General features: G+C 41.3%; 1 protein-coding gene across 1 annotated transcript; it reads right to left on the bottom strand.

Moving 5' to 3' along the window:
- Positions 1–2640: 2640 nt before the first annotated feature.
- Positions 2641–213686, bottom strand: LOC138593144 (protocadherin-15-like). Its single transcript, XM_069664016.1, has 40 exons — positions 213376–213686; positions 180533–180686; positions 165825–165839; positions 165242–165307; positions 156271–156431; positions 155009–155164; positions 151116–151235; positions 149527–149637; positions 144791–144961; positions 135202–135310; positions 132715–132827; positions 129602–129808; positions 126745–126879; positions 123099–123248; positions 122894–122985; positions 121272–121373; positions 112394–112526; positions 110982–111061; positions 108142–108235; positions 100149–100277; positions 89265–89384; positions 88966–89151; positions 86708–86944; positions 84522–84638; positions 81539–81679; positions 78963–79075; positions 59531–59640; positions 57135–57275; positions 54014–54141; positions 44736–44966; positions 44342–44430; positions 40018–40194; positions 39397–39615; positions 36814–36822; positions 34310–34420; positions 16148–16169; positions 14479–14517; positions 14223–14296; positions 9028–9157; positions 2641–3611 (listed from the first exon to the last, which is right to left on the bottom strand). The coding sequence occupies exons 2-40, from the start codon at positions 180663–180665 to the stop codon at positions 2838–2840; spliced, it is 5445 nt and encodes a 1814-aa protein (XP_069520117.1). The 5' UTR covers positions 180666–180686; positions 213376–213686; the 3' UTR covers positions 2641–2837.
- Between the last annotated feature and the right edge of the window lie 12543 nt (positions 213687–226229).

Genomic DNA, 226229 nt, shown 5'->3' with positions numbered 1-226229 from the left:
TCAGTGGAAAAAACAAGCACTTTTAGTGGACGTGCTTTGATTGGGCGCAATTGCCCCAGTCCGTATCGCGGCTACGGTGGAGGCTACCTACTGGACCGACTCCAAAAGTTTTTGTTCCTATGAGTCATTTAGACGCCCAAAATTGTAAAAAAAAAAAAATAGGGCCCAGGTTTAAAAATACCGAACTTCTCCTTTAAGGGTAAATTATTCGTACATTCCCATTTAGGCACAGTTTAAAGGCAAAATTATGCAGTCATCAAATTAAATGTGCGAGTTTAAAACCTGGTAATCCTGCAGCCTAACGGTGTGGCTTCTGTCACACCTCAGATAAAACAAATCACTGTAATGTGGCGAACAATTAAAAAGATCCCCCACCTGTATCAGGGTGAACTTTGTCGAGGGAGAAGGATCCGGGTGCTCCGTTAATTGGATCTCTGAGGGGATGCAGCAGGATGAGGTGAAAAAGTTCCCTCAGCAACAGTGTAAAAAAAAAGAAGAATTTTAAGAAGAAATCTGTGGAAACTTTTCTGAATCTCACAGCCTGTAATCGAGTTACCGCTTTAATCCGCCTCCTCGCTTTCATCTGCATCTTTCTTTCATGACTAATGTGCATTTTAAAGTGTCGCCTTAAAAGCACGCCCGGTCTGTTTCTCTTTGGTTTGCACTCAGCATTGATAAGAGGAGCCACTGCTGCACAAACTGCTATGAAAGGAAGGTGTCAAAAACAGCCTACTGCACATGTTGGCCTGCTCTTTTAAATCATGTTTTCATCTACATCATGTGAATACGTGAGAGTGTAATTTACCTGTGGAAGAGAAGGCCCCAGGATGCATTATGGGATAGAGCAGAGTGGAGCCAGTGTGATCCTCTGGGATGTTTTCAGCTTCCAGGAATTGTGTACAGGTCCTTGCAACATGAGGTGATGGTCGTGGCTGAATGGCACAACAATGGGCCTCAGGATCTCGTCACGGTATCTCTGTGCATTCAAAATGCCATCAATAAAATGCACCTGTGTTCGTTGTCCATAACATACGCCTGCCCATACCATAACCCCACCGCCACCATGGGCCACTCGATTCACAACGTTGACATCAGCAAACTGCTCACCCACACGACGCCACACACGCTGTCTGCCATCTGCCCTGCACAGAGAAAACAGGGATTCATCTGTGAAGAGAACACCTCTCCTAAGTGCCAGACGCCGTCGAATGTGAACATTTGCCCACTCAAGTCGGTTACAACGACAAACTGCAGTCAGGTCGAGACCCCAATGAGGACGACGGGCATGCAGATGAGCTTCCCTGAGACGGTTTCTGACAGTTTGTGCAGAAATTCTTTGGTTATGCAAACCGACTGTTGCAGCAGCTGTCTGGGTGGCTGGTCTCAGACGATCTTGGAGGTGAAAATGCTGGATGTGGAGGTCCTGAGCTGGTGTGGTTACACGTGGTCTGCGGTTGTGAGCCCGGTTGGATGTACTGCCAAATTCTCTGAAACGGCTTATGGTAAAGAAATGAACATTCAATACACGGACAACAGCTCTGATGGAAATTCCTGCAGTCAGCATGCCAATTGCACGCTCCCTCAAAACTTGCGACATCTGTGGCATTGTGCTGTGTGATAAAACTGCACGTTTTAGAGTGGCCTTTTAATGTGGCCAGCCTAAGGCACACCTGTGCAATAATCATGCTGTCTAATCAGCATCTTGATATGCCACACCTGTGAGATTAGTAGCGCGCAGACCGGAAGGGCCTTTGTGTGTCCACAGGGGGCGCCAAACTCGACACAAACTGAACGTTCCTCACAGCAGCTTTAATTATTGTTGCAGATCAAGTTCACCCTTTTATTACAGCTGTGATCCCTGACAGCAGTGGCCTCTTTCAGCACAATGTTACGCTCGTCAACAACCCAGAATATGTTCTGGGATGGTTTGAGGAAGATTACGAAACGTTAAAGGCGTTGACTCCACCCACGTCTAAATCTGAAGACCTGGAAACAGGAGGGAAACAGCTAGGTTGTACTAGGTTGTAGCTTATTTGTGGCCTTCACAGGTACTGGTGGGGAGATTTTTGTTACCTTATGTCAAGGCCTGGCTTGTACTGTTTTTTGGTCTTTATGCTAAGCTAAGCTAAGCTAAGCTCACCAACTGCTGGCTCCAGCTAAAATGGTTTCAATTTTGAACGCTGAAAAACGATATAAATTAAAGCAGTTAGGCAAATGTTTTCAATCTTCAAATCAGAACCACAAAGAATCCGACTGTCTAAAAACACACACACCAGAACTTTAGAGAGTCAGACCTTGTTAGTTGTAGAAAGAGAAGACATCAACACCACGTTATCCAAACTCCACTTTTTAATGGATGAAAGAGTCTTTTATTTGGATAAAGTTTGCCAAGCAGCTTGACAAGGATAAAAAGGCAAGTTTGAACGATACAAGACTTCATGTGTCAAAGCAAAGTGTCAGGATGAGTCGCACCAGTGGCCGTGACACCGTAACGTAACATCCAGAGACACCAGTCGCTTAAAGGGCCGTTAAACGCTTTTTCTCTTATCAAAATAGAAATATAAGTCTTTTAATCCTAGGTCCAGTTTTCTGAGGGTGTTCTGAGATCAGTCGGGTTTAAGGGATGCTCTGGATCTTTAGCTTTCTCTCTGAATTAAAATGAAGATGTGTGAACTAATTATGAAATTCTTCTTGAAAACCAGAATGTGCTAATTAGCCGTTTAGCTAATCTGTTGATTACATTTCTTTAATTGGTTTGGAGCATCCCTGTTAGTTCCACAACTAATGACCAGAAGAGATTGTGGCGGTAAGAAGAAGCACAGTGGGCTGACGATCAGTCAGAGTTTAGTCATGGGAATGTGAAGGCTGTTCCACGGGCCCATCCACAACTCCTCCTCATCCGACTGCGTTCTGTCGCTCGGACACTCCAGCGGCTCCCGCATGACGAGCCCATTGTCGTCGTCGTCTTCGTCGATGCTGCTGTCGACCCTCGACTCTCTCTCTCCTTCTTTCAACACCTCTCTCTCCGCTGAGCTCTGCGGCCGCTCCGTGCCGCCCTGCGCCGCTTTCAGCAGGTTCGATTTGGACGCTAAACTTTCCGTGTTGCTGGTGCTGGAGGACCCCAAAGAAACGCTTGATTGTCGAGTGTTAAACGTGTTCAGCGTTTTATTGTTGTCAGTTTTGGAGAAAGAGCAAGCGGCCGTCGCAGACGGGGCCGTCCCCGCGCTCTGAAAGGTATGCAGCGTTTTGCACCCGCCATCCGCTGCCAGTCTGGGGCTGTTCAGCGGCACTCTTTCCTCCAGCGTGGCGGCCATTTTTTCCAGTTTTTTAAAGTGCTTGGCCAGCCGCGAGCTGAAGACGGGGGAGGTGAGTTTGAAGTTGTTGTTCATGTTGGTGTGCGCGTGCGTAGGGCCTGTGGCGTTGACCGAGCGCCGGGTGCGGATGATGGAGCCGTTCTGGGCCACGTAGATGCTGCCGTTGACGTTGGCGTGGCTGTTGTGCGTGCAGGATAGGCGGCTGCGTTGCGTCTCCGGCAGGCTGTCCTCACCGGTGGAGCTGGTCTCGTATTCCCGATCCACGACCAGCTTGATCCGACGTTTTTTATTACCCTGCTGGAAAAAACACAAAAATACGATATTAAAACTCTAACATTGAGTCTGGAGATTCGTTGGTGTTCTTTCAATCACTTTACCCCATAAGGCTAAACCGTAACTGTCATTGTCTTCAATCCTTTCCTCTTAAACGACTCATATATGTATTATAAAACAGACTGACTTTAGCCCCTGTCTTCCTGAAAGCGTTGTTTCTCTGTAACCCTTTTCCGTCTCAAAGCATCAGCATGCTAAAGCACATATTCTCACATGGTGTGGGAGCTTTGGTGGAAGTGTTTCTTTACTGCACTAAAACAGAAAGCACATTTTGCCGGAGGAAATGCCAAACGTTGGAGACCGTGTGGATTTCGAGAGGCCGATCGCTGGCATGTATTTTGGGAGTGCCCAGTAAAAAGGCCTTTGTGGACAGGTTTAAACAGGGTGCTAGAAAGCACATTTAACACTGGTCTGCCCCATAGACTGTGTGAAAGATGGACGACATGACAGCTCCCCAAAAGTGAAGCCAAAACATCTCTATCGCCCCCTGCTGACTGGCTGCAGTATAGGTCATAAAGCCCGCCTCCTCCATGTTAACAGATGGGACATGAGTCAAACTATAAAATCAAAATACACATCAAATACATTTTTCTCAGACATGGTTTCTGTCATTGTAGTTAGTTCTTATCATGAGTATCATGTGTCAAGTGTTTGCTCTTTTAATTAGTTATTTGATGCTGTAAAAAGGATGATTGACAGCTCTGTTGACAAATACGGCTCCTGCAGCCGATCTGTTCCTGATTAGCAGAGAAGAGGAGGAACGGAGAGAGGAGACGTAACTAAAACAATCACTACCGTCATTGAAGTTTACATACCTGTGAACGTCTTACAGCCTGATTTTGTGGAGGTATTGAATGAACAACTCTGTAATATTGTGGGTTTCTTTTTGGCTTTGGAAAGCCTGATTGATTGTGTTTTTGCCTTTTTTCTTTCTCCCAACTCTCCCCTTGATAAATCACTTATTGCCTCTATGTGCACACTGAAAAATGTGTGGATGGCAGGGGAACTAAAACTGCTTTGTATTGATGCACTGTTATATATATACTGTCACCCCATAATAAAGAAAGCACAAACAACAAAAGCATCAGTGAGCTGAAGTAAGGTGAGAACTTTGTCCACTAGAGGGCAGCAGAGACTGAAACCGACTCTTTGACTGACACTGCAAACACACAGCAAAGACAGGTCACAGCAGCAGAGTTTACGCCTGATCTTTTGTTGGGTAGGAGACATAAAAAGCAGATTTTTGTTCATGTATTAGTTGACCCAATATGTACAGTTAAACGTCTTTGTTAAATCAGAGCAAACGCTGCTGTTCACACACACTGTGAGGACGGACTGACGTGCTTTTACACACTAAAACCCTCCGCTGTTTCTGTTTAACCTCCAGAGCAGAGAAGACGCATTCGTCCACTATTACAGAGATAACGTCCTTCTGTGCCGGAACAGCTGACCGATGTATAGAGAATGATAGACACAGGGCAGGAAATGACTTGTGAAAAGGCTTGAGTGCACGGTTTGCGCTGCAGAGAGAGGTCAGTGTGTGACCTCTCTCTGAGAAAACAGCATCAGGAGAAAGAGGTATTAAAGACACAAGCCAGAAAGAGACACATGCCTGTAACAGTAAATCACAGCAAACAAGGAAGAAGAGAAACCAGGCAGATTCCACACCAATCCAGGCATTTCACCTTCCTCTTACTTTGCGGCAAAGAATTTAATCTTGGCGTTGCTGCGGCCTCAATCATGGGACTCATTCTCTTCTTCTTCATCCTCCTCAGTGTCCTCCACGATGGGCGACAAGTCGTCAGACATGCCAGAGCCGACGTCTGATTGCATGTGGTTTGAGGCTCGTCTCCCTGACGAAGAACCATCCTCCTCCTCCTCCTCTTCTTCCGATTCCTCCTCCTCACTCTCTTCTTCTATGGTTTCATGTGAAGAGCGGGAGTGTCTAGAAGTCTGCGGCCTGGAATATCTTACACTTTCAGAGTCTCTGCTGCTCTTTCTATGCGTGGCTTTGCTGTTCGCGGAGCGCCTCCTTGTGCTTCCTCTCTTTAAGTTGGCACTACTTTTTCTTCTTCTACTACTAACACTGTTACTGCTCTTAGAACTGCTACTTACGCTACCCTTTGAGCGCTTTCTGCTCGAGTCTTCACTCTGAGACTCCTCATCTTCGCTGCCTCTGTCTGTGTCGGGAGTTCCCTCGTCCTCCTCCGTTCCCGTCTCACTTTTTTCTGTATCAGATTTGTCGCGCTCGGGTGTAACAGACGAGGCGGGGCTGCTCGCGTCAGACGGCGACTCTTTGCTGCCACTTCCTGTTTCTGAATCGCTGTCATGACTCCCCTTCTCTCTCCTCCACCACACCCCCGGGGAGCCATTCTCCTCTCCTAACTGCCTCTCCCATCTCCCCCTCTCCTCAGACACCGCTGCAGAAACGCTCATATCTCCCACCGAGCTGTACATCTTCCTGCCTCCTCCTCGGCCCCAGCTCCGCTCGCTGCTCCACTCCTCATCTCCCACCCTGGAGGGTCCCTGGAGCCTTCTGGCGAGGGAGATAAGGCCGAGGGCCTCGTTCGGCTTTTGTTTCGCCGGCGGTGGTTTGCTGGCTTCCACGGACGTTTGGAAATAAGTCCCATCGATGACCAAGCTGCTGTCCAGGCTGGAAAAGCGTCCATTGGAGGACCAGCCTGGGAGCAGGACGCCTTCTCCTCCGCCGTTTCTCATCCCATTGTTCGTCACGCCTCCTCTGTTGTTTCTTCCAGATGTTTCTCCTCTCTCTGCATCTCTTCCACCTCCACCTTTGTTCTCTCTTTTCTGTGCCTCCCCTCTCTCAAATCCCCATCCCATTTCTCCCACCTTTCTGTCTCTCCCTCCTTCCCCCTCCTCCATCGGACGGACTCTTGCTTTGTTCCAGGGCGGGTGGAGGGCAGGAGGTTGTCCAGATGTTTTACTCCCCGAGGAGAGCAGTGTGCTCATTTTCATCATGGCCTTCAACTTGGAGGCCGCGCTCGAGCTCGTAGACTTAGCGTCCATGTTTGCCCCCTCCTCTAATGGTTGTTTCCTGTCGCCCTCGGTCTGTTGGATCTTTCTTGAGGGTCCATGAGGAGGAGGAGGACGAGGCTGGAGTTTGGCCGGGTGTGGGGCTAATTCACCTCCTGGAAACTTTCTCCTCACCTGTTAGCATGATATCGGTCCAAGATCAAACAGGAACATTAGGAAAGACAAGAAAACGTTTTATTTGTATGACTTACTTTACTTTTATTAAAGATCCTCGACGGTAGGACTAGTTTTGATTATTTTTCTCTGCTCATTGTTTTGCACCGAAACACCGAGACAAATTCCTTTCATGTAAAAATTTACTACTACTGCGATTGAACCTGATTCTGATTCTGATTCAAAAGGTAAAATTGGGGGAAGTAAGCTAGTTGAAGGCTGGAAACAATCCGATCTTAATCAGTCCCTCCAGGAAGTTGCAAGGTTGCGTTCCATGCAAATGGAATTGCAACTTTTTCTCGACCATGCAATTTTGTCCAATTGCTGCAACTTTTTCTGGACCATGCTATCTTGGCCAATTGCTGCAACTGTTTTCCCGACCATGCAATCTTGGCCAATTGCAGCAACTTTTTCTGGACCATGCTATCTTGGCCAATTGCTGCAACTGTTTTCCCGACCATGCAATCTTGGCCAATTGCAGCAACTTTTTCTGGACCATGTTATCTTGGCCAATTGCCGCAACTGTTTTCTTGACCATGCAATCTTGGCCAATTGCAGCAACTTTTTCTGGACCATGCAATCTTGGCCAATTGCAGCAACTTTTTCTGGACCATGCTATCTTGGCCAATTGCTGCAAGTTTTTCTCGACCATGCAATTTTGTCCAATTGCTGCAAGTTTTTCTCAACCATGCAATCTCGGCCCATTGCCGCAACTTTATCTCGACCATGCAATCTTGGCCCATTGCTTTTTCTCGAGCATGCAATCTTGGCCAATTGCTGCAACTTTTTCTCGACCATACAATCTTGGCCAATGCTCACATTGCATTTGATGCCCATTGACTTAAATGTCATTAATTTTATTTACATTTAATTTGGAGTCCAGACACGGAGATGGATTTGAATTGATGTCAGAGGACCAACAGCTCTCTCAGCCAATAGATGGATTTATCTGAGCGTTTGTTCCAGTCACTGACGGTGGATGTGCAAAGTGTTTCTTACATCACACACGTCTCAAAACATTGCAACTTGCTTTGCAACTTTTTAAAAAGCTGCAGTGAAATCAGACTTTTTCGGCTGCAACAACCAGAGAAAAACCTGCGAAATCCTGGAGGGACTGATTAATACAGTGTAGAAGGCTGTGATGGAGGTGCGATGCTGTGTCAGTCACTGGTGAAACAATGAACTACAATAAAGGAAGTCACAACACTCCCCTGCTGTCTATAATACTGTTAGACAGGATTTTATAACTCTGTAAAGTAATGGCAACAATTACTTTATGTTTTTGCATAAATGCAGCGACGCCTGCGAGCTAGTTCAGGCAGGCACCTCGAGCTGCACTGACTTCACACTTGACATGCATCGCTCTCCGCAATCACCTGTCAAACACTTCCTCCCTATGTGGCGTCTATGTAAGCTGCAGGATTTCCAGTCTCTCCCTTTTGCTCTGTCATTGCACCAGTACTGCGCTCATACCTACAGCCCCACCATCCACCTGCAGTCTCCGGCTTGCTGCAATAAACCATGACAAACATGAGTTGTCTGACTGAACTCATGTTTAACTGGGAGGACTAGGCGAAGCTGCGGACCCCTACTTCGTCGCTGAGCTTGTCTCATCCAAATAAATAAGAGCTGTAGTTTCCATGAAAGCAGCTTTACACTGGTTTATATACAGATTAAACAAATGAGGTGTGAAATGTTCATTTGTGAGCTGTGGAAGTGTTGGTGGGTGGATTTTGTTACCGTTGGAATGAACCCAGTTAGCCGTTTCCTCCTTTTTTCATTCATTATGCTAAGCTAAGCTGCTGGCTGCAGTTTCATATACAGTGAATTGTGCAGCCACGAGAGTGGTATTGATTACCTAAACAAAGTAAGAAAACTGAGGACGTATTTCCCCAAATCTGCTCCTTTGAAAAGATGGTGCGTTCAAGTCCATCAGTGTGAGAAAATAGTGGATTTGGTGTAAATTGGGCAGCGTGTCTAATAAAACTTAAGATCACTAAAAGTTTTTAACTTTCACAAAATCTCTATTTCATACCACAAAACTGCACAAACATCATCGCTATTAGATCAACAACTTCTCCTCTTTACCCATAATGCCTGTTGGCACTTTCCCCCGTGTTGGTGAATATCTGAATATTTCAGCTCTAATTCTACATGAGCTTTCAGTGTTTACCTCTCCGTCAGACTCCTGCGGGCTGTAGTAATAGCTGCCGTCGTCATCGACAACAACTTCTCCATATTCATCGTAGAGGCCGGAGGGCGAGATCAGCTTCCTGCGACTGCCGTACTGAGGAAGGTCATACCTGGACAGAGAGAGAGAGACAGGGCGAGGGGGAAAAAAGCAGATAAGAATCAACCAGAAAAAGCGGAAAGTGCACATTTTCTGCTTGAATTTTAAAGGTTATTTTTCTCAAAGATAAAGGAATAAATGGAGGCTGCACAAACACAACTGTTGCACTCTGCTAATGCTAATCCACATTAACTTATAGTAAGCAACACAGAGCAAGACAGTGCTTTCCTCCCAAGATAAGCAGTGTCTAATGACTCGTCTAAGCAAAGCTGCCTTAATCACAAAAGACTCATTTTGTTGCCAGGAGACACTTTGTGAGCAGAAAACACTGCAATCGATTTCCCTCCCTTTTGTCTCTCTTTGTTGCCTGTTGCTGGGAGCGCTGCCTGCCTCCACCGGCCAAAAACACACTGTGCTGTGTATCACCACTTGGGCTCCGTGCCCTGCAGCAAGCAACTCAGAGAGCCAGCGGGTCAAAAAAACACGCTTTCCTGCAAACAATATGTCCCTGTGTGATTAAAGTAACAAATCTGCTGGAAGTCCTCCGGCTGCGTTCTGTAATCACTCCGCTTACAGTCACACAACCGGGGGGACAAGTCGCCCTCCTATTACGTTAAGTAGCCGAGTAATAAACAAATGGAAGGGGCGAGAAGGGCGGCTTAAGTGAGAGACGAAGAGGGAGGAAGGAGGAAAGGAGAGGAGAGGAGGAAGCAGAAGTGTGGGATGGCAGGGTCAGTCATAAATGTCACAGTTATAATCCTCAGAGCTCGGCCTCTGCAACTTAATGTAATGAGTCTTAACCTTCCTCTAAAACCTGCTTACGGGATTTCACAGTCATTAACCCGCTCACTCACACTGAAGTGCACACACAACCACATTACTTAAAGGCTACAGTAACCCTTATTTACATTTTGTGCTTTCTAAGTCATCTTTCTTCCCCTTTTTTTCCCCAGTCACTCCTTTCTTTCTCACTCCTCCCTCTCTGCATGTCTCCACTAGGGGGCAGCGATAAACTAAGGATCAGCTCATGTAGTTCAAAATATGCCACACCTGGCATTACAGTTAAGTTCTGTGTGTGTACGGACCACAATGTAGTGAATTGTTACACTGGCTTGAGTTTCCAAATGATTGTTTAATGTTTAAAACAACCAAAAACCTACAAAGGACTATAAGTACTGTTATATTTAATATCCTCTGATGCTCTGATTAGCATCAGGATTATTGTCTTGTTCTGTCTCTTTAACGTTATGCTAGTGCTACATTACATTTCCGAAAAAAAAACTCTGCATGTTTAGCTTGTTTGAAGTCATGTCCGTTTTTTAAGAGTGGGGAAACATTAAAGTTACAGTTTGACATTTTGGGGAATCGACTTACTTGCTTAATTGGAAGACACCGCTCTCATTACTGCCTCTTATATGAAGCTGGAGCCAAGAGGCTGTTAGCTTTTCTTGGACAGGAAATAATCACGTGACCCCTAGTCAAACTAAATTTGTAATTTCCTGTCAAACATTAAAAAATGTGGTAAAAACAGTTTTATGTCCAAAGAAAGGCTCAAATTTGTTCGTTCCTCCTTAATGTTGTACAGGACCTACAAGCTAGCAGCTAGCTAGCAGCTACTGGTCATCAGTAGGTTTGTCTTCTCACACTAGGCGCTATTGGCTGATGGAAACCACAATCAATATCTGCAACAAGGATTTAAGGATTAAAAAAAAGGTTTAAAAGTGAGCTTTAGAGGTGCTGCTGGGCACACTTTGTTACTCTAGGACTGGTCTAAGCTAGCCGTTTTCCTCCGTTTCCAGTTGTATGCTGAGTTAAGCTAACTGGCTGTAGCTTTGTACTTACAGTAAAGATGCTATGATGGCTAGCAGGGTGCTATTTCGTTGGGCGTATTTACACGTTTCCTTCAGGAAGGTAGGGAAAGAGTTGTCGTAACTTTTAGCTAGCTGCTAGCTTGTAGGTCCTGTACAACATTGAGGAGGAGCGAACACATTTGAGCATTTCTTTCGACATAAAATTATGTTTTCACCACAGGAAATTACGAATTTTAATTTGTCATTTAATAATATAACAAGTGATTGGTCATATTTACATGTTTCCTTCAGGAAAGTAGGGAAAGACTTGTCGTAGATATTGATTGCCGTTTGCAGCAGCCAATCGCGCCTAGTATGACAACACATTGATGACCAGTAGCTGCGAGCTAGCTGCTAGCTCATAGGTCCGTATGACATCTGGGAGGCCATTTTTTGACATAAAATTCTGTTTTCACCACAGGAAATTACACATTTTCATTTAAGAATATAGTGTACAGATGACAACCATGATGATAGCTTAAAATCAATTCTGATTTCATGGGAACTTTAACATAACAACATGAGAGTGGTATTGATCTTCTCGGCTAACGCTCTGCAATGAAGATGATCATTTTCATAATGTTGGACCATCCCTTTAATATTGTTTTCCCATTTGTAATGAACGCTGTAATAACCTTGCCTCCTGCCTTAAACACGCTGAACATGCAGAATTCTAATCTTCTCTTTCTGTTCCCACCTTTGTCCTGCTTCTGTTTACAACAACATAAAAACTGCGCCTTCATCGTGCCCATTATGCCAGATCTCACTCTTCTTGTCCTACATTTTTCACGTGGGTGCCCTAACTCAGCACCTATCATCTCCGTGACAGTCACACTGCTCATCTCCCACGCCAAAACCCAATTTTGGAAAAGCAAGATTTAATCCCTCACTCCTCTGTTGCGTTTTCACTCTTGACTAGAGGGCAACGCGAATTTGGCTTGTTTTGCAGTTTTTGTTTCCCCCCTCCCCCGACAGCATCAAAACATCAGACCTGTGCAACAAATGGATGAAGTTATTTTCTGCATCTGTATAAATCCAATCAGAACGGCGCCAAAGGCAGATGGCTACTTTCCCAACATGCGGGGAAAATCCCATTTTGATTCCATCTTGTGAAGACGGATGAAAGGAAAGGTCAAAAGGTTACGATCCAGCTTTCCAAATGGATTACAATAGCTTCAGAAGCAAACGTCAGCTGTTGTCTGTGTGTACAAAAGATCTCCCCGAACTCTGAAACTCTGAGTGTTTCCTAAGAGGCGGCTTTAACATTTGTAAGCATCGTCTTTCAGAGAAATCCTCCATCTTTCATTTACATCTGCGACAAATAAAGTGATTACATCTGAGCCCCGACGGGTCACAGAGTCTGGCTTCCTGCTCCCGCGTACGTTCGAGTCAGACATGAATTTGTGGATGTTGCTCTAAGCCAACAGCATCTGGCCCATTGTCTGCTGCCACGGCTGGCTGCCTGATTAGCTGCTACAGTATTGCAATGCTAGGCAGGGAGAATTAGCTGTGTGTGTGTGTGCGTGTGTGTGTGTGTGTGTGTGTGTTTGTGTGTGTGTGTGTGAAAGACAGAATGAGCGAGAGAGCGGGTGTATGAGCGAGTGAATGAATGTGTTTTGCCACGAGAGAATTTATGTGTGTGTGTCTGCTACTGTGTATTTACGTGCGTGTGTGGGTGGGCGTATAAAATCAAGTTCCCGGGAGTCTGCAGCTAAAATTATAAAAATTACACAATGCATCACAGATGGCAGGCTGGATGCGGAGGAAAACGTACACATGCACACACACCAAAACACACACACAGGCTTGGGAGAGATGCAATAAGTCTTCAGAGGTCTCGCTCATGAGCGCTTTGATGTCATGTGTCTGTATGTGTGTTCAATATATCGCCGGTCCTTCACAGTGTTTCTTGCTTTCCTGACATCAGGCACCCGAGAGATGACACACACATGTACAGTACTTACACACACACACACTTTGAAAAAAATCCCTGCAAGATCTATTCAACAACATGAGAGGGGAGGTTTGTATGATGCAGGTCACCGGTGTCGCACAGAAGCATCACGCTGTGAGGGACGTGGTCAGATGGGTCATAAAGCAGCTGTAACTCGAGGCTCAGTAGGATGGAGTGAGCTCCAGTGTAGGAGGAAGTGCGTTTCATGAATGACGTGTTGAACCAGGTCGGTCACTGCTAGAGGTCAAAGGTCAAACACAGAACATAGTGTTCACGGCATGTATTCATTCATGATAGGGAACTCACCTGTCGAGCTATGAAATGGGTTGCACTTTACATCAAAGCTCAATAATAACACATTGAAGTTTGATAATAAAGAGACATTCATAACCAGGTAATCGCCTGGTATTAGGAACCGGGGACATGTGGGTAACATTAGGATGAAATTTAGAGGGAAAAAAGGGGCCGAAAACAGACGGTGATTACAGGGAAATGTATTTAAAAATAGCAACAAGGCAACACTTTTGTTTTATAAAGTTATAATAATGGTTAAATTATGGTAACCTGCTGATAATCATGAGGAAATAACAGTGGAAATTTGTATTATAAAATAGTTAGAATAAAATTAATGGGTTAATAATCTGATAAATAAGGTGCTATTGGTAGGTAAATATGTTATACACAAAATTGTTCCCATCCATCCTTCCTTCCTTCATTCCTTCCCTCCCTCCCTCCTTCCTTCATTCAATCCATCATCCATCCATCATTCCATCCATCCTTCCTTCCTTCCATCCTCCCTCCCTCCCTCCCTCCTTCCGTCCATCCTTCCATCCATCCATCCATCCATCCATCAATCCATCCTTCCTTCCATCCATTCTTACTTTTTTCCTTCCTTCCATCCATCCTTACTTTCTTCCTCCCTTCCATCCATCCATCCATCCTTCCTTCCGTCCGTCGGTCCGTCCATCCTTCCTCCCTTACTTCCTTCCATCCATCCTTACTTTCTTCCTTCCTTCCATCCATCCATGCATCCTCCCTTCCTTCCATCCATCCATCCATCAGCTGTTCTTCACAGTTAAACTTCATTTTAAAAGTTAACTCAAGGTTGGAAAGTTTCAAGTATGGGAGTAAAAGTGCTTCAGATAAACCATCCAAACAAACAGCAGGCCTAACTGTAGGGATTACAGACAAATATGCACACGAAGTACTCTCTGTATATAAAAAGCAATATGTGGGATGTGCAGGAACTTGTCCAACCATAGAGACACACATACCCGTGATCATAGTTGTAATAATCCTGTGTGTAGTAGTCCTGGCCGGGGTCGATGCCAGACTCCATTGATAACTCCTGTGAGATTTAAAGACCAGTATTAGCAGCTTCCCACACACAGAAACAAACACAAGAACACCCAAACAAATATATACGTACAAATCACACATATAGTCATTTAGAACAGATTTAAAACACTGCACCCACAGCCCAACAGAAACAGGGAGTAAAGATGTATTCAGAGAAGAGAGACAGAGTACCTCAGGCCTGAGCAGGGAAGGTCGGAGAAGTTGTTGAGTCTGCCAGAGGGAAAGAAAAGCGGCGAGTGACAAGACAGATGGAGGAAGTTACTGCAGGAGCTCTGCAACTACATGTTACATCAAAACGACGATCCTCATCGTTGGGATGCAGATCAACTATAGTTTTTGGATTGGGTTTCATCAATCCAATTTGATACAGGAGGTTTTACTCTTCTTTTTTCCAACTTTTATTCATCTCAAAGTGAAATATGTTATGCCTTTAAAAATGCATATATGCTGTTAAAATGATTTTCTTGCATTCAATGGACTGTTGAGGTCTTAAATGTTTATGGAAATGGGAGACTGTTACGGAAGCATTTTATTTACTCCTTTTTTCCGTGATTAAGAGTCATTTCTGGTCGGTTTTTTTTAGATCTCGACTTATTTATCCCGTTATCATGAGACGCTGCACCACCCTAACGTGAGCTAACGATAACTCGTATTCCCAGAGTTGCTGAAGCACAAAACAAACACCGGACTGCACAGTGCATATACGTCGCATATGCTGTATAAAAACTGTCTTTGCTATGACTGAATCTTCCTCTGCAGCACGCGTGCGATACAGTTTTGCATCTGCGAGTGAGACAGAGACGCTTGTTGTTATGAAGTGGGTTTGTGTGCTTGATCGGTAAATTGATGGTGCATCGTATTCTACTTGGTAGTTGTAGTCTATCGTGCGATCAAAAACCGTGTCCCAGCTGCGGTGAGTCTATACATACAACACCAATTCCCACAATTTCTGGGGAACAATCCCATAATTCCTATACAGCTGCCTCTACAGGATCCGGGCTAGGCTAGCTTGTAGCTAAATTGACACACACGAGGGAGATTTACTTCCCCCGCTGTGCATGAAGAGTCTGTGTGTCACCTGCTGGTAAACTGTGAACACGCGTGCGGTGCTTTTGCCATCACAGATGATGTCAGCGGGATGATCGAGGCAACAGCGTGTATTCCCCTTATCAGCGGCACCTCATCCCCGGCACGTTAGCGCTGTGGCTATATAAATGGACTGTTCACGGAGCAGACGTGCCACGGATGCCTACACCTGCAGCGCACACACACGGGGTGAGGTATGTGTGTGTGCCGACAGAAAGTAGGAGACAGTAAGCTTTCGTTAAAAAAATTACTTATTCCAGGGCCAGTGAATTTGCAACTTTACGAATCTTTAAATCGTGCAACAATTTTGTGGCCTGTGCTACAAAACTGTGAACCTCTGTAGCAGCAGTGCTACTTGCAAAAGAAAGTAAATGAACAGCCCTGAAACATGGAAGTACCAGCCTGTTGTTTCGTGTTCTAGATCGCCGGAAGATTATCCAGTTATCACGAGAATAACAGCTTTGTTATCTCGCGATAACGAGAAAAATAAGTTGAGATCTCGAACTGGAAAACGGAGCAAATAAAATGCTATGGATCCATGTCCACTAAGGGCTTCCGTAGACAGTCAATTATGTAGATGTACAACAAACAGCAAAAGGAACTGATTTCATGCTCCTCCGTCTTGATTACGTCAAACAGAAAAGAATTGAAAGAGCAGAAGAAAATTAAGGACAGCACTAAACATCAGAGGAAACGAAGAAGACGTGAATAACACTCATGCGAGTACATGCCGTGCACACAGACAGACTCCTACCTCATGTTGTCCGTATCCACGCCTGAAAGATCAAAGACAGAATCAGTGAGTTCACTAACTAACTCTGCATAGAGAACCTGACGTTACACATAATCCTCCTGATGTCAGTAACGAGCGTCAGCACTTTGCTGTGTGTTTTTTCTGACTGCAGAGGAAACGGGATGTTTAAATCAAGACCCAGATGGAAGTGGCCGCTGGAAATATATTTAATTTGGCAGAATTTAACCCAGTTTCTAAAGAAGAAAGCAGGACGATGAGATGTGTGTGTATGAGAGAGTGTGTCGTTTTTATAGAAGACAAATGGAGGGCTGTACAAAGTGTAACATCCCTGCTCATGCAGTATTAACACCTTATTTACAACCCAAATGAGCTTAATATATTATTAAAAAACAGTAGATTGGATGAATATTAGCCTAAACAACAACACTATTCTTCAATTACTGTGCAGTTTGTGAATGGTTTAAGAGGTGGGATGTTTTATTCATGAGAGCAGCACCATGACAGATACACACAACACATGCGTGTAGGATGTAAACATCTTTGCATGGACACACACTGTTGAGCATAAGTACTATGATGGTACACGCTGTTACAAACATATTAGGAACAGGTGACACTTTAAGTTTAGCAGCTTTAAGTAATCACAAGGACTCTGAGCAGCGTGGTGAGTGGTTGACCAGCTGGTGAACAAAAAGTAATCAAGCTGTTACTCATCAAGACCCTCCCTGCTGACTCGAGTCAAAGCGTCTGTGCTGTCTGTGCAGGGGTCTAATAATCATCCACCTCCATTTAAACTGTTCCTGGTTAAACTTGTTTAACTTTAGAGACAGACATTGTGGTGTCAGGTACATGAAAAATATTTTATAAATTAAGGGCCTGTTTCCACTGACAGCGTCCTAATCCTCAATTTCAGAGCGCTTGTCACCAGCGCTTACTGTTGCTAAGTTACTAAATTTGTCTGGCGGCTCTTCCGCTTCCCTTGGTAGTGACGACTAAGTCTGTTTTAAAGCACTCTGTGTGTTTAATATTTGCTTTTATTCACGGAAGCTTTACAAAGTAAACATAAAAACAATGTAAAGTTGTCCTGGCGTTAGCAGCAGCGATACACCTTTAAAAAATTAAAGCTTCACCTCCGCCGTTGTTGTTGACAAAATTGATATCGAATTCCCCGCACCCTCGAATTTTGATTGGTCTGTGAGGTAGGGATGGGGACGAATAATCGAGTACTTGATGTTGACGTCGAGCAACGTTACACGACTCGCACACCTGCGCATGCGTTGTTTTGGGCTAAAGTAGTTTAACTCAGTTACATGCACCCTGTCAGCCGTGACCAGGAAAAGTGATGTCTGGAAGTACTAAAAGACGACGATAACGTGCTGAGCAAGATATGTGGTGTTAAACTTATATCATAGAAATACTAGTTGGATGCTTAACCACATGCGCTTAAAGCACAAGGAGAAGGCAGCAGAGACACAACATGCAGTTTAGCATCACATCATTTGCTAGCCCTTTTAGCACCTGTCGTTGTGATGATACCAGAGCGTAGAAGATTAGCCTGCTAATAACAGACATGGTGACTGGAGATATGCTCCCATTAAGTGTTGTGGAAGGAGAAGGCTTCTGTGAGCTGATGGCGTTTGTCGACCCGAAGTACAGGCATATAGCCTAACGGGAGGTCCGTGTCCGACGTGTTTTTAACGGTAAAAAACATATAATTTGTGAGTACTCGTTCACTCATGAGGTTATTAGATTAATCGAATATTGAGATTACTGGACATGCCCATCCCTACTGTGAGGGAGACTTGACATTGAGAGTGCTGTGAGGGCGTTTTTTGGGAAGTAGAAAATAGGCACTGCCAGCGCAAAAAACGCTGTTAGTGGACACTGGCCCTGAAAGGCTGCAGACAGGTCAAAGGGAGATAATTATCCCTTTGAAGGATGGATGCAATGATACATTTTAAACATATGTGCTTGGAGATCTACTGTATATTTTTTCTTGCTCTTAATCCTAATAGAACATCACGGTCGGGTTTCACAGGCAGCCATGTGGTCATTTAAATCGTTGCATAACCTCCAAAACTGTGTTCCTTCTCTAACCCCACAGCAGTCACAAGCTAATTTAGACAACCTTTTAACACTTCCTGTGAAGCATGAGCCCTCACCCGGTCTGGCAGATTTTCCCTAAGACCAAGATCGATGCTACTCCGTGTCTTTAGAGTACAGAGCTTGAGCCAGGAAGCAGCTAGCTTTGTAGCATTAAGACTGGAATCAGGGAGAAACGTTTAGCTTTGTCTGAAGGCCGCAAAAAAACATGAAGCAACTCTTACCTTTTGGAATTAGCATTTTATACATTTATATTTTTTTAATACAAATGTAGACTTCAGGTTTTTGGGCAACCAGAGGCAAGCAGCTTTATTCTATGTTATGCTAATTAACTGCTGCCTCAGATTTGCTGCGCAGTTGCATCAAATAAATCCAACTCTCATCAAGTGTTTTTCTCAATATGCAAAACAATATTGCTTTTAGAAATGTCTGACACTTTTAATACACTTTGGATAAAAAACAATACACACTGTTTCTTTTCATCGCACACAAGATTGAGCCCGCCCAGCAGGAGAGTCGATGAGTGTATGAACAAATAAGCTCGATGTGATGTTTACAGGACTGTGAAATGAAGACTTACTGTTCTGAGAAAACAAACTGCAAACATACCGAGTGAGATACAGAGAGAAACAAGAACCGGGAGAGGCAGCGAGATGGAGTAAGACATGAAGAAATGTCAAAAACATGAAGGGGGAAAAAACAATTCTGGGGTTTTACAAGGAGGTATGCCAAAGGGAAAAACACGAAGAAAAACATCCTCTCCGTCCATGCGTCGGTTGCAGGATGTACAGTCGTGTAAAACTACGGTAATGAGCACGCCAAACGAAGATGTATCACACGACATAAATGGTGACTTTTAGAGGACACGTCACATTCAAATGAGCTTAAACGTGTGTGTCTAAAGCACATACAGACACGCGCTTCGAGGAGAAATGGGGGCCTTTCATTCAGCAGATTATCAGGATAAATAGAAGGATTAAAGGAAGGACTGGTGGATGCATAGAAGGACATGTAGGTGGGCGAATAGAAGGCAATGAATGGAGGGATAAAGGTCAATCTGCAGGTTACAATGAAACGCAAGCACCGTGTTTGTGTGTAAGTGTGTGTACACCCTTCAGATGATACCTGCCAGGAGTGTGTGCCCAGCTTTGTGCGTTTAATCTGTGTTTGTGTGTGAAGATAAGTCTATCTCTGCGTCCTTGTTGCTCTGACAGACACATTAGGAGGTCTTCTGGAGACAAAAACACACACAGTAGGATATCTGATCGCACAGAAATACACACATCTGACATGATTGAGCTGCGCTCTTTGTGTCCTCTCTACCTTGTTCGGCGGTGTGTATGAGAAACAGGAAGACGGGAGGGGAGAAATATTATTAGCCCTTAAAGGACACGCTCAGAATATAACAGACTCGTCTTGTCTCTTTTCCATTTTCTTTCAACATTTTCCTTCTACTGTAGCTCCCTCGCGCTTTGCACTCATTTGTAACTTCCTTTTTCTCCGACTTGTTTCGCTCTCTGGGCCTATTTCAGCCTGTTCCAACTCCAAAATCCTCTCTCTTTCATATTTTTTTTGGAGCGTTCTCTCATGGAGGCTGCATGACATGTAGGAAATAACTTCAAAAACAAGCACGGCTCCTCACATTTCCAGAATAAACCCGGTTTTGGAGGGAGGTAAAGCACCAGTGAGAGGGGGCTTCTTTGTGTTGTAAATGTAGTGAGGGAGCAGGACCAGTGCAAACAAATAGCTGAATATATTAGGCTTTAAGCTGCTTCATGTTTATACAGCTCCACTGTTAAAATCATTTGGCATTTTTAGGGTTTAAATTTCTTCCCTTAACCTACCCTGACAAGTTAGGGTATCATCATCCATCCCTTATCTATACTGCTTATCCTGTTCATGTTCCCGATGGGGCTGGAGCCTATCCCAGCTGTCATTGGGCGAGAGACGGGGGAAACCCAGGACCGATCGCCCGTCTATCACAGGGCTGACACATAGAGACAAACAACCATTCACAACCACATTCACACCTACGGGCAATTCTAGAGTAATCAACTAACTTAACAAGCATGTCTTTGGACTTTGGGAGGAAGCCGGAGTACCTGGAGGGAACCCACGCAACCCCTGCGTTCGAACCAATGAAGCGTTGATAAAGATGGACGATGCGTCTCCATCTGCTCTCATTGTACGAAAGTGATGCCAAAATAGCCCCCGTGATAGGCGCTGCCATCTTGCGATGGTGACGCCATTTGGAGCCAGAGACTGTGCAGTAGAGATCGGCGGGTGGAGCCGCTGTAGCCACTTCCGCTAGCCAAAACACACACTTAACTTACCGAAAAAACAGCAAAGAAACCATGTTTGAGAAACATTTATTTGGCGTGTATTTTGATTTTATTGTTTGACTCATGTCCCATCTGTTAACATGGAGGAGGCGGGCTTTATGACCTATACTGCAGCCAGTCAGCAGGGGGCAATAGAGAGGTTTTGACTTCAATTTTAGGGAGCTGTCATGTTGTCCATCTTTTTATATCTCTATGGTCCGAACCCTGAGGGGATCATGGACATGTGTCCCAAATCCATGACAATCCATCCAATTGAAATCCAGACATTTGACCAGAAACTCAACTTCATAGTGGCCCTAAATCGTTTAGATTCATTGTCTGGGAGCTGGGACTTCTTGCCCATCTATCATGTTGACATTTTTCACTGGATAAGTTTAGACTTTGACCTTCAGTTGGCTCTATCAAAAATGTAAGAGATCAAAGTAATTAGAATTCATCTTTTGGTACAGATGGATATCCAGGGGTACATATTTATGAACATTTGAAACAACATGAGAGACCTGTTTTTTTTTCCCCACAGGTCAATGCTCCAGTGATATCTGTACAAAATTCCAATCCATCTTATGGTTGAAGATATACCAAAATCTGGACCAAAGTGCACAGGCCAACATATCCATCCATCCATCCATCCATCCATCCATCCATCCATCATCTCTACAGCTTATCCTGTTCAAGGTCGCGGGGGGCTGAAGCCTATCCAAGCTATCACTCTGTAAAAGGCGGGGTACATCCTGGACTTATCGCCAGTCAATCACAGGGCTAAGCCAACATATCAACATTTCCATCCCAGCCCTGCTGCTAGTGTGGCTAACAAGCTAACAGTTTTGCCATATGACTTTCATAAATCAAATGAAGTCAGTTGTCTGATAATAAACCACAAATTCTCATGACTATTAAAAACAGAAGGCCAAATCTGGTTTGTAAACTGTGACAGGTGGTTTTGAACCATTCACCTTTGCTTTGTCTTTCCAAAAAGTCAAGGTAGACGTTATTTGCAAACCTTGTATATACAAAAAAACAGGAAGAAATGCTGGCAAAAATCCCCAAAATATGAGGAAAGCTGTACAGGAGATGACACAGATGTTGGTAGACACCTGTTCAAATACTAATCACTGTTTGCTTTAGCATATTATGATTTTCTCTGCCACATCCAATGGCTAATTTTCTGCTTCAACACCCACATTTGCTATGATAATCTTCACTGTAGCGAGGATCAAACCTCTGACTTATAATTAGACGACCAACGCTCTCTCGCTAAGTCTTGTAGCTGTGATTCTCTATTCAGTTTCAATTACGCACAGCCTCGCTTTGCTGAACGTTTTAAACAACACAAGATGTCAAGAGTTGTCTGTTCCCTGTACGAAAGCAAACAAAAACTGAAAGAGGCAATAAAGACACAGAGCGGGTATGAGTGTGTGCAATGACATGCAGCGCACTGAGGTTGAAAGCTAATCTTAACATAAAACATTTCCAACCCAGTCAGCTGAAACAGCAGCTCTGCCTGCAACCTGTTTAATGCAGCTGTGCGTGTGTGTGTGGAAGTGTGCATGTTCGCAGTACTGTTTCTGCCAAAACCCTGGTGTATAAGTGTATTGATGGAGCCTTTTACAAGTTCACAGCTTAACAACGAGGTTTGTAGCTTGATAATGGATTTGGGTATGTAATTAGCATATTGCTGAACAATACACCAAATTGAAACAGCAGCCATTTTGCTCTGATTTAATGTTAAAACAACATATTTCATAACTTTGGTACTGTTCAACATAAGCTAATGTTAGCATTCAACCACTTCTTAGCTAACATTACATATTAATATGTCACATAGGATAAGAGAAGTACATTTCTGGCGTAATACAGCAAGCTAACCTCAATGTCTAGTGTGAAACAGCTTACTAACTCCAATGTCTAGCATCATACAGCTAGCTAACTCCAATGTCTAGCGTGAAACAGCTTGCTAACTCCAATGTCTAGCATAATACAGCTAGCTAACTCCAATGTCTAGCGTGGAACAGCTTGCTAACTCCAATGTCTAGCGTAATACAGCTAGCTAACTCCAATGTCTAGCATCACACAGCTAGCTAACTGAAATGTCTAGCTAGAAACAGCTTGCTAACTCCAATGTCTAGCATCATACAGCTAGCTAACTCCAATATCTAGCATGACACAGCTTGCTAACTCCAATATCTAGCTTAATACAGCTAGCTAACTCCAATGTCTAGCATCATACAGCTAGCTAACTCCAATATCTAGCATGACACAGCTTGCTAACTCCAATGTCTAGCGTAATACAGCTAGCTAACTCCAATGTCTAGCATCATACAGCTAGCTAACTCCAATGTTACTTATATACAGTTAGCTCTTATCGCTAACTGTCATCTTAGCTAGGTAAAAGTAATGTTAGGAATAAATTAGTTGATGGCCAACATTGGCTATTTTGACTAAGCTGTTTGTAGCTAATAGGTTATCAAATCTGTGTTTTTCCTTGAAATATGACCATGTGTTTCTTTTATGTTTCTAAACATGTTACTATCTATTGTATTTTCAGTTTCTGATCATTTGAGAAATTAATAAATGATGACATGTTTGCCAAATTCCCTTTTTGCAAACCTGGAGCACAGCAGTACAACATTGTAATGACATTTTAACTTTCTACGATGAGTGTGACGTCAGAGCAAAATAGCCACTGTTTGAATAAGGTGAATCACAAAGGCTGTATATGTGTCATAACTGGCTAATTTTACATAACATAACACCTCGACACATTCCACTTGAGAAAAGATCCATCAAGGTACGAGTATGTTTAGTATCTAACAGAACCTCATAAAATATCATCCATTGATCACTCGGATTTCACCATCGGGGTTGATCTTATTTTGCCATACATCATGATTCAGTCAGATTATATATGGTTATCAGTGACGTGCTGGTCTTGCGAAACAGACGTGCTTGTGTCACTTCATGATGACAGTATGCGTATGGAGAAAACTGTGACGGCAGTTAAATCTGCTGCTGACAGAGAGTTGTCCACAGGCCTTGGTTCCACATGACAACTGAAACAACCTTTGACGTTTACAACTATATTTCAGGGCTTCAAAGGCTGCCACTTCTTTCATAGCTGGTTAACTCTGCACGGCCATGTCATTACTTTTGCTGTATAACAGCCAAGCTATTTCATCACAGAAAAGGGAAGGACATAAGGTTTAGAAGTTGTTACAGACGATATTTCTGGTAAGAATCAATTCGTAACTCTCAAGCAGTGGAAAATCTGACTTTGTTGAGCAAAGTCAAGGGATTTTCATGTCTCTTTGTGTCAAATTTGTGGGGAAAGTATATCAAAGAGAAAGAGGCAAAACTCGACATCCATAAAAGTTTCTAACATGATTTGCAGGAGCCTCTGTGTGCAAGTGTGATAAGATTCGGCCTGGGAAATTAACATCAAAATATGTTCCTACTGAGTCTTTTCTGACTTCTAAATGATGGTGAAAAATGTGTTTGTTCTGGGATTAACGACCCCCCCTTTTAGGGAAAACACCTTCAAATGTATAAATCCAGCAAGTAGTTTCACTTTGACATGATTTTGCTGTGCGACCTTCATATCACGCAGCATCTCATATCTGAGGCGAGTGAAATGTATTTCCTCATTAGTATGCCACAAATGTAGGAGGCTGTGTACATGACTCCCTCTGGATACTTTTCATCAAGAGAAAACAACAGCAGCGATTCCATCATTGTCAGTCGGTGGATGCTCCACTTTGCATATGTGCCCATAGCGCTGCTGTTTCAAATCTGCTCCTTCCCGAGGTCTCTCTGGGGGGGGAGAGTGCAGCTATGATGCAGGACAAATGAACATGATTTGGGGTTTCTATCTTTGGTACTGTGCTAATACTAATGTTAATGGCACACAAGACTCTAGGATAAATCACAACACTAGGTATGAGAACAGTTACACTACCAAGTTCCTACCGAGTAATCTGATTGGACAAGAGGCATTCCATGAGTGCTAGGACGACTTTTCACTGTGTGTATCACTCCGCCTCAGCCAGGTGTTCTGAATACTCTAAATTAACATTCCGGCAGACACACCTGATCAGGCTGGTTGCTTGATAAATAAACAGATAAATATACATTATACAAAGAAGCTGCTCTGTAGTAACACGAACAAAGTCGCAGAATGCAGAGAGGAGAATGTTTGGGTTGCTTGGCAACAGTCCAGTTTTAGTTAAGTTGTGTAACTTGTTGAGTAGGTGGAGCAAAAAATAATCTGTTGTTGATTGTTACTTTTTACTTTACTTTTATAAAAGCAATATCATCACGGCTACGACTGAACCACAGCGGTTATATTCAGCACAACACCCACTCACTCACGTGTGATGTCGCTTAAGTAAATCTGAGGGGCAATTTCTATATAGTTTCTGTTCTAGCACTAGAACAACAGATTCGGGGTGGAAAACTTGAGATACTAAGATCTAAAATGATGATGATTTTTGTAGTGATTTCAAATATTTATCAAATAATAATAGCACCACATATTTTATTGAGAAAAAGCTCTTTTTGTATTTTTCAGAACAAATAGAACAATCTAGAAAACGTTATAAAGATTTAGCACATGTTTCATTTTAGACTTACTGTGGCTATGCACCTAGCTACATTTTCACATTTATCTCCTTGAAAAAAAAACAACATTCACATGACCTTGTTGAACATTCAAATGTAAATTTGGGAACATTGCAAATGTACAGACAACGTGGGTCCAGAGAAAAAAAAAAAATACAATTAAGTAAAGACATGAATAAAAATGATGAAAACAGAAAAAAGTGTGCAAACCTTCCAGAGCTAAGAATGAACTAGGGACAATAAAATATGAATTACCAACTCAATCTAAAGTCTTCAACAGAACGCTGAACAGACACAAAAAGATAGTGGCCACTTAAAGAATGTTTCACTGTCACAATCACGGTTTGTAATCTCACCTTAAACCAAAGGGTTTAAGGTGAGGGTTACCTACAAGTATATAAGTATAAAAGTATATAAGTAGATATAAGTTTAAGTTAGTATAAAAGTCAGGTTGCAAAATATGCATTAGTTTAAAGTCTAATTAATAACTGAAAGATGTTTGGGTCTGTAATTCTGTGAGTGTACAGAGAAAAACATCAGATTCATTGATGTTAAGCAGTGTCACAGCACATTCAGCTACATACCAGTGATTAATGATGAATTGAAGAGCAAAAGCAAAACGTGCTCGTATCCCTGCTTGTCGCAGAGAAATTCTACAGCAAAGATGTCCATGCTAAGAAAAAAGACAAGAATCCATGTCCAGCAAAGTTCAATCCAAGTTGGCAGGTTTCACATTTCTTCTCGCTCCGTTCCATCTCCCTTCTCACACCCAGTTTAGACATCCAGAGAATTTGTGTTAAATCCACCCAAAGAGTGTAATTAGCTTCTCACAACAGCATGTGAGCCCATCAACAATCATGTGTCTTTGATTGATTATAATTCGCTGTTACAAAAACACGAGAGTTACAATTACATGGCGTGTTAGAAAAACATAAATTATAGTAGCCAAAATGTTAACAGGGAGACATTTTGCAACCTCTAATCATTTGATTTCACTGCTCCCATCTGCAGCTTTTTCAGCCAATTTTCCCCAGTGTTAATTAAAAACACAAGTCCGATATAAGCTGTTTGTGGGGATACTAGTAATGGCAGATAATGAGTTAGCCCTCCAAACGATTACTTCAGCATTGAAGCAGGCTTTTGAATTCCTTCAAGATTCACTGACAGAAAGTAATCTCAACAGATCTAAAAGTCTGGTTGCATCACGAACAAAATGAGAAACTCTGTGGATATTTGTTTTTATAATCTCAGCCGTGAGTACAGATTGTGTGCACTAGAGGGAGCAATGTCGTGTGATCCCGATTAATATCATGTGATCCCACGGTGAAGGACATGTAAACAAAGCAGAGGCCAACTAAAAACCTGCTGTAGCAATGCTTTGCATTAAGAAAGAGCAAAAGTTGAAAGTCTGGTTGAGTAAATGTTTCAGGAGACGCAACTTGAGTTGTCTGATCCGTCACGGAAACTTGAGGTGAGATTGTACCTTGTTTTCTCTCCACAGTAGTACTGTATGCTAGCTAACGTTAGCCTCTGGCCTAAAATTGTAACCATTTTCCTTCTCTCATTCGTTGGCTATTGAGGACCTGTGTGGAAAATTCTGACGTTATCATCCAGATTTAAATCTTTAAGGTCAAACATGTTGGAAAATATTGGGATGACCCCAAACTTTAGGAGGTCTGACATTGGATCTATAAACTCCCCCCATTACAAGATAATCTGGGCAGGACAGCGCTACCAACCAAGGACCCAAACCCAGATTGATGGGCCGTCCAAATCAGGTACAAATTGGTCTGATCCTTCTGTAGTCTAAGACCAGCCTTAAACCAATCATTTATTCCTCCTCGTTCTTCAACAATCTTTCCCTCTTCTTGTAACAGTGAAAAAGAAATAGGGTACAATACAGTTACAGAGATTTGAAGCCCTTTTCAGCTATTACAAGTCTGAATTTAATAGGGCTATGCAAGATGTGGCTTTTCTTGCAGTTTCACTTTCTCCCCTTCTCTTTTTCTGTTCCCAAAAACTACCGTCATTTCAGGCGAGAAACATTTCTTGTCTTAGTCATACTTTATATTAGGCCTCCGTCTTTTTCTGTCTTTTCTTATGTAGAAAACACAAAGTCGTGTTGCAAGAGCACAGCCGTACCACGGTAAAAATCACCAAATCATCAGAGCATCCCACTGAGCTATTTTGAGCATCAGTCCCTTGACAGCTTCACAGCAACCACGCAACAATGTCAAGAAATTTCCCTCTGTGTGCTCTCCATTTCATAAAGGCAAAGGCTAGAGCATTGTCGACTGGGAGGGGAATCGTTTCTCAAGCTCTTCCACGATGGAGTTCATTTTTGGGTTGGGCTGGATATGTTGGGGTGGGGGGTCTCCTCCTCCTCCTTCTTCTCCTCCCCCTTCTCCTCCCCCTTCTCCTCCCCCTTCTCCTCCTCCCTCCCCTGCTCCTCCACCATCTCCTGTTGCTGCTAATGCATCCAAGGAGTCAAGAGAATCTAGAGAATCCATCGAGGCATGGCTCTTCATTACCTTCTTGAGCGGGATCTGTTTCTGATCGATCTGGCTGAACATGTTGGCCACCGACTTCTCAATGTCCGCAATGTTTTGGATGTTTTTTAAGATCCCCTTTAGCTCCCTTCTAGGAGGTTCAGGCTCCACAGGGAGGGGTGGTGGAGGTGGCCGGAGGGACACAGGCCTCAGGGCTGGTGCCTCCGAGAGCGACGGAAGGACGAAGGTGGAAGGACGAAGGAGTGAGGGAGACAAAGGGGGAGGGAGAGGTGGAGGCGGAGGAGGGGGAGGCATTGGCAGAGGAGGTGGGGGGGGGGGGGGTCCGCCGTTCTGTGTGGTTGGATTGAGGAGGAGGGGAGGAGGAAGGCTGGTCGCGTGGACAAGGAGATGGAGGATGGGGAGGAGCAGGGGAGGAAGGTTGCCATGGACGAGGGGACGGAGGGCAGAGAGGAGCAGGCGAGGATTGGTGGCATGGTGGAGGAGTTATAGGAGGGGGAGGAGCAGGGGAGGAAGGATGGCGTGGTGGAGGAGTGGAAGGAGGTGGAGGAGCAGATGTGGGAGGTGGAGGTGGTGGTGGGGATGGCGGAGGTGGTGGTGGAGGAGGGGTTGATGGTGGATCAGGGATGACCTCTAGATGAACCTGAAGTCTCTCATCCACGCTCTGATTTCCTGTTAAATTTACCCCGAAACGCCGCAGCACAGGCGGAGTGGGCTTGTGGCTGGGTGGAGGGGTTCCTCCATCACTTTGAGTGACAATGATACTCGGGGGACCCTCTTTTATATGAACAGTTGGGTTAGACTTGTGATACAGAGGAGATTCAGGGAAAACAGAAAGTAGGATATCAGGCGACAGAGATCCTCTCGAGTCTCGGTTCTGCCTTTGCCTCATTTCCTGTAGCGCCTGTTGCTCGAACTGTCTGGCTTGTTCTTTGACCGTCAGCTTCGGTTCCAGACTCGGGCTTCCAAGTAAGTCTGAATCCAACCCTCGGTCAAATCCTGAATCCAGACCAGCATCTTTACTATCTTTGAATTCAGCCTTAAGAAGCTCCAGCTCCCACTGCACGGGATCCATAACCACTTGGCGTCTCAAAGCGTCGTACATCTCCCTTCGATGTAGTCTCGATGGGAGAGTCCAGCTGTGTCCACCCCCAGATCCCCAACCGCTGTCACTGCCGCTGTATCCGCCAAACCCCACGTCTCCCGCAGGGGAGCTGAGTCTCAACCAGGCATCTCGAAGACCTTTTCTGGAAGGGGAGAAATTCCCAAGAAGATCTCTTCTTCTTTGGCTCCGTCCAAGAGTGTCAGGGCTACTCAAAGTACCGTCCTCGTGGTAGATTGGGTTTTTGATAGTCAGGGGGTTTTCATCAGAGAGAAACGTGATGCTGGACTCAGACTTGGGCAGGTTGTGGAGGACGCCTCCATTAGCAATGCACTGTCGATGGGCAGCGATTGCCCGTGTGGCAAAATCTGAGATCAGGCGCTGGCGGTCGCTTTCATCCATACTGCCACCCCTCGCAGCACGTCCGTGGTTTGCCCGACTGGTACATGGATGTAGGAAAAAATGAGACAGAAATATGGAATGAAGGGAGAAATAATGAAGAATACAGATGCAATATGAGGGAGAGGAGGGTATAGTGAAGCGCAAAGATGTGATCCAACTAAATGTAATGGACGAGGGAGATAAGGGCTGGATGAAATTTTAATGAAAGAGCTGTGATGCATAGAATGGTTAAGTAGAATGTTTCACAAGGTGGATCGACAAAAGAAAGAAAAATGAAGAATGGGATAAAAGGCAGGAAAAACGATTGTCTGTTGGAGCTGTAGTTTGGTAAATGAAATGCAAAGAGACTTAACATTGGGGGATGAATGAGGAAAGGAGTGAGAGGAAATGGCCAGATTTTAAAAGAGTATTTTATTGATGTGCTGTTTTTACCAGAAGGGAAGGAGAGGGAGCACTAAAACAAGTCTTGAAACACAAAGGAAAAGATTGCAAACAGATTTTATGTACGCTAAAATTGATGCACAACAAAGGCGCTACTGAATCGCAACTCTAAACATGCCAGATCTGTTGGGACACGGGTGCGATGGAGTTCTGAAAGTATGCAAATTTCCTTCCAACAAAGGACTGATTATATCCTCATCACTGGTTGAAGAAGCTTTAATCAGAGAAATCTCCAGTGCAGTTTGTAACTTTGTTTGAAACTCTGCATACTCTTTTAGAACTCCATGGCACTTGGCCGCAAACTTCTATGCCGGGGAAACAAATGCAACGAGACCTGACATCTAATCAATGCAGAAGCATAACCAACCTTCAGCAGCACACCGATTCTCTCTGATCTACCAAACTTACCCCGGACATCAAACAAGACAAACCACTAACAAGCACGGACACAAAGACAAAACTAAAGCAGCAACACTGTTACAGCCTTGTGTCAAACCCGCCACAGATGTGAGGCATTTTTCAACATCCTACTCACTTTGGTCTGTCAGTCATGGGTAAAGGTGGACGGAGGGGAACAAGAGAAGACGTACAGATGAATGCATCAGTCACCATGAGAACAGGAAAAGAAAAGTGATGAAATGACAACAAGAATGATATTAAAATGGTCAAAGTTGTGAGAGGAGAGAGCCAGCGTAGGTTCATACGGTACAACATAATACACAATCAGAGTATACGTTAGGGAACACTGGTATGTAATCTGTTATTATGATTTAAAGCCCTACAATTTTACGGCACATTGCTGAAATGGCTGACACCCTAAACAAGGGAAACAATCTACTGTTGTCCACACGGTGTAAAAACCTTCCACATTATATAATCCCAACATTTATTAGTAACCTTTTAGTTAAATGCACCGAACCTTCAAGTCAGAACTGGACGCAATACTTCTCTGGTCGCAATTATGATTCACGATTAAGAAAACTGTCTTTAATTTGTCTGACAAACAGCATCTGTTGAAGCAAAATGTAGGAACTATTTCACCTTTTTGGAGTTTTTGATGAAATTATAATAGTTTAGCTCAGCAGGGAGAGCTTAGAGATGTAATCCTAATACAATACATGCCAATTTCTTAGTATCATCTTGAATAGTTTGGATTCAATTTGTCTTTAATTTCACATGCTGAAGGTTTTACGCTGTTTTCTAATGTGTCACATTTAATCAAGAAAAGCTTCAAATAACCAAAACCCTTCGGTGGAAAACTACAAACATTTTTCAGTGAAAAAGTCTGAACAGAGGCGCCGGTTAAATCCCATATACAGAGGCTGTAGTCCTCAATGTGGCGACCCCGGTTTCAACCGCCACCCTGCGCCCTTTCCTGCATGTCATCCTCACTCCCTCCGACACTATTCACTGTCCTCTCTCTAAATAAAAGCATGTAAGGTAAGCAGGTATAGGTCAAAACAACAACAAAAACAAAACAAAGAATAACTGTGAAAAGAAAAAGATATTGCCTTTATTTATAGGACAGCTGAAGAGGCACAAGATATATTGGAAGAAGAGAGCGGGGAATGACACGCAGCAAAGGGCGGAAGGAGTCGAACCTGCGGCCGCTGCATCGAAGGCTATAGCCTGTGTATGTGGGGCGCCTGCTCTACGACTGAGCTAAACCAGCGACTTAGGTGCGTACATAAATAGGAAGGCATGTTACGTAAATCTATTGCACCTCATGACGTGACACAAGTGATTGCAATAACATGTATTCCTAACTAACACAACTTTTAACTTAACTTTAAAAAAAATACCCCATTAAATGTGCTGCTAATAATACGTTAGGAACATTAAACTTCTGCTTGGTAATTGAAAACAGACATTAAAACCAGAGTCTGTCTAGAGAGCAGCCAAATGTAATTAAAAAGGGGGAAAAAAAGCCTTGAAAATCAGTCTAGTGAGCAGTGTGATAATGGACCTTAATTATGAATGAGCAAACTTTTACACTTTACCAGGTTTTATACTCTTTTGGGATTATTTAGTCCCGACAAGATTGCAGTGATACAAAGGACGCACACTCACGCTCACACAGAAGTCTTACACGAGAAATCCCAAACTGCTTACCTTGTGCGCACTCAAATACACGCACATTCCCCCGCACACACACGAAAAGACCTTCCCCACTACAATTAAACATGCTCTGCAGCTTATCAATAGAATTAATTATAGCCCAAGGTGGTCTTTATAAATTACGAGCTGCATTTATTTCAATTATCTCATATCCAAGTTCATTTCCGCGCACATTTTTCAGAGGATCGTTTGGACTGCTTAGTCTCTCACACACGCACACGCACACACACACCTACACACCCATTTGGAAATCCCTTATTGTCATTTGGAGATAGTTTCCACCATCTTGCATATGAATTGCTCTCGTGTTAATGGGAGTGGGGAGGCATATCAAGGACAGACAGGAAACCAGTGATGCATGTAATGCTGATAAGAGTTCCTCTCAACTTCTTGTTACCGCTCCAGCAAGGAATTACAAATGAACTATACGTGTAATGCCTACAGCGTGTGTGTGTGCGTGTGTGTGAGGTTGTTAAAACTTTCAGATAAAAGTTAACACAGTGTTTCTAAGTACAGTCACTATTAGACTCTTGTTTAACCAAACTAACAACTAACAAATTGGAAAAAAGATCAATTAAACAAAGTGTAAAAGAGGATGCAAAGAAACAGAATCTACAATAAGTGGTGAAAGAAAATACGCCTAAATTACACAGTAATCAAGTAACTTTCTGAGGCAGCAGAAAATGTCCTTGAGCCCTGATGGGGGTTGAGATGCAGGGCAGAATGAATAAAAAGTCATTTCTGCATAATCATCAAAAAGATTATTTATACTGCCTCAATCTACCGGCCATGGTTCACGGCCTTATGATTAGCAACACTTGAGTTTCAAAACAAAGCAATTAGTTGCTAAGGGGACAAATAGGGGTGAGCCAGAGCGGGGGAGGGGGGGAGGGGTCTGTGTGGGATGGGGTTGTTTGGGCGGGATGGATGGGGGATCTTTCAAAATTGCAATTTAATACTGTAGCGGTCTGTCCATCCATCCATCCATCCATCCATCCATTTATCCATCCATCCGTCCATCCATCTGTCCATCCATCCGTCCATCCATCTGTCCATCCATCTGTCCATCCATCCATCCATCCATCTATCATCCCTCTATTAATCCATCTTGCCATCTTTTCATCCATCTTTTCATTCACCTATCTATCTATCTAGCTTTCCATTCATTCATTATTCATCCATGATCCATCCATCCATCCATTTATCCATCCATTTATCCATCCATCCATCCATCCATTTATCCATTTTCCATCCATCCATCCATCCATGCATCCATTTATCCATTTTCCATCCATTCATCCATTTATCCATCCATCATCCCTCTATTAATCCATCTTGCCATCTTTTCATCCATCTTTTCATCCACCTATCTATCTATCTATCTATCTAGCTTTCCATTCATCCATTATCCATCCATCCATCTTTTCATCTATCCACCTATCTATCATCCATCCATCTTTCCATGCATCCATCCATCCATCTAGCTTTCCATCCATCTATCTATCTATCCATCTGTCTATCCATCCTTACCTCTATCTATCTATCTATCTCTCTTACTCTATCTATCTATCTATCTATCTATCTATCTATCTATCTATCTATCCATCCATCTATCTATCTATCTATCTATCTATCTTTCCATCCATCCATCAGACCAAAAAGCTAAACAAAAAGACTCTGATTCTGCGATCGTCTGTAAAAGCTAATCAGGAACAAAACATATTTGGAAGATATGTGAAGGACTTTTTGAACGGCGTTATTGCAGCAACCAGTTGATGAAAATGAGTAAACTTGAGAGGCTGCACTTAAAGTGAATATTGTTCTGTGGGCAGATCTCTGACCTTCACTTTATCTTGTCTACAGTGCGGACATTAGTATGCATTACAACATGGAAAATGACAAAGAAAGAGCCGAACGTCACTGAACTTTGTGAAGATAAAATTGCAGGGTTTATCTTTAGCTGCTAATGCATGCAAAAATCAGAGCTTTGTTTGGTGTCAGTTTGATGTGGAGCTCTCGGGCTCTGTTTGATTAATCCAAGATTGTGTCGTCTCTTCAGAATGTCAGTTTTCTCTAGAATAAGAAATGTCTTTAGACTACAGAACGAGCTTTGAAGCTACGTTCACGATCGTTTGAGGCTATTTTGAGAGACATCTCAACTAAATCCTTACAAGGGCTCTCAGCTCAGGAGCAATTTGAAAGTTCAACGAAGTTACTCAAGTGAGATGAATCAACAAGTTTAATTCCAGTGAGCGGGCACGTTTGAGTTGCTGTCACTGATCTATCAAGAAAAGAAGTCTTGAAATCCGTCAATCAGACTTCAAAACACAGTAACTTAAACATAATTTACTTTCATAAACAGTCCAAGATGATCTCTGATGTAATGCTGAGGGACGACCTGCATGTGTGGATACTATAAAGCTCTCAAAGCAGGAAGAAGGTAACCTGACAAAGGCTGAAGTTTAACAGCCACAGCATTGTGAGCCTCTGCTCTGGCTCACGAGTGCAAACACCGCTTTCACACTTCACTTACATGGCGTTGTCACCCAGCTCCTCGTACAGGTTGTTGGCAGTGCCTCCCCCAGGTTTACCCGTTGGCAGCGCCATCTGGATGCGGGCAGTTTTGGCACACTCGGCCTGGCGTCTGGACACAGCAGAGACGACACACAGTTAGTCATCCAAAGAGAGTACATTCAGAGGAACATGTAAAACGTAAAATACTCAATCTAAACCATATGTTAAGTTTCTTTTTAACCTTTGTGATACTATAGTCTGTCTGTGTGGCAAGTCTGTCAACATTATGTTATATTCATGCTTCTCAGATGATGGAGCCTTCCAACTTTGATGATCCTCTGATCTTTTCTCTACCACCACAATCAGGTCGACAGTTTCTTTGTGTGAAATGACTCATCATTGGACGGATTAACGCTAATTGCTGTGGACAAACTTGAATGCCCTCACGATGAATTGTAATCACTTCCCCAGGTTAACTTTATTTCCACAATACCAGCAATTCCACTTCAGTTTCTGTGGTACTTTGTGTTGATTTCTAAAGTAAGGTTAGCATGCTAACGCGCTAATCTAAGACAGGGAACATGGTAAACATTATACCTGCTAATATAATATAATATGTATAATATAATATTTTTATTCCCTGAAAAATGAGTTAAAGCTCCTGTGAGGAGTTTTTCACTGGTTATGAAACAGACTGAAATTAATTCTGATGACTCAATATGAGCTACAAAAGTAATCCAGACCATCAGCGACAAGATTGATTATTTCTATATAGTTATTTTTAATGCCTAAAACTGCTGGCGGGGGGCAGGTGTCAGACAAAGCGATTAACTGCACGCTGCCTTTGTTTACATTTTCCAGGGCAAAAGTTTAAAGTGAGGGATACAAATGACTGTTAAAGAAAGCAGGAGGAGATTTGTTAAAAATCACCACTTAAGCATGTACAGGACAAAATAAGCAAAAAGATAAGAGGTACGGCTTTGTCCACAGGGGGCGCCAAAACGTACAAACCGAAGGTTCCTCACAGGAGCTTTAATCTGCCTCTCTACATGACTTAAAGAACATTAATACACACTGTATATGTGGAACAGTGTCTATCAGATTGTCCTTCATTTTCCAAGATCCTGTTGAAACAGTTGCATTAATTTCATTCATAGTTAAAAAAAGACTTGAGAGAGGTCCTGAAGTGTGACCAAAACCTGGACACAACAAATGTCTCCTTTCTATTCATGTCCTGTATGTTAAACTGTGGCATGTTACAAGGTAATGTACAGGTTATATAAGTTGAGAGGAGTCAAAGTCTGCAAATTGACTCTATAAAAATTTGTGTATTATTCTGATTAGCTGCTGGTTATTCATGCCCAAATAAGGCTCTAGCAGGAAAAATTAATGAGTCAGTTGAACTGAGTGAGTGTGCTTTCCATTACTCATAATTCTCCTTTTACAAATTCTTTCCATCCATTATCTATACCGCTTAACCTGTTAAGGGTCGCAGGGGGTTGGAGCCAATCCCAGCTGTCATTGGGTGAGGTGGGGTACACCCTGGACTGATCGCCAGTCCATCACAAGGCTGACACATTTACCCCTTTCCCATCTAAAATTATGTCACAGGTTTTTCAGACCTGGGAAGACTTATAGATGCTGATTGTCTCTTCCCATTGCCAGTGGAGTATACTCCTGTTGGTCTCTTTTCTGCTGCGTCACCGTCTGACGTCACAAACGCGCCCGAAACAGGGTTAGCAAACAGTGAAGATGTTACGGTGGTTAGGTCTTTATTGTATCTATTACTCATTCAGTCTGTTTGAAATCTGGAACGATGTTCGATCGCTGCTCGGGCGGAGACGGGCGGAATTTGTAGCTGAGATAACAAAGAGTCGCAGAAGGTACGAACGGAGCATAGCATCGCGCCGGAGAGGGGTAGGAGATTAGCGCGTCGACACAGGTTTTGTGTTCCCATCAATGCCGATCGGAACTTTGACCCGGGTCTGAAAGCTGATTATAGCCTTTCCCACTAAGCAAAAAAGCTGAGTGTTAGCGGGTTTTTTGACCAGTAAGAAAACGGCTATAGAGACAGATAACCTTTCACGCTCACACCCGCACCCACGGGCAATTTTTAGAGTCACTAATGAACACCTTGTCTTTGGACAGTGGGAGGAAGCCGGAGTACCTGGAGGGAACCCACACACACATGCAAACTCCAGGAACCTTCTAGCTGTGAGGCGACAGTGCTAACCATTTACAAATTAAAAGTTTAATCTAAGTTAGTTCTTTTTCTCAGAGTCGCTCTCACTTTAAGTAAGAAACTGAAACACAGACAAGCGGACAGACTCTAATAAAAACATCAGTCTCGGACATTTACTGATTCCATTTTCTTCAGGATACGTTTGATCTGACTCACTGCCCTTCCTGACCTCATCTGCTTTATTAAACAGTGAAAGTCAACAGATTAATCAGAATGAAAGCTTTAAAGACAGACACAACATTAATATTTCAGCATGGGAATAAAAAAAACACAGTACTCACTCTTTGAATCTGGTGTGGACAGACACAGCAGATGAGAGAGGGAAAGAGAGAGAGAGAGATTAGTGAATATTTGAAGCATAAATCACGCAGTACCTCTTACTTTGCAGGTTTACTTTTGTAATTTGCAAGCTGGTTGATCAATTGGTCTTCATTACAGTTAGTTAGCAACAGAAGCTAGTGATGATTATGCTGTTGATTACTGCTTTGTTTTTCTGTCTTTAAATCGCCTCTCCGCTCCTGTCCTTTGTTTGTTATTAGTCTCTGTTTCTCAGCGGGATGAGTAGCTCTCTCCAAAATCACTGATCCAGTGTGTGTGTGTGTGTGTGCTTGCGTTTAGAAGACGGATGAAATTAATGGCCTTTCACGGTGGTTAGCTAAACAAACTATTAGAATTGGCTCTGGGGGACAGGCTGCCATGCTGAATCACCTGGGGAATTGACTGGCCCAGGTGATAAAATGATAAATAGCGCTAAAGGACGTCCTGTGGGAAAGACTGCCGGCTCGGTCTATTTTTTCAGGCTGTCGGGATTCTCTTCTAAGAAATTCATGAGTTCTCCACACGGCTTGTTATCTTTTTTTAGCCTATTTAAAGTTTTTTTTACACCGGCATGTTTGGAAGGACTTCGGCAGCGGCAAATTGATGTTGAAGTAGATGGTTTCACTTGGAGCACAATTATGTTAGCGGCTGGAATGACGAGCGCAGAAATCACATGAGAAGTACATTACAGAGAAGATTACGCACTTTAAAAGATAGGAGTTAGTGATGGGCTTTTATGTCGGAACGCAATAGATGTAAGAGCAGCCAATGACGTCTGCACAAAAATCTACAACCCTGTGCAGCGATGGGGGCTGATTCAGAGCGAGTCCGTCTCTTAATTCTTTCTCAACTCCCTGTTCTGTTTGTGGCATTAAGCTGAAAGCCACCTTGAGGACCTTACAAAAACTTAACACGACAATTTTCAGTTGAAAGACGTTTAAAAGACGACTACAGAAACTGTTGACGTTCACAAATGGTTCAAAAGTGAGTCATCGCACATTCACACACATATTAACGCCAATTGTCAAGTCACACCTTTTATATTTAGCAGCTAAAATGATCTATAAGTGAGCAGTGCATCACAGTGACCAACAAAGCAATTCCTGCAAACACGAGTGGAGTTGGATTCGGTCTTACAGGAGCTGCATTATGTCTAGTGCTCATTACTGACGGCCAGGGAGGTCTACGTTAGTATCCAGGGGTCATTCTGCCTTTGTAGAAAATACGAAGTAACCGTATTAGGTTCTAGATATTCAGACCTGTTTTCAACCAAATATTCAAGTTGAAATCCCGGTTGGTGCTCTTTGCAGCTATGACTAGCAAGGCAGAAAGACCTTACTGTGTGACATCACGCGATATATTTATGTAGAACAGTGAAAACCAAAGAGTGGGGGTCATTTACAATAAATAAATAAATAAATAAAAAGTAGTAGTTGTCTTCATTTTGACAATTTGCTATTTGCGACGCTTTTGCTGCTTTACAAACAGTTAGATGTACGTGATGGATTATTCATCTGCACTGAATTACCGTAGGCTCACTTTCACATGGAATTTTTGCTATGAAACATAAAATTCATTGGGACGACATTATTTTAGTCTCAAGTGTTGAACAGAGTTGCGTGATGAGAGGTTTCACTCGGCCCCCGAAATAATTTTCAGTTTCAAAGTGGGCCGCAGCTACGCTTGTGTTTGGGAATGGCTGATGTATAATTCAAACAAGAGCTTGAACTGAAAAAGTATCTGCTGCATGAAAAGCAAAAGTAGCATCTGTAATGTAATGTGTAATTTTAGAGTGAACATGAGCAGAATTAGAAAGGTCTGTGAAACATGTAAAGAGCTGGAGAGAAATCAGAGGATCTGCATATTTTGTTCGGAGATGAGTGTCATATGCTTATGCGTTGATTTGGTTATTACAATTAGGGCAGACAACAGGTATTTGAAATTAGGTGCTTTTAAGAAGAATGTCCTTCTTTTGTTTAAGTTACATTTGTTGCACTGTGGTCACACTGTGTGCTATGCTGTTATAATTGGATGTTCTGTTATTGCTCTATAGCATGTAGGCTTGGTCTTGAGTCAGGTTTATAAATACTTAAATAAAGTTCATTTTGGGGGGAGTATTTTCAGCTGTGATTATTACACCTTTGTTGTATTGGTTAGTTTTTATAACAAGAGAAAGAAAGGGTTAGTAGAATTGACTTAAAATAATCTACAATCCTCATGGTTATAATACTGTTTTAAGGGAACATGCTACCAAATGCAAAGTTGTGGCTAAATGTTTTCCAGTTTTTGGACAAAAATGGAGTCGATGGCACAAGAGAATAACCTATATAAGCATTGGCAGCACAGGCAATGACTGTAAGTCGTTCAATTCACTGTTGTTTTTGTTGGTAAAAAGAAGGTTTAGAATATCACCAGTCATTTTCTTTAAACATGAACCCACCAGAGTAAGCTCCTACATCTTCATTTAACCCATCTCTTCCTGATTTAAGTGCCAATTTAATTCAAAAATAACAAAAAAAAACCCACTACACATAACTCGTACTTACTGTCTGTAGGTGATAATAACAATCAGTATGGCAGGGACGCAGCAGATAATAATGATAACAGCCAGAGCCAGCAGCGCCCCCTCGGTGTAGCCCACAGACTGCATGGCTTTCTTCACGCTGGTCACCACCTCTGGGGTTCGGATCTCCAGGATGCGTCCACCAGGAGGGAGGAAGGGCTGGAACTCCTTATTGATGTCCAGGAGTTTACCATCAAGAAACCTCGGGAACAGAAACACAGCGGTAACTGAGACTATATCGAGTGTATTCGGCCATAAACGCTACAAATTAACTTCAATTACTTAGTAACTGAATGTGTTTAAAGTAGTTGTCTGTTTGTTTGCACCCTTAAAAAAGCTCCCAGTCAAAGTGAGGACTGAGCATACTTTGTAAGAACTTCACTTCCTGTTTGCTTAATCTGACAGAAAGTCCAAGATGACTTCACCAAAGTACTTAAAAACTTGTGTGAATGGCAGCACTCCAAAAAGCTAACTTCGGCTGATAAATACAGAAATTAATTAATTTCAAAGTAACTCCACTTTGGTCCCTGTCCTCTCTCTGTGATAGAAAGCTTCTGGAGAGCTGCCATGTTGCTTTTCATGGATTTGTTGGCAGAGTTCTCACTTGTGGAGCTCCTGCCTGGATACAGCTCTGTTTGTCAGCGGGTCGATGGCATAAATCATGAGGTCCGACTTGGTGTAATCTTCCTGCTCCATTCCTTCACCGTGGCGATTGGGCCCGATGGTTTCCACGACAACCTTTGCGCCTGGTATCTGCTCCTGGACGTAGCGTTCCAAAATGCTGAGGAGGAAAAATAACACATTTGGGCTCATGAAACAGGCAAAGAAAGAGACACACATTTCTTTCCCTTAAGTTCGTCACAATTGACGACCAGTTCACCTTAAAGGTTCATGTGGCCTCGATTGCTCGGCCATGTCGACTTGCCCTGTACAACATCAGGAAGATCAGACCCTACCTTTCAGAGCATGCAACACAACTGCTGCTACAGGCTCTCGTGATATCACGCATTGATTACTGCAACTCCCTACTTGCAGGCCTTCCTGCATTCTCATTTAAACCTCTGCAGATGATCCAGAACGCAGCAGCGCGACTGGTCTTCAATCAACCCAAAACAGCACATGTCACTCCACTGTTCATATTCCTCAACTGGCTCCCAGTCGCCGCATCAAATTCAACACCCTGTTGCTTGCTTACAAAACAGCAACAAAAACAGCTCCTGCCAACCTGAACTTCCTCATCAAGGTCTAGACTCCGTCCCGCCCAGTACGCTCTGCCAATGAAAGGCGCCTGGTGCTCCCATCACAACAGGGCACTAAGTCTCTAACTAGACTCTTCTCCTCAGTCGTCCCCAGGTGGTGGAATGAGCTACCAAACTCCATTTGGTCCACAGAGTCCCTTTCACCTTTAAGAAGAAGCTAAAGACCCAGCTCTTTCATGACGACCTCCACACTTAATGATATTGATGCTATTGATGCAAAAGAGGTCCAAGGAAGGAAAACCAGTGAACTGGCGACAGGTTCATGGATCATTGGCTCATTGGCATAGGTTGGCCCGTGTGGTCCGATCCAACAGAAGAACTACTGTGGCTCAAATTGCTGAAAAAAGTTGATGCAGGTTCTGATAAAAAAAGGTGTCCGAACACACAGCGCATGGCAGTTTGTTGCGTATGGTGCTACGTAGGCGCAGACCGGTTAGGGTGCCCATGCTGACCACAGTCCACCGCTGAAAGCGCCTAAAATGGGCATGTGAGCATCAGAACTGGACCACGGCGCAATGGAAGAAGGCGACCTGGTCTGATGAGACCCATTTTCTTTGACATCATATGGATGGCCGGGTGCGTGTGCGCTGCTTACCCGGGAAAGACATGGCACCAGGATGCACTATGGTAAGGAGGCAAGCCAGCAGAGGCAGTGTGATGCTTTGGGCAATGTTCTGCTGGGAAACCTTGGGTCCTGCCATTCATGTGGATGTTACTTTGACATGTACCACCTACCTAAACATTGTTGCAGACTGAGTACACCTCTTCATGGAAACAGTATTCCCTAACGGCAGTGGCCTCTTTCAGCAGGAATGGTTTGAGGAACACGACAACAAGTTCAAGGCACCGACTTGGCCTCCAAATTCCCCAGATCTCAATCCAATCGAGCCTCTGTGGGATGTGCTGGACAAACAAGTCTGATCCATGGAGGCCCCTCCTCGCAACTTACAGGACTTAAAGGATCTGCTGCTAACGTCTTGGTAGCAGATACCTCAGCACACCTTCAGAGGTGTAGTGGAGTCCATGCCACAATGGGTCAGGGCTGTTTTGGTGGCAAAAGGGGGTCCTACACATTATTAGGCAGGTGGTCATTATGTTTTGGGTGATCAGTGTAAAATCCCTTACTGTACAGTATTGATTTCTTCCCCCCCAGAAACACCACTGCAGGAAAGCTTCCGCTGAGATGTGTGCATATTTCTGTGTGTATATTTGTGTTTATGTGTAAGAGAGAATAAAGCGAGTAAGGCAGACAGCAAAGATGGTACGTGCTTTAAAACATCATTATGAAGTTGTGTGTGAAGCAGGGCTGAGCTGCGACTCACTGGTGATATCATATCATACATAATAGATAACAGAGTTTATGTTTGGTATAAACATTGTCCCTTTCTTTAAATAAGTAAAAACATATTTGGCAGACTGTGGCGGGGAGATAATGTTACATTCAGGGACATTTCCGCGAACATGCTGAGCCGCAGTGGAGCAAAGTCGGAGTATCTGACATTTAAAGCTTTCACTGTGGTGTTGATTATGTCATGTTTTTTAAGGCCTGGGCACAAAATGTTTGAGGTGTAGCAAAAGAAATGTTAAAAGGCTAACTTGGCTTCAAAAGGCAGGAGCCAGCTGGTAGCATAGGGTACTATAACAGGTAGCATTTCTGCGGTAATTCATCTTAAAAGGCTCGTCCTCATACGCACAAACAAGGATGTGAATGTCTAAGTGCATCTGTAATCACAACTTGTCTGTTTTTATGATGTTAGTATTCTGTATTCTCTGTAAGTGCGGTCTAGCCGTGGTGGTCTGTCCCCGTCACAGTCCCAGTGCGAGTTCTAGTTCAGCAAAGCACTCGGAGCCTCCTTCTTTCTGGGACACTTTATTATGATTAAAACACTATTTTTAAACACCACACTGTTTTTTTTTTTGCTCTTTAGCAGCTCTTGTTGATTTCCCCATGGTAGCAATTACAGCTTCTGTCTCTCCTATGAAGCTAAATCAATATGGAGAAAGCAGTGGAACTCAATGATATAAAAAGGCATCAAATAAAGGTTAAAACTTTCTTTCAGAGCTGCATGACTTTTTAACGAATAAACAACAACCCTTATACAAAACTACCCACAATTAGTGACTTTTCAGACTTGTTTTTAAAGTATAAAATTACATATGAGGTATAATTGTATAAAAAGATGATTGGCAAGTGTTTGTCTATCAATTTCTAACTATAGGTTTTCAGTAAGCGAGGGGACAGGGTTCAACGGATGCTATACATGTTGAAGTGAAACTCCTTGCTGCACAGACGCAAGGGAAATACAAAAATAAAGATGTGGAAGGCGGAGTAGATGAACCCTGTTAGAGAGTAATCGCCCATTTGGGATACATAAAGAAACAAAAGTAAAGCGGAAACGCCCACAACGAGGCAACACTGCAGCTGCAATCTGATTGGTTGGGGCTTTTTGTCAGGGGGGTCGTAGCACAAAAATATCTAAATCTGAAAGCAGGAGCATCACAGAGGAAGTGTGAGTGTGGGGGGAATCTGGTCATGCAAGAATACAGTATCTGAACGCAAGCATAGCGTTTCAGCACAAGCAGAAATAAAATCAAAGTGCAAGCAGGAGCTGTTTCAGTGTAAGAGCAGGGTTTTAGGGGAAAGCATGACGAAATAAAAGCCAGAGGAGCGCCTGTTCATCTGTTTGTGGTAAGTGTCACTTTCAATGTAAACAATTAAGTGACGTAGAGGCTGCACTTGGGCTTACTTCAGCGGTATGAAAAGAAACCACTCTTATCGTGATTTACTTGCAATTATTGGGTCTCACCTTTGCCGAAATAACAACATCATGATGCAGATTTGTAAAAGGTAAAAATAAAGCTTTTTCAGGTCTGTCCTCAAGAGGAGAAGAAAACAACTTTTAAAATGCTCGTTTGTTGAACGTAGGTCGGATCGATCATTTCTGATGCATTCGAGGAAGTCGGGAAATCTGAACGCTGAGCGGCTTTTGCAACACAGCATCAAGGGAATTTATCTCAAGTTGATTTTTTGAGCTAGAGCAGATTGTTAGCTGAACTGACTGCAGATGTCTGTTTATAGAGATTAATAAGAAGCTAAATAGTCGTCAGATGACTGCGAGCTTCTGCTCTCCACACAGACTGTTTTTCCTGCATACACTCAACTTACAACAAATGGAAACCAGAACACTTCCAATACTAAAATCTGGTCTAGAATCTGTAAATAGTGATTAAGCAAGGCTCTAAAACTGAAAGATAGGTATAAAAAACATCGATTATCTACATCTCTTATCCTGTTCAGGGTCGCGGGAGCCCTATCCCAGCTGTTAGTGGGCGAGAGGCGGTGTGCACCCAAGAGTGATCGCCAGTCAGTCACAGGGCTGACACAGAGACAGACACTCACATACACACCTAATTTACAGTCACAAATTAACTTAACAAGAATGTCTTCGGACTGTGGGAGGAAAGTGGGGAGACCGCACGCATGCACAGGGAGAACATGCAGACTCCACACAGAAAGGCCCCTTACGTCCAAAGCAGGACTCAAACTAAGACCCTTCTAGCTGTGAGGCGACAGCGCTAACCACTGCACTGTTTGAGAGATGTTCCTTAACATTTGTATATTTTGATTCTCATCCCTCAGGGTAAAAAAGATAAGATAATGTTTGTTACCTGAGAAGCTTGTCTTTGTTCTTCTCCACATAAGTAGGCGGGACGTTTGATACGACCACCTGCATGTCCAGCTGGTTCACCACTGACACCTGCACAACAGAGAGAAATAGATATAAGACTCAGTGCTGCATTTAAACACAGTTGGAAACTGCACTTTCAGCTGTGAATTATTTCACTGACACCTTATCAGACTGCACACCACTGAAGAAAAAGATACCATCCACAATCCTGCTGTGCTTCAAGCTTGTGATCATCTGAATTTATGTCCACATTTTTATACTCCTCATAACACGCTGGTTGAGTAAAATCATGGAGAATCTAGAATATAAGATAAAACCTCCTCATAGGAAGATTATAAACCTGTCACTAATGTCAGAATTTAAAATACACGCACCACTATCTCCGCTTTGCTGCTGTGTCCTTGACCGTAGTTGTCCGTAGCAACCACCTCAAACTTAAAATACGACCTCCTCATGTTGCGGTACATGATCGCCGTCTTCACCAAGCCGCTGTACGGCTCGATGACGAAGCCGTCTTTGCTCTCTTTGGTGTCTTTACCGGCGGGAGGGGGGATGATGAGCCGGTATATCATGGAGCTGTAGTTCCCCGTGTCTCTGTCCAGGGCCTGTGAAATGAGGAAGAGATTACAACACAGTTTCATTACTACAATCATTATCATTATTATGACTGCAGTATAATCGCTGTTATAATTAAACTCTACCATCATAATCATCCATGCAAACCGCACAGTGATCGAGTCATTGTTGCGATTATCTTAATCAATTCTTTGCTGTGTGATTATCATGATACGATCAATTAATCCCACGTGTGTGAGCAGCCAATCAATACGCAGCACGGCCATGTTTAGTGATTATTATGTTGCTGTTTGTCTTGTATTTCTCACTCACTAAAAAGGCCACAAATAAAGCTGTTTTATGGATTCTTGTGCACACGTTAGATGTCACACTCTGACTCACCAGTAGGGGGTAAAGTGCTGTATTGTATCTGTTCTGTCCGTCTGGCTAACCACCAAATCTCTCCCTCGTTCACACGTTCATGCAAACCTCACACTCACATCCAGACACACTCTCAGACAGACATTGATTTTTTTACCTTGTCTGTTTAAAGAAGGGCCGAGAGTATAGACTACAGATTCAGCTCTGAGGCAGCCGCAACATCAAAGGTACAAGAAAAAAATCTTCTTATGGCGAGGGAATAAGGAAATAGAAGCAAGGACGAAAAGAAGAAAGGAAGGTATGACAGAGGCATACGTATAGGAAGATGAGGACTGAGGGAAGAAAGGATGTAAAGATCTGTTCTGTGTCGCAGAGGAAGACACTTTAAGGCAATACACTCACACCTGCAGTACTATCAACCACCTGTAGGACTGCAAAGGGACAGGTTTGTCAAAGAAAACACATTCTAAGCTAGGAAAGTGACAAAATTAAGTTTTTAACTTGTTATGAAACTGAATACAATATTACCTCTAAACCTCTATTTAACTGAAAAAGAGTAAGGGCCCGTGTCCACTGGCAGTGCCCACAACCTCAATTTCACAGCTCTTCTCAACGGCGCTTACGTTACGAAAGCGGTATCACAGCACTTCCGCTTCCCTTGGTACTGACCGTTAACTCTGTTTAAATTGCTCTGTGTGCTTAATATTTGCTTTTATTCAAAGAAAGAAAACATGAAAACAATAGAAAGGAATCGTGGCGTTAGCAGCAGATCTACACCTGGAATTTGTGACCTCAAAAAGGTCTGGGTGCATGAGAAAAATGTCAGCCAACCCCAAGGATTAGTTTCTTCTCTGCCATTGTTGTTGACAAACAAATGCTCATCGTTCACATCTCTTACCTGCGCAGTTCGGGATCATCCCTTATCAAAAACTTAAACGCAGTCTCCTTACTGAATCAATACAGTCGGATCGGTCAGAGAGGGAGAAGTGCCGTTGACGAGCGTGGCGGTGTTCCAAAAGTTGAAACTATTTTCAGCTGAGAGCGCTGTGAGCGTTTTTTGCGCTGAGGACTGGTTTTGTAAAGAAAATAGGTGCTGCCAGCGCAACAAACGCTGTTAGTGGACACAGGCCTTTAAGCTTTCAGTTTTTAAGGCCCTAAATTGTGAGAACACCCTCCCCTGGATCTCAGGACGGCAAACTCCATTGGAATTTTTAAACCTCGCCATATCATTTATAATATCTTATTCTTTGTTTTTTCTATTTAACGAACTAACTTCTCTATTGCCCTCTCCTTTATTAATATTATTAGATTATTGTTTTAATTGTTATTATATGTTTTTCTCTATCTGATCTTGTATTGTCAAGCAGAGAATAGTACGCACACAAACACAGGGCAGGATCAGCAAAGAGATAAAAAGCAGAGAACTGAAAATCATTTATGGGCGACTGAGGCTCAGTGGTAGAGTCCGCTGTCTCTCAATCGGAAGGTTGGGGATTCGATGCCTGACTGCTCACATGTCGAGGTGTCCTTGGGCGACACACTGAACCCAAAATTGCTCCCGAAGGGACAGCCATGAATGTGCATCGGTCCTGCTTAGAGATTTGCACATAGGCCTTTGCCATCAGTGTGTGAATGCGACATGTAGTGTAAAAGCAGCTAGAAAAGCCTTACGTAAGTACAGCCCATTTACCATAGAGCACAAGCGAAACACGAGTCTACCTTGGCAGGACATGGATCTTAAATATGTCCCACTGAGACAGGATGCGTCTATTCTATTCAAGAGATACGTTGCAGGATGCCAGGTGTACACTCCATTACTGTGAAACAAGTGGCTTATATAATGACATTCATGTTGATGCATATATTACCTAACAGCTGCGTTTTAAAAACAAATAGTTCCCAATAGAAGTTTCTTCTTTCTTTCACCTCCTTCAAAAACAAACAAGCCAGATTGAGATCTGACGACAGCATGCGTACCGGTTTTGTCCACAGGGGCACCAAAATCAAAAACACTGAAAGTTGCTAACAGCTGCGTAGACACAGACAGAACATAGACGCTGTGATTTTTTAAATTTGAGTTTACAGCTGTGGAAAAAGTACTGAACTGTTTGAAAGACATTCTGTTGTTTGGTTAATTGGGAACACGATAACTATAGCTCTAAACTTCCTGTAATTTCCTGCAAGTATACAACAGTACAAGTTGTTCGCTAACAGTCTGGGCCCGTAGTCACAAACATTCTCAGAATACTCTCAGAGAGATCCTAACTTTGCTTAAAAACTTCCAGCGAGGAGTCCGAGCCAAGGGGTGATTAAGGAACACTCTCAGAGCAACTCTGAGCGAGGAAGGGACAGAAACTTTTATCTTAGTGAGGAGGCGTGGTTGACCCCGTTGCTAGGTATGACACATTCTTTCAGAAGCTGTGATTGGCTGATGCAAAAAAAGCTCTTTCAGTGATGATGGGGAGAAGGACAGTGAAATCTATCGGCCTACTCATAGTATTTACTCAGACATTGTGTAATTATGAACACTATTTTATGTACTGAACATCTCTGTTGAATAAACTGTAAGCCACACTTTAATATAGCTTATAAGAAGCTGCGTTTGCTGCATTTAACAAGAAGAACCAGAAAACCCAACTGGATGGAGGGACAGTGTTTACTTTTACCTCAAGTAGTTGATGAATAAAAAAACATTTTAGGACATAAATTCAGCCCCGGTTTTACAGCTCAAACCAAGAGGCAGGCATGGGGAAATGTAACGCAGCAGGTAAATGCATCTTTCCCTCTGGTTGTGCGCACTAGTGAAGAGTGCGAAAAGCAGTGGTAGGCTCTGTGTTAAAGTCTAACGTGAGAGGGGAGACTGCAGCACCCAAACGAGAATCTGCAAGCACAGGTGAGATAGTTTACCTCTTACTTGTAACTGCTGTCAAAGTTAACTTAGATGCAGAATTAAAATATGCCCGTGCAATAATATGGATGTGCGTTCCATACCCAAGCCCGCTACACCCATGCCTATTCCCTTTAATTGTGATCACTCTGCTGATTGACGGCTGCGACAGACCCAAGTCATCACTGCTGCACATTTTTCCAGTTGCCATTAAATATTTTAATGTTCACTTTCATTTCTGGCAATATTGCGTTGTTGTGTTGCACATCTAATGAGATCTACCACAAACATGATCCCTGCACGATCCACTCTGTAGGCTATTGTTTAATTAGTGTTATTCAGTGTTCTGAGAACGTTTCTCCTATCTCTTCGTCTTTCCGCCACTGATTTGTTTAATAGACACCAGTTTAGTCGATGCTAAACAACAAGCTAACTTGAGCTAGCGGGCTAGCAGAGAGGCTAACAGCATCTTATGTTCTTAGAAAACGTCACGATTCTAAGAATTTTCTTAGAATTTCTTCACTAGGAGCAACTCTTTGTACTAGGAAGCTTTCTGAATACGGGCCCTGTACTTTATTCCTACACAGTATGTAATCAGGACAAAGCTTTTGGCTGTAACTTTCCTCCTTTTTCTGACAGCTGGAGGAGGAGTGTGGACATTTAAAAGCCCGCCTGTATCACTGTAATTGTAGTGTAGAAATAATGTATCCTCTAACGTGAGTGTATTGACAGAGCACTTTAACAAAGTTGTCACGGGCTGTAAACATTTAAGTGCCTTCGAAACTCTTCCCGTTCATTATTCGCCCATTTTAACAGGAAGTGAACAACGTGGACGCCAAAATAAAAGCACCCACTCCTGGGCCTCCCTGCACACCTGAGTCTCATTTAACATTTTGTTCAGGAGAACAGAGTCACTCTGTGAGTAAAGTTCATTTTCAAGCTGGTGACAACAATGTGTGAACAAATGTAGCTTCCTGATTCATGTCAGTGGAGCTGCTGTGATGTGCCGGAGCAGCACTTTAGCAAAATATCTGAAAAGGGGAAAGGATAGATTTAACATACTGGCAGGGCTCTGTGGTCGTCATAGTGGACTATAAAGTATTTGTTGCTGTGATAACTTTCCACACTTGCATGATGCTTTTACTGCTATAGTGCTTTTTCACCAAGTAAATCTTCAAACTCATGAATATATTATTAAAACAGGGCTTCTAGGATTGTATTCTTTCTTCTCACCGCGCCTCCAGCAGCAACACACAGGTCGCAGGTACAGGACTCCGGCCTGTAAAAGGGAACGCTATGGCAGGAGTTTAGCTCCCTCTGCCACAGCTTCATTAAAGAAACAACACTCGGTAACTGAAGGGAGGGAAAGTGCTGTTGTGTGTATATGTGTCATGTATTTTGTACATGGTACCTATGCAATCTATTACCCCTTTTCCACCAGCGCGAATCTGGTTCTAGTTCTAGTGCTCGTGCTGGTTCGGAGCTGGTTCAACTTGCGAACCAACTTGGCACTATTTTGTTTTTTCACTTGCTAGAGTACCGTGGGAGAGCCACGTCATGACGTCACTCTACGTGACCACTTTCCCCAGCAGAGCTTGGGCCCTTTCCCTCACAATAACCATGATGGCGGACTACATGGTATGCTTGCTGGTGTTTGCTCCTGGCTTTTCATAATCACATGAGATCCCGAAGAGAACTCATGCGACTCTACCTACAATTCTTTGCTGCCAATTGTGCTTTACATGGATGCCGACTTTTTATCAGAAGAAAGGTAATGATGCACCCATTTTTATCCTTAATAAATCGGATCGTAAGATGTTGTTAGCCTCTCTGCTAGCCTGCTAGCTCAAGTTAGCTTGTGGTTTAGCATTGACTAAACTGGTGTCTATTAAACAAATCAGTCATTTTTTACTACTTTTTCTTTCCTTATAGATATATATTTAGACATTTATATATATATATATATATAGATTTATAGATAGATCCAAGAGGCACTGTACAGACTGTGGCAACAAATTTCCTGGAAAGGACAATAAAAAAATCTAATCTTGGTTCAACTCATAGACTGTAAAAAAAGATTGACGACATAACAGCTCCCTAAAAGTGAAGTCAAAACATCTCTATCGCCCCCTGCTGACTGGCTGCAGTATAGGTCATAAAGCCCGCCTCCTCCATGTTAACAGATGGGACATGAGTCAAACTATAAAATCAAAACACACGTCAAATAAATGTTTCTCAAACATGGTTTCTGTCTTTATAGTTAGTTCTTATCATGCTGATTTACATCCATGTGTTCATTTTTCCGACAAGTTTTTTTTTAATTAGTTATTTGATGCTGTAAAAAGGATGATTGACAGCTCAGTTGACAAATATGGCTCCTGAGGGTTTTCGCTCTTTTTCAGTCAGTTAAAGCTCCTGTGAGGAGTTTTTCACTGGTTATGAAATAAACTGAAATTTATTCTGATGACTCTATATGAGCCACAGAAGGAAACCAGACCATCAGCGACAAGACTGATTATTTCTATATAGTTATTTTTAATGCCTGACACTGCTGGCGGGGGGCAGATGTCAGACGAAGCGATTAACTAAAGACCGAAAGCAGGATGGGATTTGTTGTTAAAAACCACCACTTAAGTACGTACAGGACAAAATCAGCAAAGAGATAAGAAGTACAGCTTTGTCCACAGGGGGCGCCAAATCAACACAAACTAAAAGTTCCTCACAGGAGCTTTAAATGTGTGTTTTGGTTAGAGGAAGGGGCGGGACGTTAATACCGCAGCTCCACCAGACGATCTCAGGGATATTTTGGCTTCACTTTCGTACAATGAGAAGACGCGTTGTCCATCTTTATATACAGTCAGTGGTATAAAAAAACACTTAAAGAGAAGGTAATTTAAAGGGCACATTCCATACCCCTCCACATTTTGTATTTGGTAACAAGTAGGTTGACCAACCGAGCACCTGCGATCTATTCGATATGTGTTTTATGGCATCCCCTGAGGGACAAAATCAGACAGCGTTACACTCGAGTTTATACAGTTCATACAACATTTCCAAACTTCCTCTCCATGTTGCCTCTCAGACTCTCTTTCATATGAATGTTTGCAAATGCGCCGCCAGCATCCTCGTCCATCTCTCCAGTCTCCCCCACACGTCTCCGCTCCAGCCATTCATCCTCCCCATGAATCATGCATGTCCTCCCTGCCTTCTTCTGTCCGCTCGGTTTGTCTCTCAGCAGGATGCCAGTTATCTTTATCTAACCATCAATCCTCTCTTTTCCTTCCAAGCTCCAGATCTATCTCCTCTCCCCGCGGTGATCGAGCCGACTAGCGGGCTATTAGTTCTTCCTGTCAGGCTGCTCAAGTATTCAAAGAGGTCAGGCGAGTGTGGAGGGGGTTATTGTAAAGCGGCTCCGGCGTAAAGTAGTCCTAAAACTGAAAATCTGTTTGGAAAACTCAGTTGTTGGAAAATTTAAAACACCAATTTTATGAGTCATAAAAACACATTTTTTAGTGCGTCTTTGTTGCACACTCTCCCTTATCCTCTCATCTTTCCTGCCTGTATGATCTAATGAAGCAGGCAGATCCAAGAATGATCTTAAAACCTGTAATCAAATATTAAAGCACGTACTTGTCTGCCAGAGACCCTGCCCGAGTCTCTCGTGGCATCCCGGCTCATTAAAACATATTGCTACCTCTCTGATAGGGGCTGAAAGAGAAAGACTCTGTGACCCATTTCAGGTCTTTAAATGCGTTTTAATAATACCGAGTCGTTTGTTTACAGTGATATGAAACTCTCCAGAGTTTGGTTAAACGGAAGAGAAACAAAGAGAGGTATCAATTAACGGAGAAAGAGGTCGACGTCGAGGGAGATGCAGGGAATAATCTAACTATTTAAGCTATTTACTTACCAGACTGAATCAAAATAAAACACACGAACACATCAGTCTCAGTAAAACTACACTTCACAAGCTTTCCAAATACTGCGAGGCAGACGGCACAGCCAGCTCCGACAGAACAGATGGGTATGTAAATGTAGAATATGTACAGCTCTGATGCTCGGCGTCTGAGCTGTGAAGTCATCGTTCCCCGCATGGAAATATCCAACTCAACAGAGCCGCTAATGGGGAGCTGCGCTGCTAACTTTCCCTCTGAAGTGAGGTTGGACAGTATGCAGGAGCGGGGCAGCAGCAGGTGAAGCAGACAGCGACTGAAGAACTTTGGAGTGGAGCGGGCACGCAGCCAAAGAGGGACCATGATTAAAATTAGTTGTTGGATGTACAAGAGGGACATTACGACAGAGTGCAGTAGATTTAGTCTTAGTCTTCAGTCTACCTGGGTGTAACGTTAGTGAACCATGAACAGGACAGAAGAAGAGAGTTCGGGTGACCTTTCACACGGCCGTTAGAGCACTGTCTTCAAAGCCACCAGACTCCATTAACAAAAACAGTCATTTTACCTCGCACAACACGGGACATTTTTTTGGTCTACTGACGCTTCGTTACACGCCGCGACACACGTTAGTTGGGAAGCGAACTAACCATTTAAAACACCACACAATAACACAAACAAACTAACCGATGGAGGCAGCGGTAGAGCATCAGCACCTCCCGTGTACTGCAAGATAATATGACTGTTTTTGTCAATGGAGTCTGGCGGCTATGAAGAGAGCTGTTTCTGGTAAAACAAAGGATGTTACTCTTTGACAAAAGGTGCCTCTCTATCTCTTTTTGATGCCAAAAAATGTAAACATATGTTTCATTTGCATAGGGTGCATGTGTAAGGTAACCATGGCAACGTGTTTATTATAAAAATCAGCTGGGTGGGAAAGTAACTAACTTTAAGTACGTTTTAAATGAGCTACTTTTTACTTTTACGAGAGTAATTTTTTCCACAAGTACTTTTACTTATTTATTTCACTGTAAATGTGCCAGTGTTGCTGCTGCCCCTCAGCCTGATGTAAAGTTGACCATTAAAACAACAAATAAAACGCACACATTTAAAAAACAGGCAAAACATGAAGAGCCAAACAGGGTAAAAAAGCTTGGGACAGTTCTTCAGAGTATTTACTTGAGTAGAATATTTCAGTACTTTTCACACCTCTGCATTTTAGTCATTTTTACCTTAAGTCGATGAAAACTCAAAACATTTGAGTCCAGTTTTAGTCAATAAAAAGTCATCACATTTTAGTCATTAGTTTTAGTCCAAACGTTTTCTCTCTGGAGAAAATATGACCCCCCTCCAGTCTCCCTCTTCTCGTTTTTACCTCTTTGCATCAGGTAAAATGAAGACTTTACATTTTAGCAGATCATTAATACAGTAAAAGAGACGATGAAGGCACAACATCTAAAGATTCCTTTTCATCATCGCTTTGCATTTAAACAGTCTGACTGAAGCAGACAGCTGATGATCGCTCCTTTTTGAGCGGAAGAGGCGTCAAATGATGCGTAAAACACCCCTTTTTGTGTGAGTGCGCACAGAGCCTGAAGCAGAGAGCCTGGGTGACACAGAGCAAGTGCACAATCACCTTCTTGATACCCGTTATCTCCAACTGGGATACCGAGTTACAGGAATAGATTGCTTGTATTTTGACAGACAGATTTTACATGTCGTCAGAGTTTTTATAATCAACAATCTATTTTTAGCTTGTCAACGTCTCGTCTACGTCATGGAAAAAAGATTGCTGACAAACATTTATCGTTATCATTTTCCTTAACCAAATGAACACTGAGATAGTGGTGACTTGATTTGGGCAAGTAGGCTTTATGTACCCCTCTGTAGTTTGATTATATGTGTGTGTGTGTGTGTGTGTGTGTGTGCATGTCTGTACCTGTACTTGCAACACAGAAGTGAAAGTTTTCGCATCTTCTGCCACTCCTCCGATGTAAAGCGGTCTGGTGAAAACTGGCGGGTGGTCGTTCTCGTCCTGGATGTCAATCACCACCTTGGCAGTATTCGCTGGGACACACACAAAAACAGACAGTTAAACATAACAGAAGAAATGGGACAATAACACGACACATGCGAGGAGCTAGAAAAGAAAACATTAAGGTGTAAGAAATGAATTAACAATTGATGTAATGATGTACAGGAAGGGATGATCACCACCTCATCACTGCATGTGCCTGCTGACCTGTGTCTCATCGTGTCATCAGCTTTCAGTCTACCTATGCGGTAAAGCCAGCAAGTTATCGCTCGTGCTTTAGTAATTGTTTCCTCATGTTTCGCCTGCTGCTAACCTGATTTCCCCAAGTCAACCTCTGCCACCAGCCTGCTGTCTTCAGCTCTCCAACCACCGGTTCCTCCACGCCGCCTGCTTAGCTCTCATTCCCCCCTCAGGCTTCATCTCAGACTAACCAGTCTGTAACGTGTGCATCATTAAATCCTCTTCAACAGATTCACTTGAGTCTACGTTCTGCAATCTGGGTCTAAGAGAAAACAGCAATTCCTCCAACACAAGGAGAGTTAAAGACCCTGAGACCTGAAAGCTGATTAGTGCACATACAATCTGGGAACACATCGGCTACAGCCTGGCGACGATACAGCCGCTGGGAGCAACGGTGAACATGTTGGGCATGTCCGGTTCAGCCACTATTAAGTGATAAGGACTTCCAGCCAAGACTTCTTCTCCGTGCACTGCATTGTTTACAGTCCAGTAAGCAACTTGAGAAGCGACCGTGTGTTCAGATCAAAAGTGAAGCGACATTCGTCCCTCTAGATATGTCAACAAAATAAACCGAGTCATTTCTCGGTTCATTACATCCCCCGGAGGAGCGCGACTAGTAAGTTACACAGAGGTTCACTCTGGCTTACCAAAGCAGTATGAGCTCGAAACGAAACAGATTTTCTTATAATTTACTTTAATCAACGAGTCTTGCTTTTGCCGAAATTACATCATGATGCCGATTTGTAATTTGTCAGGTCTGTCCTCAAGAGGAGAAAAAAACTACTTCTTAAAATGCTCGTTTGTTGAACGGAGGTCGGATCGATCATGATGCATTCGAGGAAGTTGGGAAATCTGAACGCTGAGCGGCTTTCGTGACACTGCGTCAAAGGAATTTGTCTCAAGTTGAATATTTGATCTAGAGCAGATTGTTAGCTGTTAGCATGCAGAGTCTGTTTATAGAGATTAATAAGAAGCTAAATCATCGTCACATGGTGCTGATGGGAGCCGGGATGTCATTACGGCGGATTACGTTCCGCCTGCTTTTGCTCTCCTCACCGGCTGTTTTTCCTGCATACGCCGCAGCCTGCTGATACGTGATTGGTTAATATTACTCAGACTACAAGCGTAGAACAAACGAGACCAGAACACTTGCCACGTCGAAAAAACCACGTCCCGTGTAAATAGAGGTTACCACAGCGTTAACTAGCACCGGGACAAGGTGCCGCTGATAACGGGAATGCACTCACTTATAAGCCACCTCGCCTAACGGAGCCTCAATCGTCCCGCCGAACTTATCAGTGACGACAGCAGCTCCGTTGCTTCCTCCTTTCCAAGTCAGAAGTCTTAATAATTTATATGCCAAGATTGAACACCAAGGTGTTTGAGTTACAAACTTACTGCACAGAAAAACATCAACAAAAAGCGCATTTCAACCCAGCTTCACATTCAGTATCAGACGCAGCGCCGTGCCAGCGAGCCTCTGTCATTCAAATTCAGTGATTGCAACTTGGAGCGGCTCACATTCAGTCTTATCTGGCTGAAAACAGAGAGTTGTGAATCACACCCACATAAAAACTGCAACACAATACGTCAACCAGAGTGTGTGAAAAGGGTGAGTCATGTGTCAGAAAGAAAGAACAAATCCCAGGATTGTGAACTACTTAAGTTTTACTCCGAGAGAGACACATTAAAAAACGTTGGCACGTATGAAGAAAAACAAACCTTCAAACATTAATCTGCTTATCTGCAAGAGTCAACGAGACAGAAACGTCTATTTACCATTCCAACCTTCGCTCCAGTCAGAAAACCGGATTAACACATTGTTACAATCCTATTGATTTGTCGCCTGATTAAAATGCGAACCGAAGGAAGAATTGAAGGAGATTTGCTAATGACTACAAATGATTTGTAGTTTTAATCTCGACGGAACGCTTAAACTCAAACAGTGGGATGAAATGAGAGCAGCATGTGGTAAACACTATAATTAAAGAAGAAAGGAGCGGCGGCGGAGAGCTGAGCATCAATTAGGAAGAATGCGGATATGTTTTTAGAGAAGAAGAAGAAGAGGCAGGAAGAGTTGGAGATTAATTAGAGCCATTTTAGTTGTAATTTCAATTTAAGCCGTGAAAACTTGCTTTTTGTTGCCTTTTTGTTGGCTGCAGGGCGGGAAAATCCCTTTTAGGATGGATTAAATGGAGGGTAGAAATGACAGAAAATTAAGGCTGAAGTGTGAAAGCAGCAGGTTCAGCGCATCTGCACTGATTACTGTGTACAAATGTTTAGGACACGGCTTTACAGATACAATCTTCCAAGCTGCACAGCAGCTCGATTTGTCCGCTTTGATCACCACCAACATGTCTGATATGTCTGATTTGAATTCCGGACAGTTGCTTAAAAGCATTTCTGCAGGACCTCTGACAGCCAACGAGACAAACATCTTGTAGGAGGAGGAAAGGCAAGCAGCTCGACAGAGCAACAGACAACAAGCTGGTGTAGCCTACAGGTTTGATAGACAGCTGGAAAAAAAATAAAAAAGCTGCGCGAAAGGCAACAACAGCAGCTGAGGCCCGGGAGAACATGTCTTCCAAGAAATACAAGACAAGGAGAGAAGTTGGAGAGAAGTTGTAGAAGAAAAGTGGAGAGAAAGTGTGAGTGACTGAGAGAGAGAGCGAGCTATCTTAACTGAACCACGTAGTGTTTATGTGCCTGGTTGTAATTAGAGAGAAAAATCGGTGGTGATGCAAGCCACTGCAAAGGAGCAGGGTTCAAAACCACGCGCACTTACTCTTAGAGGCAGCTCGGAGGTTCCAGGACACCACCCGCATGGAGTCGGCTTCTACCTTCAGGACGTAGCTGGAGTTGGCCTCGTAGTCCAGCGGCTTGGCGGTGTAAATCAGTCCGCTTGTTTCATTCAGTTCGAACATACCTGGCGAGAGAGTAAGATGTTGTATGAAGCAGCTGGAGATTGAATGAGCAGTTTTATGTAGTAAAAAGCAGTGACAAGCCTTTATGTGTTTAAAGCAATGACATAGATGGAGGACGTGTCTCCATCTGCTCTCATTGTATGCAATTGATGCCAAAATAGCCCCCATGATGGGCGCTGCCATCTTGCGATGGTGACGTCATTTGGAGCCAGAGCTGCGCAGTAGAGATCGGCGGGTGGTGCCGCTGTAGCCACTTCTGCTAACCAAAACACACACATAACTTAATGAAAAAAACAGCAAAGAGTTTTTAACAGCAGAACAGCCTCTTTGTGTTGGTCTGAAGCAGACGTTCACAGATATGTAAACTTCAATGACTGTAGTGATTTGTTTTAATAACGTCTCTCGTCGTTCCTCCTCCACTCTGCTAATCAGGAACAGATCGGCTGCAGGAGCCGTATTTGTCAACAGAGCTGTCAATCATCCTTTTTACAGCATCAAATAACTAATTAAAAATAAACTTGTCAGAAAAATGAACACTTGGATGTAAATCAGCATGATAAGAAGTAACTATAATGACAGAAACGATGTTTAAGAAACATTTATTTAACATGTATTTTGATTTTATAGTTTGACTCATGTCCCATCTGTTAACATGGAGGAGGCGGGCTTTATGACCTATACTGCAGCCAGTCAGCAGGGGGCGATAGAGATGTTTTGGCTTCACTTTTAGGGAGCTGTTATGTCGTCCATCTTTTTATACAGTCTATGGTTTAAAGACTTTTCTGACAAGTTTAGTTTTATTTAGTTATTTGATGCTGTCAAAAGGATGATTGACAGCTCTGTCGACCAATCCGGCTCCTGCAGCCGATCTGTTATGCATTAGCAGAGTAGAGGAAGAAGGACGAGAGGAGACGTAACTGAAACAATCACTACAGTCAGTGAAGTTTACATATCTGTGAACGTCTGCTTCAGACCAACACAAGAAGCTTTGCTGCTGACACGAGGGATCTTGTTTCGGTAAGCTTGATGTGTGTTTTGGTTTGTGGAAAGGGCGGGACGTCCATACCGCAGCTCCACCAGCCGATCTCTACCGCGCCTGCTCCGGGGGTGTTTTGGCTTCCCTTTTTGCACAATGAAAGGAGGTGGATGAAATAAAGCAAATGAACCTAATCAACCTGGCCTCATTTACACTCCCCCTTCAGGGTATTTCATACTGAATAAAGCCCAGATGCTACTTATACTCATTATACAGTATTATCCACATCTCATTTAAATTTGAAATGCGTCTGGCCTCGTTGTCCCAGGCTAAGTGCAAGTCAAAGTTACCAAACTAACAGTTACTTTTATACAACCGACCTATATGTTTAATGCAATTGTAAGAAAGATGGCAGATTTCAGTGTAACCTTAACAGCCACTAACAAAGCTCATAGACCCTGTTCGTGACCACTTCTACTGTCCTTAATGGAAAACCAAGAGGGACTTAAGTTCCCATGAGTCTTTGAGCGATGCATCCAATTACAGCTTTTCAGCATCTAACTAGAACCCGTCGTTCCCGAGCCGTCGCGTCATCCTGCATTCATCCCATTCAACTATGTGTTGATTTGCAGTGGACTCCAACCGTGCCAGCAAAAAGCACTCACACACTTGTCAGTGACTCATCTGACCATAACCTTTTTCAACACCTTTGCAGAGTTGGGTTGGCTTTTTTGCACCACATTCACATTGCATTAATGCACAAGAATCTTGTTCATCAAATATGAGCTGTGGACCGAAGTCTTCCTCCATCTTTGTTTGTCTTTCCTATTGATCGCACAAAGAAACCCTCTCTCCGAGTCACTAGAATCTTTTCACCGTGCCACCTTGTACAAGCAGCATTTCACACATGCCCCAGAGCATAATTGGATGTCAACTGCTTTATTGTACCATGCAGTGCACCTGTGTGAAAGCTAGCAGCATCTGCGTTCTTAATTATTCCTCATTTCCCTGTAATTTGACGCTCCATTTGTAAGTTAGCGACTCAAAACCCTTCAATTTGAGGAGGTGATTCTTCTGAAAAGTGTGTGCTTTGGTTGCACCTCGCATGTTCTTTGCCTCCCCGTAACAGGTGGAAATGCTCTGCTAACAAGCTAATAACCCCTTTCATAAGTTAACGATATAAGCTACTTCACTGGCTGTAACACCCAGTGGCAGTAAAGCCAGCCAACTCCCAACAACAAGCTCCAATTTGGCGTGGAAAAAGCTCTGGAGCAAACTCACCTCCCTCGTTGCCCTCGATGATGGAGTACACCATGGTTTGATTGACGGCGGCTGCCATGATGGCTCCCACCGGGGTTCCGACAGCAGCCTCCTCGCTCACTGGTGGAAACCTGGGAACGGATCAGTCAGTCAGATAAGAAGATTAAAAAATATGTATATGTAGACCGTGTGCCCACATTCTCTCCGGGGTCGACTGCAATTTGGCAGCTTAAATACAGCTGAGAGATATATCTGTCAAACATGTCCAATGTTTTTCACTCCGTCGAGGTGATGGCTTTCGGTACCTTGACTTGAATCCAAAAGATAAAGTATATGTAGGAAGTTTTTACACTTGGTAGAGTTGTGTATCAGTTATTAATACACACCAGTAGGAGTAAATACACCATATATGACCACAGAGCTTCAGGAAGTGCTGCAAGCTAAGCTGCTAGCTTATTTCTAAAAGCTTAACTTGTTTTGTTCTGTGTTTAGCATTCACAAAGATTATACTGGGAGTTTTGTTATTCTCAGAGGTCCACATTATTTTAAAACACACCTACCGGTTAATAAAAAACGATTAGGAATAAAGCAAGTGTATGTTGTAAGTCAGTGTCTCCCTGACACTACTTGGTAGCAACTGAGCTAATGCTAACTGGAGTGCACTAGCTAGTTTAAATCTTCCGTAGGGTGAAAGGATAAAGGCTAAAGTGACGTGAAACACAGCTTTCGGTACCTTGACTTGAATCCGAAAGATAAAGTATATGTAGGAAGTTTTTACACTTGGTAGAGTTGTGTATCAGTTATTAATACACACCAGTAGGAGTAAATACACCATACATGACCACAAAGCTTCAGGAAGTGCTGCAAGCTAAGCTGTAGCTAGCTTATTTCTAAAAGCTTAGCTTGTTTCGTTTTGTGTTTAGCATTCACAAAGTTTTTACTGGGAGTTTTGTTATCCTCAGAGGTCCACATTATTTTAAAACACACCTACCGGTTAATAAAAACGATTAGGAATTAAGCAGTGTATGTTGTAAGTCAGTGTCTCCCTGACACTACTTGGTAGCAACTGAGCTAATGCTAACTGGAGCGCACTAGCTAGTTTAAATCTTCTGTAGGGTGAAACGATAAAGGCTAAAGTGATGTGAAACACAGCACGTCCATGAAGAGTTAAAGCTTTGTATTAAACTGACACGATTCTGAGCCCTAGTGTACATTGTGTTCAGATAAAACTTGTTCTGATGCACTACATTTGGAACAGGGTGTCCCTATTAGCGGCCTGAGCCACGCAGGCAGTGAAAACAAACCCGAGCCTCGTCTTGTTTTCGCCCACCTGCCTCTCTTTGCATGTGGTGGGCAGTTTTCCCTGCTTACTACCCTCACAGATTTTCTGAGGATCTGGCAACTCTCACGTTTCCAGCAGATTTCGCTCCATTAAATAAACCCAGTCCCGTCATTAGGCCAACCGTCACAGCTGGCTAAACATTATGACATGGGCTACCAACTGGCTAAGCTATCAAGTAATCACAACGTGATGAATGGGGCTGCGCGGGAAGAGAGAGATAGCGTGTGTGAGTGTGTGTGGGTAGATGTTAACTCCCAGTTCAGTCAATTGCTCCTCCAACCACCTGCTCTACTCAAACACTCCTCCAAGCAAATATGTAATAAAGTTGGAGTTTATGGAACGAATATAGAATTAAATGGAAAAACAAATGTATTGTCTGTGGCAACGAAACCTCGGGACTTGCAGCAGCTGAAGTAAATCCTCTTTATGGAAAAATATAAGCCTTTTTCACAGCAGACGTTTTTACTTGTCATAGTGGGGAAAGCACAGGTGTTACTAATAACATTAACGAGGCCTCTAAGTGTTCCAGTAAGCCATGACAGAGCGAGAATGAGCCGCATGCACAATAGCAGGGCCCTGAAACTGAAGCAGAAATACACCGAGCAGACAATACATTATGACCACTGACAGGCCGAGTGATAAACATTGATTATCTCGCTACAGTGGCACCTGTCAGTGGGTGGGATATGTTAGGCAGCAAGTGAGCATTTTGTCCTGGGCAAGCGTAAGGATGTGAGCGACCAAAACTGCAGCTCTTGTGGGGTGTTCCCGGTCTGCAGTGGTCAGGACCAAAAGTGGTGCAAGGGAGGAAAACCAGTGGACCATGGTTCAGTAATGGTTTGAGGAACACATAAACGAGTTCAAGGTGTTGACTTGGCCTCCAAATTCCCCAGATCTCAGTCCAATCGAGCATCTGTGGGATGTGCTGGACGAACAAGTCCGATCAAGTGGATGCCCCACCTCGCAACTTACAGGACTTAAAGGATCTGCTGCTAACGTCTTGGTGCCAGATGCCTCAGCACATCTTCAGAGGTCTAGTGGAGTTCATGCCTCGACGGATCATGGCTGTTTTGGTACACAATATTAGGCAGGTAGTTAGAACGTCATTCATTTCATTGTTTTTAATGTGTCTTTTTATTGTCAGAAAGGGCTGTGGAAGTCCTACCTTATCTATCAAGACATTTTCACTGGCGATAGCTGACATGTTCAGGTTATATTCCACCCTTATTAGATAGCTAACAGTAAGTAAGAAATGAGGGAAAGAAAAAATGGTTCCATGGTGGATAGATGGAGAGATGAAGGCATCAGGTAGGTCCAAGCACGTCTCAGGACAGCAACATCAGGACGGGGGTGTTGTTTGCGATCATTTTTTTCATTCTCTCATTGTTTATATCACTGCTAAAATTTCTCCCACTTACTCTCACACCATTTACGCTCATCTGCATTTCTTCTTCTGCGTCAATATTCTGTCTTTTCTCCGTCTACCCCTTTACACACTCCTCCTCCCCTGCCCCCTCCAGCCCAACATCCCAGCAGACATCCGCTACAATGCTTATCCACTCCTCCATCCCTCCCTCTCTACAATAGCTATCTGACTGGAGTGAAGGAGCACAATGGAGGGCATGCCCACACACACACACACACATACACAAAAACGCTGATACTGGACTACTTACAAGCATACAATACAAATCATACCAATGCACACAACTACTTGTAGATGGGTCAGAGCGCGTTTACAGGCGCCAAGATGCACAAGAGACCCCGTGCATGTGTTAAGTGTGGAATAGTGCAGATAAGCACACGCGCACACACGGCTCATTATCAAGCCCCTGGCCCCCTCCTGCGCTCGAATCATTGCTGTCCTAACTACAGCAAGCTGGGCTGATACTGATAACAACAGAAACACACACACACACATATATTTGCACTACTATACTTGTGAGGACGTCACATTGACTTTCACTGATTCCCCGCAGGCCGACTCCGGCTGTAATTTCATCATAATTCTAACATTAGCACCAAAAAACCAACTCTGTGGTCTCAGTTCTAGAAATCAAAGACTTACCCTGCAGTGATTTTCAATTTCTGAGACAGTGTGAGCTGATTTTTGTGCACACAGAAAGGCACACACACAGGCAGAATGTGGGCTACAAGATATAAACCTTAATACAGCTGCGAGAGCGTTCAGTGGACACATCTACAAGGATTGATGCTGGTGATGATGCCCTGCTCCTCTCTGTGGGTCATTTGTTTGTCTCACTCATTAGGTTCTCTCGCCTTTCGCCTGCTTCTTTCAGACACATATGACACATCATCTTGTCATTATTCTTTCCGTCCCTCTTCCCACGGCTCCTTTTCATTTCTCTCTTTCTTTACCGCTTCTGTCACGTCTTTTAATATCTTCCTTTTTCCTTGTCCGCACCAGCTGCAATGTCCTCTGTGTTTTTCTTAGAGCTCTCCCACAGAGCCTCTTTTTTTATTCATGTGACAGTCATGTTTGATGTGCTCTGTGACATACCGTTCGGTGTGGGAGGCCGTGCCTGGGAGACATCGAGGCAATCTCAAGTGGGTTAGATCTTATTAGCCAGAAGAAGAAGGAAGAAGTATAAATGTGTGTGCGCAATGCTGGGAAGATGCTGACAGTGTGGTCTGTGTCAGCCAAGTCTTACTCAACACAACCATATGACTCTAACAATATCTAGACTCATTGCATAGATTGACAACAGATCTGGAAAATAAGATAATGGAACTATTCATACTGCCACAAAGCCAGCAAAAATCCATCCATTATCTATACCGCTTATTAGGTGTGGGACAAAATATCGATACGGCAATATATCGTCACCCTGACTCGCGCAGTACAGTTATCGGCCGCGTCACTACTTCACGACTCTTCGCGGTGTTGTTACGGCATGAATGAGGGTAACGTGAACAGAAATTAACTGGCTGAAGAAGAAGTTATCGTGATGTATCATTGTATGATTGTCTTGCAGTATATCAATTATGGCAGAATCACTGTATTGTGATATCATCGTTATCGCAGGCCACGTATCGTGAGTTACTTTGCGATTCCCACCCCTACCGCTTATCCTGTTTTAGGGTCGCGGAGGGGCATTGGCTGACATGACCAACAAGTTCTAATTACGTTCAAAAGAAAACATTTTAATCTAATATTCAAAGAACGTTTTAAGGATGTTCACATTTCAAATAAAGTTCTTGTAACGTTAGAACTTAAACTAAGACAAAACGTTTTAACTGCAGCATTCTGAAGATATTTTCAGGATGTTATTGAGGCCTGGGATGTACGAACGCCTGTTATAAAACATTCGTTCACATAAAAACAACGGTAGAACATGCTCACTGCAACATTCTGAGGATCTTTTCAGGATGTTAGTACGGCCCGAACTATCAGAACGTGATTTATAAAACGTTCCTGAAATGTGATTTGAACATTCTCACAGATTTTCAGAGAACGTTCTTCTGCTATTAAAAGGAACATTCTGGGAAATAAATAAAAACGTCCCGCTCACAACATTACCAGAACATCGCACGTAACTTTCTCAGAACATTCTTAGAACAAAACATTTCTAGCTGGGTGGAGCCTATCCCAGCTGTCATTGGGCGAGAGGTGCACAATGGATTGAACGCCAGTCAATCACAGGGCTGAAACCTAGAGACAGACAACCTTTCACACTCACATTCACAACTACGTAACGTATACGGGCAATTTATTGTCACTCATTAACCGAGCGATAACAAAGCCCAAAATCAAGAAGTCTCTTGGTTTGTCCAACATTCGGGTCATACATTTTTCAGACATTTATTCGGGCATTTGAACCCTCCTCAAATTGAACTCCTTAAACAAACAGCAGCTCTGGCAAATGAGTGAAAAAATTAGGTCCGAGGTCTGAGTTAGGTCCGACTAACTCAGGATTTATATCGGGCTTAATCTATACATTATCCACTTCTAGTCCAGAAGTTCATATGTCACATAATCTAACAACATCAAATTGCTAAGCCTTTACAATCTGTTCCAAATGGCCATGATGTCTTGAAAGGGGAGTTTCAATCACGGCCATCAGAGTGTGATGAGATGCAATAATAAGTCGAATCGAGGGAAAGTTCTGCAGATTTTGAGGCGGTCTGTCCATAAATGTTCAAGGGGATTCTATAACGGTTTAAGAATCCAACTATGAGCCCCTTCAGTATTGTTTACAACAAATAAAATATGATTCTTTGAGCATGTCGTAGCTGTTTTGTCTGCTACATAATGGTAGCTAAACTAGGGTAGCTGCTGGGTTTGCCAACAATGATTGGTCCAACCCAATGATCATGGCAACATCATGGCAGTATCCTTCTATGATATTACCGTAGAGTGTATTTCTTTGGGAAATAATTCCAAGTTAATTACCTAAACACTAATTCTCTCTCCTCAACCACTGTGATGTATTTAAGGTAGATAATTTAAATGTAGTAAAGAAAGTCAGATATCCAATAAGACCTCTGTGTTCTTTTGCCTGGAATAAGTTTGACTTTTGACAAAGCGCCGTCAGCAGCCTTGCAGCGCTGACCCCTATACACCAACTCTAAAGACATTTTTTCCCCCACACATCTGTTACTGTATCTTCCCGCACCCTCCTCCTCCTCACCCTTTCCAGAGGGTTGCTAATTGAGTGTTGGATTTTCATTAGGAGACTGTTGACTGAGGCGTCTTAACTGCCTGCAGTAATAACCTTCACAGGCTGTACGTTACTCCTCCTCCCCGCTGTGTCCATTTCTCATTACTCATGGCCTTCAATTTTCACTGCACTTGTCCCTACAATTTCCAAGAGCTGTTTGGTTGAAATCCAAACTGATAAGGCAGGTGTTGTGATTTTACAACACCTTTCAAATTTGATATTTCTGACTGTTGCTTTTGGGATTGAGAACGTTACATGTGAACAGTTGGAAGTGGTTAAAAATGTTGTTGCAAACCAGTATTAGTTGTTTTACCACAGTTGCAAGGCCGGGTAACTAATGTGTTTTCCTTCTTTTGCTCAGCACAGTCTGAATAATCAAAATTCATTTCCTGCACCCTCTGGCACTCTCCCTCTCCCTCCTATCTGTCTCCATTCTGCTGTACCTGTTCACACACGACCTCTCAATATTTGTCACTCCTTCTTTCTGTCAATCACTCTCTCTGGTCTTTACAGCTCTCTCTGTATCTCCCAAAACGCTTCTCTCTTTTCCGCGTACCGTCGGCAAGTGTCTCCGCATATTTTGTCTCTTCTCGTGGCCCCTTTCTCACCTTTCGCCTGACAGTCTTGTCGTAACTGTCAAATGACAGTCAAATGGCTCGGTATCTCTAAAGCAGCCTGAGTGGAGCTTTGTTGAAGTGCCGATACATAAAACATATGCGAGACAGAGCGGGGAGAGTAAGAGGACTACAATATATACAAGGGCTGTTGACAAAAGAGGCTATCAGAGGGAAGGTGATATGGAGACAAAGAAACATGAAACAAGAGCAAGAGAGGGATGAAACAGTCAGTCTGTCTGTGTAGATGTGTTTGAGGTAAAATAACCGCACCAGGGTGGGGAATTATTGAAAAGCAGAGTCTGTTACAGTAAAAATCTTATATTCAGCAGATCTGTGTGTCCGTGAGACTGTTATGCGCCTCCCATTTTCTTGCATTGACAGCACAGAAGCTAAAAGTCACAACCAAGCATGCTTGTAAAACTGTTGCTTAAAAACCTCAAAATAAATCTATAAAATAAAAAACATGGTATTTACATTTTTGTTAAACTTATCCTATTGGATAAAAGAACCGACTCCTCATATAATGTGAATTCACTTGAACTATGAGAAAAAAAGATTTGACCATATTTTATTTAAGCTACAACCAGCAACAATGACGTCAGATCAATGTGCTGTTGTTTGATGTTTTCTAAACATGTAGCTAAATGTATGCAGAATTTGAGTCCAAGTCAAATTTCCCTACAAGGGCAATAAAGTATATGGTATAGCCTTGTGTTGCGTGATGTGGTATCATATCGAATCGCATCGTATTGCATTGTATCGTATCATATCGTATCATATCGTATCATATTGCATCACATCGTATCTTATTGAATTGCATTGTATCATATAGAATTTTATTGTATCGTATAGCATCGTATCATATCGCATCGCATCATATTGCATCATATCGTGTCACATCGCATCGCATCATGTCGTGTCGCATCGTAGTGCATCGCATCGTATTGCATCGTATTGTATTGCTTCACATCATATAACAACATATCGTAGTGCATCATATTATATCATATTACATCGTATTGCATCACATCATATCGTATTGCATCGTATCGCATCATGTTGCATCATAGCGCATCGCATCGTATTGCATCATATCGTATCGCTTCACATCATATCACAACATATCGTAGTGCATCAAATTATGTCATATTACATCGTATTGCATCACATCATATCATATTACATCGCATCGCATCATAGCGCATCGCAACGTATCACATCGCATCATATCATGTCGCATCATAGCGCATCGCATTATATTGCATTGCATCATATCACAACATATCGTAGTGCATCCTATTGTATCATATTGCATCACATCATATCGTATCGCATCGCATCGCATCGCATCGCAACGCATCGTATCGCATTGCATCACATCATATCGTATTGCATCGTATTGCATCGCCTCGTATCATATCACATCGTATTGTACGATGCTGTCACGAATAGGTTGTGGACTTATTACTTCTCTGACACTACACATGCTGTAGGTTTAAAAAGGGGAAACACAGTCATAAAAGAACAGTCATAATACTTAAGTGCAAAATCAGACCTAAAACATAGCCTCAGGCGATAACAGCTTATTCTGGTACTTATACGCATGTGTAAAACCAATTTTAAATCAGTCAGCCCAACATGTCCCCCCAACTTAACACATGAAATATCTTCCAGAGCCAACACATCTTCATTCTAACTAGCAAGTCACAGCCTCTGCAGTCTGATTTACAACAACTAAATAATCACCTTTTGCTGGAAAGTGATTGCAATTAAGGGGTTAAAAGGATGCCAGAGTGTTGCAATTGATGTGGTCTGAGCAAACCTTCAGAAAGGAAGTTTAACAGGTAAGACTACTGTTGGCAATGTGAATTTTGAATACACAAGGGTTGTCATTATATATATGAGTGTCCTGGTATATTGTTAGTCCGTCTGCACTTATGAAGCTTGTAATAAAAAAACAGACTGCAGAGGTTTAAACATTTCATCTTCATCCACGTTTGTGTGCCGGTGTGCTCACTTTGCATCCTGAGTTGTTTTAATGAAACATTTTGATGTGTGCGAGAGTGACTAGAATTTCAAAACTTCGTTTCCGTGAGCGAATGAGAGAAAGAGGGTGAAGGGACATCCGGAGATGGTAATGATTCAGCTTGTTATATTCATTAATCAAAAACCAAGTCTATTGTGTCTGTCTCCTGAAACCAGCACATCAATCTCCTATCTCCCTCTCTTCATTATCCTTTGTCCTTATTTCTTGACTGAAGAAACCACATCCATTAAAAAAAATAAAGATCCACTTCAGACAAAGAAAACCGAGTCTGAAATATGTAACGACTGTGTTCAAACAGCGAGAGACAAAAAGGACACAACTAAACATTTTTCCATGTTACCATGTTTTCTTGTGTGATCTCAGTAGGGTATCTACTTTATTTCCATAGGAAAGCCAAGATAGAACTTTATTTCAGCTTTTGTGTATTAGAACTAATTATCTGTAGGTCAAAATTTAAATGGTGTTTGTGTCTAAGTGTTTTGGACATGCATTGTTCCCGACGCTCTGGGACTAAGTCATGTGTTCATCAGAGTGACTGCCTGGGGAAAATAACTGCTCTTATTCCTTGTTGTTTTGGCGTATAGTGCCCTGTGGCGCCTACAAGAGGGGAGGAACAGTTATGTCTGGGGTGAGACGGGTCTGCAGTTAGTTTCCTCCCTGTTTCCTGATCTTGGACTGATATAAGGTCGTGGATGGAGGGCAGGTCAGCTCCGATGACCTTTTGCAGTCCTGTTTGATGGCAGATCCAAAGTAATCATTGATTGAAGCACACAGAACAGACTGGATTATAGCGGAGTAGAAATCAGCTCCTAAGGCAGGTTGAACTTCCTGAGCTGGCGCAGGAAGTACATCCTCTGCTGGGCTTTTAGTGTCCATAATGTGGGAGGTCCATTTGAGGACCTTGGAGACAGTGGGTCCCAGAAACCTGAAGGTTTCTACAGTAGACATGGTGCTGTTGAGTATGGGACCAGGCGGGTCATCTCCACAGAGATAAATTACAGTCTTAGTTCTGCACACTTTTAAAAAGTCCAAAAAGTTGTTGTATAATGGAAAAAAATCCAACAACATATGATCTGGGGAATGATGCCTAGATAGGCTCTTCTCGGCGCTGGCTAAAACTACATTTTGAATCATATTTTTCTCCCTGTGCTGATGCTCATTCTGCACTGAAGCCAGTAACCTGAGGTTATTTCAGGCTGCAACATAAAACTTGACAGCAGCTGGACTTTCAGGGCAACATACAGTAGATCCGCTGTGTAAAACTGTCAGCAGTGGTTGCTCGGTTTCAAGAAGACATCCAAATTTGGAGTTCCATCTTGGGTTTTTTCTTTGGTTTGTTGGTTTTGAAATCTGTGTCAGAGCCAAGAAAACTGTCGCAACAGTTTTATAACCAGCTGAACAAGGTACGTCTCTACAAACGGGAGGAGAAGAGGAGGGCTGAATCTGACAGTGGCTACCATCTTCTTCAAGGGATTCACAGGCGACACCATGACATTGGTTTATGGTCACGCAAACCTGCAGAAACAGTCGCATTTATCCAAATCAGGACTATTTTTTAGGGCACAAGAACAAGGACGTTAGAGATGTGTCATTTTAAAAGGGGACCAGCTGTGTCTTCTAAAAGAGTGTTCCTAATCTAGTTCCTACATTATGATACAGGTAGAATTAATATTCAAATTGATACAAACTGTTGAGCTGAATTTCTGCTGGATTACAGCCTTAAAGAACTTGTCACCATCTGTCAGCCATCACGCATGTAAATCACAGTTTTCATGCTTTTTTTAGGTGTTTTTTTTTTTTGCTTGCATTGGCCGAAATAAGGTGTTTAATGCTGCTTTTTGATGCTTTCAAACTATTTCCAACATGTATAAAGCAGCTGGGTGAAGATGAGTCAAGTGGAAAGAGCAAAAAAAGAGCCACACAGAAGGCTATAAAAGACAGACCAAAAGCCGAAACAAACAAAAGGAAAGTGTGCCCTCATATCTACAGTACAGCAATGCACAGATGTCGCTCTACCTGACTGACTCTACGAGTGTCATCTATCAACCTACCAGTATATTTACAGTGTCAGCCTGCCTGTCTGCGTATCTCCTTGTCCATCTGCGTCATAACGCTTCTCTACTCGAGTCTTTACCTGCTTGTTTGCTTCAATCTACTCCAATCTGTCGGCCTGTCAGCTCATCTGCCACTTTAAAGACTTTTCTTCCTGTATGTTGATCTGTCAGCGTGTGTGCTGCCTGTCGATCAACCTCAGTGTGTTTCTGAAATGGTTTATTCCAGCAGCAGTCACTCGCTTCCTCTCTTCTTCCCTCAAAACTTTTACTGAACATTCTCCCTGTTCAGCTTTTCTCACTCCATACTTTTTACTTTCGATATCTGAAACTCACACTGCACATCTTTGAATTGCTTCTCCCCACTATCCCCACCTTACATCTTCCTCTATCTGTTCTTCATTCTCTCTTTTTTTCCGATACCTCACCCCCTCTCTCTCGCCTCTCTCCCAGCTGCAAGCAATCTTATAAATAACAACACCATGGTTGTTTGCCATTTGTTGTCACAGTCGTAACATTGCCAGGAGCACTCTACGTGCACTTGCCTGTTTGTGCGCATCAACACAACAAGGTAACCTTCAACTGAATCGGTTAGACATATCCCGGATTTATAGAGCCATGGATCGGACGTGCTTGTTTTTGACACACATGGGGGAGGATGTGTTTACCTCATAGTTAAAATGTCTAAGGGCCTCAGGGACTTTCATTTTGGCAGGGAAGAAGTTTAATTTGATAGAAAATAGTTTACTGCGCATGAAATGGGGTGTTGCCTCTATAAACAGACAGCAAGACAGAAAAGAAGTAACAAAAGGGTCGAATTTAAGAGTCAAGGGAGAATAGTTGTCTAGAATGAGTGCATCCATAAAGAAAATAGAAACGTGAGATCAAAAAATTTGTAACTGGCTTCAAAGGCTGAGCAAAATTCTAGCAAAATCTATACTTATACCTATTTCTGCATGTTCCTGAGCGTAACATCATTTTAGAACACAGTATAGCTCACACTGACTTCCCTTCTGAGAAGAGCAGCATGATACAGGTTGTACAATAGTAAGAACAAGAAATAAAGAGAAAGTAATGACTGTAAAACTGAGCTGTGGAGTACCCCAAGGTTCTATACTGGGTCCTCTTGTGTTTTTTGTCGTTTCCCCACTATAATCATCAAATATTATGACTTCCTCTTTGAATTCTTTCAACTATTGTAATAGCAGTACACAGCTGCATTAAAATGCCCCATGAATGAAGAGATGTTTGTATTTCATGTTTTCCACAGCTTAAGCTTTAAGAGACATGAGAGGAGAAGCATAAGGGGAGGAAGTGAAAAGAGGATTTTATAGTTTTACAAAACTCAAAGACCTTTTATACAGTTGCATTAATGTTTACATTTGTAGTTTTTATCTGCTTATTTGCCATCTGTAAATCACTCTGAATGGCACAAACCTGTACAAAATGTGCTATGCATATAAAGTTTGATTAATTGAACACTCTTACAAAAAGTTTTTCAGCATCAATAAGGTGATTTTTGTTGAATTTTATACTGAATACTGAGTTGTTAAATTCTAATGAAAACATTGTCAAAAGCAAATACACGCTTTAAATTTAAGTTATCAGGTCTATAAGAAGAATCAATAAAAGTCTGACTCTGTTTATTTCAAAGCTATGTGCATAATGTAAGATTGTAAAACAGTAATAATAAAAAAGAGAAAGTAATGACTATTAAACGGAGATGTGGAGTACCTCAAGGTTCTATTCTGGATCCTTTTGTGTTTTTTGTTGTTTCCGCCACTATAATCCGGCTCTGTTTATTTCAAAGCTGTGTGCATAATGTAAGAGAATGTTAGGAGAAGTCTATTTTGTCACACTCAAAGTGTAAGATTAAGGACTCAGGCTTTTGCAGTTATGATCCTTTAACACTGGATAGATTTGCCAGAAGTTACATGCATCTACAATTAGTCTATATCGTTTTATAAAAGAATGAACACAAAGTTCCTTTTATTTTCAGTTACCTTCAATGCAGACAAATAGGGTGGTTGTTGTTTAAAGGAAAAATTGGAAGTGCACTGGATTAAAAATTGCCCAGCTGGCTGATAAGATAAAAACTACAACCTCCAGCCTGGCTGCCTGTGATTCCTCGACAGAGCGTGAACTCTATACGTCTGTATCAGTGCAGAGAAACTGACAGATACGACCAGATTTATTTAAATCCCTTGCCATGGTGTAGAGTTTTATCTCTATCTTTGTAATGATGCAAGACAAAGCAACATATTGCCATCTTTGATCACTCAATGTCTAGATTAAAAACAAAGCTTTGATGTGAAGAAGTGTTTTGGCTCTTAACTCTATCCCTACTTTCTAATTAGATTCATTAACAAAGTACAGGCTAAGAGGCATTTTGACAGCATGGGGGGGGGAGCCCACGCATGAATTCACAGACACACACACAAATACACACATATGACAAAAACAAATAAGACACATACATGCTCGTATGGTTGCACATGCATACACACGCAAGGGAAGAGGTGGGAGGGTTTTGTAGATTTCAATAATCTTTGAAAAAGCAATATTTTGTTTCTGTTCACTTAACCCCATGCTGATAATTGCCTCTGGGTGCTGATAACTATTCATGCGCATGCGATACTGGCTGCATACTAATTCTGCAGGTGCAAGGATGGTGCTACAGTGAGAAAATCATTCCGCTCACACAGTCGCTCCACAGATTTAACAAACTTCCTCCTCGGCTTGTTAACTGTTTTACTGGATTAGAGAGGTACAGAGTGAATATGCACAAACAGCAGGTTACAGCGGCAAAGCCACGCTTCACTGGTGTTCAGACTGAGTGCACTGTAAGCATATGTGTACCTGCAAGAGAGTGTCTGTGCATGTTTATATCTTAACATTTTCAACTTTAATGTTTTCTGAACAGAAAGCTTGTATTATCACGTCAAACATGACGAAACTGCAAACCTCCTTTGCATAACATTGGAAAGGTTTTAGAGTTTAAAACAACGAACAATGTCTACTACAATAACGGCAAGGCAAACTGAAAGACTGTGCTATGCTTAGTAAATTTGCAATTTTGTGGACCTTTTGTAAAGTGTGTAAATTTAGTTTTCATTAGGCTCTGTACATCCCAGTAGATATGAAAGGAAACACTGACTCTATAAGGTTAAGGAGCAGATTTTCAGCTGCCGTGATGCAGTGTAGGAAATTGTAGACATTTTCCCACTGCTCACCCAACATGTATGTCAACGATCCTAAACATCTTTGAAGCTGAAATGCACAAATTTGTATCATTTTTTTGACGTATTCAATTGGACAGCAGAAGAGAAACAGGAAACTCAGATATGAGAGAGTTGGGATGACATGCACAAAGGGCCGAGGGTCAAAGTCGAACCCGGGGCTGGTGCATCGAGGACTTGCCTCTGTACATAGTGGGCCTGCTCCTCCGACTGAGCTAAACCTGAAAGACATCACTATAAGCTAAGCTGTTTCATCAACACTTCTGAACGTCCAGGGTGTTTAGAAGTATTGTGATTCTCTATAGAGGCCTGAACTTCACGTAACATGTTTGTTTTCAATGTTTCTTCAGTGGTCATAAGAGTTTGCTTCCTTCTCTCTCTGATACACTGAGGTTAGAGTGACATTATTCTGTTGTCCACATATTGCCCACCAAATCTCTCGACCCAGCCATCCTCTGTGGTTTCTAACTGTCTGTTGCAGTTAAATACACATCAATTAATAAGTTTTGACATTTTAAAGGGATAGTTCAGATTTTTTGAAGTGGGGTTGTATGAGGTACTTATCAATAGCAAGTGTACTGCGTGCAGTAGATAACAGTCAGCACGGTCCCTGTTAGGAGAAACCAGCCGTTCCTACTAAGCTAAGCATTGCTACAGACGGGGTCAGGGGTACTAAGTACTTTATCCATTTTAAAAAGTGCTACATATAAACAAACATTTCAGTTTAAGTGTATGCTGTATTGTAGTTTTTTGTCACAGCTTCATGTTGACATCAGACAGCCCTTTCCCTCGGCACTGTGTCTTACTCTACACAACAGCCCTGTATACCTACACATGCAGCGCACGGTATCGTAACAGCTGTTTGTATCAGCGGTTTGTAGAAGAGACAACAAATAAAAGAAAATATAATATTATGGTGGGTGACTAGAGGATATTGTTTTCCTACACATGACGTGTAGTGTATTATACCTTATGTCAACTGTTCGAACTGTCCCTTTAAGTATGTTTGTGTCAACCTGTAGCAGTCTTGAGATATGTGTGGTCAAAACCAAATGGGGATTTTTACTGTTTTTAATGTTGTATTATTTAAATGTACAAACCAACAAACAGACAATATGTGATGACTAACTTATTTTTCCAGATAAGGCATGTTTCATTAAAGGATTTCACATTTGCAGTTTAAAGTAGTACAACGCAGTTAATATTCACTTTTGACAGATCCCCTTTTAGCTATATAAAAATACAAATAAATATTCGGCCTTGCCTCTGGCCAGATGCCTCTCTTTTATAACCATGCAAAATAATTAAACTGCATTAGTAAGCTCTTAAAACCACACTGGTACAATGGTAAGCTTTTATTCAATAAAGCTGGAGTAATTAATTCAAAGCTGGTGCACTGTACTCTGTGAGAATACAACATGGAATTACAAGAACAAAGAACACTCTCTCTCTCACTCACAGACTTAAATACAGTCAGACATGCACAAAAAGAGATGTCCAAAAGACAAATACCCAGAGAAAGGGACTTTCACAGCGCACAAACAACAAGATGTGTGCCTGCATGCATTAATGTGAGCTGTGTGTTTATTAACAAACTCACAAAGGTTTAAAAGGTGCACACTCACGCAGGCAGGCACACGTACCTTTAGCTGGAAGCTATGTTACATATTCATAAATGCAGCATTATATGGCTGGCTGACATATTTCTTTCTCTCTCTATTGCCTCCAACCCTTTTCCTAAAATAGAGAAGAATTGTGCAGCTCTCTGTGTGAAAGACAAACGTTGACATCTTTAAATTTTCTCTGCAATTTTGGGAAAATGTGTCTGTTTTGGCTCTGAAGTCGCAATTACTCCCAAACATGCTCATTAGCTTAGAGCTTCGGGTGCTTGAATGAAGAAAAGCAACTTATATGTTAAAGCGTAAATAGTTTTTCAGCATCAATGGTGTTCAATTTTTGTTGAATTTAACACTGAATACTGAGTTGTCACAGAGGCAGCAGGGAGATTCTTGCATGATGCATGACAGATGGCAATGTGAAAGTGAGTTGCATCACAGGAAAGGCTTAGCAAAATTATAGCAAAACATCTATACCTACACCTTTTTCTGCATGTCCCTGACAGTAACAACATTTTAGAACACAGTAAACCGTACACTGACTTCCCTAACTGAGACTGATTTCCCTTCTCAATTGTGTAGCATGCTACAGGTTGTAAAATAGTAATAACAAGAAATAAAGTGAAAGTAATGACTGTAAAATGGAGCTATGGAGTACCTCAAGGTTCTATACTGGGTCCTCTTATGTTTGTTGTAGTTTCCCCATTTTAATCACATAATATAATGTATTCTCCTTTGAATTCTATCCACTATTGTAATTTAAATTAAAATGTCCAATGATTGAAGATTGATGTTTACATTTGTACATGTCTGTAAATCTCTCTGAATTGCACAAACCTGTATAAAAAGTGCTATGCATATAACGTTTGATTAATTGAACTCTCTTACCAAAAGTTTTTCAACATCAATGAGGTTATTTTTGTTGAATTTAACACTGAATACTGAGTTGTCACAGCGGCAGCTGGGTGATTCTTGCATGATGCATGACAGACGGCAATGTGAAAGTGAGTTGCATCACAGAAAATTCAGAAACTCGTACTCTACATACAAAACTGTGGGACACTCTGATGTGTGATGAAGGTAAACAAAAGGAGAGGAACAGGAAGAAATGAATATAGAGAAAAAAAGCATGACACAAAACTAATGCCTCTCCCTCAACAATCAGCCACAAAAAGCTCACTTAGATTGACTCAAGGTTGTTTCCGCTTAAAAACAGTCATTTTGGAACATTTAGAAAAATACGCCTGCTGTCTGATATTTTGCCTGTCAGACAGTGTAACAAGGAGAGCAAATGGAAGGAGGCCAATTCATCTCCCAAAAAGTCACTGTGAGGGACAAATGGATACACAGAAAGGCTGATAAACAACACTTAGACAGGAAATTAGATGCTAAAATAAAGCGAAAGAGAAAAACGGACAGAAAAGAATAAAAAAGTAAAGCATTTTAACCAATTTAACATCTGACCTCGCTCATGCCCTCCGTCCACCCAGCCAATCACAGGGGGGAAACCGGAGATTACCTCATAAAACAAGCATCAACTGGAAGAGTTACAATGATGACTTCAGAGTGAGACTGTGTAAGTGTCGGCACATGAGGTACGAGTGTCATTAATTAATGTGAATGAAAGAGAGTGTGTAAAAATATGATATTAATCCTGTATTATTATTGTTGTTTTACAGCCTCAGACATACTTTTTTGGGTTTGTTTAGGATTTATGATTTTTTTGGGCATCATGCATGTTATATATTTTGTTTGTAAGCAGCTCTCTATATGCATATTGACTGCCGTGGGGCATGGTCGGCCATATTTGAAAAATGACACTCAAGCACGCAAGAAAAAGTAAATTGCATGCATTAACCAGCCAACCAACAACTGATTATTGGTTATAGGTGGCCAAATGTGCCCTTTTGTGTGCTTAATTTTAGTTTAGAATGTGCGTTGATTTCTCTTAGTGTATTACAGTACATTCTCTTAGTACATTACAGCAGACAGGGTAACACATGCTGCTTCCCCTCAGAGTTGTTACCACTGTAAATATTTGCTTTGAATTGAATGATGGGATTTGTATCATGAAAAGTTACTTGCTAAACCTCTTACATTTTATTTTTGTTCTTTTCTGGAACTGAATTAGGAAAGGAAACAACAATCAAGCTGTTCAGAATAAGCACCTTCTGTTTTATTGTTTATGTGTGCAGAGCATTTGAGTCGAGAAAACGGGAAAAAAGTTAAGAGAGAAAGTATCCAGGGTATATTTTCAATAGCAAATAATGAAATGTGGCAGAGCGGTATTAAGCGGTCTCTGCTTTTGTTCATTAGAGAAAAATTAATTATAATTAATTCAGTTATTTGCATGGTAAACCGCATTTCTCATATTTTAATTATACATATTAATGCTATTAATTAATTTGCAAGATGAGGACAAAAAAGCAGGAGGAACAACCAAGTATCATCCAAAATATCAGCTGCTTTTTCTTGTATTTCTCCAGAAGGTTGCAACAGCTACCTGACTGCATTCTCAGGCGCTAAGACAGCCAGTACAAACTGTGTGTGTGTGTTTCCTTGTGTGGGTCAGTTTAACAGTGCGTGTTATAAGCTCCAATGTAAACTGCATGTTCATCAGTTATGGACGGCTTTAACAAACATATTTCTTTCCTTTTTGGTAAAAGAACCCCAAAACTATTTCATAGGTCTCATAAACGACAAGCCCAACAACAACTCTTATATTTAGAACATGCTCTCATCTATAATCTCTATCTAACTAAACACAGGAATAGGCTTTGTGTGTCCAGAATGCACAATGGTATATTAAACAAAGACAGCAGCTGTAAATGAGGTTCATGGCAAGGTCTTCATAGTTATATTTAACCACTTACATGGGTGAATGAACAGCAAATGTGTAAGTATATGTTGTGCATGTAAATGAGATCAATCATCTACTGAAGCCCAAACTGCTGATTTAACTGCTGAGCCAAACCGACACTCAAGTTTTGAATAATAAAAACTATATATAAAATATATTATAATAGTAATTATAATTATAAAAGTAATTATAAAGAAATGGCTGTAAAGCTGAGCTGTGGAGTACCTCAAGGTTCTATACTGGGTCCTCTTGTTTTTTTGTTTCCCCACTATAATCATAAAATATGAAGACTTCTTTGAATTCTTTCAAATATTGTAATAGCAGTACATGGCTGCATTAAAATGTCCAATGACTGATTGTTTCAGGTTTTCCACAGCTGAAGCTTTAAGTACTAAGAGGCATGTCGAACCTGGGGAGTAAAACCTGGGGCCCTTGCATCGAGGACTATAGCCTCTCTACATGGGCCACAGATTTAACTGCCAAACTAAACTGACATCAAAGTTTTAAATAATGTAAATATAAAATATATAATAATATAATACACATTTTTATCCTACTTATCATTAGGGGTGTTCTCTAAAGAGTTGTTTGATATGTCAGCGGCAGAGTCCACCATTCCTTTGCTAAATTCAAATGACACAAATGCACAAGTGACTCGTGGGAACAACAACTGTGTGTACGGGACAATTATATAAGAGGACAGCCAGCACATGCATGTGCATGTTACATGTAAACTGCATAAAAGTGCTTCTGTCACACAATGGAGTTATCAGTTAGTGCAGAAGTGCCATTCTTAGCTAGTAAGCTAGTATTCTTCGGTTTCAACTGAATAGCTGCTCAAACTGCAATCTATGAATCCATGAATGAAAAAGCCTCTGGTTCTTGTATTTATATGATGTTCTTAATGTTATCACAGCAGGTGTAACTAGAAATTTTAATGATAATAATACCATGAACTACGTATGCAGTGTTTGTGCAAACGTGTTTGTGCGTGTGTACCTGTATTCTTCCTGAGTGAACACAGGAATGACGGAGGGCTGAAGGACGGTGATCTCGACCAGAGTTGTATTTTCCTTTGAAGGCTCGCCATCATCATAGGCCACCACCACCAGCTGTCAATCAAACACACACGGATACGCATGTAAAAACAGCATTGAGTAGATATCCACAGGCCAGCTAACATTGCTAAGACACTATTATTTACAGTCTGCAGACTTGGAGACAGCCTAATACATGGATGCAGCTGAGTCTGATAACAGCTGATAACAAACCAAAATAAATGTCTGGATCTTTGTTCCCTGCTTTCTAAAAGCACATGATGTTCATGGGAATAAGAGAACAGGATGTGTGCGTATCCCACAGGTCTGCTTATTTTTCCTGCTTAGCCTTTCTTCTTCTTTTAATTGGGGGGTAACCATGGTTAACTACACCCAAAGGAATCTTAATGAGGGGAAAACTTAAATATTAGGCTATTGAATGATTGTGTTTCCTCCCTATTATTTAGCCGGGAAATTAAGTCACGCTTTAACGGTGCCTTGTTCGATAACACAATGACTGTTTAACTGCACGGAAGGCTTGAATTTATTCTGTTGTTTTTTGTGTCAAACCTTCTTCTATTCTTGCACACTTTCTTACGCATGATCCAAAAATGTGTCTCTGAAAAAAAGCAACCCTAAAGACAGAGGTGCCTTTGAAGCTAGAAAATGAGGCAGACTTCTGCTACATGTCAACAAGAGTGTCTGGCCTTGTAAGAATGATACCTTACACCGTGTTCATCTCCGTCAGCATCCAAACATTACAAAGTGTCGGACTGATTCATTTTGTTTGAGTTACTGGGAGCAAATGAGGCAGAATTAGTCTCCCGGGAAACATCTTCAGAGGACGCTGAATCCTTGTTGTGTTAATTAAAGCCCAATGAAAAGATGAAAATTAGCAAAGCCCAGAGTCCCATTGAGGAGTGCTGCTGAGAAAAGACAGTTTTGAAACTAATAAGCTGTTGCGGTACGGTGGATAGGGATTTATTAGAGCGCACAAAGAAACCTTTATTTACACAAACACAACAAGCAAGTAAAATCTGTTAATGATGATCAAATACATTTTTAATGACTTAATTTATGTGAAGTTGTCCCAATCCTCTGCCTACTAAATACCACATTCCAACAACAGGATAATAACAATGAATCAGATGAAATATCTAAAGTAATCATGTCTTTATTGGACTGGTGCAAATGTTTGCTGCTGGAATTGATCAATTTAATTGATTGGGAATTACATCAAGTGATGCTGCTTACTGTATATACATTGTGATATACAGTAGACTGCATGGATTAGATGTCATACATTGAATATGTAAGCTATTACCTTACATGCTGGAGTGTACCGCTGCTCCACTCCATGGTAGATGGGTTATAACGTCTACAATGCAAGTGTGTGATAATGACGGTGCAAAAACATTCACAGAACTCCAATAGGTATCCAGTTCTGATCAGTGTTATGTAAATGTAACTGAGTCACAGGCACCTTCTGCAGGATGCGGCTCCATTGGCAATTGTTTTTTTTTTTTAATTCAAAGCAATTTCATCTCGCTGGTGCATTTCTACGAGAAGCAGAAGTCAAAAAGTGAGATTTCCCTCTCAGACTGTTGAAATTAAATATAGTGACACTGCCATTCTCAAAACCATTTGCCTGCCTGGCTTAAGAAAAAAGGCAAAGTTTAGAAAAAGTCAAAGAAATAAACATCATTAGTGCCCGAGCAACAAAACGGTGCGAGGAAGCTATTGGAATGCAAAAAATTACTATTAGCATTCTTTCTGGTCCAAGGTAAATTGCGTATTTGGTGGCCTTAACTTGCCCTAAAACCCACGAAACTTCGCACACGGGGCGGAGATATACTTCTGCTTTTTAACCTTGCGTTCGCATACACAACCGCCTGTGTCATGAACGTAACTGTTCACATACTTCTCTGTGCGCTAAGCGTGTTACTAGGGGATACCTCTACAGGGCACACCAGAGAGCTCAAGCCGTATGCAACTGTCGTATGTGTGGGATGTAAACAACACACATGGTGACACTCGAGGACGTTACTATGATGTTAATTCTGAGATCACGGCAGTAAAGGCGACAGTTTTTGTGTGTTCCGTCCACACTCTCCAACATTTTCCTCTGTGCTCGGATGTAACAGTCCCAGACTTGTTTCCGTTTAGTTTGGCAGGTTTCCACGTCGACTTCTAAAATGGAACTGACCTGTTACCAGCTGTTTTGACAGGCCCACTTGAAATATTCCAAAATTCAGCCCCTGGAGGAGTTTTCACCTTCATATATGAAAATTGTTAGGCATATGTATCATGTCTAGACCTTTAAAAGTCTGTTACTGTAAAATCAAGTTTTCATCAAATAGTGTGGCTGTGGTGGGAGGTCAAAGTTTGATGTTTTTTGGCTCCCAGGAAATCCTCTCATAACGACTTACAATAATCATGTGACCAGTTTGGGGATCCCGACCAAATTTTGGAGACCACTGAGATACAACAAGGTGTACACTGTGCATTTTTGTTGAGCTACAAGTGTAGCATACTTACACTGAACTTGAGGTTGGGCTCCTCATTGAGATTAACTCTGGTTACCACATTCCCCGTCTTCTCCTCGACATCAAATATACTGGCAGAGTACGGATGAGCCTCCTGGTCCACTTTATAGCGCACTAGACCTGCTGGGGTGCCCTGTGGGGAGAACAAGTACAGTTAGGATGACACATTAAGATGATAATGACATTAGGATGAAATGGCTCTTGCATGCTGTCTGGATTGCAGCTACTCTTACAGACTTATTGCAAAGGAGCCTCAAATTAAAAGTATAGAGTAGTCATGACTGTGTAATGACTGTGACAGTTTATTTAAAGTAATTAGTTTGGGCGTAAATGTCAGACAGAGTGTCTCTGTCCAAATACATATAGTGCAGTTTAAGTCACCATTTGGGATAAATGAGGTCTGGATTCTGGCTCTCTAATGATCATGAAGAAACCTCTAGAGAGTTAATGATAATGAGCGACAATCACTTAATATGCTTAGACCCAAAATATCAGGAAATAGTTTGTACAGTGTATCTGATTGTCTGAGGGACAAGCTGCACTCATGGTCTCATTTTTCCTCAGGGGATGTGAGGATCTCTACACGTCTTAGTCATGCAGCGTTTGAGGTCTTTAAGTTGATCGAGGATGTAGGTCCCCCTTTTGCCGCCAAGCGGCCCTGACCTGTCAAGGCATGGATTCCCTAGACCTCTTAAGGTGTGTATCTGGCACCAAGACGTTAGTAGCAGATCCTTTAAATCCTGTAAGTTGCGAGGTAGGGCCTCAATCCAATCGAGCATCTTGAGGCCTGGGAATTTGGAGGCCGAGTCAACACCTTGAACTCGTCGTTTTCCTCAAACCATTCCTTAAACAAGTGGCAGGGCGCATTATCCTGCTGAAAAAGGCCCCTGCCATTAGGGATACAGCTTCCATGAAGAGGTGTACTTGGTCTACAATGTTAAGGGAGGTGGTACGTGTCAAAGTAACACCCACATGAATGGCAGAACCCAAGGTTTCCCAGCAGAACATTGCCCAATGCATCACACTGCCTCCGCCGGCTTGCCTTCTTCCCATACCGCATCCTGGGGCCACATCTTCCCCAGGTAAGCAACGCAAACGCACACGGCCATCCACATGATGTAAAAGAAAATGTGATTCATCAGACCAGGCTGCCTTCTTCCATTGCTCCATGGTCCAGTCCTGTTGCTTACATACCCATTGTGGACGCTTTCGGTGGTGAACAGGGGTCAGCATTGGCGCCCTGACTGGTCCGTGGCTCAGCAGCCCCATACGCAATGCGATGCTCTGTGTGTTCTGACACCTTTCTATCAGAACCAGCATTAACTTTTTCAGCAGTTTGAGCTACAGTAGCTCTTCCGTTGGATCGGACCACACAGGCCAACCTATGCCAATGAGCCTTGGCCGCCCATTAACCTGTCACCAGTTCACTGGTTTTCCTTCCTTGGACCTATTTTGCATCAATATCAATATCATATCCCCACACGGGCCAGCTTTTGCTCCCCATGCGCATCAATGAGCCTTGGCCGCCCATGAACCTGTCGCTGGTTTAGTTTTCCTTCCTTGGACCACTTTTGGTCGGTGCCGACGACTGCAGACCGGGAACACCCAACAAGAGCTGCAGTTCTGGAGATGCTCTGCCCCAGTCGTCTAGCAATTACAATTTGGCCCTTGTCTAAGTCGCTCACATCCTTACGCATTTTTCCTGATTCCAACACGTCAACTTCGAGGACACTTGTTGGGTCACATGCTGCCTAACATATCCCACCCACTGACAGGAGCCATTCTAATGAAATAATCAATGTTATGTCATGATGTTGTGGCTGATCGGTGTATACAGTTTGCATTTTGGAACATGAAACAGTGATGAATCATGTTGATGTTCTACCACTTAAGCATTCAGTATGCAGACGTTGCACTTGAATTAGAAAAGAAATCCATGCAGTGCGAAAACATTCATATTCTTTAATCATATACAAGGTAAACATTTATTCTTATTCTGTGTAATCGGTCCCTCTTAAAGGACTTAGATTCTGTTGAAGCACTGCAGTTACTTCTGAGCTGTCAGGTCCAATGTAAGCTTCCCTCAGATAACAGCCCGTGGTGACTCAGCAAAACTCCGCTGTGACAAATTCTCATAAAGATTTGTACTTAAGAGGTAAATCTCGGGTCTGAGGGGGATAAACGACACTGAAACCCAAATATTAAACATACTGTATATCCAGGGCTGTTTAGGTGCTATTTACTGCCTTATATGAGCGCTGAGAGACCCTAAAGCCAAGAGCACGGGCAATGTGATGAAACTTTTTGACCCAGGAGAGTCTGCGTGGATGCTTTAACCTCGAGTCTGAATCAAGTCGGCTGATGAAGGGAGACAGCGAGTGTATTAGTGAACGGAACAGGGGGCTTTTAAAGAGGATTATGTGGCAACATCGCAAGTGGAAAAGATTTCCCAAGGAAATAACAGCTCCTTGAGCAGCGATGCGAAGCACAGATTCTTTTGGTTGTTTGGTGTCTTTCGTACATATTTATTCCAGGATTCACTTTGCAGTAAAATTGCAAATTTACCAGTTGGTTATTTTCAGTTAACATTATAAAGATGAGTGCTATTTCTCTACGCAGCCCAAACAAAAGGCCTGTGTGACTCAGCAAATCCACAAGATACAATATTCAAACTGCACTTAGACCCTTCTATGTGCACTTGACTACCTTTAAAACCTAGGGTTAACTGCACCAGACTGGAACGCTAAAGTGAGCTAACCTTCATTTTACAGCCGGCAGAATAAACACACCGACATTACAAAGATGTGTGGAGTTAAAAGCACAACAGAGGGATCACAAAGAGCCACGGTCGGGTGAAACAAAAAGCACAAAAACAGGAGAGGAGCATCATTATCTTGCATCATTGACACACGCAGTTTGAGTAACAGACTGTGAAAAAGCAGTGTGATTGAATATGAGCAGCTGGAAATGCTCACCGCGGGGTCGGAGTCGTTGGCCTTCACCGATGTTACGATGGTTCCCTTGACGGCATTAGGGGCGACGGCGCCTCGGTACACTGACCGGCTGAATACTGGAGAAAAGTCATTCATGTCCTGGAGAGATAAACACACAGATAAACATCGTAACATGGAGGTAGCATTTTAAGCTAACAGTGCTCAAACCTTTTGTTGTTGTTGTCTCATAGTTCCATTTTAACTTTCTTAATGCAGGTAATATCCCAAAAACCTCAGGCTAACGCTAACATATACTCCTTTCATTTTGGCTTTGGAAAAAATATAAACGTGTCTACTGCAGATGTCAGCAGTACTAGAAAATAGCAGCAACTTTGAAAGGCAGGGAAACCACAGAAATAAAAGGCTTTTGATTGTCCCGCGTTGTGGCACAATGATGGATTTAAAAACTTGTTTCACACTCTTCAAATTGAGACGCAGAAGAAGAAAAAAGTGTAAACAGAGGTGTGCGAAAAGGAGAGAAATTGGCAGCTTCATGCTAGAACAGTCAGAAGTCTTAGATGTCAGAGCGTCCTGACAAGAGATGAATGTACCGTAGCTTCTCCTCAATTGTAGTTAATGTACCAAAGCATGCAGAAACACTGGTATGGCCTCAGAATGCCAGTATAGCAGATACTACTGGAACAGAAGCAGTGAATGGTCTGTCTGTAGCCTCGCAGCATCACAGCAGACGAATAGAGAGGAACTGTGTTTGCTTCTGCTGAGATGATTTCTTCTTAAAATACCAAAACCTGTGTGTTCAGGCCTAAAGTGGCTCAAATTCTTTGTGCAAGGCCGTTCACTCACGTCAGATTGAGGAATCGGGCAAATAGCTAAAATTCGCAAAAACAAAAACAGAAATTCAACTTGAACTTTAGAGAGAAATTCGCAAAAGCCCATTAGCACTGATTGTCCTGATGTCACAATAAGTGAAATCATAGACTGTCTGAAAAGATGGATGACATGACAGCTCCCTAAAAGTGAAGCCAAACCCTCTCTATCGCCCCCTGCTGACTGGCTGCAGTATAGGTCATAAAGCCCGCCTCCTCCATGTTAACAGATGGGACATGAGTCAAACTATAAAATCAAAATACACGTCAAATACATTTTTCTCAAACATGGTTTCTGTCATTATAGTTAGTTCTTATCATGCTGATTTAAGTCCAAGTGCAAATTTTTCTTATTTTTAATTAGTTATTTGATGCTGTAAAAAGAATGATTGACAGCTCTGTTGACAAATACGGCTCCTGCAGCCAATCTGTTCCTGATTAGCAGAGTGGAGGAGGAACGACGAGAGGAAACTAAACAATCACGACAGTCATTGAAGTTTACATATCTGTGAACGTCTGCTTCAGACCAACACAAAGAAGCTTTTCTGCTGTTAAACACGCCGACATGAGGGATCTTTGACGTTTTTTTTCGCAAGTTAAATGTGTTTTGGTTACCGGATGGGGCGGGACGTCAATAGAGATGGCGAAGACACGTCGCCCATCTTTCTATACAGTCATTGGGCAGTCACAATTCCATAAAAAAAAACCGTTTAAAAGTTGTTTGTCATTTTGCAGAAAGACCTAACAAAGAATGATGTTAATTGCAATTAAATCCAAGAAAAATCTGTTTATTTTAGGTTCATACCATTGTGGTCAGGAACGTATGATCATGCGATGTAACATGAGCGAGTACCACAAGGAAATATTTGTCGAGATGCAGACTGCGACCTCTTTTTTTCTTTATCTATACGCTGATTTTTCTGTCTTTATTATTGTCTTGGTTTGTTCAGCTTCAGTAACCGTTTACGTGCAAATAAGCAGAGAACAGAAAATACGGCACATTGCTTCTGTTAATCGGCTCAATGACCATTGTGTGAGATCTTCCAGATTTAAACTTTAAACTGTGTCCAGAACACACAAAGCAACATAGCTAGAGACAAACTTGTACCTTGCCACTTTCTGCTCTTTACAGCAGCAGCAGAATCAAGAATGACTTTCTCTGGTAAAGGCGAAACTTCTTAACCTTGTTCACATTTTTCAACTTTAGACTTAACCACTAAACATTTCCCTTACAGAGCTCATCCTTTTAACTGTAAAGAAAGCAAACTAAAAGAGGAACCCCCTGACCTCACTTATCTCCCTGTCCTCTAAAACGATGCATAAACACACCCACACACTCACCATGATCCTGACAGTAACAGAGGCTAGCCCAGGAGGCATGGATCCCTCCGTGTCCGTGGCCTCCACGGTGAACGTGTACGTGGGTTTTGGGTCAGACAGAGCCTCGTAGTCCAGAACTTGGCGGACCGACAGCTCTCCTGTCAGGGGGTCGATGTGGAAAAGCTGAAAGATCTCGTGGTCCAATCCTTCGCTTCTGATTCGATATGTGAGGTTGGAGCCGAGGTCAGCGTCTCTCGCCTACAGAGGAAGAGAAAGAAAAGAGTCCGAGAGTGAGGAAGAAAGAAATATCACTGCCTTGAGAAGTTTATAGCAGGGTGAATTTTTCATATTTGCCAGAAGGATAATATTAAAAACATCGTTTTCATTAAGGCTGGGTTGAGCTGGTGTGTCTGAACACATACAGTCCAGCTGCAGGTCCGTATCTCATTTTCCCTTCTTATTTCACTGTGTAGCCTGAGGGAGCTGATTTTCCTCTGTTTTAATTCTCACAGTGGTCTTTGAGTGTGATCAAAATTAAAAGTTTGACATTTGAAGACATTTCTAGTGCAGGCTGGAATTTAAATTGAAGCCAATTTGGCCATTTCTAAGAAGATGAAGATAAGTAACTCTAAGTAGAACTTTAATGATGAGTCTTATTGCCCGGACTAATTGACCAGACTTATGATGTGCAGTGTCTCAACTGAACTGAAACCACAGTCCTGCAGGAAACTTCATTCAAACAAGTTTAAAGATTTAGTATTCCCTCACAACATTAAACTCATGTGTTGGCTGGTTTTATACTTGGGTAGATTGTTTCAGTTTGGATTTTCATACTGTTTGCTGGACACAGTGAATCTAGTTTTGTTAAGAATGAAACATCACCATAACAGCTTTTAGTAAGTGTACATATGTTAACGAAGGGTGGGAATCGCAGGGTAACTCTCGATACGTTACGCAATACAATACACAATCCGATACGCGATATGATATGATACATAATACGTGATACGTGATACGATTGGCGATCCAATAGGCGATACGCGATACGATATGATACAGGATATGCAATACGACTCGCGAAATGATACGTGATACGATACGTAATATAATAGGCGATATGATACGCGACACAATAGGTGATACGATACTGTAAGATAATCCTTTATTGATCCCCAGGGGGGAAATGTGGGATATATACGGGATGTAAACGATATGATACATGATACGTGATATGATACACTACACGATAAACATTACGATATGATACACGATACGTGATACGCTATACGATAAGTGATAAAATACGCAATACGATATGTGATGCGATACACGATACGAGACGCAATAAAATACACGATACGTGGCCCACGATAACGATAATATTACGATACAAAGGTTCTGCGATAATTCATATATATCATATAATGATACATCACGATGTCTGATTAACTTCTTCTTTGGCCAATTCATTTCCATTCACATGACCCTCATTCATGTCATAACGACACTGCTAGGGGTCATGAAATAGTGACACGCTGAGTCAAAATCGTAGGGAAAACTCTTAAGAGCGCCATATATTTGTAAAGTAAAGTATCGATATTTGGCGCCAGCCTAATAATAATTGTATTGCCCGAGTCATGATGACGATATATTACCGTATCGATATTTTGTCCCTCCCCTAATGGTTAGTAGTAGATGCACCTTGTTGTTGATGGTTTGTCTTGCCATATTTCTCTCGCACTTTAAACTCGTTCTACACAAGCTACTACACACTTTTCTCATTGTGGAAAAACTTTGCATTCGGGAAAAGTTGTAACAATTAATATTGGAAGCTATGTATAATCAATTAATGTTATTAATCAAAGTTTGGGCAATTGATTTTGAGCAGCTCGTACATAAACAAAAATCTATATTATCCATCCATTATCTGTTAGGCTTATCCTGTTAGGGTTGCAGGGTGGCTGGAGCCTATTCCAGCTGTCATTGGGCGAGAGGCGGGGTATACACTGGACTGATTGCCAGTCAATCACATGACTGACACCTTTCACACTCACACTTAAGGGCAACTTCAGAGTCACTAATTAACCTAACGAGCATGTCTTTGGACTGCGGGAGGAAGCTGGAGTACCTGGAGGGAACCCACGCATGCATGTGGAGAACATGCAAACATCCGAACCAGGATTTGAACCAGGAACCTTCTAGCTGTGAGGCGACAGCACTAACCACTGCACCACCTTGAGGCAATAGCTGATAGCAAATCTATTGATCCACTCGCTCACCTTTAACTGTAATATGACTGTATCCGCTGGGGTGTTCTCTGGCAGGATGACATTGTAAGTCTGCTGGCTGAATGTCGGGCTGTTGTCGTCCACATCCAGAACGGTGACAGACAGAGTCAGCCTGGATCGACGAGGGTCCACCGCACCATCCCAGGCTTCAACGATGAGAAAGTAGTGACCTTTGACCTTAAAGACGACAGAGAATCACGGTCAAACATCAACACTGCAGCTACTAAAAATAAGTACCGCTGTATTTTATGTTCTGCTTTGTAAATGTGACATCCATCACTTCCTGTCACCTCTCTGTCGAGTGGTACCGCAGTTCTGATCGCTCCGGTGGCATTGATGGAAAACAGCTTCTGATGGTTGACGAGCCGATAATGGACCTGACCACTCGCTCCCAGATCTGGGTCAGTCGCCTAAAAGCACACAAATAACACATGAACACAAAGCAATAAGAAAGCAGGACTTTTAAGATGCAATTCATCAGACGGTCTTTGAGGCAAATCCTTTTTAATTAAAAGTGAACTTCCTGGAAAAATCAAGCGTGGATAAAAAGTGTGTACGTCTGAGAATTTAAAAAACACTCAACCTCATTCAATCTTGTTATCATTTACAAAGCTTTTCTCGTGGAATAAAGACAAGTATGAGTGTGTGAGTGAGAGGGAGAGGGAGAGATTCTGCTGAATGACTCAGAGGAGAATAATCAATGCCATTTTCAGCCTCACACTTTCACTCAGGGGGCCTTTTGTCAAATTGGTACGCATCAACAATTCAATTGTGTTAGCGCTGAACTTTTGACCTTGCTCTTCTCACCCAGCACTACTTTATACACCTTCTTATTTAAAGTTCAGCAGAGAGAGCTCGGTGTCATTCAGAAATGACTCAGTCTTGTTTCCTTTCTTACTTAATTCCTTACTTTTCCCGTCGTGTTATTTCTCCTGTCTGATGGTCTAAAACTTTCCAGGTAGAGCTCCGACAAGGTGACAGCGACACCTTGCCCCCACCCCCAAATCCATCAGTAGCGATTGTTAAACTTTCCCACAGTTAATGAGACAGTGGTTCCAATTTTCACTTGAAAAAAAAAAAAAAGCAGCACAGCTCGTCTTCTTTCCTTTGTCGCGCTTCTGTCAACTCTCCCACCTTTCCCGACTAGTCCAACTCTGACTCCGTCGCCTCATCGTCTCTCGCAACTAATAAAAACGCGGTGTTGAGAAGGTGACAAATTGCTAGCTGGTGCGCCTTTCACCTCATCAGACTGCTCTTCAAATCAGCATTCTGACGGCATTAAAATAGATGAGAGCGGAGCAGAGGAGAGCAGAAGAGAAGAAATATTAACATGGTGTATGTGTGTGTGTGTGCTGGGAATACCAATTGTCTTACACTGATTTTTGACTCTCAGGTCTAAAAAAAGAAGAACTATTATTTGGCGGTTAGTAGCAAGTGCTACAGTAGTAAGTAAGAAAACTCTCTTTGTGTGATGGTGTAAAGATAAAGACCATGCTTACGGTATTCACAAACATGTTTCAGTGTTTATGATGCCAAAATTATGACAATAAAATCTTGTTGACTAAACATATTATGATGACACTGGTGTGACTTTTACAAGGATCTATTGAATGTAATGACCATCCATCCATTATCTTCCGCTTATCCGGGGCCGGGTCGCGGTGGCAGCCTACTCAGCAAGGTGACCCAAGCGTCCCTCTGCCCAGCAACATTTTCCAGTTCCTCCTGGGGGATCCCGAGGCGTTCCCGGGCCAGACAGGATATATAATCCCTCCAGCGAGCTCTGGGTCTGCCCCGGGGTCTCCTCCCAGTTGGACATGCCTGGAAAACCTCCAAAGGGAGGCGCCCAGGAGGCATCCTAACCAGATGCCCGAACCACCTCAACTGGCTCCTTTCGACGCGAAGGAGAAGCGGCTCTACTCTGAGCTCCCCCCAGATCTCCGAGCTCCTGACCGTATCTAAGGCTGAGCCCAAACCCTCCGAAGGAAACTCATTTTGGCCGCTTGTATCCGTGATTTCATTCTTTCGGTCACTACCCAAAGCTTGTGACCATAGGTGAGGGTTGGAACATAGATCAACTGGTAAATCGAAAGCTTTGCCTTCAGGCTCAGCTCCCTCTTCACCACCACAGTCCACGGAGGGGGCAATCCACCAATTTCCGGCAGAGAACTTCTTCAGACTTGGAGGTGCTGAATCTTATCCCAACCGTGTCACACTCGGCTGCAAACCGCCCCAATGTAATGACCATTGAGACACAATCTATCGGACATCATCCACAATCATGAGAAGGACACAGTTAGCGCCCGATCAGACAGAACGCGTTTTAGCAGCTGTTTTTGGCGAAACGCTCTGAGCGCCTCGAGTTGAAGAAACTTCAACTCAAAGCAGAAAAGTGCCCGACGTCATTGCCGTTTTTTTCTCATTGTCAAATCGGAAAAATGTAAAGGCAGGCCTTCTGCCAGTTTACAATATAACATTTAGGTGAATGACAGCTAATGATTCGGTGGTTGCCATAACAACAGTAGAAAAAAAACTATTTTTTTAACCATAGGGCCCTTACACTGCACATTCAGCATTTGAATTTCTCCAGCAAGCTTTTGATCAATTACAACATGCTCTGTTAAACCTGAAACTGGTTCTTAAGAACACCAAATATATTTCATTCTCGAGAGCATCGTAAACAACGGTTTACATATCAACACTTTGACCGGACACAGCTCTGAAAGAGTGCTATCCAGTGATTCATTGATAGGTTCATTTTAAAAGAAAAGAAACTGCCGCTCAATCAATGAATCAATGATGCTGAGAGTGTGAGACAGGTAGGCTATACAGAAGGGGAGAGGATGAGGGCTTATTGATTCAGATGGATGAAATAATAAAGCCAGGTAACGTCGTGTCCTGCGTTTCCGTCAGGTTTTCAAAGCTGCCCTATACAGTTGTATGCTCAGTGATGTATGAGGTCAGGGGATGTTATAGATTGCGATTAATCTGCGTTCATTTTTTTTACCCGCTATTTCTTCTGTAATTATTGCGTTATTTTGACAGCCCTAATTTTAACTTAGGGATGGTGCAAGATGGAACGTTTTAGGACCACCCAACGTGTGAGGATTAACCCTCTGGGGGTTACGAAAGTTTAACCAAAGTGTCACGGGAAACTATTTGATAATTGTCACGATATTTCTCTGGATAAGAATAGTCGACTGACGTTATTGAAACTAAAAACAAACCACTTAAATGATCAAATTAAATCCTCCTGCAGGGCCCAGGATTGGAGAGAGATAAAAATACATTTATATGTAATTTACTTTACCTAAGACCCGCTCGAAAAGAAGACTGAGTGTGCAGCTAGTGGAGAGGTGCTCCAGATTTAACACAGAGGGAAAAATATAAAGAAAGCACAGTAGTGTTAAACAATGCTAAAATACTGGATCACCAAAACGGCATGTAATTAATTGATTACATTATATGTTCACTCTTGAGCTTAAAAACGAAACATTGACCAATTTAAATTTCATTAATTAACTCAAACCTCGTCCGTGGGTGAAGGCTGTGACATGAGAGCTCCATTAAAAGTAATTGACTTTTTATTATATAATGTATGTTATTTCACATTCTGTCTCTTTATATAACATGAACATTATAAATTGGAAATTTGGTCGCAGTGTCAAAATTGTCAGTTTTATGTGTTTATCAAACCCCCATTACTCATTCATATCTATTTCCCATTTAATTTGTCGAACTGCCGCAGTGACCCATTTTTCCCCCGTTCGTCCAATTTCGGTTCATTAAAGTTTCATCTTATCTCACATAGTCACTACGAGGATTAATAGAAATTAGGTTGTGTTTTGCCAGTGTTATGCAGACTGTGGAGAAGAATGAAGTCCTCTTCGTGTCATTTTCTGTGCAGTGATTCGTCGATATCTGGGTGTAAAACTATGATACAATTAATGGAGCATCCAGTCTTTGGGGGATTATCTTGGGTTGTTTGGAGAAGGAAAAGAGACATTGTGAAACATGGACAATGTGAGAGAGAGAGAGAGAGAGAGAGAGAGAGAGAGAGAGAGAGAGAGAGAGAGAGAGAGAGAGATAAAGGAATTCTTGCATATTACCTTTCCTGTTTTATTTTGAAATCCAACCTCTCCTATCATATCACTTCCTGCCTTTAAGTGTCCCCCAATCCCTTGATTAGCAGCACTGGCCTCGTTACACACCTGCCCCTGATTATCTCGTTAGCCAGCCGGCTCATACGCTCCTTTGTTTGTCCTCCTCAGTTGCTACATTATCTCTGTTTAACCCCATTGTTTACATCGTTTTCTAGCAATTTCTATAACTTTGTGCATCTTGGTTTTGACTCTGCCTGACCTTCAGATATTTGCCTTTTCCCTACAACATTTGTAAGCTACCTCCTACTCCCTACAAGTGTATGACCTTCTCTTTGTCAGTAAAAACCAAGCCTGTTTTGAACTTCAGCCTGTGTCCTGTTCATCTCTGCATTTGAATCTTTAAGTGTCTTTAACCTTTTCAGCTTAGCTTAGCATAAAGACTTGAAACAGATGGAAACAGCTGGCCTGGCTGTCCCAGCACCTCTCTACCGCGTTTGCATCATATGGCGTGGATGGTTTCCTATATTAACGACTTGTATAGCTTCAAAATGATTGTATAATTACAGAGTTGGTTGCATGAAGATTAATGTAGTGTACTTTTGTATCAGTAAGGCAGCAGATACACTTGTCTATGCACCACGCGTTACTGGAGGATACCCCTAGAGGGCACGGCAGACAGCTAGTCGTATGAAACTACCGTATGTGCGGCATGTAAACAACAGACACGGCGACACTCGAGGACGTTACTAATATCTTAATGCTGAATTCTCAGTGGCCTGGTGACTGCCAAATTCTGTAGCCAGCTCAAGCGACTGATGACCGGTGGACATAACACACCGTCTGCACTGTCCTCACTCTGCTTCTCCTCCGTGTACGGACGTAACGGTCCCGGACCTTTTTCCATTTAGTTTTGCAGGTTTCCACATCGAATTCTAAAATGGGACTTATCTGTCTCCAGCTGCTTTGACAGGCATGTGTGTGGATGATAACAATCCGTTTCCTAAACCTAATTATGACTTGGATGTTTGTGTGACCACCACTAACAGGTTGGAAACTCATATTGTTTGTATTTAAGATAAGAAATAGAAATAGTGGCTCTGAGCTGCTGCAACAGGCTGCCGATCTCTCACTACCCGGAGGTAGATCGATCAATTACAATCATTCTAATATGCCGTGACAGGGACATAAAGCTCAACTATGAGCCAGTAAATAGTCCGGCTCATAACCTTGAACACTGGTCAATCACTGGTTTAATCCAACTAAATGAGTGTGTGAATGTGTTTTAAGGTCACTGGTTGGCAAATTGTTACTTTTTTGACAGCGCCAGGCTAGCTGTTTCCCTCTGTGTCCAGTCTTTATGCTAAGCTATGCTAACTTGTACCTGTCCAAAGCCTTGTATTTTGGGAACAGATTAAAAAAAAGTTGTATCAAACTTTTCTAATCACTTCTGGCAAGATGAATATTTACCAAAATGTCAAGCTGTCACAGATCCTCAAGATGGCTGAATACGCCAAATAATTGTGCAACAATGTTAACATTTGCTTTTAAATGTATTTCAAACCAAAGAAATAACTTACGAGCCCACCAAAATGGCACTAAATCATTCTTGTGACATTCAAATTGAGTTTTATTTGACTTGAAAACTGAACCGATCTGAACAGAAAAGGGCTGATGTTTGATTTACGTCATTGTTGTTCTTTAAGCGGCCTACAGTAATGTTGCCACTGCCTTTAATTTCACACACTGGATGAAATACTTGAGCGAGTCGGGCTGTTTTAATCATCATGGTGTCAAACATATTGATGTCTGCAGTTCCTGGAGTCAGGTGCCGCGTCTGTGCCTCTATCCCTCCTCTTCTATCCTCTCTTCCTTTGTCTCTTATCCGTCCCTCACAGTCTCTCTCGCAGTTCTCTCGGCATAATTACACTGCCAGACAGTTAAAAGCCAGAAACACAATAGGATTAATGTCTCAGCAGCGTAACGTCTGCTGCTTTTCAACGCACAATGACAAAAGAGCTCAAGCTCAAGGCCTGAAATATACATGACACACACTATCACTACAATCACCGGCTCTGCCTTTCCTGTTCGAGTGCTCGTACCTCTCGTACCTCTTTTCTTCTGATTTCCCCCTTTTCATCACTTTCTCATTTCTACTTCTTATTTCATTTCTAGAGAAGCACCTGCATCTGAAGCTGAATTACTGACATTTTTTTCATCCGTCTCATTTCTTTTGCAGCGCCAATAAAACATACACCGAGTTATTATAACAGTGTGGGAGTCTTTTCTTAATAAGCATACCGACAAGCCGTCACCTTAGTGGTCTTACTTGCATTTGAATTTGAATCCCTGCTATTTCTTCTTTTCAAGTCTGCACTTAAAATGTTTTTGTACTTGCTGTACTATGCTGTTTATGTATGGTTTGCCTACAAATAGGGAGTCTGGAGCCTCACAAGGGGCGACAAGAAAAATTTTGAAAGGTTTCAAGATGATTGATGGGATGGCAAGGCAGAAAGAAATAGTTCTGATACACAAAATTGTGTTTATTTTCCAGGCGCCACACATTTTTTGTTCTGTTTTTTAAATTGTTTTAGCTTGTACTCTTTGGTTAAACTGGTCACAGTTAGACATATGTGACTATTGATGAGGGACTTGAAAGTAGACGTGTCATCACAAGCCAAAAAAAAAATATAATGTCCTATTACCCCTCTAGAACGTTGCGCTTCAAGGATGCAGGCCTGCGTGTGGTACCTAAAGTCTCTACTGTCGCTTTGTGACTGGTCAAAAAAACAGCACCGTAACACAAGGTTACAATCGGCATTCAGACCCGGGTCAAATGACTCTGCAGTAGACCCGGGTAATTATCGCCTCGGCTCCGATCCGCATTGATGGGAACACAAAACCTGTGTCGAAACGCTAATCTCCACCCCCCTTTCTGGCATGATGCTATGCTCCGTCGGTAACTTGTCATCTCAGCTATAAATTCCACCCGTCTCCGTCCGAGCAGCGCTCGAACATCCTTCCAAATTTGTCAGCGCCGAGTTTGATGCACAGGCTTTATTAGTAATAGATACAATAAAAACCTAACCACCGTAATATCGTCACTATCTGCCTAACTAACCCTGTCTCCGGTGCATTTGTGACGTCAGACGGTGACGCAGCAGAAAAGAGACCGACAGGTATACTCCACTGGCAATGCGAAAAGAGACAATCAGCATCCACAAGCGGGTCTTCCCGGGTCTGAAAAACCTGCGTCAACACGCTTATTTCAGCTGGAAAGAGGTATAAGAGTAATATGGGAGGTAAAGCCTCAGGCTCCTCTCCTTTGGAATCATCTTTTAAGAGTAGGCTTAAAAGTTTCCTCTCTGATCAAGCTTATCATTAGGGCTGGCTCAGGCTTGGACAAGCTCATAGTTATTCTGCTATGACTGCCAGGGGATCTGACACACCGAGCTCCTGTCTCTCCCTATCTCTCTCTCTCTCAATCTGTATACATTCATGTTATCTGCATACATGTATGTCCCATGTATGTTGAGCTCCCTTGTCTTGTAGGTTCATGTGGATTATTGTGGTGGACCGCCTGCTGGAACCAAAGCCATTTTTCCGCAGCGCAAAGACAATAATGGTACATGTAGAGAGATAACCACCACCTGGTAGAAACAGGCAATCATGCCAACAGTGTGCAATTTTTCATTCCTGCTATTACCTGCAGCAGCTGATTCCACTGATTCATCCCCCCGTCTGTGGCTGAAGGTGTAAAAATAAGTTGAATCACCTGTTGTTGTGTTGGAGGAGGAAGCTGTAAACTAATTAAGAGCATCTATTAGAGGCAGTTGTTCAAAGATGTTCCCTCCTAACTTTGTCGTCTCCACCGCTCTTTCCTCTCCCAAGTGTCCTTCTCCCATTCCTCTCTGCCACACATGCATGTCTCATTTACCTCCCTTCTTCCCAGCTCCGCCTAACAACCACCAGCAAACCAAGGTCAGGTCCATTCATTTTCTAGGTAATCCGTTTATTGCCAACAGGTAGGGACCCTTGGTTTGGAATGAGGCCCGGAGTCGTGCCTTGCATGGCCTGCTGAGGAATCACGCCGTCTGTTTTGGTTTGGATAAAATCCAAGGGTCCTTGAAAGGAAGGAAGTTCAGGATTGGAATGCTTTCAAGTGCCCTCTCTGAAGATTAGGATAGTGTCTTTGCATGTTGAGTTTGGAACAAGCCCAAAGGTCTGAGCGAGAGTTAAAACTTGGAAAGCTTTGAATTAAATGCCCTCTTTATGGATAAGGTTGGGTTTACGAGTTTGGAACACTGCCCGATTGTCCAAGCTGGAAGAAATATTGAACTTTTACATTTGGAACCTGTTAAAGGTATGGCATGTTGAAAATCCATGACAAAGGTCTTATAAGGGCCATATATTTATCTCATGAGCGGTCCCAGTGTTCAACCAGAGAACCATGATTAACATTTAGAAGCTGGCAAAGTGTCAGACTGATCAAAGACCCCCTGACACTGCTGTATAGAAGCTATGAATTAAGCTTGGAGCGAATCCAAGCAAGCATGCAACCGAGGGCACAGTTTTAAAGATGAGAGCCTCACATATTGTCAGATTTACTCATGACCCCCTGTCTGACGAATATATGAGTCAGTTATTAGGGTCTGGAACAAGTCCAGGAGTCGTCGTGGTAAGAGCAGGCGAGAGTGCTGATATAGGTAAAAAATACATCCCACTAACAAGAGATATTAATACTGTATGTGCTGAATCTTTATCTTTTTTTAACATTATAGTACATAAGTTTCATATTCAGATATATTTACCTCATTACATTGTTGCAGACCAAGTACAACCCTTCATGAAACTGGTATTCCCTAATGACAGACGCCTCTGTCAGGAATGGTTTGAGGAACACGACAACGATTTCACGGCGTCGACTTGGCCTCCTAATTCCCCAGATCTCAATCCAATGGAGCATCTGTGGGATGTGCTGGACAAACAAGTCCGATCCATGGAGGCCCCACCTCGCAACTTACAGGACATAAAGGATCTGCTGTTAACGTCTTGGTGCCAGATACCTCAGCACACCTTCAGAGGTCTAGTGGAGTCTATGCCTCGAAGGGTCAGGGCTGTTTTGGCGGCAAAAGGGGTCCTACACAATATTAGGCAGGTGGTCATAATGTTATGGCTGATCGGTGTATGTGGAAGTTACTTCGACTTGTACCTAAACATTGTTGCAGACCAAGTACACCCCTTCATAGAAACGGTATTCGCTAACGGCAGTGGCATCTTTCAGCAGGAATGGTTCAGGAATTGTTTGAGGAACACGTCAACGAGTTCAAGATGTTGACTTGGCCTTCAAATTCCCCAAATCTCAACCAGGCTAGCATCTGTGGGATGTGCTGGACAAACAAGTCTGATCCATGGAGGCCCCATCTTGGAGCTTAGAGGACTTAAAGGAACCTCAGCACACCTTTGGAGTTCTAGTGGACTCCATGCCTCGATGGTTCAGGGTTGTTTTGATGGTAAAAGGAAAGCTCTACCCAATATTAGGCAGGTGCTTATAATGTTGTGGCTGATTGGTGCATGGGATTGTGGACATTGATATCACATTCAGCAGGAAGTCTTGTCAAAATCTGCCCTCTTTCTCGAGAAAAACTCCTGCAAGAATTCCAGGAACTTCAAAGCCACTGCAATGCAACTGTTTTAGCAAGTCCAACCTAAAAATTCAACTGCTATATCATAACATGTGTTTGTCAATGTTTTCACAGGACTCTATGGACATGCATCAATGGAGAGATGTCAGAGTGAGGGGGCAACACATGCACATGCGCCCCGAGGAGTTGGGGATTCGGTGCCTTGCTCAAGGACACCTCAACAGTGCCCAGGAAATGACACAGCATCTCTCCAGCTACCAGTCCCAATTTCTATGCTTGGTCCGTACCAGGACTTGAACTGGCCACCCTCCGGTTCCCAAGCCAAGTCCCTACAGACTGAGCTACTGTCTACCGTTAACTATCAACAGTATCAACAAAAGTCATCAACTTTTTCAGCCGCAGCAGTTTCACCGACTCACTCACTCACACTACATGCTTAAAATGAACATACTACATTAAAACGCAGAGCATCTAATGAAAGAGGCTATCCTTATTCTACCATATACAAACTTAATAAGATACAAGGTAAACCCATCTTAATAACTCATAATATGCAGTTCTACCTGTAAAGCCAAACTTCATCAGGGAACGAGGGAGTGATACATTCCCAGGAAGTAATAATCAAAACTAGGGGAAAACATCCAACCTAATTAGATACTGTCCCCAATGTGCCAAATGCTCGCACGCAATTCTCTAAAATCCTGTCCACCTCCAAATATGCACACACAGTCCTCTGAGTATCATAAAATGAAGTCCTAATTACAAAGCTACCAAGGTTTACAGAGTTATGTTAGGGATCTCTGTTCCCCGTTGAGGAAGATTATAAGAGCAGAATTTAATTAGAGACTCTGTGAAAATGTGTGTGCCGTGTGTGTGTGTGGTGAGAGACTGCAAAGACAAAGAAATGTTGATGAGGCTTAAAGGCGCCTTTATACTTCACTGTGTCTCTCCCTCCCGAGGTGGTGACCTTATGTCGGGATGGAGGAAACGAGACTTACAGTAAGACATAATGAGCTTTGCCACAGTAACAAAAAAGAGTTGTGTAACTTGTTACAAACAAGCAGATAAAAGCACGAGAAAAAGAACAAATACACGTGTAGTCTGTAATTAAAAGGGTCGGAACAGCAGGAGAGCATGTAGGATGATTAATTACTATTGTAATCCCTGCTAATTTAGATCATGACACATCATTCGAACAAAGGATTAGAGCAAAAGCAAGAGCAGCTGATGAACAAATAATGTGCACGTAATAAACACATTAGCATACAAACACCTGCTCTTATTCAAATATGTTACGCTCATACATGTTCATACGGTTGTAGACAGAAGAGATAGAGGAAGAGATGTGTGTGTGTGTGTGTTTGGTGCCTCGCTGTGCATGTTCAAGAGTGTGTGTGAAGTGTGTGTGTGTGTGTGCGCATCTTCCTACCTTGACCTGTCCGACGAAGGCGTGATCCAGCTCCTCGATGACGGTGAGGTTCACTGGCAGCGAAGGATCGAACAGCGGGTCATTGTCGTTCACATCCGTCACCACGATGTTCACCGTCACAGTGGAGGTCTACACACACAAACAGGAAGTGTGTTACTATTCAAGTCAGAAACTTCAGAAGATGCATTTTGTATTCACTTTGATGGCATCAGAAAGTTTTATTTTACCATCTTCTCTGCGTATTTGTTCCCCTTACTAACAACTCTCTTATGTAACAAACTACAGAGCCAATTTTGCTTGCTAATTAGCTGCTAGCTGGTCCAGACCTGTCCCACCACTTTGGGCTTGAACAGTTCAATCTAAAAGCAAAAACAGTTAACCAATGATAGACTTTACACCTTTTCGCTAACACTTAAATGTTTATGCATAATTAAGAAAGTGAAAGTAAAATTGCCTGAAGGTGGCCAAAAAGCGTAACATGCAAGAAGAGAAAAGGATGTGTAATTCTTGGTGCTATATAGAGTCTGTGACAAAATATTAAATGTCAAATTGCACCCCAGTACAAGTCCCAGCTTGGATATCTTGTTTCAAAGCTATTCATTCCATATACTTGGGAGTTCAATTTATATCAGATATATGATACTTTCAGTAGCACTCTATCCTTATTGAAATAGAATGGTCTTTTAATTCTGATCCCCCAGGGACTCCATAAGCTTTACAGAAATAGAAAAAAGAAAGTGAGAGACAAGTTCCTGAAAGCTAAGCCTAGTGTTAACCCCACTGATATCCTTAAGAGTTGTTGTACCTTTGTCCTTGGTTGAGGAATGGTTTCCCCCAGATAGAAGGTATCTGTTGCTCCACAACGGAGATTATTAACACATTTATGAATTTAAAAACTTAAAATTCAGACGAGCACAACCCCCATCTGACTTTTTGAATTAATTAACTGACCATTTAATATTGGGTCCTTCACCATTACAAACATAGCCTCTTAGTAGTTTTTGCCAATATACTGCCGGAGGTACAAGTGGGATAATGGGGCCATTTATTTTGACCCAAGTATCAGAATTTCAATCTTATATCCTGAAAGATATCCAAAATGCTTCAATGTTTTTTTTTTAAACTGGGGAGAGTTTACTGAAAGTCTGCCGTATAAATGATTGTATCATCTGCATAGAGTGATATTGGATGTGATGTTGCAGCCTATTAATCAGGTGATCATGAGGTAAGTTTCTTATTAATTGTGAGAGCAGTTCCATGGATAATTGAAATGTTTTTATGTAAAAAATCTGAGAAGCCTTCTCCTATCAGTTCCCATAGGACTGGAAGTCAGCATTGAGTTTTCATATTGAGTACATATTAAGTATATCTCCAAATGATTTTGGAGACCCTCCAAAGATAAGGCCACGCAACACAATGAAACACTGTTTAAAGTCAAGAAATAGCAGGCCGACGACAGACAGGATTTTCTGTGTTGCACTCAGAGCTGGCCCCTTGATAAAGCCTGTTTGATCTGGGCTTATTATTTCATCAACCACTGTCTCAAGTCTACTGGCTTTTCCAATTGAAGAAAAAACATCCTCACGATATCTTAAGGGTGTTGTTTTTCCAATTGGATGGTGATTGGTATTTTCCATGGGGTCCTTATCTGGTTAAGGTGTTAATGTGGTGGTTTTTACATTTCTACTGTGCTACACATATTCAGTAGCATGATTTTGTGTTTTCTAACCTCAGTGGTTTAAGAGCATCCCAAAGTGCTGGATAGATTTCCACAGGTAAGCCAAACGCATTCGCCCTAAGAAATAAAACATAAGCTTGCTGATTTCTTTGGTTCCCAGGCAGGTTTTTTGTCCAATTTTGGACATTTTGATGGTGTTTAATTTATTCTGTTTCTTTTAGCCAACCATTGTTTTAAGTTGTTCCTCTTCTTTACTGTATGTCTTCCTGTTTTATCCCTAAATTGATTTGTATTTCGTTGCGGGGCTAGCGTTGGTTTTCATGTTCAAGTGCCATCCATCCATCCATCAATCCATTCAAAAATCCATCCATCCATTCAGCCAACAATCCCCCCATCCATTCATTCATCCATCCATCCGTCCATCCTGGACTGATCGCCAGTTAATCACATGGCAGCGCTATACAACTAAACTTGTGGCCACAGAGTCTAGTATGAAGTTGACTGAGTATGGATAATAAAACGATTGAAAATCTTTGCCACCAGAGACAGGAAAAGAAACAAACTGTGACTGTATTACCTGGAGTATTAAAGCACGTTTGTGTTTCTGTCGAGGGGACTCATTAAAATTCCATTATCAGTTACAGAACCAACAGCAAAAGCACCCAAAATGTTACCAAGTAAGGTCAGAGGAGCAGGGAAGAGAGAAGCTGGTGGGAGGCCGCCAATTTCTTGGTTTGACTTTCATGAGAGCAGAAAAGAGAGACAGAGAGAGCGTGATGGAAGATTTGACTTTCAAAAAAGGCAAACGGGGGGAGGCGTAAAATGAGGAAGCGCTAACCGATTCACAGCTCTGGGATGGAAAGAGAGAAAGCAGTGTGCGGGGGCGTGTGTGTGGGAGAGTGACAATCACAGAGGTGACAACAGGCTATTGAGGTTGGCAGGGCACACGATGATGCAAGTAATTTGAGGTTAAGAGCTTGCAGTTGACAAAACAGTTCATCTGAATGCCGATATATGTAAAGTAGAATGAGCTCTGATATAATGAAAAGGGAAGCTGTGGGAAATGCTGGCAAACACACACTCAGACAGGCACAAAGAGAGAGACGGAGATCCATTTTGCATCAGGCGGCTCTAAGCACATCATTTTTCAATAACTGCTCACCTAGGAGTTTATTATCTTGCTGACAGCTTGGCCACCTGCCAGAGTTTAACACCCATTCCCCCTATTTTTAAGGTTTCAGCTGTATACCGTGCAAAGTAGCTGCGTTATTTTCACTTTGGATTCTCATATTTTAAGGTAATTTTAATCAATCAATCGTTAAAAGTTCATATCACTAGCAGCCTGTTAAAGATCTACATTGTGCTAGCTTCCTGTGCTAAAACATGAAGCTAAAAGGTGAAAAAGTCAGCTGCGGATTCATCCCTTTCCCAGGAAAATGTGTCACTTCCTGCAAGGTAATCCCTGCCTGTCTTGACAATTGCTCAGCAGCCACGTGTAAGGGGAAATCCGTTGATGTCTGCCAGCTCAGAGCCACGATCACAAACCCAAAACATCAGACTGCTTTTCTTGCTCGACATTGTTGCTACTGAAAGATGTGGCTGGCAATATTTAGTATATTTTTTCTCATTGCCTTCTCATCCTGTGAAAAGCCTATGTATAATAAACCTGACGTGGCTTGTTCCTTTGTGCACAAAAACGACACATGAGTAAGCCACATTGTTGCATGGGGTGACGAGTCCTGTTGTAATGACTAGCGCCTGCTCATAGTCCCGTGGCAATGCTGTTTTTTGCCTTAGTCCCTTTACCTTCTTAACCCCCTGTCTGAAAGTCATGTGCTAACGATACATTGTACAAGTCTGCCTATGACTATTGGCGCTTGGGTTCTACCCTCTTGCCTGCACTGCCAATTGTGACAACTCTCTCTGATTGAGATGTATTAAACCAAAGGGGGAAAATAAACCCCAACAAAAGCATAGTTTACTTCTAACTGAGTGACGCTTATTTAAACTGCAGTGCCCATTCAACAAATGTCCTGGGGTGCTGGTTTAGCTCAGTTGGCAGAGCAGGTGCCCAGTCCTCGATGTACTGATCGACTCTCGGTCTGTCGATCATTTGGTGCATGTCACCCCCCACTCTCTACTCAGCATATTTCCTATATCTCTTCAGCAGTACTCCGGCTTACTCTAGCAGTCCACAGACATGCTCATAATGTTAATTGGTGACTCTAAATTGCCCGTAGGTGTGATGTGAGCGTGAAAGGTTGTCTGTTCTGTGATTGACAGTCAGTCCAGAGTGTACCCCCCACTCCTCACGAGCCCAAACAGGATAAGCGGTATAGGTAATGGATGGATGTTTGAATACATTTTTACCTTCATTAAAGGGGGGGGGGGGGTGTTATGCTAATTTAAAGCTTAATATTTAACTCTTAAGTTTAAAAAAACTCATCATCTCTCTCTGACTGGGTCTGTGTTCTCTCTGTGCAGGCCCTCATACAGCCTCTGCCTGAAACGACTTAGTCGTTAGTCGGTTGTCCCTTTAAGAAACTTCGCCCCTACAAGCCCACTTTCTTCTGATTGGCCAGCTCTTTCCGAAGCCTTCTTAGGCTGCACTTTGTGACGTCACAAAGTGCAGCGTTTAGAAAAACCCTGTGAAACCTGGCGTTCACAGCTGCCTGCAGACTGAGCTGAGAAGCCTGGGGATTACTCCAACATACTTTTACCTACAGATTTGAAACTTCACCCACGTTTAGTCTGAACATCCAACATTGTAACATTATATATATGTATTAAAATGTGAAACAGCATAATACCCCCTCTTTAATGTAGCTACAGAGGCGCCAATTCTCTCAGTAGTTAACGCCAGAAACAGGATGATTCACAAACCCATGCCATGATTGAGCACTACACAGCCCATGTGACAACAGCAAACTGTACTGCACCGGAGTTTAACTTGAGTCCAACAATGCACAGTGCCCTCACAATGGAGCTGGTTTACTGCACAGGCTTGTAGGGTCCTCAATGCGTGGCAGTATGATGGATTCACTGGCCAAATAGCCAATTAGGCACTTTGTAGTCTGACACTCTCACAACGGGACATTTAATAATGGGGGACACAGACGGGTGTGTGCGTGTGTGCACGCATATAAAGACAACCCAAGGCCTTTGGAATGATGCTGATTAATGGTCCTGTGTAAGGCAACTACACCCCAATCTTCTCCTCTCCTTTTTCTGTTTCTTTCATTCCTTGTCGTCCCGTCTTGTCTCTTTGTGTAGCACATACCATTCCTCTTATACACCTACTCTCTCTCTCTCTCTATCTTTTCACATTTCTCTATTCTTTCTCTTCTCTTGTTCACAATATAATGGAGTGTCAAGCAGAAAAATGTGCAAACTACTTTTAGCCATTTTCCGGCTTAAAGACCTCGGGGGCACAAAGATAATACGCTAATTGTCAAGGTCCAGAGAGCAACTGAGTAAGTGTGTGTGTGCGTCAAGTCCTCTTATAGAGTTGTGTATGAACACACAGTACGGTTGTTAAGGTAATAACTGCTCCCTCAATACCTCTCTCATCTCGCTCCCGTCCTCTCTCGCACTCCAACTTCCTCCCACTCACTCTCTCTCCCGTCACATTGCGCGTGTGGGTGTGTGTGAGAGAAGGTCAGAGTATTCAAATCAGCATTTTCCTTTCACACAGGGACCTTGAACTTTACCTTTTGTTTTAATTGACATGTGCGGGAGGGGGAGTCAGAGAGGAGGAGGAGGAGGAGGAGGAAGGGAGACACTTTTTCTAACTCTAGACTAGACGGATGATGATGAAGAGAGGAGAGGAGGAGAAGAGGGCAGTCAGAGGAGTAAGGAGAGGAGGGCAGCGGGGTGCCTCCGTCCGTCGTCTTCATTTGACTTTCATGTGAGAGCGTCTGAAGATTTGACTTTTTTTAAAAGGACAAAAAAGAAGAACACAAACAAAGAGAGATAGAGGAAGTGATGCTGGTGACCTGTGATCAATTAAGTAAGTGATAAAGGGCACACATGCCGTCATCTTTGCAAAATAGCTCTAGCAATCTCTTTGAGGTCGTTCAAGTGTCCCACCGTCTCTAGGAAAGAGTTTGATCTCTTCTTCTTTTCCGTTTGAGTCTGGAAATAACGCCTAACAACAACTTTTATAAACTCTGACAGAGAAAGACAGATCTGAACCTGATGAGCAAAGTGTTTTTCAGGAGGTGTTATGTTATGTTTTAATGATAACACCTGTACTGTGTGATCAACTACCTTTAAAATGACAGAAAGTGCTTTACACGCACTTATCTGCTCGACAAGTATTAAAGGGATAGTTCAGGGTTTTTAAAGTGGGTTTGTATGAGGTACTCATCAATAGTAAGTGCACTACACTAGATAACAGTCAGCTCGGCCCCTGTTAGGAGAAGCCTGTAGGTATACAGGGCCCTTGTGTGGAGTAAGACATGGTGCAGAGGGAAAGGGTGATAGAAAAAATGTTTGTTTATATGTAGGACTCTTTTAAAGCTCCAGTGAGGAACTTTCAGTTTGTGTTGATCTTTGCGCCCCCTGTGGACAAAGTGATACCTCCTATCTCTTTGCTGATATTGTCCTATACAGGTGTTGGAAGCGTTTTTTTAACCAAAATTTTTATTCTTGTTTATTTTAACATTCAAACGTATCACTTGCTGTTAATCTTTGCCGTGGAAAATATAGAAAAAAAGTCTGATTTGGCATCGCAAAGTTAAAGGTATACGAAGTAGGATTTTTCCTTGCATTTTGTCAACAACACATTCAAACTGAGCCCCTCTTCCTGAGCTCTTCCTCACCAGAAGCTCGGTCTCACTCTCTCGTGCGAGAACACGCCCACTCCACCGAGCTAACACCGACAGCATCACAGTTACCTTTGCGCTAGCATGCTAACCACCGGTTACCGTTGCGCTAGCATGTAAACAACCGGTTACCTTTGCACTAGCATGCTTACCACCAGTTACCGTTGCGCTAGCATGCTAACCGCCAGTTAACTTGTCCTACCCAGTTTAAGGCACCTACCTGTCAAACAAAAAGAAGGCCAACCCTGCCTCGCTCTTTCGCCATGTTCGTCGGTCTGAATGGGGCCCAGTTGCCAATTTGAACCACTCCCACACTCACCTATACGCTGTGATTGGCTCAGGGAACCAAAACAGCGCCTCTCCTGAAAACGTCCCTTGCAAAGCAAAACAACAGAATGGATGCAGAGGGAAGGGTCTCACAAGGGTCTGCTCACACACTCACCAACACACTTGTATAGAGGCCCATAAGTGATGATTTATATTATATTATATTTGTCAAAGCCTATGTTTTATTTTTCTGGGAAAATCCTACTTATTATACCTGTAACGGCCTCGTCTGACACGTAGCCCCCGGCAGTGGATACAGGCATTAAACATTTCTATGACGATATAATTGATCCTCTTGCTGATGGTCTTGTTTGCTTTTGTAGCTCATATAGAGACATCAGTATTCATTTCAATCCATTTCATAACCAGCTAAAAACACTTCACAGGAGCTTTAAGTGGCTAAAGTACGTGACGCTCTTGACCCCGTCTGCAGCGGTACTTAGCTTAGCCTCCATGTAGGAACTCTGGCCGGCTTCTCCCAACAGGGGCCGTGCTGACTGTTATCGACTGAACGCAGTACACTTCCTATTGATGTGTACATCAAATAACCCCACTTTAAAAACCCTGAACTATCCCTTTAAGTAGTTTTGAAAATCTCAGTTTAAACGTCATACATAATAGATCATTGGAAAACGGTTTAGTCCTCATTGGTATGAATATGATTAGAGACTTTTTAGTGCACTCTTTCATGCTACAAGGTCTCCTCCACTACTTATCTGAATTTCTAAAAGTTGTACAAAAATGGGATGCAAGGTTAGACTCGCTTTTACCTTACATATTTTATTCCTCAGGTTGATATTTTTTATGTTATAATACATTTAATTTCTAAGCTGCTACTGAAGTTCAGGGTTGCAGGGCTGGCACACATATTACCCAGTCTTTTCATATCTCTTTGCAAGCATCCATAATAGTTCAAAGTTCATTGTAAGAAATGAATTTGGGCTTTTTACTTTGTTGATCATTAGTGTAGTAAGTAGTGAAGAGAAGTATTCAAATGTCCATTCCAATGTCCTTCTTTCTTTTATATTGCTGCTGCTGTTTGTCGCATCTCACTGTGAATGCTTCAGTTTCCACCTAAGCAGCCTTTCACTTTAACTCCATCGGGAAGACTTAAGTGAACGACAACCAGTTAACGTCTTTGTGGTGCAGCTCTGTTTCTTACCCCATCTGGGTGTCCGTCCGAGGCTGTGACCACCAGCGTGTAGTAATCCAGAGACTCCCTGTCCAGAGGCTTGTCCAGAACCAAATACCCTGAACTGCAGAGAGAGCACACAGGGCATCCTGTTAAACCTCTTGTCATGAGCTTCAAATGACCCAACAGACAAGTACAATAAAAGGACCAAAATCAAAGTAAGCATTGGTTTTCACACTCAAGAATCCCGTGATCATATTGAAGTTTCACTTGATAAGTCATGCGTTGATTCCAGCCCTCTGAAAGTAGTCCCTTCACTAACTTAGCTAACATTTGAAACATGTCTCCTTGTCTTAAAATGTGTATCCCTCTTTAAATACACCACTTTGGAGACATTTTCTAAGCAGTTGGCAGGCCCTGATAACTGCTGCATAAAATCCTCAACACCCAGACGTGTATTTTTACACTGATTATGGGTACTTTGGTGATGCAGCGGACGCCTCACAGCCATAAGCTTCCACACAATGACATTAGGGGATGCCCTCTTGGGTGCTGTCGGTATAATGGCTCTGATTGGGAATGCGCCATTAAAAGAAACACTATGGGTAATTGTCTTTTACAAAAATAAAGTTCTGTAAATGCAAAGCACTCCACACTACTGATCAAAACACATTGCAAAAAGGGTTTTATTATATTACAGTAGCCAAGGAGATGAAGAATAAGGTACTGTGACATAAATGTATAGATAATATGTATCCCTGACATCCCCTTAAAGAGTGGGTATTATGCTGTTTCACATTTTAACACATATATATAATGTTACAATGTTGGATGTCCACACTAAACGTGGGTGAGGTTTTTCAGCTCAGTCTGCAGGCTGCTGTGAACGCCAGGTTTCACACAGTTTTTTTCTACACGCTACACTTTGTGACATCACAAAATGCAGCCTCAGCAGGCTTCAGAGAGCTGGCCAATCAGAAGAAAGCGGGCTTGTAGGGGCGGGGTTTCTTGAAGAGACAGAGCTGACTGAATCGTTTCAGGCAGAGGCTGTATGAGGGCCTGCACAGAGCACCAGTATGAGAAACATGAGGAGTTTTTTTAACTGTTGGTTATGCTAAGCTAAGCTTGATTAGCATAATACCCCCCCTTTAGAGTAAACTGCTGGTGTATTCCACTTTCCACGAAGAACAGAAGGTTAATTATTAATATGGTTTACAAGTCATACAATCTCAGATTCAATGTACTAATTGAATACAGTCCAGGAATGAAATGTCCAATCAGAAGCCGAGAGATAAAAGGCAGATTTAAAGGCAGGCGGCTTCTGCATATGTAAAAATAAGATAATCACTCTGGAAGATCAACGGCTTCAGCTGTCTGAGACTTCTGACCAATCAAAACCCGCAGCAGTCTTTGATGTCGGCCCTGATTGACTGGACTTTTTTCAATTTCGCAGTGAATATTACATAATGATAGAAGTGTTCTTAATTTAATCTACTTTTTAATTAATTAAAAACCATCTGAAATGCACATGTTCTCCAATATTGACGGTGTGTTTGAGAGTGTAGGCTTCTGTATGTGTCTTGATGCAGTTAGTAAATGTGGGTGGTGCAGATGTTAAGTGGTCCGCTGAGGGAAAGATGTGAAGCTTTCTTTTTTTAAAACAAACTAAAAGATGCTTCATGTATATTTATGGAAGATTCATGAGAAGCGAGGTCCCTGAACACAACGTGCACACACAAACGCACGCTTTTAAGTCGTTTTATTTTCTCATTTACAGGAGGAATATTGACACAATTCCTTCACATGCCTGCTCTAAATATAAACATCTACTATAACATGTGTAGAAATCCTACAGTAAATCCCATTGTTCAGAGAGAACCCAAGATAATTCCAATTTAATAAGACTTATTCTCAAACTAAGGGTGAAAAATCTCCTAAGAGCTCTTCTCTTGCATCCTATACCAAAGCTGGCACATTAAATTATAAAAGAATCTTTTGGCCATTAGTGTGTTCAAAATGGGCAAATACTCGACCCGTTCTGCTGCTCTCCAGATGTGCTTTTGGAGCATTTAACTGAGCCAAATTCTGCATGAAAGCAATGTTAAATCAATCGATGGCGTGCCAGTATGTTGCGCTTGTGTACTGGAAAAAGAACAACTTAACTTTTCCTCAAGGCGCTGGGGCACTGACAGAATTGGCACATGTTGTAAGATTTAAAAATGTCCGACAGAAGCCATCAGATATTCCTAAAAAGCAGAAATGAACGCTCTATAATTCAGTTTAATCTTTGCTCTTAGGAATTTCTACGCAGCTAATTCCTTTACTTTGTCCTTTTCCTCCATCTTGCCTTTCAATCCTCATTGGTCCGTCACTGTTCTCCAATGTTTCCTCTCTAACTCTCTAACGTTTCGTACATCCCTGCCCTGCTCTCTTATCTCATTTCCTACCCTTATTTTCTCTCTCTTCCCCGTCCTGATTATTCTGCCTTCTCTCTTGCAGTCTTTCGCCATACTTTCCTTTGTCTATCTCTCTCCTGCCTCTAGAAATGTAGATAGGATCTTTCCCCAGCATAAGAAATGCATTTTTAATGAGCAGCAAATGAATAAATACAACAAAAGCTCTCAGAGTCTGAGTGTGTGTGGTGAGTGTGTGCACAGTGTGTGTGTGTGTTTATGTGAAGCCCCCATCGGACCCTGAATGATATAATTTAAACTGCTTAAACACACAGAAAGGAAACTTACACAGTCTCACAGTTCTTCTGCAAACTGTGGAACTGCTGTATTTTCTGAAATATTAACTTAAAAAAGTTCCACACTTTGTATCATGCATTATATAATAAGATTGGTGTGTGTGTTTATGTGCACACTTACTTCTGCTGGAGTGCAAAATGTCCATTTGGATCTCCGCTGTGTATTTTGTAGACGATGGGGTCCCTCTCTCGATCCACTGCCTTAATTAGTAAACACAGACAGACACAGTATTTCTATCTAACTATTGAATTAAATATTTCTCTGTAACCCCTGAAGAATATGGTTGAAATTAACTGTGCTTGAAAGCAAGTCAAAAAGAGAAGACAGAAATGTCAAATAAACAGCTGATATATGTACATAGTTAGCTATCAAACTAGTTAGCTAATGTTAAACAGTTGCTATACTGTTAGCTAAAGGTTTAGGATAAACATTGAAAAGTTAGCTAAATGTAACTGATAAACAGTTGAACCACTTAGCCTTACAATGATGGCTAACCTGTTGATATAAACAGCTAAAGGTAATAAACAGTCAAACTAGTTAGCCAACATTAAAATAATGGATAAACACTTGAAATACTGTAGTTAGCTAAAGGTTGTGGATGAATGTAGAAAAAAGTTAGCTAAATGTATTGGGTAAACAGTTGAACCAGTTAGCTAGCATTAAAAGAATGAATAAACACTTGAAATACTATAGTTAGCTAAAGGTTGTGGATGAATGTAAACAGTTTAGCTAGTTAGCTAAGGTTAAAACAATGGATGAACAAAACTTAAGTTTAAGGATAAAGTGAAAAAGTTAGCTAAATGTAATAGATGAGTTGAACTACTTTGCATGACAGTAATGGTTAACCTAATGATATGCTGTAGATAGCTAAAGGTGATAAATAGAGTTGAACTAGCTAACATTAAAATAATGGATAAACTGTTGAAATACTGTAGTTAGATAAAGGTTGTGGATAAATATAGAAAACAGTTAGCTAAATGTATTGAGTAAACAGTTGAACTAGTTAGCTAGCATGAAAAGAATGGCTAACCTGTTGATATAGCTAAGGGTAATAGCATTATAAACATTTAATACATTTGCTAAGAGTATTGGATAAACAATTAAATTAGTTAGCTAACATTAAATACTGGCTAACCTGTTGACATAGATAGCTAAACAAAAAGTAAAGTGATAAATGGTTGATGCAGTAAGCTAATTGGAATGGACAAAAAATAATTAATTGCATGAATTGATAAAGTTAGCTAAATTGGTCATGGAAACACTTTAATAGTTAGCTAAAAACGTATTAGCCTGATAAAAATAAAATAGAGGTCGAAATGGTTAGCTTAAATTAATTAATAAACCGTACAATCAGCAAATATTAATATACTGTTGAAAAGGAAAGCTACAAGTAATCAACAAACAGCTGAATTAGTTTGCTAAAAGTGATGGATAAATGGTCTTAATAGCTAAAGGAGAAGTGGTGAAGAATACAGGATAATTAGCAGAGACCTGACTTTGATGTGCGTTTGAGACAGAGACGGTGAGGGTACCTGCAGATTAAGCAGTGCAGCTCCTGTCCGCATAGCTTCACTGATCTCCAGGCTGTATTGTTGGCGGGGGAAACGGGGAGGACTCTGGTTGTTTGGGGGCAAAACTTCAATATAGACCGTAGTAATTGATGACCTAAAGAGAGAGGAGTGGAAAAGATAAAAAGAGAATGGGGTGAGGCAGATAGGACACACACACACAGAGAAACAGCCTGAAACAGAGCAGCAGATAAAGGAAGAAAAGTAGCAGAGAAGTGTTGGAGAGGGATGAGAGGAGAAAAGAAGGAAGCGAAGAGCTGGAGGGCAGCACAAGAGGATAGCGGGTAACAATGCGGTGTCAGGCAGGGCGAATGGTCTATTATTTAAGTAAAGAGTGGTCGGCCGGTGTTTGTTTCTTTGCACTTCATGCTGTGTTTAACTAATCGATAAGAGCGTGAAGTCAACAACAGGGTGAGTGGCAAAGAGACGAGGCAGTGCTCTGCTGACGTCTTCTTCCACAGCTTAGGGTTTCTATTGTGCAGTTTGACAAACTTATCCCGCTGTTACGGTGATGTGTTCGTGTGAAGGCTGGTGGAGTTTTACTGAGAGATAACGTTTTATTTCATGCTCATTCATCTCGATAAAAGTGTGTCTGTACGGGGTGACACCATCTTGTTAGGGCAATATTACATAACCCTTTACTGTGCCCTTTTTTATGTAATGTTTTGAACCACATTATGCAGCATAGCATATTTTACCTTCAGAATTCCAACTATTACTCAAAGAAGAGCCCTTAAAAGACATAAACCTTTAATGCCATGTTAGAATAAACACTATAAAGTGTTTTGAATGACACTAATGAATGAATGGTGTGAGGTAATTGGATTCAGTAATTCCTTGACAGGTAAGGAAAACTGAATTCCAGTCTTCGTAAAAGACTTTGTGGGCTTTGTGTTACATTGAGATTCCTATTCATAAGGTGATGACACCAAGAGACGTCAAGTATCGCACAACGTAATGTGTCACTGTGTAAAATGAAGTCTTAAATGACAGTGTTCACTTCCCCTTTTGATAAACAGCTCGTGTTCAATAGACTGTATTAACTGACATTTTAATTAACGTAACACTTATTCCTAAACAGCCTGTCATGTTAATGACTTTAAATTGACAGGGCTGTGTGTTTACGGCGCTGTAAACAGCTTCTGTCCATTCTTCTTTCTGTGAATATTGACAGCCACATCGGGAGATAACAATGTACTAACCGCAAATTACGCTAAGACTGGCAGAAAACAGAATTGACTCCTGCTTTATGAAATATTTAATAATTAATTAATAATTTAATCGTGACACTCAAAAGCACAGGATGTGAGAGCTGGGAGCCTTATTAATTACTTCAAAATAAAAGCGCTCCACTGGCAGGGAACACAAACCGATGGGGCAATACAAGACGTTACTGTGAGGGAACATTTTGTTTTGGTGATGTTTTGCAACCCCTCAAATGAAACACATTAAGACACTGTGAGGTTTCATTAGTTAACTAGCCTCAGGTTTCTTCTCTTGATTTCATGACCAATTAGCTTGTTGAGTCTTTGCTTTACAGGTTTAGAAGAAACATGTACATTCATTAGCTGAGCTGACTAATTAGAGATCGTACATATAAAACCACAAATATTTTCCATTGATATGAAGAATATATTTAATATAAATATATAAAAATATATGTTTTCATAGATGTTAAGAAGAAAAATTGGTGGAATAGATTTACAGTTGCCACCTTTTATCTTTAAGTAGCTTTAACAGTAAAACAAAATTGAATCTTAATCAGCTTCTTCAAACTCTCACTTAGGTGCATAATGTTTAAACTGAGAGACATATTCAAGATTTTTATTTTTTTCCAAATAGCATCAAAAGCCATTAGACAGGAATAATCTAACAAGGAAGCCCAGTGTCTTCTGGGAACTTAGCGTAATGTTCCCTTAAAGTTCCCTACAGGCAGTGAACATCCCAAACCTTTACAGAACATTGGGGACTTCGCTTATTTGACCCCTTTTGGTTATAAAACCACAGCAGCTCAAATGTACCAGGAAGACATCAGCAGAAAGTTAAACTCACATGTTCACATGGCAATGTCACAAAGAGGACATTTGGGATGTTAACAGGCTGCCAAGTGGAGAGTGTTCCCTCAAGTACTTTTTAAGAGCTCTCTTGATAAACATCAGGGAACATCTGTGAAGAGGTTTTCCGGCACTTACAATGGTTCCCATTTGGTTTCCAGTTGGCCATACTACATCAGTCTATCAGAATATAGGAAATGGGGTGTGGACGTTCTGGGAACAATATAGTGTTTCTAGGGTTGGTCCTATTAAGGTTCCTGTAATGTATGTCAAAGGTTCTGCAAACATAATGGGAACAAAGTGTAGATACCTGCAGTGAACATCATTTAGCTAGGGGTAGTAAATGTTCTCAGAAAGTTCTCAATGGGCCTCATTCACTAATACATGTGTAGAAATGTTCTTCAAAATCACCGTCGGATTCATGTCACGTGCGTTCCGGTCAATTTTTTTCTCACCACCGTGCGTACGTTAGTGAATCAGGATCATTCTCAAGTGACAAGTCCGTGCCTGCAATCTGCATACTACCACCCCCCTTCATCTCTCTATACAAGGAGATAAACACGGCGTATCAGGACGAGAGCGGTGAGGTGAAGACAAGTTAAAAGAGGGAAAAGTTGCAAGAGATGGCCCCAAAGTGAAAAAAAAAAAGAATTTCAGCACAGTGGAAATTGAGGCAATTGGGTTGGAGGTGGAAGCAATAAAAAAACACACTCTTCCGGAGCGTGTTTCAGTGTGTCAGGAGTCATGATGTTGCTTGGGCTTCAGTAACTGAGGCTGTAAATGCTGTGGGCCCTGAGGTTTGGACTGTGGCTCAGGTAAAAAAAAAAAAAGTGGTTCGACATCAAGGTGGACCCTAAAAAAAAAATCGCTGAGCAGAAAAAAAGGAAGGAAACAGGTGGTGGACAAGGAGCACCTGATCTGACAGCGCAGGAGGAGTCATTCATATCTGATAATTGTCCACGCACTGAGGGTGAAAGTGATGATACTAAACAAGAACCGTCTGCTGAAGGTAAATAATTACATAATTTAAAGTGTTCATTTGTGCGTACACATGGTCTGAGGAAGTTCTAAATTTGTTTGCAGAGTACGAACAAACTCAAGTAAGAACACATTGATGAATCGCAGATTTGTGCGTCAGATGTCGTACGCACTGTTTGTCAATGTCCCTGAAAGTCTGCCAAATGATCCCCATACTCTTTGACCGTACGACTGTCCAGGAACAAGGCGTGAAGTTCTCCCAATATTTGGAAACAGGCAATTTAAAGCTGTGTGCTTTTCCAGGGACTTATTTAAGCCATATCTGGTGACTAGGAAGGTTTGGAAAGTGTCACACCGGTGGATCAGTGAGGTTTAAGGTTTGAATAAATTATTGTCCTCCGGCCGTATCAAAGAAACTGTCACATTAGGAAGAACGAGTGCATCACCAAAGTCTTCTGCAACTTGGGAGTAAAGTACTCAAGTCTTACATTTGCAAAACTGGCCTTTATCCAACCCATAATCAGAATCAGGAACTGTATGTACTCCTGATTTCAGTTTTGCCCCCAAATGATACAAGTGGTGTTTTTATTGTTGGCTTTTACTCACCCTGAATTGCTGGCTAAGAAACAGCAGGGATTTAGTTTGTGTTCCTACTTGGCGAGAGTACTGAGTTTCAGCGGGGAGAGAAAGGAGAGATTAACTCGACTCAAACTGGATCATTGACTGAAAAAAGCCAAAGAACCTCGGGTCTAAACAATGGCCCGCAAAATCTGTTTACGTTCTCAAACAATAAAGAAATAAATAGATAAAGGCTGGAAAAATGTGAGCCGCCAGACAGAGTGAAAGCCAGTGTTTTACTAAAACAATTCAGATGGCATTATTGATGTAAAGCGATTGAGGGAATGGAGATTATTCGGTTGTGGTTTCTACTCTTGCTGAATTTCTCTTTCTCTATTTCCATCCTGAAACTCTTTGTCTGCCAGTGGAAGTGATTTCTTCTTTCTTATTACACACAAATACAAATCAAAATGTGTCCATGAAAACTTCCATGACAAATTCCACACCAAAGCTCTGCAGAGAGGTTGTAGAAAACAAAAGGAGTTTCATAGTCCTGAACACATCAACATGTTCTATCCTCTTCAAATTTGAGTCACCACTTGGCCCTGCTGCACACACAAATAACCTCCTCCACTCCGCTCATTCAGAGCTATTTGGTAGTCTAGCAAATCATTATTGGGTAGGACGAGTGTTAAGGTGAATTGTTTCGTCCCTGAGTGCAATTTACTGGCCTGTTTATTGTTTTCTAGACTCTCAGCATCAAATTGCTCCACTTTTCATGTCTAAAGACTCCCTAGCTAACGTTTTTAGCTGAGTTTCATTTGTCCTTCTCATAAGTGTTTGATGAACAGGTTTTCAAATTCTACAAAGCTCTACACAAGTTTCATAAAGGCCTTCTGCACACACAGTACATCCTTTTGCCTCGATTCTATCATCTTTCAGCCTGTGCAAGTAACATCATTGATGTCGTATCTGTTGTTGCTGAGTTGACCCAATGGAGATACCGCCCGAAGACTGCGGGCAGCAGCTGGGGGGCTGCTTTTTAAATTTAATTTTTGGCTCACGATCAAGGCTCATTTGAATATACTTGACATGTTTGATACAACTTTTTACCAGAGGCATATGCGTTTTATTACGTGACTTGGACTCAAGTTGGATTCAAGTCACCCGTGTTGAAAACCTTCCATGCAAATTAATCCCAAATAAATAAACTGTTCAGCAAGCAGCAGTCTAATGCTACTGCTGTTAATAATTCATTAAAAATAAAATGTTTCATGTATCTGTAATGGCCTCCCTCTCAAGTGTACTAGTACTAGTAATACAACTTTTAATATTAAGATTACTACTATGTATCTGTTGACATTTCGTATTGATTTAGTGAATGATATATTATGAGCTATAACTCCAGGCCTTGATGTTGTGAATTACTTGTGACCAGTATGGGGATAATGTATAGTGAACAGGTTGTTATGTAAGGTATAATGTATAGTGAGCAGGTTATGATGTAGGAAATAAAGTATAGTGAGCGGGTTATTATGTAAGGGATAATGTATAGAGAGCAGGTTGTGATGTAAGGGATAATGATAGCAAGCGGGTTGTGATGTAAGGGATAATGTAAAGTGGGCAGGTTATTATGTAAGGGATAAGGTATAGCATGCAGGTTGTAATGGAAGATATAACGTATAGTGAGCAGGTTGTTATGTAGGAGATAATGTATAGTGAGCGGGTTATTATGTAAGGGATAATGTATAGTGAGCGGGTTATGATGTAAGGGATAATGTATGGCGAGCAGGTTGTTATGTAAGGTATAACGTATAATGAGCAGGTTGTTATGTAGAAGATAATGTATAGTGGGCAGGTTGTTATGTAAGGGATAATGTATAGCAAGCAGGTTGTATTGTAAGGTATAATGTATAGTGAGCAGGTTGTTATGGGAGATAATGTATAATGAGCGGGTTATTATGTAAGGGATAATGTTTGTGTCTCCCCCCCCCCACCCCCTCTGTAAACAGACCAATGTCAAATTGACTGGACTTCTTTCGGCGGACTGATATTATAACAGTTAGTCCTCAGGACTGTGTGATTAGAGCCGCATCCCAAGCAATGGTCTGTTGAAGAGAAATAGCAGACCTCGGAATGCCGGAATTAACCAATCAGAATCAAGTACTGAACACAGCCGTGTAATAATGGGCAATAATGCATTACTATCTAACATTGGATTCATGTGATTTTTTTTCAGACTTATTGTTATCTGTATTAAATGCAGTCAGATGGAGGATTTTGGGTCTCTGCATTCAGACTAGTATGGTGATTGTTTAGCTTGGCTCACAAGCCAAAGAATTGGGGAAACAATAATCAGCCAACACTCATAGGGAAGAAATTTATCTATGTAGCTGCAAAGTTGTTTTATTTTGATGTCTTTCCAATTCTGATAACATTGGCAGCTTGAAACTTTCCATATTTTACTACATGCCTGCTAATTACTTGTGACCTACTATATAGAGCATAATTCTCTTTATCTTGATCTCTATCTAGCTATTCATCTAAACTCGCATCCTTCCTAATCTGGTCTCTCTGGTGGTGCCCTCTTCTCTATTTTACCCTCTAATAAAAGTTGAATAAAAGTATAAATAAGACCTCGAGCACATATTGTTTTTCAGTATTATGGGGCGCATCTATCTAGGCCATGCAAAGGCTCTACTTCTCTGAATGAAAAATATATCTAAAGGGTTCTTCAACAGCTTCAGCCTTCTAACAAGGACACTGTCACTCATGCCGTCTTACAGGGACACGGCTCACTCTAAGTCCTGTCCCATAGTCTTAATAAATCAGGTAGCAGAGAGATAGGTATTGATTTGTTATGCAGGTTATGTTTTCAGCAGAGATAAACAAGGGGTCTAGGGAAATTTGGGGACAATCTGTGAGCCAATCACTGGAACCACCTCAATCTGCAGCGGTTCACATTCTGTATCGATTTGGCAGATACAAAGCCAGAGCCGCAAACAAGGCGGGAGAGGATTCTAGTTATTATGATGACTGACAAACACAGTTGGAATGAGCCACCTATTGCAGTTCAGCATTTGTATACACATAAATTCGACATGATATATTACACATTTTTACTCATGGATTATTGTCTTTGTTAAACTGGATTGTTCTTTTAAGCGAGGTAGATTGATTCTCGACTGAACTTAACTGTGTTTGGTCGACCTTAGCTTGCTAAAGAAATGTTAATGCTCTGCTCTTCTTTACCACAGTCAGGCTCTCCACTGCACATTTGACTGAAAATTTTATTCTTAGGGACAAAAAGTTTTCTGCCACACTACCAAGTTTTCTTTTTTGGCTTTTGCCTTTATTGATGGGACACAGAAATGTGGGAAGTAGAGAGTGGGGGATGACATGCACCAAACAATCAGAGTCAGAGTCGAGCCTGCGTTTAGTGCGTTGAGGACTGTGCCCAACGTGCATGGGGCGCCTGCTCTACCAACTGATCGACAAATATCTTTCAAGGAGAAGCCGAATTATCCACATCTATAAAGTCAGTATTAGTGAATAAATATTAAATATATTTGATAAAGCATATTGAATAAGCCTCCATCCTAAACCCATCCAATCCGGGGTTTGTTTGTGCTGATTTTCAACTCCGCCATATTATACTCCAATCCTGCAAAGCATACAAAACATATTAGTACCAAGTTACAATTTATCCATCCATGATCTCTATCGCTTATCCTGTTCAGGGTCGCGGGAGGCCGGAGACAGTCCCAGCTGTGTGAGAGGCGGGAACACCGTGGACTGATCGCCAATCAATCACAGGGCTGACACGTAGAGACAGACAACCTTTACACTCACACTTACACCTACGGGCAATTTAGAGTCAGTTAATCTATACAGCATGACTGTGGGAGGAAGCCGGAGTATGCGGAGGGCACCCACGCATGCACGGGGAGAACATGCAGACTCTGAGGCGACAGCGCTAACCACTCTTTATGAAAAATATATTCTGAGCGGATAACAAAACAATTCAAACACTCTTACAATTGTTTTTGTAAATTGTGAGGAGTATTTCTAATCAGTCTGCCTTTGTCGAGAGCAGATCTTTCAGGTCAGCTTGGCATGCCGGGTCTTTAAGAGTTTTACATTTAGACACAAAACTTTTATCTGGAGCAGAAGGGATTCAGTGTGGAGGTGCTCACAGTGGAGGTCACTGCTGACGGACACACTGTCACATCCAAAGATCCGTATTGCTTCCTTTAACCGTTTAAACCACGTGCTAGATGAGTTGATGGAAGTTGATAGTTTTGTTTTCTGCCTTATCCTCAATGCTTTAGTTATACTCTCTTGTGTGGCTTTTCTGAAGTGGACTTTGTTTGTCCTTTCTTCAAAGACACTGCAGAGCTAATTTATCCTTTTTTGTTCGGAGATATTGGAAAGGGCAAATTGTAAAGAAAGACACCCAAGTGTGCCTTGAGTATCAGCAAAGAACAGAATGTTGTTTCGGCTCAGGCTGCGTGCCTTTTGTTGTATTGATGCCAATTTCTCATGTTTTTTTTTAACACTTTTCCTTATGGTGTTTCTGTATTAGATGTGGCTGAACGGTCCGACGGCTGGGTTTCCTTCTGTTCTCAGATATCACATTGTAATTGCTAGTAACATTTCACAATTTACCTTCCTTCTGCCAAACTGTAGCTACCTAATCAATACACACACAGTTTACTACATATTAAGAGCAGCTGCTTTTCCATGAAATAAGGCAAGTTGTGGAACAGTTTGTGTGTTGGTGAAAGTTACGGCTCCGCATTGATTTAATCTGTGGAGAGATAGGGCAGCTGGAGTTGAGAAACAAGACGCAGCAGAGAACAAAAAAATGTCATCTTATCACATCAGTCCTTATCCGTTCGAGTGCGACAGAAAACATTTAGTTTCTTTCTCCATCGGTGGCATTTATTCCAGATACAAAGTGACTTCTCCAAATGTAGACAGGCTAATTTCCTTTCCAATTCTCTCAGAGTCAAAGTAGTATTGAGGCACATTTTCATCACAAAGCTATGATTCGTAAAAAGTTAAAATGCATGCTTGAAAATGGTAAAAAGAGAATAGAAGGGGAAAAGAAACAAAGAAGGAGGGGTGGTGGGTACCATTGAGGGTCTTAAAATGAGAGCGAATGCTCAGGAAATCTGATGACCTTTTAAGCCTCAGCTCAAGTCAGACAAAGAACGAGACTGAGGAGGCAGACAGAGAAAAGCCCTTACCTTCGATGAGGCACCTGTCCGTTGTCAATGGCTTCCACAGTCAAAGCGAAGCTCCGCCCAATGGTGAGCTCGACACCCGGTGCCACAGTAATGACCCCAGTGCTGTGGAAACAGTGTGTGCAGTACTTATGACCAGATTTTTATGTAGTTTACTAAAATGAAGTTGGCGAGCGTAGCATTTTACCATTGATTATATTTTCCAATTCTGGAATTATTGCAGTAAACTGAGGCCTCACAATGCTTGAACACTACCTTCTTTTGATACCCCCGCAGTTCAGTTACCTTTGAAACTATTATTAATCACAACACTAACACTAAGACCTCTAACAATACCACAAATATATAAGTCAGTTTAACTGAGGCATATTTCTGTTGGCTTGCAAGTCAATTACGATTTGATATGATACGATTTGATACGTTATGTTACGTTACAGTACGTTACGGTATAATACGATAAGTAAAGGTACAGTACAATACGACACGATACGTTATGGTACAGTACAATATGGTACGGTACAGTACAGTATGATACATTTCTATACGATACGGTATGGTACCTTACAATACGGCACGACACGATACGGTAGGTATGGTGCAATACGATAAGTAATGGTACGATACGAAACGTTATTGTATGTTTCAATACAGTACTGTACGATATGAAACAATATGGTACGGTACAATACAGTACAGTATGGTACATTTCGATACGATACGGTGCAATACGGTACAATACGATAACTAAAGGTACGATACGAAACGTTATGGTACGGTACGATACACTCTATTTTCCCAGAAGGTAAACTTTTCATGGACTCATGTGCTGCATACATGTAGCTGCTTCCACAGTAATATTAATAAATAAACGATAAAAACAAACAAACAATAAACAACCCACATGTACACAGAGATGCACATACCAATGACAACTACAAACAACATATATTGCACATGTTCCGCATAATACAGATATTAAATAAGTGACAGAGATAGCAACACCATGAAGCTATTGCACAACCCTTACAGCCTCATGCCCAATTCCAGATATAAGAACAGCAGAAGTTAGAGTTTGACATTGAAGAATCCCTTGAATAAGTCAAAGGTACAGTTTGACATTCTGGCAAATGTGCTTATTCGCTCTCATGCCAAGAGATAGTCTAAGTGACTGAACCAGCGCCAAGAAATGGTTTGCCCCTTAACTCCCTCTGAAAACCACAAGTCATAATTTTTACATTTTGTACAAGGTATAACGCAGGAAAAAGAGAACTTCATCATGTCTACACAGCCTGTGAAGCAGAGCAGCGTGTAAGAACAGAAGCTACAGCAGCTGCAGTCATTAGTCAGTGTCTACACAGGATGCTTTCAGGTACATTGCTCATAGGTACTCCACATGTCAGTGTGCGCAAAACAAAAGAAAATGGACTTTAAGTGTAAAACTATGTTACAGCATGAACTGTAGAATAGACAATGTAGACTACTGATTAATATAGAAGGGTATCACTTAATGCTAAGCTAAGCTAACTGGCTTTAAGAACGTGTATTTCTAAGCACGTCAAACTATGCCTTTAGGTTCAAAATTAAATTCTGCATAATCTAAATGACAATACAAGTCATATATTCACCTGGGTCCAATAAGGAAATGTCCATGGTCACCTGCTAAGATCCGGTAGGTCACCTGACCGTTGGGACCTGCATCAGAGTCAACTGCTGATAGCTGGGAAGAGACACAAACACACAAACTGTCTGACACATGTATAATAAACCACATCACATTATTGTCATGCACTACAGTTCTTAAAATGTGTATTGTGTTGTGACAGTGTGTACCTGTAACACAGTCTCTCCCGGCACCATGTCAGTAAACAGGTTGACGTTATAGGACACGTTAGCAAAAGAGGGAGTGTTGTCGTTAGCATCCAGCACTGTTATCGTCACGGCAACCGGAACGCTCTGCTGGACGCCGTCTGATGCCAAAAGCTGGTGGGACACAGACACAGACAGAGAGAATGAATTCTTTTACTTTGACAAGAGAAAAGAAATAAAATGTTCTGTCTGGTAGAAAACATTACAGACAGTCGAGCTGCACAAAGATACCTTAAGAGAGGTGGGAGGACTGTGTACTCAATATGTGTTTGACATCTTGATAGTATCTGATGTTTCCTCGTTTCTTTTGAGGTATGGTTGTTCTGTGCTGATTCAATATAAATCCCTGTTCTTGGATTATTTATGTTTCTTTGTGGATGCAACTGAAAACTGTTGAAACCCTTTGAACTTGTTCGTCCCGGCTGTTTCCCTTAAATTATAATTCACCTTACCAATTTCCTCTCAATTATTGTTACTCCCCTGTGACTAATAAACTGACTAATTATACAAAAAGAGCCATCAACATACATTATAATGTAAATGTCCATTAACCTCCTATAAAAACCCTCTATGTTTGCTGTTACTCTGTAGGATTTGTTCTTACAGAAATAGTTTAACTATGTGGCGCTTACTCACTCAGAGTTACATGATCAGATTTATTCCACCCGAAACCCGAAATAAAATATGTCATATAAATAGAAGGGCTGTCAAAGTTAACGCACATTCCCTTTAATGCCACTATTTATTATGACCCTCCGCCCGCCCCGTAGTTTGGGAAATCAAACCTCTGTGAGCAGAAATGGCAAGTTCAGCCTCAAAGCCCTGCTAGATGGTTCCCCCAACAAGACAACAGTTATTTGTATTTACTGTTGATGTGAACGAGTTACCACCGGAGCATGTCGAGTTTTAAATACCACTTGCTGACCAAGCACACAGCTGATGCAGAGAGCCCCAGGTTGTGAATAACGTCTTTAAGTGATTAAACTTTTACTAACATGATGTTTTCTTTGTTCAGTGTTTGTTATAGATTTCGGATAGTCGGCTACATTTCGCAAGATCTGCTAGCTTCTTTAGTCTGATAAATGACGTCTGTTTAGCTTCGATAACTTGGCATTTCCCTACCCCTCTCCTCTCTAGCACCACCCCATCCAAATACGGTCACTTCTGGCTCCAGAAAACCAACATTCCGAACTCTATTTAATCTAATCACTCTAAAATCTAAAATGGCCCTAATACAATATTGTCTTATTACTGAGCTTAAGAAGTCTTGGGTTGCATCTTTTGACTTAACCAAGCCAGCTGTTACCCAGTGCTTTCAGTCTTTATGCTAATCTTAAATAGCTGCTTGCTGGCTCTAGCTTATTATTTAGCATGCAGACATGTTAGCCCTAAAACTGCTATCAATAAACCTTTACTATAAAGCACACAAGTGTATTTTCCTTGAAAGGTCGAGCTATTCCCGAGCTCTGCATCATTACTTGCTCCATGTCAATATTCAATATTATATTTCTTGCCTTTTACTATCATAGAAAGAATAAAGCAAACAACCAGTGTACCATCCAGGGTTCATATCAGAGTGCGTATCAACAGCAGCTTCTTCACTGATACCAATCTTCTCCACAGGCTCATCTGCCAACAAGCTGATTGACTCCTTTAAATGAAAATCATCCTCCATGTCTCCCAGCACTCTCTCTCTCTCTCTCTCTCTTTGCTTCTGGAATTTAATTTCTTCTGCAAAGCTTTCATCGTGATTACTGTACACCTCTGCCTCTAAATCAATACTCCAGACCTTCTGCCTCTTCCAGATTTCACTTCCAAATAGATGCATGCATACAAAAGGATACATTAACTCATACAGTATGCTGCATACACACACACACACACACACACACACACAGCCACACACACGGCGGGTGTGACCAGGTTGAACTTGACAGATAACTGACTGCGGTATGAATGCTGTAGATCAATAGATAGATACACTGTGCTTGGCAACTGGCAGCATCTTTGCGGCCTACCAAAAAAGAAGCTGCTGAATTTGATTGCACTAAAATAAGAAAGAGAGAGAATAAGAGAAGAGGGAGAACCGCATATTGAGAGAGAGAGGGGGGGGGGGGGGGGGGGGGACAACAAAAGAAAGGAGGGGAAAAAGAGAGACAACAACAAAGAACATAAGAGAGGCGGACAGAAACAGGAAAAATGATGGAAAGAGGCAAACACACAGAGACAGCGCACACTGTAATAAGTCTTGTAACAAGTATTGGCCTGAATGCAAAAACTACATGCACAGCCCTCTCACTTGTTCCTGCGTCTTCCTTTCATACAGGTAAAAAAAGGATAAATTAGACATAAAATTAGAGCTACTGGTGCTCCCCTCTCCTATTGATCTACCCTGCTGTTTTTATCTCTAAGCTAGATAAGAGTCCTTTTTTTCTCATTGCTCAGGCTTCACCAGGGATTTTTTTTATTCAAAAGCATTCAGACATTTATCTCTCACATCCATTTAAAAGCATTGTACTGTATCTAATGACTAAATTCAATATAATTACTAAATGACTAATAACTAACTATAACTAGAAGATATTATATGAACATAATAGCTTAAAGAAAGTGAAAAAAAAGATGTTATGCAGAATATTTAGCTGCATAATGTGATTCATGTCACAAATTGAGAGACATATAATCACTGCATTTGACCAACAATTATCTCGCATATTAGCATATTATATTCCATATAATTACTTTTTTATAGAGCTGTGCCTCCGACTCCCTAAAATGCATCACTGGTACCGAAACCGATACTGGTATCAGTACCAATACCGATAACAATGCTGAAACCAGTATCAGTATAGTACCAGTATTAGTATGGATACCAGTATCAGTATCAATATGATACCAGCATAGTGATACCAGTATCTGTACTGATGCCAGTATCGGTATCAGTATGATACCAGTATCAGTACTGACACCAGTATACTAATACAAGTATCAGTATCAGTATGCCAGTATCGGTATCAGTACTCACACCAGTATATTGATACCAGTATCGGTATCAGTATGATACAAGTATCAGTACTGACACCAGTATACTAATACCAGTATCAGTATCAGTATACCAGTATCGGTATCAGTACTGACACCAGTATACTGATACCAGTATCGGCATCAGTATGATACCAGTATCAGTACTGACACCAGTATACTGATATCAGTACAGGTACTTATACCAGTATCGTTATCAGCATCGGTATCAGAACAAATAATCCTCTCAAAAACATTGATGGTCTCAGGTTAATTATTGTGTAATGAACAACAACAGTGTGGTGCAAGACAATAATGTTAGTTAAAGCTGGCAAAATTTCTATTTTCATATCACACTTATAACATAGGGGTACTTGGTATCGGCCAATACTCAAGACTAGATATCAGTATTGGTATCAAGACGGAAAAAATGTTATTAAATCAACACTAGTTGTTTTATTTCTTATATCTTTTGATTATTTAGTTAATATGCATTAAGATTCTTTCAGAAAATTGTCTCTGAAGCTTTCATGCCCATAAAGCCTCTGTATTGAATTCATTGCACACTACTGCCAAGGTTCTAGAGTACCGTGAACGTATAGGAGTCCTGTGTCTCTCTGTCCAGTGGCTGCAGCAGGGTCAGATATCTTCTGATTCCAGTAGCAGACATGGAGAAAACGTGTGAATAGCTGTCCAAGAATAACTCGAGCTGAGGGTCCCTGGTCTGTTGGAGAGAAAAAGATGTTTAGAGAACTGAGAAAAGATTACAAGTGTGATATTTTCTCAATGAGCTTTTATCACCAAGGTATGGTTAACACACAAAAAAGATTACATCTAGGAGCTTCCAATTTCCAAGGACTAGACAGTCAGCAATCAAAAGAGATTATATCAGAAGTCTCTCTCAACATTTCTGTATTTGAAAAATTACAAATTAAATGGAAACTCGTATAAATTAGTGGGAAAAAAACATAAAATATAAAATGCTGCCATATGCAAAACAGCTGGAGGCAAGTGCTTAAACAGGAAAAGGTGAATGAAAAACTGCTCCTCCCTGAGTTTCTTGTCATAAAAATGTTCTTTAGAGAGCTGTTTGTGTGTGTGTGTGTGTGGCTGCGTGCGCAATTCTCTGTGATAGAGAGGCAATCCTCATCCAAGCCCTCCCCTGACATTACCCACACATCTACTATGTGTGTTATGTGTGTGTGTGAGTTCTCATTGCGGATAGGGCTGGCTCAGCAGGGTGGGGGGGGGCTGATATTGTCGATGTAGCTTGTGTGTATATTGAGTCATAAATAAACACACACACTCACAGTTGTATGCAAACACATAAATAAAAGGTGACGGACGCCACATAAAAAGCAATTACGAATTATCATCATTGTCGGTACTTAATGCCGGAGGAAAGACAAGGTTAGCAATATTCAAAATAACTCAACGTATATCAAGAGCCGCACACACACACACAGACTCAAGAACACACAGAAACACACACATTATCCTCACTAAGCCTGTTTCCTGCTGTGGGGGTCTTTTGGAAAGCAATGAACCAAAGCTTGTTTCTGTCAAAAAGCCTATGCTATATCTTAAACAAAGTAAGCTCTTGGGAATGCATGGGCGATAACAACATTGCAGCACAGTAAATTCTTACATTATCACTGAGAGGCAATTTAAGAGGTAAATGGGTTTACTATTCAGATACAGAGGGAAATTAGAAAGGCCACTTCACACACTGCAAGCGAAGCACAAACTAGAGATTCAGTGGAACAACAGGACGTTCTGAAATGGACACTTCAGTGGCTGAAGCCTTCATTTCTGTACAATACGCCTTGTTTAAACATAGTCACAGTGTTGCTAGTTATGCAAACATGTTGATTTCACTGTTTGGAATCGGTAATTGGTTCGTTCACTTCTGTTTGCGCACTTGAGCCCTGCATTTTAGATTGCAATGAGTGAGAAAACAAAGTGATTCTACTGTATTAAGTCAGACTATAAGCAGGAAAATTACCAACAGCTAAACCCCTCCACCAAACAGTGATTGTTGCATTATAGCTTAGCCATCATGACGAGGTATGGCAGGACTGTCAAGCTTTGGCTTTCTCCAGTTTTGGTGCAAGTGGCTGTAGTAAAAATGATAACTTATATCTAAAGAGTATGGGGGGTTGTGTCTTTTGGTATATTTAGCCTTCTAAAATCAACACCAAAAGGGCAATGATGGAAACTGTATGTTTTCCCACTGCAAATCTTAACATGCTTGACTAAAACAAGTGTGTATTTAAGTCTGCTCAAGAAAGCACCTTTCAACTAGCTACTGTAATTTGGGAATATGTAAACTCAATTCACCAGCTACCACAAATAAAATCTTAGCTGGGCTTAAGTTAGCTTAACTCACAAGCTAGCTACCACTAATAAAATCTTAGCTGGGCTTAAGTTAGCTTAACTCACAAGCTAGCTACCACTAATAAAATCTTACCTGGGCTTATGTTATATCAATTAACTCACTCGCTAACACTAATAAAATTTCAATTTAGCTTACATTATATCAATTCGCTAGCTAGCTACCACTAATAAAATCTTAGCTGGGCTTCTGTTTGCTTAACTAGCAAGCCACCACTAATACAATCTTAGCTGGACTTATATTAGTTCAATTCACTAGCAAGCTAACACTAATATAATACAAGCCCAAGCTAGCTAACATAAATAAAATCTTGGCTGGGCTTATGTTCGCTTAATTGATTAGCTAGCTACCACTAAGAAAATCTTAACTTGGCTTATGTTAGTTCAATTCAGTAGCTAGCTACCACTAATAAAATCTTGGCTGGACATATGTTAGCTCAATTTACTAGCAAGCTACAGCTAATAAACTCTAACCAGGACTTAGCGAACAGTCAATTTATGGGAAATTACTGCTACAAGTCTAAAATGCAATCTTAGGTGAATTAGTAACAAGTTGCCCTAAGACATTGGGCAGTAGATTTAATAGATTAGACTAAAATTTAGAGAAACTTAGGTTGTTGTTGTTGTTGACATTAGCGAGTTGATGTTTCAGAGAACTCAGCATAAGGTGATAGAGATAGAACAAAAGCACACAGGTGATACCTACAGGCACGTCATTGGCTTTCAGCTAAAAAGGAAGAAGATGCAACAAATCATATAAGTGTGTCCTCAGAGGTGTGGGGCTAAAACATAATGAGATATCTTGTGTTTTTGAATGTGAAAATATATACTGTATATTGTAAGGTTTTCATTAAGGCAAGGTTTAAAAAAAATGCTGTTTATATAAGTATAATAAAGCCTTAAATATGTTAATGAAGGTTTAGATAAGTTGCAAAAAGGGACTTTTGTGTTGCTTTCTTTAAATATAGGATTCTGACCACCATTTTAATTTTAGTATTATTCAGCTGTTAATGTCTTTAGTGGATGACAGCTCTGCATGCTTTTGTCCTCACCTCCTCCACGTCGTTATCCAGCGCTATGATGGTCAGCGGTGTAGAAAGGCTGGCATTGGTCCTTATGGTAGTTCCCACCGGTGATGCCTCACTGACGTAGCCATGATAGCTGCTCTCTAAGAAGTAGGGTGCCTGGTTGTTTTCATCCAGAACTTCTATTTGCAGGTTGGCAAAAGCGGGTAAGGGGTGGCCGTTGTCCTGCTCTGCCTGTAAAAGGGAGACAGAGAAATATTGTTCATATTGGCAGGCTTCTGCACTTCTGCCGCTCAAGTGCTATTTAATGATAATGCTTCACATAATATGTGCTAAGATAGCAGCCAAAGCTGGTCTGACAAATGCCAGGCTACCAGTACAGGCCAGTTCTAAATTTTGGGTTTAATAACAACAGATTTGTCGGTGACTCACCAGAAGTGGCATTATCAATTTCTCATTTTTTGAAACAATTTCTCTGAATAGACCAAAAACCGGAGCGGAAAAACCTTCAATCAAGGGTTACTCTTTGCTTTTTTCTTGATTTTAAATGAGGCTGACGGGAAAAACAGAAGTGTAGTTTAACGTAAATAGTTGTTCTTTAAAGTCCTACTTGGACTGTGTTTATATATCTAGGGGAGGTGTGGTGAGTTCAACATAATATGCATTGGTCAGTATTTTTTTGCACGTGTCTTCTCCATGTTAACAGTTGAAACATAAACCGCCTACTTTAAAAAAAAAATCCCACCTGCATCTACATCCTTGAATAAAAACAATCTTAGTTTTATCAGCTCGCTTGTCCTTCTACTTTACATCTTATAAGACAGCTCAGTATGACACTTGACTTTGACTGTTTAAAAAGTAAATCAAAGTAAATCAGAAATACTTTTGATAATCTTACACATGCAAACATGCCAACACCAACATATAATCCTTTTTAAAACAGAATATGGGGACCAAAATAAGCCAGCTCCTGACAAGTGGGCTATTGTAATTCCAGCTACAGGTAAGTGCTGATGATTGAAGCACCATTAAAAGTATGCTGAATAAGCTATTAGCAGTTCCTGTTTGCAAGGTACCCATGGATGTACAGTCAACTATCACTTGGTGACTTTGACACTGAAGAAAACTTTGAAATATTATTCTAAGGCAGGTTCTCAGCCATCATTTTGCATGATTTCCTACAGATCAGTTTGTTTGTGATGGATGTGTGAAGATTATGTGTCTGTTAGGCTGGAGATAAACTTGCTTTTTCAACCTTGCGTTCGTGTACACAACCGCCTGCGTCATGAACGTAATTGTTCACATACTTGTCTATGCACCACTCATGTTACTGGAGGATACTTCTAGAGGGCACACTAGAGAGATCAGGCCTTGTGCAACTACCATATGTGTGGGATGTAAACAACACACATGGTGACACTTACGGAGCTTACTGCTATGTTAATTCTGAGATTGCGGCAGAACACACAGCCGGCCCCGTCCCCTGTCCGTTTCTCAAACATTTTCCTCCGTGCACGGAGGTAACGGTCCCGGACTTGTTTCCGTTTAGTTTTGCAGGTTTCCATGTCGACGTCTGAGATGGACCTTAAATGTTGCCGGCTATTTTGACAGGCATGTTTGTTGCTGTGCAGCGGTAATGACACATCGTACAGATGTGGATAATCGCGGACTTGGTCTACTAGCTTGTCTTTAACAGTGTTGTGACCAAGTCATTTTTGCTCAAGTCCCAAGTCATTTGGTCCAAGTCTCAAGCAAGACTCAGGTCATTTTATCTTGGGCAAGTCAAGTCAAGTCACAGGTTATGTCACATCAAATTGAGTCCTTAGTTCAGGTAAGTCAAGTCCCAAGTCAAGTCACTTTTTTTCCACCCGAGATCCAGCACTCTTACCTGTAGTATCCGGTCTTTATAAAGAGAAAAGACAAGGTAATAGTAGCCCTTCTAATAATGATATTATTGACCAATTGATATAACCTGTTCATAGAGTATGACAGTGAATTGTATCTGTATTATCTTGGCACAGACGCAGCCATGACGATGGTCTGGTCTGAGACCGTATTGAGTAGTAACGAGTACGACTGATGAAGCTTCTCTTTGGGGAAAATACATCAGGTTGCTGGGGGCTTTGATGTTGCGTGTTGCCATAGCTAGGAGTTTGACTGACAGCCAGTCATCCAATCATGACAATCACATACTGGGGAGCTTTTTGAGTAGTCCAATCATGATTCCCAGTTTGCTCTCCAGACATACTTGATAGTTAGACAGAAACTTGACAACATTGACTTATATCATTTTATATTTAACAGCTAACATTCAAACTTATGAACACACGCAAGCCATCCGAGTCATCATGCCCCAAGTCGAGTCTCAAGTCATTTATTTTTCATCAAGTCACAAGTCATCAAAACAGTGACTCAAGTCGACTCGAGTCCAAGTCACCAAGACTCAAGTCCACATCTCTGGTCTTTAAATCTTTCTGCTGCTGTGTTGACCCTCTGTCACACCCCCTCTGCCTTTACACCGCCCCTACTGTTCATGTGCAAACTGCATCTCACGTATGTGCAGAACCGACGTTTCAAACAGATGCAGGGACTGTGTGGCAGCCATCATGCGCACACAAACGTGTAGTTAAAAGCGAGTACATCTCCGTCCTTACCGTAAACGACATCAGTGTGTTTCATCTCTCCAATTAGCTTCATATAGTATCACTGTTTCTCCATCTGTGACTCCAATTGAAGTCTGCCAAAATAAACTTTAACTAATATCATGCAGAGAAAAATTTCAGTAGAGCAGAATGTGTTGTGTGCTCGGTGGTGCAATTGCATTACATGCCTAATTGAGACAAAAACACACCTTCACACACCATGGGACTGTCCTAATTCTTTCTAATTACTAGCACTTAACATGCGCAGGGTGGACTAGTTTTAATTGATCCAAACCAGCAGGCTCCTTACAAATAAGGTGCAGCCAAACATTTAATCCTAATTTAGGTTTACAGATCCACCCAACAGCTTGAGGGATGTGTTGGGGGTTAGATGCATTAGAAAAAAACACACACTGCAAATTGAGGAGGAAGGTTGCTTTTTCAAAAAAGAAATATGCTGCAAGAAAAACGAGTTAAATGTCCCCCGGCGTTTCTCACCTTGATAACCAGATCAAATCTGCGGTGGCGCTCTCTGTCGATGGGCTTCAGAAGCAGGAGCTCCGCCGTGGTTCTGTTCAGGCTGAAGAATTCTGCATAGGACTCTGGTTTACCTGAGAGAGAAGGCAAAGAGGCACAAGCAGTAAGAACAGAGCAAAAAGATAATTGGAGACAGAGAGAGGATCAGTAATTGGTTTAAGAATCAATATATGTTTGTCTGTTGGGAGTCTAAGGGGAGTGTACAAGGAGGGAGGGGGGAGGGTGCATGGCTAATGGTCCAGGTTTTCTCATCTCTGCTCTCCACAGGTGAGCCGATGCACAGACACACAACATGCGGTATACGGCGCTCTGGAATGCTCAGTTGGGGAAATCAAGTTCAGGAATGCGGGCACATGAGCACGAAGCAGCATGATTCCCACTGCATGTGCGATTACGGCTGTTCGTGCGCGAGCCTCTCTTCTTCTTAAGGTTTGTCCCGAGGCCTCTGTGAATATATTCTCTCTGTTCGACCTGCAGCAGTCTGTTCTTTAAAGTGTTACTGTTGTCCAGTTTAATCCAAAATCAAGGCCCGTTTATTTTCTAAACATTCAAGGTTTCACAACACACGACTCTCAGCTGCTATTAATTCACTTTTTTCATCTTTAAATCTTTTTTTTTTTTCACTCTTTGAGACACTTTCGCTCATAATCCCCCTACTCAGACAGATTAGTTTCACAGCAGGATTCTGGGAAATGTAATCAAGCCCCTGTCAAGTCATGTCAGTGAATTTTTACCGACTGTGCAGATCCTCATGAATAAACGTTTTTGTGACTCTGCATTTTACTATTTCAAACCGTAATGAAGAGGTGTTGAAGCGATGGTGCTCTGTTATGAATCACTTTTTCATATGATGCATTAATGGGCCGATTCTTTAATCTTTGAGAGCTTGGAAATATCTTTTCTGGATATTAGCATCCTGTTAGCTTTTACTTTACATATAGTGTCACTCTGCTGAGCTAATCCTGCTCCCAAACATTTGAGTGCCATCCTCGAAACCCTTGCAAGCCTCTACTAGCAGCTAGGCCCTGAGACGACAGACATGCATGTCATAGAATTTGCTTCTGTGAATCCCGGAGAGAACAGATGTGCTGATGTCACTTTGAATAACATACTTGCCTCTATTGTTGTAGGTAAATGGTCTGTTAAATTATGTATTTACTGTGTCTGTAAAGAGTAACTTTTTTTGTTTTTGCATCAAATATTCAAATTCAATACATTTTACTTAAAGAGTGGGTATTATGCTGTTTCACATTTAAAGACATATACTGTTACAGTGTTGGATGTCCAGACTAAACATGGGTGAAGTATGTTGGAGTAATCCCCAGGCTTCTAAGCTCAGTCTGCAGGCTGCTGTGAAAGCCAGGTTTCACACAGTTTTTTCTACACGCTGCACTAATCAGAGGAGAGTGGGCTTGTAGGGGCGGGGTTTCTTAAAGGGACAGTGCCTGACTGAGTCGTTTCAGGCAGGGGCTGTGAGTTTTTTAACTGTAAATTATGCTTAGCTACTCCACAGGTATCACAGAGTGAAATGTGAAGCTTGGAATTAACATAATACCCCCCCTTTAATTAAAGACATAATCTCGAAGTTCTTGGTTTCGTTCTATTTGGCGGCACCTAATGGCGAGGATTTGCGGGCGCATACGTCCAAGATTACCAGACGTCCTCGGTTGGCTCCGGTTGTAACTCTTGATTTTCCTCGCTGACGGTCGCTTTCCTTTTAAGACTGTTTGCCTTCATCTGAGCGTCGAATTTGTTTCTATTTCTTTGGATTTTCACTTATTGTTGAAGTTGTATCTGTAGTCATCCATCTTTTCTTTGTTTGTTCAGCCATAGTAGATTACTGTTTACTCGCAACACTTGCAGAGACCGGAAAAGCAGCCGCTTAGCTCCGCCTACCCTCTCTGGCAGACCAACCACTGCTGGGTGATGGAAAACACGTCACTAACTGGACGCCACTTGTGATTTTTTCCACTAATGTCGCCACACACACCCAGTCTGTAATAATACTATATACTAAGGCTTAATAAGGCTTTCGTCAGTGGGCCAAAGGCTCAATCACCATTGTGTTACGTCATTCTGCGATAGATAGTGACTTAACAGACATTTATTTACATGAAAATCTTCGAGATTATTACTTTAATTGGCTAGCACAACAGTGAGTTTCTGAAGACATATGCTAATATCATCTATCATGGTACAGTATTATACAATATTGCAATGAATTGGAAGTATTATGCAATGAATTAGAATAATATCTGTGTGGAGCAACAAAACACATGTGCACATATGATACAAATATCCAATTTTACAATAAGAATCATGCTAATTAATTAGCAACACTACCTGCCACGGTCAAAATCTGTGTACATAAATGTACTAAGTCTAACTGAGTGCCTTATTTCCTCATACTGCTGCCAACAGACATACCCCCCCCAAAATGACACCCACCAATGAGGATGGAGTAGAGAATCCCTGGCCGGTCAGAGGGAGGTTGTATGTTGCGGTCCTGGTCCACAGCTTGAATGGGCGGAGTCACATTGAGGGGATTCACCTTATTCTGGAAACCGAGCCAAAGGAAAGCATTAGGGTTGTAATGTCACATCCTTTACAATACAAATATGAAAAAAACACCATTTTACCTTTGCTTTTCTAACTTCTCAGTGCCAGCTTTAATTTGTGTCCATGTTCAATTTGTTGCAAACACAGCTTAAAGAAAGCAGCTTAAAGCGAAAGCTTAGAACACTTGAAGGGATATTAAAAAAACATTAATTGCTTGGTGGTTCGATCCGGTTGTTCAACTGCATTAAAAAAGCTTTTCCTATTGTATTTATTTATGAACGTACACGCTCTGAGCAAGCAAGCACAGCAAGTTAGAGTCAAAGAGGAGAAGGCTGCACAAAGGGAAAATCAATTGTTGGCAAAACCACAGAGTAGTGTAGTTTAAATCATATGTGGAGCGTGCGAGGCCACACGGGGAAGTAAAATGATCACATTATATTAAATAAAATCATAACACAGGATTACAATCAGGACCTTTATTATTGTTCACATTAATTGGATCGCTCCGTCAAACTAAAAGACTGTCTTATGTGCACAGTATGAGTCTGCAGGTGTAGATCCGTATCTGCATTGTATGCTTGTACGCCCAGGGTATTATGTTGAGTTATAATAGTGTAATATGCTGAGGTGTCTGCGATACCAAACCCCCAATGGGAGAGACATAACAAGCCTATAGGATAACAACCACCAAAGCTGTAAAATGGCAAGAGCAGCACACCGACAAGACTGCACGTATTCCCAAATGTGCATAAAAGTATCAGGACCCACATACACACTGAACCGATAGTACACCCTTACACCTGCTATAATACAATACTTTAACACGGCGCCCGTCAAGCAGCACTTAAAATCTACTAGCCATCATAGAGCCGTATCTCCTGTTGGCTGTCACCGAGAAGGCGCAGAGGAGGGGAGATGCAGGCGGAGAGGAAGTTACAGCGCGTAATGAAGTGGCGTAAAAGAGGGTGTAAATATATGGGAGGGAGATGAATCTGCCAGCAGCAGAGGGTAAACAGAGAGCGAGGGAGATGTAAATGAAGCAGAGAAGAAAAGGGAGTCAGAGAAAGACGGCGAGGTTACTGAGAACGCTGAGATAATACTACGATTGTTGATATTAACAATGACAACTGTGTCACACAGCGCCTCAATGCCATGAAATGCAGCGTAAAAATGTGTGATTTGTAGAGACACTAAGCACTGAAAGGCAGATCTGTTGTTAGATGTAAGACATCCAGGTGACATCAGACAGTATTACTCACTTACAATTATGATAAGGGCATTGATATTGTTTGTGAAGCTGTTAATAAACATTATTGATAATATCTGTGTTTTCAAGATGGCACAGCATCAGTTATTTAAGACCAAGGAATACCTTTATGATGATAAATGCAAATATCACACACGAGGGAGTGCTGTTATACTGAATATAAGCACAGCTGTGATCCAGTCATAGGCACAAGGCTGCAGGCCGTGCTGATATACCTTGAGTGTGATATATATTTGATAAAACAGTTCTACAAGTGGATTTAAATAATATTAAATATTTTTTGTTTATTTAATCACTCATTTTGCAACAGGTTCCGAAACTGTGCGCCCTCGTTCCTCTGACCAAATAATCGCCGTGCTGATATTCAGTACAACAGCACTCCCTCTCATGTGATATGGCTTAAAGCTCCTGTGAGGAGTTTTTCACTGGTTATGAAACAGACTGAAATTAATTCTGATGACTCTATATGAGCTACAAAAGCACACCAGACCATCAGCGACAAGATTGATTATTTCTATATAGTTATTTTTAAGGCCTGAAACCGCTGGCGGGGGATAGGTGTCAGACGAAGCGATTAATTAATTAGTGAGTGATACATATGACTGTTAAAGAAAGCAGGGTGAGATTTTTTGTTAAAAACCACCACTTAAGCATGAACAGGACAAAATCAGCAAAGAGATAAGAGGTACGGCTTTGTCCACAGGGGGCGCCAAAATCAACACAAACCAAAAGTTCCTCACAGCAGCTTTAATTATACATCAAATAGTTCCGAACAAGTAATCTGATTGGACAAGAGGCATTTTATGACTGATAATATAGATAACAACATCAGTGGGACTTTTTACTATGTGTCTCACTCCGCTTCAGGTGTTCTGAATACTGCTAAGCAACACTACAGCTAACGGACTTTAGGTTAATCAAGCTTCTTCCTCAGAATCACAAAAGCAAAACTCATGGAATGCCTCTTGTCCAATCAGATGAACTGAACTAACTGTTGTATGACACAAAATAATAGTTTGGAATGTGTATTATGGCAGCCTTACAAAAACAGACTAAATTGGGCTAGCCGGTTAGTAAAAGTCACACATTTAAAATAAGCTCAACCAAAATACATTGACTTCATTCTTAGTCCTGAAAAAAGGTTTATTTAAACATTGGTTGCCCTGATCATTCACTCTGTAAAGAGGCTGCCCTCCCTGCTTCAAACCAGCACTTCAAACATGCTACAGAAATAACATACAAGTCTACTTAGCACTTCTACCTATTGAAACGCTCAACCTTTCTTCTTAACTCTTATGCCTCTGCCTCTCTTAGAAAGCACTACAAGCACAGCAATTTATTTGGAGTAGCGTCTATAAAACCTGGCTTTTGACTACACAGATTCCTGTAAATAGAGAGCACTTCACATTCTTTCAGAGAACCACACAGGCACAAATGTAGCTCCACCTGTAGCTGTGAAAAAACCAACAGCTTTACTATTATAATACTCTGTGTAGTTTATGGTTATTCATTATGAGTGGTTGGAGCAAGGACATCTTTGACCGGTCAAATGTGAGTGCAGTTATTACAATACTAAAGGCTGCATTCCATTTTGCTGTGTCAGGGCTAAGGTATTGTACTGACTCACTTGTGACTTACTTGAACTGTGGCTGCTACTTACACTTAAGTTCCTCAGTAATAACAAAAAATAATAACACAAAATAATGAAAAACTAATGAAATTCCCTAACGCACACTTTGAAATATTTACGTTGATTGTTTTGTCTAAGTAATAGTTTTAACTAAAGCAACTGAATTTGCGAACATAAACAACTAAAAAAACAAATTTTTAAGATTAAACACATTTTTTTTGTTTTGGCATTTTAGCTTGAAAAACGAAAATTGCTGCTAATTAATTGGCCTGAAAACTTATTTATTATTCAATTAATTGTTTCAACTGAAGCATTAAAGTGCATAATTTGTAAGGGTATATGAGCCAACGTGACACTTCAAAAAGAAAAACATAAAGACCAAACAAACAATAAAAGCATCAAAACAGTTATTTTACAAACAGTTATTTATATCACAGCTTCCTTTGTTGTAATACCTGGTTATATAATAGTTAGTTCCAACCACGTAATCTGATTGGACAAGGGGCCTCCCATCAGTGCTGATATACATATAATATTGCACTGTTTTAAAACTATGTTTATTATTCAGATGCAGCTGTTTATGACCACTGTTAATAAACATTATTGATAATATGTGTGTGTTTGTAAACAAACACTGATAGCCTTTTCAAGATGGCACAGCATCATTTTTTTAAGACCAAGGAACTCTTTATGTTGATTAATGCAAATATCACACACGAGGGAGTGCTGTTATACTGAATATAAGCACGGCTGTGATCCAGTCATAGGCACAAGGCTGCAGGCTGTGCAGATATTCCGTACAACAACCTTGAGTGTGATATATATTTGATAAAACAGTTCTACAAGTGGTATTACGTATTAAATAATAATTTGCAACAACACATTTTTTGTTTATTTAATCACTCATTTTGGTTCCAGAACTTCTGAAACTGTGCGGCCTCGTTCCTCTGACCAAATAATCACCGTGCTGATATTCAGTACAACAGCACTCCCTCTCATGTGATATTGCTTAAAGCTCCTGTGAGGAGTTTTTCTCTGGTTATGAAACAGATTATTAACATTAGAGCAATCAGTCTGTGTTTAATCAAGTATCTTGATATTTTAGAATTCCACTGGTTGTATGATAAACAGAAACTTTATGACGTTATGTAACACAAAGCAGCTGTTTTGCGGCAACTTGCTAACATAAACAAAGTAGCCAGAGTTATGTAAAATGTTTATGTGTTGCTTGTGTTCCAGTCAAGTTATGGAGATAGTTGTGTTGTGATAACAATCTGTTGTTGCTTATTACTTGTCACAACTTTAAGTCATTTGTAGAACTGTTGTATATATACGATATCACACTCTGGGTCGTGCTGTTATATTGAATATCAGCATGCTGTGATGATCTTTGGCACTTTTCCTGCAGCATGGTGACTATGACTGAATCACAGCCGTGCTGATATTCAGTATAACATCACTCCCTCTCGTGTGATATTGTTTAATCGATATAAGGTCTTGATCTAACATTGTTACCTATTTTGTTTATTTTCCTACATTTTTGTAATGAAATCATGACATTGGGAATGAGGGAATAAGTATTCTGTGAGAGATCAGTTATCCATAAATGCCGACGTCAGGTTTAGTAAAAACAGTGGACTCAAGTAGAGCCTAACAAAACTGAACTCACAATGACAGGGGCCAAGGTGTGGGCTCCAATACAGAGCAAACAAGCTGGTCAGGTAATGTTAAAAGCTTCTTTTCTCTCTGGGCTTTTACGGCTTACTGTCAAGAAACATGCAGCCTGGCAGAGTCAGGCAAGCAAACACTGCAAAATCAGCAGAAGAAATACCAGCAACAGGTAAGCGGGCAGACGTGAATGACTCATACACAACAACCGAGCAACACCACCTGGCAAGTGTGTGTGTGTGCTGCTTTTTTTTTTATATACAGAGGGAATTAATGAGCAAATGAGCAGCAGCTGTGCAGGCAGGTGGCTGATCCCGAGAGCGGCGAGGAGGAGGGGGAAATCCCAGAGGGCGTCTGGTGGTCAGGTGAGGCTTTGTGTCAACCGGTGAGCTATAAAGGAACGCGGAGAGACGTGCTTTGAGGCACAAAGGAGATACAGAACTCCCCGATCACATAAAAAAGTAACAGATGGCTATTTCCCCCGATGCAGTGCGCTGAAGTGCTACAAAGTTGAACTATATGTAAAAAAAGAAGCAACAACATTAAGTTACAGCCTTCATTTCTGGAGCCTGTGATGCTTTATTCATAAACTTGTAGCCAATCAAATGCCAGTCTGGTGGAATGACAAACTCGATGATGGGTCAGGTCTTGGGAGAGTTGTTGACTGTACTGTTCAATAATCTATTTTCCCCTCACAGCCATACATTTCAGAGTTGCAGAGGCAGCAACGTTTTTTGAAGTGAATATGTGAACGTGGCCTGACAGCCAACTCCTCGGCATAAATGACCAGCATCTCGGTGTGTGCGTGTGTGTGTGTGTGTGTGTTTTAATGTATGTGTGTGTGAAGGAGAAAGTCGCAGTGAGAGAATAGTTACGTTGGCTGTGAGGCTCGGTGGTTGTCATATCTTATCAGTCTGATTAGGACTCAAACTATTACGGTGCATGGACTCTCCTCTGCATTCATTCTCCTCTCCTCACTTCACCTCCTCATCTTTCTTTTAAAACCGAACAACAGCAGCTCTTTTCTGTCTGTCTGTCTGTCTGTCTGTCTGTCTGTCCTCCAGGCCTCTGGCTTTCTCTTTTCCCCTCCTGCGACAGTTTGATGGGAGCAAATTATGAACCCTGAGCGTTACCTGCAACGACTATATTAGGGTTTCATTCAAGCAGAGAACTCATGTTGGATTAATCAATCAAACAGGCCCCCTGAGAGACGGCTGCTTTGAATAGACAGAGGTGCATTCAGGCAAATGGGAGAGACCAAGCTGGTGGCATAAACACACATTTATCTAAATGACCTGAAATTGTTTTAGCTTAAGGATATGATTGTTTAAAAAAACTCTGATATCATTCAAATATCCTGAATTTAATCGGTGCTGAGGCCATGTCTACACGTACACGAGTATTTTTCAAAACACGCAGCACAACATAAACACTGTCATGAGAATGCCACACCAACAGGCGACGATATAACCCGGTGATGCGAGGAAGAAAAAGAAAATTGCAGCCAATCAAAAGTCCGAAAAAATCTAGACTACCTGGCGGACTGCAATGGTGCATCAAGGAAGGGGGAATAGTGTGTGGACTGATAGCTAAGTAGAGTTATTCCTCAACGTCACACTGGAATACAAAGTGACCTTCGTAGTGCATCCTGACGCCTCTGTTCCTCAATATAGTGGACGAGTAACTGCACATATATGTGTAAACATGTAAAAAGTCCTGTTAGCAAGGTTAGAAGCATCACTGTTGTCGCCTCATTTGCGACGCCTCACAAAGGAGATAACGCCGCACAGCCTGACATCACGACCCCGTCTACACCTTTCTAAAAGTCTTCACCTTGGCCGGAGTTTTACAAAAGATCCACTTTCAGTGACCTAAAACGGCATTTGTGTGTGGACCAAAGGCCGAAACGCAGAGAAAAAGCTACGTTTTGTACATGTAGGCATGGCCTAAACTCGTGATAGTTGTAGCCTGCTAAGCTAGGTAGCTAGTTCTAACATCTAATACATAAAGCTCTTAGTTTAACATAATACACAGATGTTTGACCTGATGTGATTTAGCAGCCAAAATTTACCATTCGTACAAAATGTTAAATATCCCTCAGTGTGTTGCACGGTGACTCAACAGAATATCTTACATCAGCGACGGCCATCTTGACAATGACTCGTATGTTAGTCTGTCTGAATATGAGGGAGGCCAGAGCAAATGAAACATGATATCGCAGGTTAATTTGGTTCACAGGCTAGGTCAGGCTCCAATTATACTGGGCACTACATTTCCCATAATGCAATTTACTTGTTTATGCCCTGAAATTTGTGTAGAAGGCTTTCTATTATAAATGTGTATTCTCCAAGCTCAATGCGACATAACCCGTATGACATCACTATGCCTTCATCATAAGCATCCATAAGAAAATATTAACCTTCCAGTTAAGCTTATCTCCAGTTCACAAAGAATAGCAATGGTTTCCAGTATGGCAACCAAAGAATCAATGGTTGGTTCAGATTTTACTCACAGAACTCTCCACAGCAGATACTTTGACCTGTCATAGCAGGGGGAGCGCAGGTGTAGCAAATATCACTAACGAGGGCTCTGTTAACGAGGGCCAATTAAGCCATGCCACAGTGAGCCAGCATGCACGATAGAAGGGCTCAGCGAATGGCAAAGCCACATCGGGATGTAGCCATCATTAATTTTAAGTACACCTGAGCTTTTCCCTGCTGTGACACGTTTAAATGTCTGCTGTGAAAAAGGTCATCAGGTCTTTAAACATCTGCCTGGTCCAACTCGATACAGGACACAGGGATCACCATGTGCGTTGGGAGCAAATTGACAAATGAGACACAATCTTTATGTCTGATGCAACTATTCTAAACACAACTACACCCTCAAGTGTTTTTCACAGCATAAATTTTCTGCCTTTTTACCTCTCTTTCTCCCCGTGCGACTCCCCCCTCCTTTACACCCACCTCTGCATCGTAAACCCTGTCCTTGTCTGCGCACGCTCGCTCCTTCTCAAAACCACAAGGTGTAAAGTTGATTTACTCCCGTTGTTCCTCCCGTGTCTCTCTGTGCTGGGAGAAAATTGTGTGTGTGTGCAGGTCTGTGCAAGCGTGTGTGAGCGAAACGAGATAAGAAGAGAGAGGCAGATTTGAAGTGTGTGTGGGGAGTAAAGTGTGAACATGTGTGATGAAGACATCAGTATAAACAAAGAGATGGAGTACACAACGTCCAGTTAGGCATGGCTGCTCCGGCCCGGCACTGTTTCTGTGTATGTGTGTGTAGATGGATGGTGGAGGAGGTTTAAAGCATGAACGCACATCTAGCTTGTCATCATCAAGGGAGCGCGCGTGTGTGTATGCGTGTGTGCCTGTGTGTGGTAAGGGATGAATGCTCTGCTGACTTGTCAGAGTTGAGGATTTCGCCTGCAGCAACTTTGTCTCATTTACAAAGTGGTATTGTAAGTCGCTGTGGATAACGGCATCAGCTAAATGCTCAGGATACAAATGCAAAACGATGGATACAGCTGTGTCAGCACAAATACACGCTACAGTGTTGCACACTCACTATTAAACAATGCTAGTTTTGAAAAACTCAAAATGTTGTTGGGACACATTTTTAGATAGCAATTTTTAAGTATCTCTTTCGGGAGAAAAAAACACTCACGGTGCTGTTGCACTGAATATGAGCACTTTGAGAGTGACGCTGAATTTTGTGGGCATTCCCGTTTAGCCAGCGTTTAGCGACTTTCAGAATGACTTCATTTTCCGTGCGCTGCATTGTTTACAGTCCAGTTACTAACTTAAGAAAGGGCCGTGTGTTCAGATCAAATCTACATGCTGAAAGGCTTTCGTGACACGTCAGGCGAATTTGTCTCAAGCTGAATTTTTGATCTATGACAAAGTAAGTTTCAGATTTGCTAATTGCTTTTGAAATCATGACTTAGTTTCTGGTTAAAGCTCCTGTGAGGAACCTTCGGTTTTGTGTTGATTTTGGCGCCCCCTGTGGACAAAGCCGTACCTCTTATCTCTTTGCTGATTTTGTCCTGTGCATGCTTAAGTGGTGGTTTTTAACAAATCTCGTATGTATCACTCACTTTAAATTTTTGCCCTGCAAATGTAAACAAAGGCAGCGTGCAGTTAATCGCTTCATCTGACACCTACCCCCCCGCCAGCTGTTTCAGGCCTTAAAAATTACCATATAGAAATAATCAATCTTGTTGCTGATGCTCTGGTTTGCTTTTGTAGCTCATATAGAGTCATCAGAATTAATTTCAGTCTGTTTCATAACCAGCGAAAAACTCCTCACAGGAGCTTTAAATTCACATACAGCACAGGAGTGAATGTCTTTGAGGAGGGACCTTTATTCTCATTACTAAACTGCTAGTTTACACAACCAAAACAAGCTTTAAAAGTAGAAAATGTTTCATATTTTCTCCCTTATCCGAGTGCTACTCAGACACATTATACCATGTTTGAAAATCAGATATCCATGGCTAATCAAGGGCAAACTTTGAAGCACACGATCAATATTAAAGTTAGCAGCATAAAGTTGGACCTTCAACATTTTTATCCAGCCGAAAGTATTTAATTTCACTGGAGTTTGAGAGGCTGATGTATTTGACAAATGATCACAGGAGCAGCAGCAGCAGCTCTTAATGGTCTTGGAATCCTAAACAGTAAAATAAAATATGGGCATGTATAAAAATGCACAGGCGTAGAAACGCGGGCTCTCTCAGCACTCACCTTTAAAGAACACTAAAATACTAACTATGTCATAACTATCTCATGTCATGAAAAGTGCATGAAATTTAAGTGTGAACTAAAATGAAAGCACAGCCATTATTCGCTGGTGGCTAAAGTTCATACACACACAGTACACTGTATAACACAGGTGCATAACAGGCACACACTCACCGGCTCTGTCAGCTCCAGTACATTAGCCCTGTACGTGATGGGACTGCAGTCACGGGTATTTCCCACAAGAGTACACGGTAGAAACATGGGACCCAAGTCATCACCGTCGAGGACATCCACGGTCAGAGTGGTGGTAGCTGTGCGGCGCTCGCTTGGATAAGGGGCTCGGTCCTTAACACACAGAGAAAGATTTTATTAAACTTTTAGATGATACTGCAGTTTCTCATTTGGATATTTGCATATCTTTATCCTCATGTCTTAAATTGAAAGTGACCACAACATAGCCCTGCTGAATATTTTTCAGAAAATCAAATAAAAAAAGCAGCGGGGGACTCTCAATGCCTTCAAAGGCTGCTGTCTGCTTTACTCACTATCTCCATGTCTATTTATACCTCATCAACAGCAATGAACAGACAAGTATGACTGGTTCAGCGCAGCACTTTCAACTTAGTTCTAAACCGTTTCTCTTGCCTTCATCTGCAAATATGTTCAAGTCATCAAGTCATGTTTTTCAAGTCATGAAAAGTTTACTCCAACAGCACAGTTTTACTCGTAACATTTTAGCAAGTAAGTCCCCACCTTAGGGCTTCTTCCCTTAATTAGCTAACATTAGCATGCGGACATCATATACTGGAAAAGTGAAGCCAAAACATTTCGAGCGCCCCCTGCTGACTGGCTGCAGTATAGGTCATACAGCCCGCCTCCTCCATGTTAACAGATGGGACATGAGTCAAACTATAAAATCAAAATACACGCCCAATAAATCTTTCTCAAACATGGTTTCTGTCATTATAGTTAGTTCTTATCATGCTGATTTACATCCAAGTGTTTTTTTCTGACACGTTTTGTTGCTGTCAAAAGGATGATTGACAGCTCTGTTGACAAACACGGCTCCTGCGGCCGATCTGTTCCGGATTAGCAGAGCAGAGGAGGAACGGTGAGAGGAGACGTAACTAAAACAACAACTACAGTCATTGACGTTTTCATAACCGTCAATATCTGCTTCAGACCAACACAAAGAAGCTGTTCTGCTGTTAAATGCACCAACATGAGGGACAGCGGCCGCTTCTGCGGGTATTTTGGCTTCACTTCTGTAACACGCCTGAGAAGGTTCTCAGTGATCCAGGTCATGGTAATTCGAAGCTTTATCCAAAGGGCAACTGGACTTGGTTGAAGCTCTTGGAGACTGAGCTGTCCACCTACATTTAAAGGACAAAGGACACTCCTTTGAAGACAGCAAGGTTCACATCCTGGCCAGAGAAGACCGCTGGTTTGAAAGAGGGGTCAAGGAAGCTGGAAAAACCATCCCTTAACAGAGGTGGTGGCCTAAGACACCACCTATCATCCACTTACAATGCAGTGTTGAATTCTCTGCCCAAACAGCTGAGACTCATCAACACCAGAGGGTACTAACGACTCTCAGTGATACTAGATCAACAGCTCAGGTTATGACTCACCCCTGATTACACATCTGTTAGCCTACTAATGACCTACAGAGGCTTATATTTCTAACTCCGTCTACTAGTCAGTTTAGAACTGAACTTGCGAATGAGAGGTGAAACGTCTTCAAGAACTTCAGTCAAGTCCAGTTGCCTTTTGGGTTATTAAGGTTCGCTTCACTTTTGTACTATGAGAGGAGGTAGAGTAGAGACACGTCGTCCATCTTTATATACAGTCATTGATGCAAATGTTAGGTTTGCCCTTGGGCAAAAAATTCAAACAAACAAAGAAAAGGCATCTCTTGTCATGTTCTCTAAATGAATGGTATGCCTGCAACGTTTGGCTTTTCAATTCTGTATCCATTAACATTTTGGTGTAATTGTTTGTTTTACAACAAAAGGCCACAGGCTTTTGAAATCCAAAGCACCAAAATGCCCTTGATGAACACAAAACATTAAATGAATGTGCTAAAAGTTTTTATTCACCTTTAAGACCTTCAGGATGCAGGGTTTCAGTGAATCATCAATACAACTAGCTCCAAAGTCTTATAAGACGCTGGAATTCAATATTTATTCTACCGAGGCATGAATGTGAAAACGCTCTTTCTTTTTTGTGCATTTTTTTTTAAACCCAGTGCTGCCGTCTTCTTGTTGATCTGCTTTCAGTAAAGTATCTGTCATTCAATTGTGTAAAAAGATAGATTTTCAGCGTATTCACAGGAAACACTTAATAGGCTTATTGATCTGAATATCTCAATATAACTGCTGTTTTCTTTCTGTATTTCAAGGCAATTAGGTTACACAAGCATTATTTTGTAAAGCTTTCAGAACAGATCAGGGAATCTACCAGAAACGTAAACTCTGTGCACAGAATCGAATAATAAAGCCAACACATGTCCACGCTTTCAAAGGAAAATAACCTCTGAGATATTATCTTCTATTTCAAGTTGGCAGAAGCGTCTAGATTCCCATCTACTTCACATTATAAGAGTTGGAGATACCAGCATTTGTTTCCCTCTTTTCAGAAGGTGCATGTCCAACACTTAACTATTTTTCTGTTGCACAAACTTGACAATTGGCCGAACAAGATAAGAACAAAACCTTGGGAAACTCTTGTTAAACTTCCTGTTTTCCTTTGTTTCAAACAGCTGACAGTTAAAGAAGGAAATGGTCTCCGCCATGAAATAATCTCTCAAAAACAGGGTGCGTTGTGGAGCGTCTTTCATAACAAGGAAAGCATTCAATTTCAGGCAAGGAGTGACACCATAAAGAGTCTAATTATATAGTGCAGTGCAGGCATTGCAAAATAACTGGGGAAGTGTAAACTAGATAGTGACAGCAGTGAACAGCCCCCACAGTAACTGTAAATAACGCCTGTGCTGTATCATTATTCTGCACTTCTTCTCTTCCCACATGGCATGCTTTAAATGATTGTATCCACAAATATATTGTTTGCCACTGAAGCTGTGAGAAAACATAACAAATAGATCATTTTTTCAAGAAATGTAAAATAGTTTGTAAGCATTATTTGACCAAAGTGAATCATTTGACATTATTGGCAACAGTCTTATTTATTTTCCCCCGGAGAATTAGATAAGAAGATCGATACCACACTCATATTGTATCTGTGCGTTACATGGTTAGCTTAGCTTAGCATGGAAGCGAGGGAAATAGCTAGCTTATTTACTTACCTTCAGGAAAATAATTTTGCAAATAACTACCTGTAAAACCACAACTTGTCTTTATTAGTTTAGTTTATTGTTAGTTTCAACTTTAGTTTCTGTACCGATTTAACAAACCTGATATATTGTGTTCGTTAGTGAAATGTAAACATGAGATTTTGTAACCTTAGGACAGAACCAGGCTAGCTGTTTCCCCTTTGCTTGCATCCTTTTAAGAAAGGTTATTACGCTGTTTCACATTTTTAGACATATACGTATATAATGTTACAATGTTGGATGTCCAGACTAAACGTGGGTGAAGTTTCAAATCTGTAGGTAAAAGTATGTTGGGGTAATCCCCAGGCTTCTCAGCTCAGTCTGCAGGCTGCCTTGAATGGCAGGTTTCAGACAGTTTTTTCTACACCCTGCCCTTTGTGACGTTACAAAATGCACAGAGAGCTGGCCAATCAGAAGAAAGTGGGCTTGTAGGGGCGGGGTTTCTTAAAGGGACAGTCTTTTCAGGCAGAGGCTGTATGAGGGCCTGCACAGAGCACCAGTGTGAGAAAACAGATGAGTTTTTTTAACTGTAAATTATGCTTAGCTACTCCACAGGTATCACAGAGTAAAATATGATGCTTGAAATTCGCAAAATACCCCCCCTTTAAGCTAAGCCAAACTAACTCGGTGTAAGTTTTAGCTTTACATTTAACATAGAGGCATGAAAGTGCACTTAAATCAATGTAAGAATTGTGAGGCATACAGTATGTATGTACGTAAAAAATATTAGTTTATTTTATTATGTATTATTCTGTTATTTAAACAAATCATTAAGATGAGGTCAGAAGTTCATTTGTCTCAATTAACCACCTCCTCATCTCACAAAACTGTATCGCCGTGAAGGCCATCCTTATTCACAAGTTGTTTTCTGGCCTTACTTAGGATTTATATTCAGCAAATTCACAGCCACTCAAAATGCTCTCAATATTGTATTCAGATGAAAAGTGAATACATCAGGCTTTCAAGCAGTCAAAAACACATTAATCTTTCAGTGTGCTGTTGACTTTTAACAATGCTTTCAGGGTAAATGGGCCCTGACACGTTTGGATATTTACTATAGGTTTTGTAAGCAATGTTTTCTTGTCACAACAAAAACCGTAATGGTGCCATTAGCAGCTTAAGACAATTTTCTGTCATGCCTCAGTTTAGATTGTTCAGACTCTGTTTTGTGTTTTGAGTGGAATTTTGTAGACCACTTTATGAATAAAACATACAGAGTGCTCTGGAATAAGGGGGGGGGGGGGATATTACATTAACAAAGACGTTAGTGATAATTAAGGAAGCACTTATTGGTCTCCTAAGCCAAACTCAACAGAGCAGTAATAGTCCAAGGCTGTGTAACATTCATGTAACTATGAAAAGAAATATAATGCATGGAAATAACAACCCCCTAGGCAGCAGACTCACCTCCCACTCTGAGTTTCCTTCAGACCTTCTCTATAACTGGTCCCAGATGAAAACCATACCTCTCAAAAATTCAACTTTTTATCTTGTATAAATAAAAGTAGCTACTGTAGCATAAAGGCTTTTTACTGCTGGGTTACAAAAACACAAATATTAAAAACAGAAAAACACTTACATTTGCCTGTATGATGACAAGGTACCGTGTTATTTCCTCATAGTTGAGTCTTTCTCGAAGAACTATGGAGCCAAACAGTGTCAGGGGGATGTCAAAGGTTCTGTTTGTTGTCTGAAAAACACACACACACACAACAGTTAAACAGTTATTAGAGTTATTTTCAGGATAAACAGTTGATTAGTGGTGGGAGGACTATGGAGTGTAGTGGTAGAAGTGATTGTATTTCTCTGTCTGTCTGCTAAGAATCTGATTTCAATATTTTGCTGACTTACAAATGCAGAAAGTGTTCACAGCTAAAGTCTGATGAATTTTAACGAGCTATATTCTATTTGAACAGACAAACCAGAGATAAGGAATCACATATCCCCTGTTAGCGAGCTGCTGCAACCACATGTAGCCACTTACCTCTTGTTAGCCAGAGCAATACCAATGCCATCATTCTTCCAAATCAACCAACTACAACATCTAAGCAGGCACAGTTAGCTAGTTTTAAGTTAGCTTAAAAATGCTCCTCAAGCTACCTAGCTGCAGTAAGTACTGTGGGTGCCTTGGGAGAAAGTTTAGAGTCAGTAAAAGCAATGTTAGCTAGCACTTGTTGGCACTTAGCAGCTACAGTCTGTCATTTTCGTTTAAAATGAGTTGTTGCATGTCTATACATTAGGGAACATATTTTGAATTAAACACTGAGGTAACTCTGTCTTAACTAGTGGCTGCTGCCATAAACACTATCTCCAAAATTCAAGCCGATTGATAAACCAAGCTCCTGTTAGCCAGAGCAATACCACTGCCACCGTTCTTCCAAATTAACCAACTTACAGTCACAGTTAGCTAAATTTAGGTTAGCTTAAGTTAGCTTGCTGCTCAAGCTACCTAGCTGCAGTAGGCAGATGCCTTGTGACAAAGTTTAGAGTCAGTAAAAGCAATGTTAGCTTGCGCCTGTTGGCACAAGCAGCTACAGTTTGTCCTTTTGGTGTAAAATGAGTTGAATGAATGTTGTTGTGTCTTTTTACCTCCAGGAACATCTTCTGAATTAAACACTGAGGTAACTCAGAAAGAAATGGTTGCTGCTGCTGCTATAAACTGTCTCCACAATTGAAGCTGAACAATAAACCAAGGCTGCAGCCCAACAAGCAAATTAGCTAGGTAGGTTGGTAGCTTGTGCTGCCTTTTGTGGCTTAATAAATTGAAACATTTTATTCATCGTGTCTGTCTAATACTTTTTTAGCATCTAGCAATTGTAAAAAACAATTTGACATTTTCAAATGTTTTTAGCTTGAAGATGCTTACTGGCTGGGAGAGCTATAGGGCTAATAGTTGGTTATCACACCAGTAATTATTAGCCACTAAGAGCTTTGAAGGTATATTGGACCCAAATACTGATGTGTCTTTCATTTCACATATTAAATAAATATAGTTTTTGTATTTGTTTGATTTTTTTTTGCTTAATCATTGCTCTCAGTTATGATAAATTGTATGTTACCAAATTCTGATTTATTGCCACAGCCTTGGAGCCAAATCAAAAGCTAACATAATGAGTTTTTAACTTGGATATATCACGCTTCAATTCAGCAGAAAGATGGATAACCTACCGGGTCTTTGGGGTTGTACTGGATCGTGTACTCTATCTGTCCATTTGGACCGTCATCAATGTCCTTTGCCCCGTTGTTCCCCCAGAAACCAGAGAAGATTGTGGTTCCTACTGGTGTAAGCTGAAAACAAAACAGAGGCAGAGAATTTCAGTCTCTTTGTCTCAAAGCTCACACTACATGATGTCAAACACTTAACCGCTGTTATACTCTGTACTGCTGACTTCAAACGGCGCCTCTCCTGCATTGTTTTGTCTTATCTTCCTGGGAGTGTCACGCATAACATCTTCTGACTGTATGAGGCAAAAGGAGGGAGGTAGACATTAAAAAACTCTTCACATGAGTCTGGCCATAAGGGATCTTGATACCCCACTGTCTCCGCAAAACAAACAGAAAATGACTTGCAGTTTTATGTTTATTGTGCTCAAATGGGGCTTGCGAAGAAAGATCAGCTTGCAGCTGTTTGTGTGATTTCATTTCTGGGAGTAAAAACAGGCAGGTTGGTCCAACTTTCTTTCTTTGCTTTTTTTCCTCCTCTCTGTCACTACTGTGAATATTTGCTACACCTCATTGCCCTTATCAAATAGAACATTTTAGATTAAAGCAGGACACAGGGAGATGGAAAATCAGGTGTGGTATGTTAGAAGTTCTTATTCACTCATAAGACAAAAGAAAGTGTGAATATCTTCATGTATTGTTTTGGTCTTCGTTTTCAGTGATAGAATAATAAATGTGGGAAAAGATTGAGCCCAGATACACACTATTATAAAATAATTAGTCAATGTCAAAATAGATTAGAGACATTGACCAAAAAGATGTAGAAGCCATCGCTAATTACGCCCACCCTTTTCACAGTATGAAAATAACCCACTTAATCAACTAACTACACAAATTCTGTCCACTATGCCACCATGTGTTTATTCATTTCTCTTATGGTTCACTTGGTTTGGCTACGAAATGTCCTTACTTCACTACACTACAGTTTTATTTCTGTTGGCTGCTGGATTCCCAGTTGCCTGCTGATATAACAGAGTAGTTTTCCATCCTAAAAGGGTTTGAATTAGGCCCAAAGTTATCAGCAAAATGTGACTTGAGCATACTGCTGTAGTGGCTGCTGAAGCGCATTTTACATGCATTTGTAATGCAAGGATCAAATTTGTGTGTTTGTTATCAACAAAACATTTTAAGTTTTAAGGTAATTCAAATTGAACATTAAGACATTCTTATGTTGAATTACTTTTTCCCTTTTTTGAATACTGCTGCAGGCTAGCTACTTTCAAGCTAACCACGGCAGCACTAGCTACAGTAAACTAGCATATCTGATAATATACTAACTTAGCTAACTTATTCTGGTAGCAGCTTAGCTAACTATTGCTACTCTAGCTACAGTTTTTTTGACCTTTTATGCCTTCATGTAGAAAAAGAGGACAGTGGATAGTTTTGGAAATGCGGATGCCGCATCGAGGACAGTAGCCTCTGTATATGGGACGCACGATTTTACTGAGCTAAACTGCAGCCACTATGCTAGCTAAAGTAGCAATAGTTACTGTTACATTAGCTCTCGTGCAAAACTTGGTACAATGGCACTTGAGTCAAGTATACACACTTAATGGCCACACAGCTTCACCATAATACTAATTTGGGAAAGAATATAAAGATGTTGTAGTAGATCTTTTTCACTAATCAATGTTACACTTCAGCACACAGCTAGCATCTTTTTGAACGATGTAGCTAGCCCACATTTATGTCAGGTTACAACAAACTTAAACTGAAGTTAAAGCATACTTTTATGTTTATTTTTTTAACAAATATATTTTCCTTTTTTCACGTAAAAAAATGTCAACAAGGGACTGAGGTTTAACTTAGCGGTTAAATTGCGGGTCCCATATACAGAGGCTACAGTCCTCAATGCGGCAGCCCTGGGTTTGACTCCTACCCTCGGCCCTTTGCCCCGTGTCATCCCCACTCTCTCTTCCCCTGTCTCCAACACTATCCACTGTCCTCTCTCTAATAAAGGCATAAAAGCCCCCCCAAAAAAGTAAACAAATATGATATTCTTTGAAAAAAAACTGTGAGCCATACATATGTTTTGTACAACAGGAAATTATGTGTTACTAGTCAGTGGCCTAAACGTCACATGCAAACCGTAGTTTATTGTCAAATGGGATTTTAACTTTCATTTGTGCTTTAAATTCCACTTTCATTTTACTGCAAATACATCAAGATAAGTTACTCTAGCAGACAAAAGAGAAGCTAGAGATTCAGAAAGAAACTCATTGTGATTTTCTGAAATCTCAGCCCAAAAGTTGCCACTTGCCACCGCATGAGAAAGCGCTAACTTTGCCAACCATAAATTACCGCGCCGCATTTTCAGTGATTATGTGTCAAACCAGAAGTCTAATCTCCAGACAGCACAGGAAACATCTGAGATTAAGTTTAATTTAGTTGCCGCGCCGATGATTTGTTACATCATTTCCCTCAACAGGGTTATCGCTGCCTCCCACTGATCCAACAATGGTTTTCAGAACATCTCTCGCTGTCACTTTGCCATTTTTGGAAACAGCTCTAATGAAACAACTCCAGACTCAGACGTCGGCGCCAGCTCATGAAATCAGCCACAAGGATCACCTTGTACCCAAAAACTTTCACTGTGAAGTCATAAAATCCGTCCTAGACGCTGTTATGAAAAACCACTTCCTCGTTTCATCTGACTGCCTCACTGTCTTCAACTCAATAATTGTTGGTGATGGACAAATAAAAGGTGTTTTAATGTAGATTAGGCTGACTGAACCTCAGAGGCAGACAATATTACATTTACTGCATGAGGTGGCTGGAGGCAACAGAAGTGAATTAGACAATAGCCGTCTGCCTGTGACCAGACCTGCACTAAAACCTTAATTATTGCCCACATTAGTATGAATTAAATAAATTTATTGCCACCAAATTTACCTTTGCCTGGCGCAGGAAGCATATTTTAGACTTTTTAACGATACATCTCCTAAATTGCAATGTGTCAGTGAAGTGAACCGAGGGCTTTATTTTACTAGTGAGAAACCTGAGAGCGCTAAGAGGTGGCAGAGGAGGAAAGACAACCAGAAATATATAGAGTGTGGCAGAGGAAAAGGTGGCGAGGTGGAGAAAAAGGTGACATAATGAAGAGCTGGGATTGGCGAGGGGGGGGCCTGGGAGTGGGAGAGAGGCGCACACAGAGAGCGAGAGAGAGAGGTTGAGAAGACAGATTGAGTTGGACAGGCTGTGGAAGACTGCATAATGAGATATTCTGCTGGGTCCGCCTGGGTCTGTGCTGGCAGCAGGCTGCATGTATCCTTGTCCAGTTTCAGTTTGAACCTCCTCGAGTTAAATTTTGCTCCCCTCAGACTCTGGAGGACACACTAACTGTGGGATTGGCATCCTAAAGCTGCAGAATAACAGATTTAGATGCTTTTCTCGGCTGCCCAAAAAACTCTGCTCTTTCCCTGCTCGCAGCACTGCCCTTCAGCTTTGGTCTGACAGCAAATTGCCACACAAAAACTACATGGTGGAGTTTGTCTATTCAGAATATGTCGCAGTAGCAAGTGTGCCAAGCTACATTCGTCTGTAACCGTTGCGTAGAGTTGATGCTGGCATTGCTTGCATCATAAATGACCCCGAAAGCAGCATGGGGAAATCTCTGCACTGCAACCGATCTATTGTGCTCATGCTGAACTGGACTGTGCCGCTCTCTCTCCTCTGGTCTGCACCTGCCGTTATGATAGACAGCAGCTCTGCAGGATAAGTGCAATAAGTGGCCCTTGATTAAGGTGAGAGACTTAAAATGGAACTACTTTTTTTCTCCACAACATCTCTGTGAGAGAAAGAGGCTGTGTGTGTAACTTAGTGTGTTTGTGTGTGTTTACCTCACTAACAGCGACGTAGTATCTCGGCTGCTGGAAACTCGGAGCGTTGTCATTGCGGTCTCGAACAACGATGCGGACTTCGTGTAGAATCACCGTGCCAACCAGCTCGTTTGTACACTGGACCTGAACCACAATGGACTGAATATACGACGGAGGCTGGAAAACAAAGGGGTAAATGTGGTGGTTTAAAGCTGCAATTATGCAGTAGCTTTAAATATTTAACCAGCAAATAAAACAAAATACATCAGACTTTAGCACAGAAGATTGCCAGACGCTTTAATGATGTGCCAAATCAAACTTTCAAAAACATCTGCTGGTTTGTTTTTACAAAGCGAACAGCGGGGAGGTTGGTTATTTTCAAGTTTCTCAAAATAGCAAAGGCTGGGAGCTGTGAAATTCTGCTCTTGCAATATTTATACTCTGTCAAGTGAAAAAGAAAAACCAGCATGAGAAAATAGTCCTCATCTGCTGTAACAACAATGTTTTAACTGTGCTCTTAATTTGAAAAAACAGAAGTGAGTCCTGCTTGACCGACCAGGTTCACTGAGATCATATTTTCTTGCTATTTGACATTTAGGAGCCAAACAAAGAATTAACCCACCTTATTTAAGAAATAATCTCCATGTTCATTTAAATAAATGTCAGTTAAGTCACTATCTATCGCTGAATGAGGTAACACAATGGTGATTGAGCATATGGCCCACTGATGAAAGCTTTTGCATTTGCAGTATAACGGACTGGGTGTCTGGTGTGACTTCACAAGCAGCACCCAGTTAGTGACGCAAAATGTGGTATCGATCGGCTACACAGCTTCACCATAATGCTAATTTGGGAAAGAATATAAAGATGTTGTAGTAGATCTTTTTCGCTCACTGATATTACACTTCAGCACACAGCTAGCATCTTTTTGGACGGTGTAGCTAGCCCACATTAATGTCAGGTTACAACAAACTAAAAGATAAAGCATACTTTTATGTTTATTTTTTTTAACAAATATTCTTTCCAGCCCTGGGTTTGACTCCTACCCTCGGCCCTTAGCCACGTGTCATCTAAAAAAGCGACCGTCAGCGAGGAAAATCAAGAGTCACAACCGGACGTCGCACATGAGACACTGTCTGGATATCTGGGAAGTGTGCTCCTGCAATTACCGTGTATCACCATAGGTGCCGCCAAAGAGAACTGAGATCGTCAAGATTACCACTTTAAACAGAACTGTTGCAAAATAAAAGACACTAAAATAAAACTCAGATTTGTTGCCTTACATCTCTATCCAGAACGCGCCCGGTGCTGTTGAGGTAAAGTGCTTTTTTGGAAGGGTCCAGGATGACCCAGTAGTCGTGGTTATCCCGTAGAGACAGAGAGATGGTACGATCCGGACCCTCAGCCACGCCGTTTATCTGCATGTTCTCCACCAATAACGTTCCTGAAAACACAATAAAGGCAAAGTTAAACAGAGACACAAAGTCCAGAGCTTGAGGAAATAAATTATGATTTAATAACTTTTACAGAGGACTGGCTCTAGATCGAACTTTGAAAGCACTGCTTTTCTTTGTGTTCTCCATGAATTTTATACCTGGAAATTATATTTAGCTTGAAGCCAAGGTCAAGGGAAATGAGATGAAGGAGCACGCAAGCGGAATAGAGAGAGCAAAAAAGCAGTTTGAACTCGTGGAAATTAAATTAAGCCCAACCAGATATGGAAGCTTTTTTTTTTTTGCCTTCTCGATACCAGCACGCCGAATGCTTAAGACCAAGCGCAGCCCAAAATAAAATCAACATTTCAGAGAAGAATAATAATAAAAGTCTTCTGGGATAAAAAATAAAAGTTGTAATGACTTCTGCATGATTTCTCACCCACGAAAAACCTCCAGAAAACAGAATAAAAGTAAACATTAAAATGAGCCAGATGGCAGGGATGGAATAAAAGTTGATTCATTTAACTTTCAGTCAACTGTAGGCACTGAATTGATTTGGGATTGAGAGGAATATTGAAAAGAGAGAGTCAGAGAAACACAGAGATTTGATAGAAATGGAAACTGCCAGCTGTGTTTTTGAAGTGAGGCAGATGATCTTCCTATCAAAACAAAGAAAGGAAGAAAGGAGCAGCAGAGGGCGGGAGGTCAGAGAAGGTGAGCTACACAAGAAGAAAGAAAAGGCATCTGTGTTTAATAGAAGATCTCTGACTGTACTGGTGATTGACAGAGTGTGACAGTATTCAAATTGCTTGCATTATTATCTCAATATTAAACCTCCCACACGGGTCAAAAGTTGTGTGAATCTATGTGCTAGATTTGTGTGAGTTTAATAAAACAATGTGTGGTTGTCAAGGTTACTATACTCTGCTATTACCTGTGAAAGGTCGTTTTAAAGTTCACTGGGAAATATTGCAACATAATAGGAGTGTAAAATATGTGAGGAGGGAAAAAATAAAGTTTAGAGAAGCAGAAAATGGAACTGCTTGACTCTGTGCAGCTCAGAATCATAAGAGACCCATTACCAGGCTCTATACACTGCATTATTTATCAATAAAAATCTGTTGTATATGTGTGAGAGGACAAAAGGATCCTTCAGCACAATATGAGGCATTATGAGTGTTCAGTTCTCTGTAACTATATATATACATGTTCAAATATAACAGCAGCATACGTGGAGCCAAAACCACAGAGAGTTTATAGTTTATAAGGCCGAAATTCATCCTTATACTGATGGTTATTATGTGTTTATATGACAATATAAGTGTTAATTATATTCTAATGAACATGTGTTGTATTAGATTATAGGACATTTATAAGACACTTGTTAACGGGATATGTAGACTGCAGAATAAGCAGGAGCTCAGTCTGTAGGGGCTTGGCTTGGGAACCGGAGGGTTGTGGGTTCAAGTCCCGGTACAGACCGAGTATGGAAATTGGGGCTGGTAGCTGGAGAAGTGCCAGTTCATTTCATGGGCACTGTGGAGGTGGGTGCCGTTGTTCGTCCGTGTGCAGCCCCCTCACTCTGACATCTCTCCATTACTGCATGTATGTCCATAGGGTTCTGTATGTGCATGTGCATGTGTGTGTTGCGGGCCTGAGTGTGCGTCTCGTGTTCCTAACAGAGTGAAAAACTGCATTTCCCCTCGGGATCAATAAAGTATATTTCAGTTCTTTATAACATCACAAACTCTTTTAGTGAAAACTTATCTGCACCGAGACTTTATGAAATTAAAACATACTTTAATAGGCATTTATTAGCAGGTAACTATGAACTTTTTTTCTTTTGAAGATCTTTGAAGCTTAGCCTCTGTACATTTGGCGCCTGCTCTACCAACTGAGCTAAATCACCGCCGAGCTCTGAACTTTTAACTTTGTTGCATCTTTTTTTCAGGCATACTTTCATCTGACCTCTGACCTCTGTTGGTCGGGGGGGTCTTCCCCACATGGGCCTGAAAACTTTACCCACCCAAGCGAAATTGACGGCTTCGTATTATTTTGGCCATTAAATCCGTTTCACCAATATCCCGATCATGTAGCGCCCCCTACTGGCCCAGAGCACTTCATTGTTCTGACTTGATATGCAAAGTTCATCTTCTGCGGGTTTGTGTGACTTTGACTTTGCAGCACGTTTGTTGTCAGAGCATCTCTTTCTGCAGGCTTTCTGCAGCACGTTTTTATCTTGTTTTCATTTACACTTTCTGTCATTACATCACATTGTCTCCGATTGGAAATGTTCCTGGCTGTTGCAGCTCGTTTGGCCTTGCCCGGCCACCGTAGAATTGCTCTAAGCAGCTATAATCTGTATTAATCACTACATGCTGTCAAGGTTGCTAAAATATAGATAGAAAATTACATATAAATACAATATTTGAGCATTGAAGCACCATTTCCCCCCTCCTACTGTGCTCATTGCTTATTACAAGGACCTTTATATGAGGCATTACTGAATTTCACTCAGCTTCTTCCCTTAATCAGATCAGTACAGCTGCATAGTAACGCACACAATGGCAATAAGACAGATTGTACTCTGTACTGGCACCAATAAACCTGCAACACACTATGTGTGTGTGTGTGTGTGTGTGTGTGTGTGTGTGTGTGTGTGTGTGTGTGTGTGTACATCAACTTAAACACACAGCACTGAACAATCTCATATCAGATCTGACGGACATAAAATCAGGTCATGGCCTCCTGAGTTGCGATGGAAACCGTGTCAAACGCCTCGTCCTCATGCGCTGACGTTAAATAAATGGGGGAATTTAATGAAATTGGTTTCTTTATATGAGAAACGGGATGGAAAATGGAATTCATTAAAGCAGCTTCATCCCTCCTTCCATCTACTTGCTATCTCTCTTCTGCTTTTCTGCGTCCGTCCTGCGAAACACAGACGTAGATCGAGACGGATTACGCCTACAAGCCTGTGCGACTGTTTCTAATTTAATTCTGGGCCGTCTAATATAAACGGTCTCCTTCCTCAGTGACCTCACTTCATGTTCATGGGATGTGTGGCTCGAATCCGCACCCAGCAGCACCTGATTAAATTGACCCCATGTGTTAAACGTGGACGGACAGAACCACAGGTGAGACAACGCAGAAGGGCAAAGCAAAGTGAAGACAGAGCAATTAGAGAGCAGGAAAGTTTAGAAAGAAAGCAGAGGAGAGCGAGGCGAGAAAGACGGGAGGCGGATAGAAATACAGAGTGAGAGAATATTAGGAGAAAATAGAGGAAAACGAGCACAGTGGCGGCGCTTTAATAGAATCTTTACAGGACATTAGCTTAAGGTACGAGCCACTGAAAAGTAATCATCATATCCGCCTGCTTCTTCAGCTCCTGGTGGAGGAGGGGAAAAAGAGATTCAAGGTGGACTCCAGCGAAGAAGGAGCTGTAACATAATCTCAGCTTTTTGCCCGGACATAATTTAACCACAGGAATTCATTCATTATCTAAGGAAAGGTCACGCTGAAGGAATAATTAGCTCCAATTAAAGCAGCTGTGATCGATACCTTTTCAGCCAACGCTGCGTTTTCCCTCAGCTCTACATTACAGCAACTTTCTGCTCATTGTTTTGATCTCCCGGCGGCGCGCCTTTGATCGCTAACTCTTTTAAGTGAATAAAAGCTCTAAAAAACCGAGCGACATAATCAGCACCGAACATCAGACAGCTTGTGAACATTGGGGAGCATTTAGCTGCTAATGAGACAAATATTTTAAGTGTGGTGGAGACAAAAAAAGCCAGAGTTTCCAGTGTCAGAAAGGTTGATCTCTATTAAACTGGATCGCTATGGTAACTAATGCTGCACCCCTAACCTGTTCCATAGGATGTTACCATATGTTCAGAGTTTGTTTAAAGTGCCGCTCTTACGCAAATTCTTGTCCTTACGATATTTTCTCTGAGTGATACAGATGCTACATTAGTAATACGTAGCATTGCTGATACGGTAGCATATACTGTATGCTATTGGTGTGCGAGCTATATTAGCAAAACTGAGGAATATTCACAGCAGTGGCAAGAGAAGATTATTGTACACTACTGTAGCATGTAGCATCTGCTAAATAATCAATCTAATGCATTATGGGATTGTTATTGTGTATATTGTGAAGACTCCTACCAAAGGGCAGATACTTATGTCTGTCTGCTAAATGTGTGCGTGTTATCAAACTTTTACTTCCCTTATGTCAATACTAACCAGTGTTGTGAACAGGTCATCTTTGGTCGAGTCCAGAGTAAGTCTCGAGTCATTTTAACTTGGGCAAGTCAAGTCAAGTCACAGGTTATGTCAAGTCAAGTCGAGTCCTTAGTTAAGGCAAGTCATGTTCCGAGTCAAGTCACTTTTTTCCGCCCAACATACAGCACTCTTACCTGTAGTATCCGGTCTTTATAAAGAGAAAAGTTAAAAAGTTGCTTTTAAACAATAGTATTTTAACTTATATATATTTCTTTTCTGTTGATTCTACATTTTTCCTGATTTTACATTTAAATATCCATTATTACAAGCTTCAGTCTTAAGAAGAAAATCATTTAAGCATCAAATTTTTAAAGATCGACAGCCCTAACATAAACACATGGAGCCATGTGAGCGCATATTGTAGCCGCATACATTTAAACAGCATCCCACAGCAGAACACACAAACACATATACACACACATATACAGTACATGTTGTCCTTCTCTCGTTATTCCCACATGCACATTCACACAAAGTGAACCACAGCTCACTAAACCAATCTGCGTGTCTAAGCGCTTATTATTACTATTATTGTGCAGCCTGTTTTTGTCTTTCTAACTCTGTGGGATCGAACACCCTTCCTCTCAGAGGGGGTGACCATGACAAACCTCTTAAACAGCATGAAGCGTACTGGATTCACACTCTCCGAACACTGGCTCCTGAAGGACTGAACGATGAACTTATTCACACTTATAATGTGTTTCTGTGATTTGTTCTCTTGTATCTCAGGATGTGTTTCTCTTCTTGTGTGATTTTCCCCATCAGATTTAGGTAGTCATGGTTACATATAGAAAATGTAGGTGTATTTCTTATTAAGAGACCTGTTTATCTTGTGTCTGTTTATATGTGTACTACTCAACATATATTATTGTAAAGTATAAGCTGTTTACATTTCTGATTTCAGCTGTACTTTTATGACAGTTTTTACTATGTTTGTTTTCTACTAATATTTACCTTGAGGGCCCTGAACGTCCCTTTCATTTGAATGTATTCATATATACAAATTAGGATACATTACCTCTGTTTTGCAAAGATGACTCTGTGTTACCTTTACGCTCAGCCATCAACTGTATGAAAAGATGGACGCCATGACAGCTTCCTAAAAGTGAAGCCAAAGCATCTCTATCGCCCCCTGCTGACTGGCTGCAGTATAGGTCATAAAGCCCGCCTCCTCCATGTTAACAGATGGGACATGAGTCAAACTATAAAATCAAAAAACATGCCCGATAAATGTTTCTCAAACATGGTTTCTGTCATTATAGTTAATTCTTATCATGCTGATTTACGTCCAAGTGTTCATTTTTCTGATTATTTTTAATTAGTTATTTGATGCTGTCAAAAGGATGATTGACAGCTCTGTTGACAAATACGGCTCCTGCAGCCGATCTGTTCCTGATTATCAGAGTAGAGGAGAAACGGCGGGTGGAGCCGCAACTAAAACAATCACTACAGTCATTGAAGTTTCCATATCTGTGAACGTCTGCTTCAGACCAACACAGAGAAGCTGTTCTGCTGTTAAACATGCCGGCGGTTTTTTCGGTGCGTTTTGGTTAGCAGAAGTGGCTACGGCGGCTCCACCCGCCGATCTCTACTGCGCAGACTCTGGCTCCAAATGACGTCACCATCGCAAGATGGCAGCGCCTATCACAGGGCTATTTTGGCATCAATTCCGCACAATGGGAGCAGATGGAAACGTGTCGTCCACAGTTATTGCACTCAGCAATGACAAGGATTATTTAATTTTTGTGCTGACTGACTCTGACCTGATAGGATGAGTTGGATTGGTTGCAGGCTTGCAGCCACTCCCTATTAAAGTTGTCCTGCCCTGTTTGACTAATAGTTTGCCTGATGAAGGTCAAGTACTGAAACCTTGTAACATGTGGGAGTTTGCATTTTTGTGTTTGACCTGTTCCTCTCCTAGGCACCTGTTGTGAAACGGATGTGCAAAGCATTTTTCAACATTGTCTTTCTAACTTTAACAGCTTGATTATCTACTTTAAATCCCTCGAAACAATATCTTACAATGTTACAATATTACAATTTAATTTAGCTAAAGTTTTTGTCCAAAGCGACGTACATCTGAGAGTTAATACAACACAAGCAAAGATCAAAACAGGAGGGAACGAGTGCCAGCAAACAGCTTCAAGTGCGACGCGACACTGGTGTCGACAGGCAGTGCATCATCAGCAGCATCACCAAGGTCAATATAGTCATCATCATCATCATGAATATCCTAATTAACATCAACAACATCCTCAATGTCATCATCATCAATAGCATCAATATCATTAAGTGCAGAGGTGTTCGTGACAGAGCTGGTCTTAAAGGTGAAAGGGACTCTGCGGACCGAATGGAGTTTGGTAACTCATTCCACCACCGGGGGACTAGTGAGGAGACGAGTCTAGTTACCGACCATCTCCATACTGTTTCCCTTGAGTTATGTGAAAGAACTGTTTCCTCTTCTTTCCGTTTCTTTTTTCTCATGTTAAAGATTGTCTACTGTGTGATCTTGAATGTTGTGTCTTGTTTTCTTTTGTATGGACCCAGAAGAATAGTTGTTATGCAGTGAAAACGAATGGGGATCCGACATGAATAAGTAGATATGTGTGTTCACTACAATAAGTAAAAAACAAAAAGTTGAAATGTATAAATTATTTGCCAACTTATTTTTCCCTGGGTTTTGTTTTTCAGGCGACACTTACAGAACCTCTAAGACAATACTCAGAGCAAAAAAAAATAATGTTTACAAGTATAGTTTGACGCTCATGAGTGCCCCCAATATGACATCTTATGTTATACTGGTTATACTGTGAATATCTGATAAATCTTGCTGTCATAGGTCGCACATTTAATTACGGATGTTCTGAACAAAGAATGTAGAATAACCAAGTAAAAATGTAAAACAGGATACATAAGAGGATGATTATCTTAATGTGATGCATTAAGCCGTCAACAGATACAGACATGCCAGCTGGGTTCTGCTCAGCTCTCCTCCCTGTCTGGTGCTGCTATGCTAATCTCTTTCCACGTCGGTTAGGATTACAGTGATCAGGTCTCATAATTTCAAACTCATTGAGAAGCAGACATGGCAAACATTGTGACAGGTTTCTGTTTCTGAACATTAATCTTTGGAGTGGAGATAAGAGGCTGATTTACGCACACAGATTAACACCTTCCCCATAAGATTTACTGGCCTTCCTCATGGCCAACATCAGCCTTAATTTACTTGTGACCAAAGAATTTAAACTCATCAATTAAAATGGATCCCTCCATGAATAACCTCCTTTGATCTTTCTAAAAATGAAGTTTATGTGTGCACAAAGGCCTGCAGTTAAACAGACTCTCTGCAGGAGACTCCGGGATTGTGTGTTTGTCCTCTGCGCAGTCTAAATAGCACAGCCATCAAACCAGGAGCCACTAATTAACTAAGAAGGTCTTAAACAGTGCGAGCAAACTCTGGAAATAAAAATAAACTGAATAAATTTCCTTTGGTGTTCAGATAAAAGATGTCTGAAAACTCAGGCAGCCTTATTTTTGTTTAGTCAGGTGATTTAAGGTGGCAGGAGGGACGAGGAGAAGAACGTCGCTATTTATCTCAAATATTCAAATTAGGAGTTCTTGTCGAACAACGTCAATCATCCAATCTTTTGTTGTCTGGCTCAGGAATGTATTTGCAAAAAAACATAATTAATTCCAGGGTTTGGCAAAGAAAAAATATTACATATAACATATGAACGTTAACTTTTGCGACTGCAGCTGTTAGCTTAGCCTAGCATAAACATTGGGAATGCGTGAACGGCTATGGTTTGACTTTGTCCAAAGCTAACAAAATCTGCCAACCAGCACATTTACAGCTCACTAATTAGCACATTATATCTTGTTTGTTTGTGTACAAAAAGTGTAAACATTGTAATGTTGGAACCACATGTGGCTGTTTATGGGACTATTTCCTGGTTGGGTACAGTGACTTTGCCAAGCAGTAGAGCAGTAGAGACTCATAGTAAAGACTAAACAGACAATATATAACTTCTTTATTTAACTGAAAAGAGCTAGGCTACTCCAACCTTTATGCTAAGCTATGCTAAGCTAAGCTATCCTAAACAGCCGCTTGCTGTAGCTTCACATTTATACAAGAATAGCAATGATTAGCCCAGAATCTCTTCCTTTTACCATTTTCTTTACAGCATGAAAATTCTGAACGCAAGCAAGCAAAAAGATCCAAAGATCTCTATATCTCCTATTTGTTAATGCTAACACATAGTGACTAAGCTCAAAGTGACCTAATGTGTTTTATTCAGAAACAGGGATCAGACTCCAACTATGACACAGTTGGCGCCAACCTGATGAATATTGATGAGTGCTTGGTTACATGCCATGCCAATTAGCATCTGCTGAAAAGGTCAAGATCATCTTACATTGTTTGTTTAACGTTGGGTAAAGGCGATGATAATCTTCTGACAAAAGTGTTCACTTTTCACCTTGGCAACATTTAAAGCAGCATACAATGAAGAAGTAAAACAGCGGAATACTTTACCGTTGGGGCTTTCTTCATCTATGGCAACGATGGTGGCAGGAGGTCCCGAGCGCGACAGCTTACATTCTGGGGGGATAAAGAGGGGAAATTAAGAGGTGGTATCTTTCAATTTTAGAAAAGCTAAGTGTGTAAAAGTCAAGTGTAGAGCAAATGGATGATTTATATTAATGAAAGTTAGTATTAAAGGTCCCTTTTGAAATGGCTTCATAGATTTTTCCTCTAACAATAAGTGGCTGCAATTCAACTGGACTCTGTTGTATGAACTGTACACTGTAGTTAAGTGACAAAAAATATGGCGGACACAACAGCAGTAAAAGAGGGTTCTAAATAATTGTTTAATTCATTCTTTTCTCTGCATTGAGAAGAAATAGGGCGGAAAAGAGCTGACGAATCATATAATTGGAATGAAATGGGGAGGGGGGCAAGACATGACAGCTACATGAGACTAATGTCCTATTTTCCACAGCGGTAACGACAGACGTAACCCCCCATTATTATCTCTGCGGGGTTAGCAGGGGTTAATAATCCAGCACGGTGACTGAACACACAGTTAACAGTGGAAGAAAAAGGAGAAAGGTCTTACCCTCATATTGCCAATCTGCCATTTGAGACATCCCACCAGGAAGGAGAGAAGAGGAGAAGGAAGGTAGCAGCCAAGGAAGGGGAAGGAGGAAAAAGCAGAAGTAAAATGAAAATCACTTCAGAAGAAAAACAAGAGAAAATGGAGAATATACAGCAGGTTTAAGTAAGATGTTTCGAGACCAGTCTTTTCCCTCTTGTACCAATTCAAACACTTGAATGTTAGCCCTCATTTTATCCCACTATCCCGCTTTACTCTCGATTATCTCCCTATTTCACATTGATTCGTGTTTGCGTCACTTCTCACTGCGGCGGCTCGCTACCTCTCTACCGCTTAGCTTGCTGCTGAAACGGGCCCAAAGAAGAAAAAATACACCTCCAAATTTAACCCTACTTGGTGTGAGAAATTCCCATTTATTGCCGCTAGCCACATTGATACATACCATGCATTTTGTAAGGTGTGTAGAGCGGACTTTAGCGTAGAACACGTGCTAACTGTGCCAAGCACGAGCAAAACATTGAGGCACAGAGGGGATACCCTGGAAAATCTCCTTCTTTTTCACATCCTAATGTTGGCAGGTAGGCAAAACAAGTGATAAAAAAAATCACTGTCATTTAACAGAAGTAGGCTATGCTGCTAACTCAGTATGAATGTAATAGTATAATTGTCGTAGCTGATTGTCTACTGCCTGACCCTAAAACAAGCAGAGCATCTAGAAACAAGCTAGGCTAGTGTTAGCTGCAGCTCGGCAGGCCATTACTCCTGGCGTCCTGTTTCTGTGTCAGATAAACCTTGGTTTTTAGCACGCAACTGTTTTATTTTGTGATTTAACCCATTAAAAGCACAAGTTACTGATGTTTTGCTAGCTAACATTTTTACAGTTCTCTCGGCTAGCAGGGCACTCTTCTTCTTTGCTACTCTAAAACAGTAGCTGCTAGTAGCCATATAATATGTCATTTCTGTGTAGGCTTCTGTTTGGAGAAGAGGAAACACGTCTGAAAATGTCCATGTGCTTTTCTCTTACAGCTTTTCCGCCTCCATTCACAGCCACCAAACACTCTTACTACATTACTATGAGGAGAAGTCATTTTAACCCAAGCTGAAAGGTTACAATGGTCCCATTCAGAGGGGAAAACATCAGCACCGACATTCAAGGATTCTCCGTTATCCCTCTGTCCTTGCTAGAATACGGTAATACAAGAAGACCCACATTCAGCAGACAGGGCAACATTATTGTACATCTCTCGAGGACGGTTGGAAAAATCCCAGAGGGAGGCTGGAAGACAGATTTCTGCTCACCTAGAAAATAAACTTCATGGAACAATGATCACACTTTCTCTCACACTCTGTCTCCCTCTCTCTCTTCCCCTCCACGATTAAGCACTTGCCTACAACTGTGTGACATCATAGATTATCTCAGGATTCATTGGTATTGTGTCTTGTTTCTTGCTATGGGAGACAGTATTGAATGTTCCAAAATATAGATTGAACTGTCCTAAGGCTTCGAGTTAGCTTATCTTAGAGCTGAAAATGATTGGTTTTCCAATTTGCCATGCCGAGAAGAAGAAAAACAATGTTTTCCTGGCTCATGATTTATTTAAACTTACCCTCTAGCCACTGTACACAACTCTTTACACTTTACTTTGTTTACCGTGTACATGACTTGCAAGTATGCAAAAACATTAGATTCCGGTAGTGGTATTTGCTACTTGTTAGCTTGTCCACAAAAGCAGAAATTATTAGTTAGCTAGCTAGCAAGGAATTGTTCTAGTTAGCATCCCGAAATGATAATTCTGTCAGAAATGTGTATTTGATTGCCTTTTGTATCATCTTTCTGTAAAGCCATCATGTTCTTCCAAAGTTGGAATTTCCAATAACACTGCTAACCTGTTAGCAACCTGACTATGCTACATTGGTGATGCTAGCAGAGAGGGTAGGCAGAGGTAAGTGGCTGCTTTTCCGGTCTCTGCAAGTGTTGCGAGTAAACAGTAATCTACTATGGCTGAACAAACAAAGAAAAGATCGATGACTACAGATACAACTTCAAAAATAAGTGAAAATCCAAATTTAAAAAAACAAATTTGACGCTCAGATGAAGCCAAACAGTTTAATAAGGAAAGCGACCGTCAGCGAGGAAAATCAAGAGTTACAACCGGAGCCAACCGTGGACGTCTTGATATCTGGCATGTGTGCTCCCGCAGTTACCGTTTATCACCATAGGTGCCGCCAAAAAGAACAAAACTGGGATCTTCGAGATTACAACTTTAAGCCACAACCTCGAATTTTTAAATTTCTCGCATTACTTGTACGGATTAACAAACAATGTGCTAATAAGTCAGCTTCATAGGTGCTGCTGGGTAGATTTTTTTACTTTGGTGAGAGCCAAGCTTGCCGCTTCCACCTGCTTTTAGTCTTTATGCTAAGCTAGGCTCTGTATTTCATGTCAGCAGTGTCAGTCAGCCGAGTAGTCTTGTGAAGTCTGGGAAAGAAAACTAATAAGGATATTTCACCCATTTCTTTATAGTCTGGGTTTTCCACCAAACTTATGATATCTCCCTCTAACCAAATAGTTTTATTTGTTTAATCAAAACTTTAAAAAATGCTAATCATCCACCCTCCGAGGTCAAAGTGGCAGTGAGCTAGTATTTTACCTCAATGCCCTATTAAGGCCTTTCTAAGGAGCATCTCAGGTTATCAATCCGGGAAGACGCATGAGCCATTGAACGATAGTCACTAGTTACATCACACTCTACCAGCTGGCCTGTGTGTGTGTGTGTGTGTGTATGTGTGTGTGTGTGTGGAGCAGATGACAGATGTGTATCCCCTGCTTGACTGCCTTTTTATCCTTCAGTGTAAGCTGATGCCCCTCATCTATTACTAACCAGCCATTTGTTCTCTATGGGGCATCTCTGTCTGCTTCTCTACCCTCTGTTTCTACCCTCCTCTGTCTCTTCTCATCTGCCTCTTCCTCCCTTTACCTGTCAGTCTGCTTCCACCCCCCCAATAATGAAAATTACATGGGATGAAACAGTCAACAGCACAGGTTGTAACTTAAAGTGGCAGATGAAGATTAGATATCAAAATTAAATGAGCTAAATCTTCTTAACAGTCGATAGGTCATGCTAATAAGTCCATTTTCTCTCTGTGAAAGATACATTTGAAGATTTTGTTTTCATCTTTTGCAAGTTGAATCTTAATTAAAACAAACGCCTCTAAGTATGTGCGCCAAAGTCAAACCATAAAAAGGAAAATTTGCACACATTTTCATAATTTTAATCAAGTAATTTCCTGTCATTGTGCTTGAAAGTTAACTCGTGGTTGAAAATCTTACTGTGAAAAACCACACAAGGAAGGAAATAAGGATGAAAAATCAATTGTGTAGCAATGCAAATAACCTGCTCCTCTTCAACAAAGGTCAGGGGCATGTTTCCTGACAAGAGGGCACTTGTTTGTATGAGATATCCAATGAAAGGGCTCCTATAGCACATATAGTGGTCTCCTGTGTGACGGTACTTATCCACGTCTAAGTGTCTACTCGTAATCACCCTCAAAAGTTGGCTTGTGCACTTCTTTATCATTCATCTGTGCCTCTCTTCCTGTAAGCACTCACTTATTCTCCCCTAAGCACCCACTCCTTTTTTTTTAAAGTTTCTGGGAAAGATCACTAAAATGACTTTGTGCATGAGCAAGTGAATAAATCCATCTGATGCCAGGTTCCTGTCAAGGTGATGAAAAGCCCCATGGAGAGCTGTACGAGGGGAATCGGGGTGAAGCGTTCAAGGTGCAAAACCACATATACAACGACTTCAGATTTTTCGCCGTTCAGACAAGATCACAGGCAGTCAATGACAAAAGGCTCGCTCCGTTTCAGATTTATCATCCACACACTGCCTCTTTATTCAAACCACGAGTGTTTAATCAATATCTTCTTTTTTTACTATTCAAATTCTGTCCATCTAAATTTGGCAGGCAGAATAAGAAGGTAAAGGCTGCCAAGGGTGGCTGAAAAAAAAGTCCCCAAGGAGGGAAAGAGAAGTGACTGTGACACCCAAGTCCAAAAAACACTGTGTTGTTCACAGACACCAAGCTTACCAACTCTCTCCATGACACACACACAAACACACACAAACACGCGTGCTGCTTAGTAACCGTCTCTTTGCAACAAAACTCTGTGTGCACCTTCACGCCACTTTACACGGTTTACACGATCAACCCCATATGCCTGTCTGCACTCACACATGCTAGAGTTACCATAAAATATACATGCTGGGACTGTGACTCAATGAGCACCTGCACAAGGGTGACTGTGTGTTTCTGGGAGTGTACATACATTAGTGCCAAGATCCATTGGAGACGTAGAGTGAGTCACTCCAAGGAGAAAAGCTCACATTGTCTACAACTATCAAAGAAATAGTCCCTTGAGCCTCTTTAAACTACACTTTGGTTTTTGGACATATAAAACAAAAGATATCGGGAGTTGGTTAAAGTTGGTAGAGCAGGCGCTCCATGTACAGTCCTTGACGCATTGGCCGTGGGTTCGACTCTGACCTTGGACATTTGGTGCATGCCATCCCAACTCTCTCCTACCCTCCACTTTCCTGTCACTAACCCTAACCCTAACCCAATATACAGTAGCATTTGTATCTCTGAGCTTTAGAGCCAGGCCAGCTGTGACCCCATATTTCCACTCGCTAAGCTAAGATAAGCTAAGATAAGCTAAGCTAAGCTAATCTTCGTACATCTGTATACATCATACATGGCACATCTTCATATTTGAATGCACAGTAGCTTGTAGCAGTAGCAGTACTTGAACGTAAGTCTTCTCCGCTAAGGATCTTACAGTTGAAACAATAACAAAAGGCGTAGAGTTTGATGACCTTATGAAGTGGATGTGGGATTACCGGATATGTTGTCTTATTGTTAAACAACTACTATTGTTAATGAAAACCTGAAGTGACTGAGGCAGGTTTTGGATGAGGTAATGTTAAAGTTGTATTGTTGTTATATATGTTTATGTAATGTCATTTTGTTTGAATGATATAGCCACAAGTAACGTTAGCTAACATACTGTAGGGGCGGCAGGGGCTCAGTGGTAGAGTCTCTCAATCGGAGGGTTGGGGGTTCGATCCCTGACTGCTACTGTCACATGTTGAAGTGTCCTTGGGCATGACACTGAACCCTGAATTGCTATACAGTCCATTTACCATTTCATTTGTAGCTTGTTTCTTTGTTATTTACAGAATCATCTGGTGTTTCCAAAGAAGACAGGCGACCAAATACAATGCACCGTGACTAGAAACACAAATGATTACACTAGGTTACAATATTGTTGGAAAAAGAATACTGATCTGTCAACTTAATCTCTGCAAGAATAGGAATAAGTGTCAAGTCCAAAATGTCTAACTATCGCTTTTAAACCAACAACTAATTGTTTACGGTAGGTTTGTCTCTTGTAAAAGATGTTTGGCATTGCATTTGGACAAAGTGTGAAAACTATAATGTACAAATTCCCTGGGTAAGCTAAGGAATGCCAAAAAGCATAAGCCAGGAAAGAAAAATCAGCATGCACATCACATATAATCCAATGACAAATTAGCAGTGTGTCTGCACATGGCACACATTCACACAACATGGACTAGCAGAAAGTTTTGGCAAGCTGAGGAAGCTTTCTTCCTAAATGACAATGAATAATATAGTACCTCGGACATCAGTGCCATCACACTGGCCTGCTTCCACTAAAATAATTGACTCGTTTCAACTGATGAGGTTTCAGACTTGGCCTGAGAGTGATGCATTGTGGGCACATTTCACTGGGCAGAAAAAGTAGCAGTCAGAATGCTTTTCTTGTTTGTTTTTTTATCCCACGGATATGGGTTTGATGATTTTCCAAGTAACTCACATCAAATGTTATTTTCTTTATCTTGGGAGTTAGATAAAAGAAGTGTAAAACCACTGTCATTTCTGTTTGGTAAACATGAAGCCACAGCAGGCATCCAGTTAGCCTAGCTTAGCATGAAAACAAGGAGAAAACTGATAGTCTTGTGGCCACCAAATCAAACAAAATCCTCCTACCAACATCAACAGAGCTCACAAATGAATTTCTTAAATTTATACAATTGCAGTAGATAGAGTATACTCTACAATATTTTGACATTGTTAAAAAATCTTTCTAAATTAAGTCTCAGTACTTTTCTTCTTATATGAGTCGGAGAAGTTTTAATCAGATTTTCACTACGCCATGTTTGTGCTCATTTAAGTTGAAGTTGTACTTGACTGCGTTCTGCGTGTTACCATCTGTTATCTACTCGCTTGGCTAGCTTGCCTGGAGTCTAGACTATCAATGGGAAAACCCACTGACGGTGAACTCCAAAATATGTTGGAAATATTATGTGAACACAGAAGAAAAGACAGACTGAGGTCGTCTCCAGAGATGTCTGCGTTGATCAGATTTCTGAGCTGATTTCTCTCTTTAAGAAGAGAGGAGATTCCGCTGCTGATTGATGGCTGCAGAATTTCGAGGTGGCACACTCCAAAAATGGCAAAGCAAACAGTTTATGATGAAACTGTCTACTAAAATGAGCAAGATCGAGGGGAAATGGATAATATAGCAAGAGAGGAGATGAATGAATCTGCCATGCAATGTGCTGTTGCTTCAAGTGAGATCAGTAGAGATATTATATTAAAAACCTGTTTTAGAGCAGTTGTACTCCAATCTTAGGGGTCCTAAGGGGGTTCCAGGGGTACCCCCGGAGTTAAATTTCACTATAATTTGGAAAATAAGTCATTCATTTCATATATTTTCTTTGATAAAACATATGTCGTATGTCCGGTCTGATCTCCGGTCCATCTCCGCCATAGTAGAAGCTTAATAGCCGCAATGCATTTTGGGGCGGTTGAGTACAACCAGTGAGCTCCCGTCTCATACTCAAATATCCGGGCCGATCTATTATACATCCGGGCATTTCTCGCATACACAAAATTGCATACTATGAGATGGGAACGCATGACATACTCCATTTTACGTCACGGTTAGTATGATTAGTATGATTAGTATGATAGTATGGGGTTTCGGGCACACCCAAAGACTAGATACACTGGGGATAATCAGAGACAGGTGAGACCAATTAAAACAGGTGAACCCAATGAGGGCAGGGAACGCAATCTAAAAGGCGGGAAACTCACAAAAGTGTAAAACAAGACATGACACATGGGGCCAGAACTACAAAATAAAACAGGAAACACTTCAAACCAAACTCAGGACTGACAGTAGAACTCCAAGAAATGATCTCTGAACAAATGAGTTACTAAACAAGACAAGAACACAGAATACATTAAATACATTTGTGGATTTAAAGAAAGTGCATGATATAGAATGTAATTGTACACAATGAAAATGAAAAGATTATAATACTAATGTTGAAGAACCAGAAAACTGCCTTTAAAGTATCTATTTTAAATGCACACAATACAATTAATGGGGATTAATGGCATAACAGTGACCCAATATTGTGAGTAATATGGGTAAATGTGTGAATATCATTACCACAGTACGCATGGGGGCTACCAGCCAAATATAGTGTTTCACAGGATTTGTGAAACACTTAATTACAAATTGGGTCATTTTGGTATAACTTCATTAATATGCAAAGAGCCCCCTTGAGATAATTTAGTTATTAAAAGCACAAGATTAAAACTGTGTAAAATGTTATACGAAGAAGTTGTGCTATAATTTCTTTCATTCTTTTAAACCAAAAGTTCTGGTGTCTATTTAGCAAACCAAGATGTCTTGCCGTAGAATTTGGCGGCAGGTCTGACAGGCACGACTTCTGAAAAAATACTTCAGATCTTTCAAACAAGAGGTGTGAAAGAGATGGTGGTAAAAGGGTGAAATACAGGAGGAGACAGACAGGAGAGAGGGTGTTTTTCCCTCTAAAAGTTCTCATGTGTCATGTCCTTTTTAAGCTTCCATCAGCAGGTATACCAATCTGCACCTCTCCCCGGGGTCCGATTGCTCTCCGTCTTCCCTCCTCTATCCAACCAGCCAGCCGTTCATCTATCATCCATTCATCTATCCATCCTCTCCCCCCGATCCATTCATCCATGGAGGACGGAGGAGAAACAGGGGGGGGACAAAAATGGAGAGGAGAGATGGGGACAATTCAGGGAAAAAGTGCAGGAAAATGAGTGAGGGGGACTGGTAGAGGAGGAGAGATGTAAAGAAGAGTGGAGAAGGAGCGAGTGGATGGAGGGGCTGCAAGGAGAGGAGTAAAAGGAGAGGAGAGACAGTGTGACCTTGTGTTAGATTGATGTATCTCTGGAGAAAACGGATTGTAGACCTCGCTCGCACACAAAAAGCACACTCGCACAAAGAGACACACACAGGCTCAGTGCTGTAGGGATCACCACTTTGTCACTGTGCGGGCTTATCCATTATCCGGACTCTCTCCCCTCCTCTCTCTCTGTCTCTGTCTCAGTATGTCAGGTCTGTTCCCAGCCCATGCAGGGTTGAATACAGCTGACAGCGGTAGTGGTGGTAATCAGTCGGTAGTTGTTCCGAGGACACATGGTAGAAATACATGAACACCCCAACAGTAACCTCAGATGCTTTCCTGGTGGCCAGAAACAGCAGCACCCGCTCTGTCGTCTGTTGGTTTAGCCTGCATTGACTCTGCTGTTTGTCCGTTAAAATCTTTTTGATGATTCATCCTGAACTTGGGGAAGTTATAAAAATTGTTCCAATCAAGTGTGCTTTTGAGTGACCAGCTACCCCCAACAATTATTTCACCAAAGTCTGCACTATACCATGAGCTAGCAGTGAAGCAGCTAGCTAACAACAGTTAGCAGAACAGTTTAGGTGTGTGTTTGGGTTTCAGCTGGATACATTTTTTTTTTTACATTTCCAAAATATTCATCTGATGTCTAACTAGCGAGTTCCAACCAACATGTACAACTGCACTCGTCTGTTTGCTAGCAGTGCAGCAGCTAGCTAATGCCAGGCAGCACAATGGTATCCTTGTCAGCGAGAGTTTCAGCAAGACAAAAAGTACATACATTTACAAAGCACATGTGATTGAGGTCAGACTAGCTAGCCCTGACCATCATATACAACTGCACTACACAGTTAGCTGGCAGTGTGCTATCTAGCTAACAGGAGGTAGCAGAACGTTATCATATTAAAAGGTGTGTGTTTGGTTTTAGCGAAATAAAAAAGTTCCATACATTTACATAGGATGTGTTTGAGGTCTGACTGGCTAGCACCGACCATCATACACAAAAGCATTACACCTTTAGCTAGCTGCTTGCATTAGAAGGTGTGAGGGCAAAACCTTTCTTTACATTTTCAAGAATCCATTTGAGTTCCGACAAGCAAGCCCCACCCAATATATACAACTGCACTTGACTGTTAGCTAGCAGTGTGCTATCTAGCTAACAGGAGGTAGCAGAATGGTATCATATTAGAAGTTGTGTGTTTGGTTTTTAGCGAAATAAAAACTTTCTATACATTTACATAGCATGTGTTGCCCTGACCATCATACAAATGCACTACACCTTTAGTGTAGCACACCTAGCACTGTAGCAGCGAGCTAATGGCAGAGGAATATGAATTTGGAGTGTGTGTATTTTGGTGTTCCGCCAAAATCTTTCTTTACATTTAGAAGAAACGTGTTTAAGGTTGGATTTGTTTGATTAACCCACCTCCTTCTGATCCAACAAGCTGTGTAAGAGAGATGGACTGAGACTCTTTTAAATAATGGCATGTTCTATGTGCTACAGTATATGTGTGTGTGTGTGTTTGTGTGTGTGTCATGACACAGTCTCTGGTACATATTATTGACTTGATGCAATAAATAAGCTGCAGTCTTTTGTAAGGAAAATATAGAGATAGCAAGAAAAGATGAGCATTGAGAGTGCAGCAGCAATGGGAATAAAAGAGTAATATATATGTGAAAGGGGAAAAGTTGTAGAAGCAAAGCTAGGGGTGGAGAAATACCAATCGAGAGAAATACCTGTCTTCTTCAGAGATGGGGGTATAACAGGGAGATGACACGGCTGATGGAAGGAAATGGTGGACAGAAAAAGGCAGCGAAAGATACAACGACTAAAGGGGAGGATGAAGTGAAGACAGATGGGAGAGACTTTCACTTTGGATGAAACAGCTAACAACAAAGGAAAGCAACAATAAATATTAAAATCACCTTGAAAACTGCATCTCCACCCACATCCACACTCTGGCACCCTCACATATGCTGACACTTGCAGAAAAATATACCATAAATCCGCAGTATACACCCACAACACTGGCACGATAGACATTAGCTGTGTAGCATATTTGTCACCGGCACATTTACTGTCCTCCTCCATTACACACACACACAACAGGTTGAAACAATATCATGGACACCTATACCTCAATACATCACTGAAGCATAGTCAGATAGATGTTGAACATCATACATTTAATGTAGATATTTATGTCCATGTATGTCCTTGCATAATGAAAAAAGATCAGAGCTCTGGAAGTGAGTTGTCATTTGGTGCAATGCTAGTTGCAATTGATGTGCTACCATTGCATACAGTATGGTTTAGTGCCAATGTGACCCCAAAACGTTCACCCTATCAGCCCCAGTTAGCAATGACAATGATGTGTTTCCTCTTCCCAATACTCTTTCGTGGACTAGAAACCCCAGAAGTTAAACAGAGCATATTCATAATTTTCAGGAGAGTGGCTTTCACATTTTTCCACTTTGATACTTTTAAAGCTAACGGTTGCTTGTTTCTACAAAGTTGCCTACTTAGCTTTAAAAACATTCTTCTGCCATTTAGCATTACCAACACTTACTTAACTCACTTATTGACTGACTGAGGCACTTTTGAATAACAGACACTGATCATAAACCATAGCATCTTTGTTCCAACTAATACTAACAGACCAATGGCTCCCTATCCTTAATGCTAGAAAGTAAGTAACGTACGTTTAGCTAAATTCTCCCAACTCAGGATATTACTCCAGAGCTGTAGTTGAGCCTTGTCTACTCTACTTAAAACTGTATGTATAAGAAGCCGTGGTTTGCTATTCTAGAGTCACTGTAAAAAAACATGGCGATTTGTTCTGTGGAGCAATGGTAATCCACCAAGAAAAGTAGCAACATGCTAACAAAACGCAATTAAGCAGGACTGGCTGCCTAGTTAACACACACATGTATATATATATATATAAACTACATTTCTTCAAGGGGGGCTATTATGCTAATTCCAAGCTTCATATTTCACTCTGTGATACTCGATACTTTGTGACGTCACAAAGTGCAGCATGTAGAAAAAACAGTGTGAAATCTGGCGTTCACAGCTGCCTGCAGACTGAGCCGAGAAGCCTGGGGATAACTCCAACATACTTTAACCTACAGATTTGAAACTTCACCCACATTTAGTCTGGACATCCAACATTGTAAAATTATATATATATGTCTTAAAATGTGAACCAGCATAATACCCCCTCTTTAAATTTAAGAGTCATCAGCTAAACAACCATGCCATCTAGATATCCAAAATGAAGGATTACCTGTTTATTTTTACCCTCCCACTAAATGCAGAGTGCCCTAAACAGCTGCGAGTTTGAGCTCATACAGAGTGACACTCCGTTGTGAACGGCTAGCGAGTAGGAATCGGTTTGTGAAAGGGTCACAGTCACGCTAGCAACTGACATTTACATAGTGTCAGAATCTTTTTGCATTAAGTCTCGCAGAAAGCCGGGCGGCCTGAGAAAGTCACGGTAAGAGGAGGGGCTTGGAAAACAAGATAGAGACGGCTATCTGGAAATATGTTGCTTATATAAGCAGACACACACGAAGCAGCACACAGGAACTCTAATAGACAATCACACAGGTGCAAGAACAGATACACACGGTAGAAAATCAGTATATGGAGGTTCAAGCGTCAGCCTTTCTGTTGTGTCTTATTCGTATTCATGGAAATGTTAAATTTCATTAAACAACCAATAAAGCATCATCCAATAAAGCATAACCCTAACCCATCATTTTGGGGTTTCATATCTTGCCCAAGAAAACTTGATATGTAAACAGGAGGAGCTGGGAATCTAACCGCCAACCTTCTGATTGGAGGGCGACCCACTCTACCCCTGAGCCACAGCCGCCCCCATGAATACAGGACTTCACCAGAGCAGAGGGTTTGCATTTCAGCCCCAATGTTAAGTTTGGATCCAACATTAGGATTAGCTACTTGTCTGCTAAAAGTCAAACCGCTCTAAGTAATGAGCATCGCAACATTATGATCTTATTCATTTAAACAGGTTTCTAAGGTGGAGGAGAAAAACAACCAGGAGTAAGAAGGTTTGGAGCTGTTAAACCTTCAGCACCAAACAGCCGGATTTGACACATGGAGTCTCATTAAAAGTACACTGGTATTCTTGTCACACTGGAAGCCAAAAATGAGTACACAGAGTCTCTTACTGTACCTTGGGACCCAGGCTAATTAAAACATACTGTTATTCCTGTCATGCGAGGGTCCAAACAGTTAAAATCAACCGTGAATCTGGAGACTAGAGCTCATTAAAAATACACCAGCACTCATGTCAGGAAGAGGAGGAACATATTGTCTGTCAACCCTGAAAATCTCAGGCTTATTAAAACATACTATTCTCGTTATGCGCAGATCCACCAGAATAACTGCCGCAGAACATTTAGAAAAAAACTGGTTTTACTGGTGTAATTGTGTGCAACTGGACATGTGCGATGGCTTCAGGGACATCTGGATTGTCGCTGGAAATAGCCTACATGCAAACACTTAAAAGATAGCCTTGATGCTAGCACATGCTCCTCTTCTACCTGTTCACAGGCGTGTACACACTCACAGACATCCACCTTTGGCTGCAGCCCCTGTCAGCTAAATGCCAACCAGATAAATCTCAAGGACTAAAAGTTAAATGGAAAATTAATATTCTGACAAATCGAGCAGAAAGTCAAGAGAGTATTATGCTGAGCGCTCCCAATGGTGATGACTTAATCTCTGTCTTACCTCGCTTCAGTTTGCTCTCGGTTCAGAGGGAAATGAACGTGGGTGTTTTTGTGAAAATTTAAATATCCTTGGCCTTTTTTTTTTCCATTAACGTTTACTATTATCAAGTCAATTGCAAATGCTTCTTAGATTGTGCAATGAAAGAAGAAATATTGAAAGGCACCAAGGTGCTAACAACCTGAAAATCGGGCCTGAACATTTACAATACACCTTATCAAAGGCCTTTTGCTATGTGCACCAAAAACCTTCATATTATCATATTATTTCATTCATCAACAGGATGTAGGAAAGTTGTATTTAACAAGTATATTTTAAACTATTTTACAAATTAAAAATGGCTAATGCCAGCTTAAAAACAGTGGGTGCAGTGGGTCTGAAATGGCACATTGCAAGTTAACATTTGGTTTGCCAAAAAGGTGTAACAAGACTAAGAGGGCATGTATCAACAAGCTAATACTTACAATGCTAATATGCTAATGTTCAGCAGGTTCAATGTTAACCATGTTCACCATCTTGTTTTACCGTGTTAGCTTGCTAACAAATACAATTTAGGAACAATTACAAGGTACAGCTGAGGCCTCATTAGTCAATTGGTCAAAAACCAAAGTACTGGACGAAGTTTTGATCCGATGATGGTGCCAGAAGGAAAGTTCATTGTTTACTTTTCCATTTGGTCCGTTCAGTTTATTCAAAACTTAAAATGTGAAGAGTAAAAGTCAGGGGATTACCAACTCCATTCAGAATAGCTACATCAGCTGATGAAAACGTTGAAACATTCAATGTTTTACCCTTTTTTACAGGGATATATATGTAGAACACAGGTATGTTTTTTTTATCTGTTTTGCTGTGGCTGCTTTGACATGTACATGTCCAAGTTTGCTGTTTGTGGAAGTGGGTAATTATGGTATGTATGTACTGTATTGATTGTCATTTACAGCTAATTTAATTGTAGCCTTTTTGTATTCACTATTATTGACTGCTGTCTGTAAGTCAAATTGCCTCTCGGGGAAAGTAAAGCCTTACTGTGATCTATTGATGCGCCCTGTGGCAAGCATGTTTAGAAAACTCTACTGACCTTATGGATCTCTAACAATGGTGATTTTCAACTGCCTCCATATTATGCAGAATTAAAGAGCATATACATATGTATATATATATATATATATATACACACCACCAGTTGAGCAGCGAGGGCTCATTTTATTACATTATGATCTTACTGTATGGCGCACTGTTTGCAAGTTGCTCTATTAAACAATTAATCATAAGCTGTTATTATTTCGTGTGTGGCCCAGGTAGAAAATATTAATGGCTTACAGTTGTAGATAAATAAATGTAAAATGATATCAAAACTGAAAATGATTGAGCAAATTATACAACAAAAGGTAAACTGAACAAATACTGTGTTCAGACATCAAAAATATCACACATTAAAAATCCCTTTACTCATGCAGCTGACTGACTCACTACCTAAGATTGGCCTGAAGTCATAAAAGTTTCGTGCGCAATACTGATCTTAAATCCCAGCTGAGGAGACTTGAAACGACTCTAAATTATAAAACAGAGAAAAGAAAAAGATAAAAATAAAAGACAAGACAAAGACACGTAGAGCAACAGACACAGAGATGGATAAGGTGATGGATGGAGGAGGCGACACAAAGAAATAGTCCCGTCTTTACCTTCAGTGTCTTGTCCGAGACAGGTTGATAGCAGCAGCAGATAAAGGACTCCCGTTCCCATTATCCTCGGCCATTTGACCCGGCCCCATGACAGCGGCCCCATTAAGTGCGTCCTAACCATTTTCACCACCATGCTTCACCAAGCATCCAGCTGCTGAGAGGAGGAGACAGGAACACATGAGCACAGGTCAGTCACAGTCGTTATTAGCAACATCAGAAGATGGCATTTTCAGCAGCACTTGATGAAGAAGAAGTGTGCACTCGACCCGTGCCTGCAGAAGTTAGCTCTATATAAAAATATGTTACCTATACTGACACCGCACTCCATTACACCCCACAGGTGAGACGCCCTAACAATGTTAAATCTCAAACGGCATTCAACTTTCATTCTGTGCCTGCACTTTAGAGCTGCTTCGTTGCCAGCCTCAAATCAGATCAGATCTGCCTGACCACGTCTGGAGAGAGTCGGGCCGACATGGTGTTTGGATCTTGTGTGGGTGTAAATGCAATCCGTACAACATTCAGGCATCTGCACCAGCTTCTTTATCTTGCTCTGACCTCTTTGCTCTGCAGAACAGAGAGCAGATCTCTGAGTATATCACAACTCCATTAAAAGTAGACGTGTAAACTAAAGGCAAGGTTGATTTGTTATCTGGTTAAAGAGTCCAGATACAGATTGCATTTTAATATCAGGTGTATTCTGGGGTAGGTGTAAAGCTTGGTCCCCTGATAACATGTTATGTGGGGAACATGTACAGCTAAGGGAAAAATACAAGGTTTCTGTGGGTGCAATCTGAGTCTGATCATTTTGCATCAATACTGTCCACTTACTCACAGGCACAAACTTTGGAAGTGTGTTCAGATGGCCTAAAGGTCAAAGAACAATTTGTTTTTACATCCTTTTTTTAAAAAGTTATAATCTCGAAGATTCTCTTTGGCAACACCTGTGGCGATAAACGGTGATTGCGGGAGCACACTTCCCAGATATCCTGTGTTGCATGTGTGACGTCCACGGTTGGCTCCAGTTGTAACTCTTGATTTTCCTCGCTGACGGTCACTTTCCTTTTTAGACTGTTTGCCTTCATCTGAGTGTCGAATTTGTTTCTTTTTCTTTGGATTTTCACTTATTTTTGAAGTTGTATCTGTAGTCATCCATCTTTTCTTTGTTTGTTCAGCCATAGTAGATTACCGTTTACTCGCAACACGTGCAGAGACCGGAAAAGCAGCCGCTTAGCTCCGCCTACCCTCTCTGGCAGACCAACCACAGCTGGGTGATTGAAAACGCGTCACTAACTGGGCGCCGTTTGTGATTTTTTCCGCCAATGTAACCACAGACACCCAGTCCATAATAACACTATATACTGCAAATGCAAAGGCTTTCATCAGTGGGCCATAGGCTCAATCACCATTGTGTTACCTCATTCAGCGATAGATAGTGACTTAACAGACATTTGTTTAAATGAAAATCTTCAAGATTATCACTTTAAAGATTATTGTTTTGGCCTTTGCCTTAATTTGATAGGACAGTGAAGACAGGCAGGAAATGTGCGGAGGAGAGAGTGAGGTAGACATGCACCAATGAGAAGAGGGCCGGAGACGAACCCACAGCCAAGACCAATGGACTGCCTCTGCACATGGGGCGCCTGCTCCACCGACTGAGCTAAGCCAGCGCCCAGTGTTCACAGAATTTTTTATGCCAAAATAACGTCAAATGAACATTTGCCAATGTCTATTCTACTTTTCGTTTGATAACCACATGCAATAAAACAAACCACACAAAAAAATCAAATGACAGGAACTGCAACAAGACAAAAGTTTCACATTAAAGTACGGTTAACTTTGACAAAGTTTTGGCACAAACGCAACCCCATATTTTTCTAGGTGGTTTTCATGTGTGTCAGTCTTTCCGTATATATACTTGCTTATTTAACCTCTTACCTACCACCTAAATACACAGTGTACACTTTCATTACTTTAAATGACAATACAACGGTGTACTGATCCAGCAATATTATCATGAGCAGTTGTTACATCCTGTGCCAGAAAAGAAATGCTCTCCAGTTTGACTCATTGATCTTCCTAAAATAGTGTTTTTTCCAGTCTTTATAGTAACACTGAGAATATTATTCATCTACAGAAAGATATTATCCTAAATGAGACCTTATCTGAGACTAAACTCAGCTCCTCTTACTCAGTAAGAACAAAAATTAACTGCTCCCCGTCACGCCAAATCTGCCGCCTGTTTAATTAGAACTGATTTATGTTAAGTTCCCATGGCAGACATTACTGTGACAGAGTCAGATTACTGCTGCCCCTCCCCCCTTGATGGAGATGGAGTTGGCTGACAACGAGAATGTAATTGTGATATTCTACCAAACCCCAGAAGTAAAATCCAGCAGTCGCAGGGGGCCTCGGGCACAGCACTGGACTCACAGTGACACGGTGCTGCTCTTAACTCGCCTTAATTGAGTTTAGCTTATTAAACTCGGGTGCTTCAGTGTGCCGTAATGGCGTGCAGGTGTGATGGACTGTGATCAAGATGTAGCAGAGTGTCAGAGGACCCTGATTACACCTCTGACATTGTAGAGAGCAACAGGAGCAGATGGCTTCTTTTTTTTTGTGGCACTAATTTATATGGATTGCCAAGCATGCTCGATGTTTGGGAATTCTGATGACTCTCGTGCAACCATGATAATGAATTCTGGTCGCTTTTTTCTAATAAGGAGTGACTAATCTCTTCGTAAAGCCCCCAGTTGTCTTGCTGTGATATTGGCGAGCAATTTATGAACATATGCTGTCAACATTTAAAATTACGTGAGCGGCACAACAACAGAGATACCATGTGCCAGACTATATACTGTACGGCGGTCGACAAGGGCGTTTCCATCGTTGCATTTGACTTGGAGTTTTGTGTTTTCTAATACACATTGCTTCTGAAATTCGCAGCCTGTTTCTTCTAATAGAAATTGCCTGGCCCGTTGCAGCGCTATTGGACTTGTTGGCCAATGTAATACTAACTTTATACACACAAGATAGATGCAAAAGAACAGCTGCAGTGCCATGATCAAAGTGATACATGCAATCCAACTGAATAAAACCCTTAAAGGTGCAGGGTATTCAGTCCCTCCAGGAAGTTATGAAGTTGCGATTCGAGTGAATCACGCAATTCACGCAAATTCACTCAAGCACCTCGCAATTTTGGTTAAACTCCGCGACTTTTCAACAAATGTGACCAATCACGGGCGTCCATGTGTACATCACCAAATATTGATCTACTGATCTTCATAAGTCTGCAATGTTGTTACAAATGTGAGTCAGTGTTCTCAAAGAGTGTTTGTACAGTGAGATAGTCTCTTATCAGTGGTTTTACACAAGCGTAGCAGGTAAAGCTTAAATGTAATAAATAATGAGTTGATTCTTTGGGCATATACAGTAGATAACATTGAAATAGGCAGGCGCAGAGCAAAATTACTATTCAAATAATAGTAATTTCCTTAAGTTTCATTCAGTTTTTGCAAATTTTACTTGGCATCTTGACATGTGAAATTCACAGGAAGTGATGTCAGAAGACAAACTGCTTGCTCACCCAATAGCTGGCTTCATTGCAGCGTTTGTTGCTCACAGTAGATGTGTTGTAAAAAAAGCCTTAAAAAATTGCAACTTGCAACAGGCGTTTTTAAATATTATTTGGTACCTTCTTCCACATCCAGCATGAAAGTTTCCATTAAAATAGGGTAAAAAAAACAATAGAACCTTGTTGCTGCTACATGGTTAATCTTCTGTTAACTCTGCCCACTTAGTGGAATAATGCTATTAATTAACCCCGCGACATCTTCCTCTGAAACAGTTTAATTCAATCAATTTTCCTTTTTAATAACCTCACATCGACAAAACAATGACAGCAAAAATAGAATTGTTTCATATAATAACCCGTTCAAAGCAGTTCCACCTGCTCTTGCATGAAAACACAAAAGATTTGAAACTAATGAATGGAAGAAAAGAGTTTGTGCACGCTTATTTAACTTTTAAAATGTTTTTTAACTTTTACTCAGAAGGTCAAACACGCTGTTCTCATTTATTTTAGAACTTCCTTATTCCATCACCAGCTCTTAAATCAGATAAACAAGGGGAACATTGAACTACTGAATTGTAGCATCTCTACACTCAACCATGTCTCGCATACGATTGTAAAATCATCAGAAAATGTAATGTATAGGATTCTTGTAGATGGAATGATGGTGGCACGAATTATGTCCTGGAAAGCTCCTCCATTAGTGTCCCATATAAAACCAGAAGTCAATGTTGATGTATTAAATCAGCCCAAACCATTATCTTTATCTTAACTCAACCTCTTAGTTAAACGCTTAAACAAAACTAGGACTGTTTTCATTTCTAACTCTTGATTACCATTCTGAAGCAGTTTGTTACAGTTTGGAAAAAAGCACTGACTTTTTGGTCTCACCCTGGACGCCAACATCAGTGTCTGATCCATGGCTAGATCTGGGTAAAGGTTAGCCCACTGATTCACAACTTTCCAATGGGCATTTACATCAGGCATAGATCAAAAAGCTTCTGGATGCTAAACAAAAGAGGTGATGTAATGCTAAGCTACTAGGCTAAATTGCAATGCCCAACATCTAATTCATACTGTGCCTCGTTCGACATAACACAGATGTTATGCACGACATGATTTGGTAGCCAGCAATTACCATTTGTACGTAAGGTCGAGGCAGATGGCTGTTTAACATGAGTCTGGTTCTGCTCGAGGTTTCTGCCTGTTAAGAGGAAGTTTTTCTGCCAATGTGCTGAATATTGCTAAGTGCTACTCATGGTGATTCATGTTGGGCCTCTCTTTAAATAACATAACAAAGAGTCGGTCTAGACCTGCTCTTTCTGTAAAGTGTCTCGAGATAACTCTGGTTATGATTTGGTGCTATACAAATAAAATTTGATTGATTGATTGATTGATAAGGTCAGCTACCATCCAATTAACTTTCAATTGCTTAATTAGAAAGTTCCACATCAGCAGCAGCCGCCATCTTGGTTGTTCACAAAAATGCCCCAACTGCGCTCCTCTGTACAGTCATTCATCAAATCAAACCCATTCCATATTTGGTGAAATGGTTTTGATATGCGACCCGAATCAGGTCAGATGCAAATCTGTCCGAACGGGAGGAGGACCAGATGCCAAAGCAAATAAAACTTGAGCGCACAGATTCGTCTGGCCTCCAGTGTAGACCTGTAGCCTGTCTCAGTCTGAACCCAATATGACGGCAAACATGAGCTGGTACATGAGGACGGTATGCCTGCCTGCCTGCCTTAATAAATGAATATTGCACAGACTGGAGTTTGCTGCTGCTTTTCATTTTTTACTTTCATGAACTACATAAACAACGTGACCCCAGATAACAGATTTCCCTTATGAAATGTACACCACTACCAACACCACAGAGGAGGAGACGGAGCTAAGAAAAGCAGAGTTTTGGTTTGGTTATTAGACTATTATATTTGAATTATTAAACGAGAGAAAGTTGGGATAAAACTAATAAAAGAGCTTCAGGGCGTCTTAATTTTGCCCACTAGTTTGACCCACACCAGAGGAATCTGTACAGCTGCCAGAAACATCAACATTAGCTGTCCTACGAGGTGCTACTAGCATTCTAGCTAGTAGGCTAAGTCTGTGGAACTCAAACTTCAACGAAGGTCATTGAACAGACTGAAATGCTGTACTATCGTTTACAACTGACTTGCACATCGTTCACAATAACTACAATTCAATTATACATTGTTTTGTGGGGCTAAGTCAAACATCTACCATAAGGCTAATGCTAATTTTAAGACGTTTTGTTCTCTGCCTTCTTTTGTTGGTTTGTAGCTCAGTTGTGTTTGAGTATCCTCACATATTAACACGACAAATGCTCAGATATGCAACCCACCAGAAGCACCATAAATATAAATCTGTTTTTAACGTAGCTGCAAGCATCTTCTTCTTTGGGATCTTTACAGCTGTTAGCAATAAGGACAGTTGTTTTAAGCTAATTGACCATGCTACCATTAGCTAATTCTAAAACAGTTTGGGACATTCAAAACACTTAATTTTGTACCAACTTGCATGACTGTCGTATTTGATATAGCTAGTGAAAGTATTGTTGACTTTATGTATTTTTGTGAACCGCATGGTAAGCTAAGTTATCACTCGCTGAGGTTAGCCACACTAAGTGTTAGCAACAGTGCTACATTGCATTATATTGTATTAGAGTACTTGCTTTAACATGCTTAACAAATCACTTGGAATAAACAGTAAGACTTTTTAAATGTATTGTTCATTCAAATGGGTGTGTTGAATATAAATGTGTATTGCACCACATATATATAGCTTGTTTTCATCAGCTGTCCCTTGAGGGGTTGATGCAAAGAGATGTAATAGTAACTGACAGTTGCAGTGAATTAAAACATCATGGCTGAAAACAAACATCAGTAGTACAACCAAAATAGCTACAGATAACACCGTCCCCTGACATAAACCAGAGTATCATCAGTCATCTTAATCACACTGAGAGAGGAATGAGCAGAAGAAGTATAGCTTTAAGTACAATCAGCTAACACAGATCTTCACGCATTGACCCTGATTGTTAGACTGTTTGTGTTGGGCAGAGTTGTCTTATGTTTTATTCCCTAACAAAGTTCACAAAGCACTGTGGCAGACAATAGTAGGCCATGCTGTAAGCGTCAGTAACCACGATGAAGTGTATGAGGGCTGAAGGCGCTTCTCCTCTGGTAGAACTTCAAAAAGTCTCATTTCTCCAGAGAGGAGAGGAAATGCAGCCGACAGAGAGAGGAGCGCTTACACAAAGGAAATGAGGAGGAGAGAATCAGAAAAACATGGAGATGCAGTGGAAACAGAGAAAAGGAGAGAGAACAGAGAAGGAGAGGAGAGACGGGGCAGAAGGTAAAAAATAGAGTGAGAATAAGAGATTACTTTGGAGAGGAGGAAGAGAGACCAAAAACAAAGACGATATCAGACAGACAGACAGACGGACTGACACAGACTGTGACCGGCACTTTAAAGGCCAACCCCTCACTGATGTATAATGATGGAGAAAATGAGCAGAGGGCAAAGCTGGGTTGAGTCCAAAATAAGAGGGAGGAAAAGAGAAAAACAACGCCAGTCTAAGGGAAAATATTGAAAACGAAGAAAAGGGCACCACAGAAAGAAAAAAAGCAAATAATGATTAAAAAAACTTTGGAAGGCAACAGAAGGAAACTTTGACCTTAAAACAGAGGAGATAATGATGCAAAATATGTGTTAAAAATAGTCGAATAAAGAAGCAAAATGGAGTCTTGACCCAAAACAGAGTGAGATTGAGAGATGTTGACGTGCCGTTTCATGTTGCTCACTATCTCGGCGTTCATCATCAGCTTCCTGTCATCGCGAGCTGCTGATAAGACCCTGCTACAGTAACTCTAACCGACCGTGTTTGCATGTGAGCGGAAAACGACAACAAATACAAATATTTCCCTTGTACTGTCAGACCTGACATCTGTCTGTTTCTCTCTGTGTCAGCCTGTCTGTTTGCCTGTCTGTGTTGTGTTTGTGTCAGTATTTCCGTCTGTCTGTTTGTTGGCCTGTTTGTCAGTGTCTGTCTGCTTTCACAGCTGGTCTGCTGCCAAAATAGGACTAGAAATGTCCTCCATGTTTTTATTTCAGCTGATGGCTGACAGCCTTATGCAGAGCGACTCACTACGTTTGTTTTGCTGTCTTGCTGGAGGCTCTCCTGCCTGGACAACAGCGGCAACAAAGGGGAGAAAGTGGCAGATCCACAGCACAATAAAGGGCGGGGCAAAAAAGGTTGCATGGGCCGCTTTAATATGATTGGCCTCCCCCTACCCCCTCCCCACTGTATGCAGCACCTGATAGGTAGTTGGCATGCAAACAGACCTCTCTCCCCTTAAAATAAAAACTGAAATAGCCTTCATTCTTCTTGCAGCCGAAAGATGACATCATTACGTTGTGTTACACGCAGAATAAAAAACGGGTAAAAAATTCCCAGGTGTCCGCAAAATGTTTATTTTTTACTTAATCCTGTTTAAATAATCTTAAATACAAGCTTTAAAGGAGCAGTTCGCCCCTGGAAAAAGCTGGTGTTCTCTGTAATTGATAGAAGCAATAATATTTGAAACTGGCGCCACAGCTGTGGTTTTGCCCATTCTTCATTCCTACAACACCCAGTATGCATTGCGCCCCTCCCTCTGAAAGGAACGGCCCAACAAGAGACGCTGGAGTGAATATACTACCATTTCGCTGCAGGCAATGGCTCAGAGTGGTACAGAATCTGAAATACGACAAGAATATACCGGTGATCTTCAGGTCTGCAGTCCACATTTCAAACCTGACGATTTTGAACGAGACATGACATCGGAGGCGTCGTCCTAGATTGAGAAAGTGTAGTTTAGCGGGCTCCCTGGCCTCCGCCAGATGGCACGTTTTATGCAGTCTGGCGGAGGTTTTCCAGGGCCCATTGGAGAAACGGATATCGTCCTCCAAAGGCACAGAGCGAAATTACATTTTTTTCAGGACAGGACTGAGGTTGAAAATCGGCGAACTGGCCCTTTAAAAGCTAGAGCCTTCATTCTTTTTGCTACAGAACAGGTGTTCACATTGTATGTTCAGAAATGTAGGCACTGGTGGCTCATCTCAATTGCAGAGTTCAAAGGGTAAATATTCAGGATGGAACAGGCATACTGGGCAAAGGCCCAGGCCACCTGGACCAGACACCTTTTGAAGTGTTTGAATGTCAATCATACCACTACAAAGACGGACAAGACTACAAACAGATGCGAAACAACAACAAAAAGACATAAATCGACTTGAAAGAGATGCAAAACAAACACATAAAAGCACAAAGAGAAAAAACAAAGAGTCGGAAAACAACTACAAATGGACATACAGTTGCCCGGTTTGTAGGGTTTTTTGGGGGGTCTTGCTCCTTTGAAATGTCACATACTGTAATCTGCCCATGACTGCAGGGCTACAAATATACTTAAAAGTTATTTCATATAAGACTATTTAAAGTTGTTTATTTGGTTTGAATTAATAACCAGGCCTTTAAATGTGAGTTTTAACACATTTTTATGTAATTGTGCTCTCATTTAAAACCTCAACCTGACCCTGATAACTCCCTCAGACTTTCCCTATTTCATTTGTGTTTAAATAATTATACAAATGAGAAAAGGCTTTGAAACACAGCATAAGGCAGGATGGGTGCCAGGAGCTTGTCAAGCACTAGCTGTCAAGTGTCAAGCTCAACTTTTTAAATCACTTTTGTGTGCTTTAATGTGATAAACAGTTGGCATTACGCTGCCAAAAATGAGGTAGATGATGCATAGAGCAAACAGTATTTGAAAATACACATACCACTGCTCCCGGCATTTGGAAACACTTATCTGCAGTTCAATTTTCTGTATGAACGACCATTAAACCAGTTTAAACTGGTATGCAACATGTCGATTGGGGGCAAATTGTACCCCACCTGGCAGTCTCAAAAGCAGTCCCACACACACTCATACACACACAGTTATGTTGACCAGGCTGTCCAATAAGCTAATGGTGGGGCACTTTGCTTGTCTCGTCTCGTTCTGCCAAACTCACAGAGACAGTCAGCACCTGTGAGCGCAAAGAGGCGGCATCCAAAATGCAACAATTTCCCTGATTGCACACGAGCAACGGAACAGAGAAACACAGAGAGACGGAGGGGAAAGTGCAGAGAGAAAGACGGTTAGAGAGAGAGATCGGAAAGAACATTAATTATAGAAGAGTTTTTTATTTAAAGGCCTCAGGTCTTAATGCTCAAGTTCTGGATTTTAAAAGAGTGCAAAGTCTTCAGTAAGACAAGGAGTGATGGAGACACATCAAAGCCGGCCTCGAGTGGAGGCTTTCCAACTTTGGGGAAGAACAGACTGTAGGAGTATCAGAATAAGAAAGCCAGAGCAACTCAATGCTATCAACTTCAAATCCACCTCTTACCCTTACCCTCTAACGTGGGCTTTTTGCAGCATACACATCAGAGTGGTGTGTCTGCTATAAGATAAATATTGCAAACACAACGTATGTTTCGTTGTGTTTTTGCTCAGTGAAGCCTCCCTTTAATCTTTGCGCAAGCGGATAACAGAGAAACTCATGTTAGCCAAATTTAAGCTAGCAACAAGCTACAAAATGTCTCTCTCAAAGCTAAAGGTTTAAAAAAGCTAAATTTCCCCACAGTGTTTGAACAATCCCCACTTGTACGTATGACGTAGTTGTAAAAGCTAAGCACGCTGCCTTCAAGGGTTTGTTTTACCCATATTGATGTTTTTCAATGATTATCCGATGGTTAGCTGTCAAACTAACTAAACTGTTAGCTGTCCACTTAGCCATAGTCTATCGGCCAATCAGAGGCTGTGTTCCTTTCTGTCCACCAACCAGAGGCTCTCTTACTGATGTGTGTGTTAGCTCTGATCTTAAAGAGGCATTATGCAGCGAGGCAGTAATCCCTCTGTCTTTTATCAGTTGTTTCATACTGGCAGAGAACAAGAAATAAGGAGTAGAACAATGTGTATCAAATAACATGAAGATTATCCTTGTATAGCATTGTTCAGCGCATAGCCACAATGCAATGAGCACCCAGTGGCTATTTACTGTTTTATTCAGTTTTACACATTTTATTTGCCATCTAATGGTAAACCCTTTGAGCATTTACTCAATATCCTTGATATCAAGAGTCAGTTTCCGGGTTCAGTCTTTAGTTCACTAGTTATTCTTGAAGCCTTACTAGTTAACTAGTACGCAGCAAAAGCCCTGCCATGTTAACTAGTTAGGGCCAAACTATCCAGTAGTTATACAAGTGGGCGACATTTCAACCTTACTAGTTAAGAAGTTAAGGAGTCACTAGTTAAGTAGTAGCGGCAAAAATGTCCACTAGTTACACTAGTAATGGCATTTTTGACCTGACTAGTTAACTTGTCATGGTGAAAATATTTACTCATTAACTAATTAAGGCCAAAATGCCCACTAGTAATAGTAGTTGGGGTCTTTTTGACCCTACTAGTTAACTAGTCATGGTGAAAATATTTACTAGTTTACAACAAAGTGCCAAAGTGCCCACTAGTGATACTAGTTGGGGTCTTTTTGACCCTACTTGTTAACTAGTCATGGTAAAAATATTTACTCATTAACTAGTTAAGGCCAAAATGCCCACTAATAATAGTAGTTGGTGTCGTTTTGACCCTACTTGTTAACAAGTCATGGTGAAAATATGAACTCATTAACTAGTAAAGGCCAAAGTGCCCACTAGTAATACTAGTTGGGGTCATTTAAACCTTACTAGTTAACTAGTCATGGTGAAAATATTTACTCATTAACTAGTAAAGGCCAAAATACCCACTAGTAATACTAGTTGGGGTCTTTTTGACCTTACTAGTTAACTAGTCATGGTGAAAATATTTACTCATTAACTAGTAAAGGCCAAAATACCCACTAGTAATAGTAGTTGGGGTCGTTTTGACCTTACAAGTTAACTAGTCATGGTGAAAATATTTACTCATTAACTAGTAAAGGCCAAAATACCCACTAGTAATACTAGTTGGGGTCTTTTTGACCTTACTAGTTAACTAGTCATGGTGAAAATATTTACTCATTAACTAGTAAAGGCCAAAATACCCACTAGTAATACTAGTTGGGGTCTTTTTGACCTTACAAGTTAACTAGTCATGGTGAAAATATTTACTAGTTTACAAGTAAGGGCCAAAGTGCCCACTAGTAATTCTGGTTGGGGTCTTTTTGAGTTTACTAGTTAACTAGTGTTGTCAGAGACTGAACTAGTACAGGAGACTGACACTTGATCTCAAGGATTTTGAATAAATGCTCAAAGGGCTCTCCGTACCATCTTGACACGGAAAACGACTGGAAGTGATGTCAGAAGACAAACAGCTTGCTCAGACAAAAAGTGGCGTAATTGTAGCTTTCGTCCCAGTTACTCACAGTGTAATACAGTATGTTACACACAACATAAGGCTTCTAAAAACACACATTTTCAAAAAGGCTGAAATCAGACATTTAGGCCACAACAATCACAGAAAAGCCTGTAGAATCCTGTTAATACGTCTTTTGGACGAAGTAAAGAGAGTTAAACTCTTACTCCTATTTTTAAATCTCATCATGACGTTTGCAGCTTGTTTTCATCTCTATTGTTGGGTCCTTCATTTGCACTCGAGTTGTAATTTTAATATTTCACAGCAGCACTTGAAAGCAGCGTTAAAGTTAGAATACCAAAGTGGCAACATTACGCTGCTAAACGCTCCTGTCAACAAAACTGATATGAGTTTCAGTTATGTTACCTCAAGTGCTTCCAAAATAAATGAAGCAATTTGCGGGATTTGCTCGCATCTGCCTCAAAGACTTTTATGTCCCAATCCTAATCAGTTTTGTTATCGCTGAGCACATGGAAGGTACAATAAACTAAATCTGGCTGTGGAAATAGATGTATCGATCAGACGCGGCATGCCAGAAGCAAAAACGAAGGATATGAGGAAAGTTTCGTGAAGGCACACTAAATTGGCAAAACCAGAGAGACAGCAGGGAGCCAGGGGAAGAGAAGAAAATGAAAGGAGAATTAGTCATTAAAGCAAACTGAAAAGAAAGATAAAGAGAGAAAGGCAGGCTGATGACAAAATAATGGGAACATATAAAAACAAATGAAGACCGTCCGGAGAAACGCAGAGCAGGAGAATTATTTTTAAGCGAGGGAGAGAGAGCGCGGATATTCTAAGTGATCGTGCAATAAAGCGCCAAAAAGCACTGAGGTGTAAATATATGCGTTTCGGTTTAAGCCGCACATTTTTCAAAGCTGCCACAACAATAATGCTTTGTTTAATAATCACGCCAATAAATAATTGAAATTCAAAGCTGGAGTGAGAAAGCAAAAGAGATTTAAATTAACAGAGAGACACAGAGAGGAGGAGGAGGAGGAGAAAGTGGGGGTTTTGTTGGAAGGAAGTCGGGTTCAAACGAGGACAATTTAGCTGCATTTCCTCTGTATTTGTTCCACTTAGAAGATTTGGCATCTCATCCGGCGAGTATGCTTTGTCAAATCCTGGAACTTCTAGTCTCATTTAAAGCCTTATAATAGAAGAATCCCTTTCAGCAGTTGGAAATATGGTGCAAGGAAAATGGCTACAGACTTACAGTGTAATAGAGCACAAGTATCAAAATGAAATCTTATGGAAATCAGAGAGCGCTAGAATGACTATAACTAACTTATCTACTCATTTTGGTAGGAAGTAAAGGGTGCCTTCACTTGTCTAAAGGAGATGGTATTTTGTATTGTAGCAAGATTTTTCCGGTCTCTGTCACCTGGAATACCTTTATATTTAATGTCCCACTATTTTTAAAGCATTCGCCCACTCTCAACACTTGAATCGACCTCTTTTAGAGAAAAACGGTTCAGATTAACCTACAGAAAGCTACCTGCACCGGCACAGGAGACAAGCAGTTTAAATGGTAAATGGACTGTATTTATATAGCTCTTTTTCAAAGCGCTTTTACACTACATCTCACATTCGCCCATACTGATGGCAATGACCTATTCCAATCAGGATCTATGCATTCATACCCGATGGCGATGCTTTCAGGAGCTATTCAGGGTTCAGTGTCTTGCCCAAGGACACTTTGACATGTGACTGTAGCAGTCAGGGATTGGACCCCAACCTTCTGATTGAGATTCTAAACTTAATTCAAAAGGCAACTGGACTTGGTTCAAGTTCTTGAAGACACCTGTCATCCGAAAGGCCTCTTCAGTTCTAAACTGACTGATGGTCGACGGAGCTAGAAATATAAGCCTCTGTAGGTCATTAGTATTAGGATTAAGCTTAGAATTACCATGACCAGGATGACTGAGAACCTTCACAGACATCTTCCAATTGAGAGACAACCGACTCTACCACTGAGCTACCCCTTTTGACACCAGACTAGAGCAAGACAAATTGTATATTGGACTCGCCATTACCAGTTGGCAACAAAAGGGCCTCAATATATTGTTTTGCTTGGCAGAATTATCCAGTGCGACAGTTCTTAATAATAAAGTATGATCCTATAGCAGAGTTACAAGTTCGCTGTGGGTGGAGGGGGTGAATTACTGCAGTGGGGATGACCATACAACACAGTAATCTAGTAAATACAACCATCAGACAAGGCCCTCGATTGGCCAATCATATATGCGCACTTCGGGTTAAGTTTGGCAACTCTCCTTGAGTGTTTTGGCATCTCACAAACCTTAGAGGCGGCCAGCTGGGACTACAAATAGACTTCCTGGTTTGTATTCCAATATTGGTCGACCCCATCAGTGCACCTCCTGGGATTGTTTACCATTGGGCTGTTTTAAGTCTCCCCCTCTAAGACTAAAGGCATCAGTTGGACTCACATCAGCAATCAGCACTGGCCCGTTTAAAAATGCAACACCTAAAGAAATATTAGACATAGGCTATATAAGTAAGGTGCTGGCTCAGGGGTAGACTTCAAAGAAGGGAGGGAAAGCACCACGCTCATTATTCTTTTATTTTGAAATCAATAGATTGAAGTTCTGGCCCATTTTGCCCAAAACTTCACAGTACTGTAAATGCAGAGACATGTATAATAGAACAACTCAATTGAAGAAATATTGCTTTTGAATGTTATCCAAGCTTTTGCAGAATTTTCAATCTCAGTGTTGTGTTTGATGGCTGGGCTGCATGCTGGCAGCTAACAGGACTCATGGTGTTAGAAAGAAAGACGTGCTGGCTTGAAAGAAAGAAGCTAACAGAGTAACAGAGTGTTACAAACAACTTTAAATAGAGACGTTTTGATACCTTCCAAATACCAAATCAGATACATGATCTTGATCTTGTGTATTGGCCGGTAAAGAGTACCAATCCTAACAGATGCATATTACTAACCCTGAATGGACTTGATCTGATCCTAGCTGAGGTTGAACCCTTTAAAAATCATCAACAAATATATGCAAATACACGGTTAAACCACAGTGTTGTTAACTATCGTTGCGCCAAATCTTCCATAACTGACCGATCTATTCCAATGTTAAATTACAGCAGAATAACCATGAAGGCAATCTTTTTAAATCTGCTCCTGTGTCCACATTTTTCATTAGACCGTTGGTATGCATGTATTATTGGAGACAGTTTTTAACCTGCAACAGCTCCTACATTTTAAAAACTGCTTGTATACTGTATCTCAACACAAAGGCCCTTCTCTGACCCCAATCACAAAAGCTACAAGTCAAGTATATATAATAGGTCGAACATCTATCTTGGCTTTTCCCCTGGATCAGAATTTAAAGAAGGTTATTTTGTCCTCTTAGCCGCAACAATCAAAGGAAAGCTTTAACTTTACCCAGCATAGCGTTACTTGTGATATTGTCAGTGTCTTCAACCTGTTTCTTCCAATGGCTTTAGCTAAACTACAGTCTCTCTCTCTCGCTTATACAGATACTATGTGGGCAATATATATAAATCTCAAGGATACTATCATCATAGCCTGATATCTGGTCTTCATTCGCTTTCTAAAACATGAGTTTCCATTGGCATCCTTGGCAGTACAGTGCAACTTGTGTTTTGGCGACTGTTTTGGAGCGTAGAAGAAGAATTGAATTCTGTTGAAAGATGTTGGTACTGCACATTAGGTGGTGTCGGATGCATTTCCAGTACTGGTATTTGTATTGGTACAACTCTAACTTTGAACCTTGATATCATGCACGCACACGCACAGCTATTTTTCACGTTAAAGGGCTTGATTTCAAAAGAAAACAAAAAATGAGGTGTCCTACATTTTCAGGAAATGCTTTGAAGCCAAATTACACACATGTCAATTTCACTCACTTAGTATTAAAGTAACCGGACCCACAGTTAAACTCGGTGATCTATTTCCTGTTCTCTATTAAGTCCTGATGACTCATTTCCTGTTCTCTGAGCGGATCTCTCTGAGTGACACGTCATTAGAGGTTATGCAAATCGGGACACAATGGAGCGTAGTCTGTATGCATGTACGTGTGTGTGTGTATGTGTGTGTGTATGCATGTGTGTGCATTCACATGTTAGCATTCACATGTGAGGCAGTGAATAACAAGGCGTGCCCCGCGGCTAACATGGTGTAAGTAGGTGTTAACTGTGACAGATTGTGCTGCCACCGGTGACCACGGTTGATCAGTCAGATAGCCTTCACCCCTCAGCTCCGCAATTATTCCACCGTCACATAATTGTATGGATGGCAATAAATCTCACATCTCATTTCATGCGCTTGATTTCACCTCTAATGTCGCGGCAGCTCCAATTTCAATTTGTCTGATAGTCTTTTGGCTGGAAGAAGTCCAGCTAACAATGAGCGAGCTTGTAGCTGTCACACACACACGCGGACATGGACATGCACGAGCTGTTGGGTTGTTGAGTGTTGAGTCTAATTGGGGATATCTGTCCAAATGTGAGAGACAACTACGGCCTATTTGCAGAGGTTGTTACCTCTGGTTGTCAAACTTTGACATGCAGACACAGGTACAAATCTGAATCTAAATGTTATGAGGTAAGTATGTTTGCAATATTCGGTAATCTTTGCAATCGCAATGTTATATTTGGCAGAGGAAACACACGGCAGATTTTTCGACTTTCCGTGTCTTCTTTTTAAAGCGAATAATTCTGTTTTTTTAAAGTTTAAAGTAATTTTTCATAAAAATTCAGTTTTCATCTTTTTAGTAGTATATCAGTGGTTTACTTGGTGTACAGTTCAATTCTGTGTGGGTCTACAAACTGTAAAAAAACTTAAAAATCATGACATTGTGTTGAGTATTAAGTCAAGAGGTTGACTGTTGCAATGAGACTCAACTTTCAAGACATTTTCTTTCAAGTGTGTGAGTAAATATCAGTAAAATAAGAGGACAGTTGGCATGTCAAGCAACTATTTAGGGTTGTGTCACATATTTAACGTGACGTATGTTTCTGCTTCTCACTTTTTTGGCTTGAAATATATTCCAAAACTGAGGCAACAGAAAACTCTTGGAGCAAGTTGACATCTCCGGGACAGCCGTTATATTTTTCTAGCTTGAAAATTGTGGGGAAACTCAAAGACATCCAGTAAGTGGTGCATTTGTCCAATAAGATGTAGGAAGCGTTCACACTGATAAGGGAAGGGAAGGAAACTACTGTCAGTCATGTTTTTTAGTGAACCCTGAAATACCACAATGATGGATAAAATGTGGGCTGGAGTTTTGAGGCTGGGAAAAACTGTTGATGCATTTGCATCAATATTGAGGAGGGCAATTTCACTTACTTTTGGGTCTTTTCTAGTATTTCTAATTTAAACATACCTAATTACATGCATTTAGTACTGAGCTTCCATTAATCTGAGTTAGTTTAAAAAAAAAAAACTAGTGATACAAAAATTGGTGACAGATGTGAATATTAAATTAGTAAAATAGAAAACATATATGTTAGCATTTGAACCAAACTGTACCAAAAGTTAATCTGCAGTCCCTTGGCTGGTCACAACTAAAATGTCTACATAGTTATAAAACTGCAGAATAAACTAGATTTCAACACAAAAAAACCCAAACACAATACATAGTTCCTGTGTGGGTCAAACTCCCGAAACATTGTAAACTACAATTCCCATAATGCAACTCCATTCAGTAGCATCATTTGTCTGGCCCTCCTTGTCTGTCTAAACACACCTCTTTCAAATCCCAGCATGACCCTCCCATAACAGTGCTAGCATGTAGATGTTTAGCAGGTATAATGCATCTTATTGTAGCCTGTTAGCATGCTAACATTTGCACATTCACACTAAACACACAGTATGTGGAGAACATACTTCAGTCTGGACCAAAATGGTGGACCAATTTCGACCAACCGACAACCATTGACCAACATTACCATCCCTACAGCCATGCCCCAAAGATGGCCAATAATTGTTGTCTCAAAGCTCAAGTGATGTCATTTAGGGATTTTTCACAGACAAAACAATACTTGTAGAAAGGCACAAACACATTGTATAGTTATTGCAGGCTATGTACTTGGGCGTCTGGAGTACCCCTTTAATAACTATACATATGCAGGCAAATTTAGCCGTTTCAGTAATGGTAACATTTATATAACATTCCTTAGAGACTTAGACTTAGACTTAGACTCAACTTTATTGATCCCTTTGGGATGACTCCCTCTGGGAAATTCAGTCTCCAGCAGCTTATACAGTACAATACAAGAGGAAAGAATCAGCACACAGAGGGTAAAAAATAAAGATCAAAATATATATATCTATCTATATAGATATATATATAAAAAGTACAAAATTAGATAACAAAATATATAAAATATACACTCTTAGAAAATATACAAGTAAACAGTGGGTAATTGACCTGGTATTTAGTTCGATTAAACTAAATTAGGTTATTGCACTGTGGTTGAGAGATTATTGCACATTGACAGATTTTTATTGCACATATGACCCTTTGAGAAATAAATAAATATTACTATTGAATAAAAGAAGATAACTACTATTAACTTTGTGAGGTGAATTAGTGGCTACCGCTTGTGAGAGAGTCTTTCCCTGTTACCTCCTCCCCCTAAGTGAGGAGTTGTACAGCCTGATGGCATGAGGGACAAAGGAGTTCTTCAGTCGGTTAGTCCTGCACTTTGGAAGGAGCAGTCTCTCACTGAACAGGCTCCTCTGGTTGCTGATGACGGTGTGCAGAGGGTGGCTGGCATTGTCCATAATGTTCAACAGTTTGTTCAGTGTCCTTGTCTCTGCCACCGTCACCAGAGGGTCCAGCTTCATGCCGATCACAGAGCCGGCTCGCCTGATCAGTTTATCAAACACCTGACCAGGATTTCAACACTGACGTTACCAACTACTACCAGCACTCTCTATTCTCAATGAATTCTCTCCATAAAAACATCAGACTGATAAAAACTGCGTCTGTCAGCCTGGTGAACTAATTCTTACCCACAGTATGCAGGCCTGACATACTGCCCTGGAACAGCACGCAGCTCGCAGCTGCCAACACCTCCGCTGTCACCTGAGCTTGGCTGAAAATCTGCTGATCCAATGATCTGCAGGGCAACAGTCTGCACGCACACTGCCAGTAAATAAAGCTGTTCTTTCAAGAATTTTAACATGACAACAAAAGTCCTATAAATCAACCAATTTTGTTTGGCTACTCTTTGATACAGACCGGCCTCCTAAAGTTCATGGGCATTCTAAGAAACAGCAAGCAACAGAGAAAAAACTTAGTTGGCCTCTTCAAACACTTCAAAACTGACAGCTTTGTTAAATATTGATGACAGCAGGGAGGGTGGAGAATGGAAGAGGGGAGAATATACTGGGAGAATAATTGATGAAGTAGGGAAAATAATTGGTCGTAAAGTTGTCTTTCTCTGAGTGGTAGGGGTCTCATGTTCTGAGGGAAGAAGACGTAGCTCAAGAAAAAGACAGGAAGAAGAAGAACAAGAGAAAATGGAGAGAAGGGAACATGATGAAGAAGTGACATTTACAAGAGGGATGGTCGTGTTTTCAATTTCCTTTTTAGCCTCTACACAGACGGCATGTTAATCTCTACAAAAGCCACAACCTTCTTCTACACATATCAACTGGAAAGCCTATTTTTTCAACACAAAAGTGCCGGAAAAGACAAATACATGTTTTATCTCTATCTCATGAAACACTATGCAAACTAATATTGCCTTTATTTGACATTACAGTGTTAACAAAGCAGTTCAGATAACTGTCATCTGATCGCACTATTATCTTGCTGCTTGCGTTAGGTTTAGCTTAAGATGCGGTTGTAATCTTTGTTCAATTCTCTTGCAAAAAAGTAAGTGAAAGTTAAAGCAATTAGCCTACATTATAGCTAGCTAGCTTTGGAAGAACATATTAAGAGCCTGTTGCATGTATCTTCAATCCAGGATGTAAAAAACAGCATGATTTGATGTAATTTTGGTAATAAAGACATGAGGTTAACAGCCTAGCTAGTGGCGCTGTCAGGCTGTACACAGAGCGCTGCCATGGGATAATACCTGCTAACATTAGCATGCTAACACACTCACAATAACAAGCTCACATACTGATTTTTAGCAGGTTTATAATGTTTTGGTAACTATCTCAATTAATAATATTTTATAATTAACACTAAACACATGCTATCAAAAATTAATACAATCAAATAGTTGTTGAGATATGCTAGCATGGCTAAAAGCTATAGCTAACATTTCTGAAACTACTTAGCTTGTTCAAAATATCTTCACATCTAAGTGGTGGAAACGTTCCCAGGTTTTTAAAGTTAAAGTTCAACATTCAAGTCACAACAACTAACATCTAAGGGACGTGAACACTTTTCCCGCAAGGAAGAGATAAGTCTCATAAGTGGGCTCTGAGCTTTATCTTTCCCCCTAAAGGTTGTTAAGTGACCCAAAAAAAAATCTCCAACCTCCGCACGTGCATGAAATCCACACAACACCACCTGAGCTTCTAAAAGTGCCAGGACAGACTCCTATCAGGTTTCAGGATGGTGTCTGTGTCTTTGTAGGGATAACGTGTTCTTAGTGTTGCTAGTTTTTGTTCCCAAATCTTTCACTTTAAGTACTTTTTGTGGATTTACATCCCTTTTACAGTGCTGGAATATTTGACCTATATTTATACAACACATTTATAATACTTTATTTAGTTCACCCACACAAAACAAAGTGCTGCTGTAAAGCCTCCAACATTTATCATACTAAGTAGGTTACGAGAACTTATGAAACTGAAGGCTAAGATGTAACACTATCAGGAAAAGTAAAGCCGTCTGCAGCTCTTGTTGAAGCTTCACAAAACCACAATAAGATTTTCTGATGAGTCATAGTTATAATGGAGTGAGGTATTATTTTTAAAAATATCCTAACAACACTATCCTCGTGTGTTACCTCACATTATATATTCAGGTGTTGTACCGCTGAGCTTTTAATAATACATGAGTAAAGCTAATTTTGTTTTCACAAAAAGAGCTACTGAGTTTATAAAACCAACACTTGGTTTGAATGGATTTAATCACAACTGACCAAAACCTAATTTTAAAGCTCCTGTGAGGAGTTTTTCACTGGTTATGAAACAGACTGTAATTAATTCTGATGACTCTATATGAGCTACAAAACAAACCAGACCATCAGCAACAAGATTGAACATTTCTATAGTTATTTTTAATGCCTGAAACTGCTGGCGGGGGGGTAGGTGTCAGATGAAGCAATTAACTGCACGCTGCCTTTGTTTACTTTTTCCATCTGACTGTTAAAGAAAGCAGGATGAGATTTTTTGTTAAAAAAACACCACTTACTCATGAACATGACAAAATCAGCAACGAGATAAGAGGTACGGCTTTGTCCACAGGGGGCGCCAAAATCAACCGTACCGAAAGTTCCTCACAGGAGCTTTAACTACTATATACATTAACTACAATAATACAAGAATCCAAAATAAATGGAGCAATTTTACACCTAAAGGTTTATGTTAGGAAAATTAAGTAAAACTTAGCTAACAAACGTATCTTTTTAGTACAACAGTCTCTCTTGTTTTTATCATTTTACATGTGTGGCCATAATGAATGTGTGAATTTATGTATTTCTGTCAGATTTTCAACAGGCTGAAACCAATAGACGACGTGTTCTCGGGGGCTGCTAGGCAGTAATGTAGCCTTTGGTGAGAGCAAGGCTAGTTATGCTTAGCTACGCTAATCAGGCGCTAGCTGTCTCCCGTTAAGTAATGGACATATATGAGAGGGGCATCGATCTCCTCATTCAACTCTATACGAGAAAGCAAATAAGTATATTCCCAAAAATGTTGGCAATACACCAACCATATCTTAACTTTATATACTACACTCGAAAGAACAAAACAAGAATCTGACATAAAATTTTACACCCAAAGTTTTATGCTAGTGAAATTTAATAAAAGTTAGCTAACTAAGACATACACTTTTAGTAAAACCGTCACTATTGTTTTTATCATTTTATGTGTGTTGCACACATGGATGTTTGTGTTAATTTATGTATCTCTGTATAATTTTCAACAGGCTAAAACCAATAAACAATGTTTTGTATGTGCTAAATAAGTAGCATCTCATATTTTCTGTTAAATACACTGCGACAGGATGTTAGCTTAGCTAAGTGCAAAATTTGCACATTTTTACATTTAAGTTTTCGTACAAAGGAAATAGATAACACGTGATTATAAACAACTGACCTTGGGGGGCTGCTAAGCAGTATTGTAAACTTTGGTGAGAGCAAGGCTAGTTAGGCTTAGCTAAGCTTATCAGGCGCTAGCTGTCTCCAGTTAAGTAATGGACATGTATGAGAGAGGCATCGATCTCCTCATCCAGCTCTCTGTGAGAAAGCGAATAAGTGTATTCCCCGAAAACTTGAACAATTTATTAAACTGTTACTGAAGCATACTACCACTTTGTCTACCGCGAAGGATAAAAGAAAGTAGAAGTACACGGCGGTAAGAAAGTCCAGCGTGTTTGCAGAGCTGGTTCCACTTGTACAAACTCTCCCTAAAAGTATCTGAGGAAGTTGGTAAATCTTTGACTGTGAAACTATTTTAAGCCTCCAGTGATTCAGCTCAAACTTTTCTGGAAGGAAATTTTGTTGCTGAGAAATATTTAGCCCGAAATAGTAGCTCAGTGTGAGGGGAGAGAAAGACAGAGAGAGAGAGAGAGAGAGAGAGAGGGAGAGATGGTGGAATCAGTTTGATGCCAGGAGCTGTGCGTTGACCCTGATTAAACGCCTCCCCTAACTCACTGGGACCTCTGATAAGACCAGTGCACTCTGGGCGGTGTGCGTGTCATGTGTGTGTATGCTCAGGAGCCACAGCCAGAGATAAGGTGTGTCTACACATGTGCCCATACAAGGAGTGTGCCTCTGACTCTGCGCGTGTGTGTGTGTTTGTGTGTCCCAACACCAATTCTCCTGTGTAAACATGCTGACCTGGCACAACACCAGTAGACACTTTGAAGTTGGCAATAGCCACTGTAATCTCCCTCCCTCTCTCTGAGTCACAAACACACACATCCCCTCACACACACACTAAGCCAGAGGCTAGACTTAACACTGGCAACCTTGTGTGGCTTAGCATGTGGCCAGTAACAAACACAGACTCCTGCAAACGCACAAACACACACGAGTACTCTTCCATTGTCAAAAACAATTGCATCCTCTGTCTCTCTGTCTCTTATTTTCTCACACGCCAATACACGAAAGCGTCCTCTTTTTTTTTGGTCATGCCACCTATAATGGGAATATCTGCTGACGGTTAGGTGCGTGTGTTGTGATGAAAGACTCCAGCACTGTGGAGTGTGTCACAATACAGCCTCAGAGCATCTCCAGGTGTTGAAGCAGACACGACAACTTCCTGCGGTTCGCCAAATGCACAAAGTTCTTCTTGAATCGCCCGACTTTTCTGAGAAATTACTCAAATGGGAACACTTTGAGAGTGATAACACAATGTAGCTTTAATAGAAGAACATCGTGTATCGCATCTTTAACTGATGCTTTGTTTAAAAATCAGAATTTGTGATATTTCTGTGGTGTGTGTCCTCTCCCAAAAAAACAGGTAAAACAGCATGGGGTGCATGTCTGAGGGTGATGCCACTTGATGAATTTTAAACATTTCTTAATGCCCGCAGACAATTTTTCAAAGGTCAGGTCATCAAGAAAACCGCCTGTGGAGAAACCACTTTGCTGTTCCATATACAAACTAAGAAACAAGTTGTTAAATTCTTTAAAGCTGCATGAACATTGGGGTGCTGTTTAGCTCGGTCAGTAGAGCAGGCGCCCCATACAGAGGCTACAGTCCTCGTCGCACTGATCGCAGGTTTGACTCCCGGTCTGACGATCATTTGGTGCATGTCATCCCCCACTCTCTACTCGCAACATTTCCTGTCTATCTTCAGCTGTCCTATAAATAAAGCCAAAGGCCAAAAAATAAATAAAATGAAAAAAAAAAAAAAAAGCTGCATGAACACTTTTTGACTTTTGTGAGCAGAACTATGCAACAAGTTCAAATCTACAGTCCCACACATTTGACATGTTCTGGCCTTTTGCAATTGGCCGCCAGAGATGTGGACTTGAGACTTGGTGACTTGGACTCCACTCACTGTTTTGATGACTTGTGACTTGACTTGACAAAAAATTAATGACTTCATACTTGACTTGAGGCATGATGACTCCAATGACTTGCGTGTGTTCATAAGTTTGAATGTTAGCTGTTAAATATAAAATGATATAATTCAATGTTGTCAAGTTTCTGTCTAACTATCAGGTATGTAAGCAGCGCAAACTGGGAATCATGATTGGATGACTCAAAAAGCTCCCCGGTATGTGATTGTCACGATTGGATGACTGGCTGTCAGTGAAACTCCTCGCTATGGCAACACGCAACATCAAAGCCCCCAGCTACCTGATGTTTTCCCCCAAGCCTCATCAGTCGTACTCGTTACTACTCAATACGATCTCAGAGCAGACCATCATCATGGCTGCGTCTGTGCCAAGATAATACAGATACAATTCATTGTCATACTTTTTGAACAGGTTATATAAATTGGTCAATAATATCATTATTAGATGAGCTACTGACACCTTGTCTTTTCTCTTTATAAAGACCGGATACTCCAGGTAAGAGTGCTGCATCTTGGGTGGAAAAAAAGTGACTTGACTCGAGACTTGCCTTAACTAAGGACTCGACTTGACTGTGACTTCACTTGACTTGCCCAAGAAAAACTGACTCGAGACTTGCTTGAGACTTGGACCAAATTACTCGAGACTTACTTGGGACTTGACTAAAGATGACTTGGTCACAACACTGTTGACCTCTAATGAGTTAGCACACTATTCCCTGTGAACAGACACTGACGACTCAGCTGCAAAAGTGGAAATAAAGATTAAAGCCACTGTAAATTTGGCTCGAAAAAGTAAAAATGCATATGATATCAAAGTCTCATTATTATCCGCATCACATTTTGATTGACATTTTTCTGGCTCTACACACTGCATAGTGCAGACCTAAACTCTATGCTTGATTTGGCTGTATCAGAAGAAGAGGAGGGAGCAGAAGCCCTAACATCTGTAAATGATCATTACAATTGGTTACTGAATTGGTTACAGTGGTTAGTAGCGGGTGTGAGGGATGAGTCAGTGAACCAGTTAGTGGAGATGAGGACTTCCTTGTGGAACGATGTGAACGATTGACTCATGACTCGCACATCGCTATCCACATCTCAAGCAGTGAGCATACACATGGCAGTGTAATCTGAGACGCACCTTTTTGTTCTCAAAGCTTATAATGCCCATACTTATACTCATGCAACAGAATATAGAGACTGTGTTCAAAGCTCAACAATGGAAGTGCTTATGCCTATGCTAAACCACGCCCAATTCAAACGCAAAATTGGGAGCGTTTAGAGAAACTTAAGACATTTTTGGATAAAAGTAATTTCCAATGCTTTTTAGATGCTTATTAAACTCTACATTAAAAAGTTAGAAGGTTCTTGTGGATATGGTTTTACAGTTAAACATAACAAGGTGGAAATCTTGGTGCCACCTTGCTGCTTTCACTCATCCCTGCCACATTTTGTTTGTGTTTTTGGTCCCGTACTTTATGTGGGCTGCATGTGAGGTTTTCTGTTACCATTCACCGAAAAATATCAATAAATTAAATCTTATATTCATGTAACCCAACAGCACCGTCCATCTGTGTTCCTGACACGCAGTTCATGCCGAGAAATGGAAACCATTATTTTTGCACCCTGTACCGCACCATTATCACTGGTCTGTTGTAAACAACATAACACATTTGTGACCCTGAATAACCGCCGCAGCTGTGTTTACAGGCCAAAAAAATAAATAAACAGTCTGCCTGAGGTGGCTCAACATGGGTGAAAACCTGCTGCTTCATTACCTCATTGCCCACTGGTTATGTCCCACTTTCTCATTCCCAGAGCCACTAAAGAGATGCCATTGCACCAACTGTTGTTGGTCATGCATCATTACCTCAATATGTCAAATTATGAGTAGGCATCCACAGTGAGATTGTGAATCTTCATGGTAAACATGGTATAATATGTCTGAGGATTATTGACTTATTCCGTCTTATTCGGGTCCAGGATTGAAGCGGTTTAGGAGCCCCTGATCAGATAGAAAGCTACTTAGGGTATTAAAGTGGGGCAGGGGGCTCTTAGAACTTTTACCACACAGGATTAAAATGAGTTAATTTAATCTCACCCTGGGACTCAGGCACATCACTGAACTTCTCCATGCACAGGGAACCACCACAAACAACCAAAAACTAATTTTTCGACCCAGTTATAGAAACTGCAGGACCAGAGGAGTGGAAATCTGGGATGGTGTGAGTGTAAATTGGAAAATTAGTGTGTTGTTGAGTTCATGTTGAGTGCTTATTTCCTTTTGTAAGCATAATAAAACAGGGAACTTAAATTGTCACCCTTTAGCTTTATAATTCTCTCTGAACTCATTGTGAAAAAATCAGTAAAATAAGCAATACCCTTCATTAGTGATAAACAGAATATAAATTTCATCGTAGAGAAAATAAGTTAGGCAGCTCTTGCTAATTGGCCTCTTTGTTTCTGCTGCCTGGGTTGCCAGATATGCAGATTTGTCTTCAGCGTTTTGGCCAGCAGGCAGATAATCTTGTTATGAACCATCAACTTGGTTGTATTGTTCAATGAAAAGTCGATCCCTTTCTCAGAACAATTAAACGGCACCTGGCAGCACAACCAATAAACTCTAACGAAATGTCACTGAGGATAAACAGGCCGTCAATGAAGTTGGAAAAAAGTCATTAAAAACTTCTGTGTGAGCGGAATACCTAAGGATAAAGCAAATAAAGTAAACTCTTATTTCTCAGCATCACAGATGGTGTAAGTCGTCTCTGTGTTTATTGCTGCGAAGATATTAAACAATCAAAGAGATGACTGGCATCCAATATATATGATAGGAAACAGGTTGAATTTCCTTGTAGATCTCCAGGTCAGCATCAATTTAGAAGAGGGTGCTTTTATTGTTGCTGTCACAAGCTGTGATTGAGAGCAACAAGCTTACAATCTGGGTGTATTGTATTGTCATACAATTTGGGGAGTTCTTTGACTTTGGGGTAGTTGAAAAGCTGCATGATTTCAAAGTTTAACTAATAGATCATTTAGTGACCTGAAGGCAAGTTTAGAACAAAAATATCTTTTAAGTTGATATGGCAGACTTATTAGCAAACTAAAACAATAAAGTAGTTGGCTGGTCAGGTTAGGTGAAATTCACTGTAAAGCTCCGTAAAGCTGAGTTGCTGTTTATCAAGCGATATGTCTGAGTAGGTTCATTACAACAACCAACCTCCTATACATCATTTACATAATTCTAAACTACATTCATGTGTACGTGATTGCAAATATCTCCACCATTTTACTCTAAACCCATCTGTGATGTGTAACAACAGACCATCTCTTTCTCCTGTTTCTAAGCAAAGTTATATAAAGTGTCATCCACAAGCAGTTCATCAGTCACCTGCCAACCAGCAAAGTACAGAATATCTACCACTCCTTGTTTTTGGCTTCAAAACCGTTTCTATCTCATGTGGCGTTCCCCAGGGGTCAATTTTAGGCCCGTTATTGTTCAATTTATACTTGTTGATAGTGGGCAACAAGTAGGACAACGTGTATCACCATATTTATTTATTTATTTACTGACTGATGCAACAGTATCTTTTCCTGTCATTGGTCGTATCATATCCTAAGTTTTAAAGACAGTAATTATCCTGTTTTATCTGTGTCTTTAGAGCTTTAGGCAGGTTAGAAACCATGGCATACACATAGCCACTTTAACAGCAATATTAAACCTGGATTTGATCATTTCAAATATATTATGACAGAAAGGAGCTTTTTATCCAAGGAAGCTGCTGTAAAACTCATCAATGCTTTTATTTCCCGTCAGCCAGCCTGTAGAGCTCTGCTCACAGGAATATCTAAACAGCCTCTCAATTAGCTACAGCTAATCTGCAATACAGCTACTACAGGTTAAACTAAAAAAGGAAATACCACCATTTAACACCTGTACTGAGATTGTCATATTTGCTTCTTGTAAATTATTGAATTGATTTTATAATCTATATGCTTGTTTTTTTTTGCCATGCTTCAACCCGCTAGACCCCTCATGCCGTGCCTGGGTCCCTTCCATGAAAAGTGATGAAACTGCCTTTCGCTTTTGTGTTCCAATCAGTACAAACATCCTACCCCATCATGTTGGGTGTGCTCCCAAAGCATAATATTTTTTCCCCATTATAGCTTTGTCTCATCCCACCCTCCTGTGCAGTAATTGGTTGGTGCTTGCTGCCTCGAAATTTTTGTTGGGGCATTCTGCTTTGAAGTGTAGCCCAATGTTCCTTTTTAGCGCCCTTTCTTTTTCCAGCCTCTTAGCCAGCTTATTGGACGGTTGTTTGTCTTAATTATTTTACATTTTCTTTTTTATTTCTGCATTCCCCCTTTATTATTCAGTTTTATTTGTGCTTACTTGTCTAATGTTTACGCTACGAGGCTTCAACTTCAGAGGTGTCTCACACTCTGTACAGCACATCCACCTGGAATAAAACGTGGTGTATAAATAAAGTTTTGCTTTCTTCCTTGCTTTCAGAGTAAAGTGGGCTAATACGACCTGAAAAATCACTTGTTTGATTTTGACCAACTGTTCTTTCAACTGACAGGACCACTTAAACCGAGTTCATAAACCCAAAGAATATGTTTTCAGTTATTAAGCAGCCAGTGTTGTTCACAGAGGCCTGACTAACTGAATAGGACAAGCCTATGACAGCTGGTTGTGAGCATTAAGCCAAATATATACCTCACAGCACATGAACAACAACACTGTCTGGAAAAGTTTGAAAAAAAACAAAAACATTCAACATAAAGAGAACAAGCAAATAAAACAACACTGTATTTTTAGAAATGGAATAATAGTCCCCATATAGTGGTGTGAAGCTGGGCAGTACATCTGCACACCCTAATAAGAAAAAGTAAGTCACATAACGAACATATGCTTTAGTCCACGCCGCCAACTTCTACCCTCAGATGGAAATTGAAGAACTGAACCATGCCTGCTGTCTGTCATGAATAAGAATAGTTAGCCTTGCTCACATGAGTGTGGCTAATTTGATATGACATCTCTCTAATAGGTAGCCTGCCCGCTGGGAGGTGGAGACCAAAAAAAGAGAGCGTACAGATATCACAGGAGGGGGTGGGGTGGGGTCAGTGAATGTAAATAAAGCTATAATGATGGCTTTTATCTTTACTGAATGTAAAGGTAAAGTAGTTGGTAAAATAGTGTAATAAAGGCTGCTTCAGCGAAAAGAAATGATTAATTCTTGCTGGTATCCGTCAGTTATTGATGTCATGATCAATGCACGAGTAATATTCTTGTCGTCTCCGACAACAGTCCCATATGATTTATGTTAAGAGGAGGAGACCGACTGCTTTTCATGTCGTACTCTGGATTTGGGGCCATAGAGATGTTTCAAATTTTTTACATGATCTATAAGTATGTTAATTTTTGTATAGATGGTCTTGATTGTGTTTTATTAAACACATCGCAGGTCAGTGAAACTGGAAACAGCCTCAGGCACAAGACTGATGAAGGTAAAACAGCCACAAACATTTGGCGAGTAAAGCCTGGAAAATACTTTTCATCTGCTTTTGATTATGAGAGAAATGGATGAAACATGCATTCAAATAATAATACGCATGTAAGGTTAAGGGCCTGTGTCCACTTACAGCGTTATTTTGCACTGGCAGTGCCCACGACCTCAGTTTCAGAGCGCTTCTCACCGAACCTTACTGTTGTTGGGTTATGAAAGTTGTCTGGCGGCACTTCCGCTTCCCTCGGTAGTGACCATTAAGTCTGTTAAATCAATTTGCTTTTATTCAAGGAAATTTTACAAAGACAACATAAAACAATGGAAAGGAATCCTGGCGTTGGCAGCAGCTCTACACCTGGAAATTTGACCTTCGAAAAAACGAAAGGATTAGATTCTCCTGCGCCATTGTTGTTGACAAAGTTGATATCCGAAGTCCCGCCCCTTCTTGATTTTGATTGGTCGGCATTGACAAGCACGGCGGTGTTCCAAAAGTTGAACTTTTTTCAGCAGAGAGCTCTGTGAGCGCAGCAACAAAAAAACTGTTGACGTTTGCTGTTGTCTTTTGCATAATTTTGAAATAAATAAATAAGGTTTCTTATTAAAATGTCTCATCCAACAAATCAGCAAGGCTACAGAAGCAGTGTAGCTGCCTTTAAAAACCAAGAAAACCTTTTTTTGTCCGATTTTAAATCTGGATCTGACTCTGTCCTCAAAGATACAAATATTTGCTTTGGATACACAGAAATGTTTATTCACAGAGTTGACCAGATGAACCGTGCTAGTGTACACTCAGAACACGTATATGTTTGATAGTTTAAAGAGTCAAACTCGAGCAAAAGGTCTAAGAAAGTGTTTTTTTAGCGAATCGTGGGAGATTTTGAGCTCTCCTTAAACCGGAACTTTCATTGAGCTATTAATTTCAGAAAGCTGCCAGAGAGGTCAAAAGCATCATTGTGTGTGTAAGTGGTCATTGTCAGAGTTTGTCCATTGCTCTCAGTGGGTCAGCCCGGGGTGATTGTAATGAAATCTCTATCAGTAATGCCAAGCTCTGCAGTAAACAGGCTCATTGGTAAGCTCTGCTCTGGCCCGGTTTGGCCTCATTGACGAAACAACAGCACTCCAGTCTCAGTCACAGCTGTTACAAGAACCTTCAGACTATATAGACTAAACTAAAACTAAAACATGGCTCCTAATTGTGAACCATGGGAAAAGGCAATCAAGGTTTATCCAGCCAGGTCGTTAATTCTGGATCTCATGTGAATCTCATTTAAAGAGAAGATGACTGAGATGAAGACCAGCAGGGCTTTGACTCTAAACCACTGGAATAAAAGATGATTATCTCACCACCAGGTTCACAGTAACATAATTACCCATCAGCTGATATTGCAACCAGCTCTGTGCAGCGCTCACATCTTAGAAACTCTACATGTTAGAGTTCTTACTAGGAGCGTTAAATCACCAAGATCTCATCATTTGTAACCCAGTTTGCTTCCTAAATGTGCAAACGGCGCTAAAACAGCAGAAAACATTTGTGCACAGGCGGATTAAGAGTGGAGTAGATGCTGTCAGATGAGCACGCTGCAGTAAAAAGTTTGATTGTAGACATGTTGCCAAAGATCTGAGTAAAAAAGCATGTGGTTTGTTCATGTCAATGCCATTCAAGCAGATTTTTTTGCAGGAATCAGCATCATCAGTGCAATGGTCAAGTATTTCTCTCAGGATCAGGTGAAGAGGTAAAGTCAGAAATGGGCTGCTTTAAATGAAGGGATTTTAGCCTACATGAACATCTCCTCTGTGTTAATACTAAACTTACTTTTACAGTGAAGCCTCGCTTCACAGACAGACACTCATTCAGAAGGCACAAGCTTAGCAGCAGTTATTTAAATCGAAGTCCTGGTGCTTCTGTCATCCAGCGTGACTAACAGGATTTGACATGGTGACGAGTGGACGGGTCCCAGGTTCACAAAACACATTCGGTGTGTCTGACCCCCCCCCCCCCCGCACACACACACCCACACACACACACACACACACACACACACACACAGAGGTAGAAAAGCTATGGCACATAATCCAGAGGGTATACACACTGAAAGGCGGTCTGCTTCATCAGACTCAGCAGCCACCAGTTCCACACCAGCTCTACACGTGTGCACTTATATGCCCACTTATTTTCATATTGCAGAATAAAGTTCATAATAAAAGAAGGCTCTTGTAAGAGCATTAAAAACATACAGCAGCACCTTTCACCTGTTACTGTACCTTACCCCCACCCTTTGTCGCCTTTGACTTTCTCCCCTCACTATGTGCTCTGTGTGGAGGAGGCGACAGCTTGCTGTAGTTTAAGGTAATCGGATGACTCTCTCTCTCTCTCTCTGTCTCTCTGTATAATCCGAGACACACAGGCTGCTGGGAGTAAACCCCTGACGGGACCACAGACCACATTTTAAAATATATATATATTGCACTATAGCAGCTGATACGCTCTTGCACTGTCTACTTGTTGCAAACGTGCAATCCAGATGATTCATTACAGTGCACGATTACTTATTACACGCATATTTATCTCATTACACTGCAGTACAATCGCCAGAAATGCAGCTTAACTCTACTTAGTGGCACATGAAAAATATATATATATATTATAACGCTGTAGAAGGACTTGTATGATTATGATAACTGTCCATAGACAAAAGCTCGAGAAGGTCTGGGATCAATGAAAGCAGCGTGTTGCATATAAATGTGCTGAGTTGTCTCGAATTAATTCAAGTCGACGTCCTTTTACCAGCGAGGCTGTTTCAGCACCACGGACAGCGACTCATTCCGCCTAAAACACCGTAAGAAGCAGCTCCAACTACTCAAACTACTGTAGCAGATATTAGCATGTAGTTTTTCAAAGCTTGTTAGCAGCTGTAGCATTGGCATGTATCCGTATATGGTCACTAATTTAGCAACAGGAGCAGCGTGTTCTTCACACACAAACTTATTTTCTACCAAACCGCAGAGAAATGAAGCCAAAGAACAGAATAGAAATAGAATAGCGATAAAAGAAGGCGCATTTGGGGTCACTGAACGCACCACACAGGCAGAATAGAAGTAGCTCAACAGGGATACATACCGTGTCATCCTCGGTGAAGCCATATGTTTAACATTCAAATCTACGTTTCCACACACTGTTGCCGTCTCTGGGCCGCCGTATGACACAGCCCGGGGAGAAAATCCAGGAAATAACATCCACAAAAGTCATCTACCCGCCTGGCTCAACACCGGCAGCACTTTTCTGTCTTTTTTTTTTTTTTTTGGAGTGGTAAAAATTCCCGTCCGTGCCTTCGAGACGATAAAATATTATTTTCAAGTAAAGTTGTGCCCCTTATGTAGAGAAAAAAGAATCTTCGTTAGTCCTCTTTGAGTTGAAGTCTCCGGTTTGTGACTTGAAGGTAACTACGAGCTCTGTAGGAGAGAGGCAGGGTAACAGTATATCTCCTCTAGTATTCCCTCTTGCTTTCTCAACAGGAGAGAGAGGCGGGGGAGGGAGAGAGAGAGGGGGGAGACAGAGAGACATTAGCCGAAAGAAAAGAGAGAGAGAGGGAAAGAGAGGCGATGCGGAGTAAGAAAGCGAGCTTTTGTCGAAAGGTAGCCGCGCGTGTACCGCAGGAGGAGCAGCAGGCAGCAGCAGGGATCGCTGCACCGCCGTAATCTAATTACGTCCCCGGCAAAAGGCGCACGGATTACCGGCTGGTTGCTCCTCTCTGCTCCGCTATGCTCTGGTCTTTGCGCCCCATGGCGGAGAGGGAAGCACAGGAGCTCCCGCGTTTTAACTCGTCAGTGTCCACAAACACTCATTTAAGGAGAAAAGTTATCAAAGAGCTTCACATGTCTTAAAACCTGCTCATCTTTTCTAATCTTGGCTGAAAGTTTGGCACATCTAAAAGCACACAACACTGTGTGTTTCCTCAACGTTGCTACAGGTGCACCAAAATGTTACAACCTGCAATACGTTGCAGAACCAGGTGAACACAGTGACCACTGCGAAAGAGATATACCTCAACGAGGAAATACAGAATGTGGATGGATTAATGCTTGAGATTTGGACACACATTTCATGCCAACTTTAAAGCTATAATGTAGTTATTCTCCTTTGGTATGAGCTCTTCCTATGTGCTTGTTTCGACACCGAGCAGTAAGAAAAAGACTGAGTGAAATGTAGTGAAGTAAGAATATAAAGTAGCTAAAAAGGAAATGCGCCTTCAATTCGTTCACACCTAAAATGTCAGACACTTAAAAATAGAATAAAAATCAACTTTTTAATTCTCATACGTTTCCTTGCCATAAACTACTTACATTAATGCAGCTCAACGATGAAGTATTTCAGTATGTTGGCCAAGCTAATTAGCTTTGGCCTCATGTCTCAGGAGAGATGAGGAGTTGGCTTTAGAGGCTTGGTAAGCCAACTTCTTTCTGACTCCCCACTTCCCATGAGCACCAAACAGGATTCCAGCGTCGAAATTTGGTTAAAAACAGGGTGAAATCAGGTCTGAACGTCTCAAACACATTTTCATTTTATAATTTTGATAATCGTTCATTTTAGAGTTGAATTAGTGACGAAAGTGACAATTGTAGCTGCATTTCTCCTAAATCATTTTGCAGCTGTTGGTCTATGCGAAGCCTTCTTTCAACACATTATATTTGTCATACAAACGTCATAAATACGGCACTTCATGGGCTGTGTGATATTAAAAAAAAGGGTCAGAGATATCACAAGGCACGACCCCTGGATGCTGACGTAGTCGATTAATACCTGACGGGACCGTGAGTTTAAAGAGGCCTCGGTGGCTATCGGTGATGAGTGCTGAACTTGAATGCAGCTCTCGTGAGATTGAATCCAACTCCACTTGCATTTACAGTAATTGTTTCGTTGGTGACTGTGATGCACTGCTCACTTGCACATTATTTTAGCTGCTAAAAATATTAGGGAAGCACGATATTATCGGCACGTTATCGGTATCTGCAGATTATGGCTTGAAAATGACATATCGGCATCGACGATATGTCATTTTTCTGCCAATATTTTCCGCCGATAAAACAATGCTTTAATTCTGCCTAAATGCTCGATGATTCCCTAAAAAAGCTTGACGCAATGCTACGACATTAACTCCGTCAAGCGTGAAGAAGGGTGCAAGACGTCTGCGGTATGGCAGTTTTTCAAAGTTTCCGAAACGGACAGCAAGGTTGTGCTCAGAAATCGCATTCAACACTACAAATTGAATCGCCCGTCTCAGGAATCTGCCAGTGGGCCACGATAATAAGAGTAGGCATGATATCAATTGCACTACAGGGGAGACTTGATCTCTGCAATTAGGTGGAAGACAACGTGCCTAATGTATCAGTATCGACATCAGCGAAAAGGGTTGGAAAATATCGACATATTGGCAAAAGGTCCAAAATCGTGCATCCCTAAAAAATACATGAGATGCGACCTGAAAATTGCTGTTAATATGTCTGTGAATGTGCGATGAGTCTTGTGGTCGTAGTCATTTTTTAAACAGAAAAAAAAGCACCCTGGGCTCTTTGTCTATTGCACAACTTTTTACTGAATTCAAATAGTCTCATAGCCCCCAAAATACTCTTAACAAAAGATGTAATCAGTCTGTAGCACTGGGGGGAGATGGGGACCACACGCTGGCTAAAGAAGCATCACAGCCAGCCTCCTTATGAAATAATTACTTTTAATATGTAGATGTGAGGCTGTTAGCGAAACTCCTGGAAAGCCTCCTGTTAAAACTTGATTAAACATCTTCAGTGTGGGCTGATGAATCTCTAAAGTCTCTGTAGAAAACGTGTGTAGCCCTTGCTCTGCAGCGCTCACCCTCTTCATATTCTAAAGATTTTTCTCCGCCTGCTGATCTGTTCGCCGTTTGTTTTGAAAAGAGATTAGTTTCCAGGCAATTGCAAAGGGGTTGTTTAGTTTGTGCGCCATTGTGCTCCACCCCCAACTACATATTGGCACTTAGAAAGAAGAAAATAAATCGCTTTAGAAGGAGGCTTGTAGAGGAACGGCAAACATTGACTTAACTCATTTTGAGTCTAATCTGGAGACTCGAGGAATTTGCTTTGAGTCAAGTCATCCAGCTTTACATCCAAATCTATTAGACTGTATTTTCAGTATCGCAAAGACTTGTGACTCGCTTAAAGCGCTGAGCAAACAGTCGGACTATCAAGTAATTCAATTACCTTCAAAACAGACCAGTGAGAGACCTTGAATCTCGCCGCATAAACTCCCAGCAGCTGTGATTATGCTTGCAATAAAAGAAGAGAAGGAATAGATTACAAAGAGCTTATCCTGTAAACAAACAGCTTAAATGTAACTCCCTTAAATCTTTATACCTAATTAAGTCCATGATCTAGATGGACATGTTTACACCATTCCTCTTTTGAAATCTAAGATGCGTCCCCTGCAGATCTGCAGAAAACTGCTTTCTCCTAATTACATGATAAATTCCCAACATTGTGTGTTTATCTTTTTACACATAAGAGGGAGAGCGATGTCTGCAAGACGGCCATCTGCTCATCCAGTGATCACTTTTTTTGCGTGTTATGCAACTTTATGACAAAGTTTGGAGATGACGGATGAAAGCAGAGCAGCTCCTGCGCACCTACCTGTCCATCTGCTCGGGGGGATTAAAGTTAAAGTGTCTGCCAAATTCAACCATAACTATGACAGCAATTATACTTTTATTACAAGGATTTCTAAATGTTACTTATAAAAGTATTCTGGCGATCATATCAGCCAGAGAGCGACTAATCTATAATCTGATTACATAATCAGAGGATTGACATTACTACCAGTAAAAGGGGTTTGCAGACACAGGGCCGGGCCAATTATAGCCCCTACACCACAGTGATCTTACTAGTGTGTCCATCTGCTCTGCGCTTCTCTGTGGGATTACACCAAATCCTATTGAGCTCAGTGACTGGCAGCCAAGATCAGGAGGCCCCAATTTATCAACAAACTACCAGAACAAGAGAGGTTTGTCTTTTTGAACAAAGCACAAGACGCGTAAAAAAAAAGAGATGCGACCACTCAGTGATTAATAGAGCTCATCTGGGGGGGTGTAATTAGCACATGGCACGCTGGGTATCTGCTAATGCCGTTATGGGGACGAAAAAAAGTGGCGCAGCTAAGTCGTGAGACCTGTGAGAGTCTGGTGGCTTAAGATACCATGACATAACCGAGGGAACAAAGTTGATTTCATAATAGTATTGATCCACAAATGCTCTTTCCTCTTGCTTGGCTTCACAGGAAGGAGAGACACTGCAGTGCAGGAGAAGTTACACAAGCAGGTGGAAAGTTGTCATCCACATATGTGCACCCTCTTTCTCCTCTACTCTGATCTAAAGCTTGAACCGTACATTGTGCTCAGTATGTGGGGTGCTATTTCGCTTAATTCCTTTTTAAAAATGCGACCAATTAAATTTTTAAATGTGCTTCCATCTGAAATCTACTAATAAGAGTGCACTAAAAGGTAAACACATGGTTGAAGTCTTTTACACGCTGGGAGAAAGGTTGATGCTGCACTATAATAGTGTTTGGTCTGCAGTAACAGTGTTCCTGCCGCTCTCTTGGCCTGGTCACTCTAGAAAAAAAGAGATTTTAATCACAATCAGGCCTTTTTCCTTGTTAGATAAATGATATATACTGAATATTCAAACAGCCAAGTTTGTTCTCTTTCAAAACCAAAAGTTAAAATGTTAAATGGACTCTGCTTATGAGCCTGTGTCCACTAACGACGACAATCAATTCCAGAGCACTTCTCGTCTGCGCGTACTGTTGCTAAGTTACAAAAGTTTTTTGGCGGCACTTCCGCTTCCTTCGGTAAAGATCGTCAAGTCTGTTGCAGAAGTCTACACCTGGAAATTGAACCCTCGAATAAACAGAACGATATGCTTCTCCTCCGCCATCGTTGTTGACAATTGATATCTGAAGTCCCGCCCCTTCTTGATTTTGATCGGCAGGTAAGGGAGAAGTGACATTAAAGGGATAGCTCAGTTTGTTTGAAGTGGGGTTGTATGAGATACTTCTCAATAGTACATGTATAAGTTATATTGGATGCCGGTCAGCACAGCCCCGGTGTTTAGAAGCCGGCACGGAAGCTAGGCTATATGCCGCTGCAGATAGGGTCAGTTCCACACGTAATTTTTCTCTCACCTAAAAATCAATAGTGGTATCGATTGTACGCTATTTTTGAAAATTCACCGCGTTTGACTTTTCAGGAAGAATGCCTCTTTATTTGGCACTACTTTGCGTGGACTGCAACACATACGTGTTACTACGCCTGCAGCGTACGATGTTGGATCAGCTCCATCCACTGTACATAGCACACACTAACTATTGATAAGTATGTCATACTACCCCACTTCAAACAAACCAAACTGTCCCTTTAACAGGCGTGGCGTGTTCCAAATGTGAGCTGAGGCGGAGGGCATTTTAGCGCTGAGGACGCTGAACTGTGTTGCACAACAAATGCTGTTAGTGGACACAGGCCCTATATAGCACTTTTTTTTTGGCATCTGACCATCCAAGGCGCTTTTGCACGACATCCTCACATTCACACACTGATGGCAAAGGCCTAAGTGCCAATCTCCAATCAGGATCTATGGACATTCATACCAAGAGCAATTTGGGGTTCAGTGTCTTGAGAGACGACGGACTCTACCAATGAGCCACAGCCATCCCTTAATCACAGTTTGAAAAAAATGTAACTTTGTGTTGTCAGCAAAGTTATTAAGGAAACTTTAAACTCACAGAGGTCAGAAAGAATCCTGGCAGACTGGCATGAGAGAGTACAGAAAGGCTCAAACAGCGGGTGATTAAACTCGCCCTTAACATCACTGGTACAGATCTGCTGTGCATTTGTCAACATGACACTCTCCACTAGAAGACTACAAAATGCTGTACACTAAAAATAGCCTGCATCGTGATAGTGGAGGCCAAAAGGATATTAGAACAGAATACCAACCCTAACCAAAACTCATTCCCTTGCTGCCATCAGGCAAGGGATACAGAAGTACCCACTGCTATCAGGCAACAGAGCAGCTTCTTTCCTCGGGCTCTGAGACTCTTCAACATCCTCTGCACACCACTGTAAATAAAGGTCTAACACGGAGAACCTCAGCTCTGCATGTCGGACATGCTCTAAAATGCACCACTGCATCTGTGCATCTAAAAATGCACCTTGGCCTTGGATGCAAAACTGGCTTAGGTTAGAACTACAGTCGGTATGATGCGCTAATGTTTGGCCAATCACTGTTCCGAGGAGGGGTTTAGCACACAGTCTAATAAATCCTCAAAACCCCTGAGAACCTGTCATATGCGAGTGTCTTTTGTACTATTTTGAATGGCTGGATACCAGCTGGCTCTTTTCCTTCTAAGAATCAGTGAGAAACAGAAACGTAATGAGCGCAGGTGTCAGCGTAGGTTTTACCACACGTATTCTGTTTGATGACAGGAACAGCAAAGGACTAATTCATCATTGAAATCAAACAAAATGTTATAAGTGAGAGCGGCGGAAACACTGAGGCAATTATAAGGAGAGGAAGGGAAGATATAAAGACAGACAGAAGCATAGAAATCACAAAAAGGAAAAGCATGAAAGAGAAGATTATATTTATTCTGTCTGCCATCATTAATTCCATCCAGTGCTGGAGCTCTTCCTAGTTCATTCGGTGGAGCAGATGTTAATAGCTTAACAGGGCTAGGCAGTAAGTGTTTAATTAGGTCTGGGAAAAATGATTTATTCAACACATCTGGGCCCATAAAATAACACTCTCTGGGCTCGGTCCTTTATGACTCTCGAGCTGGATTCCCTCCCAAAAACCTGAAAATATAACTACCTGGTGCAGCTTGAGCTCTCAGTCCTGACAAGCAGAATCCCTTTATAAACATGGTCTGTGTCCTGTACTGATGTCATATCCCCTGAAGAGAGCGGAGAACGACTGCACCTAAGAGGGAGGAGAGGCGCAGCAGGGGGTGTGTCAGTGACGATCAAGCAGTGTGGTTCGGGTTTAGTGTTGAGGATTACTGGGATTTGTGCATGTTGACTGCCTGCTCAGACCACATCAAAGCCACATGGTGCAACGTGTAACTCTGTTCTGTCATTCCATGTATGATAGCTTTGACTTTGATATTTCCCTCAGGCGGGTGTGGAGAAGATATATTTTACCTCTGACAATATGCATGTGTGGCTGTGCTAAGAGTGGCCACACTGAGAAGGATGACTTAGCCACATTCATGCAGAAGTGTGGGATGTCATGGTGGACACTTCCTTTGTTAATATCAGGCGTTGAATAGTGGATGCAACTTGTGTGTGTTGGGTAATACTGAGCTGTGTCCCATTTTGGGAAATTCAGCGTATTCACAGGAAAGCTATTTTCCTTTGACGCCATGCTCAGGGAGGGAGGCTAGAATGCTATTTTAATGTTATAATGCTGTGTAGTGCTGTGCTCATATAAAAGTGGGGAATCTGAAATATTGTTATGATTTCATCCGTTCAAGATGGATCAGCGACTGAAAGACGATGAATAGGGAAAAGCCGCAGGGACATTTGTTAAGAACAATTTTTAAAACCAAAAAGTTTATTACAGTCAGACAACAGCTAATATTAGAATCCAGCCACTTCCTAGCTTACAGCTAACATTATCAACCAGCTACTTCCTAGCTAAGAGCTAATGTTAGAATCCAGCCACTTCCTAGCTAAGAGCTAATGTTAGAATCCAGCCACTTCCTAGCTAAGAGCTAATGTTAGAATCCAGCCACTTCCTAGCTAACAGCTAATGTTATCAACCAGCTACTTCCTAGCTAACAGCTAAAATTAGGATCCAGCCACTTCCTAGCTGAAAGCTAACATTAGGATCCAGCCACTTCCTACCTAACAGCTAACATTAGGATCCAGGCACTTCCTAGCTAACAGCTAATATTAGGATCCAGCCACTTCCTAGCTAACAGCTAACATTAGGACCCAGCCACTTCCTAGGTTACAGCTAACGTTATCAACCAGCTACTTCCTAGCCAACAGCTAATGTTAGCATCCATCACTTCCTAGCTGACAGCTAACCTTAGGATCCAGCCACATCCTAGTTAACAGCTAATGTTAGCATTCAGCCACTTCCTAGCTAACAGCTAATGTTAGCATCCAGCCACTCCCTAGCTAGTAGGCTATTACTGTCAGGTAAAAAGTTGCTGCTTGCTAGTTATTATCTTTTGATAGTTAGTAAACAATAGCCTACCATAAGACAGGCATAGCTTCCAAGCTAACAGTAATGTAAATAACTGAACAGACAGTAGTTAATCTGGAGGGACATCAGAAATATTTCAAAGTTTCAAAATATATTTGAAAACACATCTGGTCACAACAGCTAATGTTAGCGTTTAAGCACTTCTAGTTAACAGCTATTGTTCACCAGCATCCAGCTACTTTCTTACTTGAAATCTGGGATATTTCAAAACACATCATCAACTACATAACCACTTTCTAGCTTAAATTACCGCTAGTTTGCAATGTAAACCTTTCCTACCATGTTGAGTAACATGTTTGGAAGGCGATGTTTGCTAGGAAGTGATTTAATGCTAACATTAGCTTTTATTGCTAGCTATTGGTAGCTAAATGTTTGGTTTTTTTAACCTTGAAAAATGACCCCAAGTCCCTAAGTATTTTCACTAACCATTGTCTGTCAGTTGCTGCAACCTGTAACATAGCAGTGTGCCATTATACCAGCATCTTTGCTTCCCACTCTGAGCATACGGCAGAGAAAAATGGCCACCATGTGATTATGGTCAGCAGCTTCTTTTAGGACAGAACGGCCATATGTTGAGTTAAGCTGAAGGTGCCAGGTAGGCTACTTGTGTCTATTTCTGCACATTCAGCACAAGGGCATCAGTTTTCTGGCAGATTTGTTCTGGACCTCTCTCTCCACACAAAACTTGACACACTGCCACGGCCCACACTGTGTATTTCTGAAAGGGAAGAGGAGGAAAAAACTTAACTTGAAGCCAACAGCTACACATTTACTTTAATGTGTTTCCGACGCCAGTAGTGCCAAAACAATTCTACGAGTCAGTCACCAGAACCTTTGTGCTGTCACCATCCACACTTTGGATATGATTTACATCATGCGACTCTGGTTAAACAGTTCACTCAGGTGTCGTAATTTCGATCATAACTTGACGGCTGGCAAAGATATTCTCTGCCTTTGGCTTCATATTTTTGGTGCATTACATTTGCAACTTTCCTCTGAACTTTCAAGATAACACTGTTATTTTTCTACTTGGTTAACTCAGTCTGAACTCTACAAAGTTTTTTGAATCATTTTCATCATGATTCATGAGCGACCGTGATTGGCAGTGCTTTTTATTATAAGTTAGTAGATGAGAAATGGGACTCAGTAAATGATTAGTTACAACATCATTTCGATTTATATTACGCTCCTGTAAAACATTGTCATATCTGGAACAAATTATGGTCAAGTAACGGAGGCAGGCTTTCTGTTTTCATTTATGCATTGGCTGCTGTGTGATGGCCCTACAGTTACAGACAGACAACTTTATTGCCTTTTTCATTGGTTGTTTTTGCAGATAAAATGAGCATTAGTTTAACAACTCAGCATAAAAGTGTAATAGCCAATAAGCACAGCTCCGCTGCAGGTTACAAGACAGAAGTAAGATCTTAAAAAACAACCCAATTAGGAATTTCTTTTACAAGCTGAGTTTCTTCCTATTGGGACTAAATGAGTGTCATAATTCAAGAGAATGCAAAACACAAAATAAGCAGCATCTCCAATCAAATGTCAACACTCTGAAGCTTTCTATTAATAAGATTCTTTACAGTGTCAGCTTTTCTCAAGTCCCATTGACAACAAACTTCATAGCACTGCATACAATGAGATTTGGTGGATTTGTAAGCAGGAAGCACATTATAAATCTGCTGCGTCTGCTAAATTAATTACAAAAAACAGAAAGAAAAAAAACAATTTAAAATCACAATTCCATAGCATGAGCTGCATATTATGATCAATACAAAAGAAAATGCATCTACTCATAACTGTGAAATAAATGAGGCTAATCTCTGCCAATGGAATATACATTTTTTAAACTAACATTACAGCAAATCCTGGTAATACTCCAGAGTTATTTTAAGGGTTTTCTACTGAAGACTAAACTTCAATTCACAGGTCAGCTTTGTATCCCTGATAAAAAACACTGTATTCATTCATCTCTTATTAAGTATGCTAACGCTAACTTTAGCCAAGACACACTTCTCCTAAGAATGTAGACTTAACACCAACGCAGATGTTAGCCTCGGCTAACTGATAAAGAATGGGCAAATGCTACATCGACCTTTAGGACACCTTTTAGCTTGCATATTGCTGGGTACTAAATACTGTATTCATTAAGGTCTTGTAAAGTATGCTAATGCTAACTTTAGCCAAGAGTTGACTCACTTCTCCTTACGAGCAGTTTGCCAAAAGAATCTGGATTTAACAACACTAGCGTAGGTGTTAGCCCTGGGTATAGCTTAAAGACTTAGCAAACGCTACTTCGACCTTGGGTACACCTTTCAGCTTGTATTTTGCTGGGTTATAAATATTGTATTCATTTGGTTTTGTTAAGTTAAGATAGTTGACTCACTTCTCCTTATGAGAAAAGTTTGACCAGAAATTTTAGATTGAACACCAGTGCAGGTCTCGGCTTGGTTAACTGTTGAAGTTTTAGCCAAGGTTACATCAAAACTTGGGACACAGTTCAGCATTTATATTGCAGGGTTATAAATACTGTATCCATTCATCTCTTATTAAGTATGCTAACGTGAAATTTAGCCAAGAGTTGACTCTCTTCTGCTTAAGGAAAAGCTTGTCCAAAAATATAATTTTAAGAACCAAACTATTAGCCACAGCTAAATGTGTGGCTGAGGCTAATATAGGCCTACTAATAATACAAATTCTTAAGTAAGTTAAAAGCTAGCTTTAGCTGAGAGCTTGTTCTCTTAATCCTCCTTTGAGAAAAGTTAGCCCAAACAATAGAAATTTAGCAAAAGTAGTTGATAGCCTTCAGTCCTACAGTTAAAGTTTTTTTTTTTTTAAATGGTGTGTTTGCCTTTGGGACACTTGTATGTGGCTATAAATACTGTTTTCATGTGGGTTTTCCTAAGTCTGCTGACACTTTAGCCGGAGCTGGCTCTCTGCAAGTTAGCCCAAACATGTCAAATTACACACTCCTAACTGTGTAAGTGTGAGTGTAAGGCAGGGCTTTTGAAAGGGGTTATGAATACAGTGTGAAGTAAAAAGAAATACATGTGCACCATCTTGAAAATATAATTTCATTCACAGCTGTACATGTTATTCATTGGAAATCGCAGAAACACTGCTATGTTGCATTTCACTACAGCCTTTTATGGGGAAATAGAGAAGCTTGTAAGAAATATCACCAATAAAAGTGACATCCACGGTAGCTAATCAGCAGTCAAAATCTGTGTCAAAAGTGTTTCCTTAAGCACTGTACAGTCAAAGCGAGAATCCCGCTGAGTGCAGCTGCCATTTTGACTGAAAGATATTCATTGATATTGGCTTCAGTGCACAGTTGGAAATATGCTGTTTGACATTCAGAGACCTCGGTTTCATTTGAAACCTGTACTAACATGGCTCTTTTCAGAGTATTAATTTCAGAGTTTAGTCCCAAGAGGTCCAAATTCAGCTTCAAACTATTTCATTAGTATTAGTTTCAGTAGTCAGCTTTTGTGTCACATGATCCAACTGCTGATTCAGGCGCATTTCAATCCCAGCAATTAAAGATTTTGCAGGGGAGGAAACACGGACGCACAACTCTGCACTGGAGGACAGCCAGCTAAATCAGCCTCGGGCCTGATTTATGGTCCACATTTCTTCTCTAACAAGACCAGATGGTAAAAGCAGAGACCCGAAGCTGTTTACAATGTAAACTGGACATGCCACATTCATATTTGTTTTATGTGTGCATGTGTGTGTGCGTGTGTGTGTGTACTCACAGGTCTCTGTAAATTGCGTTCTGATTGCCTTACGCTGATGCCAAATCTATAATCCATTCACACATACAGTATGCAGTACACAAAATAAATTTAATGTAGGATTAAGTTAAGGTGGCCTTTAATTGTTCAGTTGTCCCCACACAATTAGAACTCCTAGAATGCACACATAAACAATATACAGAAGTTGTGTAAAAGGAGGCTGAGATAAAACATACTGCAATATGTGAAAATTGTTGGCTCACATTAAAGGAACAATCTATGATCCCACATGTTTTCATATTTTGTATCATTATGATAAAATCTACACAGTATTTTGTTGCTCATTCATGACCAGACTGAAACCGCTGTACAGCGTTAATCATTTGTTTATTTGTTGCACATGCAAAAGTCCATAAATCTGAAATATTTTTCAGCAAGTTTTATTTTGTAAATCCAACCGGATATTTCTTATTAAGGGCCTGTGTCCACTCACAACCTCAATTTCAGAGAGCTTCTCACCCGCACTTGCTGTTGCTAGGATATGAAAATTGTCTGGCGGCACTTCCGCTTCCCTTTGTAGTGACCGTTCAGTCTGTTTTAAATCACTCTGTATACTTTAATATTTGCTTTTATTAAAGAACATTTTACAAAGAAAACATAAAAACAATGGAAAGGAATCGTGTCCTGACATTAGCAGCAGCTCTAGACCTGGAAATTGTACCCTTGAAAATGAATGGATTAGCTCCCCTCCGCCATTGTTATTGACAAAGTTGATATTGGAAGTCCCGCCCCTTCTTGATTTTGATTTGTCGGTGAGGGAGAAGAGACATGGATGAGCACAGCGGTGTTCACAAAAGTTGAAGTATTTGCAACTGAGAGCGCAGCGACAAAAAACAGACGTTTAGGGTTGGGCCACTGCAAAAAATGCTGTTAGTGGACA

The sequence above is a fragment of the Semicossyphus pulcher genome, unplaced genomic scaffold (genome assembly GCF_022749685.1).
Source record: "Semicossyphus pulcher isolate SPU_LCO1_2020_fin unplaced genomic scaffold, fSemPul1.0.p SCAF_16, whole genome shotgun sequence".
NCBI lineage: Eukaryota > Metazoa > Chordata > Actinopteri > Labriformes > Labridae > Semicossyphus > Semicossyphus pulcher.
This window is presented reverse-complemented; position numbering and strand designations above follow the sequence as displayed.

What these genes read in the sequence shown, in the direction of transcription:
- LOC138593144 (XM_069664016.1), bottom strand. Translation starts at nt 180,665, where the DNA reads ATGGTGGTGAAAATGGTTAGGACGCACTTAATGGGGCCGCTGTCATGG. An exon ending in ACTACGTCGCTGTTAGTGAG is followed by an intron (nt 151,236 to 155,008) that starts GTAAACACACAC and finishes TTTTGTTTTCAG; the next exon opens with CTTACACCAGTAGGAACCAC. An exon ending in CATTTTGCACTCCAGCAGAA is followed by an intron (nt 108,236 to 110,981) that starts GTAAGTGTGCAC and finishes CTCTCTCTGCAG; the next exon opens with TTCAGGGTATTTGGTTCTGG.